The sequence below is a fragment of the Atractosteus spatula genome, chromosome 8 (genome assembly GCF_055471065.1).
Source record: "Atractosteus spatula isolate fAtrSpa1 chromosome 8, fAtrSpa1.hap1, whole genome shotgun sequence".
Lineage (NCBI taxonomy): Eukaryota > Metazoa > Chordata > Actinopteri > Semionotiformes > Lepisosteidae > Atractosteus > Atractosteus spatula.
In genome coordinates this window covers 23,835,826-24,124,183 of record NC_142713.1, presented here as the reverse complement: position 1 = coordinate 24,124,183, position 288,358 = coordinate 23,835,826, and the positions used below count along the sequence as shown (strand labels likewise).

Genomic DNA, 288,358 nt, shown 5'->3' with positions numbered 1-288,358 from the left:
GAAATGCTGCAATATACATTTCCAACACAAGATGGTAGTATCATACAATAAAGTTGAGCAGCATATCCTTAATAAGTGATATGTTACAATTTGCTTTCATAAAATTGAACTAAACTGTCATGGACAATAATATACAACAAAGTGGTTTTCTCAAGATATAGTCCTCTTATACAGTAAAAGTGCATTTCTAAATAAAAAAAAATTATATTGTGTCTTGATGGCTTAGAAAATTGTATACATAATATACAGTATGTCTCAGTTTTTATACTAGACACGGTATCTGACTCATCTGCAGTCCATTAATATAACAGCTTATCCAACAAAACTTTGTAGTCACTTGACATACACAACAAATTTTTATATTGTAGTTTTTGCACAAAATAAAACCCCCAAATAAATCCATATACCAAAATATATCTGCCATGAATTCATACAATGCTTATTAAGGCCTGTAGTGATATTTAACATTTTACCAAAAAATGCTACATCTGCTACTGAGGGTGTAGTATGTTTGAGGAATTTATCATACAAATCGCTAAAGTAAAAACAAAACAAATCACTTTGGAAGCCATCTTGGTTTCATCACTCACAATTGTATACAGTATACTGTATAGTACAAGTGCATTACACAATTGCTCTGAACTGTTAAACGTTCCAGCATTTTTTAATTACAGTATGTCTGTTGCGAGGTGGAAGCTGTTAATACAAAAAAAAATAAGTACATGTAAGTCTGTGACTGGCTTTAAAATGAGCATGGACTGTTGGTCAGAGGAACAGAATGTTCTAGGGAAGCAGTAAAAGCAACATGGGTCACTTCCAATGATTTTACTGAAGGTTGCACAATGTCACTGGCTGAGAGCAGACCAAGCTTCTAGGGACCATAATTGAGAACAGCAGGTACAGAGTACGATCAATGCATGTGAGCAGTAATGCCATCTTCAACACACTCTGAGAGAGCCATAGGGATTGGGGTCACTGTGTCTTTTTCTTCATTCAGTTCTCATCTCAGGGCTACATCTTACTGCTGTATATCCCTGAAATGTAACCTGTGTTCGTCTTTCAGGATTGGAAGTGAAGTCATGAGTCATTGCAGGTAATGGCTCATGAAATAGCAGTCAATACAGCAGATCAGTCCACCTACTACTCCATTAATTATGCTGATTTTCTGAGTCATCTGCACAGCAAATATACATATAATTTTCATAATATATTGCAGAAACAAACTCTGTCTTTCCAAGAGTGAATCTTTGCAATCAAGAATCCTTAAATTACTTCTCATTCACAGCATTTGTACTATTTTAATGACACACATAACACAAACATGACAGAATCCTTGTTTCTAAAACACACAGTTTGTATCAGCAGTAAATACATTTTTCTCACTGACTTGTATGTTAATAAATTTTTTTGTAAAAGAAATGTAGGGTCCCAAAAATCTGTTGTCTATAAAGCTCCTTTTTGGCATCTACTAACCATATGAATGGTATCTATTAATCATATAAAAATAAATTAAACAACAGAGAATGGAACAGAGAAAACAAAGTAAAGCTCCTGAATCAGATGCCATTTTTCTGTGCCAAAATATCTGTTGCACACTCATTCAGGACAATTGATTTTAACTAAAGTGAATAAATCTCTAAACTTAAGGCATTCCTTCAGCTCCAAAACAACATTATGTGCAGCGCCTTCAAAACCAGTTGTGTACTGTATGTGTTGTACAGTTATCAGAGCTAATACACTGTATACTGTACGATGTAAACCAAATGTAATGCAAACCTCCATTGACAAGTTGGGTCAAACTCATTAGCTTCTCCCCAAGATTAGGTTGAAATATCATCAGAATTTTCAGAATCGCCCTCAATGAACCACAGTGGGTGCAGTGTGTTAGGTCATGGCATTAAGTCACAGTTGTCTCTTTGACACATTGTTCGGAGCATGCTATCAGTTGAAAAGGGATCTTTCTGGATGACAGGATTAAATGAATCCATTACTTCTTAGTTCTGCTTACTCACAGTTTGATCTCAGAGACAAGTAATATTCTGTTTGGCAATGACAAATCAGACAGTTGAAATACAAAAGAAGACAAGACAATCAAAATACACTATTTTTATAGGAATGCAGAAAAGGGCATATTAACAGTTTCATCAGCAAATTGCAGTTAAAATGCCAAAAAACGTAAATGTCATAAATGACATGACAAATATCATTTTACAGTACTTATTGTATAGTTTTGTTTTTGTAAAAACTTACAAAATATAAACTATATTATTACAATCTAGTATGGCCCAGGAACTCTGATTTGTAGTCTTGTCTCTTGTTTCTTCATATTCCTCAATTCTGCCAAGTGCATTTCTCTGTTCTCCTATCCCATTAGTCTTGAGCACTGTGTTCATGGCAAAAGCATTAAATTATTGACTCAGTTCCTTTTTATCATGGCACAGGTGTCAGTTACTGTATTTACACCAATGGTGCCGTGATTGGAAATCATTGAGAAATATATGGTTATGCTACCAGGAACGACTCCAACAGCTCCCAGTGCCCTGCCTGGATATTTCCAAATGTTTCTTTTTATTTAATGTCTTTGCCATTTGAGTTCTCCTCTTGGGCCAGCTATAGGACTCTGCAGGAGTACCCTTTAGGTTTTGAATAGGCTGTAGCAGTAGCAAGTATTATTTCATTAAGATAATGCCAAATCTAACAAACCAATGAGAATGAACATGGTCCCGAGAATGTATTATTTTTCTTTGTTAAGATTTAGTCCTAGTTGATAAGTTATTAAATATTATATGACACTTAAGTAAAGGTCAATGGAAAAAAGTGACCTTTATTTGCAAGCTTGGACTGAAAGACCTGACTCCAGAATTGTATTTACATAAAGGACTAAATGAATAAAGTAATGATTTCCTATTGCTAATGGGAAGATAAGCCTGTGATGCTTGTCTGAATTATGCAGGTCAGAGGTGGTGAAGTATTTTTAATCCAAAGCCCGATTGCATATTGATCTTGATTTGTCAAGGCAGATGTTTATCAGGTACTGAGGTGTAAAGATTAAAGTAGGACTTCAGTGGTGATTTGTTACTAGGTCAAGCTCTGTTGCTCTTTCAAAGAGATCTGATAGTCAAAATGTAAGTTCAGACTGTTACAGTAATGTCACCGTCATGGAATCTCAAAAGCCATGTATTAAGAGGACATCTCTTCATGTAATGGGTTTGAAAGCTGTATGGATTAGATGCAAAGAGGTGCCTGAGATTCCTTAAAGTGGCAGTTCAGTCCTGAAATCTACGTACATGTGCATACTGATAGTTTTAATCTTGATTGGTAAATAGCAGTACACAGGGCTGGATTTTACAGAGGTGCAATGCTGGACTAGCTCCAAAGTGCCAGTCCAAAGAGGAAATTAGCCAGGACACTGGGGATAACACCCTGGCTTTTTCAAAAGGTGTGATGAGATGACTCATGACCAAGCAGACAAGACCTCAGTTTAATGTTTTATTTGAAAAAAGGAAATTCTGGTCCAGAGGGAAGAGTATCACCTACTGGTCCACCAAGACAATTTACAGCATCAAAATATTTTTTCTTAGAGGTCTTCCATCCATACAGGTGGAAGTGTGACGTATTCCCTATGAAACAGGTGTCCAGCCATCTTTCAGGATCTGCACGAAACAACGCAATAGCAAGAAGTCACACGGGTGACTCCTGAAATGGCCAAAGGGGTCATGTTTCCATGTGGTGTTGGAAATGTACTGTATCTGCAGGTGATACAGCAGCTGATGTCCATTTACAAGGAGACTCAATAAATGAAGAAATAACAGTGCGTTGGGAATAGATTAATGAACTGTTATCGGTGATCGAATTTAGTGTGAAATTCCTTGTCACAAAATTGCATAAGCTACCAAATGTATTTAAAAGGTGACTAGTGTTAAAATCAATTAATACCGTTCAGTCTTATCCAGTCCAAGTTCACATCAGCATGTTAAGTTCCCAAGCTGTAATGTTCAAAGCATGTCAATGCGCTTTCTGCCTGACAAGCCTTAAAATATTCAGGAATACCTCACTTCCTACTTAAATAATGCCAATAAATATAAAAAATGAAAATACTGTATGCCTAAAGGCCATCATACCTTCATCTTAATTGTGTAATAAACCTCTTCCTCAAAAAGAACTGTCAATGCTTAATCAGTTTCAGATACATATTTGTGCATCTAGATTAGTAAATATGCATAATATAAAAATGATTGACAGTTGCAATTCCTTGATATCATACCGTATGTCCTGAATATGGATATAAATCTGTAGTTTCTTTACTTGTAATATAAAATGAGACATTTTCATAGACAGCCACAGTTAGTCTTTTATTCTGCACAACATTCCTTGCTCTGTTCAATTGAAAGTGCAGGCTTATGAATTCAGGACAAAAAGCTGTTGCTTTACCACCATACCTTATTAATTAAAAGGAGGCCACTTTTAATTGGGATTAACAGTTTACCAAATCATTTCTGTAGGCAGAAAATAGCAGGCAGTATGTGATAAATGATTGAGCTTTAAGTCTATGAGCACATTTCCTGATCATGCATGGGTGGAGGCTAAAATGCCTATGGGATGGTTGCTCTGAAAAACCGAAAAACTGTGACAAATTCTTATATTAGCTTCAGATTTGAAGGCGTTTCTCAAAGAGTGTCAAACAGACACATTTCCATTTTTTTTCTAAGGGGAAATACAATTACAGTTCAATTAAAAGAATTAAATGCTCTAATAGTGTTTTGTATTCTTGGTTCCAGAGTTGGACAGAATTGGAACAATGAATCATGGCAGATCAGGTCTACTTTTTATGCTATAGACACTACCAAGATGGCATTTTCCTAGGCATTAGTGATGAATCCAACATACTGTATAAAACAGACTTATTACATATTAATAAGTCTATTTTATACAGTATTTTTTTGTTTTAAGCAACCACACAGGGAACATCCTACAGTATTAGCCACATGGAAAGCAACACCCTGGACAAAATTTAGACTGCAATTTTGTGCAATTTTTAAATGCTAATTAACCTGGAGAATGTCTGTGGGCTGTGGGAGGAAACCAAATGACCCTGAGAAAATCCATGTGGATACAGGAAGAACATGCAAAACTCATAATGAAAGTGCCCCATTCTAGAATCAAGCCCAGGGCACCAGTGCTGTGAGGCTGCAATGATAATTGCCAAACCACGTATGTATTAAACGTGCATGCTGCACTTGATTTTTTAAAATCAGCTCACTGAGTCACTTTCAGTAGAAGTCTGGAATTAGGTTATTAGCATTGGAGTGAATTTGGTGATTGGTGATTCCAGATTTAATAGATCTATACTGTATGTATGTCATGTTTATATTTCTGAAAAGTTAGCGGTTTGAAATATATTTTTCATCTGTTTCTTGGCAACAATCCAGGAACAAAACTGTTTTTCACATCTATAACAACCTTAACCATACCCAGTACATTAATTTAACATTGAGAAATAATATTTGTAACGTGTGTATTTGTAAATATATGTACAGTAATTACTATTACAGTAATAAACATATTCTGATGTCTAGGGACTTCCGTGTCACATTGAACAAAACTATACACGTACCTACTGAATTGTAGAATCCACTTATTCTGCCTACACAACTATAAAGACAGCATCTGTTAAAATATACTTATTTATTTAGACCCTCATTTGTGCATGATTATATCAGCTTACATAAGGGAAAATCTTTTTTCTTACCTGAATCCCCACACCAAGAAAAGAATCCCAAATGTTGCCGCACAAAGAGAAAAAGAGAAAAAATAAACTATCACAACAATGCTAATCATTTCTGTGAAAAAAAAACCATGCCAAATTCCAAAGGTCAAAACACCACAACAAGATTTTCAAATTCACATATCCAAGGATATACTGTAAAAACAAACATTAAGACATTTTTCACAGGATCAGTGGAATCTGGGTCAGTGATCCAAGATGTTGGAACCGATAACAGGCTAATTCACAAACATCGAATGAGTTCTTTAAACATGCTTTAAAATTTATAAAATAAAGGACAACAAAAAAAACTGGAACATTTCATTAAAAAAACAGCTGTAGGGAAACTGGTTAAGAGCCTGAAAACCCAACCAAGAACACTCTACTAGTCAAAGGGCAAAAGGCATTAAAACCAAATAACACTGGGGAACATCACTGGCTCAGGAACAGAAATGCAGATAAATCTGTGGGGAGAAAAAAAGAAAACCATCAAGTATTTCCAGTTTAAGAAAAAAAAAATTATGAGACTCCAATCAATAAACTACTTGAACTACCAGGACACTCTGTACTGGGACACAAGCACATAAAGAATAAGTAGCAGAGAAAGGCACTTTCACAAACTCTTAAAGATCAAAGTTGCATTCAAATTAATTACATTATAATTCGCCTTCGCAAAAGTGCCAAAGGTACTACATTTTTTGAATAGGTTTTATTAAGCAAAACAAGATAAAACAGAAGACCCAGGAGGAGTTTGAGCAAACCCAGATTAGCATAGGGCCCTAGGTTGCCTAGAGGCCCTTATAGTTATAAACCCAGAACTCATCCTGGAAGAAAACTCAGTAATAAAAATAAACATATACTGTAGGAGGAAAACAGCTAAAGGATAAACTGAAATTCCCATAAAACATTATCCCAACTATCATAATCATTATCATTTATCTGATACCTCAAGGTGACTCGCCAAGAATGAGAATTACATAGGCAAGAAAACAAATGTACTGTAGACAAATAAAAATGCAGAATGTAACATACTGCAGTACAATTTTACATAGAGCAGCATTTACATAGTGCAGGAAAACAGACATAATTGGGTGTATGTACTGTGATACAAACCTGTATATTAAATGTTAATTAAAAGAGTTAACAGCAATGTAGTCAATGCATCTGTCACGCAATGGCCTGAGCAAGGCCAAAGTAGGTCAAACAAAACCCCCCAAAAAGAAACAAAACTAATTATTCAAATAAAGGTAAATCTCTCTCTCTCTCTCTCTCTCTCTCTCTCTCTCTCTCTCTCTCTCTCTCTCTCTCTCTCTCTCTCTCTCTCTCTCTCTCTCTCTCTCTCTCTCTCTCTCTCTCTCTCTCAATATGACACTACCTAACCACCAACAACCAACAACCTCTTAGGCTGAAGAGCCAGCTTAAATAGCTTATAAGCCCCCCCACTCTGGAACAAAGCATTTCTCCAGTTCAACTTTTTCCCATTTCCTTAAACAACCCTTGAGAACTGGGGTTAGGTTTGGTCTTCTGAGGCCACCATGGCCTGACTCACCCCGGAACTACCGATACCAAACAAACAGTGAGTAACATCCATTTTGAGAGCACTCTACATTCACGCCACAGTACTCACTCATACCTGTGTTTAAGTACATAATATGAATGTTGTATTTTCCGTACTATCTGTACCTCGTGACAGGCTCCTCTGTAACAGCGTCCATCCTGTGTCGTTCAATCTCCACTACCCTTAAGTAACACCCCAGTAGCAAGGATGAAGACCTCTAAGACAGCTGGTGATTCATGAATGCTATGGTGCTCTGAAGTGTAACAATTGCAATGTATTTCTTCAAATTCATCCCTGTGGAGTATTTATTCTCTCACCTGGGAAAATTAGTGCTTCTCTAGTTTTGAGATGATCATACTTCATTAACAAAACCAAAATGAACCGTTTCATTTATTTCAAATACCAGTACATAAGTAAACCAGAATGTAAACAGTAATCAAGCTTGCTGCCATGAAAACATGATCTGGGTCTTTACACAACCTACTGTATATACCAATTAATAAGACAGTTATGACTGGAGTGGAAGGAGGGGCAGAAGATTCATGGGGACAGCTGGCCAGGAAGTTGCCATCCTCCTCAGCCAGATGGAATTTGCACGCAGATTTTATGGTGTGGTTACATATCCCACCCACCAGTCCACACACAGTCAGGAAATCTGTAGAATTCTGAAAGAAATAGCCAGCATCTTTCTTCAGTGTTTTCCTGATAGAATCAAAGGTCAGCATTTTTGTTGCCTGACAACTTTCATTATGTTGTTCAAATGCGCAGACCTCAAGAAACTGCACACAGAGGGAACTGGAGGTCATTTTACTTTATACCTGATATTGTATAAAACATAATTTTGATGAGGATGAAGATTGTCTAAAACTATATTGACAACTAAGAATTTTCTGAAACATTTTAAAACGGCAATTCATTAGAACTAAACAGAGAAACCTTTTTAAGGACAAAACCTCTGCTTGGAGCAAGTTCTGTCAACATGGGCACACACCATGCATGAACCTTTTCATTATGACATCCTCTGAAGTCATCACATGACTCTTACCAGAATCAAGCTACTGTATCTGAGTCATTCACTGCCTTAAAACAAGAAACATTTACATCTTGCAAAATGGCAGTAAGTACATGACCTTTAAATACATGATTATTCATTATAAGAAATATTTCTTTTGCACTAAAAAATGAAGTGCTTAAAAATACTCTTATCTGAAAGCGAATAATATTATATTCATTATTAACAGACCCAATGCTCATTCAGATTTAATTATAAATGTAAAAATGGTCTGGAGATTTTGAAAATTTAATTAATATAAAGGAATAAATGATAAAACAGTAAGTTGCAGAGACTGTCATAAGTTTATCAACTTCCAAATGCTCTCATATTGTCACACTCGTAAACCCCTCCTGCTAAGGACGCTCCAGCCCTTCCTTGTCTTCTACTGATCCCCTGAACCTGCCTCCGGTTCCTGCCCCCCGTCCTATAAAAGCCAGGTGTTCCTGCCAATCTGGGCTCAGCTTTGGAAGATGGACGCCCGGAAGCCCGCCTATTCGCGAGTCCAGGAGCGACTCGACGGCACAGGTTTCATCACGGCGTCCTGACCTTCTGAGTCCGGGATTAGGGAGCGTCTGGTCCCATGACTCCCCTTTTATTCCCCCGTCCCTCCGCCGGATCCAGCTCCAGCTTTTAACTTTGTTCGTCTTCGTCAGGATGGATCACCTGGTCTTGGACTTTTGCCTCTCATGGATTTGCCTCGGACACCTTTGGACTGTTTGCCTCGGCCACACCTCCCCCGAACACCAGCGCACCATGGACACACCCCCCTGGTTTCCTTCCAGCCCCTTGCATGCCTTTTCCCCCATGTTTTCCTCACTCTTCCCCGGATTGTGTTGATCGCATAGGGTCCTGAAAGAACGCTTCGTTATTCATATCAGTTCATTGGTGTGTCCTAAAATACAAACTGATTGCAACCCTCTAGCTCCAAGTTTATTTTTTTGGCTTTGTAAAAGTCATGTGTGCGGTCTTTATCATTTTTGACAGTGACTTTTATTTTCCCAGGGTCTTCTTCTTCCTATGCAAAGAAAACCTGTGAGGAGACATTGGATTTGTAATTACTTTACCGGATTAAAGACTGGACTTTGGACCTTGTTGTCTGAATCTACTACTGCAACAGCAAAATCACCCTATGTACACTGTTGAACAGGTGATTTGCCTTTTAAAAAGCATCTTTCTTCTTCTATTTTATAATAGTAATGTATTTTTATATCAGGTTGGCAGACTGTCTTGCAAGTGAAGACTTGTAAAACCAAGTATCTTCTTTCAGTAATTCTCTCTAGAAACAGATTCCTCATTCAAGCTGATGTAACTGAGGCCCAGCAACTGAAATGTCATGCTAGCAGGTCATGATTAAAAGCTAAGAGCTTAGTCCGAGGCTGATTGAACAAGCGTAGAGGAGATTGTGAATTTGTGATTTTACATCAAACTGCACCAAGCCCTTATATGGTTGACTGATCAGGAGAGCAGGCCTTCAGGAAAGAAAATAGTTTAAACTTCAATCCTAAAAACTGCCTATTACAATACACTTCCATATCACATTATTTCAAGTTCATATTTGTGTGATCCAATAGGGGTTACCCTAAATGTGATTTTATATAGTAAACATAGTGTTTTAAAAAGACCTTTAGTAAAATATAATAATGCTTTATATCATTTGGTGTTTGTGCATAATGTTTTAAACGCTAAAAATTCTTAAGTTAAATAAAATAAAACTATTTGTGTATTTCATCATTCTGGAATGAAATAATAGTATATACAAATTCTCACTGGTATAGCAAAAATATTAGATATAAAACCACTTTTACTTTATGTTTTTCCTTCAAAAACTAATTCTACATATGCTATTGTCAATAACTATAAATCGATGGGACTGCATCAGTGACTTGTAGGGCATTGTAAACATTGCTATCATAAACTGGGTTTCTGGATTTAACCCAGAATATTGAGTCATAGTGATATTTTTATTGCTGTGTGAAAGTTGAACACAAATGAAAAAAAAATGTGGAGATTTAGATTGTAGTGCTTCATAGAAAAGAATGAAGCACGGTAGAAGCATATTGTCAATAATACACACAATACTGTGACCTCAATAGATCAAGGACACTGACTCATTTTTTATAGATGCATCTACAACTCACAAAGAGTAACTGCATCCTGCCAATTACCATAAGAGTTCACCTTGAAAATGTATAGACAGTAGCAATAATAGCAAGTTCAGTAATAGAATTATCAGAAGGAATGCTGACAACAAGAGAAAAAGAATGTTTCCTTTTAACTGTGCTGTTTTGTCTTTTGTCTAAAGTTTAGGTTACCAAAAACATTCTTAACGTATCTACCAAGGGACAGAGAGCTGAAAAATAGAAGGTGTACCATGTGTAATCCTAACAAAATACTAAATACAGTAAACATATGGAAACACTGGCCTAAGTATGAAATTAGGGGCTAAGGTACTCTTTCTAGATTTAGAATTTGAAACTAAAATAAAATGGACATTCCTAGCTTCTTAATCATTCGGTTTCACAAGCTAAATTAGGTTCCTTTAAATAGCTCATAATATAGACTTAGGTTAAATATTTTAAATACTGGACATTTAGATACTGTGTTTGAGATTCCAAAACTGAATCCGAAAAGGATTTCTGTTGGGGATTACGTTAAGTCCTATAGTCCAGACATTGAGGGGGTGATCTTGGTTTATGACAAAAGAAAATGGCGACTGGAACTGCCCAGGCCATTGTGCTCAAATCAGTCCTTAAGAAAAAGGCTGAGCCATTTGAGGGTATGACGGCACTGAGCTGATATAAAATTAAATCTAAACACAGAGTCATTTCTTTTGCTCTGGTGGTGTGATCTTAAGGACTGGAAAAAAAGCAAAAAAGTCACATTAGCTGTTGAAGCATAATACTTTGAATGCTGAGCCTGCAGTCTTGATCACATATCTTTCAAAAAGAACAATTACTGTGTTCTGGGTTCTATTAAACATGTTGCTACATTCTTTGCACTCTCTTTAGATTTTAAATCAGATATTAACTGCGACAAGCAGCTCCTATTGTGATTTTGTGCAGTCAGCTGTTTGCTGAAGCTACACTTAAATTATTATACATCAGTAAGCTAACACTCAGAATTACTGGCTTCTTCTGCAAAAGGGCAAAAACAATGCACTTCACAGTCTACCAAAACAACCATCATTTACTATCTGAATTCTGTGTGGGTGCTTTAAGATAAGTAGCGTATGATTACAACCATAAAATCAAATCACAATTACTATAATTGGAATTGCCAATGATACAAAGGAATTGGATCCTAAAAGCAGTAATTCAGGCCACAGGAGTACACACGGTCAACATACAGGAGATTTTAAGTGTACTGTTATATTGAGTGCTGATTCTTTACATAGTAATTACAGCCTCAGTCACCAAGTGTCCACAGATACTACACATCTGCCCTTCAATGAGATAACCACATAGAGATAAAACAGTTATAAGTTAATTTGTCCCTATGGCGGAAGATATAGTGTTGGATCCAGCACAATACTTAATGTTTTATTTATTGGTATTATATTACAAAACATATAAAACTCACATACAGTATTTCTGTGGTGAAATGTCTGCTGCAAAACCCATACTTATTCACTCATCCATCAGCATTACTTTACTCATTACAGTGACTAGTGAGCAGTAAGAGCCACTTCACATCACAATTCTCGCACACTATTGAGAACATGGTGACTATACAGTACTTTAACAAAGTTTTTGAGTTTAATTCAGAATTTGTACAATTTTGCAATACCATAAATGAATTAATTTTGTTACAGAGATTTAATTACCAGTCTGGGAAATTGGGACTGCAGTTCACTTTTAATGAAGTATGGTAAAGGACTTGTTTGGAACATACAAAAAAAATGAACAAAAACTTAAAAGACAAATGTAAAGAAGCTAACAAATGATTTATGAATATCCTATTTTGGGGTGAGATATTACAGGTCAGGAGTGCACAATTCATTTTTCATGCAGGCCAATTCCAGATAAAATAACCAGACCAACAGTCACAAACTCCCAATGACCTCTGATCCCTCTCCAAATCCTTCTTACCCCTGCCGTCTCATTTAACATTTACAGTAGGCTTCAGCAGTAGATGCCAATACAAAAATCTGAGTGTGTCATACATTACCTTTTCCGTCCAATGCAAGTGGAGAAAATGTAAAAAAATGCTAAATTAAAAAAAATAACCTGTATAATGGAACTTGGTCAGTGGAAGACATTGCACTGATTCTTTGACACCAGCTACTTGATATTGGGCTTCAGTGAAGCAATGGGAACTCTGAGCACTGGAAGCAGGTTATCATCAATGTGTCCTGTTCTCAGGGGAGACTTGTTCAGTTTAATCAGAGAGAACACTTCCTCACATACTGTACGTAAGAGCTTTCAGCATGGACACTAATTTCAGTGCTTCTTAACAGGCTTTGAGAAACTGCTGGTGTCCAGAGACAGGTAAAGTCCCAAGAGGAACACCTGTTGTGGATCTTTGAGTACACTTGCATGACAACTGCCTCATGGCCTCCTGGCATGTTGAAGAAGTTGTCAAATAGCCTTTCTTGAGCTGACTTATGAACATACCAGCTTTATTTCAATTTCTCTGACCACGTCAAACATCATACAGATGACTTTGTTGCTCCCCTGCAACTTAAGTTTAGGTCATTCAGTGTCATTATGTCTGTCAAAAATGCCAGATCTGCAATCCAGTCACTATGTTCTATGACAAATGTGTCCCTTGCTTTCTAAAAGATTATTTCACTTCCCAGAGCAAACAATTGTCTCAACATACTTCAACTGTTCAACCACTGTATTTCTGCATGACAGACAATGTCATTGTATGCAGCACTGCTGCTCTCTGGAAAAAAACTGGAATCCTCAGAGGTTAAGATATTACATTTGAATTAAGTTATGGATACAACAAAGCCATATTTGTTCCACACATAACACCTCCAGTTGGATTATGCAGTGATTGTGCTTCAACATTGCTGTCCGATCATGCCCAAATTGTTTCTTTAAACACCAGTGAAGCTACTGACTCTCCACTCATGGCTGGTACACAGTCTGTTGTCACAGCACACAATTTGGATTATTGCAAATTTACTGTAATCACTCAATAGTTTTCTTAAAAGCCTTGAAAATACAGGACCCAGTTTTTCTGCTGCACAAAGAAAAAAGAGATACAAGTTTTTTTATTTTCAATATGTTTCAGCGAGAGCGTAGATGACTATTAAATACCACGTCATATCAATGGTATCTGTGCTCCAGAACAAAAAGACAAGCAATATTGTTCATTTTGCTTTTTAACGGACCATATGAATTACTGGACAAGATGAGACGCCTTCTGAAAGATACAAACATCTTAAAAAATTTCTGGACAAACCATGTGATCGGTGAAAGGTCGAACTGAGTTAACAAAGAGTTTAGCAACCTTGAAACCTGCAATTTTTCATGCCTCTTATTCTTGAGTTTTCTTTGCAAACACTCCAGCCTCCAGAGTTCAGGGAATCTATCTTTTGTTCTAAGAGCAACCTGCAGTTCTTTGAGATTTGAGTGCTTCCCTTGACTTCTGTTGTATTCTTTGGTACAAAGCTAGAGAATTCATTATTTCAAGAAAATACTTACAATATCTGTGGAGATTGATTTGTATGTTCTCCATGTTAATTTTCCTCTTTTTTTGCAGTGATTGTCTTTGATAGAAACAAATTTTGCGTGTTGAGTGTTGTTAATTAGCATTTTTTGCAGGGTACAACTACTGCATGGATATTTTAGAGACTTCTCTTCTATCAAAGGTTATGATGATGAAAAATGATGAAATGTAATTAATTATACTGATTAGCAAGTTGGTTAGAACTGTTTAGCTAATCTTGAGTATTGCACCTAGGTGAAACTTTTTTCAAATTTTATTATTTTGTAAGCATGGTAAAAAAAGAATGTTTTCAAAGTAAATGAGTTGAATTTTGATCATTCGTTGCAGGCCGGATAGGAATGATTGCCAGGTCAGACCAGTCACCTGGAGTTTTTAATATTTGCAGTATTTGTCAAATAAGGTATTCTGATTAGTTTTACTTTTTTGCAGCTGATCAAATTCAATAAACAGCTGATATTGTAAGCAAATTTACAAGTAAGCCAGTTATTTACTATTAGAAAATAAATTGTGACTTTGGCATTTTAGTGACTGCAAATAAAATGATAGTTTGCTTTTTCAGTTGCAAATATGTTTAAATTAATGGTTTCCTATTGTCTTTTAAAATTAGCTTGAAAATATAACTTCACATTTCAGTTTAAAAGAAAGCTTAAAGACAATAATTCCTATTTCTACAGTATATAGTGCCTTTCAATCTAAAGGATCCCTGTGCCTTACAAATAAGGAGGGGGGCACAAAAATGCAAGGATTGGGCAGTGATATCATCACCCAACGTATTAAATGAACCTCAGAAAATTTCAAATTTCATGTATAGATACAGTATATGCAAGAAACTTGTTTACTTTTGTAGAGAAATAAGTCGCTATAGTTTGAGGTTTTATGACATTTAGGGGTTCTTTTGTAGACCAAGATCAGTTATATTCCTACACTTGTTTACCTGAAATAACATTAGGATGTGAAACCAATGGCTGGTGTTCAGAACAAATACAATTTGCTACGAGAAATACAGTATATAGCATTCATTTTTATGCATACATTATTCCTTATTGATTGCTATGGAGTTAAATATTAAACTTTAGAAAGTGATAGAAATGTCTGGCTCAAACTGTCCTATGGACTGTTTCCTCCAGAGAGAAATGTTTAAAATGTCCCCAAGAGTCTCAACTACTGTACCTATTAGGTGTCGTCAGGATTCATCAGCAAAAATACCGTTCTACCAGAAACACATAGATAAAGGGTAACCAGGAACGTAGAGTATATATTTAAACCCACTTACATTTTGAGCATAAAATTCTCAATTGGAATGTGTTCTGGAAAGGTTACTGACATGAATGAAATTACCGTTGAAATGACAAAGCATTGTTTCGCGACACTTTCAATGGTTTGGACTTCACCTTGTGCTTTGGGGTACATCAAATAAGATGACAAAACACATTGAGTAAGCTTCTTAAAGCTCAGACATTTTTTTAACCCAGCCTTATCAAATGCCAAATGTTGTGTGTGTTTCAGTCTGCTTTAGCAGAAAATCTGTAAAATGTCAGAGAAGTGGTGTGCCATACAGTACTAAATAATGACCATTCAATGCTACATGAAAGCAAATGCATGTAAGGGTTTCACCTGGAAATTCTTTGAATTAAGTAGAAATAAAATATGCTTGAAGGAAAAACCTGAGCACAAACTAAACATGAATGCTCATATACTAGGTTTTCAAATGTATTGCATGCACACCATTTCTTAAATAATCCAGTGGTAAGTGAAATTCTGTGAGACATGAAGATTTCTAATGACTGGAGAAAAAACAAATATTAGAAATTACAAATCCAGACTTTTTGGAGAATGGATGCAAAACACATGAGCAGAATAATCAAAACCTTGTAGCTCTCCCTTTATTATCAGAGAGAGAATTATATGATCTTATAATTCTGGCATTTACGGTGCTTCATCCAGATGGACCAGTGGGGTCAAATACATACATTTCCCAATTTTAATTAGTGCATGTTTGCAGAAGCTTCACAGATTTTAAATGTCCCTAGTCATTTGGCAGTGGCTTTTATGGTGTGCAGGACCTGCCAAAAAGATCAAGATGGTAACATGTGGTAGTGACAGGTGCTTTCTTTGTGGAACCAACAAAGTGGTTATTTTGCTGTCATTTTTGTCCCCATGCTACTGCATTTTATCCAGCATGAATGCTACATATAGCAGTCGCCCAATATATTCAGCAAGCAAAAGCTGTTGTAAAAAAAACAGGTATACTTTAGGATGTGACTTAGATTTAAAGAGTATTGAATTTATCAATAGCATAACTCCAAATTTACCCTATAAATATGTTTAATATAAATGCTTTGCATTGGTTCGCATTGCTGTCTCAGATCACTGGGGCTCTGGGTTCAATTCCAGACATGGGCTGCTATCTGTATGGAGTTTGTATCTTCTCCCTGTGTTCCTGTGGGGTTTCTGCGGTTGCTCCGGTTTCCTCCCACAGTCCAAAGACATACTGTACTGGTAGAGTAATCGGCTTCTGGGAAAATAGGCTCTGGTTTGAGTGTGTGCATGTCTGTGTGTACTCTTCGATGGACTGGCACCTCATCCAAGCTGTATACTGCCTTATGCCAGTTTTTTTTCTATGATAGAAAGTTAGAAAATGGATGAATGGATATCTACTGTAAATTTAATCCTCTAATGTTTTTTTATGTACTTGGACGTTTCAAAAAGACCTTTACCTTCTGTAAGTCATCTTGGTTGTCACTGAGTATGAAAAAACAACACAGAAGCCAAATACTTAGTATTATTTAATCATGGGGAAAATCTGAAAATATCTGAAGATTTAAGATAAAACTAACCAACCTCAGAAACTTGATAGCTATAAAACCATAAGACATCCTAGTTTGTCTGTGGTGTCCATAATAAATGGATTTCTTATAATAAAACCATATAAAATCCAAGGATAAAGTTTCTACCCAACAAATCAGAGGACGTAAGAAAGCTTAACCCAAGTCTGTGGTCAGAGAATTGGTGTATGTAATCAACACACAACCAAGGGCAGCAATTAGGAATTTCTCAAATATTTTGACATCATTGAGATACCATGTTTCCAAGAACACCATGGTCAAGGTTGACCTCATGAACCTGGTTCAATAACAACACAAAAAAAGCATTTGTCAATTATTAGATACCCTAGTAGACATTAATGTATTTTATTCTTTTGTTCTGATTCTAAATGTAGAACAAATGGATGTATCTTGGTTTCTGCTGAAAGACTGCTAAAGGTAAAGGTTGATGTCACAGAAATGTCTTACTTTAAAGAAACTACACATAAAACAGTGCTTAGAACTCAGTAAATCAATACAGTTCACTATGTTTAAGTGCATATGGAACTGAACTAAAATTATACTGACCACTTTCCATTGTGGTATGTCTTTTAATATATGCAAAGGTATAGACCGGAATAGTAAAGCCTTGATTCCAACAACAATAAGACCAACCGTCTGCAAGAAAGTATAACACTTGGTGAAATGACTGCTTTAGAAGTACTATATAAAATAGTGTATTATTCCATTTAAAAAGTTTACATTATAAAGCCAAACATACAGTAATTTCTTTACATAATAAAATCAATATTATTAGTTCATGCTAGTTAGTTTCACCCAATCTTTTTGGAGTTACTAAAGAAACATTTGATGTCACCATGTACAGTAGGTAGGACAACAAAGATGGCAATATCCCCTGGAATAAAAATGAGGTTCTCTGGGTTTCTGACATTGAGCATGGTACAAAAATGTCCTTAAGAGGAAATTCTTTAAAACTGTCAGACATTCAAAATGTTTTAAATTAAACACAAAAATGATAGACCAAAAGCACTACCCAGATAAAACTCGTAAAGTAGTTCAGGTGGGTAGTTGCGTCAGCATGCGTAGGCTGCAAAGGAAAAAGGAACAAGTAATAGGTTTACTCCATGTTGAAAAGAGAAAAATGGAAACACAACGTTTCGGCTTTGGAGCCTTCTTCAGGTTCCCTTATACCCGAAGAAGGCTCCACAGTCGAAACGTTGTGTTTCCTTTTTTCTCTTTTCAGCATGGAATAAACCTTTTACTTGTTCCTAAAACGCATAAAGCCTTACAAGCAAAGAAAGAAAGAGACAAAAACCAACAGCTATGGAATATTATATATTTTACAGTGATCAATATAGAAGAAAAGATCATGAGAATAATTTATTTATTTATTTATTTTAATTGGGGTTGAAAGCTGTAATGGAGTTCTACTAGCTCTTTCAATAAATTACATGTTATAAGCATTAATAACCTTTTGTTGCATCGTTGGCTACAAGGCCTTTTAACTTTAAAAGAACCACATCCCTTTTCAGTAAAAGAAAGCTTATTTGCAGTAAAACCACCACCGAAAAATGTTTTACAGCTTGCCCCAAATCCAATAAGCTGATCTAAATTGTTTATTGACACTATAATTGAGGGAACACAATTTATACTTTACTTCTAGGAAGAAGCAAGTATTTAGTTACAAATGAAAAATTATTTTAAAACAACAGAGATGGAAAACGTTTGAAAAGGACAAAGTCCTTCCTCAATTTAACTACTGTATAAAACTACTGTGTTTTAACGGGAATAAGCTATTTCTGCAAAGTCTGAATCATAGCTGTCCAGGGAAACATAAATATAACAGATCTGGAATTCAGTAGAGTCCATAAATTCCCTCTCTAATGTAATCTTTTCTGGGCTTTAAGTGCATCTGCTATTTTGTATAGTACCAAAACAAAACCAGTGATGAGCACTGAGTTGTTAAAAGCTCAGTCGTTAAAAGCCTTGATGTTAGTGTTGCACCATTTTTGCCACACTATAGTTGTATCTCTCTCCATTTAGAGAATCCATATTTTGCCCCATTGAGAAAGGAATATGGTCCCTCAACGTGCAAATTAGCTTTTAATAACAAGATCTATTGAAGGATTATGCATGACATGAATAAAAACTAATCAGAGCACTCCACTACACAGACATCTTACAAAACAAGATATTGCGTTCTCGATGTATGTTCAGTAATTCAGTACCAGGTGCCTGTGCTGGACTTATTAAAGTTATACCACAGGAACATCATAATCATTTCCAAAGGACTTTAAAAAAATTCAGAAAGTATGGATTATAGTATAAACAAGAGGCAAAAATTGTGTTTGCTACCAAACCCAAATGCTGCTTGACAAGATCAACACCAGCACAGCATTACTGGCTCAGTTCCCAATGTTTTAATAAGCTTCCGTAGTTTTGTAATTGAAGATGTTTTTTTTTCATAAAAATCAGTCACCTGTACTTAATTCTTAACGTGAAACCGTTAGTTCTCTAGAATGTATTTTCATCTGATAGTTGCAGTTACTACATAAGAAGCACTACACAGTAAGAATTTGACCTTATAGCAGCATTCCAGGCTGCCACTATCCAGGCCTCAGCATGATGGGTCTAATTGGTAGAGAACGTTATGTAAATAAAATCATGTTAGGCCAGCATCCAAAGATGGTGGCAGCCCAGTGAACCAAATCCATTTCTGCTGGTGTGAGAGGCCAAGAGATTGGTTATCACTTAATGGGAGTACTTGATGACCTTGAGGGCAGCGTAGCACAGCAGGTTATAGGTCTGGGGGGGTTTAGGTTCAAGGCTCCACAGTAGACACTGTACCCAGATTTCTCCAGCCTGCTGGCATCCCATTCTTTGTGGGGGGTAGCTTGATGACTATAAAAGGATAATTGCTCAATGAAATTTCTTAATCTGTTACATTTAAATTCATATTCTAAATAGTAACAGTTACTAAAGGGTTGTATGAATCCTATAACAGAATAACATATACAGTACCTGTACAGAGGAAGCCAAAGGTACAGAGGAAGCTAAACTGCGACCTATTTAATGAAACTGGAACTGTCAGCCGTATAACCTTGTGTCTGTGTTACACCAGAAGTCCTAAAGATGTTTTTTAACAAAACGAGGCTGAAGCAATCTCCTTCTATTTGAATAACCATAGTTTTAGCCTACATTACAAACCATTATTTACCTATTAAGAGACATGAATTCCTTCTAAAAGTGTTGGAACTTTTATTACATAAAACTGCAGTATGAGCTGCATCCTCACTGCATCAAAAGATTAGGCCCTGTAAAGACTTATCCTTCACCTGTCTTCTGCCAATTGGTAAGGTCACTGAGAATGACACCTCATTGCTCTCTCCATTGCTCTCCAGGGAATGCGGTTTTGACAAGGATCTCCATCTTCCATCACCCACGCATTAACTGTTCTTAAATGACATTACATGTACAGTAGTGTTTTAACTTCCATTGAAACATCAGAAGGAGAACAGAAGCCATTACAGGTGAAATCATACTTGCTAAAGAAATGAAACTATCTTCAGTAGAAAAATATTGTGCAATATTTATTACATTTTAGGAAAAGAAAAAAAGCAAAATACAATATACAAATATGTTCTATTTTCTCCCAAGAAAGGAAAAAAAACATAAGGAAAAGGGAGCCAATTAAACATGTCTGCAAGATAAGAGTTGTGTTGGAGAGACTCCATGCTGTCACAGTACTGCACTAGCAAAATGTAAGATAGCCGTCCTTTTTCAAATAAGAAGAACTCCTACAAGAGAATACAGCCTGCTTGATCTAACATCATCACAATTTTCAACCTGCCTGGTAAAATAACTGCAATTTAGACCATGAGCAAAAGTCCTAGCGTGCTGGAGATCAACACCAGTCTGGGAATTGTTAGGAAAACTTGAAGAAGGAGCAATTGAGGGTTCAGTAGCATAGCCACAAGACCCAAAAGCACTCTTGTCACACACACAAAAGTGATCTGTCCCAGAATGCCCAAACACGAGTAGGCTGGCACAGACTACACCATGACAGAAACCTCTATCCAGTGCTGCCAACATGATGTTACATTCACTCTATGAGCAAGCTTTAAAATGGACTGTGTCAAGCTTTTAGAGGAACAGAAATTATTGTTCCCTGGCTGCATCCTAATCAAGACTGGACTATCATACTGCACATCTTGTCTAGTTCTCCACCCCACACTATGGTAACTGGAGAAGAGGACTGATTCCAGACAAGATTAGAAAGTCACGTGGAAAATGTGACCAGACACCTTGTAATTACTACCAGGACAAATAGATCACATCCTAGGTAAAAAGGTAATGCAGAGTTCCATGCCATACTAAAGGTGCTTAAAGCTGATTGAAGTCTGAGATACATGAAATACTGTTGGAAAACCTGGGAAGTGATTAGGCTGTTAAAAATTTCACCAGGGGTTTGAACATTTCTTGTGAACCATAGTGTGTAAGTAAAGTGATGTAAGCCTGCCAGTAACAAAATGTTATTCTAAATAAGCAAGAGGTTTTTAAGATTCATAAGGCTACCAATCAAGCTATTGAAATTCCTCCAAATTTCCACAGAGTTTTCAATTATTGGACATGTTAGGAGGGTGGCAGTACTGGGAAGAAAGGAATCTAATTTACTTAAACTTCCTCAATTGGGAAGTCATATTGCCATTGCCCCTGAATCCAACTCTCATATGAAAAGCCTAATAGTCATATTTTGAATTTCAAACAGCTAGGGTTTGGATCTATGAAGCACTTAGGCCATTTGACAAGCATGCCTCCATAACTGCCCTGTTTGGAGACAAATACTACACACAGCTATCCTACACACTTGAAATTTGTATTCTGTCTTACTAAAAGACATTTACATAGCAGAGAAAAAGTCACTTAAGAAAACTAGAAAATGTAGCAATCTGTGCATCCCAGCTGTATCTACTAAAAGTTATTTTCAGAGTAGTGGAATTATAGTTAACAGACTGCGGTGTAACCATTTACCCATACAGTACATGTCTAAATGCTGGTCAAATTTAAATAAAAACACACAAATAATGTGTAAATTGACAATACAAAAGTTCATGAAAATTATTTTCTTATTACATTTGTGCTCCTTTTCCTAGGATTTTCAATTGAAAACCCTTTATCTTCTGGACACAACTTCTACAGGTATCGATAACCTGACATCCATCTATTCCTAGCGTTGTCAAATAACGGTTCTCCATCTTACAGACTGACTCTTGTTATTATGGAGCAAACATTTTGTTGTGATTTGTTAAAAATAATACATGTTTACAGGAGATACCAAATAAGAAAAAAATAAGTTCCACTGTGATTCCCTGGTTTTTATTTTCATATTTAACTACTAATGTTCCTTGTGTATTGCATTCTTTAAAGGATTGGTGCAAAATCTTTGAATAGTGAAAACTTTAAAATTCAGACACCTCTATTTATTATCAAACAATTAATTTTAGGTTATCTAAAATACCTAATAATTTGAAATTCCAGCCCACTAGAAGAGACATCATCAGAGAAAGTATTCAAAAATATTGTAGACAAGGTGTACTGCATTTTGTGTTCAGATTAAAAGTGAAAGCAACACAACAGCTTACAATAAAACAAGGATTCAGTGACCTTCTTATAAAAGATTGAGGTACACATCAGGATTGTTGTTCATTTCTAAAAACTCTTCAGAGCCTCAGAAAGAGTCAGAATGATTAATTAAAGAAGGCCTCATTTAGAAGTAAAAAAAGAGTTACAGTAAAACTCAAGAGTTTAATACAAGTGCTTTCTGGAACCAGGTCAAAGGCGTAAAGAACTAGGACAGGATCAGAAAGTTATTGCTGGAAATCTTTGTCAATGTACTCCTGCAAATAAGGAATAACAAAAAAAGTCATTACAAGAGTGTCTACATGAAAAATGAATCTTTCACATCATTGTTTCTCAATTCTAAAAAACATATAAGTAAGTGTCATGTACAAAAGTTTGGAAGCAACAGAAATAAGAGTAAGGGACTGGGACATAATGAATGAAAGTGTGTCTAGACCTGGAATTAAAAATCAAATTAAAGTCTGTACCTACAATAAGGGCATAGCTGGACAATTCTTATAGACTAAGCCCTACATACTGTAGTTCAAAAAAGTGATTCAAATTTTCTGAGTACATAGAGAGATGAGAATTAATAAGTGCACTTTAAGATTGTTAGGATTAGAGTGAGAAGCTGTGACAGCATGTAAGTTCCAAAAGGAACAAGTAGTGGTAAATTTAGCAGTGAATAAGAAAAAAATAAGCCAATTTTGGCTGTGGAAAGAAAAGAAAAACTGAGAATAGCTAGAGATTAAGGTAACAGGGAATAGTGAGATGGAAATTGGAAAAACAAAGTCCATATTATGTAATTTTGTCATCGAAAAGAGACACCCTTGACACGATATTTACAGAGCCCTCCACTCTGGTAAAATCAGCCCATTCAAATCAGCTGTAGGAGTAATAACCACAGCCAGAACCACATTCTACAGTACATCCTTTCCCTCAGCATCTTATCTATTTCTAGGGCTGTCAAATAAAGGTTCTCCATCTTACAGACTGACTCATCAACCAGAAGCTTTTAGTTCCAGACCCTTACAATCATCCCACCAATTAATATATCCAAGCTTCCCATACATTGTTCCCATTATTTTCCAATGCCATTATCCAGACCACTTTTTGCTGCAATATGAGCAGATGTAACACCATACATATCCAGAAATACTCTTCCACATGGTCCCATGGGCACTGTGCTTTTTCTAGCAACCTCAATTAATGCACTTCTTGCAGAAAATATTGTGCCATTAACATCAGTGAGGATCGACAAATGCGTCTCCAGAGTGATGATCCACCATTTTACTTGTCCTTTTATGTTAAAATATTACTGAAATTATGAAAACTACTAACAGGTAATACATCTTCTTTATCTGGTAAAGATAAGAGGAAGCCAGAGCCTAACCAGGCAAGCAATGGGTGCACAAACAGATAATAATACAGTGTAAAATCATTAACCTAGAACTGTAAACACTGTTCGTTACAATCAAGATTTAATAAACATACAATTTTTGTAAACTGTATGTGCCTTACAACTATATAATCCAATTCATTAATTACCTTTGTTTCTGAAATCCATAATTTCCATTTTATGGCACATACTGTACCATCGTCAAATATAAGAATTTTTTGTAGCTTAATTTTAAGTCTAATCTCATTCTTTTTAGTCCTTACTTACCTCTCTGTGTCCTTTCACAGGGATTCAAAGACCTTCCTGCAGTATGCAAGCAAAGCATCAGAGGCCAAAATATAAATCCTTAGACTGGGTTCAAACAGTGTGCTGGACCTAACACTAGATGATCATAATAACTTCTTTAATTCATAGATCACATTTTTTCACATTTCACCTTGGAATTTGTGTCTCCTTCATCTTAACCACCTGCCATTTTTACCATTCCTTTCTTTGCTTTCACTGCCCCTCCTCTCGTCTTTTTTTTTCTGCCATCCCCTTTCTATAAACCTAAGAAAGGCTCCACATCTGAAAATAAATGTATTTTACTTTCCTAAATCTTTGTTTATTCTTTAAATACTGTTAAGTGTTGCCAATTGACCTTCAGTATCAATGATAAAACCATTGACAGTAATAATTCTCCTCCTACAGTATCAACAATTACAAGCATCACCTTTGTTTGCAAAAATAATTCATGTTTTTAATTTGATTTTATTTTACAGCAGCTGATTTGAGGTGATCTCCTGAAGTAACATTTATTTTCAATGTGTTGAGTTCAAGATGTGCACATCCAAGGATGTAACATTATAAGTTTCTATCAGGGGACATTTAAAATGAAGTGACATGGTTTTCTAGAACAATTAAAAGCCAGAACATTAAATTGCAAAAGTGCTTTTATGTCTACTAGGAATTGGACAAAACAAAAAGCAAAATTTGCACACAGATTCAAAGTATGTAATGCACCATTTAATGGAAAAAACAGCAAAACATGCATAACAAACCAAAAAGAGTTATATTATGCTGTACTGTAAATATGTGAAGCAATTTGCCTTGATAAAAAATGGTTGATCACTTACTCAGGGATTGCAAAGATACTAGTAATAGTAGGATTAAAATTCTTTAACTATTACCCTTGTTATTGTAAATTAGATACCATATCAGTGTAATAATGGTGATTTGTCAGAACCCAAGTGCAAGAGACTGGAGAATAAAAAATGAAAGATGATAATGAGAATTAACTACTGGCCAATGAGGCTTATCAGCTCAGGTCTGTCAGTAATAGGGAGAAACATAATTCCCAGGAGAAGCCAGAATAACTGCATCCCTGGAGAAAAGAAAGGCTGCTGAATACAGCCCGTTGGAAAAAGGGAGTCTTGAGTATGGAAAAGACCCGAATAGCGTGACACCTGAAAAGGGAACCGAACGGGCTTGGAAAGCTAGCCCTCAAGAGTGCCAAGGTGCAGATTGGCAAACTCAAGGGTCGACGTGATGAGCTGTGAAAATAGAAAGTGAAGAATAAAGGTGCTGGCCCAACAAAATCCGCCCGTTAGAAAACAAGAGTCTCGTGCATGGGCGGAACAGAATTGCGAGCTTCCTGGAAAAGGAACCAGACGGCTAGAAGGACAGACTGGCCACGGAGACTGCTGTGCTGAGAGAAAGCTGGTTGTGTGCACCCGGTGACTATGGTGCAGAGGCTGGTGCGCCGAGCGACGCTGGACCTGAAAACTCCTGCACAGAGCAAGGGCAGGAAAAATAAAAGGAGGCCCGAGTATGGAGAAAACCCAAATAGCAACCTTTCTGCAAAAAGAAAAAAAAACATTAAGGGAGGCTCGAGTGTGAAGAAACCAAATAACGAGCGTCCTGAAAAGATATAGAGAGGCTCTGGGATGGAGAAACCAAATAGCAGGCATCCAGAAAAAATGCAGAGAGGCTCAGGTATGGAGAAAAGTGGCATTAAGTGGTGGTTACTCCTTTACTGGAGATGTCAATATTATTATGTTGTCCTGGTTTGTGTTAAAGGTCAGGATATTAATATCAAACAGATAACATATATTCAAATGGAAAAAGACAGGAGAGAAAAATTAAATCAGCCCCACAATAATATAACAGAAGCTGCTTATTACTTAAATATAAATTACAAAATCTATCCCAAAACATCTATTTCTGAAGCAGCAGCATTATCACCACACCATCATATCACCCTCTAAGAAGCACAAACAGAAATGTTTTCCACAAAATGAACTCTTTGAAAAGGTATGTAACCTGGAAGTCCGCCAGTTTGGAGCTTCAAACAAAGATGTAAACTTACTCACAGGCCCATAATAATGCACTTCAGACAAGCAGTCCCACAGCAGCAATGTTATAGCATAAAAACAAGAAATGTTTGCAGGATAAAAACATCTCAAGAAATTGACCTGAAGAAGAAAGTAGAAGCAGAAGAGCACATAAATGTCCCCAGAACAACAATGAATTTTTATTTTTCTGAGTTAGATCATCCGCTATGCAAATACATCCAAGAATACACTCCAACATCAGGATTATAATATTAATATACTGTATGTAATAATGTAATAATTTAAAATACAATATATATACTGTATTACATACTGCATACTGTAGATACAGAACTGACAAGTTAAAAATCCATTACCTAACTTTAAAGCAATAGGTGTATCCTTGTAAAGTCCACACTACTATTCTGCACTGTGATACAGTATATCTACATATGATGCGTCCAACAGACAGGACTGGTTGCAATGGATGATCTTCATATTTGCTGGGTAAAGCATGAAACTTCAAATATTTCAAGCTAGCACTGATTTCTGCAGTGGGGGTGAAATATTTGATGTATATTAAAGTAAGAGCAGAATAATTCAGGTAGACCCAGGCTGAATTTCCATCATGTCAAGGTCCAAAGACAAGCTGATGGTCAGTACTGTATATTAAAAGAGTTTTATTGTCTCCCTTTGCACCCTCTCATAGACCAACATGACACAAGTTAGATTAGCAGCTTCTAACCTTCAATTTGGTCAGATGGAATTTAAGTAGGGAAATATATTTCTCTGCCTTTCGGCTGTTCTGGCACTACACCATTTGGAACATGTACAGTACATGTACATGTCGGCTTACATTGTCAACAGAAGACAACAGCTACAATCCTCACCTCCACCTGCTGAAGACGAGACTGGATGATTCCCTGAGTGGTACAGGCAGCTTTAAGATCAGTAAAGAGATTGGTTTTCAGAGTCCCTGAGGCAACCCACAATAAAATCCCTCGAGTTGAATAGGATTGAGTAAAGCTGTGCATGAAGTGATGGCTGAGGCTGCACTGGCAAGACAACACCACCTAGTAAAATGCATGGTCTGCAAGGGATGCCTCTGAGGCCTCTATAAATCACTTTCTTCAACAGTTTTTTTTTGGCACACCAACCAAATATACTTTAATTCCTGATAAATCCAATTTTATATTAATAATTTACATACAATCTTTGTTAAATTATTTTAGATAGATTTTATTGATATTTACAGGATTTGTCATTTTATACAATGACAAGATTCAGTTTATCTTGAGAACCAAACTACATTTTTCTAATTCTAGTTCTTGGGATTTCCAAATATGAAGTAAGGGTCACACCATTTTTGTAAAGTTAAAAGACATTTGTAACTTAATGCATTCTCTGAAATGAATACTTTTACTAATGCATTCTAAGATATTAATAGCACAGAGATAATCAGAAAGACATAACTTGATATTCGTTGTTTCAATATTAATAAGACACTGGCACAATATGTGCCAGGCCCTGTGACAAATTAAATTAAAATCAGAGCAACCAAATACATTATACAGTGACTCTCGTGATGTGAACAAAGTTACAATGAGAAGAACATGGGCTTGCTCGGTTGTCTGTAGTGTATTGATGAAATGATTTCACTTGCTGGACATTCACAGGAAATTGGTTTTGGTTAGGCAGCTTGTTCCAGGCACCCACAACCCTTTATTTATGAGAAGAGAAGTGTCTCCTGTTGCCTGACCTAAATACACTTCATCATACTGTAGCTTCGAGATTACCCTCATGTTTTTGTTTTGCTGTTGAACATAAAGTGACACACTAGTTTTGTCACTACCTCTCAAGTTTTTTAATACTTGCATCAAGTCCCTTATTTGCCTCATCTATTAAAGACTATTTTTGTATCAGTGCATGAAAGCCCCTTTAGACTTGCAATTACTGGTCTCTGGTTGCTCTTAAACTCTTTCGAGAGTAGCAATATTCTTTTCACGGTCCAACGACCCAAAACATTGGTTTCATGTTTTTATAAACCAAGTACTATGGAGGAAAACTCCCTGATTATTATACTTATTATACTTTTTGAAGTTTCTGTCATTATTATGTTTCCTCTGTATACTAAATGCATTCCAGTGACAACTGGCACTAAAATGATCAGCACTTGTATTGACAGATTCTTCACAAGTACTTGCAAAATTCAAATAATAAACTGGTACACAATATTAGGGTCATGGAAATGTTTCATTTAAACACAACAAAAATGAACTTTACCAGACAAAAAGCATTCAGTAAAGAAAAATATGTATCCCAAACTTCTGGTAAGGCAAAATACAACTTTAGAAATACTGTGATCTCTCAGAACATTCTTGAATATGTTACATAAGCATGTTAAATATACAGTACATGTACTGTATCATGTCTGCACAAGTACCTATAGATGAATCTATGAATGTGTGTGGTATGCTAATATTCTGTAATTGCTGAGTGAACTTTTAGAACTCCCACAATTCTTTTCTTATCGTTATTGACAAATAAAAAATAAAAACTTAAAGCAAGTTTATATATTCAAGATTAATGAGCAAGTTACTGTACAAGCTCACAAAACCAACATTTGCACCAACAAAAGGAAAAGGCTCTTTGACAAATGTTCTACACTGATAGCTGCCTTTCATACAATTCAGGAATAAAAGGCACAGTATTTCACAAACCTTTTGCTGGAAAAAAATCTGTCCATAATAAGCACTGTCATGGGTGCACACAGAACAGACTATTACATGAATCACATGCTTAGCTAAGAAACATGAAACACCATCACATGCTGGATGGCCACAAAGCTTGTTTTGTATAAAAAAAGATAAACACTGTGATTACTAAAGACCTGAGTTCAAAAGGCAAAAAGGCAACACAGACAGATCTACAAATATTACTGTATATAATTTTAGAAACTTACTGCTTGAATTTATCAGAGTATGCAATGCCTGTATAATCCAATTTCTGGCTACATTTTGATTAGAGATAAAAAAAATACCAATTGAAAAAAAGAAATGGAAAATGCTAAAATATCAATTTGAACTTGTTCTTACCAGTATGCCTTAGCTTTGTTTAATAAGGGTCTGTAGTAGGTTGCACTTTTGAAAGATTTATGCACACATCTGAAAATGCATCTCACTCAAGAATAAAGCATGTTGCCAAGTAATGTCATTATCATTCATCATTTCAGGTTTGGCCTCCACTCTAAGTGTCTGTGCAGAACTTCTGGAATTGTTCTTGCTGAGACAATGCGAGTTAGCTAAGAAAAGACACTGAGTGTTGCTGATGTCTCTCAGAAGTGAGTTGTTTGGGATGCAGCTATCAATATTACTTCTGATTCTATTGGACAGTCATCTGACTTTCAGTGTCTCTAATTATTTCAATTTGGAGAAGGTTTAATCAAAAATCTTTGCAGTTAGTAAGGCAGAACAATCAATAAATACCAAGAGAATGCTTTAGTGTAAATGTGGTGTTGAATCTGTATGTGGCAAGGTTTTAATGACATGTACCAATATTCTGGTGCAGTGGTTGATAATCTTGATCCTTCAAAAGCTTATTACCCTGTGTAGGAGAGTTAAATTGCTCCCAAAGAACAGCATAATGGGTACAAAGGCTATGAAAATGAGGTAACACAGGATCTTATGTCAGCAGATTGCCTGATGGACTTTCTTTATGGCTTTTCACTACTGTACATGTGAAATTCTATAATTCAGCAGACACAATGCAGGGAAACTTCAATATATCTAACACATTATAGAAAAATCTAAAATAATCTGAAAGATATTATATTTTGGCATTGTGTGAATGATGAATGAATGATTATTTTTTTCCCTTGCAATAATATAGGTTGTAACAAGATAAGAAGTGCACTTCTGTGCCAATGGTCTTGATTTGCACTAGAGTGTATAAGGAACATTACTAAGGTCAGATGAACCATAACATAGGTACATTGTCAAGTGTGCTATCCTAGTACATATAATACTATAGAAATAAAGAGTACACTCTAAATTTTGCTTAGTCTTCAGCTGTACGTTGTGAACAATAAAATAATTATCATATACAGTACATATTAATAGAAAGACTCCTTTTAAAAAAAGGTAAAATTGATGTTCTGAGTAAAGGTTAAAAGTAGAAGTTCTGATGACATGTACTCAGTTTATATCCAAAGCCTGGTTATATTATGTACAGTACTACAGTAGGTCTTTTTAGAAAGAAACTAAATTTGCTCAAATACAACTTCAAAAATTCTGAATGGGTGATGGTGCCTAGAAACGGATCAGTCTAAAGAGCTCAAGAGAAAAAATGAGCAGCTGTGAACTGTGGGTGGTTAGGCCTTGTTTTTTTCAAATAGCTGAAGCTATAATTATTGCTAAACAGAAACAGAAAGATTCAGCAGGAAATCACGCTAGTATTTGGCATAAAGTTTAACCAACTATGCTTTATTCAGTCAAGTAATACCATGCAATCTACTTTGGTCTAGACACTAAAATAATCAAATAACACAGGCAATCATTAATGGATGTCTCTAAACAAAATCAAACATATAAATGAATTAGTTGAGCTTCTTGGAAAACAATAAAAACAATCTCATTTTCTAACTTATTACGTTTCTGCCTCCATGCACACACATCAGTATTTGGAATAGGAATATACAGTATACTGTAGATATGCACCATTCAAGAAAGCACTGATTTTTTAAGAGAAGGAGTCTTAATTTACAAGGCATATGTTTGCAAATTCTCATGTCTTTTTGCAAATGTCAGTGCTCATTTGTGGTTTATTTGTGAATCTGCAAATGCATGCCTAAAGTATATTGAAAGGCTCTTTAGCCTGGTGGTTGCAAGCACTGTCTATATTGCACCACTGACTTAATCTTCTGATCCACAGCTATAGAAAGTGATTGACACATATACCTGAACCCTCAAGGTTAGAGCACCCATTGTATTGAATTATAGGATGTAGGATATATTTTTTACAGTAGATGTGGCCACATCAGACAACATAATCAGCTTTTCTCCCTCTACTGGCCAATATAAATCTATATTTGTTTTAGGATGACCTAACAATGGTATCACTTACTATAGCATCGTATTACTGGAAAACTAACTTCAACATTCAAAGACCACTGATAAAAGAATATAATATGGATCAAATATGGAAATTGTGGAATTTTGTACATTAACAAAGATATCCTATGTTTTTTTTTTTAAAAGCACACCTACAGGACAGTGCAGAGATTTGTAAATAACAAAGATTGGTCTGTTATCTTGTACAGTAACTACATCTACATTTAACTATCATCTAAAATCTTAATACTATACATAGATAACCAGATTAAACATTTAACATAAAGACAAGAAGTACCTGAATTATTTAAGAAAATAATCCAGCAGTAAGAAACTCTATATGACTGACTGGTGAGACCTCCTTGAGCAACAGTGACTGCAACTAGATATTTCCTATAACCATTTCGGCCAATTTTTTTTTCCTACAGAGCTGCTTCAATTTGGTGAGTTTCCTTTGAAGGTTTTGCCACAACATTTCAATAGACTTGTATGGACTTTAAATTTGCCTAAAATGCAAAATGTCTTCTCCTCTAGCTATTCTATTGTAGATCTGATTATACAGTATATTTAGGACAATTGCATGACCCTTTTGGCTCAGCTTCAGCTGGATGTCCTATCCTCCAAAAGAATTAGCTGATACAATACCAAAATGATGGTTCTGTCAATGATGAAATGTCAACCAGGTCCTGACCCATTGTGCTTGGTCGCCTATGGGCAAAAAGTTCAACTTCCAATGAATCTGTCTAGACCCGTGGTTCTCAAACTGTGGTACAAACTGTGGAGCACCCCCAGGTGGTACGCCATATGACCCTGGAAATTTGTTGTGTGCACTGAAAAATTCGGACGGGTTTTCAGATTGTCTATTTTAATACAATTAGTTTATGTGTCAAATATGCAACCTACGTACTTAGCTACATCGATACAGCATGCTCTAATACTTGAGTGGACACCAGGGTTACACTTTGTATATATTATTGTATAGGAATACGTGCTATGAACCCAAGCGACCAGTTGTATTAAAAGAAGTTATCTTTAGCAAATAGGGAAGCAGGATAATGTGCGTAATTTTGGAACACTGCCAATCTTGTAAGCACAGGAAAGCATTATAGATAACAGAAAAATATTTAAGGACTGTTCTAGGTTAGTTTGAGAAAAATACACCAAACATCTCTGTGTTTCACTCCCATGTGCATGAAATAAAAACTTCTTTTAACTACTGAGACGGACACCTTTTAAGGGGAAACGGGGAAAAATACAAGCTTGCGGATTGCTAAAGCAGGTAAGCCCCACACTATTGGTGAAGAACTTCGTTTACCGTTGGCAAAAGAGCTGACACGTATTATGTGTGGGGAAAAGGCTGCTAAACAGCTTGACCTGCTGCCCCTTTCGAATGACACACTCGTAGAATTATTGATATGGCAGATGATGTCAAAAATATGCTGATAGAACACGTTAAGATGAGCAGATGCTTTTCACTGCAATTAGATGAGTCTGTAGATGTCGTTGATTTGGCCAATTTGCTCGTTTACCTTAGATGGGAGTTTGAGGACTTTCTGTTCTGTAAGCTGCTACCAACAAGAACTACAGGAGAGCACATATTCAGCGTCTGAATGAATTTATCGACAAGAATGGCATTGACTGGAAAAAATGCATTGGAGTTTGTACAGACGGTACTAGAGCGTTGACAAGACAACACAGCGGTGTAGTTGCACGAATTAGAGAGGTTGCTCCAGATATAAAGTGGACACACTGCTGCTTCCACTGCGAGGCCTTGGCAGTCAAGAAAATGCCTGAGGATTTAAAATCCGTGTTAGACTCTGCTGTCAAAGTTGTGAATTGTTTCAAGGCTCGACCAATGAATGTTCAGTGTGCTTTGTAATGTGGCTGGTAAAATTAGCTTACCTGGATGATATATTCTTGAATGAGCTGAATATGGGACTGCAGGGGCTCTCTTTAACAATTTTTGACATGTCTGACAAGAGCACTGCTATGAAGAAAAAGCTGCAGCTTTTCGTTAATAAAATCAACACAAGTGTTGTCTCTGCTTTCCCAACTTTGGAGAACTATCTGCACACATTTGGTGTGGCACTTGATGCTGCTGTTTGTGATGTGATTGCAGTGCACTTCTGGTCACTGGAAGAAAAGTTCTCAGAGTATTTTCCAGTTGAGGTTACACCAGAGTGGATCAGGAAGCCCTTTACTGTTGATGTCGTAGGAATACCCAAGGATCTGACCTGTACTGAACAAGAGAAGTTGCTCGAGTTATCATCTGCTACAACTTTGATGTCAGAATTGAAACCACAGTCACTGTTGGATTTCTGGATCCAAAGACAGAGTGAATACCCAGCCTTCTCGTTAAAGGCTGTGCAGTTTTTGATGCCTTTTGCTGCTACCTACCATTGTGAGAAAGGCTTCTCTGCTCTCACTGCAATCAAGACAAAGTACTGCAACAAAATGGATGCTAAGCTAGATCTGCGTTTGAAGCTCACTGCCTCAATCCCTGACATTGCAAGGCTTTGCTCAACTAAATAGGCTCATAGGTGCTCATTTGCAAGTGGCGATCAGGGGCAATGTGTTTTATTAGAGTGCAATGGTTTCTCCCTGGCTTTACTTTCATGAAAACCATTCCCATTCAATCTTTGGCTGAAGCATAAAAACTGATATTAGCCACAGCAAGTGAGGCATTTGATGTTACTCTGGAATTCTTTGTATTTTCCTAGATGGTTTGTCCAGGTTCCTCTTTGGGAAATCCTAACAGGATCCTAAATGGTCCTGGGTAGAGTAACCACAGTTTTGAATACTTTCCTGTTGCTGGCTATTTGTGTGTCAGTGGATGGATGGAGCTATGAGTGTTTAGAAATGGTTTTGTAATACTCTCCAAAATGATGAGCATCAACTTTGTTTTGAGGTTCTCTTTGATCAGGGTATTACTATTTTTATTGATCTGTACCTTGGTAAACATCCACAAGTCAGGAACAACTTTAAATACTACTTACAATAAATATGTATAAATAAATATAAATAAAATACATATGTAGCATTTAAATAAGTAGTAAATCCAACTTAACCAGCTAACTGTGGACAATTAAAAAACATTTTTATTTACAGTAACAACCTGGAAAGTACCCATTTACATAGAAGGCATTTTAGCAAATGCCTGAATACAATTATTTTATAAAATTAATAGAATTATGTCAGTTACTGAATAAATGCCAGTGAATTAAACATCTGAGAATGTTGTTTGGTGATTTTTTTACAACTCATATATATATATGTATATGTATGTTTGTATATTTCCAGATCAACAAACATTTTTTTACAAAGCTGTTTTCAATATTGAGTACTTTTTAAAAGCTTTAGTTTAGTACACTTGCTGTGAAAGATCTGTGTTAATTTCCCTTTGAAACATTCAAATATAGCAGCAACTGGGAAATCAGGAATTTCAGAATTTGAATTACAGATTAGCCTATGAATTAATGTCTAATTCAAGCCAAACATAAGGTGGCATCACATATGGGATATTTTACGTAAACAGTTATATTTAAAATAATTAGGTATCACCAGGGACCAACTGCAAGTGGTATGTAACACTGTATTGAAATATTGTATATATATTTTTTATAGCTGTACATTAAGCAGTTCTTAACAGAGCTAACTGTTAGAGATACAGAACATACTGTATTTATAAGCAATATCATGAGGATTTTTATCAACACCAATATTTCAAAATGTGTTTACCTCACTGCCATCAGACAAGACTGGTCCTGTTTTCGAAACAATTATAACATTTTACAAGGGTTACAGTAAGGTAACCTCATTTCCAAATACAGCAATGATTTTTGATTGTACCTGGGGAACAGGGGATGGCACTGGGACGTGCTATGAACCAGTGTGCACTTAGATAAAACTCAAATGGCTTCCTTTACAGTCAAAAAGTGATACATTTTCAAAAATACAATGATGTTGTGTATTTTATCTATAGAGGTCTATAGTGCTTAGTATGTAGAAGTCACATATAATGCGGCTGCAACTCATGTACAAATTACTGTGTTCAGCTTTCTGACTTTGTGATACATTGAAGTCTGTGTTTTTTATTGCATTGTACATGTGCAGGTAGTTTTGTCAAGCTGTTCCCAAATTCACTGAATCATATGTTTAACCTGGGAGAGCAAAAACAACACACTTATCACATTCAGAGATTAAGCTTCACCACCATGTTGATAAAGGCACTATTTGTTGGCAGATGCCACTAAGACCACTACATTCCACAAAAAAAACATATATGCATATTTTGAGCTTCATGATACAGAAAAAATAAAAATAAAAATCCAAGCTGACCTTAAAAAATAATAATAATAAAAGTAATAATTTTAATGACATTTTAAATTTGATCTTGCTCTAGACATATTTTCATTTTTGAATACTAAAAAGATCATTAAGTTATGTAGACTGGAAAAAAAACATCTGTATGCTGTTTACTTTAGTGGTGCCATACAAGGAACAATAGCTGGAAAATAATCATTAGTATTTGCGTGGAAACAGTTTGTCATTACAATATCCATCTTGTAAGCAGCCTTTTTTTCAATGTTCATTTTGTTGACTTGTTTTTTCCTCTGTGCAAACCAAGATATACATCAGCAGCAACAATAGTGATTAACTCCACAGGGTGAATGAAGTAGGGCAGAAAAAAATACACTGGAAGCCTGCCTTGGCATGGATAATCATCTGACTGCATGACTAATACCATTAACAAACAGCACTTTCTAAATACCTTAAGACAGACATAGGAGTGCTTAAAGAAATGAAGTTTATGCTGAAATCTGGATCACTTACACAGCTTCTTTCCTGCATTGATGCTTCACACTTACAGTACTACAGTATATGCAACAAAGATAACAATTCACCACAGTTTAATGTACAGCTAAGAAACTCTAAAAAAATGTAAAATAAAAAAATAAAATAAACTTCTTAATAATCTATAGTCACAATATATGTCCTTTACTCACTAACAGTAGATCTACCAAACACTGAAATGAACACTCATAGTGTTATCATGCTAAAAAAAATACTCTTTTTGAGAATAACTCTTTTATGATCCCAAATCTTAACAGACTCCACAGTCTACTCATCTGTGACTCGTACAATAAACTAACAAATAAAGGTGTAGTGCATAATTCATTAGAACAACCTTGAACAATGATTAATTAGGAAGTCACCGCTATTATCAAAATCATTTATGACTATACATAAAAATACTTGGAGAAAGACATTAGCCTTTCAGGCACATTCAGATATAATTAAGATTAATTTCTTTTTATGTATTGCTTTCAGCTGCATGTGCTGAATCACATACTGTATTATAGTGATATCAGTAGCTAATTATGCAGGTCCAACATTATCCTGTATATAACTTGTCTTTCACTAAGGAATTCTAAGCTATTACCAAGATTTATAGGAACCCATATTTCTCTGGTATCCTCAAAACTATTCTTGCAATTTATTTCAAATAGGTTTTATGAGATACTGTAGGTGTAATAATGCCAAAGAAAAGCAATAGACTTGTTATGCCTGCTTGTACTTAACAGCAGGATCTGATGTGTTCTTTAACAAACTGGTGTAGGTCGTATAAAAAGACAAACTAACAAAAAAAGAAAAGGAAAGAAAAATAATTTGGCTGAAAAACATGATGAATGGCTGACACATTTTCATCATCTTACACTCTTTTAAAGGTCTCAAGTTGTAGATTCTCGGGGTAACCTACAAGCTTCTTCCATACTATAAATTTGCACAAATACAAAAACTTTTTTTGCTTTCCCTTCTGCAGAGGTCTAATTGGGTATATTTCAGGCAACACGTGTGAGTGAGGGACACTCTGAAACTCAGAATCCCATTTGAACATTTAAAAGCAAAAAGCAAATTAAAAATGCGCCCAAAAATGAAAACTGAAATCAATTAGCCTGTGATTAATAAACTGTATGGATCAAAACCCAGAAGACATTGTGGTCCCCCAGGACTAGGGGTGAAAACCGATTACAGTATATAGAGGACAGGTGCTGAACCTTTTTCACTTAATAGAAATTCTATTCAGTTTCCGCAGTCTGAATTCTGTCAAATGTAGAAGTCTAAGTGTTTTCTCTCATTCGATTAAATATTGGTTTTGACATGCAGTGAGTCAAGAAAGTCCAAATAGAAAGTCACATCTAGAAAGGCACACACTCGCACTATTCTCTTCCCTACTTTCATTTTAATGTTCCTGTAGTCTAGTGCGCATCACTTAATGACAGGTAATTGCCGACTCTGACATCTGCCGTTCCAAGTAGCAGTTTGCTCCCATTTCCAACACTAAATGGACCAAATGCACGAGAGCTGTCTGCACTGCTGTGAGCATATGCTCTGGTGCAGTGGGAGAGGAGGGGACTGCCAGTTTCTTTGTCTCCGAACGCTGGATCGAATACAGAAGATATGGGCTGAAGGCCCAATTGTCTGGAGTCTCTGCCTGCCAAAATCAATATTTTGTTTTGTCAAGAAAAACCCCCCACAAAATGCAGTGTATGATATTTTTAGAAACTGTTCAAGATACAAGGCATGTTCAAGATACTGCTCACAGAAATACGCATCTGGTAAAATGTTTAGGATCTGCTAAACAAAATAATGCAGTCACTGTCCAAGCAACCACAAACAAATGGCACTGTGCTGCTATCAATTTTCTAAATAAGAAAATATATTTTTTTAATTTGTGTTTTCTGTGAAAAACAATAAAATATCAAGAGGTATTTGGCTGTTATACATAAGTATTTATTCTAAACAGGGGCTAATTCAGTTAATAATTAATCATTCTTTCATTCATCTTCTGCTTCTTCTTTGTAGTAGTATTAGCAGTAGTATTTTATGAAAAACAGATAAAACAACCAGATGCTTATTCCAAAAGATAGAAAATAACTAAAAAGGCTTGATGGTTTTAAAGGGCAAGTAGTGGAATATATTTGTAGAGCAAGAAGTGAATATATACAATAGCTGCCCGTCACTGCTTTAGCTATTACTGTCCCTATAATAATTCTTGTTATGTTTCACAACCTGGCAAATCTTTAACATTAATGTTAGAAGGTAGTGCTCTAAATTTAAGGATTTCTGCTTTAATTTTTACATCAGAAGTGTGTTATTGAGATGACTGTCTGATAAATATCATTATTGATCAACTGGTCTGATAGAAGGGTTCCATGTACAGTATCAAGGAGCTCCATGTTCCCTAACATTTCATTTTTTCAACTGCCGTAGAGATTCTATAGAAAGAGACAATTCTATCATGTTGAAGTATAAGGCAGATTATCGCCACAATTCAATCTAACGGACCCATTCAGTAGATTATTAAAGCAATCTTTAGAAGAAAGAAAATAGTAATTAGTAAGTATGGATTCAGAAGCAAGACTGAACATGCATTGTAAAACATACCTGTCTTATTGCACCACATTCATGGAAAGGCTTAGAAAAAATTGAATAATAACTAAAACAAACTCATGCTAATAAAGATATACAGCTTGACCAGTGTCTCCTGAAATCATTATCTACCTCTTGCTCTTTTAATAATATATACTGTACATCCACTGAAATAGAGACTGAAATAGATGCTCAGGTATTAAAGAGCATGTGTGTTTTGGGACCATCATCACAGAAAATATGAGTTAACAGCTTGTGATGCCTCCTTCTGCTTATACATGTACAGTATATAACATGCCTACACAAAGTTTGGATTAAAACAAAATTCTCATGCTTGTCACTGCAACCCATTCTTGAGACATAATGTGATTCAGTAAGACCTGATTAGTGGGTTTACTGGGATTAGTCAAGGATAACCCACACGCTCTAATAGTAATTGGTCAGGCCATGAAAGATTAGTCATTCCATGATGCTCTTTCCATTATTGTTCTACACAGGTAATGTAAGATGGGGCCTGTTTTCATTAAAACTACTGCTTTTTTTGGACAGATGATCAACGGCACAGAAAGAATTTTAAGAGGTCAGACAGTGTGTGATTGAATTTTTATGAAATATTTTATTTTTTTATGGTTCCTAGATGTTTCTACAAATGTGAACAATGTGAAATTACTATTATTTTTAAATAAATCATCTTATGAGGAACATTTTTTTATCAATAATAATACCAATAATACGAAATGAAACTGAATTAAAAATAAAGGGTGTCTTTACATAGCATGCCACTATTTTCATTTTTGTAATTAAAATGCATACAGGGTGTCTCCTGACAAAAGACCAGATCTGTTAAAGAAGACACAAGACAAAACTCATTTCATTAATAATATAGGTTTTTCAGTAATCTTCTGAGTGAGCTATTCCTGATTAATTATTGATGATAGTACCAACATATGAACAATCGAGCTCCTCTGCATAACAATTAGTTTCTACAGGGAGTAACAACATACTCTATAGACAGTGATGTAGATGATGCGGGTGTAAACATAGCCAAGCTTTTTCCACTGTCATGGATGCTCAAACATACAGTATACTGTATGCAGCCAGTTATTAAAGCATTCTGTAATATTATTTGTCATTCTTTCTATTTAGTGGCAGCAATTTAGAGTTTATAGTTTGTGATTCCAACCACTGGTTTGTTCATAGCACTAATAAAACAGGAAACAGGAATAAAGATAACTAATGTTCTAGGAAACTTCCAAACTACCATTAGGTAGCTCTCGATTTAAATCTGTATGTGTGAATTTTAATCAATTGGTAGTACAGACGCTTCACTTAATGCTGGCCAACTCTCAGGTACAATGTTCATTGAGTAACCTTCCAATGGTGCCTTGACATCTTACTGTTAATAAGCAGCAGTAAGCTAAACAAAAGTTGCTGCAGATCTGAAAATAAACTAATCTGTATAGTGGAGTCAATTGATTGGATTGCATTGTATGTGATGCATTGTAGGTAATAATAAAACATTAACTCTTACCCTTTCTTACCTGAGATTTGTCTAACGCTACATTAGAGGATGAATTCTCAATGCTACGTGGTAATGCTGAAGGTAGAGATCCTATGTGAATATGATGTACCATGAGAAAAATGAAATCAAAGAGTATACTTTTTATACCCCCTGTTGGAAAAGCACACAGCACTCAGGATAAACCGCTCACAATAAAGGTGGAAAGCTCTATCAGCACTGTCAGACTAATTAATGGTATGCTTTTAAATGTGTAATGTTGCTTTAAAAACTGCTTGCACATTCAATATTTTTTATGTCATTTCACGGTAGGGGAGGGGCATATATACCTGTAATATTCCTAAACTAGATTAATGCCAGAGCTCAGGTTTAATAACATGGGTTTATAGTTTTTTAAACACCAGATAACATCAGCTTTAATGGGTTCCTGGGCAGGGACAACATTAGCATTAATTTATTGCTTAACTTGGGACTAAGTTTATTTTGTTATCTCCACAATGTGGTGTCTGCATCTGGACTCCAAAATATATACAAGAAAGGCAGGTTAAATTGTTTGCCCAGCAACCAACAGGTGCATTGCTAGATGAAAATACCAACCATGGCCAAGCTGCAAAAAGATCTGATGCTGTAGCTCTTTTTATTCCTAGGAAGCAGTAGCATGTGGCACTTTGACAACATTTTCTTGCCATTCTCAACAAAAAGTTAGAACACACCACTGACTGTAATGATTTAATACTTTTATTAATTTCTTTGACAAACCTAACTTTAGAAACCCAACAGAAATATGATGTACGTACATATCAGTTGTAGGTAAGGCCAAAATCCCTAATTTCGCATAGCTTGTGGGACACAGACATTTAATACAGAATTATCCGAGCTATTAATAGACCTTTGTGTTCTCCTAACCCAAGCTTTTGTTGCGACTTGATCCACAGTCCACAAAAGTGCATTTTGATCATAAAAACTAATCATTGCCCCTTTCTTGCACATTTTTACATTGTGGGTAAAGTACTTCTCAAGCTAGACATACAGTAAGTGGTTCACAAAAATCTAATGAAAATCAAGTAGAAGTTTTTTATTATATAAATGCATAAGGTGATCTGGATCAAAGTGACTTGTGAGAGACTGGAACAAACTATGCAGCTTTGCTGAGGCTGATAAGTCTTCTTGTTAGATACCATCCAGATGAGACCCACAGGTCAATTTGGTACTAGCATCCAATCAAAGTATAAAACCTTTAAGTTTGTTTGCAGTGTTCTTACGACTTCATTATACCACTGATATGAGGACAGTTAATCAACGCAAAAAATGTAAATTTTCAGTAGGTAATATTAAAGTAGTCAAATGAATAAGACCAGACACATCATAAACATTTACAGCTGTGCACAACTACTAAAGGGAACATTCCAATTTTGTTGCCTTGGTGCTTAGTAATTTTTGCTTACTATACTGCCAGAAAATGGCAAAAGTAAAAATATATTAACTACAGATGTATCTAGCTAAAATATGAAATTAAAATAGGGCAGAGGCAGAAAAAAATATAATTATAACCATTAAATATACAGTATACATCACTTCTATATCTCATTCCATCTCAAAAAACAATTTGTCCTTTTTGGAAATGTCAAAGTGTAGGTATAACTGTTTTCTTTTAATACTCACAGCTACTGTATTTTCATTCTTAAGGACATACTGTACACCTGTACTTGTAAAACACTACTTAAAACATATTATAATCCAGTGCTTACCATTATTCTTACTTTGTATCACTGTGGTACCCTTAGTTTGAAAAATTCTGGCAGAATGTAATATTGTTTCCAATATTCCAAGTGTTTTCTTAAGATATGTTGAATCATTCAATTTCCTGTATTTCATCTAATGCAAGTTAATGCTATATAATCTGGAGAGGTTCACAAGTGGAGAAATGACAACTGTTCAATTAGAAAGAAGAATCACACACATGCAAAAAAAATGTCCCAAGCTCTATAGTACTTTAAATGCTAGACTAAAAATGAACTAAAATGAACAGTGTATAAAGTAGGTTGTTTCAAATAAAATAAGACACCCATGACTAATTTAAAACAAAACGATAACTTACTTGCAAGGTTTGTATTGCTGCAGTAAAGGATATGAAAATGAATTTGCCTTTTTTAGGCCTTTAACATTTTTAGGGTTTTACAAAAAATGACAAAACAGAGATAACTGCAGCACATGTTACTCAGATAGTACCAGGTGGCAATATCTTTAATAAAAGTAGATGAACAGTGAATGACTGGTATTTAAAGGCAGGAGTTTAAAATCAGCTAAAACTTCACATGACAGTTATGCTGTACATTAGAATACATGCTGCAATGCCAATAAATTATCTGATACAAGCCAGTGGCTTTTTGGCAGCATTTGTGAGCTACTCAGGCCCAGAACAACTTCAGTATTAGCAGATGTTAATACCATGTCATAATGCAGTCATTGAAAATTTCAGCAATGAGTATCTTATTAAAAGATATGAAGACTTAAAAAAAGCAAAAATAGATAATCCTGCTATGTTAGATTGTAATTACAGTACATATTTTCAGCATTGCACTAGAGTAGAAACATCCGTATCCTGACCTCAATGTAGAATGTCACCATGTGAGGCTTCAGTGGGCTGTGATTGTCACTCCAATCATTGTCACAGTTTATAGAATGTACAGAAGAAGGTTAAGATGTCAGATGCCAATGACAGGCCTCACAGAGTGAGCAAAGCTCTGCTTGAAGGCTTCTAGGACTGACATTAACGAAAGACTGCTGCTCCATTGTGCCTTTGTTCAAGAGCTCCGGACTGCAAGGCTGGACTGCCGACTTGTTCGGCATTTCCAAACTGTTTCTGACACATTTCCAGTAATTTAATTTTTCATCTGTACATGTATGAGTGTATTTTATTTAGAGCCTCCTCTTTATTAGTAAGAGAACACAAAGAGTCATAAAATAGTCACAAAGAATATTGTAGTAAGCTACAAATAGGTCATTGTTGAAATAATATATTCATTGTTATGAATGAGGTATTGAATCAATGGTAACAAACTCTGCTACCTCTGCTGAAATGTGAATGCTTTATTCATATTTGATACCTTTTCACTCCTAAGGGAAAGTATCAAAAGCTTTTTTCAGTCTCTAAGTAACTAGTTACTTTATTGATCATCATACCCCTTTAAACATTTCACTGTAACTGTGATATTAGACAAGATAATTTGACAATCTGATCATAAAAAAAGCTTTGTGTATCAGAAATATCAACATAAAGGTCCAGTTTGAGACATCTCAGTTTGGCATCTCATTTTCAGTGGTGCAGAAGAATGCCTGAACAGTAAGGCAATTATATAGAAGGTCTAAGTCACGCTTACAACTATATAAGAAAATGAACAGCCACTGATGTAAATTGCATGGTTTAGCTACATAAAACCCTGGGTCTGGAGTTAGTATCATTTACTACAGTACCTTACAAAGAGATGATTCTATCACTGACATGTCTTAAATTTCTTTTTACTTGGATATCAATCAGAAGTGTTGCAACTTTTCTCTTTACATTAATCACCAGCTTAATAATTCCTGCTACTGTTCTTACATATAAATGAAAGCAAGAGAAACCTTTAAAATTAGAATTTCTTATCTTAAAAATATTAATTAGAAAGCAATTGCCAACATTCTCTGGCATAGTATTAAATATTATTTTGTTAACAGAACAAAGTAAATCAGCAGAATATGATGAGGGTGTGAAATATAAAGAGTGCAGGTTATCTGAAATTACAGGTACATTTCTTATCTGTGGCAAATAAGGGTTCATAATAAGAAGCAAAAAATATATATGATTATATTTGTAAACCTTATTACAAAAATAGGTCAATAGGTTGAGTAATTTACAGTATTTCGATATTACATGACTGGCACTTTTTGTCCATGACTGCATACTCTTCACAATATGTTTTCAGTAAAAAGCTAACCTTCTTAAGTAATCTACCTTGAAGGATAACAGATTGCCAGAATAAAGGTGGGAAATCTGTGTTATAGAAGTTCATGTACTGTATAAATTCACAATATTTAATAATAAGTTCAAGTAGGTAGCTGCATCAGCATGCACAGGCTATAAAGGAACAACTCAAGGTTTATTCCATGCAGAAAAGAAAAGAGACATTTCAGCTGTGGAACCTTCTTCAGGTGTTTATGAAGAAGGCTGAAGAAAAGTTCACAGCTGAAACGTTGTGTCTCTTTTCTTTTGAGCATGAAATAAGCCTAGATTTATTCCACATTTAATATTAAACTCACTAAAATACTGTACCTGACACAAGATTTTGGCACAAAACATACAAAATCGTGAGCATTTCTAGATCATAAACATGTCCAGATGTGGATAATGACATTGATGAAAAATGATGAGATGAAAAATGCATCTCAAACTACTGAAATCTAAAAAAAAATATTTTAACACACTATTCTGAAGTAGCCAACAAACTGCAAGTTTGACTTTAACGTAAAGAAAAAACATTGATAAAAGCAATTACTTCACATTAACTGGCACAATTTTGTATGTAACTTACAATATTCTGACAGTAGTATACAGTATGTGTTGATTTTGTAGCACCATAAAAAATAGAAAATGAAAACTGGTTGTTTCCAAGACCTTGCCTTAATAATATGAACACACCAGACGGTCAGGTTCCCTTTGTGGTAGATTTAAATGACATTGTAAAAGTACATTTTACTTGTACAGTGAAACAGTCCTAACTCAAATGAAAAAGTGCATTACCATATGTCATTTTAAAACAATATACAAGTAGTAATGAAATAAAATACAATAGTGACTAAATGTGCCGATTCACAATATTGAGAAGATCAATCTTCTAACACAAAGGCATTCTAATGTTCCCAATTGTGTCAGTTAATTGCCCTTTAGTAATTAATTATTTTACCAGGTGCAGTTTATTTAATAGAAAATGTTTTCAAGACAGCTCATGAGCCAATGCAGCTATACATTTTATTTTATCCACTTTTCAAGTGATAATTTTACAAAGCTTTGGATTTTGATGAAGCCTGCCAAGGCTGCCTTATCTCAAGTGGTATCTAAGACAAAAGATTTTAAACTGGGTTTACAATTGATTTAAAGCTGATGTTAAAAATTGATGTTAGCTGCAGGATTGTTTTAACCAAGACCTGAGTTTTGTCAGAAATTGAGGGAATGGTCATCCCAGTGTGACTTTCTAGTATTAAGTGTTCATCCTACAGATTTTTTAACATTTTTTTACAGATTTTTTATAATGCATTCTTTACCGTTCATTTAGCATCTATATTTTAGAGAGCACATTTAGTTTGTTTAAGAATGCAGGTTCCCTCTTTACCATTTAGAGTGTTCTGTGTCTTTATATCAGGGAGAATTATTTTTTCTAGTGTTGTACTGTAAAAGGCAGGACTCAGAGTACTGTAAATGTAGCAGGGCTCAGTGCACTGAGAGGGTTACAGAAGTGATGTCAACCCCCTCTGAAACCTTGATGGTGTAAAACTAATGCTGCAGAAGACATTATCTTGTGATGCTGAGGAATTCCCCACTGGCTGGAGTGGTGCTGTGTGGCTCTAGTCCTGCTATCGACTTTGATCAAATCCTGGCAGGGGCAGAGTAGGGCCAAACTAGTCAGTGCTGTCATGTAGAATTCTCACATTGTAGTGGACCTGGGCTTTTGGCGTGGCAGAGTTATCTATTGCATATGGAGTGGCGTTTATGATATGCTCAGCATTCCTTACTATAATTGTTAAAGTTTAGAACTTGTTTGCATAGCAAGCTGGTGTCTGGACCTGCATGATAATTGACATTCATTTTAGACTTCTAAGTTTGTCAATTATAACCACCTAAAACATTACACAATTGTTCCGATGCTTTTTTGTTGAATAGCAAAAGCCTGTTTTGAATCTGCTTTTTGTAATACTGTATACACTCTGATTCTGCAAAGAACTGACTTCTTTTGAAATTCTCCTAAGAGAATCTTTACCTCTGTGAAGTGAAATCATAACTATCTTACACAGTATCTACTTCATCTCCATTCTTGGGGCCATGGCACTTCCCTGCACTAACCTCTTTAAAGCTCTGTTTAAAAATAGTGAGCAATTATCTGCAGTTTTATTCCAGATTTTCACATCTCCCTTGCCCTATTATCTTATGTTATGAAAGCTGTCAGCTGAGAGGAATGTAAGCTCAGTCACAAGACATAATAGTTTTATAGGAGTAATTTAGGGAAAAACTCAAATGTAGCTAATATGGAAATGAAAGAAAAAACTGTCAACTAGTGATTTACCTTTTTTCTAATAAAATTCACTGGTGACCACATAACACTGAGCCTACGTAAAGTATATAAATTTGTGCTAGGTGTACAGTACAGAAATACTTTTATCTTCAAATAGATAAAAATTAAGGATTTAACTCTCAGATCCCTTACAATAAATGAGCAAACATAAAAGTACAAAATACAAGCATCCTCCCTGAAGAAACTATATATACAGTAAAGATAAAAAATACATTTATCATTCTATTTAGATAAATCATCATGATCAAATTCATAAGACTGACATTTTAAAGTAAATGCATAGTGGAGAAAGGAAAACTTTAAGTACGGATGTCTTTTTCCCAGTTTACTAAGTACACATCTACTGTATATTGATTTTCCTAAAAAATATTTAAAACAACCAAAGTGAACAAAAACAGACAGTGTTATGACTAGCAATTCAAGATATATTTCTGCCAAACAAATAAACTCTAATCAGAATCACAATCACAGGACATGTATTTGTCTATACAGCTCCAAAATCAATACACTATTAAGATTTCCATTTAAATAATTTTAATACATTTTATTCTAATACATTTAATTTACATTCAAGAACAAGTATCACACTCCACAGGTCTATAGTACATAGTTTCGATAAAGCTGTTCCAAGTTTGTGAACAAATACTCTGCATTATTATAGTTAGTCAAGAATTGGGGTTACAGAGTGCATGCCTTAGTCCTTAGTCCCTTTTTCTGCACTGTGAGCCTCACAGTTTAGTTGTAATTGGATAAAGGAGTGATGTGGCTCTTATAGAGAATACTGTAAGTTTCATAGGGACCTGGCAAACCCAGGATAACCTTACCACCTTAAGCTCACTCAGAACTGTCAGTGCTTGATTTGAATACAGCTACTCTTATCACGCTTAAACTGGCAAAGTCTTGAATATTGGTTTGCCGGTGTGTCAATCCCAAAACAAATTCTTAGCTTGCCATCTGTCAATGAGAATCATTAAGCTTTGAACAAACGTGCATTTAAAACACTCACTGTAACTGACACTTGCATTAAAAAGTTTTTTTATAAACCATACTGTATATATAATTTATGGAAATAATTTAGATTTATTGTGTAATCCGAGATGTGAGAGTTGCAGTTGTAAAAAAGGGCAGAGTCAAGAGGCACATTTCAACAGCGATCAATGATTTCCAGCGGGAAGCAGCCTGCACTCAAAAATTTAAGTGAACAGAAAGCAGTATTGTTTATTCTTTACTGAACCAGTGAAGAAATTTAATAGGGAAACAGAGGCATCATTTTAATTTGCTTACTTTTTAACTAAAGACAAAGCTACTCTTTACAGACAACAACATTGTGAAGGGCACAATGACATTTATGATATTTTGATATTTCAAACACCTGTTCTTCATTTCCAAGTACAGTTAGAGCTGATCAACTTGGAAGAGAATAAGCATTATCTGTTAACATGATGAAATGTTTTGTGAGGGATTTAACACAGGCAAGTGGCTTTCCGTGTGATGAATCAGCTGACTCATGTGACACAGCTCAGTTAGCTGTTTATTTAAATGGTGTTTGAAGGCTTCACCATTAAAAAGAAATTCTTGAAATTTTTTACTTGAAAGCCAAAACCAGTGGGTTTGATATACAAATATTACAGATAGCCAAGTATTATTTCATCAAAAAGAATGACAATTGGGAAGTTAGTATCAATAATAAATTATAAATGATGGTGCACCAGCACTGCTGGTTTCATTGCAAATTGCTAAGCAGACCCCAATTTACTTTGTTTCTTGAAATACCACTGTATCTTTCACCAAGAGGCAAAGTAATGGAGTTTAATCATCCTTTAATGCACTTCATTCCAGCTGTTGATTTGGCTTCTGCGAAAGTGTTACAACTATGAGTTTGAATCACTTCTCAATGTGATGTTATCCAAGTATGGTTATTTTTTGCTACACCCTGAAGTCCATTGGCTTGGCAAAGGAACTGTCCTACATCAAAGTTTCTCGTGTTTCAAAAATAAGAGGATTATTTTTTCATTGAGGATAGACACAAATGCATTACCCAAACACCAGACATCGTATGGCTGCTTGACTTTCAATAAAAAATATTAACGGCCTAAGATATGTATTGCAAGGGAAATGGCAAAGATAAGCACAGACATGAACAGAGCAACGAAGGCTTTCAAATTGGAACTTAACCTGTGAGTACAGCAAATGCAGAAGAGAAAAAAGCAAAACCTTTTCTTCTATGTCCCAAATACCACTGCTGGTCTCCTGGACATTAACAATTACAGTGACCTCCAGTTAATAAACTTTAACATGAAAAATAATATTTTATATGAAGGCAGCAAAAGTGTACATTTTGATATAAAATTGGGGTTACTGAACTAGAACAAACACTGTATGTAATTGATATACAAGCTTATTTATGTCTTTCCTCTACTAATGTAATGTGGATAAGCAAAAACAAAGATCAACAAAATGCTTGGTTAGATAATTAATCTTAAGAGGCATTCACCCAATTAGATCAGAAGTTTTTTCCAAGATTACCTACAAGTGAATACAAATATGTGCATTACATGAGTAAAATATTAAGGACAGAAAGTTAAGGATTGTTGAAGTCTGGAACAAGATCCTTATCCAAAAAGAGAAGCTTACTCAAGGTGATCATATAAAAAACACCTTGATTAATTATTACATCATTAAGGTACAGGCAATCAAATGAGCAAGATGGGCTCTCACTCACTGTACTGACTGAACTACCCTGGAATCCTGTAAAGAATTACATACCTTATGGTGCACTGTCTTTTGCATTTCCCTTTTCAGTACTTACTGTAGCTTATCTATATGACGTACACTTAAAGATTAAAACAATGAGCTAGAACAGGAATATTGCTTATCAATGTCTCGGTCAGGCAAAGCTTGCTCACTCCACTAGTACCCCGCAAAATGAAACTTGTGAATCCATACTGTATCTGGTGGACACCAGATAGTAGTAACACTCCACCAGCAGTTGGAACACACATTCTTAGGATTATTCAATTTTAAAGTATATCCCCAACATCCTGTCCTGTTCGACATCCTGTTAGGTGATATCTACAACTCTTTCCCAAGTCAAGAGAAAAGAGTGGAATAAAAAGCAAGGGAGGAATGTGAAATAATGTAAAAACATGAAACGGCAGTTTTCTCTCCTACCTGAGGCAGTGCAGAGTTGAGCTGGCGCTGGAGGGAGTCCCGGTCGTAGATGACATCCTGCAAGTGCTGCTGTGCCAATCCCAGGCTCTCCTGTGTCTCTCGGAGTGTGTCCAGCAGCCGGTCACGCTCGTCCAGCATATTCACCATCAGCTGCTCAAAATGGGAGTCCGAGTCGGAGCCGCTGCTCTGAGAGCCCCTCTGACTAATGGGGGTGTCTTCGTTAATGGTCGGCATCACTTCACACATCATTTCTCACTGTGAAAAGATCAAGTTACAAGGAAGCGGTACGCTGTTAAACAGATCATTCCATTTTCTAACTGCTTTATCTAATACAGGGTCCCGGGGGAGCTGGAGCTTGTCCTGGCAAGCAACGGGTGCAAGGCTGGAAAGGACACCTATCCATTGCAGGACAAACACATAGAAACTCACACCCAGGCCAATTTTTCTAGAAGCCAGTAAACCTACCAGTATATCTTTGGACTATGGGAGGAAACCAGAGCACCCGGAGGAAAGACTACGCAAACATGGGGCCAACTACCAACTATGCACAGTTAGCACCCCAGGTCCAGAACTGAACCCAGGGCCTCAGTGCTGCAAGGCAGCAATCCTAACCACTGTGCCACCCAGTAGTGTGTCCCAGTATGTCTTTCTACAAATATTACACCACATGTTCCTCTAGAATCACACAAGTGTAAAAGCTTTCCAGTGTCCTGTTCTGTGCACAGAGTCAATTCCGGTGATAAATCACAAATGGAGGTCTACTGATTTGCAAGTATTCAAGTGGGCATGGACTGATAGCCTGCAACAATATAAGAAAGCCCTATATACTGTAGAGTTCGTTCAGCTTACTACTCTGAACTTATAGAAAGCAATAAAAATAACCCTTGCTACCTATTTAAGACAATAGCAAATCTAACAAATAAGACCGATTCTATAGCACCATCTAACTTTAGTAGTGACGATTTGATGAACTTCTTTAATGATAAAATTAACACCATCAGACTTCAAACACAATCAAATAAGCTGCAAAAGAATCTGGTACAGAGACAATATGAACACCTCTTTAGTGTTTTTCAATTAGTTAATGAACAAGAACTCAATAAATTATTAAGACAAAGTCAACCACCTGTCCGCTAGATCCCATCCCTACTCAGCTAGTCAAAGATTGCCTTGAAGTACTGGCAGGACCTATAATTAGTATAATGAACACGTCCCTTGCATCAGGCGTTGTACCTGATCAATTTAAGGTAGCGGTTGTTAGACCGCACCTTAAGAAGGCAAATTTGGATCCAAAAGTTCTGAACAACTACAGGCCTGTCTCAAACGTCCCATTTCTATCTAAAATTCTTGAGAGAATAGTTGTGGCTCAACTTCAATCATTTCTGGATTCAAATAATATACTTTAGAAATTTCAGTCTGGTTTCCGCCCAGGCCACAGCACTGAAACTGCTGGTCGTAAATTATATTCTGTTAGCTACTGACATGGAGAATGCAACAGTGCTTGTGCTTCTACATCTTAGTGCTGCCTTTTGACACGGTTGACCACTCTGTTTTGTTACACAGGCTTGAGTCTGAGGTTGGCTTATCTGGAACCATGCTTAAGTGGCTTACATAATTTTTAAGTAATCGTTTTCATTATGTTCAAATATCTAATAATTGTACTTCATCAATGTCAACAGTTCAATTTGGGGTACCACAGGGATCAGTGCTGGGACCAATATTGTTCTCTCTCTACATGCTGCAGCTAGATAGGATAATACAGAAACATAATATTAACTTTCATTCATATGCTGATGACACTCAAATATACATTTCGTTTACACCAAACGACAACTCTTTTATTATCACTTTAGTTAATTGCATTAATGAAATAAAGACTTGGATGTGTGAAAACGTTTTGTTACTCAACTCTGATAAAACTGAGGTTCTGTTGTTTGGAGGCAACAAAACTGATAGGACTACTATAACTTCAGCACTTAACAGTACTCAATGGATTTAAAAATTTGCCTCAAAGACTCAGCATGTAACCTAGGCGTCATATTAGACACAAGGCTCTCATTTAATGCTCTCATGTTAAAAGAGTACCTAAAACATGCTTCCTACAGTTAAGAAATATTGCAAAACTAAGGCAGTTTCTCTCCATTCAAGACAAAGAGAAATTAATGCATGCTCTTGTATACAGCAGGTTAGACTACTGCAATGCCCTACTATCAGGGAGCACCCACCACTCTTTCAACACCTTACACCGAATTCAGAATGCAGCAGCTAGAATTGTTACTAGGAGCAGAAAGTATGACCATATAAGCCCCATACTTAACTCTCTTCACTGACTTCCTGTCAGGTACAGGGAGGACTTCAAAATCCTTCTACTTACTTACAAGGCTCTCAGAGGTCAGGCACCTGCCTATCTAATTGAACTGATTAATGTTCACCATCCAAGTTGCCTGCTTAGATCACAGAATGCAGGTCTTCTTCATATTCAATTAACTAATAAAATAACAGTTGGCGGTAAAGCCTTTAGTTACAGGGCCCCTAGCTTATGGAACAGTCTCCCACCCCATGTATGGGATGCCGAGTCAATCTCAGTATTCAAATCCAGAATGAAAACCTATTACTTCAGCCTAGCGTACTCACACCTTACATTATAGCCTGCTGCAACCATGGCTGCTGGTGCTGCTGTACTGTCACGATCGTGACTCCTCCTCTTAAGGGTGCTCCAGCCCTTCCTCGTTCTGTCCCATTACCCACACCTGTTCTTTATTCCAGCCCCTCTTCTGTTCCACCTTATAAGCCAGATGCAGACGTCATCCGGGGCTTCTCATTGATTTCCGCATCGTGAGAGCCCGGGTCCTGCTGCATCTGGCTCCGTTATGTTTTTAACCTTCAGTTCCTGATTCCTCTCCCTTTGCCGGTCCCGACCCGGTTCATGGTTTTAACCCCCAGATGGATTGCCTGGTTTAGGACTCTTGCTTTTGTGTTGGATTCCCCGTTTGGACTTTACATGGATTGTTTGCCTCGGCCACACCTCCCCGGATCACCAGCAATCCCCGGACACGCCCCCTGTCTCCAGACCCTTTTCCTGCATGACCATTTTTCCCCTTGTGTCTTCACAATTCTGGATCGTGTCGTCCGCATAGGGCCCGGAAAGAACCGGATCGTGACATGTACATGCCATTGTGTGTCTCTGTAGATACATCTGTTCTGAAAAAACTATCCTATTCTCCTCCCCACGTCTGGATGGTGCCCGGGCTGGGTACCATCTGAGTTGGATGCTGCATCACTGCCATGGATCCAAGAGGGACATCGTGGATATAGATATCGTTTAGGAGGAATTAACTGGTCTACAGAGATCTGCATGGAGTACTAACACACAGAAGACATGATGAATGGATGGATTAATACCGTCATTATTTCCTTTTTTATATAATGTTTTATATAATTATAAATTATATATATGGAACAAGTAATAGGTTTATTCCATGCTGGAAAAAAAGAAGAAAGAATACACAACGTTTCGGCCGTGGAGCCTTCTGTGTGTGAGATATATATATATTATATATATTTAAATCATATAGTGTTTTTTAAATTTAATTATATAGTAATTTTTAATGATAAAAAAACAATTGAATTGAATTAAATAAATCAATGAAAAAATATATTTAGAAAGATATCAAGATAATGATAAATACAAGGATTGAAAATGCTTAAAATTAGATGCAATGCCCCTTACCTTTTTACTTACGGAGATATGGAATACTAGAATATTTGTTCTCCTCAAAATCTGACACAGCTGGACAACAGTATAATTTCCATTAATTAAACTGTAACAACGGGCAATCACAGTGCGAAAGAGGCTACCTTGCTGTAATGAAAATTGTGCCTTTCCCATGTTTAGAAGTTCTTTCCTGTCCTTTTAAAACCCACAGCATTCAGATGAACAGCTCAGGGGAAGACAGTAGTTGAAGTGTAATGAAGATGTGCACAGGCTTATGTCCCTTAGATGTGTGCAAGAATAAGCTGCTTCCCTGAGGTAAGAAAGAAGAAATACATTGATTTCTTCTTACACACTCTTTCACATTGCCCTTTAATTTTTACCACAGATTTTGTTCATGCATGACAAAGAAAGATCTCCGTGTAATGCTTTTGTAACTCTGAGGGGAAGTGTGTCTTTTGTTTGGGAGGATTTTTTCCTTATATAAGAGGTCAAAATTATTATTTACGAGTAGAAATTAAGTGAATTCAGTACAGCAAATAATGCTAAGTAATATTAAGTAAATTTGATTTTAGTTTAATCATGATTATATGCATTTTCCCTCTTTACGCATTCAACAATTTAATACAAAGGAATATATTTTTAACTCTTGTTTTATTTCATTTTATGTCCACAGAAAATGGCAGGTAATGCATTCTAAAATTGGCCTTGTTGCTTTTTTTTTGTTTTTCAGTTATGGAGACCAAACTCAAAAGCACCAAATCAGAGATAAAAATCACAGTGAATCTTGGAGATAAGTGCCAAATTGATTTTTTTAATATAACAATGATAAAATCTTTTCTTCTTGTGCGAAAATATACACATTTTTTTTTACATTACCTCGGATCCAAGTTGTAGTCCAGGTTTTCTCTCCAAGACTGTACAGCCCTATGCTCTCTGTCTTGTCTCTTTCCCTTTATTCCATTCTTGACTATTTCTACTGTACATCTTTCTAACCTCTTTCTTTTATTACTAACCCAATAAAACTGGACTATTGCCATGTACTAGGAAATGAACTGAAACTCACTTTCAGTACATCCTTGTTGATCCACAAAATTTTCCTTGTGAATCTAGTTGTTTTGCTCTCATTTTCTATTCCACATCATTTGAACAATGATGAAATTCAAGTTACCTTCTCAGAAGAAAGAAAACAAATATACTGTACTTTTCAAACGCTTGGAAAGACGTTGTACTATATAATCAAAATAGGAACAATGCTGTTCATTCGTCTCTTTGAACAGATAACTGTTTTTCTTTTTTCCAAGATACTACAGATAGTGATGTCAAATGTGTCCTTTCATAGAAAATCTGTACAAGCGGGAAGAGCAACATACAGTAAATAGCACTAAAACACCTTGGGGTTCCAGTGAATAAAAATTATTTATATTTGTATATATTGTTTTTAATCCTTCACCTTAAATCTGCTAATAAATAATCTTAGTCGTCACTCAATTTTAGCTGTTTTTAAACTGCTTTGGTACAGTTTCGGACTGTGAAAACTATGGGGTCTAGTTGAGTTCCTACTTGAAAATCACACCTGCCAGTTTGTAAACACTGTTCTGCATTCCAGTACTTAATTCTAGCTATGGATCACACGCTCCCCGTATGTATGGTTGACTACCAACATTTTATTGACCCTCTTCATTCAGTAATTCCCATTCATTTCAAATATGATATTTGCATTCTACACCTATAGCACCACAAAAATGATTCATTAAGCCATCAGAAAAAAAAAGGTTTAATCATGGATGTTTAACTCGGATTGATGTGGCAATACACTGGTAAGATACACTTGTTAGATAAAAACACTTTACCTAAAAATGAGAACTACTTTATCCACCACTGACATGCTGTACTCACCTACAGTATGTGACACGCAGCAGCCACCCGACCCCTGTCCCATCTCAGCACCACAGCACAGCAGGACAGGTGAAATAACCATTTGAATTAAGGGTGAAATTTAGGTACACCAGGTTGTTGAAGCCCAGAGTGGAATTAGATATGATACCATGTATTATTGGTATTAACCCTCAGTCTAATGAACAGCACCATGGGATTGTTTTCAACAATGTGGTTCATTCCTCAGATTAATGACTCATCTGAAGTACAGATCCTACAGCACAGTATCCTTGGTCACTGTACGAGGGAGTTTTTGCAAAAATTTGGTCCACAGGGAAAAATGCCATCTACAGTTTCCCCAACACAACGTTTTGCAGTAAACTGGCTGTCCTTGGAGATCCTAGTAAACACTAGCCCTAGTTTTGCTTATCCTCTGAGACTGAAGAAATCAAGCTCCGAGGTGGTAATACTGTTATCGCACATTTATTTTTTTTCTGAACAAATTCTATGTTTCACTGATTGTTGTGTACATTTATCATTAGAACTTCTTAGAGTTTTCCATACAGAATCAAAATTATTGACATTCTTCCTTTTTAAGAGCAAAAAAATGCAAAATGCTCCAGCTCTCTCACATCAAAATGAGACCTCCACATATACTGGAATTGTCCCGTTTTCCAACCAAATTTCCATGCTCGTTTTATAAATATCAGCCTTCTGCATGAGCACATGAATGACATCAGCATAGGAACAAGAAAACATTTTCACCTTGTTTCTTGCTGCAGGTACATTATCTCTGAGTTAATTCCCTAATTTATTAAACTTCTTAGTAAGTGAGAATTTCAAATTCATCATCATTCTTGAATGCTAAGTTCCTCATTATGACAAAACATTTATCACAATCAAGACAGTCATACATTTGACTTATGCATTGTTCTGACAGCAAATTTGCCAAGTCTTTCCTAAATCATATCTTAAAAAGTGCCACTAAATATCTTTCCTCTTAGATAGGTCAATTATACAACCATAAATTCAAATTAGAGATGAATAATATTGTGTATTGAGAATTAACTGATATGTAGGAAGATTCTTAAAGCCCTGCAAACAAATGGAATTTCACACATAAGGTAGTAGTGAATTTACAGTAAGCAAAATGTATCTATATTAATCACATGAATACTACAATACAAATGGGTGATAATTTTAAACAGTAGACATCCTTATGAGCATGTAACACACATTTAATGAGAATGGGAGATTTAGGATGAAGACAGTAACTAATTTGATATTATGATGTTATCTTCAGATGTTCAAATGCAAAAGTGTTTTGGTGTGGAATGTAGCCTATTAAAGATCAAGTACCTCTTGCATTTTTAAAACAATTTTCTTAGTCATTTAGGCTTGCAAGACACTTCATAAAATATGCTGCCAAGTTCTTAATAGCATGAGACTAATGGGCACAAAACGCTTGATAATGATGCCACTAAAAGCAGTGACCATTAGCACTTCAATACAGTGAAACTGTAAAAAGAGCTGTACATTCAGGATCATCTTAATTACATGTACGGCACCTTGTGTTGACAGTACATGTTCTAAGATTTGAACTGGAATTCTAGCAAATTACATATGTTTATACAGTGCCTTGCGAACAATTCTAATCCTCTCTATGCTGTCTGAATATGTGAAATTACAAAATGATACCTACACATTTTTTAAACATAACATTTCACTCAAAACCTAGATACTCAAACTGAAGCCTTTGAGTTTCAGTTTAAGGGTAAGTAAAAGTAAAATTTGAAATATGTTGATTGCGTACGTATTCAGACCCATTAACTCGGTATTTGGTGGAAGCACACTCGGCAGCAATTAAAGTTAAATTCATAAAATTAAAGTATTTTTGTGTAGGTCCCTACCAACTTTACTCACTGATGTGATGCATTGTTTTTGTCCATTCTTTATGGCACATTTGCTCAATTTCCCTCAGGATGCTTGGGGATTGCTTATGCACAGCAGTTTTCAGGTCCTTCCACAGATTCTCAAAAAGATTAGCTTGCTGATACTGTAGGTTGGTCTTTGGCAGACTGAAGCACGTTTTCCTCTACAAATTGCCTGTACTTTGCTCCATCCATTTTCACCTTTGTCTTGACACAGCAATGAAAAGCAGTCACATACTGTAGCATGGTGCCTCCACCATGCTTAACAATAGGTTTGAGGCTGAATGAGTGATGTGCTGTGTTCTTTGCACTAAATGTAGCATTTTGAATTTAGACCACAATTGTGTCTTTTTTCTACCATACAGGCCTTTGAACTCCAGCTTTTGTGGAACTCCAGCTTTTCACTGTTGGTCTCACAATGCCATCTCTAACTGTTTTCCTCCTTGCCCAGTGTGGAGACACAACCTGGTCTAGGCAGTGCCTAGTATACTCTAAACCTTCCACTTCTTAATGACTGACATCTCTGTGTTCAAAGGGATAGTACGCGTCTTTTAATTTTTTTATAACTTTCTCTTAATTTGTGCCTTTCAACTTTAGTCCTGGGTTGTACTGAAGGCTCCTTAGTCTTCAAGATTGAATTTTTGCTTGAAATTCACTATCTGACTGACCAATCTTACAAAGGTCGATGTATTTATTCTGCAATCATGTGAACCACTATCACTGCTCACAGAGGCCACTCAGTTGTATGGGTCACTATGGTAATCTTATGTACCTAAATTAAATTTGCCACAGCAAAGGGCTTGAATACTTATGAAATGATGACTTTTCCAGTTTTGTTCATATTACCTATTGACTTCTTTCTTTTTATTTCTTGTTATGAAGGGGTAGAGTAGGTTGAATATATAACATAATTAAAAAAAAATAAAGTCATGACTGCAATTTAAAGGCATGTAAAGAAAGGGTCTGAGTACTTTCGCATGGAACTGTATATAAGTGGATTGTTGGTCTGTATAAAGATTTAAACTGTAGCCTTAATCATTTCACATTAAAATATTTGAGATTTTCATGGGTGTCAGTGCACTTTTAAAAACAGTATCTGGCAATTAGGAGATGCAAAATCCATTCATTTAACACTAGAGCAGCATTGACTTCAACTGACATCGACACTCTTAAATGTTTTTACTAATGTGAGTGTTATGTATGAGTAAAGCACAACTGTGTTTTCAAAGTGTCAGGTGGTCAAGCAAAATCATATCTTCCTACGTCAAACAGAATTCACTGATGTGCTAAAAACACATAAAGGGTGATGACTAGTTGTATGTCAATAAAAGCTAAGTGAAGTGTGATATAAAACATGCCACAGTTACAGCAATACATTTTTAAGACTATTTTTAAACTTAAAAATGTAAGTTTTAGATACAGTCTAATTAAAATATAATACTTTGTTACCCACTTGGGTTGGCTATTGAAATAGCTGTTTAACAGTCTCTTGTTTTAATCTGGCAAAACACTACATATGCAGACTAGTTATTTTGCCCACCAAAGATCATCATTTTCTTAAACAATTTGTGATACTATCATAGTAATGTAGGAATGTCAGATCCCAGCATCTCCAGTTGTGCAATATATCTTGGTAACCTACTGCATGATACAGTATAGCAACTCCCTGTTTTAAAAAATATACTGTAGTATTCATATAGCATTTCAATAGAAATTGAAAGTGGGGCATTAGTATTACTATTATCTTCATAAGGATATATATATTTTTTTGTGAAGAGCAGAAATGTATACAGCATTCCAGATATGATACATCTATGGCATTTTTTGTCTTGTATTCTATGCTTTTGGATATGTATCCGAGACCCTATTTACCTCTTTGATTACTTCTGTACTATGCCTAGATGCTGATAGTGAAGAACATAGCACAGCTTCTAAATCTTTCTCCCACCGTGCACTTTCTCATTATTTTTTTACCAATGGCATATTTATGCCTTACATTCTTCGTACAAATATCCAGAACTTACTACATTATATTTGACAGGTACATTGCCCACCAAATGTATTAGGACAGCAAAGTCAAAACTGTAATTTTTGCTTTACACTCAAGCAATTTATATTTGTGATTATGAAATCAATATGATTGACAAGTACAATATATGTTTTATTTGGGGGTAATTCCCTGTACACATTTGATCAAATCAGAACAAAAATACTCTGTGTTCAGGTTTTAAATAACCCTACGTTTTGGGATATGAATTGAATTTCAGAGACTAAAAATCAGTATTTTGTTGCATATTCTTTTGTGGCCATGATAAATGTTTGTGGTCTTCAAACCTCTAAGCTGAAGAAAATGTTTTGCTTTAACATGCTTTGCCAAGCCTTTGCTACAGCCCCTTTGACATCCTGCCTATTACTGGAGTATATAGTCTTATTTTTTTTTATTTCAGCAAACTTAATGTAAAATGCATACTCAAATGGTTTTAAATCTTGGAAATTCTTGGTTGCACTGGCCATACAGTATGTTGTGGATCATTGTCATGCTTAAAGGTGAAGCACTTCTCAATAACTATGGAGGCATTTTACATAAGTAGGTAAAATAAATCTGTTAACTTCATTAAGAGGTGGCCATGCATGCCAGGACCTGACATTAACTTCACCATGTTTCATGAATGAGGTGATGTTCTTTGGAGCAACTTTCTTTCCACACTGCAACCTTTACCAAAGTGATAGAAACATTAATCTTGATATCATCCATCTATAAAGCATTATTCCCAAACTTCTGAGCAAAGTACAATCTGGTTTTTTTTTCTGTTCTTGGTGCTGATGAGTGGTTGATATGTTGTGGATTTTGCTATTTTGTAATTTTGCGATCTTAATCTTCAGTGAATTGTGAGTTTGATATCTTCACCCTTATACACAGGAGTATGTTCATGATTTCGCTTACAATTGTTTTAAGATTTTCCTTAACAACCCTGAGAATTTGTTGACTCAACTTCTGTCGATGGTTTCTTTAGTACATTCCAAACTGTTGATTTAGCTATATACCCATTTTTTGTGATAGTTTTTATTATCTTCTAAAGTGTAGTTTTCATCCATACTACTGAGTACATGCTCCAAACACTTAGATCAAAAAAGAGCTTAGTAGTATGTTCACAGCTCTTTTATGATTGCCTGCTTACCCAACTAGAGACATCTGTCAGCCAATTGCACCTATCCTTTTGCTTCTTCAAAATAAAGAGGTTCAACACTATCATTTTTTATTGAGCCAAGGTTAACTAAACTGACATTATTAAAAATAGTTATTGTGAGTTATAGTTTATTTGGGGGAAATCATTAGAATTTATAGTGTTATAGTGTCACAGTTTAAACCCACACTGTAGCAATACTTTTGGAGGGCAATGTACAGTATCTTATCTTTTCTGAATTGACCATGCTTTGTGATCTTTATTGTATTAAAGATGTTAATTGCTCCCCCAGCATCCCCCATATCATCTACAAATCATATGTGAGTGTGTATCAGTTTCTCAAAATGATCCAGGTACTGAAAGCAAATAAATTTAGGTTGTATATACAAGTTCCAAAATCAAATTATGTGGTGTTCTAATTCTTATGTTATCAGAAGCTGTCCATCTTATTATTACCCTCATAGTCAGTTTTGAATTTACATGCAGCATCAGTAATTCCCTAGGAATTCCCTAGGCTGAGAAGTGTGATCCCTCTGTAGTTGTAACACACCCTCTGGTCGCCCTTTGGACCACCACCGCAGGTACAAATAGCAAAAATTAGATTTTTGAGACTGTTGCTGGGGAAAGGGAAGTCTGGTCTGCTCGCTCAACCTGTTATTATTGTGTTTCTCAGCAGGAATAAGCGGTAAGAAAATGAGATGTACTGAGATGAGATTGGTTGGGGAAAGTTTTATAATGCTGCTGATCGGGTCTTTGTTAGATTATTTTAGTAGTTTATTTCAGGGGGTACACTGTGTAGAGACAAAGTGTATTACTTCACTTAGAATTAAGAGTTATTGAAGATTTCTAATAATCTTTGTGTGCCTGAACCAAACAGCTTGTTTCCCGTCTCCTACCTGCTGACTTCTTTACCAATCACTAACCGTATTTTCCCCACGTAAAAAGTGGTTCCTCACCTCTAACTTTGTGCCTCCTATCTCCGCTGAACCAACTTGGCTGACTGACTGACAACAGAACCACATACCTGCCACACCTGTCTGAACTTTGGGACTTAAACTTTTTACCCAAGGGCCAAGTTAGGCAATGAACCCGTATGTAAAGACAGAATTTTGCCCGAGGTCTAGCCTGTAGCAGGACCTTGAGACCAGCTACAGTAGTTACCACCATGTGTCCGGTTGATCAACGGAGAAATACAGTTGGACATTTCATTGACATGCCTGAATATGGCATTATTCAGCATTAGCCGCTACACCAGGAGCAAACCGAGTTTGTTCCCATTTTGTCTTACTTGCCCCAACTGAGCAGTCACCACCCTGTGCACAGACCTTGTCCCAGTTCAGCTCAACATTAACCCAGACAATCCATTTGAGGGAACCGACTGTCAGCACAAGGCTACAGCAGCATCTCTCTCTCCCCGATACCTCGAGCTACTTAAGGACTGGAGTGGCACCAAGCCAGAAGAGCATAGATTGGACAGTACTGCAACTGACCCAATAAGGTATTCCCCATCTTTCTTTACGAATCCACAGTTGTGGATGAATATAATTCAATGTTCACCTTCTCAAGAATGAAATTGTTATATTAATACGTTACGATGAATATAAATTAATTGAAGTAGCAGTAATTACTTAGGAGTGCCTGAATATTGATTATGTAAATGAGGCTGATTAGGAAGTTAGTGTAATTAACGGTATTCTAACAGTAGTATCCTTGTTTTTATGTATCTTTCCTGTATCTGCTTTATATTTTGAATTTTTTTATGTACATATTCTTTTTTATGTATCAATTAATGTATCCTATGTGTTTTAAATCCTTGTGAAGACTCCTAATATGCCGATTGATTCCTAAAAACCAAAGTAAACTCAGGCAATTTACTGATATAACTAAACATTGTGCCACTAAAGTCATTCAAACTACAACTGTGTATTAGTGTAAACATTGTGTTTTTTTGTTGTGTCATAATGTTATAATTTCTTTAAACAATAAAAAATATATCCACAAAAATGTTTCTGGAATACCTTCAAAGTAGGAGATATTTCTCAAATAACTTCTGTAACCAAGGAAGCTATTGTTGAACTCATAGTTACATTCACAGTTCTTAAACTAATACCGTTAACATACAGTATGCTATGTTGATGTTATGAATAAGTACTAACATAAAGTATGTTAATACCGAAATTTACTTTCCATTAAGAGGTTACATTTAAACAGAGCAACCTTCTTGATAAAAGTAAAACAGGAAATGGAAAAGTGTAATTTTAAAAGTCATTACAAAAACTGTGTGCACTGTATGAAGTCATTACAAAAACTGAATAAAGCTTCAACACCTACTAAAGTTACTAAAGGGACGATTTATTATATCAAAACTTAGTAGGTGTAATTCTATTGACAATACAGTTAATATACAGAGAAATGGGATTCCTGCATAAATCACAATGACAACTTGACTGCCACAGTATTCACAAAATTCAGATCACTTCTGTCTCTGGTAATGGCTATCTTGTAACTTTTAATGCCTATAATGTTTCATCCCCTGCTTAGTGAAATGCACCACATAACACCATAACTTATCTACAAAATTGTTTTGCCAATTGACTCCAAAGTTTGTGGTTAAGATCCTAGTTTCTTTGTAGTTCACCTGCAGTTTAGTGACACTGTTTACAGTAAGTGTGCAGGGATTTGCTTGGAAACTTTCAAAACTACTTCCAATGTTCTACTTTTTATTAAGTTTTATTATTTCTGGAAAAAATGGTCCTGGTATGAGTGTGTGTGTTTGTGTCTGGCATCCCATCCAGGGCGTATCCTGCCTTGTGCCCGTTGCTTTTTTTTTTGTTTAAGTCTTAAAATCAAATTTATTTTGAACTCTGTTTCTTATTCACTTTTTTACAGGTCAAATTGAAATTCTGCATACACATTTGAAAGGGCCATTTTTGTTATGCTTTTTACTTTAATCATTTAAAGGTGAAATTCAGAAACTAAACAACTGGAAAAAAGGGACATTTTTTTCAATGTAGTCTATGTGATTAGCTTTTTACAGTCACATTGCCCCTATTAAGGAATACAAATGACAAGATTTAATCTCCTAAAAATAAGTCAGACTGATCTTCTTATTCCTTTACTCGAAGAAGTTAGTTTTCTTTTAGGTGCTGTGAAGATCAAGCTTCTTTCCACCAAAAACAACTTGCAAGTATTATTCTAATTGTTAAAAGGAGAAACTCAAAGATATTCAAACTTAATCCATAACAACATAATAATATAGATTTCATTTACCCAATTATTAAACCAGTTATGATCAGACATGTCTACAGGCAAACATGGTTTTGGCAGTATTATGTTACAGGGTAACTTCTCTTCATCAGGTTCAAGTTTGTCAAGACTGAAGGGAGAATGGATGAAGCAGACACATTTTAGAGGAAAACCTGATTCAATCTGCTAAAGACCTAATACTTGGATGCAAATTCATCTTTCAGCAGAAAAATGACAGAAGGCATATGGTCAAAACTACAATGGAATGGCTTAACATGCACAAAATAAGAAAGCAGTCAAAAATCTGTGTCATGATTTGAAAATTGCTCTCCATCAAATACACCTAACCAACTTGACAGAGCATGAGCAAGTCTGCAGAAAGAAAGGGGAAAAACTGCAGCATGCAGAAACACTTATCTGAAAAGACTTGCAGCTGTAATTGTTGCCAAAGGAACTTTTGGAAAGTATTGCCTCAGGGGTTGAATACTTATGCAATCAACACACTTTAGTTTTTAATATTTTCTTTGCAGTTTTGCTGACATTTCAGTGATGAAACTGTTCAGTTTGAGCAATGCATTTTTAATAAAAAAGTTTCACTTTACAAATTTGTAATTCAACAAAATGGGACAACATTGAAAGGGGATGGATATTTTTACAAAGCCCTGTAATTTATCTTTTTCTGTGTTGTTATAGGTGCTTTAGAACCTCTAATATGCAACATTTTTCATCCAAATTGTCTATTGAAGGGAAACAGTCTGCTCTATGCTATCAGGATTATTAATTTATTTAATTGACACATTTATCCAAAGTAATTTATATCTGCACCCATTTATACAGTTGAGTACTTTGCTGGAACAATCTGAGTGAAGTACTGCAGTCAAAGGTACAACAGCAGAATCTCACCCACAATTTTCCAGTTACAAGTCCAGAAACCTAAAAACTGTTCCATATGACAGCCTGTAATGTTACATGTATATTATGGGAACTTTGCTCACAATAAAATTAATCCTGTTGACTTTTGGTTTTGGGATATTTGGACTATAAACACAGTGTGCGCTGAGGAGCAAGTGAGTCCATGATAATAGCTATAATGTAAGAAAATGATTACAGTCGCCAGAGAATGGAGTTGTTTATTGAAGGATGGTGAACTGACAAATAAATTGGTCTGTTGTAGAACATTATCAGAGCTATCAAATTTAAATTCAACAATTAGCCCCTGAAATAATCATTTTCCTTGAAGCCATTCCAGAGGTACCCTGCAGAGTGGTATACTCCTGCAATCTACTTACCTATTTTAGAACATGATTTTGCTAAATGCCTATAAAATATTTAGGGCAGCACAGGGGCACAGTTGTTAGCTCTGCTGAAGCACAGCATTGGGGCCCTGGGTTCAATACCAGACCTGGGGTGCTATCTGCATGGAGTTTTTATGTTTTCCCTGTGTGCTGGGTGCTCTGGTTTCCTCCCACAGTTCACCGTCATACTGGAAGGTTAATTGTCTTCTGAGAAAATTAGCCCTGGTATGAGTTTATGCACGTTTGTGACTGTGATGGACTGTTATACCATCCAGGGTGTATCCTGCCTTCCCTATAACCCTAAATTGTATCTAGCGGTTAGAAAATGGATGGATGGACCTATGCAATACTGTTGTGGAAAGTGGCCTTCAGCTGATTGCCTTATTCTGAAGTTTCGCAACAATGGATATTTTTTAATTACAGTATCTACATAGCCGTCCTTGAGCCATGAGGCAAGAAGATACAGAAGATCAAATTAACAGTACTAATACTGTAGTTAAATCAGGCTATATTACCTCAACCTTAAGTCACTAAATTGTCCATATTAGAACATCAATATTTAACAATGAGCACACCATTACAAGACCTTCATGGGATTAGTCAGGGGACAAAATAAGTTTCAGTACAAGAAAAATAAAGGAACAGACAGAGTGGAAAGGAACAACAGGCATTATCATCACAAGACTGTACTGTGATTTTACCTCTACGCTGTCCGGGTAGCCTAAACCATAAAAAAGCTCAAGATTTAAATAGAAAATGTGTAGCTTTATTATTAAAATGGGTTGCTGTTTTGTTTATTTTTGAAAATGCTCATTTCTTTCACCGTGGAATAAGCATGCTAACAACATCTCTCCTACTTTAGTGATGCCTTGTGTAGAATGCGGAAATTATTTCCCATTAATTTGCAAGCAGCTTTTTTTAGAGAGAGAGTTTTAAAACTCTGCAATTCATGCTACCCCATGAATGCTCTTTGGTGTAGAAAAAATATTCACATGGTTTATTTACTGCATTATTTTTAATGGGGCTAGCCTATTGTATTCATAGGAAAGCAGGGAATCTGTGTCAGTGATAATATTTTTCACATTTAAGTGTAAAGTCAAACATTTTGGACAAAATGACAGTTTCTAAGAAAGCAAAGTTAGATGTTTGCTTATTTCAGCCCTTTTGGAGAGATGAATATGGATAAGTATTCATCCATATAGGCCGTGCTGTTTCTGCTCTGATTGTGAGGATTTAAACAACGTACTGTACAGCGATTAGCAATTCTTGCAAGATACTGTGCCTAATAGATGTTTATTAATCGTTTTGAGGAATAAGGAACCGACATCAAAAACATATTTTCTGTACTGACTGTCGGTACTCCTGCTATGGTCAGAAACCAGAAATGCTTCATAAAAAGATCACTGCAGCTCGCAATGGCCACCTCATGGTATATTTACATTGTATTTCTCATAAGGAAAATCTCTGTGCCAAGATTCTGAATTATGACCTTAATAATGTGATGACTACAGTGGTGAAAATAGTACATTTTATTGTTGCCCAGTGTGCCTTGACTCACAAGGCAGTTCAAACTCTGCTACTAGCCTAAGATTGGAGAACTCAGCAAGGGGAAGCAGGGGGAAGGATCACAATAAATGGTAAGAGGTGCATATTAATATAATAATATCTAAAATTAACACATTTTAAAATTTATTTTTTATTAATCACAATGTATGTATTGACACTAACACAAATTTGTAAAAATAAATGCAATGAGCTAACTCTTGGCATGCCCCTTCTGAAAGGCTGTCGACCCTACGGTCCAGATTACAAGGGTAGAATGCAGATCTTTCTATGCCTGTAGAAGTCAGAACTTTGGTTATTCACTGCCCTATAAATACTGTACGTGTTCACAGTGTAATTGTAGTATGTTATGTAATGTTTTGTGTTGTATAGTTGCATTAATACGTTAATAATTATTTGTGCAGTCTTGGTTTTGACCTAGTCCTTGCATGTCAAGTAATATTTGGTATTCACTAGATTAAGGGGGGAACATTCTTCATCTTTTATAGCAAACAGAGCAAGCCAATATCAGGACCTAGATTTTGTACATGATTGGATAATTTATTTAATAATTTTAACAACCCCTGTAATGCACCAATTTGTGGCAGCAGTTTTTTACTGCCCTTAATTTAGACTACAATACAGTACTTTAGAAATGTCATCCATTTCATGTGATCGCACATCCAAACGTGATGGGTAGAAAAGGCAAATGTTGAGTTTGTGCATGTGAAACATGTGACCATGTAAAACATGTAAAACATGTGACCATGTGAGTTGCATTATTCAATACAGCTTCTGAATTCATAATCTAGCAAGACCCTTTAGCCTCCATGGTCACTGAATTTTGTTTGTTTGTAAGCTTAGTCACAAGAATGAACTTGGAAACAACCCACTGCTATGCCATGATTCGCCATGAAAACCATTCAGTGTGCCACTTTACTGACAAAATCAATACGGATCCAAGATAAATAAAATGTACTACACTGTATATAAAATAAATATAATGACAGAAATCTTGTGTTTAGCACCTGGAAAAGATCCTTTGGAAAAGTACAAGTATTGAAGAATCCAATATGGGAATCTAATTCTCTTAACACCCTTGACTATAAAATTCCTATAGCACAAAATCCACAGTTACATCACTGATTAATAAATGAATTAAGGAATCAAAACAGGTTACTTAAGCTTTCTGTTTTGCATACGTAGAATGTGCACTAACTGGCAGATGTGCGTCTTTTACTCTTTATCCAAAGCTCATTCTCCTGTGTTTTTCAGAAAGAATAATCTGTCACAAAAATTGTTTTGAACAGTTGCAATGTTTGAGGAAAATGAACAGAGTGCACTTTTTTCCACAATATTTCATCATTTTGTATTTGTAAGGGAATTCTCTTTATAATTTATAATAATTTCTCTTTGTTAGTGTTCCCAGTATTTGAAGTGCAAAGTCAAATTTGGAGTGCATATTACACAGAAATAAGGAAGTGGAAAAATAAGATTTGACAAAAATCTTTCAACTTGAAATGGAAAAAAACGAAAGCAAGTGTGTATAAATCATATTGTGATCCCAAGCCAAACAACTGATATTTTTGCGTTCTCAAAAATTTCATTAGTTTTTAATTATTTGTACGTCTCTACCAAATACATGTGAAAACTGCATTTTTAAAAATGCTAACAGACTGAAAAACAAGCCAGGCTCTCATACATTAGTTGCTAATTTGCAAGGCAATCAAAGACATAAAAAATACTGTAGCTGCATTAAATACATTCACTTGTACATTTATAAAAAATATATTTGCAGTTTAGTGACTGAGAGGGTCTTGTGGAAGGAGAAATTTAAGTTTCACCATAATAAGCACATAATTGATATTGGGTGAATGGAAAGTCTAAACAATAGTAATAGTAAACCACCCTTATTTTTGGAGTGCCTTAACTACCTTTATCGCAAGGCAGCACAGCCGTGTAATCCATCAATCGATGAAGATTTAATAAAACACACATAAACAGATTGCATTAAACCAAGCTCAGATCTCATTTGCACTGACCCAGAAGGGTCAGTGAGATATTATTCAAAAAGGCACACCTGCATATATTCTCTTTTGCTTTCACCAAAAACAGACATACATACTACAGCCAATAAAAACACATACTCACATAACACAAACATGTACAGAGAGACATATAGAGCCCTACCATAAAAAAGCACTCTTGACAATTAAGTACTGGAACTGTGCAACAGTATCATGTATTGCACCAATGTAGATGTTGAGAGGGTTTCATAAAATGCTAAAATACGTCAACACATTATAGTCTAAATGGGCGTGAAGAGACTGGAAACCATTGCTGAAAAAAAGGAAAAAGGAAGAAGCAAAGATTTTTGAGTAGACATGGGTCTGAGACTGCTTTTTGTGGTCATGTGTATCATAATGCTCTTGAACAAAATGTAACCCCAATCAAATCATCATTGAGTCCGGAGTTTTATCCTCTAATTCTTCTATTGTCATCAGTATAATAAACCATAACAAAATCAAACATACAGCACCGGGCAAAACATTAAATTGAACAACAATCTATGAATAGGACCACCTTTCATAATAGAACTTTGATTCCTATGCTCTTGTCATGTGAAAATTCCTTCCCAGGAGCAATAGTGTTCAACACACATTTAATACTCTACAATGGTATCATTGCCTACAATTATACTGTATAGGCCCTGAGGCAGTATGGCTTTTCTGATGCGTTGCCTGACAACCACTGACATTGCAGCATATCAATATAATACTATTGTAATTAATATTTTATTTTTACAGAAAAAAGCAATTAATCGATAATGCAGAATTTGTATTGTATATCCACTTTTTTCCAGATTAAATATCAAGTGTACATGAATGAAGCCATGAATAAATCAAATATTTTATATTTTAATACTATATTATGGCATTTTTCCCTGTTATTAGACTTTACCTAATATTTTTGTATGCATTATATTTTCACAGAATTCTAAACCACAAAGTCTATGCTAATTTAATATTTTAGGAAAGTGTAATTACACCAACAGGAATTGTGCTATTTATCTACTTGCAGTAATAATAAAATTGACAAATTTACAAAAATCACTTTACTGTGCCTTAATTTGCTGAAAGATCTATTTGTTTTCTGCTATTGTCAATTCTGATTCTGAGCGCTGTATAGGTACATCAAAGCCAACACCTGTTACAACTCAAACAGCTTTCACCTAAAACATAAAGTACTGTATTTGAAAACTGTTCTGTTTTTTATTATTATTCAGGGCAAGTGTTGGTAAACTACAATTATTTTGTATCTTTCTGCCTGATTAAAAAAAAATGCTTTCAGGGTTCCTTCTCTGTCAATGTGCATTCCTGGCATACCTGTTAAGTTACAAAAATCCTTTTAAAACTGCGAAACATTTGTAATGTATTTTTTTTCTTGGAAGTCATTTTGGACAGAATTTAATGTTAATGCTCTAATTATTCAGCTTCACACAGGCACGCGCACACGTGTGTACTACAGTACGTATGCTTGTGCATATATAGCTTGAACATTCATTTCACACAAGCGCGATTAATCATCAGCTACGAATAACGAAAAACAGGAGTGGTAAAAGGTTGACATGCATGCTAATTTATTGCTTGTTTTCTAATGTACACACATCACATTCATGCCTCCTATATCAGTTATTGAAGTAGTAACATCTCTCAAGCTGCCATGCTAATGAAAGGAAAATCCTTGGCCATTGTCTCAGTTGCATTACATCATTATTCCCACCCTTCCCTTTAACTCTTCATCTCTTTCATTTTAACGGTATCACCATTTAATGTTTTCTTTTCAAATGAATACATATCGACACACATCACAGAGAAAAAAATGTTTATCCGTCAAATGTGCATTCTCGTAAGCATCGCCCATTCATTCACTACCTTGCACATCTGTAAGAAGTTTCCTTACCACTGTGCAAGCGGTCTTACTGATCACCTTGGAGATACCTTGCATGGGAAGGGTTTCAGAAATAAAGACTGGGTTGTGTGGAAGAAAATCAAAAGAAATATTTTCACTGTTTTGGAAATACTATTCACTCATACTTACAATATATTCTTCAACGTCCGCTCCCTCAATAGATCAATGACAACCGCAGTCTCCGTGAGCTAATGGAATCACACAGTTGCCCACTCCAGGATCATTTGTACCCAATCCAGCAAGAAACCTTCACTAGAAATTCGCAACGATGTAAAAGACAATAATCTGGGGATACGCAAACTCGAAATCCACAGCTGGCATTTTTAAAAACTTAATATTGACCAGCTTATCGATGCCATTTTATCAAAAAATGTCCATTGCTAAAAAAATGGCATGTTACAATTTCTGCTTTAGGAAGCAGAGCTGGGTATAGACCATTGTTTGTGCCGAAGGAGGGGAGATGGATCTTAAAGTTGCAGCCGTGAATTTTGTGAAGCATCGGGAAAACGTATTGCATTTTATCAAATAAAATCTTGCACATCATAAAATTAGCTTTTATTATTTGCCATTAAGGTTTTGTATGCCTCACTCGCAGTTATTTTTCACATGTGCAGTTGATTATGAGATGTACAAATATTAGACAGCATGTACACCAGATGTGGTATTTCTGACTGGCAGGATTCGGATAGTATGTCTGGTGACTGATTTTTTTTTATTTATACTTTCTATATAGTGATTTAGTCAATGCAATGTTATAGCAGAAATGAAACGTGGATTTTCCAGTATTATATTGCTATCTTATCAATGATAGAAGGGCGTAATGTCAGTACACAGTTTTATAGTATTTCATACTTCATCATCTGAACACCGGCATTCATAAAAATTCCGATTAAAATACCTGCCCACCTATCTTTCCTGTCCTCCCCCGTTGAAACAATGGTTTCCACCAGTCTCTAAATAAATTCTGAAGTAATCACGTCTGCTCTCCCAATTAGGTTTAGATTTCCTTTGATATGTGGTTTACTATACAGCGCTTTTGATTCCGCATTGGTGAAATGTTTGTACTACAAAAAAAAAGCCAAAGAGTATGAACTAAGCATCATTTGGGAACTTTAACTGTACCTCATCTCATACGGTTACTCCCTATGAACACTTGGCTGCGACCAGGTGTTGAATAATTGGGTTAATGGTGATGCAGAGAGCTCTGAGTAGAGCATCAGGATGCTAGGGACGGACGTCACACCTTGAGACCAAGCTGATTTCGTATAGGGCGTCACCACGGCTGTGCTTTCAGTACTCAATAGACAGGGTTGTGGATCGAGTACAATAAATTGCAAATCTTTGTGATTAAGAAACAATAGTTTCTAAAGAATTATTATTAAAACACAGTATTCTACATACTGTAATAAAGGTATGTATGGATTAAATTGAATTTTTTCTGATCGTTTTAAATCCTAATTTAACGCACACTGAAGTGTTTCCGTTTTCCCTTTTAAAGTGAATGATAAAAAAAGATCAGAGATATACTGTATTATGAGTTTATGGTTGCGTTATTTCTAATGTATTGTATATACGTCTAACGTTGTCTCCTCTAAGTCTCCTTTTTATGTAATTTTCATTGCCGGTAATTAATATTTTACTTACGATTTTCTTCCAGACTAAACAAAAAATCCAAAAAACTACATCATGTAACGTTCACATTGAAAATAATATAGTATATAAAATCGAACAAATTATATATTAAATATATCTACTGTAAATATGATATATTAATTAAATAATATTAAACTATTGTATAATCATATTAACGCATCAATGTTCCCCAGTAATGCACATGGCAAAATCAGCAAAGAGTACACCATATTAGAGCCCACTGTATTTAGAGTTGGAAATGAAAGTTGAAGAAGCTTGAATGGTATCCTGTAACTTGATTTTATTCTTCAACAAAAGCATGCACATCTTCCAAGAAAGCATTTCACATATACAGTATTTTAACCAGCCCTATCACATATACAGTAGGTATACTTCTTTTCATTTTGAATTTTACTAATGTGTGGCTAAATGCACAATTTCTAACAAAAAGTATTATAGCAATCATAAATTGTGGTGCACATACTCAGGCTCTACTTTTTTCTTAGAAAAGTTTATATCCCCACTACCTAATCCTTTAGAGGTTCCTGGCATGCGTATCTCCCCAATGCAGGATTCTGTCTCCAAATGTCTATAATACGCATCTTTACTATGCAAATACACATATCTTAAATGTATGACATACCAAAGGACCAGAATAACCATCACCGTGCTGTGTTTCCATTTACAGCCTTTCCAATTGATCAAAGTTCTGTCAGCTTTATTTTACTTCTTGGCAGTTTAGGAGGTTATTTAATTTGTTTTTTTCCTCATTACACCAGTACAGTGTATGTCAAGTGTAAATGAAATCCTTACTCTCTAATTCAGATTTACTGCATGATTTTAAATCATAAAAATAAAGGGCTATGAATTGCCTCAAATAACATTTTTATAATACAACAACGAAGCAGATTATCTAGTCAGAGGTTAACAGAATGAATTTATACAGTAGGCATAGCAGGTGCACATTCTTCTGAATCTGTATCTGACATACATGTAGTTTATTTTCTTTTCTTTAGAAAATAGGGTAATTCAATTAAAATTCAGTTAACAGTTCAGCTGCAGTTGTTAGACTACATCAAAATGTCATAAAGATTAAAATGAAAACAACCATTTTATAGGGCATATCTCCATTATGTGCAAAACAAGAAAAAGCCTTATTGCAGGATTGTAAAAGCTGAAGCACTGCTTTTAGCACACCCTAGAGAAAAATGAAGGACTGAGACTTCTCAATTACCTCTCTTAACTTATCAACAATGCAGGTCTGAAAAACTTCTTGAAGTAACCTCTGAGGTTACGTCCTTCAGAAAAGAATGACTTGATTGGCTCGTTTGAGTAATTTAAAAAAGTATGATAATGATTAATTCACATGTGCCTTAATATAAGTGATACAATGCAATTCTGTCAGATACTGTATTTCCAACTCTTAAGGTTCCCAGTTAAATCAAAATGTGAGATACCTGTTCAGAAACCAGTCTCTTTTTTTAAAATTGTGAGAGAGAGGCCACAAGTTACTTGAGGAAGGCCTAAAAACAATAGTAAGACATTAAATAGAAGAAATCGAAGGAATCAAAGCTGTTGGATGCAATTTATTTGCTGTTATCTCTAAATGACATTTTTGCTCAGTAAAACAGGGACTAGTTCTTTAAAGGTGTAAAGTGCACTACTTCATCCTGCTGGCAATTTTTGCATTCACATTGGTAAGTGAAATTCACCCACGATTTCAGTTTGCATCACTATTTCTCTTATTATTACAAATATTTCAAGACTAGCTTAAAGCATTTATTTCACAGTGGCTTAACTCTTAACACAGACAGAAATCTGCTACAAGACACATCAGAAACTTACACTTATGCATTAACAATTTGGCCGGTCAAAGGTAACAATACCTTTCAATTCTTTCAATACAAATCAATTCTGGACCTAGAGTGCTGTCCGTGTGGAGTTTATATATTCTCCCCTTGTTCATGTGGGTTTTTTGCCGGGTGCTCCAGTTTACTCCCACAGTCCAAAAACATACTGGTGGGTTAACTGGATTCTGGGAAAATAGGCCCGAGTATGTGCATGTTTGTGTCTGTGTGTGCCCTGTGATGTACTGAATTCCCGTCTAGGGTATATCTTACTTGCTGGGATAGGCCCCAGCTCCCCGTAGCCCTGTGTTGCATAAAGCTGTTAAAACATGGATGGATAAAAATAACAATAAAGGGAAATAAGAAATCTAGTGGCAACCATAATTTCCTTGGGATGCTCTCTGGCTCTTTTTTCTGCTGAAAGCACTATTATTTTTCGTTTTAATAGATTACATTGATTAAGGCATCCCCAATAGGTTACAATACCTGGAGAGAAAACACATTACTATGATGGTTTATATAGCGTGGAGTTTTGTTTCTAATCATTATTTTTATACTGGTCCTGATGTGTTTGTTTGCATATACAGTAGCTCCAAATATATTTTCAGGGATTTTTCAGCATGATATTTCCCCAGTGATATTCTCACAAGAAATACTGCATTACAAAACAAGCAACAAAAAAGATTTTGAGAATATCATCAATTAAACTCTTTCCATATCTAATCTAGTCTATTATTTTGTTAGTGCATTTGTGCCCAAAGGAACAGTGTCAAGTATAATGTCAATAAGAACATTAATGTCTACTGTTAGATATCGACAGTACTGAAATACTGTACTTTATATCAATTGATTATAGACAAGAAAATAATGGTGCAATATAATGTAATAATACCTACCTACAGACAATTAGAAGAATGTATTTACACTGCCTTGCAAATATATCCACCCCCTTGTAATGGTGTCCTATTTTGTAGAAGAGCAAATGATGTCCACACATTTTTAAATTAATGTTTTTTTTCATCAAAACATGATTGCTTAAATTCAACAATTTTATTGGTGAAAAAGAAAAATGCAAAAATAAACAAAAGCTTAAATGTGTTAATGGAAAAATTTGGTCAATTTTGAGTCAATATTTGGTGGAAGCACCTTTGGCAGCAATTCGAGTTGTGAGTCTTTTTTAATACGTTTCTTTCCGCTTTCTACATCATGCAATTTTAATCCATTCTTCTTTGCAAAACCCATTGCTCTTTGCACAACTTTGGTTATGTAGAATTGATGGAACGCAAGTTTTAAATTCTGAAATTTGTCTTTTCTTTTGGATTTAATCCTTGACTAGGCCATTCAAGGACATTCACTTTCTACTTGTTAAGTCATTTGTCCTTGTGCTTTGAGTCATTTTCATGCTGAAAGATGAAATGTTCCAAGTTTTAGGTCTTCAGCAAACTGAAGCAGGTTTGCCTCCTGTATGTTGCTCCAAATCTCCCCCCCTGCTGTGATGTCAGGTCTCCCAATCTCTGCTGATAAATTCCAGCCCCATAACATAATGCTGCCATCACCATGCTTGACAGTAGGGATGGTGCTGACTGAGTGATGCCCTGTGCTGAGTTACCATCAGATGTAAATCTTTTCATTTACATTAGAAAGTTCCAATTTTGTCTCATCAGACAACAAAACCTTTTTGCCACATGTTTACAGTATCACTTACTGGAAGTGTTCTGCAAACACCATGTGGTTTTTGAAATACAACTACCACTCTACTGAACAGCACAGCTTTATGAAGTGACCAGGATAATCTACTGTATAAGTGGAATTTTATAAATGTATTATTTGTATTACAGATACGATTTCTTTTTTTTTCCGATTTTGCTGCCTAAAGTGCTTAGCATTACTTTGAGTGTCCACACTCAGACCAGACGGGATGATACTGTACATCTGAATGCAGTAACAGAAACCATTTACACAGTATATTTAAAAGGAAACATACAGTATTTCTACATTCAGCAACAAATTGATATTATTTTCAAATAGACAACAATGATCATTTCCTTCAGTTTACTCCATATAATTAATTATTTTTTACTTTTACATGTCAATTTTAAATAATAAAAAATATATGTATTTTTGAGTACAATGTAATTATGTCTTGATGATTAACCAGTTTTATATTTCTTTTTTAGGTACTGAAGCATTGAAATCTTTTAGACGCTTTCTGGATAAGGAACTGGTAAAATGATTAGCTTAAATATTTTGTTTCATGACCACAGAGAATCTTAAAAAGCTGCTTGACTGAAATCTGTTACAGTCTGATTGCTCTGATCTCTTGTCCATCTTCTGGTGTAACAGAATCAGCTGTTAGACAAAGGAGCTGGGGCTGTGATTTGACCCAGCAGGTAGGCACCTGGGAGGCCTTTTAATTGATCCAGAAACTGCGTGGCTTTGAGTCCTCCAGGTGTAACTTTCTGCTGATGCCTCTTACAAGTGAGCGGGTCCGCTTAAGGTCATATGCTGCAAAAATCAATGAATTATTTATTATTCAAAAAATATATCTAAAGCAAAATATTGAAAAATTTGCCCAAACTACAAGTATCCATTATGAGGGATAGTAGATTTATTTGATTATGAGACTACATTTAACACTATTAATGGTAACTGATTTGCATCTCAATACAAATAACAATTTTGCAATACATTTGTCTACTGAAATGCTACTATTGAAACTGAAACATTGCCATAAAAAATGTTAATGCAGTGAATTAACCTGAATACTGAAGGTTTCACTTATTATAGCCCCTTTACAGCATATCCCAGTGCTCAAGGTAGACCTCCAACTGTTTTCAACATAAAAGCTTCGACCCATACAGTATGTGCTGTGAAAATGTTTCTATTTCAGGGAACTTAGGTTATGGACATAACTCCATGTTCTCTTTAAATGGCAAGATATTACCAACAAGAAGGAATATGTGTTCTAAAGCTGTCATTGAAGAAACTACCAAGTAGTTCAGAAATTCCCTATTTCTATTCAGAAACTCTGCTCTGGAACCTGGTGGACTGGCACTGAACTCCTCAAGGTTTAGACGGGGTACAGGTCTTAAAATGCTGGATGGTCAGAGAGACAATATTTCCAAGATCTTTGAGCTGAAGACCATAGTCAGGCTACAAAACATCATGGGAGACTGGCACTGTACTAGTTGTGTCTGCACAGCCTGTTACTATACCATAGCTTCAAAGAGCTGTCAGATGGCCTCAGAAACATTGTTACAGGGCATCAGAGCCTGAGTACCACCCTTAGTAAAATACAGTCACTATGGAGAACAGAAGCAGCAGCAGTACTTCCCTCTTCTTCTAGGGATGGAGAACTGCGCTGACCATGAGGAGAACCTGAACTTGGCAAATAAGCTAAACCTACTGCCAGGTGAATTTTGTGGGGGAAACACTGTGCTCAGGGGACACAGAGAAGATCAGGTGGAATGCTGGTGTGTCCCAGGGTGTCACAGAGTGGGGAGACATCAAAACACTGAATTCTAGCCTCATATGTACATTCTTACATTGTAGTGTTGTTTTTATAGTTAACCTGCTGAGCCTAGGTGGCAACAGTATGTTAATGTCCAAAAGTACTGTATCTGTCCTGACAGTGGTAAGCAAAACACAGTGTTTGATTACAGGCCTCACACTAATACAGCACTACAGGAAAGCTATACAGTACATATATATTTGATATATATAAACATACAAACATTCGTTTAAAAGTTTAAAAGTAAATACATAAAACAGTGAAGGACCTAAAGGAGAAATTGGCAGCCACACATTTCATATTCCGAGTGCCACACCTGTTTAATAAAAGAAGGAAGATTTGCTAACAAGGAGACAAAACAGAATTCTTTAAAGAACAAAAGTAAAACTATTTTTTGTTTATTGTCTGATGGTTCTCAGATTTTTTTGATCATTTTCAAGATGATCAGTTTGATCCAGAATTTCAAAGCTTCGGTGCACTTACTGTATTCTAAAACAGAACAAGGTTCTTGTATACAACATACTTGTATAAATGTATATAATAATGTATAAATTTCTCAATCAGTATTTTTTGTGTCTGTATTATACAAAACGCATTTCATAGTGAGCTCTAATAAAGAATATACTGTAAATTGTACAAAATGGCAAATTTCTAACATTGAATAAAAACTGTCTTAATGTCTGTCTTTTAAAGCAGAAAACTGGTATTCAATAGTAGGTCATTAGTTACATTGTATAGCTACAGGATGTTGTAAATTAATTTCACAGAAAATATATTAATATTATCCTAACGTTTTATTCTACATAATAAAGATAAAAACAGTACAGTATCTGTCTTTTTTCTCCAGATGATGCATAATTCATTTGAAGACATAAACGACTTATGTTATTAAGATAAGAGTTAATGTTTTGTTCTAAAATGTCATGTAATGTCTGAATCAGAACTGTGAACATATGGAAATATCATCCATCAGTGAATTGTATGCACCAGTTGCTTACAGTACATCATAGTTATGCTTTTATCTTACTTCTTCTCTTTTTTCTCCCTTTTTATGCTATACAGTAAGATGCTTTTTTCTTGAACCATCCTATAATACTGCAGTTTCTTCTACTGTATATTACTGTATTGGTACCTTTTAATAGTGCTTTTATTTCTTCCGTGAACAATCCACTCGTGATCCATTCATCATAATTATGAATGTAGTCGAATGCAGTAAGTCCTTGATTATTTCTGTGCAACACATCTGATCCTGTGGAAAAAATACAGTCGTTTTTATGAGGAGTATTAAACCCAAAGCAATCCTGAGTGCTGGTGAAGTTAGTTTTCTTAAAGACACATGGAGAACAGGCTCACTTATGTTATAATGAGGGAAAATGTTACAGTTTGTACAGTACTTCTGGTAACATTCTTTGAAAAGGAAATTTTATAAACTCAGACTCCAAAACAGAAAATAACTCTGTAAACATCCTATTAAATGAAAATGGATTGTATTTGATTATTCAGTGGCCATTGGTTAAGACTTATGAAAGAGCATTCTAGGAATTTAAAAGCATGACACCTCATTTCCATCTTGTAGGTGAATTTGAATTATTTTTTACAGTTATCAAATTCTTGCATTCTGCAAAAGTTTTCACAGTTATAAGGACATGATGACAATCATTATTCAGCTAGTGTAATAGTAGTGTAGTGCATTTGGCACTGATCTTGTTCTGAATGGTAACATCACCCTAGTGGAACCTGGATGGTGTTGAATTCACCCATGGCAGGAGGCCTGGCCTTTGGTATAGGGAATTCCCCACTGTCTCGGGAGTAGTGCTGTGTGGCTTTGAAGCCATGGATGCCTGCTGGCTTTCATGATCAAATTCCAAATAGAAACAGAACTACAATCATAACACTAGGTGTAAAAAAAAGTTTGAAATTTGAATACAAAAAATGTCTCATACAAAGGTGAGGTTTAAAAATCCCATATAAAATACATAGCAAGTAATAAGAGAATCAAACTTACTGAAATTTCAGAACAGACTCATAAAGTTTTGATTTATATCAAATAGGTAAACAATTCATTTTAACTATGTCAGAAAGGTCAATGTGTTAAAAAATTGCATATAGTCATTATCTATTCTTTCCTCCCTTAGGGTATGCAAATGATCAGATTCTAATTTCACTCCCATGAATGCTAATCACATATGAACATTTTGAGAATTTCAGAAAGGAATTAAAGTTAGGGTCTTCAAAAGCAGTAACCAATGTACTGCACATTACTGTTTGAGAATTTTTACAAAGAGCTCTAAAACCCAGTTCTTAATCACCACAAGGTTTTCTATATCTAATTCTAACTGAAGTTACTTAATTAAATTAATTAATCAAAAAATCATAAGTAAACATTTATGTTTGTATATTAGGTGTATTATGCATTCTATATCGGCATAGGTGTCTGGCTACAACTTTAAATACATGATGCAGCTAAATGGTGACATCAGTTCTTTTTGGATAACTACTGTAGGTATTCTGCTCTGCCTAAATACACTGCCATTGATCAAATCGAATTGATCAAAATAAGTTTGCACAGTCTTTTTTAATGTTTCATTATATATTAACACATGTACTGTAGTAGTAGCTCTGATTCTGGAAAAGCTAAAAAGCTATTAAAATAACAATATTTAAGATTCACCCTGACCAAAAAGAGCTTATTATGAAATCGCATTATTAATGAGAAATGTCCAAACTCCAAACCAGAAACAGTGAAACATCATCATAAAAATTGACACCATTTTGCCAAATCAGGTTCCTCCTCTTGCAACCTTTGTTTAGAGAAATACTGTACATGTGGTAGAGGGCATGGGCTGATAGGTGTACATTGATTTAACTGTGAGAACACTGTCCATACCTGCTGTATTGTTTTAGTATTTTGTTAATTAAAGTTTTTAATTTTGTGGAAGAACACTAAAAATGCAACACTGTAACACCAACACAACCCCACTCTATCCCATGTGTCCTCATGTCCTATCACGCAAAATTAATTTCCTCCTCCCTTCCCCTCCTGTGGGTGGCAAAATCATCCCCTCAGCACAACCCAACCTACAGCAAAGTAGGTAAGAGTCCAAAGAATCTGAATGAACTAAAAGAAGAAGCTGATGGTAAATTGAATGGTGCATTGAAGTTCCAGACTCTATCTCTTAAGACTGCACAGTCCCTTTCTCTGACCCCATGGAAACACCTACTTTTTTTCTCTCTGCACAAAATATCAAGTCCAATTACATGCTAATTAGGGCAATTCAGACAACAAACACTCCAGGACACTAAATTAAGATTTGACTTAAGATTCAAATATTAATACTCAAAGGTCAGAACAAAAAATGCAATACAGTCGTGGAAGAATCAAAGCAGAACAAGAAATGCAGTAAATAAAACCAGAGTTGGATTTCTGTATACAACCAGAGTTGGATTTCTGTATACAACTATATTGTCGTATACATTTTCTATATTATTTTTATATTACATTTTCTGTACACAATTTTCTGTATTGTAGTTCTGTCACTCAGGCCACCACACAAGAATAAAAACTGTTCCCATTCAAAGAATTCTAACTGACAGAAGACAGGGCAGGACAACTCCCTCCTGTAACACTGTGGAGAACAAAAAGAGATACTAAAACCTCCGAAAACTCCCACGACACAGAAACAAAGACACTAATCACCATCTGTAGCTCCAACAAAAAGCTAGACAGTGATCAACATATCACAAACTGGGCCCTTATCTATCACAGACAAGTAGGATCTCCCTAAATGTCCAGAGTAGGAATGGATTCCATGTGGGACAGATCAGAGAAAAGGGCCTTGCTTGATAATCGTCTGGGTCCCACACTTGTCAAACATGACAGAAACGACTCTGATGGAGACTCATACAAGAATTTATCTCCTCCATGTGAGACCCCTGTGCACTACAGGATATACAGTACAAAAAATCCTCTCCCTATGCAGTCTGTTGGACATTCCAGATCCAAACGCTCCTGTGGAGCCTCCATGCAGTTACACTCTTTTCTTTTTAACATAGGCATGCCTTAACTGCATGAAACACAGACATTTTTCCATAGTTCTGGTGTGAGAACTGAAAAACCTGTTGTAGTTCTCACATCACTTTGTTGAACTGATTCAGAGCCTTATACAAACAACATTGTTAAAATCATGCTGTTTTTGGCTGATTCAGAGCCTTATACAAACAACATTGTTAAAATCATGCTGTGTTGGGTTGATTGAGAGCTTTATACAAACAACATTGTTAAAATCATGTTGCAGATAGTATTGCTACCAAAGACCACTCCATGACTGGTGCCAACTTCTATTGTGTTGTTAATTATTCAAAACACCTTTCATGAGATATAGTGCAAAAAGATCAAGCCACTTTCTTTTTCAGGGCCAACAGGTTTAAGCAAGGCAGTAAAAGATTTATGAATGCAGGATGGAAAGTAATTCTGGTTCGGCAGCCAGATTCCTGACTAGGTCTAGTGCATGTAATCACATTACTCCTATCCTGGAGTCCTTGCACTGGCTCCCTGTCAAGTTAAATGTCGACTTCATGCTCACCTATAAGGCTCTTCATGGCTTGGCAGCACAGTACTTGTCTGAGCTACAATCGTCCTACTCTCCACCTTGCAACCTTTGCTCTTCTAATTCTGATCTCCTATATTTCCCCCAAGCCCGTCTACACTCTATGAGTGTTATGCCCCAAAAGTCTAGAACTCTATCCTAAAATCTAGACTCAAAACCTTCTTTAGAACAGCCTTTAATTAACTGGTTCTGTTCTTTAGCCCTTTGCTCCTACTGTATTCAGTATCCCCATCTACTGTCTCCTCTCATTGTGTATTCTTATTTTGCAGATCTTCTGTGTTTTGTTATCATTGTTGTCGTTCTGTAGAGCACTTTGAGAAGCCACCTTTAAATACGCTATATAGTTAATTATTGTGGGGAAGGAGCTTCATGAATTGTAGCCATCTCACTGTCTGAATCACATAATTTTCTTCTCTATATCAGTTTTTAGATCACTCCAATGTTTAGTTTGTTTCTAAATTGCCTCTAGCAACAGTGCATATACTGTATAAATTCCTTCTGAAAAAAATGCAACTTATTTATCATTCAGGTGCTTAATTTTACATAGAGTTAAATTTTAAATTTTGTAATGCATAGCTACTCTCAGTATTGTTCTTTTTTGGAAGAATATTGAAATGTAACAAATTGTTTTGGCTTTACTCAGCACAGGAATATTCCAGATTATTAGACAAAGGACAGATAGTTATCATCTGTGGCATTGTGGGCCATGGATCCATTTGTTTTGACCTTGTTATTTACTTACACACTATTAAACACTATTTTTACTTCTCCTGTTAGAGTCATTCTTCTGTCATTCCCCTCAGCCAACAAGTCTTGATGACTCCATTAAACTTCATATTTACACACCTGGTGGCATTTTAGATTTAATTCTTCATTTTTACACATCATTTATGTTATTACAATAACCCACTTTGCTCCATGGAATTTCAGATGTGTAAACTTGAACACAGATAGACAGACACCGATCTATCTCTTAGTTTGCCTTAAGTATCACACATTTCTGTACAGTGATTGGAACAAAGTTTGAGATTTTTAAAATGGTAATTGAAGTAGTGAAAAGTAATCCAGTGCAACTGATTACCTTAGCTTTTTCAATCTAAAATTGATGACATGAGAAGTCAAAGTTATCTTTAATTTCCACTTTCAAGAAATACAGTATCCAACACTTTTATAGTGCATCTCATTTAGCAGTTTCATGCAATCTTTCCTCAGTACACCATGATGACAATACATCATACCATAAAATAGATTAGAGAGTGTTATCACAGCGCTGTAAAAGACTCATTGCCAGTTATCACAAACGCTTGATTGCAGTTGTTGCTGCTAAGGGTGGCCCAACCAGTTATTAGGTTTAGGGGGCAATCACTTTTTCACACAGGGCCATGTAGGTTTGGATTTTTTTTCCCCCTTAATAATAAAAACCTTCATTTAAAAACTGCATTTTGTGTTTACTTATGTTATCAATTCAATTCAATTCAATTCAAGGTGCTTTATTAGCATGACCGATGGGTACAATCAGTGTTGCCAAAGCAAATGAAAGTAATGATATTTACATGAAACAAAACAAAAATAGAAGTAAAATAAAATCTACAGACATATTACAGACATTTACAACAAAGACATATTATACAATATTGACATATTCTGTAGGCGGCTGGAGCATTATTGGGAGACAGACTCACTGTTCCTCAGGCTGTGACAGGAGATCACATACTGGGCTGCCAGTTCAACTGAGTTCCCTCCTCCCTCTCCCAGTAGGATTGGGACCCGTTGTGATTCTGGCAGGTGTGGGAACTCTGGGATTAGATTTCTGAATTTCGGGAAGAATGTTTCTCTAATCCCAGAGTATCTGTCACAGTGCAGTAGGAAGTGCACCTCTGTCTCTATTTCTCCCCGCTGGCAGTGGGAGCACAGCCTGTCCTCTCTGGACAGCCAGGTCTGCCTGTGTCGCCCAGTTTCTATGGCCAGGTTGTGGTCACTGAGCCTGTACTTCGTCAGGGTCTGTTTCTGTTTGTTATTTTTTATTTTGGTCAAATATTCAGCTAGTGTGTATTGTCTGTTTAAGGTTCTGTAACATTCCAGTTTATGTTGTGTCTGTGTGTGTGTGTCCCAGTGTGTGAGATATTGCTGTTTGATCTGTGCTGTGATGTGGTTGAGTCTGGGTTGTGGTGCTCTAGCAGTGCTGTCCTGAGGCTGGTTAGTGTCGGTGTGGCTCAGGTCGGTGAGCCTCAGGACCAGCTGGCTCAGGGGGCTCTGTTTTGGGCTCAGCTCTTGGCTCAGCAGGGCTTTGTGGTGGTAGGAATTTTGGTCACTGTTTTTTAGGTGTAGCCAATACTTGAATATTCTTTTCTGTATGTTTATCAATAGTGGGTACTGGCCTAATTCGGCCCTGCACCCGTTGTTAGGAGTTCTTCTCTGCACACGGAGGATGTTTCTACAGATCTCCATGTGCAGAGTTTCTGTGGGGTGTTTGTCCCATTGGGTGTAATCCTGGTCTGTGAGGGGACCCCACACTTCACTGCCGTATAGGGCAATGGGTTGGATTACACTTTCAAGTATTTGGAGCCAGATTCTTGTTGGTGGGTTGATGTTGAAGAGCCTCCTTCTTATTGTGTAGAAAGCCCTGAGTGCCTTCTCCCTCAGTGCCTTCACTGCCAGGTCAAAACTCCCGGAAGAGCTGATGGTGAGACCGAGATATGTGTAGCTGGATGTGTGCTCCAATGTGTTGTTGTTCAGTGTGAATTTGTACCTGTTTCCCTGAGGTCTGGCTTTCTTCTGGAAAACCATAACTCTGGTCTTGTCCAGATTGACTGTCAGTGCCCAGGTCTGACAGTACTGCTCCAGCAGTGCCAGGTTCTGCTGCAGCCCCTGTTCTGTGGGCGACAGCAGGACCAGGTCATCTGCGTAGAGCAGGAACTTGATTTCTGTGTCGTGTAGTGTGAGACCAGGAGCTGCAGACTGCTCCAACATTCCTGCTAATTCGTTGATATAGATATTGAACAGTGTTGGGCTCAGGCTGCAGCCCTGTCTCACCCCGCGGCCTTGGGTGAAGAATTTAGTCCTTTTGTTTCCAATTTTCACTGCACATTTGCTCTCTGAATACATTGATTTAATTATGTCGTACACTTTGCCCCCTATGCCGCTTTGGAGTAGTTTATAAAACAATCTCTCATGCCAAATCGAGTCAAATGCTTTTTTGAAATCGACAAAGCAGGCAAAAATTTTTCCTTTGTGTTTTTGGTGGACGTGTTTGTCTATCAGTGTGTGTAGGGTGTAAATGTGATCAGATGTGCGGTGATCTGGCAAGAAGCCAATCTGACTTTTACTCAGGACATTGTGTTCGGTAAGGAAGGCCAGTATTCGTGTATTCAGGATACTGCAGAATACCTTCCCCAGGTTACTGTTCACACAGATGCCCCGGTAGTTGCTGGGATCGAGTTTATTTCCACTCTTATAGATGGGCGTGATCAGTCCTTGGTTCCAGGCCTCGGGGAAACATCCAGCTGTCATGATGAGATTGAGGAGTTTGAGCTGGGCTTGTTGCAACTTTGGGCTGCTGTGTCTCAGCATCTCATTTATGACTCCATCATGGCCACAGGCTTTGCGTGGTCTGAGGGCCTGGAGTTTGTCCAGTAGCTCCTGCTCAGTGATTGGGGAGTCTAAGGGGTTTTGGTTGTCTTTGATAGCCAATTCCAAAATTTTGAGTTTTTCATAAATGGTGTTTTGGTCTGATTGATTTGTATTTGGGAGCTTTTCATACAGACTTTCAAAGTATGTTTGCCAGATTGTTCCATTTTGGATGGCCAATTCTTCTGGTTTTGATTTGTTTAAGTTGTTCCACTTCTCCCAGAAACAGTTCTGATTTAGTGACTCCTCAATTTCTGCAAGTTGTTTGTCTATGTATGTGTTTCTTTTCTTTTTCAGCGTGTGTTTGTAAAGTTTTACCATGTCACAGTACCTGAGTCGCAGATCTGTGTTGTGTGGTTGTCTGTGTTTTTCATTTGAGACTTTTCGTAGTGCATTTCTGATGTTTTTGCACTCCGTATCAAACCACTTTTCTTTTGCTTTTGTTTTTTGGTAGTTTTTTGATTTAGTTGTTTTTAGCTTAGATTTTGATGCTAGTTTGTGGAATAGGTGATTTAGTTTTTGTGTGGCCAAGTTGATGCCTAATTTGTTGGTTTGATACGGAGTGTTTAGGAATGTGTCCATCAGTGTCTGAATTTCGTCATCGCCCAGTGCAGTTTGGTATCTGTCCAGGCTGTCTGTGTCCCATCTGTACGCCTGGTTGAGGTCATACAGCTGGCTGGGCTGTGTCCGTGTGTCTCTGTACTGGTGTGCTCTCTTCATGTAGAGTGTGATCTGGCTGTGGTCGGAGAGGGGAGTTTGTGGCCTGACAGTGAAGGCACTGATACAGGAGGGGTCCAGGTCGGTGATGGCGTAGTCCACCACACTGCTACCCAGAGCTGAGCTGTAGGTGAACCTGCCTAGAGAGTCCCCTCTAGTCCTGCCGTTGACGATGTACAGGCCCAGCCCTTGACAGAGCTGCAGCAGCTCGCGCCCGGTGCTGTTGACCGTAGTGTCATGGCTGCACCTGTGTGAGGTGACCGGTGTGTGGTACAGAGGGGATTGTCCGAATATGTGAGTGTTTCCCTGTGTGCTGGTGAAGTCTGCCAGTGTGCCTGTTCGTGCGTTGAGGTCACCATAGAGCAGCACGTTTCCCTGGCCCTGGAAGTGACCGATCTCCGTGTGGAGACTGGGGAGAATTCCCTCACTGTAGTAGGGGGATTCTGAGGGCGGGATGTAGACAGCACACAGGAAAACCTCGTTTTCTGTACAGATGGTATTTCTTTTGATTTTAAGCCAAACTCGTGACTCTTCTTTCTTTACTAATTGTATGGAGTGACTGAGCTCCGCTCTGTACCACACAATGATCCCCCCAGAGTCTCTGCCCCGGGTGATTTGGGGTTTTTTGACAGAGGGCACCATGATCTCCTTGTAGCCTGGGGGACAGTCGGTAGCCAAGTCTCCCCGACACCATGTCTCCTGTAGGATCATGATGTCTGTCTCCTATTGATGTCTGTTATCTTTGTCTAATATTTCAATTTGTTTGATGATTTGTTTGATGATCTGAAACATTTCAGTGTGACAAACATGCAAAAAAATAAGAAATCAGGAAGGGGGCAAACACTTTTTCACACCACTGTATATACTTGTTTTCATTTGCATGATTTCTGAAAAAAACTTTAAAATTAATTTAGCCATATTCAAAAGTCTCTCAACGGTATTATTGTTGCCTGACAAAAGGTTTGAAACCTAGTCTTCATTAATAACTTGAATAAATAAAAAGAATTACAGTACTATAATAGATTTCTGAACAAACATGTAGAAGCTGTACTACATTAGTTATATCTCATGAGCAGTCTTCATCTTTTTTAACTGAGTCTTTCTTTTTTGGATACATCACAGTACTGTAAATTGGCTCATTTGATCATGAGATAAGATTTACTTAGCTAAAGCCAGGGGTATTCCAATGTGCTGCAGGGTGAAAAGAGTGCCGGAACCCAGATAAATCTTTTTTATCTCATCTTTTTATCATCATACATAAGGAGGTAAAATTCTTTTTTATGGTCTCTAATGCTAATCTAGTTCCTTTCCAATTGCAGTGGTACTTGGGTCGTAAACAAAGACCATAAACAATGAATACAGAGTGTTTTTGCAAAACTGTAGTGAAACATACTGACAAACAATGTACTAAAAGAATACAGCAAAAAAAGGTAAAAATTGATTGCTGAATTTAATGAATCATGAGTATTCTAAAGGTTGCAACATTTCAATTAAATTACATCTCTTTTGACAGTAACTTTTATACTGTAAATGACTGGTTATGAGAGGAATCTTAATCTCTATAGTAATTAATATTCTCTTCATTCATAATATGGTGTTTATGCCAAGAATTGTATACTACTATGCATTGAAGATGTACTGTAATACCGACCTGGTGTTGTTGATCATCTAGAATAGGAACATTAAACTACTTTCCTGGTGGTCTGAACAGTCATTTACATGTTGACCCACCCAACCCCAATTTAATTCATTAGTGTTGTAATCTAATTGTAATGAAAACGTAAAACTTCTTTCTGTAACTGAGAAGGTTTTGTAACTAGTGGACCATGAATGAAAGGTCTTTAAAACCATCAGTTTTTAAGAACCTTGAAAACATGTTTCATGTGTTCAAGTGACCCAATCATTTCATTTATTTTAGGACTAAATTTGAAAAAAAAAGTAAAAGAAAAATGAACCATTAATTTATCCTTAATTAATTTCAAATTTAGGACAATTTTCTGGATACATTTCAATAACTGAATCAGACATTTTTACATTTTGTGACTTAAAAGAGTTATTATTTGGTGCCTGTCTTCTCTTGTTTGTCATCCGTGGTCTAAAACATGCATTTATAAAACATGCATTTTCTAAGTTTAGAATTGGTTAAATTGATTAGACTAATTTATCATGTGTGTTTTCTTTCTGTCTCTAGTTTAATTTCCTAGAACCCTAAAGGCTGGAATGAGCCAACAAGCACAAGGGATGCCATTAAATTATATTCTTAGTCCAACAACAAAACCACACATTATTTTTTCCCAGTATTCAAAACTAACACACACACTAACAACTAACAAATTCAGTCTATATTTAGACAGCTAAAAACATAATTTTGATTGATATGTATTTTTTGTAGAGTAATTCCAGGGAGAAAAAAAAGTAGACCTGTAATTAGGGGGATTTCTCTACTGATTGATTTTTTGTCTTACTTTTTCATCACTTGTGATTTAACTATCAAACCTTAATTTCATTAATTTTCTGTTGATTATGGCACATTCCTGAACAAATTATGCAACTTGTCATACAGCATGATGTAAGGATGTCCTACCCCCTTATTTAACTTCTGTAAAACAAACTATGCAAACTAATACAAACCACAAGTTATTTAGAATTGATTTATTGACTGCGGAGCAAAATCTTTAATGTACTCATTGCTCATTTCACCAATAACCATTCCTTGTTTAGTATTATGTACAGTTCTGTTAAAATGGACGGTTGTACTATACACAACTATGTACAGTTGTACTATGTACAACTTTGCCTTAATGCTGAAAGACCATACAAACAGCATTTAAAATGATCAATTGATGACTAAACTAAACTAACAAACCAAATTGCAGTTTTTGGATTATCAAGTAAGTTTTGTAATTGTAATTTATATCGACATATTAATAAACTTTGTATAAAACATAATATATCAGAATACACAGTTATAAAACAAAACAAGATCAATCTTTATCAATGGATTCTTGTTTTTTTTATTTCAGCTGAGTTTTGAGTAACTTGTTTGGATTAATTCCTTTCTTAATTAGTATGATTTAACATGCTTTCCAGATTTGCTCATTGACCTTTTAAGACTATTTTTTAAAACCGGTGGGAGTGTGGTTCTCTAGGACTACAGCTACTGAACTCTGACACAGATAACAAGAGGCCATTTATAAAAGATATATTTTCACGGTAGAGGAACCATACCTATAGTATAATCTGACCTTCGCATATCCTTAGAAGCATCTGTCCTTCACTGTTTTATCACTAAATAGAAATGCAGTACTCTACCATTCTTCAAGAGGAAATTGGCTCCATGAAGATTGGCCACACACACTGCGCAGAACAGAGGAGTGCAGTGCTCATCATTGAGTTTGTTAACCTCAGCTCCATGGTCCAGTAGTGATGCTAACAGCTCATTCAAAACAGGCCGGAGTGCACAGAGATGTAATGCACTGTGAGGAACAACAGACACATGATTAATCACTGTTTTACATTCAAACTTTGATTCCAGCACTTGGCATTATTCTGTCACTAGTGTACCTTGTCTCTTCCACGTAGCGTTGTTTTCTATGCAGTCAGCCATGAAGGAGGCAGTGCTGTGTGCATGCAGACACTCACTGGGCTCAACAAAACAACCTTGTGAAACTTTATTGTGTGATTTATTACTTGCAAAGAGGCCAATTAATATCTTCTTTAAGCCTCTTTATGTTCTTCCAAGGCCACATTCATGTTTTTTGCATTATTTCATCATTTTCAAATTTCCTAGTTTTTCACAAAAAAATCCTTGCTCTCCATTTGTACTTTATAATTCAGCAAATTGCTGACTGTTTCTCGCATATACTCCAGTAATTACTTCTCCTTATAACTGTTGTTCATTACATGACTTTATCATCAAAAATTCAGTTTTAAGGGAAGTAAAGCATGTAATACTCACACAACATTCTTATATTTACAAACAGTCTGTTTTAAAATACAATTTCCTTGAGCTTGTCAGCTTCAGATTGTTATTTTTTTTGTCATTGTTATTCAGTGGTAAACACAGAGTACATTAAGAAAGAAAAGGAGTTAAAGGAGGTAAAAAACTCATTTTGAAAAATCAACCTTGTTGCACAAACTACTGTATATGGGAATTTGGAACCAACTAAATAACAGCTAAGATGTTGGAGAGTTTATTTTAATAGGGTAAACATCTTAGGTTTATGTAGGTGTGTCATTTTGGAGAGCTACCTTTAGCTGTAGTCTGTTTGAGCTGACATTCAGTGAGAACTGAATTTCAGGACAAAAATGTTTCTTTACCACAGTCTCCCAGATCTCTGAATTATTTAATTAGGGTGAGAGGCCTTTGAAGTTTCTTGACTGAAATTCTCCCTTTATTATCTAATTGAACATATCCACACTGTCATCAGGTGCCAATCTACTTGAAGAGTTGACGCATTCCTTTTACATTGAACAGTAGATAAAGAGAGAAAAATGTAATAATTGCATTCATGAAAAGATGTTGCCTTCAGTAATATACTAAATGTAGACTGACATTGTTTTTGTAATGTTTGCTCAACATACTGTAACAGGAGCTGCTATTCCACTCTAAAAATTGTCTGTCCATTTTAAAGGTTATTATATATACAGTATATAAAAACGTTTTATTTAGTATAAATGACATAAATTAAATGTTAGGTTGAATAAGCTTAATTAAATAAAAGGTAAAACTGTCATGCCCCACACTCTCCCTCGCAAACGACGTTACATTCCCGGAACCTCTGCTTCCCAATCTCATCCCTAATTGAACCCAGCACATTCTCACATGCATCAGATTCCTCAAATTCTCACTCCCTAACCAATCATCCAGTCACACCCCTTTCCTTTCAGTATTTAAACCCCTTTCGCACACCTTCCCACGCTCACTATTGAGAAGCCTTTCTTAGTATTCTCCAGTGTGCGTTTCCAAACCTTTCAACTGATCCCCGTTACGAATCTTCTGCTTCCGCCTCTTGACCTCACCTTCTGGATTTTGTCTTTTGAATTGTTTTTGAATATCTCTCGTTACCGGACCCTCTGCCTCCCTTATCGACCCAGCCTTTGGATTTTGTCTTTTGGATTGTCCCTTTGCTACTCTGCGTCCTGTGGGATTCCGGTCACGCATAAGGATCCTCCTATTCCACGTATAGGTTCCCTGACAGAATAGTGAGCCATATTAAAATGGATCCAGCAGACCAGAGTCAACTTTCTATTCTCCTCGAACACTCCCTGGACCTGCTTACTACGGCAGTCCAGCAACTAGCTGACTACTTTGCACTTCCACCGTCTCCCCCACCTGCAGCTCCTGCTCCTGCACCCCCGCTTCAAACACAAATTAATCTTCTACCCCCTCCCCTCCCGGAAAAACTTGATGGCGACTCCTCCAGTTGTCGGGGCTTTCTGACTCAATGTCAGATGGCTTTCCACATCCGCCCAGACTGCTTCCCCACCGATGAAGAAAGAATTGCTTTTATGGTATCTTGCCTCTGGACAAGCTCTTGAATGGGCTGGACATCTCTCTCGAAACGCTCCTGAGACTACCAACTTCCACCTTTTTCAGACAGCTCTACAATCTGCCTTTGGGCAGTTGCACTCTCACCACCGCATTGTTGCACGCCTCACTTCCCTTACTCAAGGATCTCGCTCTTTTCAGGACTACTCTTCCGAATTCCGTTTTCTGGCTGCTCAACTCGCTTGGGATCACAATGCCCTGATTCACTACTTCCGCCTCGGATTATCTGATGAACTCAAGGATCACGTTGTGCACCTGCCCCTGGACTTCCCATCACTTGACTCCTTCATTTCTCGAGTTTTTGAACTAGAGCTCAGGCTTCAACAGCGAAGGTCGGACAATCGAACCCCTCCCACACCCTCCCAACTGCCTTCCTTCCATAGACTGACCTCTGAGGAGAGAGATTGCCGACTTCGTGAGGGGCGATGCCTTTACTGCGCTTCCCCTGATCACCTCCGAGCCGCCTGCCCCGGTCGCCCTCCTCGCTCCTATCCACCCGCTGTTATGGCCAGTGTCACTTCTTCCTCTCCCAGATCCGGACTCTTTCTCCCAGCCACCCTGTCATGGACTACTGGACAGACCTCTCTCTCTGCTTTTGTTGACTCGGGCTCCGAAGAGAACTTCCTAGACTCTGGACTCGCTTCGTCCTGGAATATTCCCCGGTTGCCAGTCACCCAGCCCATTCGGCTCCTCACTCTTGATGGCTCCCCCATCTCCCCTGGTCTGGTGAAGTGGCAGACCCCTCCCCTCACTCTTCGCATCGGCGCCACCCACCAGGAAGTAATTTGGTTCTTTCTCATTCAATCCCCTTCTCACCCATTGGTTCTTGGTTTCCCTTGGTTACAGATTCACAACCCACACATCTCCTGGTCACAAAGGGAACTCACAGCCTGGGGTTCCCATTGCCTTTCGCATTGTCAGCTTCCGCAGAAAGTTTCCGTCTCCTGCATATCTCAAGATAACCTCCCCAATATCCCTTCCCAGTACTCAGATCTACACCTAGCCTTCAGTAAACAGAAGGCCCTATCCCTCCCGCCTCATCGCCCATCTGACTGTCCTATAGACCTAATTCCAGGGGTTCTACCCCCTAAGGGCCATGTCTATTCACTCTCCAACAAGGAGACTCAGGGTATGGAAGATTATATCCAGGAGTCCTTGGAATCTGGTTTCATCCGCCCCTCTTCCTCACCTGCCTGCGCCAATTTTTTTTTTGTTAAAAAAGAAAGACGGCTCTCTCAGACCCTGCATTGATTATCGCGGTCTGAATAACATAACTATCAAGAACAGTTATCCCCTTCCTCTGATTTCATCAGCTTTGGAATCACTCCGGGGCGCCACTATTTTTTCTAAATTGGATCTCCGCGGTGCTTATAATTTGATCCGCATTCGGGAGGGTGACGAATGCAAGACGGCATTCATTACTACCCACGGTCATTATGAATACCAAGTAATGCCGTTTGGACTGGTTAATGCTCCTGCTGTCTTTCAGGGGTTCATGAATGACATCTTTAGGGATATCTTGCACAAATATGCCCTGGTATACCTGGATGATATTCTAATCTTTTCCCGAAGTCCCCAGGAGCATGTCTCTCATGTGCACGAGGTTCTTCATCGTTTGATTCAGAACAAACTCTACGCCAAATTGGAAAAGTGTACTTTCCATGTTACCAGAATCCACTTCCTTGGCTACATCCTCTCCTCCCCTGGGCTGAGTATGCCCATAACTCTCTCTTCCTCCACCACTGGGATGTCTCCCTTCTATTGCTCTCTAGGATACCAACCCTCTCTTCTCCCGGACTCTATCCCCGATTCGGATATTCCCTGCCTCCAGACACGCCTCACTTTCCTCAAGAGGATTTGGAGACAAGCCAGATCCACCCTCCTGAAGACCTCCTTGCGGCAGAAGACCACCGCTGACCGTCATCGACGACCTGTGCCCAGACTACGACGAGGACAGTTTGTCTGGCTGTCTAAGAGAAACTTACCCCTTAGACAGCCTTCACATAAGTTGGGACCCCGTTATATTGGACCTTTTCGCATCCTCTCCCAGCTCACCCCTGTAACCTATCGTCTTGCTCTTCCTCCAACTCTCAGGGTGCACCCCTCTTTCCATGTCTCTCTCCTGAAACCCTACCACAGATCCCCCCTCTCCCGGCCTCGGCCACCCCCACCCCCACCACGACTCATTGACGGTCTACCTTCCTACACGGTCAATAAGATCTTGGATGCCCGCTGGCTCCGAGGTCGCCGACAATTTCTAGTCGACTGGGAGGGCTATGGTCCTGAGGAACGTTCCTGGGTCTGTGAGAAAGATATTTTGGATCGCAGCCTCATCGATGACTTCGTTCGTACTCGCTCTCTGGGGTCGTCAGGAGCCGACTCTAAAGTGGGGGGGTACTGTCACGCCCCACACTCTCCCTCGCAAACGACGTTACATTCCCAGAACCTCTGCTTCCCAATCTCATCCCTGATTGAACCCAGCACATTCTCACATGCATCAGATTCCTCAAATTCTCACTCCCTAACCAATCATCCAATCACACCCCTTTCCTTTCAGTATTTAAACCCCCTTCGCACACCTTCCCACGCTCACTATTGAGAAGCCTTTCTTAGTATTCTCAAGTGCGCGTTTCCAAACCTTTCGACTGATCCCCCGTTACGAATCTTCTGCTTCCGCCTCTTGACCTCGCCTTCTGGATTTTGTCTTTTGAATTGTTTTTGAATATCTCTCGTTACCGGACCCTCTGCCTCCCTTATCAACCCAGCCTTTGGATTTTGTCTTTTGGATTGTCCCTTTGCTACTCTGCGTCCTGTGGGATTCCGGTCACGCATAAGGATCCTCCTATTCCACGTATAGGTTCCCTGACAAAAACTCTGTAGCCTACAAGCATATTTCCAAGAAATCTAATTGGTACCTTCAAAATACCAAAGTAAGTTGAAAATGGTGATCTCAGCTTAGCTTTGACAGAATAAGGGGAAGGCAATTCTAGTCTTTGAGTGCCGAGCTTGTTTCTGCTTTTCATTCTGCTTGCACTTCAATGACATAATTGACAGAAATAAGTGGATAAGAAGCCAAATCATTTGTGTTAATCAGGTGTTAATTTAAAGGGTACTTATCCAACCTGCAGGAGCCTGGCACTGAAGGACCAGGATTGACTATCTCTGAACTAATTATCTTAATCACTGACTCCAGGAAGTCACTTGGATAGCTTGTTTTCATGCAAATACTTAATCAGAATAAGAAATTCCTGAATTAACCATTTTTTTCAGACTGTGAATAATTTGGATTCTGAGGAACATGGTGAAACTTAGGATAAACAGGTCAGTAGTTACTGTACAATTAATGTGCATGAGTTTTTAGTCATTCCTGTGTTACATTTTCACATTAAACAATATATACACCCATCTTTTTTCTACCTGCTTTATTCAGTACAGGGCCAAATGGGAGCCAGACTTTATCCAGCGAGCAACAGGTGGAAGGGGAGATACACCCCTCGGATGGGATGCTAAACCATCACAGGGCACACACAGACACAGAAACGCACACACTCACACTAAAGCCAGTGTCTTCCAGAATGTCCTATAGTGTGGTGACCAAAATGGTACACAATATTCTAAATCTGACTTTACTAGTGCACTAGTGTATGCAGTTTCAACATATCATCTCTTGTTTATCACCAGTTGACTTGGCACAGGAATCCGAGAATTCAGAAACATTTAAACTGGAATGAGGATTATAGGAGAAAAATGGAAGAGGGGAAACACCAAAGCTAATTGAAAAGGAAATTATATGGCAAATAAAGACCAAGGGGGAACTAAAGAGAAAAAAATAATTACAGTAAGTGCTAGGAGTATTAGACACAATTTACATGAGATAGTAGATAGTAACTATGACATAACCAGGGACTTATGATGTTACTGGAATCACAGAAATCTGGCTAACCAATATTGACGTAGAAGAGTGTAACATTAGTGAATACACTCTGTTGCCACAATAAATGTATTAAAAAGATCCCTCAGGTTCAGGAACCTATGCTACCGTACAAGAATCAAGAATCCCTGAATCTTTGTGGGTCAGACTAATAAAAAATTATAAATTTCAAATGTATAGTGTTAGAAGTATGCTTTAAGCCACCAAATGCAGATGTTGAAGCAGTAGACATAGATAATGACAGCTTTCTTACCCAATTTGCCAGATAGCTTACTAGAGAAAATGCTTGTATAGATCTTTTCTTTCAAAACAATCAGGACAGAGTAAAGTGAACGGCGAACCATTAGGAGAAATTGCATGCCTTGAGTATATTTTGAAACTGCACAGGCTGAATCAAAAGCAGAAGTTTCCAGTTTCCAGGAAGCAGACTTTTAAAGACTGAGTGACAGTTTAAGAAAAGCAAAATAGGATAGGACAGATATGAAATCAGTGAAAAACAGATGGCAGCTTTCTAGATTCTATTTAAAGCACAGAACAAATTTGTTCCAAAAGTGAATGAAAAGCTGAAAACCTGTATCCAACAAATCAATCAGAAAGATATAAGGGAAAAAAGGTACTAGTTAAAGAAAGATAGTATAATGTAATGAAAACACAGGTAAAAAAAAGGATATCAGGAAGGCCAAGCAATAGAATTAAAGTGAATATTGTAATGGGGACTAAAATAAATAACAAGTTATTTCAGTAATACAACAGCAAAAGTGCCATCAAGGATGAAGTAAAATATATCCAGAATAAAAATGGTATCCTTCCAGACAATGAAAGAGAAATGGCTCATGTACTAAACAAGTAGTTCACTCAAGTATTCACTAAGGAAGATGTCAATGACATGCCTCAATAAATCCCCAGGGTTTAATAGTATCTTATCTAATATACTCAAAAGAAATGTGAGATCTTATTCAGAAGCCATTGAGTCAGCTTTAAGAACAATAACTTAAGACAGGGATAAGACACAGAGACTGGAGAATTACTAATATAAAACCCATCCATAAAAAGAGTAAGAAAATTGAACCAAATAATTACAAACTGTTAAGTCTGACTTCTATTACATATACTGCACTCTACGGTAATGAAAATTATTATAATAAATAAACTAGAGGATCACCTATGAAAGTAATATTCATTGAAAAAGTCGGCATGGATTTAGAAATCGTAAATCTTGCCTGTCCAACCTGTTACGAGTTCTTTGAACAAAAGTAATGGATACACATAGGGCATATGATAAAATTTCCCATAAGTGACTAATTCTCAATTTGCAGGTGGTAATTTAGATTTAGAAATTATTACATAGTAATAGTAACATAGTAATGTAATGAAATTAAAACAGGAAAATAACTTACATTACATTGCAGTTTCAGATTACCTGACCTGTTGTCAGGAAAGGAATTAAAGCTCAGACTTAAAATCACAGACAGGATGGTAACAATATGATGTTCAACTTGCGGGACTCCAATCAGAAGTTAATTAAAAAGACAGACTGCTGTGGTGTAGTTGTGGCCTCTCACACTCTGCAGATCACCACATGAAGCTAATGGTTTACAAACAGGATAAACCCTGGAGAGTCTACTTTATTACATCGCCGTCTTTCAAAACTTGACCTTCACACAGTTTGAGTTCTAGGCACATTTAAGAGCCCTAGTTTAAAAATGCCACTTCTATTCAGGGATAAATGTGTCTATGCCAAATATAATAAAGAAGCTGGAAAATTAACAGATGGGCATATGTAAAGAGAATTTAGCTTCGATATTTTGTTCTGTTTTAGAAGATAAAGAATCATACAATTCATCCTGTGAAAGACATGCTTTTGTCTGAATATTTGTGTTCCATGGAGCCATGAGAATGAATATACAGTACTTGCAAGTGTATACAGTATAATGTTTTTGCTGGTCTTTACAAAAAGGATATGAATAGTGACTATACAGATGCTTTTTGCACCAATTTCCTAAAACAGCCATTAACACTTTTAGATTTTTTCAACAACAGTACAGTATAATACAGTGATAAAGCATGCACGTACTGTACCTGTCTCCTCCTGTATACACAGCATTGACATCAACTCCAGTTTTAATGAGGAACTCCAGACATTTGACTTTCTCATTACTAAAATACAAAAATAAATACTTTTATTAAAAGAAAAGACAACAATCTTAACCATGTTTTTCCTACATCAAAAAAAGATGTTGCTTAAAACATAAAAATACAACATGGTATAAAATGAATCTAAAAAAAATCTGAAAGTTAGTCTGCTGTTGGTCATACTGAATGTTTTCTTTTTATTGGTGAGCAAGTAAGTGTGTGACAAAATGACCACCTGCCTAGCATGATTTCTTATGCTTATTGATCACAGTTTTGTTAAGATCAGTATTGCCCTCAATGGAGACCAATACTCTCCTTTAGAATTCAGTTTTGGCCCAAAAACATAGATACAGGACAAAGTTTCAAGCAAACTATTGTGACACTCCAATATGAACCAATAGCTCCCAGGAATACAGTAAAATATTTTAGGAGACATATAGTACAGTAATAGCCTCATGAAAGTTTTTGCAATAGCTTTCAGCTTTCAGCGAAAGGCTGTAAACCAACTAATCAAAATAAAATTCTAATAGTCATATAAAATTGCTATACATATAATTACAGCATAAACCTTATTATTAAAGTTTAGACAGAGTATACTGTACAGCTACTTTAAAGAAGCACATGGTTTCTGTCAGAAGCCACGTATCAATATTAATAAAGAAAGATGCAGAAGGTGACATTGTGTCACTTTCAAGCACTTCTGATAACAGTATATTTTTACAAAACATAAAATGATACTATTTTCTGGGTAAAGAAACCTAAACAGGTTGTGTTGTTAATTTCCATTCATTAATTTCCCATATATTCCCTCCAGCATATCATGGGTCTGCCCCGGGCTCTCTTCCAACTCGGCTGTGCCCAGTACACCCCAACCAGGAGCCACCAGGTGGGAATTCTCACCAGATGCCCAAACCACTTCAACTGGCTCCTCTCCATCCAGAGGAGCAGTGACTCTATTCCAGAATCCTCTTGGATTGCTGATCTCCACACTGTCATGGAGAGTAAGCCCAGCAGCCCAATGGTGAAACCTTTCTTACCTTGTACCCACAATCTCTTTCTTCTGGTCACTATCCATAGCTTGTGACTGTCACGGATGTCTGAAGGGACGAACCGTGGAATGGCAGAAGAGCAAAAAAGACCCTATGCGTAGCGACGAGACAGGGGTTAGCCCAGGCTCAGCTGTTCAGGAAATGCCGTATAGAAACCTATGCCCTCAGGTAGCGGATGTGGGGCGACCTGATGCTAGGCAGGTTTCAGGACATCCAAACCTCAATGCTGAGCGAGGAGCAGAGCAGAAGCAGGAAGTAAATAGGCTACACAACAAGACACACCAGAAAGACATAAATAATCACAGGGAACTAGGAACAGGAGAGAAGTAGAGCGCCCTCTAGGTGTACTGGGCGTGACAGTACCCCCCCCCCCCCCCCCTTTAAGGGCGGCTCCTAACACCCAAAAAAAGAGTTGCACAGCACAGCGGGGGAGGAAAAACCTCATTTAACTGAAAGGAAACCTCCGGGAGTCCACGGCTGAGAGCTACCCCCTCCTCCGGGGTAAAAAACCTTTATTGAGTAGAGGAACAGAGGGTCGGACTGGGCTCCGGAGGAACAAGACAAAAAAAAAACAGATTGAACAAGCAAAAAGTCACGAACAACGAAAATAAACTCGGACGGAACAGGGGAACAAATAACACATAAGGGCATGGAAGCCAGACCAGGAGGCATGGGAGCCCGGAACATGGAAGCAGCAGGGGGCGTGGAAGCCTGGAACACAGAAGCAGCAGGGGGTGTGGAAGCCCAGAACACGGAAGCAGCAGGGGACGTGGTAGCCCAGGACAGAGACAGCAGCAGGAAAACTACATTGGAAGTTTATAAAAAAAACCTCCTCCTCACAATTCCCAACCCAATTACTGATGCATACATGGCAATCTCCTCCTGAAGCAATCCGTGCAGCAATTCTTCTTGCTCTGCAGGTTTGAAAGTAAAGCTCCTTGCAGCAAGCCTGAAATAGCAGAGAGGGTAGAGAGAGATAACAATGATATATTAGCTTAACTCTCCAGCTCCTGCAGCATTATTCAGTTGAGATTTTAATGGGCTGCAGCCATGTTTTCAAATGATTTACAGAACTTCTAACAATGCATGTGCTTACCTACCTTCTTTGTTTTATTTTGATTAGCATAATCATTCATGAAAGGCTCCTAGCCTTCAACAATCTTATCTGTCACTTGACAAAACTGAAAAAGAATAAGCAACATCCAAAGGCAACTCACCCTCCTTCCATCAAACAAACACGAAAATTATAGGATTGTATAGGGTGTTTGAATCTAAATCTTTATGAACACCTGCAAAATGAACTCCAGGGAAGAGTTTTCAGGTAAAACAAAGGATCCCTGACACATGAAGAATAGTAGCTTCTTAGCACTGAAAGGAATTTGCTCTTGGTGTCAACGTCAAACTAAATAAAAACAAAATAAACAGAAAAAAAATGTAACAGACAATGTCCAGTATTAAACTAATAAGCTAAGTGCCGAAAATGAAAGATAAAAGAGACAATTCTATAAAATGTCATCATTTTTTCCCTGCAGCAAGTTAACCTTTAAAAAATCATTAAGCCATAAGCATTTTCTTTTAATATGATAACCATTTTGCTTTTCCGATTATGTTTGACGCAAATACATACAAGCTATCTATTTTAGCAAGTTTTGATAAACCAGTGCATTTTTCATAGTTTTACCAAGCAGTATTTCCAAGGTTGGTCCTGAAAGGTTTTTGTTGCTATGCAACCACCAAGTTGTGCTATTTTTTAATAGTCAGTTTTTAATGAAGCACAAGAAAAACATTTAGAAACACTGGACAATAGTCTTATCACTTCTCATGCTTCACACGTAGAGTGCATGCACTATGAACTTGCCAGTCAATAAAAAGTCATCTCAGATGACCTGACAACAGCTGAATAAATGCAATTATATTTTAAGGGATAGCATATACATATATTTATTTACAAACTGCTTGCTGTACTTGTTATTTTAAAGTCCACCTACAACATTGATTCACACTTTTCAATTGAAAGTAACTGGTTCCAGGACAAATAACTACTCATCCTGCAGAAGTTTGAAATGTTACTCATGTATTAAACAATTAAAGATAAGATAAGATCACTTGATTGGCCATATACAATTTCTTGTATTAGAAATTTGTCTTTTCGCATACCCCAACTTGCTCTCCATGAGACACACAGACAAGGAGAGAAGCTTGGGATCAGAGCACAGGGTCAGTCATTTAAATTAAAGTGTTACATCAAATATCATTATGAATGTATATAATGTTATTTACATTTTAAATAGTGATTACACAGGTTTACTGATTTTTTAGTAATATTATTACTTAGAATAATAAAATACACAACTCAAATTAATTCATGTAATTATCTGAGTTGAGAAGAAAATGCCAAAATGCAATGAATAAGAATCTCTCTATATATACTGTATATACACTACATATATTCAAAAGATATAATTTAATTCATTCTGGAACAGTGAAAGATATGACCATACTCATTTAAGTAATTAAGATTGCCTCGATACTATCAACATTGTTGATGGTGGTCTGTCTTTGAGAGAAATAGCCTGGGGAATTAAATTTTCTGCTTCAACAATCATCCAACTAGTTAAAATTGGGAAATTAGCTCAATGAGAGACAGGCAACATCCTGGAAAAAAAGGTCACCACACCAGTCCAAGACCAGTACAGTACATCTGTCTGATCCATTTAGCAAATTTTCAAGCTACACAAGACGTTTTAGGAAATTCTAGGAATAAATAACCAACACACCATCAGAATGAGTGCAGCACACAGTCTGCTTGACAATAGTCTGCATATTTAGAGACCACTCAGTTGTAACATGTTGACAGCTAAGAGAGAAAATCAGCATCTTCTATTGTCCAGAGAACATTGCGGTGGTGGCAGAGAGAATACTAGAGTATTTTATGCACTGAAGAATTCAATTTTTTTCTCTTGACAGATCTGTAGAATATGGTGTGAGCAGACATGTTTAGCATTATGCTTAGGAAGTGGTACAGTAGCTGTTGGGTGGGGGTGGTGTTGAAATTTTATTGATGAATGGAGAACTATCCTTTAATACAAGAATGTCTTTGCTGCAGTTCGAAGATGACTTTAGTGCTGAGCAATTCATTGATAAACACATTTCCCATTTTTACAAGCAAAAAATCTGGAATTCTAGAATTATTAAGGCCAATACAGCACCACACAGTGCTAGGACTACAATGGCATGACTTCAAGAGAACAATGCTGAGCTCTCACTGTGACTAGCTTTTAACCATGACTTCAGTCCAACAGAATATCTGTGATACCGACTTGTTAATTACATAAAAAAATGAGCACTGCAAGTCTTTGGCAGCTGCTGCTGTAAAGGAAGGCTAACATCCTACTACAGTATATCCAGAGATTGATCAGGTCAGTGCTTTAAAATTGTCAAGATGTGTTAATGCTCAGAGAGGTTAAAAATGATCCTTTGATTTATACTTTATTTTTTTTTATTTCTGCTTATAACATTTGATTAAATCAGACTTGAATGTTGCCTTAATTTTGCGCATCAGTATATATATAGAATGGAAAAAAGAAACGCAACACCTCCTCCTCCATATTCTAGCCCTCCCATCTGCAACAAACAGGGTGAAGAGTGACTCATCTGTGGAGAGGACCAGAAGAGGACCAGATGCCACAGCTGTCAAATCTATCGTAGCCTCGGTCTGGCCCAAGTCAGTCGGGTGTGACGTATAGGAGGTGTGAGCAGAGGACCTCTGACAGGTCACCTTGCTCTAAGACCAGCAGCATGGATCCTCACTGTCCTGTCACTGATGCGGGCATTGCGTCTGCTGGCAGTTTCAGCAGCGGTACGGGTGGCAGATCTGAAACAATCTCTCAGATGGACCAGTCTGATGTGTCGGTCCTGCTCTGGTGTGCTCATTCGAGGGCGACCGAATCTTGGACTGTCATCTGTCCTGCCGGTCTGCTGAAACCTTCTCTGCAGTCGGGACACAGTGGAGCGGTTTACATGCCTGCAGCATGCCAATGGCTCTCTCCCTTGCATCTGGTGACATTAGAGGCATTATGGAATGCACAGAAAACTGACTGAGTGTGGCCTTTTTCTTGCAGTGACCTAAGCCTTGAATTAAGGCATTTTTAAAGGTGATCTAATCAGGCATTGTTTCACCTGGACCTCGTTGGGTAAAATTGCACCTAACAAACTTTCGTATGATTGGCAAGTTGCAGTGCCTCACTGCACAAGCTGTGCATAACTATAACTATAGTATTCTCATTCCAGAAAATGTTGCGTTTCTTTTTTCCATCAGTATATACAGTATACAGTGCTGTTAGTAAACAAAGATGTGCTACATAAAAGTGATCCAAAGTAGTCAGTATAGCACAGCAGATACAGTGGTATATCCCATAATTCCCAGATACTGCAAAAAAACAATGAGCATATTGCTGTTCTTCAATATGCAGTGTAGAAGTTTGGCAAAAGTGGCATTAAAAGAGGCATGGCCCTTGTCATTGTTATATACCTCTGACATGTCAGACAAACTCAAGGGTTTATCATCAGTGGTTGAAGAATGGAAAAAAAACAGGAAGTACAACTCAGTAGGATATGAGAAGCATCTGAACAGCTGCCCTAATCTCATGCAGAATTACATTAACTGCTGATGATTATGTGGTCTCATCCCCACCTTTCTGGAACAATCCACACAAACGTGGCTCTGGTTAGTGGAAGAAGGTCAAGAAAAACCAGGTCTCCACTGCAAGTGGTGCTAATCAACCAGTACGTGTCCTACCCTCTGGACCAGAAATGAAAAAAAAAGCCAAAACTAGACTAGGCAAAATATGCTGTAGTAGGTACCATTCTTCAGATTAAATGATGACAAGATTCCGACTACTTGTTCACTAAAGATCCCTTTTCAAAAGAATAGGGGTATTAATCTTAATATAACCGCAAAATCCTACACTGGGCTTATACTGTATAAGCTGGGCTTTCTGATGCTCTGCCTTTGGTTACTCACTTCTCTAAGTGATCTGCTGTTGGCACATCATACAGTATAGTATAATGGTAAATAATATCTGCTGTGCATCAGGGGGGTGTTGCACTTGGTGAGTGATATGGGGCCCCTACCATATGTAACACACAATGTGAACTGTTGGGACAAAAAGCACTACATAAAAGTAATATATAGCCTAGTTGAATGTTATTTATAAATTAATGAAATGCTATTGGATTAAATCATCATTATTGTAATCTAGTGCAATTGTTCCTGCAATTTGATGTAGCTGTAATTTTGCTGTAAGTTAGCTGAGCCACAAGATTCTTTAATATGTTGTTAAGGCAGCATGTAATAGCTCTGAAAAGATCAAAATATTTTAACATTAGAGAATGGCTTTTGTAGTCAGCCCTAGCATCTTTGTATTTCACTATTATTTTTTAAAAATATTTAGATTTCATAATGAATTCCACTGTATTTGTCAATAGAGTTTTTTTTTAAATGATACCTCTTTATATTTTGAAGCAAAGCAATTTCCTTGCAGTTATCTGCAGACATACACCTACGCAGCAATGAGAGGTGAGTGTCACCCTTATTAAGGATTAAAAAAGTACCTTACCATTCCGCACATTGTAAATGGCCATTTGCAACTGACAGGTACAGAAGGCTTGGGGAGTTCCTTGTCTTGGTATGCACGATATTCCTTTGGAATTGTCCATCACTATCATACTGCATTAAGAGATTAATCACATCCATTCTGCCTTGGATTGCAGCACAGTGGATAGGAAGCAAACCTTTCTTGTTTGGCTTTGCTGGTTTAGTTGTGTGAGAAAGCTAAACAAAAAGTAAATCACAATCAGAAGTAGTTTGATGAGAATTTCTCTTTACCATAGCCATCAGATAAGGTCATAACTGCTCAGTGGGTTCAGTCAAACATACTAATTATGGTTTTGACCAATTGGTCACTAAAGATCCCAGGACACTTTTTTTAAAGAATAGAGGTGTTGACCTCTTTGTCCTGGCTAAGTCCCCCTTTGGTTTTGAACACTCTGGCCTTCCTAAATTTCACCCTTAATTCAAATGGTGAAGCCTATACACCACATAGCTTAAAATACCAGCAGTTTAGAATTAGATTTTTGTTTAGGTAGCCTGAAAGTCAAGTCATTTCTATGGATGAATATCACCATTTCCACTTTTTACTGAGCAGAAATATAATTTGGTTTCCCTTTCATGTACTCCCTACTTTCTTTTTAAAACTGAGAAGCATTCTACATTTTACCACAAACTTTAACATTTATACTCTTCAACAATGGAAATGTACTGTAGGCATTATGGAAAATCTTTCTGTAGCTCTTCATGTAAAATGTCTACAGTGTATTATATTTGAAGTTACGCCTTTTCATTTCAGTTTCATGTTTTTATGTATCTTGAGACATGAAGAGAAGTTGTAAAATGGAAGGAACATAACATAACAGAAAACTGTTTAAGTTTAGTTTAAAAAACACAGAACAGCCGAGGCCTAAACGTGTCTTTATATTTTGCAAGTAATGTACATAAATCCATTGTGCATAAAAAAACATGTAAAAAGTGAGCATAGTTGTACAAGAAAAGATCCTTATTAGATCACACACTAAACATGTGAGAGATACCTGAACCAAACAAGTAAACTAAAACCAGGATTGAATTAGGATAGTTTTAAGGGACATTATTATTTTTATTAACAGAAAAAAATATTGTGATCATGAATACAGTATTGACAGATATTTCTGAAAATGTATAGAAATCTAAAGTGAGATGTAAGGTGACTTAAACTAGATTGAATGCAGTTTTCAGTTGAACTGCATGCATTGAAATAAAGAATAAAATTAATTTATCTCTGAATAGTACATATTCTGGATTTGTATATTACAGTTGCAAGATATTGCAGGAAAGATTTCTACTGTTCGACGACTACAACTGAATTCTTAATCAATCCATCACATGATTCGGGTCTGTTTTGTGACAAAATTTCTACCGGAAAGCAGTTTCAGTGAACATACAGTACACGTGAGAGCATAGCTCTGTAAATACAGTGGAACCACTCAATGAGCCGTTTGTTTGACTTTATTGTTTGACCCTGTCATTGAGAAATGGTATTCTGGGAAAATTGTATACAATGTGGAATGGTTATAATCCACATTGGTACAGTATGAAGTCCAACATACAATACAATATGAACAACTTATCGTTTTTTGTTGTTGTTGACTAGTTGTTATCTGAAGTATGGGTGGGTGACCTTTTTGAAATTTGGAAAAATGAAATACCTCTAGATGTCTGGCTGTATTATAAAATGGACTCTTGAAAATTGATTTCACTTATGCACGACATTATTCTGAACTTAGACAGAAGGACAGATTGATCAAGTCAATTTCTTATCACACTGACTAAAATAAAGTTGAGTTTCCTCAGAATTACTTGTAATAGCTTACCAGAAGTCTTACACAATCCAACTTAGTGTCCTTGCCTGGTTCCCCATAGCATACAACATGTGTTGGAGTATTACCATCATCATCTTTTCTGTTTATGTCAGCTCCCCGATCTATCAGAAACTGAAAGAAAGTCAGATTGTCTTTATTTTCAGAGTTATAGTAACATAAAATGTATATATAACCTACAGTATATAACATACAGTATTTATATGTGTAGGAACATAAATATAGAATTCCAAAACAGCATTGATGTTCCAAACATCTTCTTTCTTTCTCAGACCTTCTTGATTTAAGGCACACTCAATTGGTCTAGAAAATGAAGAGTTGAAGAACAGTAAAGGCCTTTCTATTTGAATTTAAGTTCTACATTAGAAGAACATCTGCCCAGAAATGGATAACATTTTTCTTGTTATTAGTTTGCAATTAAAAAAAAACAAGCTAAACAAAAGCTTGCTCAGGATTTTGGCTTTTGGTCTATTAGAAGAACAAATGGGCTTTGCAGGTACAGTAGAGTTTGGTAAATGTGTGAATTGAAACACTAATCCATCACAACCTCTTTAGAAATCTAACATAACTTTAGTTTGATACCATTTTGCAAACAACTTACAATACCCTTTACTAAACCCAACAGAATTAAATGCAACTTAGCTGCTCCTAACAATCAGTGCCTGCTGATTTTAGCTGTTCAAAAAAAACTAGGATTTTAGATTTCAGTTTCACCCATATGGTGAAGTAATAACATCAGTGATTTGTGATCTCACTAGGTGAGCAGATTTTGTGTGTTTCTTAGGAATCTAATAAACAGAGTCTTCTGTTTGTGTACCTAGGAAGGTCAAGTTCAGTCTTTGGTGCAATCAATCGACACTTCCAGGGTGCTTGAACACAGTAGAAGTAAAGGCAAGTTTGTAAATCCAAACTACATCTGACTGAGCTTTGGAAGTCTTCAATGGCTGCTTTCTAATTGCTTCTTGTGAGGATAATGTGAGAGAAAATTCCATGTTTAACATTTACTGTATATCCCTGGGTACAAGACTTTTGGTAAGCAGTCCCATCATCAGCAACTTATGCAATGTGGCTGTCATAGTATGCACAACAATGGCTGAGCATCTGTAATTTGAAAGGTGAGTGCAAATATCACCATCCCTCACTGTTTGAGATAAATGATTTTAGCAAATTAACTTGCAATATCTCAGATATTTTATTTTGTGTGTGCTGTTGCTTTTTTCCCTATTTTTCTCTTGAATTACTTAAGTCAAATTGAAAACAAAATGCAGAAGCTTCTTATAGCACTTAATAATGGAGAGTAGCAGGCAAATAAACTGTACAAGTAGAGCCAGGCATCAGAATCAGAGCATAAAATAGTGCTCACCATAAGCGAATTGCACAGTATATGACCATTTATCTCCTGAGACAACAGTTGCTCACCCTGTAGATAGTATGTTTATCCTGCATTGGCCGTATCAGTTACCTTCAGCTTCATGTAAGACAATCATTCTCAACCACAAGGGATAGCAAATGAATGACTGAGTGGAAAGCACTGCTAGCAATTATTGCTAGCAAATGCCAAATGTAACATCCTGAGATGTCCAGTTATCAAAAGGCTCCTAACACACCTTCTGCTGGGTAACAATCTCAATATGTGCAAGCTAAACATGCTTTATTAGTAAATTATGCTTATTGCTGCATTAGTAAAAATGATTTCAAGTTCAGGTTAGAATAATTTAAAGTTTAAAGTTGCATAATATGCTCTCTGGTTGCAAAAATATTCCATTTTTTCTAAACTAAACCTGTTGGTTACTGAATCTCATATTTTACATCTCTACTCATGTGTGATCCTTTTATTGCTATTTAAGTTTGTTCTTTTTCCTGCTGAATTCTGTCATGAGTTTCTGATGTTGAAAAAATGCATAATCTGGGAGTAATGTTTTTTAAATAGATCCATCATATCTGTCAGAAGAAATGTTACTAAGTAGCAGATGTAGTTTCTAAAGACAATTAAATGAGTAATGTTTTATCAGGATATTACAGCCTAAGGAAAAATGCTGACATATTCCAAAGTGGGAAGAGGTTTTATAGCAAAGAGAGATGAAACATTGATTAAGTACAACAGATGGAGGTTGTCTGTTAACACTGCTGTTTCACAGCTCTTGGCTCATTTCAGTTACAGGCCAAGGCAGCTTCTATGTTCTAGTTGCATGTTCTTGCTGTGCTTGCATGGATTTTCTCTGGGTGCTGTTTCCTCCCAACTGGCAAGGTTAATGTCTGCCTCTAAATTGTGACAGCATGCATATTTGTGTTTATACTCTGCAATGGATTGACATCCTTCCTAGGGTGAAGTCTCGGCCTGTGTTTGCCGGGTTAAGCTCTGTCTCACTCCCTCCATAAAATAAAACAGGTACCGAAATAGACCTAAATACTGTACCTAATTGCACATCTTACAAGTGGGCAGTAATGTGGCTGTGGAAATTTCATTTATAATATATAAGGATACATTAAATTATGCTGACAAGATTAATTGGTGTCTCTAAATTAGCCCTGTTTGCATGTGTATGCCCTATGCCTGTGTCTGTCTGGTTAGACACCACTTTTTTTTTGCAACACTCTATAGAATGAAACAGCTTTGGACAATGGATGAAAGGATACTGGAAGATTTAAATCAGTGCTTTATAGTCTGTATCTAGTGATGTACAGTATGTGGTCAAAAGAAGATGAGCAGTTAATGTTTTGTTAGTTTTATAGTAAAGAATGAAGACTGTTTTCAGGACTGTTCCAGAAAAATGTGACACTAATGGAATCAGTATTCACTGATGTTTTAGTTTGAACATTTTCACGTGCTCCATTTTTCTAAGTAAAAACAATTAGTTGTGATCACTTTTTTCATTCTAGATCTATATTTATATTCCCAAAGTAATATTTGATAAGCTCATCTTGGCAAAATAATTAAAAAATAAGAAATCACTTCCATAGTATGGTGTATTAGACAGAAAAGATAACTTATAGTTACCTATTGTTAGGTTGTCCAAACAATAGTAACTTTTATCTGCAACATATGAATGCTGGAAATGTTTTATAAACTGTTATAAACACGGCAATTGGAATGTATCAATATAGTTTCTTTCAAGTATCCAGTAATGCAGTTTTGGAAATCATTTATAATATATGAGGATTAAGACATTGACTAGCTTAACTTATGTTTCTAAATTGTCAGTATAAATACTGTACATGTACAATATAAATATGGATTGTATAAATATTCAGAACACAAGTGACTAAACACAGGTTTAGTCAATAAAATCATGAACAAATATGTGCATAACTTTTGTTTTCTATGAAAATAAAAAGTTCAAAACATTAGCTATTACAAAATCATGCATATTATACAATTCAACAAGGTCACATTGAACAATACAATATTCTGAGCATAACTAAAATACAAAGAGACTGAAATTATTTGTGACTGTGTACTTAAAGTTGAATATATCTCACATGACACAATATACTTTATCTCATCATTCGGATAATAAGAGTACAGAATTAATCTAATCTTTTGTTTAAATGATATAGAGTTGGATAAGTTAGGCCTTAGCCTGCTGTGAATCCAGAAAAGAAAAATGATAAATAATTGAAGAAAAGCCATAGCAGGGTACACAATGTCCTTTGAGGCTGGATAGGATTGTGAACAGGCCGACCACACTGATACCAGAAAACATGAGTATCAGCAGATTTGCACCAGTTTGTATTGTGCACATGTAAGGCTACAAGAGTGTAATTTGACTGTGGTTTGTGTTTTAAAATTATCTCTTAAGAGATCCAGTCACTTAACAACAAAATAGAAGAGCAGTTATATACTGTACTTAAAACTGTGTAAAGGGAGGGGGTCTTTGTCTCTGTTCAAGCATTAAGAGACTGTTTGCAAGACTTTACATGGAGAACTCTGTTACCTCCAACTTACTAAACTTACTAAGCTAATTTGTGTCTCTAAATTTGTCAAAATGCAAAATACTTATGGTCAGCAATGAACTAACATGCTGTCCAGGGTGAAGTTTCAGTTCTTTTTCTCAAAGCGACCAAGCATCTAGAGATAGACAAGTTATTTACAGCATATGAGGTAAAATACACTCTTTGAAATTATATAGTTTTGACAGAAATAACATCTTTTATCCTCTCTTTTCAAGAAAATCTTCTCATTAAAATATTTAATAATCTGAAACTAACCTTGAAACGGTGAAATCTTGGAGATTATGACTTTACTTGTAAGTGTTGAAGAAATCGGGTACAACACATTTTTATTGTTCATTTTCCTCTCTGTAAGCTGAATACAAAATACTGTATAGTGCATCATTGAGAAGGTGTTATCCAATTTATTCCAGCAACCACATCACCCTGCAGCTCACAACTGGCAGCGCACTGAAGCTCAGCAGGTGTGAGCTTGGCCAATACCTGGATGGGAGACCTCTTGGGAAAAACTAAGGTTGCTGCTGGAAGAGGTGTTAGTGGGGCCAGCAGGGGGTGCTCACCCTGCAGTCTGTGTGGGTCCTAATACCCCAGTATAGTGCCGGGGACACTAAAATAGCTGCTGTCGTTCAGATGAGACTTAAAACCGAGGTCCTAACTGTTACGGTTGCCAGGAAAGTAAAAGGAAATCCTGTACAGAATATAATGCCGAGTCCAAAACAAAATCCTAATTCGTAAACCAGAAATTCATAAATCCAAGTATCTGAAAACCAGTAGACAAGGGATCCGAGACAACAAGCCAAACATGCAATCCAGAAAACTTAGGTCACAAGGAGAAAGACTAGTCAAAACCAGGAAAACAACAGACAAATAACTTACACCAAGTATATGGAATAACAGCTTCCAAAATACTGAGCAGGGATTGAAGAAACCGGACTTCCTGAAACAGTGAAGTGCAGGGTTGTGTGGTGATGATACTGGACAGGTGAGTGGCTAGGTGCTAAGGGGAGATCTACGCTTTCTTAAGGGGATAGTGCGTGATGTAACATTAACTCTCTTAAAAAATCCCATGGCCTTGACTAATCATGACCTCCCAGTAATCCTCATCTATGAACTGGCTTCATCAGTTTGTTCTCCTCCCCACTGATAGCTGGTGTGTGGTGAGCGTACTGGCGCATTATGGCTGCCGGAGCATCATCCAGGTGGGGGCTGCACATTGGTGGTGGAGGGGAGTCCCCATTACCTGTAAAGCACTTTGAGTGGAGTGTACCAATTCTAAGTACACTGCCTTAAGATGTGTACTTAGAATTGGTTAAATATGGCCCATTTGAATTAAATCAAAGACAACTAATAATGATGACACACAAACTTTTCTACCTATACATTCATTCAGAATTTAAAAAAAAATCCTCTTTATACTGTCACATTAGGACAAGGACATCACTATCTTTCATATTGTAAAGATAATTATTCTGTCTAGAGATGAATTTGCTGGGATATATTTTTTTTTATCAAAAGAGATGATTAAGGATAATTTTTTGGATGTGTAATAGTTCAGAAAAGACAGCAGTTCCACACTGGGGAATGACCTGTCATCCTCAGTCACCTGATTAATTAGTCGAAGACAATTGGTCGTATAACATTAAAAAGCCAGGAAGCAGAAACTTTCACTGGGTTATTTATCTCTGCTGGTTAGAAACAGGAGAAGGGAGCAAGATGTTGATTGACCAATGAGCTGATGAATATTGTTCTTGGTGAGACTTCCAAAAAGAATTTGGAAGAGTTTCTTTTTGAAAAGACACTTTTATTTTGTGAAGCCGGTATACACCTTAGCTCTCTGGCTGTGCTTTAGAAAAGAAAATCTAAAGCTCAGACAGATATAGATGTTTTTATCTTTTTTTTTTTCCTGAAAGTGCGAGGAGAGCTTGAATCTTCTTAATCTGTGCTGAAGTGGAACGTTTTTATGCACAAAGGTCCCTGAGCATCTCTGCCCGAGGCAGGGATTTTTCACAGATGGAATAAGGAACAGAATCTAGAAACTCATAAAACGACAGGAGGTTGACTTTTTCTTTTTAGGCATGGATAAAACATGGGGATTGTGCCCTCCCTGAGCTCTTTTTTGTGGACAATAACTAGATGGATTTACAAATTAGTTTCATTTTTTAAGTATTGGATTGAAAACCATTTAAAAATGCCATCTAGCTCTGACTATAAAGTATGTTGGGGACAGCCTGAAGCAGGGCAACAGATCCTGACCTAAACAGGAGGTAACACATATACTATCTGGATTATGGTCAGTTTATCAGTGTAAAACTGCTCAGAAAATATACAAAAGAAAACTAAGGGGATTATTGCATTGTCAGGACACCTATTATTACCTCACAAACAGAAAAGCATTACACTACAGCAAGTGTAATGCAAGAAGCAAGGTAATGTTTAAGATCCTGCAAGCTAGACAATATACTGTATGGACTCAAAACTGCCAGATGTACAAGCAGGTTTTAGGAGAGACAGAGGCACCAGAGATCAAATTGTTAACATCTGCTGGATAATGGAGAAAGCGAGGGAGTTCTGCTTTATCAGTTACTCCAAAGCGTTTGACTGTGTGGACCATAATAAACTGTGGCAAGTTCTTAAAGAAATGGGGATACCGGCGCACCTTCTTTGCCTATTGAGGAATATGCATGTAGACCAAGAAGCAACAGTGAGAACCGAATATGGAGAAACAGACTGGTTTAAGATTGCTAAAGCAGTGTGACAAGGCTGTATATTGTCACCCTATTTGTTCAACTTACTGTATACGCTGAATACATTCTGTAAATTGCCGGTTTAGATGAATCAGATGCTGGAAGCAAACTTGTTGGGAGAAAAATTAACAACCTGAGATATGGGGATGATGCCACTCTGATAGCCAAAAGTGAGGAGGAGTTGAAGAGTCTGTTGATGAAGGTAAAAGAAAAAAGGGCAAAAGCAGGCCTGCTGCTTAACATAAATAAAACGAAGACTATATCAATGGGCCATATTAATCCTTTGCAAAAAGATGGAGAAGAAGTGGAGATAGTGACAGATTTTATTTTCTTGGGCTCAAGGATCTCAGCTGATGGTGATTGTAATCATGAAATCAAAAGAAGCTTGCTTCTTGGGAGGAAAGCTATGGCAAATCTGGATAAGATATTAAAGTGCAAAGATATTACTGTACATTGACAACAAAGATCTGTGTAGTGAAAGCTACGGTCTTCCCTGTAGTAACATATGGATGTGAGAGTTGGACTGTAAGTAAGGCTGTGCGTCAGAAAATCAATGCTTTTGAACTGTGGAGTTGGAGAAAATTAATGAGAGTTCCTTGGAATGCACGAAGATCAAATCAGTCAGTACTCAAGGGAATAAATAGATTGTTCATTGGAAGGATTGATAGTAAAACTAAAACTCAAATACTTTGGCCATATAATGTGAAGACAGGATTCACTGGAGAAGACTCCGACGTTGGGAAAGATTGAAGGGAAAAGAAGAAGGGGATGGCAGAGGTTAAGATGGATAGATAGTATTACTGAAGCAATGAATATGAATTTGCAAGAGCTCAGAGAAACAGTTGTTGACAGACAGGTCTGGTTTGCTAAAGTCCATGAGGTCATGAACAGTTGGACTCGACTAAACGACTAAACTAAACACACAGCATTACACTGTCAGGTTATATGAACATCCAAGAAGAAAGCGTTTTGCAAAGGATGCAAAGGATAAATTTAATGGTAGAAGTTAAAGTGAGTGTTTTAGCGGCAAAGAAACAAATAGAAGTAAATTCCATAAAGAAAAGCAAATGGAATTAAGAAAAAACCTGTTTTTATAGTAGAGCGTTCTTAAGCTTATGGGTGGAAGTCAAGAAAAGAGCAGGGATATGAAGCAAGGGAGTGGGTAAGGAGAACAAAGAAAAGAATTTGAGGCTATGTAAGCAAATATTTAAATGGTACTACAGAGATGCAAATCTAGGTGCGGAAAACAGAACGCTGTAAATGATGGAAGAAATTTAGAGAAATGTGATCAAGGTGAATGATAAGATGATCATGGCTGGGAGAAGTACATAAAATGGGGAGCTATCAACTTCATTGCTCTTATGTTCCCTGAAATTGACATTTTTCAAGTTTTCTTTCTGTGTCTCCACTGTAAATGTCATTGTGCATTTTGCAACAGATGCAATAATAGGCAACTTAAACAGTATACAAGTAACTCAAAGACAATGAACCTGGATAGGAATACCAGATTCCAAGGTAAAATAGATAATGCTGCTCCTAATCATATTTTTTTGTCTCAATCAATGTTAATAAAAATGTATATTAATATAGCAATTTAAGCCTTTTTATCTAAGGTTTAAGTAATAGTGTATGCAAATCATTTATTGTGTTTTGAAATGTTCAAATTATATTATATGTTAAACTTTAGAAGTTTAGGAAAATATGTTTAAGAAGTTCATATGAAAGGCACTGTACCAGTGTCATACATTACATTATAAGGGCATATTTAGATAAACTGGTCTTGGAACAAATCACTGTGAAGAGATGGAATGCTGGCTTAGTAAGAGAGGGGGGCAAGTAGCCCATGGAGGAAGAGAAGGAAATCTAGAAAAAGATTTAAAGGAAGGCACAGTGAGTCGCAGTAGAAGTAGGCTGAAGTAGTTCAGGTGGGTAGCTGCGTCAGCATGCGTAGGCTGCAAAGGATAGTAGGCTGCAAAGTAATAGGTTTATTCCATGCTGAAAAGAGAAGAAAGGAAACACAGTGTTTCGGCATTACATTATAATTGTCACAGGAGCAGGGTCAGACTCCCGTGAAATGCGTTGTTAAAGACCCTATGCATGACGGTATAATCCGGAAGTGTCTGGAGAATGACATCAGGGAAGACACAGCGAAGTAAGGTCGGGATGACAGACAAGGGGCAGTGACTGAGGTGATCCGGTGCATGGGGGGTGTGCTGGCTAACGAGTCCTAAGGAAGTCAAAAGGGGTAGTTAGGGCACAGTCCAATATCCAGATACCCGGAGATCCATCCGAGAAGCAAGCGGTTAAAAACAGGAACAGGGAAGTGGGACCAGGGACACGAAAAGTTAAAAGCATAACGGGGCAAGGTGCTCTGAGCCCTGGAGTCAGAGGTCAGGACGCCACGATGAAGCCTGTGCCCGGTGGTAGGTGGGCTTCCACGTGTCTGTCGTCCAAAGCTAAGCCCAGAACTACAGAGACAACGGACTTACATAATGAAAAGGGGATAAGACACAGCTGAGACTAATGAAACTATGAATAATACGAAAAGGTAGGAGCAGGGCACCTAGAGGAGGGATGACAACCTTAACAATAATGGCATATTTAGATACATATAAATATAATATCAAAAAGGCATTACCTGTATTGTTTCTGCATCTCTAGATCTGTGTAAAGGGGTTGCTCCCTTATAGTCCAGTAAATTCACATCTACTTGCAATGCCAGAAGAACCTGAAATGTACATTGATATATTTATATAACTCTTATGTTATTGTCATCATAATTTGTGTACAAGCAGACTACTTATACTGTAAGTATAGAAATGTTTACAGCCACCATGTGAATTGAACGTCAGAAATCCAACATGTACTGTACATCATCCCACCTGCCTTGGAACTAAGATTTTAGGTAAAACTTGCAATTTAATCTAAAAGTAATGTATTGTATTGTAAACCAACATTTCTTTGATTTATAGTTTAAATATAAACACATTGTAAGAAAGAACTTTGCTTTGTGTATGATGTTAATTATATTTAATAGATTTAGTCTCTCAAACAACTTTGCAATAGGGAGTTCAATCTAAAGCACAGAGTACGGGCAGAAATGGTTTACAAAAAAAAAGAGACAACTTTTTTTATACTGTGTATGTTCCAGAAAAACATGTTCCATATTTGCATTGGAAAATGGGCCACAGTTTGTGTCTGGAGTGTTTGAGTCTTTCTTGGCTGACCGAGGCATTCGACATATTCGCACTGTTTCTACAATCCAAAGGCGAATGGGGGTGTGGAACGCCTGAACCAGACTCTAAAAAATGGCATCAGAGCCCACCTGTCCGAGGGCTGTTCCTTCTCAGCAGCGCCCCTCTGCACTCTCCTTCACTACAGGGACACACAATATGCCACGACTGGCAGCTCACCAGCCTTCCTCATGCTCGGCCGTGAGCTACAAATGCCCCTGGACAGGTTCCGTGCGCACCCAGCTCCAACCCCGCCGGCGTGAACCCACAGCAGGGTGGCTGAACGCCAGCGTCACATGAAATGGCGATACGGGTGTCAGGGTGAAGGCCTGGGATCGTTATCAATGATTGTGTCTTTTTGGTCTTTTCCTTTACAGGTCACAGAGCAGATGGGTCCCTCCACCTGCCGCCTCTCTGATGGGTCACGATGGCACGCCAGCCACCTGTACAGAGTGACAGCGCCCACACACCCTGACATGGAAGCCGAGGCTGCCCCTGCTGGACTCTCAGGCGAGGTCGACATCCTGGTGGAGCCGTCCGTTCCTGTGGCGGAGCAACCCATAGCTCATTCTCCATGGCCAGCCAGGGTCCGGTCCAGACCATTCTGCCTTAATGACTTTATTACTGACTTTTGATTGCTTTTATGGTGCTTGCCGGCCCTACTTCCAGCAGTGCTTTTCACTGTCTGGGAGAACTGTGTTTGTTTCATTTTCTGAAGGGGGGGAGGGAAATGTTGTGTCGCGCACAGCGTCCAGTTGGGGTTTACGACGCTGCTGCGTTTTGGGTTTGGGGGTTACTGCTTTACGATACTTACATGCCTTGGCGGGTTTTTGCCATTCTGTGTCAGTTATGAGTTATGCACAATAAAGAGCAGACGTCTCTGAAATCTGTCTACTTCAGTCCCTGGTCTTCTGCAGTGTAACATACATTATGTATCCTTATCATTTTAGAGAAAATGCTTTTATTTACCCTATTAAAACGTCTACTGCCTGTGATGTGACAGCACACATCTTCCTATATTAATAATGAATAATCCATTAGACAGGAGCAGAAATTTCTGTTCCATAACATTTTTGCTCATTTAAAATGTAACGTTTTAGAAAAAGGATTACTGAACATGAAGCTTTTGATCATGCAAAAACTACAACTTGAATAATGTCTTTCAACTCTCTGGCAGCATTTAATAAATGCTCTTCATATTCTAGGCATAAGTAGTTCAAATAAGTAGCTGCGTCAACATGCGTAGGCTGCAAAGGAACAAGTGATAAGTTTATTCCATGCTGAAAAGAGAAGAAAGGAAACAATGTTTCAGCTGTGGTGCCTTTGACACCCGAAGAAGGCTCCACAGTTGAAACGTTGTGTTTCCTTTCTTCTGTTTTCAGCATGGAATAAATCTTTACTTCTTCCGATATTATATTGCATATTGCACTTCACAATATGTACAAAATAAGGAATACGGGGTAATAACCATTAGTTTTACATTATTACTCCATTCAATTTGGAAAAAATACTGCAAGAGTATAACAAAATAACACAATACATATATTTGTATTGTAACTCTTCGAACTCTGGAATTAATACCATACCTAGAAAACTTTTTCACATGACCAAAGTTAATATTGTGTATTCTAGTTTTATTTGCAATCTAGATTGCACTAGAATGCCCCTTGGCTGGGCTGTCAGTATTTGAATTGTGATTTGTCTCACAAACTTTATGCCTGTATATACTGATACATAAAAATAACACTTATTTCCTAAAGGGACTAATGGATTTAATCAAATTCAAAACATTATCATGAAAAATGTGAACTAAAACATAAAACAGTAATGGCACTTTTTCCAGAATTAAATCTGACACGATGTCAAAAAGGAAAACATTGCAAAGTTAGTATTAGGAGTCACCACCCTACATTAATACAGTCCAAGTTTGCTGAGACCTAATTAGCTTCTGGAATGTTGTGCCACATATTCTGTGTAACTGGCTCAATGGTCTCCTGTGTTAGTATAGATGAGGTGATCCCAAATATGATCTATTAGATTTTACAGAAATAGCTGGCTTCAGCAGGAATTCTGCATTGTTTTTTTTTCCTTTTAAGTAGGGACATTGCATTATTGATAGGAATGGAAAAAAAGATTGCCTCAAGGACTTGTAAATAACAATAATATATCCAAGAACTATAAGGTTGTCTTTAATTGGTACAAAAGGGTCAGACAGATTTCTCCCTTCATCATAACACTTCAACCCCTCCCCCTACATGATGTCTCCACATGTCTCCCATCAAGTCTGTCAAGGGCAAAACAGCATCCAATCAAAAAATAACTCTCCACCACTTTTTCTGCCACCACTGCAGAAATTACCGCAGAAGTTCTCTGGTTAACTAAGGATGGTATTTTGATCTCTGGGTTGTCAATGTGTTACCTTTGCTAGTAATCTTGTGGGTTTTCTCTGGGTGCTCTAGTTTTCTCCCCCTGTAAAAAGACATGCTGGGCATGTCTTTAAATCTGAACGTTCTTATCTCAAATTGGATTACACTACAGTAATTGTACTCTAATTAGATCTTACGATAGTAATGTTGTCATATCTTAACTGTGCTTTTCTTGCTGTTATGTCCTTCACGGTGTTACCACAATGCAAATACAGTATATGCATAATAACTACACACCATCGTGTTTTTCAGATTTGTATTAATTATTGCAAATATGACTTTGCTCTGTGCAATGCTATATTACTGTACAATATATATATATATTAAAGAAAGAAACATTATCCAATCTGTAATTCTTGATTGTTGTTTATTGGTCCTATATTATGAGATATGAATGAGGAGGACACTCTCTGCAGTATACAGTCTATATATATATTTAATTGGAATCTGAATACTTACATCAATGAGATTCCTGTCGCCAAAATAAGCTGCTGTGTGTAACACAGTACTTCCATTTATACACCTGTCAGAAAAAAGAAACACTATCTTCATCTATACAAGAAATTCTGACTCTTATTTCTTGTTGTACTGTAGTTTACATTTTTACTCCAGAACAATATCTTGTTGGTACACATTTGTTCATGATAAGCACATACAATATTTACTTTTTTCTTTAGCCTTTCTCTTATGTTCAGAAAGCTGTAGTACCACATGACACTTGAAATAGTATGTGTACCAAACACTTACAATGAACAATCTAAATAAGAAAGGAATTGTGTAATTTTCTGACAGTACTTCCACTGTTCTTTAGACTTATACTTTCAATATATTCTGCATGAGGATATGTATTTGTTCTGTTGATGTACAAGGCTGTAACCCTAGAAGTACAGGCATCTACTATATAATGGATCTCATTTGTGATTGGTGTTGTTTTGCAGTTCTACTATTTATACAGTACTGAGGTTACTCATTTTAATATGAGTGGTTCTCAACCCAAGGTATCTAATATTTCTTCTGTTTTTTTTCTTAAAGTTCTTAATTACAGGATAAGTGATTTCCACATTTTATCTGGGACATATTTTTGAATTTATTTTCAGTTTTTAGAAGGTCAAATGGGATTCTGAGTTTCAGAACTTTCTTCAGTCAGGTGTGTTGCGGGACCTCTGAGAATGTCTAAATGAGCAAGCTGATCAATTACAGTAATCAGTCTACCAACAAAATCACTACAAACACAGTGGTCCCCCAGGACTGCATTAGGAACCATTGATATACAGTATATATATAATCCTTATATTATATTAACATTAATATCACAGCTACAACTAAATTGTAAGTATCTATCATGATAAATAATGATACTGTCAACATGAAACAGTATGTTCTTAGTTCTATGGTTGACTGAAATTGTTGAAAAGAACAGAACATAGTAAACATGAACATAGAAACAAAAACTCAGTGTTTGAAAGCAGCACTTAGGAAGCAATTTTGGCTTCAATAAAACCAGTCTGCAACATTTCTTCTTTCAAGGTCAGGTTGTCATAAAAAAATAAAAAGACAGAATAGTAAGGAGCAGCTGAATATATCTGGCATGTTGCTACATCACTTCTGCCCTACTTTTGGCAAGGTTGCTTTCAATCCATTGAATATATAGATATCAGAATTACCACACTCCTGTACTTTGCTTCATGATTCAAAGCCCATAGACCCCCATTAACAACACGGTAATGGGAGTACTTGCTACAGATCACTTACATCAATTTAACTGTTAAGGTTTTTTTAATTTTGATGCCTAATGTAAGACTTGGCAATGCTAATTGTAACAGTATTAAATTGTAAGTACAAGTACAGTATGCAGGTACATGTTGCCTAGAAGATTTATCAAAAAAGAAATACACTGGAAAATATATAAAAGAGACCAAGTACAACAATTCTTATAATACAGTGAGATCAGAAATTACTCAATCAATAATACAGCATCTCTATAGTGAGGCAATATACATTTCTAGGTTTTCTTCCCATTTCTACTATATTTGGTATCATGAAGAAAATGATTATTCACAAGATATATATTTTAAAAATCTATTTAGTCTCCTACTAATCTATTAACTCCCATTAGTGACATCAATTTTAAGCAAATGGTTTCCTACAACAATCTTAGGTTACAAAGCACACTGTGTAAAGGCTATTTACAATTACTTTTAAAAATGTCTAGTAAATTGAATTTGTCAGTTAATCTCAGAAGAAATATAATGCAACATTATGTCTTTTACAGATACCACTTTCTAAGAGAAGCAGGTTCTTTAAACTGAGATTTGCTTTGCTCTTTCTTTTCATTTCATAGACAAATGGTGAGTGGGTGTTGAGGGAAATGAGGTTGCCTGCTGAGCATCGTCAAACAGCTCTGGAAAATAATCGGTGCTTCTCCCCTGGGTGTTTTATTTCTCTTTGCCTTCACAGAATTCATCACAGAAACTAGAAGCTGTGTATCTGAGCTTCATTCAGAAAAGAAGCCAAGCTTTTTTTTTTAATATCTGTAAACATCAAAAAAATATACATCTGTGAGAACTTGTCTTTCTTCCATAATATCTTTATCCACCATAATAAATACAGAAAAAATTATATTCATGCTGAATAATGTCATAAATGTACTCGATATATAAGCACATTCTGTATCTGATACTACATTGCATGTCTTTGATGAAAAAATCAAACAAACCATGACTCAACATTGAACCCTTTTATAAAATATTAAAACAATGCTCACAATGTTCAACATATTTACTAGTTACACAGAAGTGTAAACATGGATGTTTACACTTTATTTCTTCTTAATTTATTTCTTCAGGTCTTCAGTCACTCTCAGCAGGCCTACAGTATGGCCATATTTTCAGTAACCTCTGGCCATGTTAAACTTTTAACACTTAGGAAAATACATTCATGAGAGATTTTCATTCAAAAAATGGGCTGAGAGCTGGTGAGCAAGTATTCACGGGTATTCCTCTCATGGCTAAAACATCCAAAGGTCAACAAGCCACGCAACAGACAGTCCAGTACGTTGCACAGCTGACTGGCAGTTAACTAATAATCAAAAATACAATAATGTTGTTCAATTATTCTGAGACAATAAAGAGTAAGTAAAGTTGAAGCACGCTACTAAAATACTGTAAGCAAGCAGGTAAAAGACCAGCTTTCACAATACAATTATTTGAAGAATGATATTCATATTGTAGCCAAGTCCCGATCTTAACAAAGGAATCTGATTTTAGAGGGGTAAAGTAAAAAATAACATGAATGTGTTGCCTCGAGTCCTAGACTCAGCAGGTAGGTGACAGTTCCCCAGGTTTGGCACAAGTAACAAAAAATACTCTTGGAAGAATATAACTTCTGGCAGGTCCTCACCTCTGTTATGTTAGCTTCCCTAAGGTGAAGGGAAACCAAGTACCCACTTCCAGAATTTGCATACTCTGTACTAGGGGTCCTAGACCTTGGGATATTTTAATGAATTGTCCAGCACAAAAACAACCCAGTATGAATTCTCAATGTCTTCTTTTATTAAAAATGAGTGAAATGGAAAAGTATAATATTGTCCTATATCAGCCATTTTTTGTCAATTACCTGATAATTTCACTGAACCTCACAAATGTCCTTATTGTGTGATAAATAACAACTGTAATTTTTTATGCCTGTGGAAAATGTTTAGAACACGCACCCTCTTTTATTCTTACTGTATGTCACTTCTTGAGCAAGCTTTACAAAAGTTGGACAGTTCCCTAATCAAGGATCACTTACAGTGCATTCCAAATATTTACATTGAGAAGCATAGCAGGATGCTTTTACTATCATCCCTGAACAGCATGGCTACTTACTGACAGCAAGCACACAATAGATCCAGACCCGCCCAAATATGAGGTGTCATTTGTTCATAGCTGCAGATATGTAAGACACCTCTAAGATGGTCACAGAATAAATTAATGTTACCAATGTAATTTGCACTTCAATACTGCTTATGCCCCTGGATTGTAGAACGGGGCGGGGGGGTGTTTTCCCTTTTCTGTATCTCATTTGATGATAGTAGAGCATGTATACTGTACATACTGTAGCAGAAATCACAAAAAGGTTTGCTTCTCATCCACATTGTTTTGATGGTGGGATGGTAATGGAGTGGGGAGCCAATCATGGCAACATTAAGAGCCAGAATGTTGCTGTTAGTAGTAATCTCACTGCAATACATCCTTCAGATGAGACGTAAAACCCAGGTCCTGACTCTCTGTGGTCATTAAAAATCCCAGGGCGTTTCTTGAAAAGAGTAGGCGTGTAACCCCGGCATCCTGGCCAAATTTCCAATTGGCCCTTATCAATCACAGCATCCTAATAATCCCCATCTATACATTGGCTACACCACTCTGTTCTCCTCCCCCACTGATAGCTGATGTGTGGTGAGTGTACTGGTGCACTATGGCTGCTGTCGCATCATCCAGGCGGGGCTGCACATTGGTGGTGGTGGAGGGGAGTCCCCATTACCTGTAAAGTGCTTTGAGTGGAGTGTCCAGAAAAGCTCTATATAAGTGTTAAGCAATTATTATTACTGATGACCATAGTTTGAGACCACTGCTCAATCCATTGTTACAGCAATACTGCTATTATCATTCATTACCCATTAATCTCATGACATAAGAATGCTCATCTACACATAGAGTCATTCAAGACCTCTCTTTTCAAACCTGGATCAAAGTCATGCAGTTTTATTTAAATAGGGAGGAGCTCAGCTGTCATCTGTTATGATCTTAAAGACTGACAGCTGGGTCCTCTCAGTAAGTGATTAGGCTGACTGTCAAAAATGTGTAGGTATCACTTTATAATTTCATTAAACGGGACTGGGATATGTGAATATTTTTGCAAGGCACTATATGTAGGTGTACCAGACCTGGATGCATCAAGTGGCTTTAACTATTCTTATTAGAAATGATTAAAACTGACACAAAAATTTGTGGTGTAATATCACTTCTACTAATGTTTATACAGATAAAACCAGATTTGGACACCTTATATTAATCTCTATCTAAATATGTGAAAACATCCCCTATCTATTCTCTTGTATTTCTAAAGTCATTTAGATTAAAGCTATAAATACAGTATACTAGTACTCCATAGAAATGGAAGATAAAAAATGAAATTTATTGGAATATAACTATGAAAAATGATTGCTGATGTACCTATTAATGCAAATCGTCTTTTGAATACAATTTCTGCCGAGGAAATAAAACTAAACAAAGACTAAAAGAAAAATGTAGCTTTGAAAGAAATGTTAGAAATTTCGAATAATAAAACGTTATTGATGTATAATCTACGGTCTGATACACATTAAATAATGTAGTATAGTTCTGGTGAATCACAAAAGTCAAACTCTTTGAAATATATCTAACAGATGAAGATTTCGGTCATTTCTGGGGACATATCAATGGCTGGTCATTGTTACATACTAAAGAAAATACATTATCATTAGGAAAGAACTGTTGAACTTTAATATTAATGAACGTGTGTTATGCAAAAGAGGAAATAAATAGAAATAAAATACTAACATGCCACCATTGTGGGCTATACATACAGTATATACAGTATTATGAACAAAAGGGAAACTATTTAAAATAAAGCAAAATTAAAATTAACTAAATTAGTTTCAGCATTTGAAGTGTCAGCTGACACAGAATATATATTGACACAATAATATTTTACGTGACATTGAAAAATCACAACATGAACACAGTTTAAATGAAAAAATACAATAAACATATTTTAGCAGAATTTCAGCTAATACATATACAGAACATAGACTGGCCTCTGAATCACAAAACTAAAAATGAATTCACAAAGAACTCTCCTTAACAATGAGTGACTTGCTTTTCCTGGCCTGTTGTCACAGCTAATCCACGCAATTCAGAAACCGTTGTTTTGCATGTCCTGTGACCACATTCTGGTTTCTTATTTCCTTTCTAATTAAAAGATTTGTGCACTGAGATACTGTAAGCCTGTGAATTAACATACTTTTACAGAACTAACAAAAATAACTGTTTAAGCAATCATTGTTCAGATTTTGAAACAATCTATGACACATTACTAAAGACATTAATTGCACCTATGGAAATGCAATGTTCCAACAGATATGCAAAATGTTATCTGACTGTATCTGGATCTGACTGTATCTTTTATATGCTGACAATTCTATGATATGTTCAATACAGTTGAAACACAATTAGACATTCCTGGTGAAACTGGTGAAAATAAAGTGCATACCAATGATCAGAACCGCATTATTTTTTGTATTTCACCATGCTATAACATACAATAGGAGTGTAATCCCAGCATCCTGGCTAAATTTCCCCTGGTCTTTACCAATCATGGCCCCCTAATAATGCCCGTCTATCAATTAACTTCATTACTCTGTTCACCTTCCGACTGATAGCTAATGTGTGGTGAGCATATTGTGCACACTTTGGCTGCTGTCACATTCAGGTTGGTGCTACACATTGGTGGTGATGAAGGAAAATCCCCTATACATTTAGAGCGCTTCTTTAAAGTTCTGAAAAGCAGTTTTAGTGGTGTTTTATTCTTACCAGTATAAGGAAACTGCCTGGAACATGCATCTTATCTTATATCAAACTCCTGTTAGCTAAAAAAAAATCAAAACAAAGGATCAATCCATATGGCTTTGGAAACACATTCAATATGTGAATGTTAGAAAGTCATGTTAATTAACTGTAAGTAACTACAGTATACGGAAGCTGACCTTAAACTACTTTTTAAACAAAGTTGTTCACTTTATAAGCAGCTTTCAAAGAAAAACATTCCCCTCAACCTGATATGCTCAGTTATCAAAGTTCAGTTTCCAATTATTATGAACTAATTCTTAAAAAGTAACTCAATGTTCTAGGGTATGAAACATGCTTGAATGACATTTGATCTTGGATGTAAAGGGATAATAGCCACACCCACACAAAATGCCCAAAATCTACAGTATTTGTTGAGATCTAACTATATTAGGTTAGATGTAATATTTGGGAGTGAACTATTTCCTTTTAAAACATAATTCTATAGTGTTTTGCCAGTGTATCCTCTGAAAATTATTATTCTTATGAGGACAAAATATTTTTTTTTTGCTTAAAATGTACTTTTCGTTTCTCTTGCATATGAAACAAAAATGTACTTTTTACCCAGTTACATTATGGGAATGCATGTTAGAAACATCACAAGGACATCTTCCTCTCACCTCTGTAATGCATTAGATGTAACACTGTAATACTAATACTAATAGAGTACATGCCTTTATTTTATCAAGGCTATAACTAAAGACTAACTGAAGTTTTTTCAAAAGGTGCTAAATAAGTAAACTTCAGTATGCTCAGAATATAGTAGCCTGTGTACTAATTGCCATTACTCTGTAGTAACTCCTATTCCAGCTTCCTGTGACATATGGAGTATGTGACATACATCAAAGTTCCTCTTCTGATAAATAAAGACTGAATAATTTAGTTTAGCTCCATATTATCCTTTGGACTAACTGCATTAGTACTGTATAGCCCAGTTCTTAACCTTAGATCTGCTCATTCTGGATTCTTTCTCAGTCAAGACCAGGATCCCCAAAATGGATGACAAAGCCTTTTTATGTGTAGCACCATGCCTGGGGAAATCCTGTGGAATTATTATTACTGGAATATTTGCTTTCATTTTGATGATAAATGTTAACAGAAAGACAGCAGAATTTGATGCAAGTGGTTTCTGACACCACAGGCAGAATAGCCTTTCAACACTGTCTAGTGCTGAAATTTTGATTTCAGCTCTTGGAGTTTCAGTGGCAATCATTTTTGTTTCTCATAAGCTGTTTGGCAATGTAGCAGTAGTCAATGTTTTTACAAGTCTACACATATAGCTGTGAGCCATTTCATTAGTTACAGCTTATTCATGCTATCAAGAATAGCACAGAATAAGCATTCTAATCACATCCCATTATACTCAAATTCAGTGTGGCACATCCAAGTCATGTAAAACAGTATTAAAAGTATTCCTATACTGTACATGTTGCCAGCATAATCCATAATGGATTAAAGCCTACTAATCTTGAATTCCTTCTACTGTTAAACCACATCTTCTTCAAAAATCTAATATAAAATATTAGTATTACAATTAACATTACAATTGCAAGTTTTGAAATAAGCAAAAAACACTCCCATTGATAATGTCTGTTATATTCTTTTTTTACTCCTATGTGAAGAATTCAAAGGAGAATTGTCTGAAAATTCTGTCGTTTCTGATTAAAGAAAATAGAATGTACATGTCTTCATGCCAAATATAACTTAACTGCAAAATTACAGGTCAAAATGGAATATACAGTAGAATATGAGTTATTCCAGCATAAATCACATTTTAAAGGCTATTGTATATAGCAAGAGCAGCTTCTTCAAGTGGATGCCAAGATACTGGAGTGTCAGAATTAATGTAATCATGAAATCAGGCAAATGCTTATGTTATACAAAGGCCTAGTAATGAAATTGAAAGATAGCATAGCAAGAAGGGAGAGAGGAAGGAATCAATTCTCCAAATTGACTATTTTGCATTGCAATATCTCTACAGTAGATCTAATGCATGAATGTTCAGTGTTTTTTGCATCTGTTTTTCAGCTGCAACAACATCTATTTTAGTTTTTTAGTCAAGTGATTCATTTACAGATATCTAGTGATTGAGTTATCATCTGTTCTTTCATGTTGTCAGCCATTGCAGCACTCCAAGTGAGCACTACTGCTATTTCAGTTTTAACAGATGTGCTTCCTTATCCAGTGGCTACTGTAGCAAATCAGACAAATTTAGCCAGTTCGAGAAAATAAATTCAGTTCAGAAGATTAAATGGACTTTCCAGTTGCACAAGCATGCTGGCACTTTAACCAGTATACAGGATTTTTTATACATATGATGTTGTGCTGACCAATACAAGTTACATTTCAGAGAATAGCTGTGGTTTCATTGGAAAAAAAATTGTTGAGAACTGTGCCAAAGATTTCTGTTGCTGTGCTAAGTTAATCATCACACTGAGGCATTGATGCCTGATTATCAAAACAATAAACTAAAATGAAGTGAATGACAGAGAAACATTTAATAACTTTATTAAAAATATTCGTAAAGTTAGTAATACATGGCTTAATACATAACTCAAAATGTTGATTCTCGAGAAGGCAACCTCCAATTTGTTGGTGTTGTGAAATGCATGATACTGTACATTAAAACAGACTGTAAGGATTAGTCTGATATCTTACCACAGGGGTTCTGTAGTTTTTTTTTTCTTCAATTAGACAGATTTACAATTATTATAAATTACAGTATGTAACTAAAAAATTACCAGGTGAATTTGTTGTGTCAGTTGTATCACAATAACCGAACATGAACAAAACAGCAAATAAAAACAAGATGTTTGTCTCCATTAAAAGAGCTTTAAAGAATAGAATATCACCCCTGTCTGGGTTCTGATGCTTTCTCAGCGGCTATTTTTTCACATTTATTTAAGCCAGTAAATGGAGAACTTTAAACACTTCAGGAAAATTCTGTAGTGAGCAATTACGATAATAAGAAAATCAAACATTTAAAATGCATTCATATTATTTTTTTCTTTTTGGTACATAGAGGCATTTGAAGCTTTGATCAGCAACAGTACAGCTGTGTGTGTCTTGAAAGACCTGATTTCAGGCTTAGTGGTAATCTTGTCTGTCAAGAAACCTGGAAGAATGCCAGTACTAAACAACTGCTTAAATTTTTAAACGGATGGAAAATCACTGCCAGTTTTAAAAGCATAAGAATTATCCAGTCCTCCAACAGTATGGTAATTGTATGTAAATTAATTTTAAAAAAGCTTATTAATGCCTGCCTCTTTGTTGAAGCTTAAAACAAAAACTTTGTCAAGCACAATGTTAACAGGTTTCTGGGTTAGGGGATTCATATAATGTGATTTTGTGTGTGTTTAATGAAATGGCATTTTTTAACTCGAGACAATGTTTACGTACGCTTGTTAGGTCACCTTTTTTATACATTATTCTGTTTAGTTTTAAAATAGAATGCTATACATAATTTTAGATTATTTAGAATGTCAGAAACAGTAATTTCCTTTATCTTGTGGTTATGGGTATTGTAACATTTTAAGAAAGCAGAAAAAAAACTGCCAACTTCAAAAATGTTTCCGTAAAGCCTTGATATTGTATTTTAATAGTGTGTTTTTTAGAGCAATTTCTTGTATGATATGAAGTTGCATCAGGAGAATTTCAAAATATCAACAAAATATGAAAATAGCAAGCTTCACGTTTATAGCCTCCAACATTGTTACTTGCAAATCATTGTGGTTGCCTGGAAATCTCCCATTAAAAACTACAGATGTTATTGTAAATTCACCATTACCCAAAGAAAAATAAAATGAGATATCGTCTATAAAGAAGAAGACATCAAGTATTAAATAACACAAACTGTGCAGCACCAATGGATATTTGCATTGATGCCCCCGAGAAACAACTGTACACAGTGCTTTTTAGAAATCTTGATAATTCTGAACACCCATATACAGTACCGCACATCTTAGAAAATAATTTCTAATCTGACAGAGAGAGAGCTAACATTTCCAATCTGTATTGCCACTATATAGACATAGTGCATGTTAATACAGTATATATACCGCAAATAAAACTAGTAGCCAGCAGCCATATCACCCTGCAACTCACAACTGGCAACCCACTGAAGCTAAGCAGGTGTGAGCCTGGTCAGTACCTGGATGGGAGACCTCCTGGGAAAAACTAAGGTTGCTGCTGGAAGAGGTGTTAGGGGGGCCATCAGGGAGCTCTCACCCTGCGGTCCATGTGGGTCCTAATGCCCCAGTATAGTGACAGGGACACTATACAATACCACGCATCTTAGAAAATAATTTCTAATCTGACAGAGAGAGAGCTAACGTTTCCAATCTGTATTGCCACTATATAGACATATAATACATAAACAGGTGACATCCTTTGGATGAGATGTAAAACGGAGGTCCTGACTCTCTGTGGTCATTAAAAATCCCAGGGCATTTCTTGAAAAGAGTAAGGGTGTAACCCCTGTGCCCATTGGCCCTTACCAATCATGGCCTTCTAATAATCCCCCTCTATGAATTGGCTTCATCACTCTGCTCTCCTCCCCACTGGTAGCTGATGTGTGGTGAGTGTTCTGGCGCACTATGGCTGCCGTCGCATCATCCAGGTGGATGCTGCACATTGGTGGTGGTGGAGGGGAGTCCCCATTACCTGTAAAGTGCTTTAATTTGAGTGTGCAGAAAAACACTATATAGGTGTAAGCAATTATTATTATTACTATAGTGTATTTTTTCTATTTATTTTAAAGGATTAATGTACTCAGAAAATACTTTTATACATTTTTTGATAATCTGTTATCAAAAACTTACTGTTCTGTTTGTTGTGAATGCATGTATGGGTGTACTGTATATTCACAGCATAGCAAGATGACTACAGGTTCTGCCTTGATTTCTGCTGTTTTATAAGAAATCAGCTAAAAATGTACTTTTTGCAAAGCAAAAATCCACATTAAAATTAATATGGATTGATTTTTCATATTAATTCATTAATATTAAAATAAATGTATATCTTTACTGTTTGTGTTACTTTGCAATATATAATTGTAATTTGTTTCTCAGAGAGTACTAAACCAAAGGTTTGGGTTATATCTCCTAATCAAGTGCTGTGGACAAATACAAGTGTGAGTCAGTGTGTTTTGAATTCCACAATCCTGTGTTAATATGAAATACTCCTTTATCTTGTTCCCATTCTGTAGACCAATTGATATCTATTCCTTTTGATTCCGATACTACACCCCCTTTTTTCTCTGCCAAGGACTTCAGCCTTATTCTTGACCCTTCTCTCTCCTTTTCTTATCACATTTCCACCCTGGCCCTCTCCTGCTGTTTCTTCCTGAGAAGTGGCTTCGATATTCACCCCTTCATCACTAACTTGTCTATACAACTTCTAGTTCACTCCCCGGTGCTCTCCAGCCTGGAGTACTGCAACTACTGTATCTTGTGGCAGACGTTAGTAAGTACTATTCACACTCTCCAACTCATTCAGAATTCTGCTGCTCACCTGGTCTCATTGCTCTTATGCCTGGCTTTTACCGCAGTCCATCTATTGGATCTCTACAGCTGCGTGTATCATTACCACTCTAACCTAGGCTTATCCTGCCATGACAGGCATATCCGACTCAACAAGTGAATTAGCAGTTAACATTTTGCTTTTCATTGCCATAAATAATGCATTTTTTAATTGTTCTAAAGTTCCTGAGTGTTTTCCATGATGTTTTTTGCTCTTTTGGTTTGTGCCCATCAATCAAGCAAAGATCATAATGATTCTTATCAGTTTGTCAGTATACAACAGAAGTGTTCAAAAAGTGCAAAAACACTTTTTCTGTTGCCTAACACCATAAATAGCCTGTCTAGCACTGCCTATAGTCAATGCAAGAGTAATAATAGTGTATATGTTATTCTTTTCCTTATTTTTTAAATTTATTTTACATTTTTGGAAGGTGCAGAAAACAATTCCATTCCTCACAAAAATGAATGCAGATTTTTTTATATTTGTTCAGTCACCCTCAAATTCTATCTAAGGTAGTAGACCTTTTTTAACTGCTCGATTGACATTATCTTAATTTTGTTCTGTGCTGCACAGGCATTGTGCTTCTGTCTGACTTACTGTTCTGTTTGTTTTTGGCATTTATTTACTTTTGACTGCTGAATATGAAAGATTTTTTTGTATTTTGTTCATGCATTTATGGATATTTTGTTAGCTATACTGGATAAGAGTGCCTGCTAAATTAATAATAAACAAGATACAGATTGCATAAACCCAGACATCATTTCTCTGCATTGAAGGAGTTGTACTTAGATTGAAGATAGTTTATTGAGTCAATATGTTTTTGTGAAGGACTATCTGTGTCAATCCAAGCATGTACAAAATGAAACTGGAGCATTTCCTGTTTTTTTTTTCCCCAAGTACTTTTCACTTTACTACATTTAATTTTGACATCTTAAAAAGGTACTGTGTGATTAACAGCCTTCCATTAAAAACCTCTTTTTGTAAATGACAGATAGGCTTTTAGAAGATAAAAGCACTGAACTGCTGAATAATAAGTAGGTGTCAGTAATAGTCTCACCTATAGGCTGCTATAGTGGCATAGTGCCAATAGATTATCAGGAAGCAATCAAAACCTTTTATCCAGAGGAGTTAACAACAATGAAAGACTACACAACTTGTTTTTTTATTTTCTGTCCTTTTTACTTCATAAAACCTAACTACAATAAATATGAACAGGAAAATAAGAAACATTTATTCATTGGGGATCTAAAACTTAATATTCTTATGACTACCTTGTTTAATCATTCAGTGTTCAATGGCTTGTCTCTATGGAGGTGCTTCATATTCATGAAGTATAAGCCTAGATATTACTGCCATAAATTCCTTGTTCAATTTTCTCATACACTGAAGACAACTTCTAATAGCTTTAATCTGTTGTCAATGAGTTAGAAAGACTTGTAACTACTAGGCAAATATCAGCCATCTCTACATATTGTTAATCAAATTTCTAGTTATTTTATATGTAACATCATTTGGATTAATATTAATAGATTTTTTTGCAAAAAGATATGGTTAAATAGTTTGTATTATTGCAGCATATGAAAAATGCTGCAATATTTTTCAAGATGGTTAAGATGGTGTCATCTTAACCATCTCCAGCTTAACACCAGCAAGATGTTTCCATCCAGGGTGAGGACATAGAGGGTGTACATTCCTACAAGTACTTAGGGGTACACCTGGATGATAAGCTGGAGTGGTCTGGTAACACTGATGCCCTGTACAAGAAAGGTCAGAGCCAACTCTATTTTCTTAGGAGACTCAGGTCCTTTGGTGTGTGTGGAACACTGCTACACATTTTTTATGAATCAGTGGTGGCGGCGGCCATCTTCTACGCTGTGGTGTGCTGGGGCAGCAGCATCATGACAAAAGATGCGAATAGGCTCAATAAACTCATCAAGAAGGCTGGCACTGTGCTGGGGATGAGCCTTGACCCCATGGAGGTGGTGGTTGAGAGGAGAATGCTGAACAAGCTCACAGCCATCATGAACAACACCTCTCATCCGCTTCATGGGACTGTTACTGGGCAGCGGAGCACATTTAGCAATAGACTGCTCCAGCTACGGTGTTCAAGGGAACGTTTCCGCAGGTCTTTCCTCCCGGCGGCTGTCAGGGTGTATAACGCTGCCCTAGGCTAGGACTGTTAGCCCTTCATTTGCTCCTCTATGGACAGCATGTTTCCTCCATTGTACTTTTTGGACAATCAGTCTGTATAAACCTATGCACATTTTGCACATATTTTATTGTTTTTACAGCGACTATGATCAGCACATTTTGCACACACCTATGAATTTATTTATTTTTATTTATTTTGTTTGTCTTTTGTTTTATAACTATTCTGATGTCTGTTTTGCTTGTCTTGGGCTGGACTGCTGTAACACATCAATTTCCCTATGGGATTAATAAAGTATTATCTATCTATCTAAATAATGTTTTCATTATTTCATTTAAATGCAAAAAAAATTACAAATTACTAAACTAAATTAAACTGCTGTAACAGTTTCTCATCTAACCCTGCACTCTGGTTTTTGTAAAACATCTCCCTTTTAATTACTGATTAGCTTTCTAAGTTCAAACATTTCGTGCCTGCCAAAATCTTTTAAACTGGTTTTTAAAATCTTAAGAACAGTTATGAATTTATTTTTTATGGGGACAATGTTTATACTTACCTTACATCATATACTTTGAAATTAATATCAACAAAAAATAAGCCTATATTATTTATAAGTTTACCAGTCTGTGGTTAAATCGGAATCAATAAAAAATATTCTGATGTTGCATTTGTGGATGCATATCCAGAAAATAACTAATTTGATTATATTTTTCAATCACTCTGCAATATCCTTTCTCATTCCTTAATGATGGGTTAGCTAAATTGTATCATTTGTAATATAACCACATATCTTTTCAAAATTGCACACAAACAGGAAAGATGAATGAGGCCTTAGATTATCTTTAAAAAAAACAAAGTATAAGACAATTTACAAAGAAACGAATAAGTCTGTTATATATAAAAATTCTATTCAATCACTAATGCTCCGAATGAGCTCTCAGCAGGGATCTAGATGAATCATTTCTTGGGAATAATGAGGGGCTTGAAGGGAAGGGTTCCTACTGAGGAGATGAGAAATGAAAGCTGAACTGTCCCATGACAGCACATGGATCTGACCTCAGCACCCCCCTGCTCTCTATTGCCCTTCTTTCTACCAGCAGGTATCACTGATAAGCAGTAATGTTCTGATGGGAAGATGGGGGTCATGAAAAGGATAATACAAAATTGGAGTCTGGTGTATTTCCCTCTCTTTACTATGGTTATTCTGCTGACAAATTATTTGACTTCACTCCAGTTTGTTTATTTTTCATGCCATCAATAATCTATTATGTACTGAAGGTTAGCTTCAACCACCACCATATATACTGTACTTATATGACATTTGTCTGGATTTCACCATTGTATTGTATAGATTACAAAAAAGAAGTGGTTTTGCCCATCTCTAGTTGTTGTTAATGTACTTCAAATGTACTCATTTTGGGCTTAAATAACCCTGGAATTTTCTGTTCTTACAGCGCTTTGTGAACTGAAGGCTAATGTGAACTGAATAAGATCATTGTTCTACAAATAATTAACAGAAAATGATAGGGAGTGAGATATTTCAATTATTTTTGCCTGCAGGAAGACTGTCTAATGCAGAATATTTAAATGTACTTAAAAGAAGCATTAACAGAGAGATACCTAATCAATATTCTAAGAGATTTGCAGTTGTGTAGAAAAGCTAATGCATTAATTGAAGACCAGAGTAAAAATATAAAGCTGAAAAGAGTAACCTGAAGAGAATATGAAAGAAAATAAGAATAAACTAAATTTCTAGTGAATCTAAAAAAAACATTGTGAAGAAACTGCTGTGTATATGATCAGTGTTTTCCATTGCAAGTCTGTACATGTCAATGAATTATGTGAAATAAAATAGTATATATATAGTATTTATTTTCTCATCCATTATCGAACATAAGCAGCTTTCTGATTACAGGTGGCTGGATTAAGCATTTACAGCATACAGTACTTTACCTGCTTCTTAAACTGGCCATAACCGAATTCCCTTCCATGGTCTTCTGGGCAATATTATATAGAATACTTGTGATGCCTTTCATAATAGCTGGAATGGCAGAAGACCAAAATTTTGCATAACCTAGAATACAGGAAAAAGAGTTTGTTTTTAATTGGCTTTATCTCATTACAGAAGGGTATACAGAAGTATAAGTGCTGCACTGCTGCTTCTTAAAGAAAATCTAGCTGCACCAATCTGTACAGTAACAGTTACTGCTACTGTACGTAAATGTCTTGTCTGTTTGTGCTTACTGAAGTCTTAGTGAAGAGGGACCTGAACTTGAATCTCCTACAGCTAGGCCTCAGCTAAACAGTGTTTTGTGGTCATCTTTCCTCTCGAAAAATTAATATAATGTAAAGAGTTTTGTCATTTTACTTTTGTAATTGAGGGTTCCGTAATTTTGCTTTCTCTGGAGCATCATAATAAAACAGACAGCACAGTGGTGCAATGGTTAGCATTGCTGTCTCCCAGTGCTGAAATCCTGGAATCAATTCTGGATCTGGGAAGTGCTATCTGCATGAAGTTTGTATGTTATCCCAGTATTCACATGGGTTTCCACCAGATGTTCTGTTATCCTTCCACAGTCCAAAAACAAACAGGTAGGTTAATTGGCCTCTGGGAAAATTAAACCTAGGTGTTAGTTTGTGCTTTGTTTGAGTGTCTACACTGCAACAGACCGGCAAACATCCAGGGTGTACCCTGGGTTGTGGCCATTACTTGCTGGGATAGGTTCCAGCTCCACACCACAACCCATGACATTGGAAAACAGTTAGAAAACTGATGGATGGACCATGATACAACAGAACTGTATACACTATGTCACAATGTCTATATAAATATATAAGTGCTAAGACACAGACGCAAACAAAATGTTGGCTGTGAGAAATATGTGCTACAGTCACATTGCTAGAACATCTCTGTAAAAGTTAGTACAAAGCACTACAGATCAAAGAATTCTTCAGACTGCTCTCTGTTGTAGGTTCTCATCAGAATGAAAAAAAAGGAGCAGCTATAATCAGTACTATGGGATGCATCCACTTCTAATATAACAATGGTCTCAGGACCACCATAGCAGTCTCTGATCATTCATTTGTGATCATAAGCTTGTGGGCAGTTGGTCTACAATAAATTCCATCTTCAAGGAATTGACCACATACAGTGTACTTGTGTGTATGGTTGTTGATGTCCTGTATATTCAGTTTTGGTAAATACAGTACATGTATTAATAACAACCATTGTAATATTGTCAGTTCTGATTCATTTTCTAAAACAGAATTGACTGGAAAAGGCTGCACATTGTGTTCATTTAACCTTGAATTGCCAAGCACACACTCTGCATAGCATCTGACCTTCTATACATTCCATTACCAGGATGCATACTGTATATGAATACTGTATACCCTTTCTTTGTGCTTTTACAAATGCTCTGCATAGTAACTAAACTATTAGCTAGTTACTAGCTATAGGAATCTAAACGCTGCACTCATTGTAGGGTTAAGGTTGGACATCACATTCCAAATGTTTTTCTACATTACTGCTTCGTATCCATCCATTCATTCATTTCTAACCATTTTATCAATACAGAGTCACAGGGAAGTCGGAGCCTGTCCCGGCAAGCAAACAGGAGTAAGGCGGGATACACCCTGGATGAGACACCAGTCTGTGACAAGGAACACATAGTACTAGCATGTATCTGGATAGTGGCCATTTCGTTCTCATCAATACTCTGGTTTCTTTGAAGAAGAAAAGTCAAACATTCTAGATAGGTCAAATGGACTCGCTTTGTAGTCTTTTATATGTTCTTATGTTTTATTACAACTACATATTTTATTTGTTTCAGTTCTACTTACATTTAATTGGGAATTACATCTTTGCATACATGGTAACTCACTTTGGATAAGGATTTTACCAAGCTAATAAGTAAATAAATAATAACAGCAACAAGAATAAGACAAAATTATTGTATCTTTATGGGTTTATGTCTACTTTTGACACAAGTCATGTTGTAACATAAGTAATAAAATAAAGATCATCTGCATTTCAGTTCAGTTTAAAGATGTAAATTGAGATTTTAAGATCAATCTAGTTACTAAATTAACTTCCAATTGGGTGTAATCCACTACCAAATTAAAAATGGATTACTCATCGGCTCACTTAAGAGGTACTGTGAATATTTGCTTGAAGACCAATAAATCAATCTTCAAAAATATTTATTGACTCTCACACATTATTATAATAAATGAGAAATATATTTACCTAATAAGTCCTCTTTGAGCTGTTTACTGTAAAATCCTTCAGAAATCCCTTGACTTTGGAAGACATCTATATGTATTTCACATCCCCATTCAATTAGAAGCTGGTAAGTAGGGAAGAAGATATATCAGCTAAGAAAACACGGAAAAAGAAAAGTACTTTGGATTTGCACAGTTAGAGTCACAGAACTATAAGCTTTACTGTATTAATCAATGGCACAGACCAAGTCTTTAAGAAGACCTGTAGCCCGTTACATGATCAGAAGTGTGAAATGAATATAGAGACATGTTTAGGGATGAAAATAGGTTATGAACAAAAAATAAATTCTTGAGATTGATATAATACCACTCTAAAATCTTTAACAAGTGACTTCATATAAGTTTTGATTACTAGTCATGAACTATTAGCAAAGGTCCAAGGTGGAAATAATAATAATAATAATAATAATAATAATTAATAATTAATAATTGCTTACACTTATATAGCGCTTTTCTGGACACTCCACTCAAAGCGCTTTACAGGTAATGGGGACTCCCCTCCACCACCACCAATGTGCAGCATCCACCTGGATGATGCGACGGCAGCCATAGTGCACCAGTACACTCACCACACATCAGCTATCAGTGGGGAGGAGAGCAGAGTAATGAAGCCAATGCATAGATGGGGATTATCAGGAGGCCATGATTGGTAAGGGCCAATGGGAAATTTGGCCAGGATGCCGGGGTTACACCCCTACTCTTTTTGAGAAACGCCCTGGGATTTTGAATGACCACAGGGAGTCAGGACCTCGGTGTTACGTCTCATCCGAAGGACGGCTCCTGTTTTATGGTATAGTGTCCCCATCACTATAATGGGGCATTAGGACCCACATGGACCGCAGGGTGAGCACCCCCTGATGGCCCCACTAACACCTCTTCCAGCAGCAACCTTAGTTTTTCCCAGGAGGTCTCCCATCCAGGTACATACCAGGCTCACACCTGCTTAGCTTCAGTGGGCTGCCAGTTGTGAGTTGCAGGGTGATATGGCTGGAATGAAGTTAATTTACACCAGGGCAGGTGTTTGCCAGCTTCCTGCTCACGTGAGTTATTCTTAAAACCTACGGTAGGTGAGCCTAGCAAATGTCCTGCGTAAAAGAACGTGCTGAGTAGGAGGTCGATGACATAATGGAAGACCACTTTAGACATGGAGAATCATAATGTTGTGGTATTGTTTCTTGTTTCGTTGGGACTGCATTTCTGAATATATCTTTTTTAATTAACACTTAGGTCTGCCTAGACATTTTTGATTACAACAGAGATTGTCCCAGGGGTAAATTCTGTCTTCATCAACATTGCTGAATTCCATCTTCTATCTCTAAATCTTGCTGGAATTTTGTTTTACCAATTTGATGGAAACATGCTTAATAAAATAAGCTGGGACATCCAAGCACAGCTTTGCTATGTCTCCAAACACGATTCAGTTATGTTGTATGTTGTATGTTCCAACGTGGCCTGGTTATTTCCAAATTGTGAAACCCTGATAAAGAGGTGTCTGATTTCATGACAGTACTTTGTGGAAGGGATCAACTTGGTGAATGCCTATCGGCTTTACTGCCATTACTTAGGAATTCACTGACCTATTTGCTTTCATCCTCCGTCCCTGGTTTTTTTACAAAAACAAAGTTTGTTTGTTTTGGACAACAGCAAAGATTAGTGCGGATTTTCATTTGTTAAACATAGCTTATTGCTTGTTGATAAAATTCAAAATTAACAAATAATTGACAAAAATCTTACCACTTTACGAACCTCAGATGTATATATTCTTTATACCGTACCTAAAAAAGCAAGTAGTGACAACCATCTAAAGCAGAAAGCCACCAAGTGTAAGGGGTGGTCAGAGAAACATGGAGCTTGCTGCTCCTATTCATTTATATATTCGTATTGTATATAATACTGTACATACACAATCCAAAGCAGTAGGCCTCTTAGTACAACTGTAAGCTTTAAGTGTTATGCTGCAGCCATGGTAAAACTGAGCTGAAGAGTGATAACTGGCCGAAGTCCAAGGACAGGACTAGGGTAGGCTCTTGAGGTTTACTGGAGTAGCTATGTAAGAGAATGGCTGTGTGTAGTGATGGGAGAGAAATGAAGGTGAGTGTCTGAAGGAACAGTGTCTGAAGATATTGAGAAGAAAACAGGCTTCTATGTCTTGGCTAGAGAAAGCGAATAATCGGTAGCTGTGGGAGCACTGATCAGAGGAGAAAGCTCTTAAATAGGCAGCCTAATGAGCTGATTGAGAACTTGATTCATTGCCTGACTGAAATATTGTCAGACGAATTCAGAGGTGTCCCAATCTCATGTGCACAGTGTTTGAAGAAGGTTGTGAACTTGTGAGAATGTTTGTGCTACCCCTGGCAACTGCAGAACACAACTCTGTCCCAGCCTGGGCATGACATATAATGATAATAATGATGGTGATAATTCCTTACACTTATATAGTGCTTTTCTGGAAACTCCACTCAAAGTGATTTACAGGTAATGGGGACTCCCCTCTATCACCACCAATGTGGAGCATCTGCCTGGATGATGTGACGGCAGCCATAGTGCGCCAGAATGCTCACCACACATCAGCTATCAGTTGAAAGGAGAACAGAGTGATGAAGCGAGTTTGTAGATGGGGATTATTAGGAGGCCGTGATTGGTAAAGGCCAATGAGAAATTTGGCCAGTATGCTGGGTTAACACTCCTAATTTTCTCGAGAAGCACCCTGGGAATTTTAATGACTACAAAGAGTCAGGACCTCAGCTTTAAGTCTCATCTGGAGGACGCCTTTATTACATTATAGTGTCTCTGTGGGTGTAGGACTCCCACACTCCCAGTGAGTGTCCTCTACTGGCCCCAATAACACCACTTCCAGTAGCAACCTTAGTTTTTCCGAGGAGGTACTGGCCAGGCTCACACCTGCTGAGCTTCAGTGGGTTATCAGTTGTGAGTTGCGGAGTGATATGGCTGCTGGCTCAAATATAGTAAGTAGTATTGTGAAAGTTTCCATATATAAGGCTAATGGATTTTGTTTTACTGAAGATATGTTTAAAAAGTATAACCTCCTGAAATTCAAACATTCAGCTTTAATCTGAAGGTTAGAAATATTTGATAAAGTTTCCTTCATCAACGCAAGGCCATGGAAAGAAAGAAACTGGATAATCACAGTAGCATGCGTGATGTTTTTAACTTGATTGCTTTGTTCAGGTTACTCAGGAACACAGTAACACAAAAGACAGAGGCCAATGAATGGTTTCATAAAAATGAAAAGTGGAAAGAAATACACTTAACAGAATTACTTTAGGAATTCTAAGTAAAACAAAAATGCATTCTGCAGTTACAGTTTTGTGTATGTTACCTTACTGTTCCAACTTTCACAACATGCAGATAGACTGTTTGGGGATTTCTTAATGAAGACATTAATACTTTAAAATATAAGCAAACAGTAGCCAAGACATGAATAATGTCAAGAGAAAAAGAAAATGAGGAAGTGATCCTCATGTGTTTAGTTACTATGCATTTCCTTGCATCTTTTTCACTACAGGCTTACTGATATGCAAATATAAACTTGGTACTCATATCTGAACAAGACAAATATAACAGTTTTTTTTCCATTTTTGTCTTTGCTTAAAATTATTATATTTATTTTTTACATATTGTATGTCTTAAACAACAGCAGATTATTTTTAAAATGCAATTATAAAGTTACTTTTACTTCCCTGAACTATTGCACAGTATTCCATTTGCATCATCTATTTATTGGGGAAAAACAGTGAAACATTAAATCTGTAGTACATAAAATGTAAATTCCTACTGCCTATATTTATTTCTTGAACACCTACTTTTATCATGAATAATACCTAATACTAATAGTGCTCCAATTCTTGCTATACTATACATACTGTATCCAAAAACTTGGATGTAAGCTTTGTAAGAAAAAATAACATCTCATTATAACATTTCTATAGAGAAGCAATGACACTTCTAGAATTGGAAATAAAAAATAAGTATCTGAAGAAATAAAAACTTTCAGATAGACAATTGACAGCACTTCATGTATTATATTTGCTTGTTATTCTACCACATTATTAATGCTAAGGATGCTAAAAAGCTTAGTAGCACTTTTACTCTTGCACCAATATTAAATTTCAGATTACAAGAACTGTAGAAGAGATCAAACTTATTTTCCATTGCATTTAAAAGGAAACATATCAAGACCTTCAAAGTCCTTTTTTAATTAAATGATATTTGTGCATCTTATCATTTTATTGAAGTGGCTATATTTTAGTTTCATTTAGAAGCATTACATAAAAGTTGTGTTCTGTATTTTTAAAATTAAGGATTTATCTTTTAAGACAGATATGGTGTACATCAGCTTTGAGTGAACAAGATTTATTGTATTGTACAACATTATTCTTCATAAACATGTTAATCCACATGCCTCAAAACTTTTCTTGTTTTCTGAAACTTTCTGTTGCCATTAACAATAGTATGGATTTAGATGTTGGTACCTCATTCACTAAAGGGTGGCAATATGCTCTGCACATGGTCAGTTCTTTTACTGCTTCTTGAGTACACCTCCATTATTCACTAACTACAGCACTACTAGCCTAACAAGTGGACCAATTCCTTTTTCCTTATTCAAGTCTCGTACATGTAAGAAAAAAGATCAGTTAATAGGCACTAATAGTCAATAGTCACTATATTACTGTATATTACTATTTACAGGAGCGGCATGGTTATCATTCATAGGTACACTGACATCTGAGTGGCGTTTGTCTGTTCTTCCTGTGTTTGCGTGGTTTTCCTTTGGGTGCTCCAGATTTCTCCCACAGTCCAAAGTCATACTAGTAGATTAACTGGCTTCTGGGAACATTGACCTTAATGTGAGTGTGTTAATGCGTGTGTGCCCTGTGTTGGACAGTGTCTCATCCAGGATGCATCCTGTCTTCTACCCCTTGCTTGCCGGGATAGGCTCCGGCTCCCCCGTGACCCTGTATTGAATAAAGCGGTAGGAAAATGGATAGATCCTATTTACTGCCCAATTCCCAATTCTCTAGTGTACTTTTGTCTGCAAACCCTGTGCTGCTGCCTGTACAGCAACAATATATAAATCATACATTTAAATGCTTAATGTGCATATCCCTAGCTCAGTGAATACTGGAGGAGATGCTTCATTTTTGCACAGACTGTGGCTTAACCATTCAGTGCAGTCATGATGGCAATTACTGTCAACAGCAGATCTGTTCTTTTTAGAATCTTACACCGCAAGAACAATGAACATGAACATAAAGTAATGTGGGCCAATATCTCACCATGCACACAGAGCGGTGATGGCCAGCAGCAGCAAGGAGGAATGGTGTACATCCACTTATATTCTTCAGATCTGCAGAGGCACCACTCTCCAACAGAAGAAGAACGGTTTCCTTTTCAATATGAAGAAGGGACATAAAAACAGAAGAAAGGTTACAAACAAAAGTAAGCCAAATCTTTCCATCTAGCCTGGTAGGGTCTAGCAGCTACTTTTTAAAAGATTGTCAATGGAGGACATGCCTTTAAGCCCCGAAATAGATCTGATTACTCTGATTACTTTTCAAGTTGTCATAATCTGCTTTCTTGAAATTATAATCCTATGAATTGGACTCTACCTCTACAATGTTTATGGAAAGTGGATGGTTGAGTAGCAAATCTGCCCAAGACCATGACATCAGAAAAAAATAACTCAACAATCAATCCGTAAGAAAAAACTCCTTTTAAAACATTAATGAATGATAAATCAATGTTCATATATAACGTCACACATTTGGATGTGATGAGCTACAGCAGATATGATGGTATCAAATTCAATAGGCTATACACTTTTCATAGAATGATCAAACTTTAATATCAAACATCTCTGTGATCTTATTGATCACAGACCCCAAATTCTAGGAAAGTTTAAATAGCCTTTGAAAACATGAAAAGCCTTTCCCCAAGGTTATATATGAGCTTTTACTGTAAGTCATGTAGGAGCTGCCTATTTGTGTCTTGCACAAAGGCCTTCTAATAGCTTTTCTGAAACGTGGTGAAGTGGTAATTGTTTTAACCATATAGTTCTGAAAAATATGGTGTAAAACGTTCCTTATGAAATGAGAGATGGTTATCACTAGCACCAATCTGGTAAGTGGGTGATTAGACCCTAACTGGTCATAGTTTAACCTTTGCAGTCACACCAGGTATTAATTCCAGTTTTGTTTTTTTCGAGTCTGGGTTGGAAATACAAAATATAATTGAATACAAATCACTGTTTATAGTATACACCTCTTTCACACTCAGTTTTCTCCCACAGTCCAAAGACATACAGGTTAACTGGTGTCAGTGATCCCCCAGATGAGCATGTAAATACATGCATGTGTTGCCCTCTGTGATTGGAGTTTTGTTCACTATATACTACCATTTTGTGCCCTGTACATGCTGTGTTAGGCTAAAGAAAAAGTGGTTAAAGAAGATAGATGGATGGGTGAATGATATTGATTAAATTTACATACTGCATGTCAAAGTTATTTCATCATGTTATTTACATCAAAGTGTGATATACAGTAAAAACATTCCTCCTTTTAGAGGTTTAAGGAAATTCTATTGTGTGCTTAACATTTGTTCTCATTTGTCCTTGATTTAACAGAGGTGAGCAATTAGTACTTATATGCTACTTTTTCATCTCAAGCTTCCTACTGCAACATCTCTTTATTTTGCAAATCTTTAGGTAAATCCTGCTAAGCCAGAATGATTGCAATTGAAGTTTAGTTTGTAAAGTGGGAGTATGGTTCATTCTCAATCATAAAGTGGCAGAACTGTCAGAATCTGAACTAACTAGGAAAAACAAGACGTAAAAATCTGAGAATTGGCATAAAGCTGATGGTTGTTTTAAATGCAATGCTGTCAAGTCAGGGGAGAGAGGCAACCCAGAGTAAAGGGTGGACTACCATACAGCCTTAAAATACAGTGTACACCTAAAATATTGAGGCAGAAAAAAATGATTTTTTAGTATGGACTAAAAACAATAATAATCCATCCATTTTTATCTAATTTAGGGTTGCTGGGGAGCAAGAACCTATTCCAGCAAACTACAGGAGCAAGTATACACCCTGAACATGGTGCCAGTACATTGTAGGACACACATAGACACTAACATGCACACACTCCCACAAGTACTAAATTTTCCTGAAGTCAATTAACCTACCAGTATGAACTTGGACAATGGGAGGAAACCAGAGCACCAGGAGCAAACCCACATGAACACCAGGAGAACCTACTGTACAACCTCTATGCAAATAGTATCCCATGAATTGATCCCAAAGTCCTAGTGCTGTGCAATGCTAATAATAATTATTATTATTAGTAGTAGCAGTATTATTGTACTAGTAGCAGTAGCATCAGTATTGTTGTAGTAGTAGCAGTAGCAGTAGCATATACCAGTAATTATTAATTCACCAAACATTTTATTTTAAATAAAGTAAATTCTAATAATCTTTATTCTGAAGCCGAAAAAGTATTGAGTCAACTGACACGTGTCATGTATTTACTACTGGATTGTTAGGAACAAATAAAATATGTGTGAACATTTTATCAGTCTGTCTTGCTTTACTGTAGCTTCAAAGTGTTTGTTATCTGTAGTTGAAAGTCAAAATGATACCCCAAAAATTTTCTGTTAGATAATTTTGAAGAAGAAACCTTGAAGCTCAGTCTCAGACAAAACCAAAATACAAAAATTGAGCATACTAAAACTAATGTTTTAACTGAAAAAGACAAAAACTGCAAGTACAATTGTTAATCTGCCAGGACTGGGTCAAGAAAATACATCTGATTTAATGACATCAAACCTTAAAAATACTTAGTAGTCAGTAGAACCAGCAACAGCTTTCAGGGTATAGTGCATAACAACATGTCATAGAAGCAACTTAAAAAGTCAAAGGTCATTATTCATCATCTTGCGATCCACCAACTGGGGATCTCGTGAGTGGGTACGACGGATCAACGTCCATTGAGTATGAACTTTATTATTATTCACATCATAGTTTTTGAGTCTTGATTCTCAATTTACTGTTACAATTCCTGGTTGTTACAGCAAATTAAAACACCCATCTCCTACACTTAACAGACTCTGTTAAGTTACAGTCAGGGTCAAACTGAAGACAAGAGCAATCCATAGAGGCTATCTAGCTTTTTACAAGGAACTGAGATAACCTGAAGGAAAGGAAGGATCTGAGAAGCCAGTAAATGGAGAGGTGGCTGAAGGGAACAACCTTTCAGAACTCAAACAATACCAGCATCCAAATAAAGGCTGGCAGCTAAGAACTTGAATTTCATTAGCATTAAGACAGGAAAGGTTCAGTGAACAAGGGACCTTATTTTGTATTAGCACATCTGCTCAATATACAGTATAAGATGACAAGTTAGCAAACCACATGGAAAACTGACATTTTCTCCATAAAGGCAAAACAAATTCAGAATGTCCCGATTTAAGCAGTAAAGAATGTTATACTGAATGTCATTATTTAATGTAATCAATAATTTAATTAACGAAAGAAATTAGTGAAGCAAATTTCTTTGCTTCCTGGAACAATTCTGATGTATCAAATGCTTCCCAGTCATATACAGTATACTGTAGAAGTACTGTACATGACAAGGTGAATGAGGTGTAAGTATATGCCATTAACCTCCCCAAAATTGAGACATTAACTGTTAACATGTCACAGGGAAGACAACCACATACAGTACCAGAGATTCAACAATGATTTGGAGGAGAGGCACATTCCTCACCAAGAAGGAGGTACCATATCTGCAAGTGCACAGGAGGTAATAGGGATCATTATGTTTGCACAGAGCCCTGGCCAACTATTCCCACCCTACCATCAATAAGGGCTCAGCCTGTTGTGTGTTACCATGTTGGGAATCCTGGTTACAGCTGGCTAGAGATGTGACCTAGGCTTGAGACTGAGATCATGGGGCTCAACTTGTTTTGGGGCAAGTGCCTTTTCCAGTTGAGCCCCTTGGGAGGCCCCAACTGGGAGGCCCATACAAAAAAACTGTCGGAGGGGGCGGTGCTGATAAGATGGAGCTACGTGATGCATCTGGTACACAATACAAAACTGAATCATCAAGCACTTGTTGAGCTGTTTTGAGATACTGTTGAAAATCCATTAGCCTGGGATCGGAATTCCTTTAAAACACACCTTTGAGGACCCCAGACGCCATATTTGTGTGAAATATTTGTGCACACCTATGTGATTCTGAATATTCTGCAATTCAAAACCTGGAACATTGGATTTTGCATGAATGAAATGAAGAAGACTGTTAATAACACTATATTGTCAAATAAGAAGTTCTGTGAGTTGAGGATGCCACTGTGTAACGGGGCAGCTGTTTCTTTTTGCACAGCAGGTGTGCAGCTTAGAGACCAGTCAGAGAGAGAAAAAAATGCAGGCATTCACACAAGGCAGAAAGAGAGTTAGATCTGCTGCGGCTGTGTTCTCTCATTTTCTCCAAAAATACGAAACAAACATAGGTCCAATCATCTAATTGTCTAGTTGTGGAAGACTAGTTTTAGGGTTACTGTTAGAGTAGGGGAAAAAATATATTTCCCATAGGTCCTAAGTGTGATCCAGGTAGCTCTCCCTTTGGTTAAACAGTAAAGCACCTTCCTCTTTCCTGTATGGGCTAGGTTATGCTAGTACCTATGCTGATGAACTTCTACCGCTGCACCACCGAGAGCGTCCTTACCAACGGGATCACCGAGTGGTACGGCAAAACACCTCTTCTCGAGAGAGAGAAAGGCACTGCAGAGAATGGTGAATGTGGCCCAGAAGATCATCGGCTGTAGTCTCACGGAGATTGAACAGCTCTTAAACATGAGGACCGCTGCGGTGGTAGATTTCTGGCTATCACAGAGGACAGTCACCACCCCGGGCATGAGCTCTTCACCCCACTGCCCTCAGGTAAGAGATACAAGAGCGTATGGACACTTACCACCAGATTCTTCAATAGCTTCTACCCACAAGCAGTGCGATTGGCGAACACATTTGGCCATGCCCCTTGGACACACCAACACCTTCTACCTCATTGTAATTGTATTTATTGCAGTCGTTGTTTACATGCCTACATTGTTTACATTCAAACTGTTTACTTATTTACTTGTACACTGTCTACTGTTTGTTTGTATATTGTCTTGGTGCACTGTCTGCACTTTGTGTTTTACACTTTTTTTTAACAATCGAGAGACTTCGTGTAAGTAAGAATACCATTGTATCAGTACATGTACTGTACCGGTTTCATATGGCAATAAAGTTCGAGTTCAAGGTTAAAAGGAGGAAGCATAGCACTGCTCTCCTCTCATTTCAGTTTAGGTTTACAAGGGATTCCAGTGAGGCACAAACAGGTATGGACCAGGTTAGGATAGGAAGATTTACATCAGGATTGATTCAGCCTCAGGTCCGGTTTCAAAACTCCTCGCTGTTTATAGTAGCATGTTTGGTTAGCTTATAGTGAGCAAGGACAATATAACAGGCAGTTTAAATGTACTGGTCCTCCAAGGTTACACTACCAGTTTAGTGTACACCCTGGCACACACTGCCATTCTAAAAAATAAAATCAAACAAAACTGCATTGTCAATCCAAAAAATGAAGATATATATAATATATATAATAACATCTATTTTAAATTGTGAGACACAATAATACAAACAAAATGTTAACTGCAGTGTACAATTCTGTAACATATGCCTTATTGTTACAACTATCAATGTACTGTATATGTTTAAAGACCATTTTCAGCTTTAAAAAGAATAATGACCTACCCAAAGAACCTATCTCTAATAGCATTTATGTCAGTTACTTCACAAACTGAACATCCAAGGCAAGTTTTATGACAGTTATAGAATAATATGTACAGAAGGATTGAAGAATAGATCTAGTTTACATACTGTGTGATGTAATGTTATTTTTCTTTTTATTTTGCTTGCTTTTAGCTTGTGTGAGTTATTTTAATACTTTAGGTTTTCCAGCATAAAATAATCACCACACACCACAGCCCTCACAGCCCTCGGTCTCCTTGGAAACCAGGTGCATGTGCATGAGGAGTCACCTCCTGGGGCTGTTCAGATCTGCTGGGGCCAATTGTCCCAACCACCTGATGGGTGCTAATCCCATCAAGCTGAAGGATATATAAAGCCAAACTGCCACTGAACTGGTGCTGTGTCATTGAGGTACCTCCCGACCCGGATAATACTCTGAGCATTACTAAACAAAGTCTCAAAAGGACTGTCAGCTTGAATCCTTCCCGAGAATTTGTCTGTCTGTCTTGAACTCACTCTGCCTGCCAAGCACAAGACCAGTGGCCAGGATCCAAAGCCATCCTTCCTGGATGAGCCTTGAGACAGTAACTACTATCATGGATCAATCCCAAATGCTACTGCTTTCTGTCCTGCCTCAGCAATCTCCATCAGTCTCAGCTCTCCATCCTGCTTCAGCCATGTCTGTCAGCTCTCGTCTGTCGCCAGGCCTTCACTGGGTGCTGGCTAATGGCTTCTTTAGCCAGTCAGCAAGACACAGTTTTCTTCATTGTTGCCTTCAGTGTTTCAAACATTTTTTTCCCATTTAAAAATAAGAGACATCCCCATAGAAACATTCCATCTGCCACACTGAAGCAGGAATTAGGTCGTCCTTGCCTAAAAAATTCATTTCTCTCTGCAAAGATTATTAGAGCCCTTTCTATAAAATACACAATGTGAGATACGTATATTAGCAGTATAATCAGATGATTAGCAAATAGGCAGAATTTCAATTTGTAGAATGCTGTTCTCTGCATGCAATAACTGTTAGGCTGCTCTAATTCCATCTTAACGATGTTTTACTGAAGAGTCGCTGATGCTACAGAATGCTAACAGCACAGTGTTAGAAGTGCTGAATTGACTAATTCATAGTATTTGTGTACTACAATAATAACATACAAATTCAACACATTAGTGCCATGATGTATCAATACAACTAAATAGCTAAGGGTGTAGGTATTTTGCTACATGTTAATATCACATTTACATCTAGCATGTCATGCTCTTGATAACTTGCGTGTTCGGACTGTACTTCCTTGAGCTTATATCTATCCCCTACTTAAAGAGAACTATTCACTATTAAGTGAGTAGCATTTTCCAGTTCTACAGTTCATGGACAATTTTGTATGACTACGGATTCTGCAATGGGCATGATGCATTAGAATGTCTGTCTGCATTGAAAGGTGTATATTTTACAATGACAGTATGACACTATGGAAATAGCTTGGAGCATAAAATTCTCATACATATTACAATACAATATTTTCTGTGCATCGTAGACTGGTATTTGTAGATCTATATTTTTGGAACTTTTTTTGTAGTTTCCATCATTAACACAGTATATATACTACAGTTCTAGTTATAAACTCTACTGAATTTTGTTAAATATATAAATAGCTGAAAACGTATCAAATATGATTGTTCATTATTGTTCGGCAGCTAGTGATTGTTTTTAGCTTTATCCCACAAGCAAACCCCAATAAAGAAGGAATCACAAAGTTGGGAAAATTTTGTGCAACTCACAAAATGCCCGTTCTTGCTTGCCAAATGAAGAGCTGCATTTCCATTGGAAGGGTCTTGGGAGTTAATGACTTCAGGATAAGTTTTCCTAAGGAACAGGATCACATTTCTCACTGCATCGTAGTCTTTGGATTTCAGAAATTTGAACAGGACCAGTCGCCAATGGTTTACACCTCTTGGAAACACTTGGTAGAGAAGGCTGCAATCAAAAATGTCTTATTACTCAACCTGATTAGGGGTGGTCGTCTCACTAAAATAAGTAACATAACAATAAACTGTAGGAGAGGAGAAAATATAACAAAGATGAAAAAAATATTTAAAGCACAATACAAAGTAAATCTTATTTGAAAATCTATAAAGTGGGAAAAGTGCACAAATATGAACAGCAATGGGTGCATTTCTGTACTACTGAGACACTTGGTGTAACACAGACAGCATTTTTTACAAATGTATAAAATAACAGGTCCAATCTGATATTCCTGGATTACAGTAGCTTTTCATTAAAGCCATTTTAGCATTATAACTTTTCTCAGGGATCAAGTTTGACAAGTTTGACAGTATTTTAATAGAGGAAGTCAAATAATTATTCTACATTACAAAACCTTCATTTATGATATAATATGTAGGTAATTTTTAAGCACACATTAAGCTTTTTTATGTCACGTTGCGCCGTGATTAAAGGTGACATAAAACGGCATTCTGTATCTTTACAAACACCAAAAATGAAGAATTGTAAAAGTAAACGGTTGGAATTTGTGCATATTATTCTGAACACACTGCCACAGACATGTACACTCCCACACTCAGACACCCACTCTCCAGCACCCACACAATTGCAAACACTGCCAGCTTGTTACCAGGGAAATTTTTTTTTTTAAATAACGGAATTTGACTGACATGCTAAATACTTACACTGTGTTTCTTTTCAAGATTTTGTTCTTGGAATGTATTTCAAGAAACATCTGGTGAAACATGAAATACAGAATTCAGACTTGAAATGTTAAATATCATATACTAATAAATATTTATTCAATATTTATTTAATGGTACATACCTTATAGAGGTGACTGGGCTTGGACCTGGTATAAATTCCATTACTTTGACAAAGATTTATCTCCTTTCCTTGAAAAAATAATGATGGATTTTTAAAAATTATATCTATAAATGAACTAATCCATTTTCTTCTGGAAATGTAACATTTCAGTCATTACAATTATACTGCTATAAACTGTGACTGAAACAAAGAATGACAAAATAAATAAAAGAATGACAAAACATTAAATCTCCTTGTTATAACACAAATGCTTAAAAATGAATAGGAATTTATCTTCCTGTTCTAAAACTGCATCACTAAACTAGTAGAGAACGTTTCTGTTTTCTACTATATTGTGGAATTTTATTGTGAGAACTCCACAATAAAGGAAATGAGATTTTTCCTAAAACAAATAAGACGGGAGCTCATTTTATTACAAAGGTTCAAATGACGTTATCAGAAGTTATCTCCAAAAACAATAAGAACAAGGTCCTCTCCCACAACATGCGGAAGATGAGGGGGGTGATGCTGTCCCTTCTGTCTGTCTCTCTTTGGTTTCCCTGTCTTCCTTTTCTTTTTCCTCACTGTCACTCTTCGGTTTCTCTCTCTTCATTCTATTCCTCCCTCTCTTCCTGTCCTCTGTGTTTTTATGAGTTTTTTGTCTGTGCTGAAATTTCTAATGATATATATAAATGAAACCAATTGTCTGAATAAGGCCTTGAGTACTGCAATAATATGAGATTGGCAAACATAAATTTTATTTTCTCCTCATGCCCTGACAATACTCTCCAAATGATGATATTGATGGTAAAGTGTAATAAAACAATTGTGTATCCTGTTTTTAACGTTTCCTCGTGAAATGGAACATATGGAATTATAATTCCGGTTTTCAGCAGCTATAGAAATTCTGATCCTTGAATGGGATGGTCAGTTAATTTATAGTCAATTGCTCATCAAACCCATTGTGAATCCTCTAAAATAACTTGGTATTTCACAATACCAGCAGACAGCCATATGTCTTATGAATCAACGCTACAAGAAATAAATATTGGATTCTGGATTCTGACATTTTGGTTTTCTGGGTAATATATTCAATAGTAAACGTACTTAATATGAGTTTATTGAGTAATAAAAACACACACAAAAAGTTCCCTATCATTTTATCCAATAAAAGCATGCATCAAATCAAGATCATACATTTTAGTTTTTTGTGCTGTTATTGATCATAGCATAACTCAGATTTGTTAACAAACCGAAATGCCTGAGACTGCAAAAATGGCATTTACAAAAACTTCAGAGATACTGTTAAACAAATGATTTTCCCCTTATAAGAGGACTTGTGCTTTTCACAAGCCTAGAAGATAATTAGCTTTATTCCGCAGGCCTTGTAAACGATAGTGAGATTAATTTATGTCCAGTTTTACCATACACGCCTGGCTTCAGAATCTATGCTTCAAACAATCAAAAGTCAAAAATGAAAAGGTTACCATGTCGTTGGGATCTTGAGGTATCGACAATGAATTCCCCTGTCTCTTTATTCTGAAGTATGGCTCTCCGATTCCTGGGAACAGTATCATTTTCTTGTGCCAGATTAAAGGCAGTCCCTGCAGTTAGACTCAGACTAATTCCAAGAGTCTGGCAAACATTGGCAAGAGTTGCATTCCTAGAGTGGTGTGGAAAAAAAACAATCACTATTTTAAACAATTACAGGTTTAATGGGAAATTAATAATTTAAATTATTGTTCTCTTAGGAAGAGATCCTGAATGCAACCTTACAAAACAGCAGTGAATGCTTAAACATAATTTTTCTGCTGCATGATCACATTCTATTGAATTGTTATCACATTCTATTTGCAGAACAACCTCTTTACATATACTATAACGTTATCAAACATATGTCTCAAATTTGAGACTTTAATAAGGACACACCTTCAGAAACAAAAAGAAAACAAAGGCCAAGTGATATATTCTATAGAATAAAATCCCAGAGGAAGCATAGAAATAAGTAGAGGAGAGCAGGCTGCAGAGTCCAAAAGAGACATGTGACTCACCTTATCCAAATGTTTCATGAAACTCAAATATAAATTCTGAAATTTTATGAGGGAACTTGAGAGAGACCAACATCTTAAAACACCTCTGAAACTAGCTGTTTTGTCACAATATAATTAGGATAGGGGATTTCAGCAACGAAGGGAGTAGAGATGTGAACAATAGACTCCCCCTTATAATGCATACTGGCAGAGTACACATTATAGAGTAAACAATATAACAAAAATTAAACTCCTTGGGACTAGCAATACTGTTACTGTATGTTATTAAATCAACTGAAACAAAATTACTTATTTGTCGTTTTGCTGTTTATGCGGATCATTTGCATAAATATCTGCAGAATGTACACTTCATTAAAATATTTTGCATATTCTATTTTTTGTTGCATAATTCTGCATTTTCTCTGCTTAAATTGTTTGTCTGACTAATAAATTTTGATATATCTCAAAGCTGATTGCGTGGAAATTTAAACTGAACTAAATGAGATCTGAGACCCACTGGTGAAAGATGATGTAATAAAGCCTACAACTGTTTCTACTCTGTTCCTACAACTCTGTTCATCACTTCATATTTTCAGAAGAAAAACAATGCGATGGCCAAAAAACAAACAAACAAAGGAGTAACAGTTTGAGATGTATAAAAAAAAGACACAGAAAAGGAAACAGTACAAAAGAAAATAAGTAAACCTGAAAAATATAAAAAGAAATCTTCATTTCTGGAAACTATATAACATAGAGATAAAGAGTAGAAACTTTTTTACATGGAGATGGAGATCAGCTCAAGAGAGGCAGACAAAGCCAAAGTTTTATTTTGTATAGAACTGGGAAATGTGGGGAACAGTGCATGAGTGTAGAATTATGTCCACAGAATTCCACTTGCTTAAATACAGTACAGTGTTGTGGGCATGTGAAATGAGCTGCCAGGTCTCAGTGTGAATATTAGTCACTGGGGCACACAGGAATAGCATTCATGAGTTTCTTGGATTATAAAGTGTTCTTATAGTTAAAACAATGATTTATAGTACTGTATAAACAGGCTCGAGGCACATCGAGACTTAAAGTATCATGATGTTATTTTTTTAAGAGATATAAATGTACCTGTGTTAAATTACCAGTCATTAATGGAACCTTGACTAATGTTTCTAGATTGTAATTAAATTCCATAAATTGATGCCATTTGCTACTCACTACAAAACATTATTTCAAAAATTTTAATTTTAATTCTGATTTAATGTGACAAACAATGTTCTTGGAGCTTTCTTCCTTACAGACAAACCGGACCCAGATATTAAAGTGACCTGATATTGCCAACCCAGATTCTAAATTACAGTAATTAGAGTTCAGAAGATTAGATTAATTAGTAGGTAAACATACTTTGCATCACAGGAGAGAAATGCCAGCTACATCATAGACCTGAGGTTATTTATAGGGGAAAGATTGCACTTGTACGATGTGCAAAGATCGTAGAATAAAACAATAAAACTGTCAGTGTCTTTAGAAATAATGGTTTGACCACCTTCATTTCACATTATAAAATTGTCAACCATAAAACCATAATTCACATTTTCATGAAAGAATGGTAAGGAAGGCTCTGTCCAAGATGAATGATGGCATACATTGAGGAATGTGAGATACAAATCCAGTTCTTTGCTAAATTATGAGGACTGTGTCACAATCCTACTGCAGATTAATCTAACTAGGAAAAAATTCCTTATATCACATAAGATATTTCATTAAAAATGGAAAAAAACACCTTATTTAATTTATATCTTATATACTTTTATGCTGTAAGCATTAATGTTTTCAAGATGTACAAAATGAGCGATGTAATAAAATATTGCTTCCTTTCTTGCTTGAAAGTAAATGCCATAAATTCACCAGGTAGCTCCCATTATATACTAGTATTTATTGTTTCCAAGGGACCTATGTACAGTAATACAATGAAGCATTTCAAGACATCCAACCATGATATGCAATCTGCACTTGTTTTTGCCAATAGCTAATTTCCGTATAGCATTTCTTGTCGGCAGCCAAGAAACTACAAAAATATGAAGCAAGAAACTACAAAAATATGAAGAGAATATATTATTTTGGCATCTTGTTTTTGTGGTAATAATCAAATACATTCCCTGTAAAAAAAACTCCAAGTAATTATGCATAATGCACTTCTCTTCTCTTCTGGCAGCAGACACACAACATTTTTATTAGGAACTGATCATTTATTATGTATAAAAGTACATGGTGCATACACTTCAAAACTCTGTTCAAATGCATTTGTGATTTGTCCTCATCATCTAGTTGAAATCTGATATACACCTTTAACAACTACCATTAGCACAGGGAATCAAATTCACCTCTTTTCTTATGCACACAAAAAATGCTATCTTCAAAGTTGAGGACTTTATGAACAAATGAGTTTGAAAGTGTTTTGAATGGCTGAATACAATTTAAAATCATTCTAACAGCATGTTTAACTGTATTTGAACCACAGTTTCATACAGGGCATGATTTAATGATGGTTTACATAGTCAGATAAACATATCCAGGGAAGAGTTAAAAGTTAAAAGATTAATTAAAAGTTCAATGCAAAGAGCAAAAGCACCAAAAATGTTTACATCTTACCTTGGGACTGTCACAGTTTCAAAATGTGTTCTCATATTGTTTCGGATGCACTTCCACATCTTTTTCTGAACCTTTTCAGCATGCGCTGCCCACATCTGACATTCTTCCACATCATAAGAGTTATGGAGTCTCTCACTTTCTAATAACAATGATGCACGTATCAAGAAATAACAATTCCCATATTGAGAGCTGCTTTTTAGTACACTCTGGACATTCTGAAATTCTGGATAAGTACTCACATTTGACCTCCAATATATTTTGGAAAAATGTTATTAATTTAGTAACATTTTTAGAGTATGCTTCACCAACCCAGTTTGTTTTGTCTTTTAAACTATATATTTACAGAAGAATTTTACAACTATAGGTCATACTGATGATTTTCAGATAGTGATCCCAATCAGTTTTAGCTTTCACTGTTTGATCTTTAATCTGTGCTCATATCCATCCATTTTCTAAAAGCTTAGTCTAATTCCGGGTGGTGCAAAGCAGTACATCCTGGTCCTGCTTTTTGCACCCGTACATCCTGGAGGGGTCGACACTTTTAAGTCCCTTTCAATACCTTTCAATGTACGCTGCCTCCATCTAAATTGTGGGAAAGGAGTGTTGCATTGCTTCTTTTAAATCTGTCTTTTGAAAAAAAAATATTTAAAAGATGTATTTCATAGCAAGATTTTAGTCTTAATGGAATGTGATGAAATATCCTGGGTTTGTCATTTTCATCAGCTAAAATATGGCTTAAATGGCTCTTTATTTCACCTGTGATAATACAATGCCTGCCAAAAGTGCTGTGAAGTTTAAACAGATTTTCACAATTTAATATTTCTGAATATTAAAATTTCTCATGAATGAAATGACTTGTAAATTGAATTCCTTAGTGTTTCACTTTTAATAAAGTCAATTAACTTATATAGGTGTCTCTTGTTGGTGACATTTTTGTTGATGTTAGATCATAAAATTAGATCATAAAATTACTGTGAACATTTTACCCAATTTTACCTCAGTATCTGGGGTCTGTAAATGAAAGTCAAATGTTCAACGAAAAACGAAAAGCAATTTCAAATTCAAAAGATAATAAAAACTTAATCAGAATCATAGAAATTGTGAAATATGGAAAATATGGGAGATAAACTAGATAGGTTTAATTGTCAGCCAGCTGAGTTTGGATCTGCCATGAAAACTTCTGCATTAGATAATACAGTAGTTGTTTTAATATTTTCCTTTACGGCTGTCATATTTTTTTCTGTCACCTACAACTTCCAGAATGTTGGGGTGAAGACATCAAAATTCACAGTTCACACTGATGATTGAGACTGTGAAATTATAAAATCTACAACAAAAGAAATTAATCCTTTAACTGCACCATGAACAGAAATGCCAGATCAGAATTCGATTGGAAGTACAAAGATGAGCCAGAAGAACTTTGGAGCAAGAGTTTATGGACAGCTGATCCCATAATAAACCTTTACTGGTGAAGGAAAGGTTAAACTGTGGAGAAAGAAAGGGATCCAACATGTTGCAAGGAACACCACTTCATGGTGGAGGTAATTTTATGGACTGGGAATGCATGGCTACCGCAGGAACTGGTTCCTAATTTATTATTGAAAATGTAACTAAGAATGCCATTTATAGAGGTTTACAGAAACATTTTGTTTGCTTAAGTACTGTATATATACTGTACCATATATTTACAGTATAATTTACATGGGTATCAAATACACAAACTGTACCCAAACCATAAGTAAAATATAGACAGGAAAAAAGTTCAGTCCCTAAAATGTTATTTTAGTCACAAGCTGACTAAACAAGTTAAACACTATAAGGTATAATGAAAGAGTTCATAACTCAAGTTGTACATCAACTGAATTAATTCTGTGTCCTTCAAACCTATGGAGAGGCTAGCTTGTCATCCCTTCCAAGGCACTAAACACTAACTTTAATTAGAATATATGGAATACTGTGTCACAGATAAATAATGACACGTGGCATGAGTATGAAATACCTCACAGGCAAAGCACTGACCACAGAGATGCATCAGAAAAACAATAAAATAGGTCAGGACTGTCAAGCAAAATCTGTCGCACTCCAGTGCATCAAGTGCAACGCTGCAGTTTTTCATTTCAGCATCTCAAGGCTTATTTTCTGTACTTAGCCAACATGGTGATACACAACTTGTAAAGCAATGTAAATGTAGAAATGTAGAAATTATCAGCTTTGGGTAATGATAGAAAAGCTAATAAGATGTTATTAATTTGTTCATTTGGGAAGTACATTCTCTTTTAGTGCTTTGGGGTTTAGTCTGGTGCTTAAAAGAAAAGATGTTGTATAGTGTATTCTGTATGTATAATACATCAATGCATTCAAGATAATGGAATCTGTAGTTTTTTGGAGCAACCAGGAAAAATAATTCACATTGAATTTAATTTAAATGTGATTGGTCTTTTAATGTCAAAAAACATATAAAGAAGACAATAAACCTACCTTTTTGCAATTCTAATAGCTTCAGCTGTAATTCACTTTTCTGCTGAAATTGGCCCAGCTCCAATATCTCTGGTGGAAAAGTTTGCAAATTGGAATTTATCACAGCTATCTGGGACTTTAGGTTTTTCTACAAAGAAAAAAACAAACAAACTGGATGTTTTCTCCTGCTACACAACCAGAAGACACAAGCTGCAGCTATGGAGAAGTGTGTTTAAAATGGGGAACGCGATGCACTTTTTTACACACAGGATCGTTTCAGCCTATAATGTTGTTGACGTAAATGCAGCAATATTGGGCTATTTCTAGGTTTAACCAGTGGAGTTCTTCTGAATAAATAGTTATACGTGTAACTGAGAAGTGGGGGTACTTCATTATGAATTAGGCTTGTGAGAGTTTGGAACAAGCTTCCCAGCCAAGTTTCTGAAGCTTATATCCAGGTTTATTTCAAGAAACAGCTTCATGTCATCCTTGAATCAATTAGTTACTCCTAACTGCCAAAAGGGTTTGATGGGCCAAATGGCATCCCTCTGACCGCAGTATTTCATGTTTTCATATTCAGAGTGTTGGTGTTGGGTTTCCAGCTTATAAACAAATGTCTAAAAATCCAAGCCTATTGTAGTTAACTTTTGTGAAAGCTAACCAATTTAAGCTGTGATCCTGAACTGTTGATTGATGCTTAGTAGAACTTAGTAAACGAAACTATTCCTTTCTTATTCCTTGATCAATGTGTCTCACACCCAGCACAACTAAGTAAACACCATACAGTAGTACGATTCTTGTTCTGAAGCTCAGTGAACTTCATATGTTTGCCCTAACCAGGTGTTAACTATTGTATTTAGATTCTTAAAGACACTTCAATAGGCACTTCCAAAGCACCATAACATTATATAAGGAGTGTAGCTGTGTTCTTCCCCTATTGGCATTAGATTGTGAAGAGCACAGTGCTACACCCTAGACAGCACCTAACTCCTGCTGAGCCATAAAAGTGGTTCTTTTGCCACAGCAGAATTCTACACTGTCTGGGTATCAAGAGGCCGATGTCATTTCTATAAAATGCTCATTTGTATAAACCCCTGTTACATATTGTCACACAAACACCTCTTGTGTGGGGAGCGTTGGCTGTAGGACGTGTTGTTCACAGAGAGAAAAAAAAACACGATGGCAAGTCAGCCGTGAAACAAACCAAAAGGCCAGTTTTATTGAAGTTTATGCAGCTGGCCATACAAACAAAATCTTTTTAATAATTTTCACTCACACCTTGCTCTTATTTCTATACTCCTAACTCACTACAACCAACTCTTGACTCCCAACAAACCCTAGTGCTCACAACACCCTTTAAATAGGATTTGGGTTGTACCGTCAAGGATACAATAGGTGTAAAACATAAAATTCACAAGACTAACAATACATAGCACAGTAGTCCGGAGTACTTGGACACACAAATACATGAAACCCTTAACAATACATAGGACAGACATTCATTAGATCTTCTATACCTGGTTGCCATTTTTAGCAATAACATTAGGCTCTGATAACCTCCCCTCTCAGCATTCCAGCAATTGTATGTTCTGCTAGCTAAGTTTCAGGTATATTACCAGTCTCCTATCTGTTTGCAACCTTTTGACCTTTCTGAGGATCCCTTAAAACAAATAGGCACTGGCTTCTACGCAGGCTGAGAAACAAACAGGGTAAATTGGTGAGAACTGATGCACTCTAGTGTTTTAGAAAAAAAATAAGCTCTGTTAACTGCTGCCATCCCTGTCCTTGCATGTTCTATTTGTCAGTGACTGACTGTTCTGTCACACATATACAGATGCAGCCATCTAGAATGTGTGAGGTGTCAATAGGCTTGCTATAGTAGGCATCACAGTATACAGAGGATCCTTGTCCTTTCCCCAGGGGTCAAAAGCAGGACTGCACTATTCTGTAACACTGCCAGGTGGCAGAGTGAGGACTTAAATTTCCCAACCACCGTGCCACTGCAAATGGTGTGCTTTTAGTTAGGTTTAAGTACTGTATTTATGCAAAAAAAAATTAAAACTAATTATTTAAGAAATGTAAAACTAATCAATACTTCTCAAAGAAGCTTAATGAATTTAATGGTTTTCAGTGTTTATATACACAATAGGGGAATGCTAAAACATACACTGACATATATAAGGGAATGCTTTTATGTACAGTGCTTGTGTATGTATATAGCATTTACAAGACAATATGTGATCTATTACAATGACTTGCTTTTCAGAGACATTTGGCAATGCAGAATCCAACAGAATAGGATGTAGCCTTCATAGGAAGAATTGTTTCTGTTTTGTGGATTATTTGCTTTGTGTCAAGGTTTCTCCAGCTTTTACCAAAACCTTTGCTGTCTTAACTGGTATTGAGAGAAAAGTGATTGAAAGAAAGTCATACAGTGTATGTGAATACTTACAACAGCCTGTTGTACTGCTTGGTACTGTTTATATTTGTATCCAGCCATGAAAATGCAGCACATATAGGCACAGACAGCAGCAGAATCAGCCTTAAAAAGATGGACAAAAATTAAAACCTTCAAAGCTATAATAAGTCTTTCACTTAGATGCACTTTTACTAAAGCTTACAAGTAATGCGATGTGAAACAGATACTTTAGTTGGTTTAAAAAAATCTGAAAGGTCTCAATAGGAAAAGTTTTGACCTGTGTCCAGCATTTTCTCCCTATGCTCATACACCAGCATAAAAACCTCGACTCTAAATGCAAGAAACGTAAAGAAGCTTGGAAAGGTGAATGCAGGAAATAAGATGGGACAGAGAAAAATCAATGTATAAGAGAGTGAACAAGACTAATGACTTGGTATAAGCATACAGTATATGCTGCCTGCAAATTTGAGTGACTTATAATGTTTTCCATACTTTTCCTTATTTAAGAAAAAACTCAACTGAGAAAGAATTAGAAACAAAATATACATTACTTGGGAATATTCAATATTCTGTATAGCATCATTGTGTAAAACACTTTTTTTCTCTGAACAGCAAAATACAGTATTCAAGTACTGTATAACTGAGGATTGTAGCTAAAAATGCTGCATTACCTGTGACAGCCCCTCTGATGTGAATGAAGCAGAAACCTTCAAGAGATCCTCCATAGTTTTTAGTGCCAGGTTAACTGTCCACCTTTAAATGCAGAATTTGTTCCAAAAATACTGATAGTATAAAAAATAAATAATAAATTGATGAAAAGAGCTTTCACAGAAGAGATTCCAGTCTCGTTTTCCTTACCTGTCATTCAGAAGAACTTCAGTCGTGAATGTGCCAGGTAGAAAAGAGTTCACTAGGGAACACATTATGTGGCCATCCATCAGATCCTTCAAACTATTTACTTTTAGTTTTTTTCCAGATGCAGCCATCTATAACAAAAGAAAATAAAGAAAAATGCCATGTGAGAAACCAACAGTCAACCACAAGTGAACATACTCAATTCATTATTATAATGTGACAGTCACATGGGAACTGTCCTGGTTCACTGAAGTAAGCATGAGCCAGAGCCCACAGTTTTAGCTTTTTTACTGTCCAATATTACAGCCTTTATTAGCTTCCAAACCAAAATAACCTTTTGTATTTCCTTTTCTTTTCTCCTTTCTTGTGTCACACTTTTTATACCATAAACCAATGTGAGAATTATCATATTCCAAAACTATCCAACACAACCAGGAGAACGATTTACTGTACATGCAGGAACTTTAAACAAAGTCCAATTAAGTCTCAAAGGCTGCCTTCCAGGTGTAATTACAAGTTGCAAAGGCCACCTGCCACAAATAATGAAATTTAATGCACTGTAAAGCATTGTGGCATCCAAAAAATTATAAGACACAATACAAGAAAAATGCTACAGGTACTTGTGTTAATGAAAACTCAACTATACTGTAAGTCTTAACTTACAATAGCTAATTGGCTACAAACAGAATGTTATTTGCAGTTTAAAATAGTAAGCACATGAGTTTGTTGGTTGAATATTCATAGTCTTTGAGATAATGAAATGCTCAAGTAATGTTATTTTATCAACATTATATGCTCAGTGTTTTTTATTTGCTTTTAGTTTAACTGTCAAAATGAGCTGATTAAGATTTTGTACAGTTATTCAAAACATAATTTAAGTAATGGAAAAACTGTAAAAAATATAATCAACAGACGCACAAAATCAGCAAGGGAATTTAAGTGGAGAGCAGATTATTTACATCCAATAAGAGAATTTTGAAATCATACCAAAGGTATGATGCCAAGAGTTAGACTACCTACTCACGGGAGTTTTTATCCAACTGCATTTTACTTTGAGCCAGGACTGAACTACCATGTTTCAATCTTTCGTTTGCTGCTTGTACGTAGGCAGATAATTATCAGAATATCGATCAAGGAGACTTCATCCACAGCTCTATTAATGTTTTATTTAATTTTATGTTAGTTTGCTGCTTGTATCATGTTAGTAATTAAAAGTTCTAATTTCCAACAGTTCTAAAACACGATTTAACAAAGGTATAAATAAAGAAACAGAATTTAAGATATCTTTTTTTTTGCATTTTTTTTCTGTCTCAATGAAACAGACAGGCTTTATGTGACTTAAGAAGGAAGAGTCAATGATAGCTAATTGCATTTTAAGCAGAGGTATTGTAAAATGAACATTAAAAACATAAATCATTAAAAATAGTATTATCTAAGTGTTTGGCCTGTTGTGATAATTTATGGTAAGTATGGACCACTTGAAGTATATTTAAATCCAATCTGGCCAGCAAGAGCAAATTGCTTTGTCCCACATGATTTGTACTAATTGTGGGTGGACTGGTCCCTATATTGGTCCCTTCTGGCTTCTCTTGGTCACTGTTCACATCACATTCTGAGGTTTTACATCTAAAACCTTTGCCTTTCTTTCCCCACAGCCCTAACACATTCCTTTTTGATTCTTGTGATACTTATTTTTGGAAATCCTGTAAAATATTTGGGTGTTAAAGCATTTCTTAGTACCAAATTTTCCAGAAGCACAAAATCTAATCATTTCTATACCACTTCTGTAATGCTGCTTAGCATCCACATTGTATATGAAGTTTTAATACTCAGCAGATCTGACTTGTAGACACTGTGCAAGGCTATACTTTTCACATTTTGAAAGTATATTACAGTAATATAAAGATACTGTATTACCCATTTAGCAATGCATTTAAATACGTGGCTAAATAATAGTTCTGAAATGTTCGTGCTTGAAATTTAAATATTTTCCCTGCAAAAAACCAACATTTTTCTCCCCTTACACTAACTGTTATAGTCTGCTTTTCATTCATCTATCACTAAGATTGTGTGCAGGTTAAGGCCAAGATCTCCTATTGCAAATGCTTCACTATAGAGAACGCCTGATTTATACAGTACAAAACATAAATTTACCCAGGCAGACTGTGCAAATGTAAATATCACAGAGCCAATCTGTGAAACCCTTTAGCTCTAAAATCTCAAATTTATTCTCCAAATTAATCAGCAGACAATGTATGCAGTAAAGTACAAGCTGCTACTAAAATCCAGTAAAAACTGTAGTAATGTTCTGCAACACATGCTTGAAAAAGGATACTGAGGTTTCAAAACTGCTAATTTGTAAGAGCAGATTGTGCTCCAGACTTTTGTGTCAATTTTGTGGTCAGGATGTTAGAATATTTACATATCCATTCTCATGCATGTAATGTGATGCTTAAAAAAAGCAATCCATTGTAATCCTTTTGCAACATTTTGCAACCATAAAAACAAAATAAATGGCTACAAAAATGATTAAAGATGACAAAATAAAAATTCCACTGTAGAAACAGTTAAAAATATCCCCGACTTGGCTGCCAGTGACCCCAGCTGCAAGATACTAGGCTTGATACTAGGCAAGATACTTAGCTACAGTAGCCCCAGGCTTCCCCAAATTAACAGCTATGCAAAGACCTGCTCTTGATTAGTTGCCAGCTGTTGGCTTGGCAGCTGCATGCAATTGTCTTTTACCAATCTATGCTCAGAGCACTTGGGTCCCTGATCAGCAAAGCAGACATTCAAACTCATGAATTGCTCTGAGTGACAACTTATCTAGTCAAGCATCTAGCTAACATGTCATTTTGTAACCTTTTATATTTTACTAGAACAGCACAATTCTGAAAACCTATTCAGTAGATTGGAAGTGAAAACGTTTTATAAGTTACAGTACATGACTGTCTTACCAACTAATCTACAATTCAACAATCTACTGTGTGGAGTTAGTGTTACATAAATTCTAAATTGGTATTCTAGTTTAATAACCTTGCATACATACGTAAGTGTATTAGCATGTGTATGTACTGTATGTATTTTAACAGTACTGTAGTATTATGAAAACAATAATACAGCCTATACACTACTGTACAGTATACAAAATAGATTAAATTTAATAATAAAACACAGGGAACACAGCAGATGCATAGCTCTCATGTATAGCCTTCTCTCTGCCTCTGAATGCATAATTCAAAGATTCATTCTTGCCATACATATGTGCCAAACTGGTCACCGTCATCCTACCCCTTAACTTATTTAAAATCCCAGTTGTTAAATCCACATCAAGTAGGTAGCTGTGTCAGCATGTCTAGGCTGCAAAGGAACAAGTAAAGGTTTGTTCCATGCTGAAAAGAAAAGAGACACAATGTTTCGGCTGTGGAGCCTTCTTCAGGTGTGAAGAAAAAGGCTATAGAAAGCTCCACAGCTGAAAGGTTCTGTCTCTTTTCTTTTCAGCTCCAAATCAAGCACTTTTCTTTCTACTACTTGTTTCTTTCCCCTTCATACTTGTTTTCAGTTTACGAGCAATATTGAGGGCAAGACCGTACAATAAGAAAACACCAGCATGCAATGGGATCGGTAAGCATAGCTCAGGTGTGTTGCATGCCAGATTTGAATTTGTGAAATTTCCCAAATTTGATTTTTAATTTATTTTTTTGTCGCTAACCACATGTACACAAATTTGCATAAAAATATTTCATGTACTGTATATCATTGATAAGCTCTTTATGAATCACTTGGTCAGACCAAGTGAAGAGCTGATCAGTTCATTTTAAATTTGGAGTGTCCCTGTCAATTAGCCTCTGTATCAGTGCAAAAATAATATAATCTTAAGCATCATTAACCTATTAAAGAGAACTGCCTGTATCACAGGGAAATGTAACACTTCATACAGGAAGAAACAAAAATCCTAATGATGAAAACAAGAAAAACTAAGATCTGAATTCACAAATTTTTCAGTCCACAGCCGAAACGTTGTGTTCTCTTTCTTCTTTTTTTCAGCATGGAATAAACCTATTACTTGTTCCTTTGCAGCCTACGCATGCTGACGCAGCTACCCACCTGAACTATGCAGTCAAATGTTTTCTTGAATTTTGAGTCCTCAACATAACGGTGTTTTAAAACTGCTGCACATTTTCAAAAACAGATCCAAATATTTGGTGTTTCATGGTGGATCAGTTACAAAATCTCACTGTGATATACCCAGGGTAATCAAAGTAATCCAAACCACATACTGTACACATAAACAAAAAGGCTACACTCTTCCTTGAGTTACTAACTTGACTTCTGAAGTGTCCCTTGCTGTATTTGAAATAAGGCTACTCAGTGGCAGAGAGAACACAGAATTGAGAGAGGTGTTTTCCTTACGGGAAATCCAGTAGTGTTTAAGCATCTATCTGCTGGTGACCAGTGCCTTCCATTTCAAAAAGTCATTTTGAAGTTAACCAGTGAGCAGTTTAGACCGGTTTCTATTAATAAATAGATATCCAGAACACTAGAAACAATTTGCCATTTTCTACTGGAACCAGCTGCAATTTCCACTGGAGTTGCCAAGGAGGTTTTCCGACAAACTGTTTAAAGTGACATTGGAAGAACTTTTCAAAACACCTGGTTTGGAACATACTGGGCTATAGATTAATGGAAATTATTTAAAAGATTTATGATTTTCTGAGCACATCAAAGGATTTTCACCAGAAGAATTAGAACTACAAGTAGAAGGATATAATGAAATCAACAGCAATGCAGGAGTTAAATGAATGAAAAAGACCAAAGTAATGTCTCATGAGTACACACAATCAATGGAGATTGAAGTTCATAGAACTAAGGTTAAGGTTTATGTATATTTGGAAGAAGTAAAGTCACCAAATGGGGCATGAAATCAAATAGCATAGAGCACTTCTGGATGATTCAGTGCATTCCGGAAAAGAAAAGTACTTTTGTACCTCAAAAGGAAAGCCCTCAGTCGATATGCAATCATATGTATGCACCAACAATTCTCAAAATTCTGAAGTAGGTGAAGATGCTTACAGTATTTACACCTTTCTTTCATCACAAAAGCTATTCATTTTGCAACAGACTATTCATTCTAACAGCTGTTTTCCATTGACTTTTATCATGTCTCAAGAACCCAGTCAAGCACATCCTGTTCTCTAGCCCTCTGTTTCATTCCCTCTTTTGTTCCTTCCTACTGTATCTTCTGTTTACCTCATTCACCCAATTAGTAACGGAACTTTTCAATCATTGTCAGTGCACTTAACTTTTGTGAGTTAAGGCCAAGCGTTCAGACTGCTTGGTCCACTGTTTTCAAAACAAAGTAATAATAAAATAGGTGGCATAGTGGCCACTGCAGAGCTGGATCCCTGGAAATTGAACCATCCTGTTAGATGCATGAAGGTTACAGTATATGTTCTTCCCATGTTCAGTTTTTGGCAGGAGCTCATGTTTCCTCTCACATGGCAAAATACACATTTTAGGTTAATTGGCTTCTGGGAAATGTAGTCCTTGCGTGAGTGTGCAAGTTTGTGTCTTTATGTGGCCTGCAATGGATGCACATCCTATAAAGGGAGTATCCTGACTTGCACCTGTTGCTTGCCAGGACAGACTCTAGCTGCCTCGCAACCCAGTATTGGATAAAACTGGTTATGGCAAAATGTGATGTATTCAGTATTGTATTTTTTGTAAACGTTTGGTAGTTTCACTGAGTGGTATCACATGTAACTGAAGTGATGTGGAAAACAAAATAGACACCCCTTTGTCACATCACTGTAAGCAGCATATGTTCATTTATCCTACTGTTAATCACGACAACTACATAGGATTAATGGCCCTATGAAAACTCAAGAAATTAGAAGGTTATGATATCAGATTTGAACTATGAAATAATTACAACACATTGTATTATATATTATATTTAGCAAGGTAATATGCTAACAAATGTTAATACGACTAATTAGGCAAATATTATAAAACTCATGGAAATATCCTAAAATAAATCTGGGTCACGTACAGTGAACTGACATTATTCATATTTATTATTAGATAATTTGAGCAACTAAGCTCTGAACAGTGGCCAGCGATGTTTTTCAATATGCTTCTATGGGGGTGGGGGAGAGGGGAACTCTGCAAAAGAGGTACAGTAACTACAAGTATAGCAGTTCAGATTTTTGGTGCACAGGACAGGCATGTCAATTAAAGTTTATATTTTATAATATGCATAGTTAGCTAACAGCATAACTTGTACCTTGATCTCATCAGATCTCACAGGCTAGTCAAGCCCCAGCCTATACTGGGATGGGAGACATACAGTAAAAGGAAATTCAAGTAGCTGCTGTGGTAGACAACTGTTACATTACTATTGCAGATAAGCAGGTAGCAAAAGTCTAAACCAATGCCCTAATATGATCACTGTGCTATAGCATGTACCGTCTTTCAGATGAGATGAAAAAAGACCCTGACTTCTTGGTTATTAAAGATCTGATAACACTGGTATGAGTATTAACTCCCATGTTCTGCCTTGGCCTTCAACTACCTGGCCTACCTACGTTTCCTCTCCATTCAGTGAATTCATTTCTTACTTCTCCACATGAGGTACTCTGTAGTGTAGCTGCTGGTACGGTATATTATGGATTTTATCCAGGTTGATGCTGCACTTCAGTGGTAGATTACGTAGATTCCCAATATGTGAAGCATATTTGGATCCTTTGACATGAAAAAAACATACACATTCAAGATTATCTAAATTAAAACAATCACATAATTTCAACAACTGATTAATTTTGTTTTGCTCAGATCTGAATATGCTGGTTCATATTTTATATTGAAGACAATATTTTACAGCTCTACTGTAAGTAATATTAAATGAGAATTTTACAACTAGGTTATTTATAGATTCCCAGCATTCAAGGGTAGACAAACCATATTTATCTATGTCCAAAACCTCCTTCTATATAACCCATTCATCACCACCACTATGTCGGGTTCGGCCATAGTTTGCATGATCTTTAAGGAGTACCTTACTTTCTGTGGCATATTATATTTCTAAATATCTAGGAGGTTTAAACACCCTTTGTTCCTATCCAATGGTGACTTCACCTTTTTAATTTTATGAGATTTCCTCAATTCTCTGAGACCTTCTTTCAAAAATGTACTGAATAACAAACTTTCCCAAATAAAAAGTAGTGGAATGGCTCCCATAAGTAAAATCCTCCGATCTTTTCTTTTCTGAAATTTACTGGACAAGTTTGTCAGAAGAAATTCCCTCTATCTGTGGTCTAAATAGGCTCATTTTAATAACCAGTTAGGATGCCATATCCGTATATGGTTTCAGTTGGATCTTATTAAGAATACTAATGCTGCTTGGAAAAATGCTAAGACTAGCTGGGATAGTAAGTTTCCCTACAAAGTTCCCTCCTGCAATCAGGAGTTCAACACTAGACTAGTTGAGCAAATCCTGACTTTTGCTGTTTATAAAATAATGCTATAATATATCCTTTGAGCCTAATCAATACTTCTCTAATGCTCTAAAAGTCATATGCAGATTCAATTTGGTTAATTGATTTTTATGTAGAGAAACTGCAGGCATGGGAAACAGGAACCCCTGAGAATTACCTATGATTTGCATTAATTTTCTCGTATTACGTGCTTTTTGCCCATGTCTTGGTAAATCTAGTTTAATCTCTGCATATTAAATTTAATAGCAATGAGTCCAACCTTTTCATTAATATCTTACTACTATATATATATAAATAAACGTAATAATGGAATAGACTTTTAAGTTTCATCCAAAGAGCTTTTATTTAGTATTAATAAAATAATTATTGAAGAATGCATTCCCCTTTCTTTCGTGCCTATATATATTTTATATACCAATAATTTGTGAAACACTTTATGATCCATCTTCTTCAGGTGTCTTGGCAATGTATGGATTGCCTTGACCACCTCTATATAAAATATTTTATATTCAAGTGTTTGTCATTTTCTCATAATTTAGAAAGGTTTCTTTCTAAATTATGAATAAAATAAATAATCCACATCAGTCATAGAGAGTAATTTCACAATTATAAACAGCACCCCAAACTCACAATTTGAAATAAAATTATTTAGATGTTTCATTAATATTGTAGGAATTCTTTAAGCCTTTTGTCATTGGATAATACATCTGGGTATTAGTAAGCGTGTGTATTTTTACTTTCTTTGAGCAATTTCAACAGGATACAAACCACAATTTACATATGACTTTATATGCATCCCATATCACTAAATAAGCAAACCAACACCATATCTACTCTCTATATAATTTTGTTTCTGTTGCAGCATGTTCTGCAAACACTAGATTTAATTACATTTTTTATTATAGTTATTTACTTCCTAGCTGGAATGTTTAATGTTACAGATGCAGTGAGATGAGAGAAGTAAACAGCAACTGGAGAGTGATATGAATAAATGAGATTCTCATCTTTTCCTCTATAGAACATTATGTGTAACCAAGAGTTACCAATAAAATTTAAAATCATGTTATTTATAATTGATCTTCAAACATCATATATTTTAGGTTCTTACATAAAATACCTGTTAGATCCTTTGAAAGTTTTATATTTGAGGGACAAGCCCTATTTGAGCAAAGACTGAACAGCATCACAATCTCTTAAAAGCTCTTAGTGGCATTTCCAGAGTAGCTTGGAAAGAGATTGGCTGTGTATAGTGAAGGGAGAGAAATGATACAGGCAGAAGGGAAAAAGACAGTGATTTGAGAACTGAGAAAGCTGTGCGAAGGCCATCTGAAAAAGAGCTCAAGTCCAGCGGAGAAAAAGGCTGCCTGGTTAGCAACAGCGGAAAAAAACTGGAACAGAAGCACTTCAGGAAAACAAATAGGAAAAACCAGCTAGAGAAAAATAAAGGAGGCACTGAACAGATTGAGTCTTCAGAAAGCTAGTGTTAGTAGCAGGGATGAAGGCAAGTGTCAGTACTCTAAGACAGGAGAAGAAACAGGCTTCTAGATATCAGCTAGAGAAAGTGGATTAGTCGCTTCAGTATCTCAATGTCAGAGCACTGATCAGTGCAGAAAGGTGTCTTAATAGCCATGCTAATGAGCTGATTAAGAACTTATTTGACTGCCTGATTGAAAGGTTGTTGGTCGTATTGACAGGCATCCCAATTTTGTGCACATGGATTCGAAGGAAGGCTGTGAGCTAGTGTGAAGTATCAGCCATATGATACAACATTCATGTTCATTTTACAGGTCAGGTAAATTCCAGGATGTAACAGCTGTATTTTAAACTACTAATGGCAGATATAAGCAGTTGTACAATTAAAAAAACTTGAACAACAGCAACAGAAAAAAAAACTAGACACAATGTGTTTGTAATTCACAAGATTGCTATATAGAAGCTCCTTATCATAGTGTTTTTATTTTTATATTAATAGATATTAAAATAAATGGAGAGTTCATTGTTTCAGGTCCTGTGCAATCTGCATCAAAGAGGAAAAAAACAATTCTAAAGACATTAAAAACTGAAGAAGTAAAAGGGGAACATACCTAATGGGGCATATTAAATCAAAAGTGGAAACTGAAAAGTGAGTTTATACTAATGCATTTCCATTAGTGGAATATCTTTTATGACCCCATTCACACATACAATTACAGTATTATTAATGCCATAAACCATTTCTAGTTTAATAATGAACTTCTCTCTCAATCATATGACAGAGAAAAACACCAAAAAGTGCAACAAAAATATGTATATTTATATTCAGTAACATAAATGATTATCAATGAGCAGGGATTTTCACCTAAAAGTAGGGAGTGCAGATTGCAAAAAAGTAGCAGGATACAGTAATATGGCTCTTTAAACAAAAGTCAAAAACTGTACCATCCTGTGACAGACCATATTCATCTTCAGTGCAGGAGCATGTAACAACAAACCATACATTTCCAACAGCTTCTCTAGACTGCAAGCCAAATGCATTAACCACCAAACACTGTGGGTCCTTTCTATATCAAGCATTACAATAATTACACCCCTATGAGAATGTGATTCTAACCCCCTTACCAATCATCTAATTAATAACCTAGGGAATCTATAAATAACCGCCTTTTAACAGCCTCTAGGGGCTGGACAATTGTTAGATAGTCCCCTCAAAGACTGGACTGCCACATATTTTTTCACTTTTTATTTCTTCACTTGTCATATGTAGATCAATCTGTAGGTTTCATAGTGGCTGACCCAGCTCACATAAAGGAGGTAAAATAAAGGTAATTACACTGGCTCAATATGCCTTATTTTTTCACAATTTGTCTCCATATCTGAGTAATTTCAAGATTATTAGGTGACTTGGTGGATTTCCATTGGAAGTTTTCGGACTCTGAGCCCTTTCAGACCTCAGGTTTCAAGGTATTCTTTCAAATTCTTAGTTTAATCTCTTGGTATGTTTAAAAAATTCTTAGAACTTCAATAGTGAATGTCATACTACTGCATGTCTCCTTTCCATGCCTTTAATTAAGCAAATCACACATTAATTCGCCCTTATTCACTGACTGTCCAAGTCATGTATTTTCCTCTATTCAGACAAGTTATTCCTTACTTTGCTTTGGATAACTAACAAACGACAGCAGTCTGTCTTCTAAATCCAACCTACTGTATATCTGTATTCAGCTTCTGTACCAGCTGTATTAATGTTGTTCTGGATCTGTGCCATTGTTTCTTGTAGAGAATGTGGACTTTGGTCCAGGACATTTTGTTTCTGAAAGAGATTGCTCATGTTTTTGTCACCACCTCGTAATGGGCTAGGTGGTGACAACTATGGACACAGTACAGCAGAAACCATAACTGATATTTTATTGTAATGCAAACTATACTTGAATGCCATCAAAGATTCACATTTTTCCTTATATCACCATTAATATAATGGGTATATATCCAGATTTGTCCAAATGTATGACAGAATTAGCAATCCTTTTTCTGATATATTAAATAAATCCAAACATTTTGACAGTGAATGTAATTTACTTGTGATTCTTCTAGATTTTTAATATAATGCACCCTTATATGGTTTAAAAACAAGTATAAAATAATAAGTGAATGCCATAGACTTGAATTCAAATTCAAAATGCTTTTTTACACATCAGGATGTAGTCTAATATGGTCTATCATGAAAAAGAAAATGTAACCAACAGAGGAAGGGACATATCCACTCAGGGATTGCTGGCAGAGTTCATCCACATAACCCTGACTTTGTCACTCCCCAAGTTTAAGGTACACACACTACAATAGTATTTTTATATATTTCTAAAATGAAAATAAAGTCTTGGTCAGCATGATGTAACAGGCCTTAGTGCTGCTTTACAGCTCATGTTTTGTGGGTATAATGTGTTTCATAGAACATGAAATTCACCAGTTAAATGAAACTATAGGCATAATGGTTCATGGCTACATAAAGACCTTATAAGGCATTCATTAGTTTTACTCATGCTCTGAAAGATGGCATTTGCTATCAGACAATACAATATACTTATGTTCTGACATTGGTTGTTGATTTGCAGGGTGAAAGAATTGTGTTGCCTAGTACTGTATATGTTTTTTCTGAGACATGATTGCATATGACCTTTTTGTTTTTAACGTTTTATTACTTCATATCAATAAATACTGAATTTTATTCTAAAAAATATCACATGACTACATCTTTATGGGCAATCATGTTAACAATTAGTTAAAATAGGATGTAGGCCAGAATGGCTCTCTGTATTGTGCATTAACTGTACACAGACTGATGTTTAGAAAGCCAAAACACACTATGTAATCTAATAGCACCGAAAAGAGTATTTTGAAAGCCTCTGAGATCCTTATAATAAAATACAACATGAATCTTATGTGAAAGTTTAATTGTAAAAATCACATACAGAAAATAAAATCTACACCCCTTTGAGGTTTTGTTGCAAGATTAGATTATAGATCTATCTTATGAATTCTATTTTATTGAATTCATAGTAGCGTAGTGAAAGAAATTGTAGATGCCACGCTGTCCTGTAAAAATATTCAGACTATTGCACATTTTTCATGTTTTATTGATATAAGGCTTGCAGTCATGTCACCTTGAAGTACAAATTAATGTGTTATATACACAAGCTGCTTCAAACATTCAAACATACTATTATAAAATATTAATATAAATAATATAAAAAACATAAATAGATCATTAATATGTAAAAAATTGGAAAAGACGTGATTGCATATATATTCAAACCCTTTAATGTGCAAATCTAAATTAACGTAGGTGCAAAAAATCTCCTTCTTGACCCAAACAATTAGTTTAGTGGCCTTTATTTACTGCATGTACAATAATAGCAATTCACCTGATTTGACAATAAATACACCCATCTCCATAAGGTTCCTTAATCAGATAGTGAATGCAACCAAGATTCTGAGCTTTTTAAACAACTACAGTATATAAAGGCACAGATCAGCAGAAGGATATAAAAACCTTTCAACATAAAAACCTTAATATTTTATCTGATGAAACATAACATTAAGAAGTGGAAGGCACCAGACACTGCCTGGGTTGGGCTGTCCCTCCAACTACCTACAATACATACTATGATCTATGTGTATATTAGTCCTGATGTAATTAACATCTTTTTAATTCCTGAGTGAACTATCAGCTTGCTATTATTGGCTTGCTATTCATGATTTGGTATTATATTAATAAATTGTATACTGTATTTGCACATCCAAGTGGAGTTAGCTACTGCTTGTTATTCTGTCCAGTTGAATCCTTCTCATTCTAATTGGTAAGTAATTCAAAACCCTGATATCACAATACTAAATTGTAAAATTGTGCCATTCATCAGCAAGAAGGTTTTGGTAACCATTCACTTGTAATAAAAAGAAATAAATTAAATAATTTGAAGAAGCAAATGAATAAAAATGAAAAACCTATAACATAAAATATAACCTGTAACAATACTTTTACCGTACTTTGTTAGTGTAACAAAGTAACAGTGTAGTAAAACCTACATTATTTGTGGTGATTATACATGACTGTTATCCTAGACTGAGCATAAAAGTCTCATACTGTATTTCTCAATTAGGTTTTATTAGAGTATATGCATCTAAACAGCCACACCAGTCAGTATGTCAGCCATAGAACTAAGTCCATTGAAACACGCATGACTATGGGAAGAAGAAGAGAACAGCCATTTGGTCATCATGTATCATATGAGAGAAAGTTCTTCAGTATTAGGTCTGTAGAAAACAGATTGTGCCTGTTTTGCTTCCATATTATGGAGCCTTTCACTTTACATATGCCCTCAATCATTCCTTCTCTATGTACAGTACAGGCCCTCTATGTGCATAGTTCTCAGATAGTACAAAGGAACATGTTCACAATATCATCTGTCCGTCAGATGAGACGGAGCTTTGTTTAATTAGTGTTCCACTAAGTCCTGAACTTGCTGCTGAATTACCCTGCCATCTTGATCCAATCTTTACTCACTATCTAGTGGATTGTCTCCCGTTCGTTTTTTCTGCTGGTTTATTCAATGTCCCTACCTTTCCAGTCATCTGTAAAATTCTTCATTCAGATACTTCCAATCCCAGCTTCTTACTCATGGCTGATACCTCTCAGAACGTTCCTCAACAAGCATTAACTGCCTGATTCCCAGCTTGTATTTTGCTACCTTTGCTAACATTGATCACAACATTTCCCTCATTACGACAGCAGGATCAGGTGCCTGGCTTTCCAAAGCCAATCTTCAAAACTATGTGCCTTTAATCAAATCTTTAGCATATCTTTGGTATATAGTGGCAGGGTAAATTTTACTTTTCAGTTCACTTAACCAGCAGCCCAAAAATTTTCAACATCTCATCTGAGCCCTTTGCTGGATTCTGCCAAATAATTAGAAGCTTTCCTTTCTTCTTCATCTCCTTGATGATTTCCCTACAATAGATTTTCCTAAATCACCCCCTGCCAGTGCCTTGTCCACCCTGATCTCTGTTTTTCCAAATCTTGATCTTGCTAAGGAAAAGACTGCTGGTGCCTCTACAAGCTTAGATTCCTCCTGGGAATCCTTCTCAGCTTTGAAGAGTTTCCTGCCTCCTTGTCCTGCAACGAGCTTCATTTGTATCTCTCCACCTACTTGTCAGCTGTTGTACTAAAATAGGTCTATTGTCCTTTCTGGGACACCTCAACTATGCCAACTATTTTTAATATTTGTTACATACAACTTTTACTCCCTACATCAGTCCTTGTGAACCTCCTTATGAATTACCTCCAGATCATAACTGATTTCACTTTCAATTCCAGGACATTATAACACCATCTGGATTTTTCTCTGAACACTTTTGTGGCTATTCATTGCAAATAGGTGCAGTCACAATACATTCCTAATTATATCATCAATTTACACAATGGTATTTACCCAATACTGATATCCTCAAAAGTATTTTTTAAGTACCTAACAGCCTAGCAAAAGCCTTAGGCTAGGTCCTGGTGTTTTATTTTCTAAATTCTGCATTGGTGTTTGGGGTCCTGCTTGTCTGAGGCTAACCAAAACTGACGTTATGCCAAAACTCTTTATTCCTACAATAAACTTTTGAATAAATATAAAACATTTCTGATTGGTTGTTATTTCTTGTGAAGATGAGTTTGTAAAGCTTTTCACAAGAGAAAGTGATTTGCACCTCATTGTAGAGGTACACATTTGCACACGTCCTAAAGCTTTGGTAAATATGCATGACTTGAGTATCAAAATATCTTGCTCTCTACATCACTTTTGTGATGTACTATTATAGAAAATTGGCCTTGTATATATAAAGTATACCATATATCAGTATTTACTAAACTTAACGAAAGATCTTAAGCTCCTCCCTTTCCTTTGGACAGTATTGCTTCAAATGTTTTTGATGTACTGAGTATTCCATTTTAGAGATTTTAATGGCAATTAGCAGCAAGATTATACAAGATGATTTCTGAGGCCAAAATCTCTGCCAACTATACTTAAATTTACAGTACTGTATATTGCTGGGGTAAGGAATGTAAAGGATATTTTCTGATTTAAATGATTGCATACAAAGGTGTTTAATATAGTGCATATGCAGCATGTTTTGTGGTCAACCCCTTTTCATGTTCATACAGCTTATAAAGGGAATGTAATTGTATTTCATTATCTTTGTTTGGATAGATGAGTCGCAGGGTTAGATCCACATGATCCAGACTTGGCCTGGAATCAAGCCTGCAGCACACACTGAAGGATTTTATGTCCTGCCAACTTACTGAGTCTTCCAGCATCCTGCTATTTTTACACCTGCCTCCAGCAGTTGAAAGCAGCAGAACAGAAGGTATATTCCTTCGTTCCTTAATTTGTTTTCATCACAGACATTACGGTGCTAGATATTACATCTCATTACACAACAAAACATCTAAAAAAAAAGGTTGGTGATTAATTCTATTGGGACACTGTAGATGGCTTATGAGAGTGATATAGATGTGGTTATTGTGCATAAAGCAATTTGTCACACAAATAACAGAGGGAATCAAGGAATTACATAAGATCTAAAAAAGAGACAATAGCAATGTATTGACTATTTTGGACTCTTTATCACTAATTTACAAATCCATGTATGTCTTTGTCTGTTTTTAAAATGATGTTTTTCTATCTTTTTTATAGGGATGAATTAATTTTGAAAGTTGATGTAATGCTACTTTTTAAAAAACAAAAATGGGGCATATTGTTTGAAGCATTTCTATGACAAATGCATGGGAAGTATTACAATATATTCTACAAAATAGTAGAATAATAAGTTAAAAAAGTAATTAAAAGAAAATATTCTTTTGCATATGATTAGATGAAAACAGGTTATGCACTATTATTATTGAAGTAATACATTACAGGTATAATGTGGCATAAGACTAGTATTAATATTAATCCTTTAAAATCCCCCCCCCAAAAAAAAAATTAAACGCATAGAAACAATCTTCATAACATCCAGCATGTTCTTAGAGAAAGAACGATTAGAATATATAAAAATGTTTCACGAACAACAGACTCTGGATTACCTGCAAATGTGTGTTTACCATATCCAGAATACACCGATCTGGTGAGGGATAGGATTTCCAGCTTCGTAAAAGTAATTTGCTGCTGTACGTTTCTGGTAGATCTTGGCCTAGAAGAGACAAAGTTTTAATTAAAATGTTTTTCTCAGCTCTACATAAAGGTGTTTTGTTCTGCATAACATAATAAATATTATAAATGAGATGAAGGAATTCAGCTAATTTAGCATTGTTTTATAACTTGTCACATGAAAATAAGTGTAGAATATATATATTTTTAAAAATGCTGATGTCTGATATAATTGTAAGCAGGGTACAACTGCTTCATTATGCAAACTTTAAAAGACATATGCAACTGTTACTGAGCCACTACACTACATACACTTCATTACATACATCAGAGAATCCACTCTTGGAGTCTAAAATGTTATCATGAGTTAGATTGAAAGAGGTAGGTTCAAAGCTGCCGTATAATTACCTGGAGAAGGTTCTATTTCCACCTGCTGAGCTGGATCATAACGGTGCAACAAGCCAGACTCTTCAAGGGACTTAGAAATGTCTGGATCTCCATGGATTAGCTGTGCCACACCAAGTGAAGAATCTGGCTTTATTCCAGTAGCTGGTGCCTCTGGAGTCCACTGTTAGGAAGTTAGAATTCAAAATGTACAGTGGTGTGAAAAAGTGTTTGCCCCCTTCCTGATTTCTTATTTTTTTGCATGTTTCTCACACTGAAATGTTTCAGATCATCAAACAAATTGAAATATTAGACAAAGATAACACAAGTAAACACAAAATGCAGTTTTTAAATGAAGGTTTTTATTATGAAGGGAAAAAAAATCCAAACCTACATGGCCCTGTGTGAAAAAGTGATTGCCCCCCCGTTAAAACATAAATCAACTGTGGTTTATCACATCTTTGGAAAGCTGAGTTCAATTTCTCTAGCCACACCCAGGCCTGATTACTGCCACACCTGTTCTCAATCAAGAAATCACTTAAATAGGACCTGCCTGACAAAGTGAAGTAGACCAAAAGATCCTCAAAAGCTAGACATCATGCTGCGATCCAAAGAAATTCAGGAACAAATGAGAAACAGAGTAATTGAGATTTATCAGTCTGGAAAAGGTTATAAAGCCATTTCTAAAGCTTTAGGACTCCAGCGAACCACAGTGAGAGCCATTATCCACAAATGGCGAAAACATGGAACAGTGGTGAACCTTCCCAGGAGTGGCCGGCCAACCAAAATTACCCCAAGAGCACAGCGACGACTCATCCAGGAGGTCACAAAAAACCCCACAACAACATCCAAAGAACTGCAGGCTTCACTTGCCTCAGTTAAGGTCAGTGTTCATGACTCCACCATAAGAAAGAGACTGGGCAAAAATGGCCTGCATGGCAGAATTCCAAGACGAAAACCACTGCTGAGCAAAAAGAACATAAAGGCTCGTCTCAGTTTTGCCAGAAAACATCTTGATGATCCCCAAGACTTTTGGGAAAATACTCTGTGGACTGACGAGACAAAAGTTGAACTTTTTGGAAGGTGTGTGTCCCATTACATCTGGCGTAAAAGTAACACAGCATTTCAGAAAAGGAACATCATACCAACAGTAAAATATGGTGGTGGTAGTGTGATGGTCTGGGGCTGTTTTGCTGCTTCAGGACCTGGAAGACTTGCTGTGGTAAATGGAACCATGAATTCTGCTGTCTACCAAAAAATCCTGAAGGAGAATGTCCGGCCATCTGTTCGTGGCCTCAAGCTGAAGCGCACTTGGGTTCTGCAGCAGGACAATGATCCAAAACACACCATCAAGTCCACCTCTGAATGGCTTAAGAAAAACAAAATGAAGACTTTGGAGTGGCCTAGTCAAAGTCCTGACCTGAATCCAATTGAGATGTTGTGGCATGACCTTAAAAAAGCGGTTAAGGCTCGAAAACCCTCCAATGTGGCTGAATTACAACACTTCTGCAAAGATGAGTGGGCCAAAATTCCTCCACAGCGCTGTAAAAGACTCATTGCCAGTTATCGCAAACGCTTGATTGCAGTTGTTGCTGCTAAGGGTGGCCCAACCAGTTATTAGGTTTAGGGAGCAATCACTTTTTCACACAGGGCCATGTAGATTTGGATTTTTTGTTCCCTTAATAATAAAAACCTTCATTTAAAAACTGCATTTTGTGTTTACTTGTGTTATCTTTGTCTAATATTTCAATTTGTTTGATGACCTGAAACATTTCAGTGTGACAAACATGCAAAAAAATAAGAAATCAGGAAGGGGGCAAACACTTTTTCACACCACTGTAGATAACAAGATAAAATACACATATAAAAACATAAGGAAACAAATATGGAACTTGAAACATGTACAAATATTTACTCAGGGTGTTAAAAAATTATAGTACTGTTTTTATTTTAAACACTGATCATTTATTCATGAAGACAAATTTTCAGGAATTGGTCAATAAGTCCTGTCAGGATGGGGAGTTTCTCTTTGTCCTTCCAAGGTCTCTAGCAAACTAACATCCGCATGAATACATTACTGCAATGAAAAATGTTTTGAGTGGTATAAAAAGAATAAAAAACCAATTGTTAAAAACTTCATATTTTCAATTCCCGTTCCCCTTCTCCAAAAAGTAAATGAAAAGTTCATTATTCAGTGACACTTTCTAAATACTGTACTTTATGTACACCCCATCTTTCTTTCTAAATATAGAGAAATCCTTTAATATTCAGATAGACATTGTAGCCTCCCCCACACCATGCACAAGCTTAGACCTGCACAAAAGGAAAGAGGAAATCTTATTCTTAAAAATGTTAAACTAAAAACCAAAATTCAGTTATCCTGATGTCTGAGACATACTTTATCAATGACAGCATAAGCGTCAGAGGAACAAAAATAACAGTCACACTTAATCAATATAATATGCTTTGTGGATGAGCATCTTCCGACATGCTCAATAGTGCCTATGAAAGCAAATAATCACACAAGTTTAAAGTAAAGAGCAGTTAAACATTTACACAAGGGTAACAAAAAGTAGAAAAATCATGTATAAAAAAGCAGTAGAAAAAACAGAACTAAATACAGGTTTGTAGTAAATAATGCTTGTATACTTCCTGTGCTTTAAAAACAATTACTATAGTATAAACCAACCTCAGGCGCTACGTGGAGGTGAGTGAAGGCAGGGAATTCTCTGGTAGAACTAACTTTATCACAGCACACTAGACATTGAAATGTTGTTTCCTTAGACATACACCTATAACCTTAACCTTGTAGTGGGTTTTAAGCCTGGAGGCCTCTGAGTTGAAAACTTCAGTTTAATTTCAAAACCTCTGCATGTGGTCTGGATGTCTGTAGAGGCAAGTATTTATTATATAAAAAATGTTATTGTGCCTGATGGTGGACTGTTGTATTTAATGAAAGGTGATTGTGATTATTAAATTACATTCCAGTTCAAGGTCTGCCTAGTCATGGAGAACTATGGTATTAATGATAACTATGCATGGAGCTTTCACTTTAATCAGAAAACATAAAACAAATTAACAAACATATTTTTAATATACAGGTACCATACATAAATATTTTCAAGAGGGCTTATCATGTGTTCTTATTTAAATATTTAACACTTGAAGGACTGAAAAAACTAATTACATTTTTACATTACATATGAATAAGAAATATTCATATTCATACATATGAATAAGAAATATTGGAATACTGAATGCAGTATTAATTATTAAACATTTCAACGGCAAGTATGAAGACAAATCAAAAAAGGCTTATCAAAGTACAATGATGCATATGCTTAAGCCAGACCCAATTTTTAAAAAATATTTTTTAATGTAATTATCTTGTTTTCATTTATTAATTCACAAATTGCACCTACATATACATGTCTGGCAAACCTACAGTATACTACGACTTTAGAATATACAGTATCTTTTTGTTGTGAAAAAATACAACTACTGTATACCAAAACTCTAGTTATATCAATCACTTCTAGTCAACTGCTAAACCAGCAATAAGTCACTGAAGAAGCAACTGATATACTGAATTGAGCAAACTGATAAACACAGGATGTACTATAAAAATTCTATCTGTTTATTAAATGACTCACACCTATCCACCCCTCTCATCAGCCGAGGGGTTGGCTCATAGTCTCCCTAAAGATAGCTCAGTGCTTGTAGTAGTGGCTTCTATTGCCTTGTGTTCAACTGTATTCAAATCACAATTTGTAAACCAAAATGTTTGAATGTAATCCCTAACAGGGTCATACTAAGTAAAGTGTATCTTAACCTTTATAGTTTTTGGATGCGTACTCAGTCCACATGTTCTGTGTTCAATATACAGTACTCTATATGCACCTTTGAATTGTTTGCTGCAGAACATGGTTTTGGGATTAAGGGTCACGTTCCTCATCCTGTCATAAATGTTATCTATAAAAAGTATTTTTGAAAAAGACAAAAAAATGTAAGTTTTAGGCATTCATATACCGTTAATACATCATTAAAATTTGTAGAAACAATGTGACAGAACTTAACTGCACTTTTTAATTTCATGAATTTGGTCTGAAAATACAACAAGGCCTTTTTCACAGACATAGATAATGGGAATTATTTGATTTTTGAATCCTACATTGTTTAGGCAGACTGACCTAAAATATTTCTTGCCATTTAAGGTCATCTCACTTTCCATTTGAATATAAATCTGGGAAGGGCAGAGATTGATCTGAAATTTACATTTATAATGTGCAAATATTTAAGCTTATTCAAGTTAATATGAAAAAAGGGAATTTAATATTGTGTCTGTAGATTTACATTTTACCTTGAAGGGAACAGCACACAGCAGTTTGTCATCAGCAAGCAGTAGCTGGCGAGAATACTCCCAGGTGAACCAGATATCATGTGTGATCAACTTCCACAGTAAGTCAAACACCTAGGAAACAAATCAAGAACACCCTCAAAGCATAGACTACAGTGTAATTTCCAATGAAACAAGACCATTCTAGCTTTTCATTTAAACATTTTTATAGTTTCAGACACCACTTTAGCACTTGCACAGAATAATAATAATTAATAATAATTCCTTACACTTTTATACTGTAGCGCTTTACTGAATGCTCCACAGGTAATGGGGATCCCCTCCACCACCACCAATGTGCAGCATCCACCTGGATGATGCGATGGCAGTCATAGTGCGCCAAAACGCTCATCACACACCAGCTATCAGTGGGGAGGAGAACAGAGTGATGAAGGCAATTCATAGATGGGGATTCTTAGGAGGCCATAATTGGTAAAGGCCGCTGGGAAATTTGGCCAGGACGCTGGGGTTACACCCCTACTGTTTTCGAGAAGCACCCTGGGATTTTTAATGTCCACAGAGAGTCAGGACCTTGGTTTTACGTCTCAAGGATGGCGCCTTTTTACAGTATGGTGTCCCATCACTATACTGGGGCATTAAGACCCACACAGACCACAGGGTGAGCGACACCTGCTGGACCCACTAATACCTCTTCCACCAGCAACCTTAATTCTTAATTTTTCCCAATAGTACTGACCAGGCTCACACCTGCTTAGCTGGTTTACTGCCAGTTGCCAGAGTAATATGGCTGCTGGCAACATAATCCAGCAGTTTACTTTAATTCATACACAGAAGCAAAAAAAAACTTATTCAAATTGGAAGCTCACAAACTTTTTATATGGACTGTTTTCTCAGTACTTAAGCAACGTAAATATGTGAATTTGTGCTGTATAGTTAAGTCCACTACACACATGCTATACAGTAGTTGTACTGTACTTTCATTAGTTAAGCAAGAACTACACTTTATTAATCAATGCTGACTAGAATTTACTTCTAAATATTGTTTCTACTGCATAAATACAATAAAAGCATATAATAAAATTAAGATTTATTGGCCTATAATCAAGGGACCCTTTGGCACAGTGCTTAGCATTGTTGCCTTGCAGTGCTGGGGACCTTGATTTAGTTCCTAGCATGGTATCTGTATGGAGTTTTCATTTGTATGTTTTCGCCATGTTTCTGTGGGTTTCTTCTGGGTTCTCCAGTTTCCACCCACAGTCCAAAGACATACTGGTAGGTTAATTGATTCCTGGGAAAACTGGTCCCTGTGTGAGTGTGTGCATGTTTGCATCTGTGCATGCCCTGTGATGGACTGGCTTTTCTCATCCATGGTATCCTGCCCTGTGCCCATTGCTTGCTGGGATAGGCTCCAGCTCCCCCACAATCCTGTATTGAATAAAGTGGTCAGAAAATGGATGAATGGATGGAGTGGTACTGTACTAGTACCAAAATACTTCTGCCTCTTCCAAAATACTTCTGTACTAATAAAAACTTGTACAAACACTGCCTAAGACTAGATGTTAATTTCTTCCCCACTTAGTCTCATTTAGCACATTAGCCATTTCCTTTTCATTGTCTAGAAGTTCCCCCTGATTTTTTAGGATATGGTACATATTTCTTCATCCTTTACTGTTAATATAATCTGGACCTTTCTAATAAGTCTTACCAATGCAATTCACTGTACTCTCTTTTTCTTTAACTGGACCCTGTTGCTGTTTAATAATTTTATTAAGCATTTTCTTTTATATTTTTCCTAATCAATTTGTTAAACCATTAAGGATATTATTTTTAAAGTTTTAGCTCTACTCACTCTTGTGATAAGTCTTTTTTCTGTACTTCAAACACAGTCGTTTTAAACTGTTTCCGTCCTTTCTCCGCCAAATTCATTTGACTTTTCCTTTGTCTCATTCCTCTTCAAAATTTGCTTTCTTGAAATTTCAAAGTTTCTAACCGTACCGGAACTTTATACTACTTCGTCTTGATTGGAATTTAACTGTATATACGGTGCAGTACATTGAGACATAACTTCAAAGATTTGTGAAAGCATGAGACTTGCTTCCCAGCCACGTTATCAAAGTTAATACCCTGTCTTCTGCATGAGTTCACATGAGATTTTCAGATCAATTAGTTATTAGACACCAAATGTGCTAGATAGACCAACTGGCCTGTCCTAATTTCCATTGTTTCTTAAGCTCTTATGTAAATGGTTACTTTCTCAGCAGTAGTTCCTAAACAGAGCTACATTTTAGGGGAAGTAGTTTATAGCTTTAACCACAGTAGCTACTGTACCTCAAAGCTGATTCTCCAACAAGTAATTATTTTTCTGTTTTTCAAGAATTTTATAGTTTTTGGTTTGAGTGATTTAATGAACTTTCTCATTTCTGTTACATTGGCAGCAGCACATAAAGAGGATATCATACATAACGAAATAGAATTCAATTTATCAAAAAATTAATCAGATGTGACCACATGACAACATTTATTAATCTTCTCTGTTTAGATTTTATAAAGTTATTTTTGGAGTAATCCATTTCTCCAATCTCCTTTATACAGTATATCATTGCCTAAACTTTTGTCATATGTAATCAGATACAAACTTACAAATACAGTACTTCATTGAACAAATGAAATGCTCTTCATCCTACAGTACAAAAATAAATTAAGGAAAGAATTACCTGTAAATTGTAGCCTTAATGTTCAGCTTTGTAAATAAAATAGCTTCATTTATTTTTGGCATGTTATGACTTAACATCAAAAGTCTCAACCAGAATTATAATAATAATTATAATAATATTATATAATATAATTTTTAAATGTCACATACAAATATTCTCAAACATTTTCAAGATTAGAAAAACACTGATTTTTAGGGGGAAGCTAGTAAAATTTAAACAAATGTTTTCTTTTTAATTTCAGTTTTTTTAATCTAGTACAAAAGTCCCTCTGTATGTTTTGCAATATGATGTAATTCCTCAGCTAAACAGATTTATGAACAATATTGCATGTGTTTATTTTTGATGCCTTTGAAGAGTTTTGGATCATCTTGTTTTTGAGCAAGATGTCCCTGGGATTTAACTACAGCACCCAGGGATATTTTATCTACAGAAATCTATGCTTAATTGGATAGATAAAAAACACTAAATTCCTGCAACAGACACTCACCATCATTTTCTTTCCAATGGTGATGATAAAGATTAGAAGGATTAATATTGGAATTAATAGTGATATTCTAAAACAGTTAAAATCCTAGCATAATTTATATGCCAATATCTGTTTTGGTGCTGTTAGTTTTGCTTTTTCTATGAATGAATCTGTACTGGTGTGTAATGCAGCATTTGTTGAGAGCAACCAGGAGTCCCAGCATCCGATTGAACTAAAACAGAATATACTGCGCAGTCACTTGCCACAAGCTCCAGTCTCAGCTGCATTGAATAGCTATTTTTAACTGAGTAACCATAGAGAGCACAAATTTGTTTTTTTACAATCTGTGGGTATAGAAGGGCAGATCACTTGGGATTGATCTTCTCGACACAACAACCTTGACTGAAAACTCAGGCTGGGCTCAGCCAAGCAAGTCTCATTGCCACTATTCTCTGATCAAGCTAAGGATAAAAAAACTCTTTATACAGCAGGACTGGAGAAACTTTGTTCTGTTTCATCACCTTCACTAGCAAGTAATTTGTGCTTGTGTTGTGGAGCGCACACATACCCCTAAGGTCATGGAAAAAGAAAAATATGCATTTTTTTCCACTTGGGTGTAAATATGCATAATAGGGGTGGGAACTTTGTTTTGTTGCTGTGGGTGGCCAACATTTCTTTTGTGGATGAGAAGAACACTTCAAGAGGGGAGAGTTACCAAACTTCTTTGTTCAGTAGAGCAATGTTTTTCATTACCTAGAGAGATGGAGCGTAGCATATGGGAGAAAATATTTTAGAGGTTCTGGATGTGTCCTAGAGATCAACATCTTAAAGGAACAGGTAAAGGAAAGAGATGCAATGTGTAGGCTGTGGAGCCTTCGACACCTGAAGAAGACTCCACAGCTGAAACATTGTCTCTTTTCTTTTCAGCAAGAAATAAACCTCTACCTGTTCATTTGCAGCCAACACATGCTGAAGCAGCTCCCTACTTGAACTTCAACAACGATTTAAGCTGTGCCTCAGTCCCACTGGTTTCCCACTGGCACCAGGTATAAGACATAAGAAGTCACTACATGCCCTTCTCTCTAGAATGTCATGAATTTTAAAATTACCTAAATATTTTTAAAATGTTTATTATTGTCATTAAAGTTGATTCCTGTTAATTCCCTAGTGAAATTTAATTATAATAATAATTAGACTAAAAATCATTAGTAAAATCAGTTATTCATATCGAACAGTTTCTCATGCAAACTGAGGCTGAACAATAGTGCTACACTAAGGCCCCAGATCCCAGGTATAGTGGAGACTACCTCTGGTTTACTTTCTGTACATACATGTTTGGGTTTTTTTGTGGTAGCTATTGCATAGCAGTTGATGATGTCATGTTCAGGGATGACTCCTGCCTTCTTGAGCTCATCCACAAACCACTCCACTCTGGTAATGACCTGCTGTTGGGTGAGTCCATCCATGCTTTGCATCCTTCTTACTGTTTTCCCAGTATAACCTATAGAACATAGGCAGTTAGTTCTATCTCGTGACACAATACTCTTTTAATCATTTCTTTATAAATATGTAAAGTGGATTTCCTTTTATTTTCTTTTTAATGTTATCCTGTAAGTTTGGTTTTACGTTATACAACAGAACAAGCTTGATTATACTATAAACCTTAGAAATACAAAAAAATAAAAATAAAAAAGCCATCTGTGGTAATAAAATATTGAACACAGAATCAGTGAATTATGTAAGTTTTATATACTGTATATTTCCTTTATATATAAATCACATATGTACACCATTAATGATACTATAAGACTAAAGCAAATGTTAAAAATTACAGATAAAGTGAGAATGTGACAAACTACTGACAAATGTTACATGACCATAGATTACTGTGCACTGCCACCTAGCCACAGTGCAATGCATTCTCTTTTCAGTGACCATGAACTGAAAATGAATCAATTGAAGATAATTTTATTCGTGATCGATTGTTTCCCTGTGCATGCATTTTGATATTATCAATTATCCTGCCAAGAATAGTCATGTGAGAAATACCTGATCATGACCACGTAGATCACGTTTTCATTGAGCATTTAACTTTCTTAGGTTATGAAATAAAGTGTTAAAATTACAAAAACCTAAAAATGTATATTACAAATTCAGTGCTATATTTAATAGTACTTGCACGATGTAGTACAATATATCCATACCATATATACTATGCAGTATAGTAGTTTGAACATTATACATTAGTGAGATACCACATTTTACCTTTGACTTCAATCACTTATTGTTAATGAAAAAGTTACAATAGTATTTACTCTTAAATAGATGACTAATCATATACGAAGGAAACAAGCACACAAACTGCAGTACAACCCTGTTAATCTAAAATATTTCAAATAAAGCAATAAAAAAGTTGTTTTTAATGCTTTTATAAAGAATATAAGAACTTACTTTCCAAAAGATCTTTCAAATTTGTGTCAGTGAAGAGATCTTTAACCACATTGTTGACATGGTGGCCAGATTCCAACAGACGTATATTAGCCCATGAAGTAAATCCATTTATTTTAGATAGGAAAGCCATCTGAGCGTTTTTTTTTTATGCTAACAGAATTATCTGGAAAAACACAAATTCAGTTTTATGGGTAATTTATTTTAAGGTACATTTATTACAAGGGTGCAAGAGCTTGAAAAAGTGGAAAAAAAAAACAGAAAAGGCATAGCTTAACATCATTATATGCCCTTAAAGATCTCCAGATAGGTAAAGGTGTAATATTAATAATTACATAACAGTTTTCCTGGATGTTTATATCCTGTTTTATTTGTGCAAAATCCTGCATTCCAGGTTGTAACTTTGAAGGATTTACAAATATGCAGATGCATTAATCTAGAGAACCAGCATAAAGTATGAAACTTGAAAGATTCATGACAGGCATTTTGAAGATATTTTGACATTTATTTTGACCTGAAAATTTACACCAAAAGCAACAGATGGATGTCATACTCATTTATTCATATTTTCAGAAAAAAACAGGGTATATATTCTAATAAAATAAATAAATGAAAGACCTCAAGCTCAGTACAACATATCCTATAATTTATTCTAACAGGATTTTCAAGTTACGTCAGTACAGATGTAAGCTTTTTAACAGTAGGTTAACTATCTTCCACCTTCAGAAGGTGCTTGTCTGTACCTTACATTTATTACATTTACTTACATTCAACTTATAAAAGTCTCAAGCTGTGTAGCTGAATATCTCCATGCCTTGGGGATTTACCATCTGTAGCAAAAGTCATAAGTTGTTACCTAGTTACACTGTTGTAAATATCAAAGGTTCTTTTATATGTAACGATACTTCCTTTCAAACGTACTGTATCACATTGCATACTTACCAATGTCCCTCCCATTAAAGAACTGATATCATCTCAACTTTTGTTTCCCTCCTAATGCAAGATTCCTGTGTTTTCCTAAGCACAGCACCATTTTGTTTGTTGTCTCCATAGCAACTTCTTTTCTGCAGACTGCTTGGTGCAAAACAGCTTACAACATTTTTCATGCACTGTCCAGAAACATTATGTTTTTGTTCTCCAGAAAGGCAGAACTATTCTAATAAACACATCGATCATTTCCTTTTTCTTACTTTTAAATTATTATTCATGCACCTATAGTCATACTTTCTGTGTCCTTATCCGAGGCTGGAAAGTACATTTGTAGAGTCTTGTTTCACAAGCTATTTTGCTTGGAAATAGCATGGACAGGTGTTAGAAGTTTAAAATATTTAAATTGTAAATAATTTTCAATTTCATTAATGCAGCATTGACAATAGGGAAAAAAACCTGCCAAACCTAAAATGACTTACAATGCTATACAATACTGATTTTTTGTCCAAAAATAAATAAGTCAACTTAGACATTGTTATGCATCACAGTAGCAGTAAAGATATTATTTAGAAATATTGTGCAGTCACTGAGCATTCGAATCACCCTCAATTCAATGCAGGCAAAGGAGAGCCATGAAGTGGGCAGACAGTAGACACTGATACTAAACTCAAGTCTTTCTTTGTAACGACTTGAGGTAAAGACACCCAAATATAATATCATAAGCTCAGAAGTGAATGGTCAAGCTAGACTAGCTCAGTATTTTAGAGGCTTGGCCATCATAAGGCTACTTAACTCTAACAATGATGATCTTGCTATGTTAGAGGCTGCCATTTTTTACAGACTAGATTGCAGTTGTTTTGGCATTCTCCTTGAAATACAGTAACATATCAGCCAATTTAAATCTGAAGAGACCTTCAGAAAAGGGGTCTATTTTATTTTAAGAAATATTAGTTTCCTTCTCAAGACATACATCAGACAAAGTACTTTTTGTTTTGTTTTCATGTACTACTTGTTATAGGAATAAACATTCCCTTCAGTTTAGTAGTAAAACTTTTTTTTCCAGGATTGGGCATTTTAGAAGAATGCCTTTCCTTTTAAATTCAATCTTGGTTTTGTAAATCTTTTAGTATGACTGACCTGCGATGCAGAGCAGCAGAGTCGGTGTTGATCTACTGTGGTTGGATTCCCTCTACTGCACAACAATATACAGTTACAGAAACAAGCACTCTCAGTTCTAGCATTGTTATTTTTCTATAGTATAATAAGTAGTTTGGCAAGCTTATTAAACTTAATCATCCGAGCAAGCATTGTTTAGTTTAATTCTTTAAATAAAGGGGGTTGGAGTTCTAATTTCTACACCTCTACAGATATCTGCAGAACTAAACATTTACTCTTAATCTTAGTCTTAAAAAGTTAATTCCCTAGAAAGTGTCTAGGAGCTGGGCTCTGTTCAATACCTATAAAAGATTGACAGATGGGTACATATATAAAATGTGGTGCACAATATATTTCAAAATTATATTTTTGGAATACAGAGAGAAGAAATTCTTCTGCAAGTGTACTTACATTTATACTTCTATGCCATTCTACTTAGAGTCTGAGGCTTATAGAGCATGTGACTGTATAGCACTTCCTTTCATTTGGCTGTTGTCAGCTATCAGCCCAGTTCTTTTCATTTTCAACTTTTGATAAAAAAAAACAGAGAGACCTAATGAAAAAGTCATGTTGTAATAGTTTTGTTTTTAGTTAAATGTGCTCATATAGCAGATGAAAATCGTATTTGTACAGTCAGGTACTGATAACAGTGTGCCTAAATTTCAAGGTTTCCTTTATAAAAGCCACTTCCTGTAGCCAAGGAAACATGCTGACTCAAGAACACTATTGATCCATAACCCTGCTCATATGGAATATTCTCATCGCATCATGAGCACAGACAGCACGGGAAGATGACAATTAATACAAAGGTCATAAGCCACAGTATATGAGAGTTCTTCCACTTCAAGCACCAGAAATACCAGAAATATAATGTTACAAAAAACATTTGTACAGTATATGTTCTGAAAGCCAAAATTTGTTTCTATAAAAACAAGACTGAGGGATTTGCAGAAGAATTGAAAAATTTAAAAAATAAATCATTATTTGCTAACACAATGTCGAAACCTAAATTGCCTATATTGTGACTAGTTTAATCTCAGTTGCCAAAGAACAGAAAAACAAAAAACGATTTTTGCACAAACGTTGAATTTAAAACCAGCTGCATTGTACTCTTACCAGAATAGAAAATATAAGGATGACTTGTTTTCTCTTCACAAAAAAAGGAAAAACACACGTCAGTCTATAATTCAGTACTTGATCACAAATATGTTCATTTCCCAACTTTTTTAGCAAATCTGTAGACTAAGATTTTGTTTCTGTTGTTTCACAGATTGAAAATATACACAGTTGTAAAACATACAACTTGGGACCCAAGTGTACAGAAACAAAGGTAATTTCTTAACTATTTCTAAGTGTAATTGATCTCTGCCCCAATACTCTCATTTATTTTTACCCTGAACAGAAGGGTGGATTATTCAAATGTTTAAAGTGACAGCAGCAAATGGTCTTCTGACCTGGTGCATCACCATTCAACAAAACACAATGTCTTCATGGCCCAGGATATTTTTAGGGTGGCTTACAATCATGAATCAGCATTTCATCGGCTATTGATCACAGTTTTGTAGAGCATATACAGAATAGCCACAATAGTCAGCTGAAACTGACTATTGAAACTTTGTGGTTCTGCCATTGCATTGATACAATCTTGTTCTCAACATTCACGTTAACCTACAGTGCTGCCTTCAGAAGGTATCCATTCCCTTTAGATTTTTTAATCTAATATAATAATTTGTTATGTAGCAAACTGAAATAGACACTTTAAGAGATTTCTTTTGGTTACAGATCTATAACAGTAAGGCATTATTATGCTTTCCATAGCGACATGTTTTGGATTGGTTGTGTATGAAGGCTGTTCAGATCTGGTCACTTTTAATTGATTACCTACCTCATTTCAACTCTTTTGCCCTTCGCTGTAATTGAGAACAATGAGGGACAGCTTTCCCAAACACAACAACGATTTCTTGGAATGCATTTACTCTTCCCTGCACACAAATTGCACATAAAATGTGTTGGCCACATTCTGCTTAAACATTGAAAAGTCCTTCATTCAAAGATATCAGAAAGAATAGAAATGCATTCATTATACATGGTCGAGAACGCATATTATAAGGAGGACTGATTTTGGCACAGCTATATTTAGGAAGGCACAGACAGGTTACAGGAAAATAATATTATGATCATGGAAACATGCATGTAATGTAGTTTTAGCTACCTCAATACAGAAGCTTATAAATGCCATATTAATCAGCAGACTATAAATTTGACTTTTTAGTAAAATAATCATTTACTTACTGTAGAATTAGAGCTTTTCAGGGGTAATCTGTTGTAGCTAGTTTTTAACTGAACTTTCTAGCTAGTTTTTCAGAGTATATAGTTATTTTCATAGTATAGAATACTTACTGTAGGTAAACTTTCTGTAGTGTGATACATCTGTTCTTTGGTACTGACAGTAAACAGCTTCGTGGCAGTTTTTCATACTTTGTCCTTCTGATCCACAACCAGCGTAAGGCCTTGTACCTTACGTTCATGCAAAACGCTCTCTGTCACGGCTTGTTTTACTCTGGTGATCTGTAGGAACAATACACCCTGTACAAAACATCAACCTGCCAATTTAATGATATGTTCCTTTTGAGTATTTCTAACATCTTTCCTTCACAGTTTTCTCCTCAATGTAAATGGTAGCACCATCATTTCCTTTATGCAATGATGTATGCATCTTACAATTATCTGCTTAGTTACAACAAATCCTATTGGCCAAGTGAAAAAATTGATGCAGAAAATGTTTTTCAGAAGGAAAGAGAATTCATTTTGCTCACATCTTATACATATATTGGATTTTTCAGGAATTCCCTTAAAATCAGGTAATTTGTGAGCTCTGAGCCAAAACTGTAGTCCTAATTATTAGTGTATATGCAAGTGATAAAAATCAATATAATCTTTTAAACAGTCACAGTCTTAGGATGTGAAATGACCCATTTTTAAATGAATTTAGAGAAGAAGAGAAGGAAGGCACTGATCTTTGTGATTATTGTGACCTGGGTTATTTCTGATACCCAACTTAACACAATTGGGTTTACTCATTTCCTGAACATGTTTACAATAATTTTGTATGAATTATTGCAATTATTGTAAATGGTGATCTTGAAAAAAAACTTGCAAAACTTATATACTGTAGCTTTAAATATTATTTAATAAATGCTAAAATATTGCTAGAATATAATATACAGAGTTACAACAATAGTTAATTTTAATTCAGGACTTGTTGTAGTGTATGTAAAGATAATCATTTTTAGGTAGGTTTTTATAGACAAGCACTTAAGCTGTAAGCCTTATTACTTTTGCTCCACTGTGAATGAGAATCACATACTAAACATCAAATGCAACACAATATACCTTATACATTAACATCTACTGCTCCACTTCACTTTGCTATTCTGTCTTCTGCCAAGTAAAAAGCTCAGACATTACTTTCATACCATTAAAAGCCAAAATAGCTGAAAGAAAAAAATTCTCAGTTCTTCAAAGTAGATCAAGATCATGGCAAATATGAGGCCAACCAGTGTACAATACATAGGTTTTCTTTTTAATTCTGCATTTTTAGTTATGAAGATATTATATACAAAAGAATATAATATGGTACAAATTTCACTGACGATATTTCCTTCAAGTGTTATGTTATATTTTTGCAAAAGGAATTAAACCAAGAAAAAGTTAAATGACAGGCTCATATTTATCCCATTTTCCCTAAAAGTTCACAAAGCACACTGCATCAATTTAGTTTGTCCACATTTTAATCCCAAATTATTTGCTGTCCTTGACATTGTCCTGAATTTTCTGAAGCAAGTAATCCATCTGTAAATTTAAGTTTGGCTGGCCTTTTTTAGTCTTTTTTCTTAATATCTGGTAAGTCTGAATTTTCTTTTGTCGGTAAATCCTTAGAGCTTCTTCTCTTTGTTGTTTGTTCTTCTCTGCTTCCTGTAAGGCCAAAAAGAGCGAGAAAACCAATACAGATTATACACCTTCATCAGATACAATTATATCACTTCCGGCCTCTGTAATTAGTATTTTTCCCATAGTCTTTATCATATCTCCCAGTGTTATAGAATTGGTGAGGCAACATCAACCTTGAGAATTTAAATTACGACATCCATAAGCAACAACAAATGATTAGGCAACTAGGTAAAACTACAGGTGGCACAGCTGGTAGATTCTGAAGACATGTAATGTCCAGCCGACACCTTATAGTTCCTTGGAACTTCAGGAGGAACTTTAGTCCCTAAGCCATTTTTACAGATATCAGCACTGAGTTCAATATGCCCAAGCCATGAGAAAATGAAAATAGAGGTCTCTCACAATCCTTTCATTATCCCCACGAAACATGCTCAAGTTATGGGTGATGAGTATCATATTTAGGAATTCCTTGCAGAATGCAAACTGGACCATTTTAAAACAGGTTCCCCCTTTTAAAAGATACAAAATGATCATGAGTATAAGAAAGCAGGCAATGATGTAGAAAATTCCAGACATATGTCAGAAAGTGAGACAACTATTCGTTACAGAAATGCTCTTAAATTCAGATGTTTTTTTTCTGCATGGTAAGATTAAGCTAATCTCATTTTTCATTAAATTCATCCATCCAACCATTTTCTAATCACTTTATCCAATTCAGATTTGGGGGGCAGCTGGAGCCTATCCCGAAAAGAAATGGGCACAAGGCAGGATCGTCCCTGAAAGGGATGCCAGCCCATTGCAGGGCACACACAGAAATAAACACAAACTCACAACAGGGCCAAGTTTTCCAGAAGCCAATTAACCTGTCAGCATGTCTTTGGACTATGGGTGGAAACCGGAGCACCCAGGGGAAACCCACATGAGTAAGGGGAGAACATATAAACTCATAGCAGGGAGTACACTCTGAATAGAACCCAGGCCTCTAACAAAATAACCAAAATGATACAGTGGCTTCTAGAAATATTTAGACCCTTGCAGTTTAAATATTTTGTTGCTTTAAAGCTTGCAGTCCTGACAATTAAATAATTATGTTTTACATTTCACTGCTACTTTGCATTTGGCATGACTTTTGTCTTAACTGAATTTTAAAATATTTTCACCTAGAACTAAAGAACATAACAGAAAACTCGTCTATTGAAAAGTGTAACACAACACAGTTTACCTTAATGCAAATTAAATGATAAATAGTGGTGTATTATAAAAGATACATAAAATAACAATCTGCTGTTTGTAGGAGCTAAAAACTGTCTTGTCTTCTAAATGACACATATAATATGATGTCAGCTATCCACTATAATTTCGGTTCTGACTGAAATCTCTCACAAGAGCCACAAGACACCTCTCCAGATTCACTAGTTATCATCTGTACTAAGACGAACAGTATAGATGCATTGATGGTATGATGAACAAGAGCATCATGCCGCACCACAGAACAGTGTAAAATTAGCTGCAATTCAGCCCCCAAATTATTAAACAAATATTCTCACATTAGTGTGTTCTTATTTGTGCTTCTCTTTGTATGTCAGATAACAATGAATTATGGGAAAACACTAGTGTGGTGACAGTGCTTGTTGATATGAGGGCTAACTGGGAAATGTTTGTACAGGAGTATGATGACACTAGCAAACAAATATTCTGTCTGTACAGAAATGCATTCTCAACACTTAGAAGGATAAAATGACAACATCCAACATGTAAACTACAAACCGAATACACTACAAAAATATACCAGAATAGATCCCCTTAGTCCATTTGTTCCAGAATATCTGTACTAGTATCAGTACATGTAATGATCACTGACATCATGGACAAATCATCACTCCACCCCCAAGAAGTCCTTACCGCTCTCTTTTTAGCACGTTTAGCCTGGATCATTTCATACTCTTCTTTTGTTTTTTGATAGGAGGTCTTCTTTTTGAATTTCTTTGGATTCAAACTATTTCTAAAAGTAGAAAAGAAGGAAATGAAAACACATACTGAGCGACACAATTAATTATTCTTAGAAGACCTAGGTAAATACAACACCTGGAAAAGAGTGACTGAATGTGAAAGCAAAAACATTGATATACATAACAATAGTATAAAGACAATAGTATATTTTTTTCCAGCTCACAGAAAATACTGGAAATCTATTGATCGGTCACTGTCATTTGGACAAATGCATCCAGTGTAACCATGAAGTCAACATGTAACTTAAAACCATCTTTGAATGCAGCTCAAAACAACATTTTATGAGAACTCAAACTTTCAGGCTGCTAGAGGAACAGGACATAGTTAAAAAAATGTACCTTTTTGACTCTTCGGGTGGAGTTCGGTCAGAAAAAGAATCCGAAGCACTAATATTAACGGTGCTTGGGTCAACTACAGACCCCTCATCCTCCGGCAACGTCTGTTCGGGAATTAATTTCTTTTTCCTTTCCTTCGCTTCCTTTTGAAGAGCCTCTTCCTCCGCCAAGTACAAGTGTTTCAGGTGGTCCGGGTAGCTCTCTGAATACTGCACTTCGCGCTGCGACTCAAGTTTTCTTTCCTTACGGAGTAGTTTTTTATATTCATATTGGACTTTCTGTTTTCTTCTGAAAGCAAAACCTTGTCCTGAGAAGAGGGGGAACCAAGACAAACTGACATCTCTTTTTGACTACATCTAGTACTTGTACACTACTTTATCATTTTCGTACACCCGTGATATATAAAATCTGAAACAAAAACCTGTATATTTCTGTATAGAAATAGTATGCAACACGACAGAAGCGCGAATGGCTATACATCACTCAACTATTAAAAAGAAACAAGAGACTTTATTATAAATTGGTTAATACCCATAAAAACTTTCACTTTGTCACGCAAATTATGTTTAAATATACAATGAAAAGCTGTCGGTAAACCACAGAATGATAAATGGTAAGATATCTTGCATATTTTTACTTACCTTCTCTCACGCTGCCTTCAAAAACCTTTGATTTGTCTGCGACCCATTTTCGTTTTTTTATAAAACCAGGGGAATGCCCATGTGATTTGACTGGATGGGTTTTCTGGAAATGGGCTTTTCTTTTTTCATTCTTTACATCAATCACAGATGCCATCATTCAGTTTACTGCTTTATAAATCTACTGTACTTTAGTAACCCACGTTTATTCACAGACAACGCGACTTCCTGTCGCATATTAAATACGTCACAAGAAGTGTTTAGACATTAATCAGCAAGTTAGAGCAATCGTACAATGACCGTATCCATGCTTGTTGTGGCAATACAAAATGTCTCCGAAGATCAGACGTGATGTGAACAACCAGCATGTCTTTCTAGTAGGGTCGTTTGAATCGATTCATTTGCATCGATTTTTCATGCCTGGTAAGCAGAGGATTGGTAATACACGGAGTATTTTTACGTTGAAGGTGCATTTATAATGTCTTCGTTTTTAGTAGATGATATACCTCTTGAAGCAATATGGAGTAAATTAGACGCAGTTAAAGAATTCCTCTCCATCTCGCTTAAAATAGCAAATGCCCACACTGTAGACTTTTACACTCGAGGTGTTTGGACTGAATTCATAGCTGTTCCTCCTGAGAGGGTGCTTTCTGTGATAAGCAACAGCCATGAGAGGGCGCCACTGGATGAGCGATTCCGAGGTAGGATGGGTAAATACTGTATAATCAGTACAACTGTGCAACTATCACTTGGGGTTTTTATAATACCAAGTGCAAATCCTAGTTAAACGAAACAACAGTTAAGTAATGTGTTTTTTTTAACGTATAGCTATATAGAGCAAGAATGCTGTTCTCTAGTAGCGTTTACAAAATATTTATTTCTAAAATCAAAAGTGACAATTGGACACGTAGAGGTTAAATCCACACGGAAGAAATGTGCTCCTTCTTTATACTTTTAAGAGGGATTAATTTCCACTTGTTCCTTTGTAGCCCACTGGGTCAGTTTCCCACTCGAATTAATTTTTCAACAACTTTTGCTGTACTGGAAAGAATTATTGGAAAATGATACAAATTGCAGTGAAGAGGATTTATGTATTGAGACTGCAGGTTAATGAACAGGGATTTTTATAGTCTCCACTGCAAGTCCCTAAAGTTATCAGTGTTAGTTAATCAGTTTTTAGCACAATACCATTTATAATAAGTCTGAATCAGTTTTAATTTTAGCTTGTTTTAAATTCTGAATAATCTCCGAATTGTGTAGTGGTCTCATAACTTTTTTCTTAGTTATGTTCGCAGTGTTTCTGCAATATATCAAACAGGAATTCTGTGTAAAGTTGCATTACTGCCTACACAATCTTCTATGCAACATTTAACAGTGCACATTGACTGCCTTATATAAAGGTTTGCTCATCACTGGAACCATGTAACAGTCAGCTTTTAGCCTTTAATTGTCATCCATGATTTGAGATTTCATTTTTGGAAAATACATCTTTAAAATTAAATTGATTTAAATTCTTTCTGTCATTAGGGCAGTTTGTGAAGCTGTTTTCTTTTACAAGGTCGGTGGTCCTTTAAAAGGTTTCTGAAAATATTTGGCATCTGGAAATAAAATTTCAGATTTTTCTAATCTACGAATGATTTGAGTTGGAAGCTGCGAGAGAACAGATTTTGTGTCTGGATTATGCTAAGTACAAAGGCTTGTGAAAAAGTAAATGCTCTTTACCTATGAAACTTTTGACGTAAAGTCTTTTAACTCCTGATGCGGTTTTATCAGGAAAAGCAGTATACAGTATAATGGAATTTTGGATTTTGTGTGAGTCAACGATTGGGAACGTGGAGGGATCCACTTTCTAACCACTTCGTCCAATTCAGATTCTTGGGGGAGCTGGAGCCTATCGCAGCAAGCAATGGGCACAATACAGGATACACGCTGGTCTTGATGCCATTCCTTTGCAGGGCACACAGATACAGGCACAGGCATGCACATACTCACACCAGGGCCAATTTTCTTGGAAGCCACTTAAGCAACAAGTGTAATTTTGGACTGTGGGAGGAAACTGGAGAACCCGGAGGAAACCCACACAAACAGATAGCAGATAGCACCCTAGATCCAGAACTGAACCCAGGGCCCCAGCGCCTGGTTTAGGCAGCAGCACTAACCACTGCACCACTGTTCTTTATTTTCATTCTGATTTTTTGTTTTATTTTAAGCAAGCAGCACATTGTATAAGAGATTATTTTGCAGATCCATTTTTATAGGTCTTAGCCTAACATTGTGCTATTGAATGTAGCTTATTCACATTTCCGCAGGTCTTTCCTCCCGGCGGCTGTCAGGGTGTATAACGCTGCCCTGGGCTAGGACTGTTAGCCCTTCATTTGCTCGTCTATGGACAGCATGTTGCTCCATTTACTTTTTTTGGACACTCAATCTGTATATACCTATGCACATTTTGCACATATTTTATTGTTTTTACAGTGACTATGATCGTATTTTGCCCACACCTACAGTATGTATTTATTTTATTTTATATTTATTTTGTATAACTGTACGTATTCTAATTTTTCATCTATTCTGATGTCTGTTTTTTTGCTTGTCTTGGGCTGGACTGCTGTAACACATCAATTTCCCTTCGGGATCAATAAAGTCTTATCTATCTATCAATCAAAAATGTTTTTCTGTTGCTTCAAACAGGAAGGGGCCAGCCAGATTTTGGTTTCAGCGAGGACAGAAAGCATTTGGTGGATGTAGCAAGATTTCTTCATGCCGCAAAAGCTCATTCCCTACCAAAACTACTAGTGTGCACATCGCTGAATGATCTGATGCAGATGCTGAACGAAGAGGATGTCATGAGCAAAGGTAGACAAGGAAGAAAACTGGAATGTTCACATATCTTTCATTTTTTACAGGCTTGCTGTTCTTGACAAAGCACCATAATAGCCTTGATTAATCTGTTCAGGATGAAATAGTTAATTTGATCTAGATTTGGCAGACGTATTATTTGCTTTATAATTAAGGTTCTGTTCCTGGCCAGTTACTACCCTCACGATCAAGAGTTTGATACTATAAAATCCTGGAAGTTTTTAAGGTTTTATTGCAACCAAACCACTAACAAAAAATCAGCATCATCACCTGTTTCCTTGTTTGATTTTTCTTTTTTGCACCACTTCACATTTTGGAGTTGTGGAATATTTTAGAAATATATAAACGTTTCACACTGCAGTACTGAGTTCTCATGATGTCAGGCTTCTCAAGCTTGTCCCTCATAATACACAGTCCTAAAGAAAACACTGGTCTCCTGGCTGAAGCAAAATGAGCTGCTAATGAAAATATAAGAAAATTATCGAAGGATGAAGTGATCGTTTTTATTTTGTAGTTTGTAAGCAAAAAGAAATGTAACTTTATGTACCAGGCATAAGAACAATTCTTATTGTACACGCTACCTTTCATCTTTATTTTATTTGGCCACCATCGAAATAATTACATTCCAGAATAGTTTTAAAATTCTTGCAGTTTAAATATTTTGAGCTTTTAACTTCACTTTATGCCAGCTGTATTTCACAAAAATGTTGAACTTTATTTTTAGACGAGATCCTGAACACAGATGAGTTTATGAATTTGAAGAAATCGCATGAAGTTCAGGTCATGTCAGAGGTGATTGCGGGATTAGCCAAGTATTGTCATGTTTGTCAGGTAAGTAATTCCAATATTTTGTCATTGTGGAATAACAGTATTCATACTAGAACATAAATATTATTCAATACATATCATGCAGCATTAAAAGTACTTTTGGTGAAGTCAGAGTGTGGTTTTCAATAGATACATTTTCTTAGTTATAACCCTTTGTTGGTTCCTGTATGTCTTCAGCTAAGTAAGTGGTACCCTGGATAAACGAATAATTACATAAGGGTACATTGTTTGTATTAGTACTGAAACACTCCTATTGCTACAAGTTAAAATACATTTAGGATGCATGGTTTTCAAATCAGAGTCTTTTGAAAACCTAACAATTCACTGTTTCCTTGTAAATAGTTTGAAATGCGAAACATTTAATGTCTTTTAGACTTTCTGCGTGTGTTGAAAAATGTCGTCAACAGCCTCTTATTAATTCTCAGCACAGCAATGTTTAATTTTTCTTGCTCTCTTTTCTCTTGTATTAGGTGATAGATATTGGATCTGGCAAAGGCTACTTGTGCTCTTTTCTGTCTATGCAGTATGGCCTTAAGGTTTATGGGATAGACTCATCAAATACCAACACCCATGGAGCAAAGGAGAGGAACAGGAAACTGAAAAAGTATTCCAAAACCTACCAAAGGCACAGCAGAACAAGTCCCCAGAGACAAATATCAAAGACAGAAGAGAAAAAACAGACACAGGAAGAGAATGACAGTACCAGTAACCCCAGATTGAAAAACAACAAAGAAATGGAAGAACTGACATCACTCTTGGAAATGGCTACTTTGGACAAGCCTGCTACCTCATTCAAGCCCTCTGAGGGAGTTTTGAAGGATGAAACTGAGACGAATGCAGACACGCTATTCGATACAATAAATCCTGAATATCTAGAATCTGCCAATTCATTTCTTAGTGTCCTTTCACCCGAAATAGTGGAGTTGCCTTCTCCAAGGATACCTCCCAGTGAATTGAGCAACGATGAGAAAGAGAGGAGAAAACATGAAAATTTAAAAAAGAAGGCCAAGAGTAGGAGTGACTACAGCCTTTACTCACCACTGACTTCCTTCGTTACTGCGGAAACAGAACTGCGGGACATTATAGAAGACATGGAGGTTGTTTATGTGCATTTATTATATTTTTTGAATTACTTGATGTTGTTTTGTAGTCATAAATCATTTTTTATGCTACTTCAGTCTTAACTCAGAGCTAATTCTGTTCACTTTTCCATGGATGACACACACACAGCAGCAGGTCTGTCTTTTTTTCTTCTGTTCTGTGGTTTCAGTTATTATAAAAGTAAGACAGTAGTATTATCTACTTAATTGCTGGCTGTCCATCCATCTATTTTTTTAAATGCTCTATGCAGTACGGATTGTTGAGGGAGAGTTAGAGCCTATCCCAACAAGCAACAGACGCAATGCGGGATACACCCCTGACAGGACACAAGTTTATCGCAAGACACATACATAGACACAAACATGCACACGATCACACCAGGGTCAATTTTTCCAGAAACCACTTAACCTACCTGTATGTCTTTGAGCTCTGGGAGAAACCAGAGCACACATGAACATGGGGAGAACATACAAACTCCACACCACAGTAGCACCCCAGGAATGAAACCCAGAGCTTGGAGGCAGCAGTGCTAACCATCATTTGCTGATAATTTATTATGCAAATGTTTAACTGAGTGAAATACGGTACTTAACATACTCATGGAAACAGTAGAAAGGATGTAAAATGCATAAAAAAGTGAATTCAGTCACGTGTATAAATAACATAGACTATAGCACAGTCATGTGCTCCTGTAGTACATTGTTACAGTACATTACAGTCTGTCATTCAAGAAATCAGAAAGTGCCACATTAGCTAAATGGCTGTAGAAATATTGATAGTGATAACTTATATGGCTGTATAACAATTGAACAAGTAAAAGTTTATTCCATGCTGAAAAGAGAAGAAAAGAAACACAACATTTCGGCTGTGGAGCCTTCTTCTTCTACTATTTATCATCTGTCCAGTTACTGAATATTAAATTAACTTGAAGTTTTGTACTCCTTTTGGATACTGACACAGTTAAACCACTGTGTTTTTGCAGTGGTGTTCTGTAGGTAAAAAATGACATGAGCTATTTCTGTCTTATCTTTGCTCCAGTTTACAGTAAATCAGCACATATCTTTGGATTGTGTTCCCTTTGTTGCTAGGTTATCAAAGGTGCATGCGTGTTTTATAAACTCTCTTACAATCCTCTAAACTATATAATCTAATGTATCACGCTGGGGTTCTTTTAGCCTGAATTAATGCCTCTTAATGCCTTTTATGCAGTACCGCTCATTAAATACAGATATAGTTTCTGGAATTGGAGATTTGCAATGGTATATAATAATTTTGTTTATATTTTTAATAGTATAATCTCATTTTTATGTGGAGAACTAGGACTACATGTAGGTTGTTAAATGAAAAGTAGAATGGTGCACAATTGAGGGGTGCACCCCTCATTTCACATAGATTATTCTGTTATGCAGATCAACCAAGACAGGATCTTTTAATTTATTTTACCTTTCTTAAACCTGTCTTTGGAGTATAATTAAAATAACTCAACATGATTACTAAGCTTATCTTTTTGAATTACTACATATTAAGGTCAAATCAGTATGAAAAATAAAATACTATTCTAAGTTCTGTTTTCCTCCTAAAACATCTTTTAGTGTCACAACATGTAGTAACTTACAAGAAACTGAAGGTGGCAGGCTTTACCATTGAAAGTGATCATGAGCACTGTGAATTCTGTTCAGGCATTTTAACCTAATCCTCACAAAAAGCAGTGCAAACCAATTTGTGTGTGTGGAGTGGAGCAGATTCTTTTCAGACTAATGCTTTTAACACATTATTAATTGAACAGTAATTGAATAATTAATAGAATCTTAATATGAATCTAATAAACCTTTTCATAGCCATATAATTACAAGACAAAATAAAGTTACTTCTGGATTGTTCTGTAGTAGCCTAATATCTCTGTGCACAGATGTTACATCTAACAACTTTCTTAATTCAAATAGAATTCTATTAGAATATTCACTACAAAAGACATGTAGGTTAGAACCCACTTCATTCAGCATTGAAGTAAAGTATATGGCTGATGTGTGGCAGCAATTATGCACCAGAAGCCTAACTACACAGCATGCAAGTCATGAGTGGATGATATGTTCTTTCTTAAAATAAGAGACTGAATGTGAATTTAGACAATTATAAAATGTTGCAAGTTTCATTTCAAAGACAATTCTGAAAGTTGGTTATTCCATATGATGAACCCTTCCTTGTACGTATGTCTGATTATAAACCAATATGATCACACTTCTTTTCACTTTTTTTCCTTATGACAGTATGCCACACATGTGATTAATCATGAAACAGCAAGTTTGCATTAATATCTGTTGTAATGATTTTGCTTTTCTAGGTTTCTATGCCTCTGTTATTTTAGTTTATATTCTTTTCACTATATAAACACCAGATTTTGGCATGATATTCCACGTTAACATTTGGGCAACTACCAATCTCCCTTCCAGCCACATATTTCATTTGTCCTTTGTATTACATGCAGTATGTTAGTCTTCTGCGCAAGATGGCAAGAGAAAGCACTCACTAATCACCTTAGTAGTAGGTGATCGTATTTCACCACAATGGCACAGAGCCTAAGATTAACCACAAAGCTACAGGATCTGTGGTACTGTATTAGAGTATTGTTTCTAGTTGGAAATATGTAGTTTTGTGGCTTTCCCACTTTATTTTCTGTTCTGGCTGGTCTGATCTGATTTGAAAAAAAAGATCCTGATTTTTCACTGCCTGTGCTACCATTAATCTGTAAAACTAACAATAAAAACAACATCAGTTCCTAATGAAAAATTCCATCAGCCTAGCTGAGTTATACTCTGTTATATAGTTTAAAGTTTTAGCCTGTCACAAAGGCAAGCATATCAGTTGTTCACTGTATAGTAAATACAAATGTATATAACTAGCACTTATTTCTCATAAGGATACTGATATCAAAGTTAATATTCTAATACTTTTTTTTTCTTATAGGATTCTGTAATGGTCGGTCTACATACATGTGGTGATCTTGCTCCAAGCATGCTGAGAATGTTTGTGTCCAAGTCTGAGCTGAAGGCTGTGTGTAGTGTGGGGTGCTGCTATCACCTCTTATCTGAAGAGTTTGATTGTGCAAGACAAGGTAATTACATGCTCTTTTTTTTTTGTTCAAGACTTGAATGTAACCAAATGCTGGATTCTCTGGTGCTGTGCATACCACATTGCTATTTCTGGAAGCACAGTTAGGGGTTAAGTAAGATTAAATATTTGAATTTTAGGTTAATTCATTGGACAGAGTAATTAAGTAGAACTCTGAGTTTTTTGCTTATTGTAGTATTTTTGTTAGATGTTAGTGCAGAACAGATCCCTTTTACTTCTTTGAGGGGAAAATGTACATAATTACATTTCAGCAATGAATATTCCCACAAGACCTAACCTTTTCATACATATGGTTTGCATTGCACAGCGCATTGCAGCTGTAGTCAGTCTTTAACTTAAGTTTCAGAAATCACAAAATAGTCCTTTTTTTATTTTCCCAGAACCCTTCAGCAGTTGTTTTTATTGTTATTGCAGTATTAAACATAATTCTCATCTTCTGAAGTGCACCAATTTGTCACTGTTTTGAAATGTGTTGTAGAGTCAACTGCAATTTCCAGTTTAAAAGCTAAACACTGTCTCTGTATAAAGTACTGTGCTTTTCTATTTATTAATCATGTGCTGAAAGAGAAAATCAGTGGACAAACAAAAGAAGAACACAATCTCTTATTTCACTTAATATTTTTTAACACATTTAAAGTTTTAGGGAATGCTTCATAGGAAAAAGGGACAGATTAACATCTGTATATGATAAACAAGTACAGTTCAATTTTGTCAGGTGCTAAGGCAAACCAACTGCAAAGTTCGAACATTTCTAATTATCGTTTATCTTGAAAAATACATCAAGTGAACATGACATTGAAAATGTTATCGCTGACTCACGCATGGTTTATTTCAGGTCCTCTTTGTTAGCCTTCCTCCCACTCTAGGTTATCACTGAATTGCACACGTTGAGTTGTCCTCACAGATAGTACAACATGAGGGGTCTAGGGGAGAGATTGTGTCCATGTTTGGAAACAGAATTATTGTGGATATGTGAAGTATTGTGCATGGTTTGTGACAGGATTTGGCCCAGTGTCTCTCTCCAGATAGAAAGTAGGAAGATAATAGAAAGTCTGTTTAACACATATAGATTCATACAATGTATATTATATATACAGTTTACTGATAATACTTTGGCTACATCAACATTTCATCATTTATTTGCATGTTTCTGACAAGAACATTTTAATCTCACATTTAGTATTTGTCATTCCAGTTGATAATCACCTATATTAGAAGTCAGTACATGGAGTGGCTAAGCAGGCATACAAATGGCACTGCATACAATGGATCCGATGAATATATTGCATACTGCTTAATGATGATGTCTCTTCATATTTGTTTTACTTATGAATGTCAAGATTCTGAGGTTCTGACAGTCCTACTGATGACATCTCTTATGGAATAGTCCAAACAACATTCACACATGAACATTGCTTCATGGGACAACATTATGTGTATGAAACGTTCTGTTGAATTCATGAACACCAGTATCGTTTTGTTGGTGTTATGTATGATAGTCATGGATACTGTATTCACGCTGAGAGCATGTCATTCATAACCTGTCAGACAATTCGCACAGGCATTGTGTCATTGATTGAGAAGTTAACATCTTTATTCTGTTGCAGTTGTTATCACAATTGTTAATTTTGCAATGTCTCATACAATGCCTTGTGAACCATCAGTCCTCACATTTAGGTGTAGACCTCAGATATCTGCTATGAGTAAATCAGTGCATTTCCAGTTCAACATGACTGAGCCTATTGTGAAATTTTCAGTTCTACAGCTGTATGCCCCTGGGTTCTTCCATTCTGGAACATTCCTCACACATTATCAAATCAAAGGAAATGTTCTTCAGATTCACTCTTAAGATATACAGTACACATGTTTGTGTGTGCATTGAATATACCAAGATTTTTTGACGACTTTGTGTTATTATCACCCTCCTAAAATATATTGACAAAGATGGAAAACTAAATTGCAACTATTTAACATCCTTGGGAAACTTTGGGAGGTCTCTTCTGACTTAAACAGTCAAACAATATTAAAGAAAAAAGAAGTCTTGTGCAGTTTGACAGTTCTACTAATGACACCCTTGGCAAATCGAGCACTGTTTTTTATCCTTTGACTCATTTACTCTCAAGTTCTCTTTACAAATATCAAAAGAAAGTGAAAACCTAAAACAATATGTTTAGAGTTGATTTTAAAGACTTGCAGTTTTGATATTGACGTTGCTTATTGAAGTTCAAAAGACATTTGAAAACCCATTATGATCAAATTTGAGATTGTTTCAATTTAAGATTTCCATTTTCACATTCTAATTTATTTTTGCCTCTCTAGCTAAAATGTAACAAAGCTGAAACTGAACACTTCTTATTCCATAGACTGGTCTTTGTAGTTCTTCCTTAAGTACAACACATGCGTGGTGTGCCTGGCTCTGTCTTCATTGTTCCAGTCTCACACTGAACATATCACCATAAACATTAAACTAAAGCTGGACATTTTAAAAAGGGGCCTAAAGTATTTCATGTTCAATGCCAGGCAAATTCTTGTTAGCTCGGCATTTCTTTCCTATTTTGGATTGAAGCAACTCTACATTATCACAACGTGTGCCAACTATTTGCTGGCCAGACTTGATGCACAGTAATATAATGATATAACTGTGTGCTAAATTGTGATCCAAGAAGAAAAATCAAAGTGGGAAGTGCATCATACAGTATGGCCTAAAACAGAAGGGAAAACCATTAGTATATATTTTAATACGGGGGGGGGGGGATGTTAGTGCAGCCAATGACTGTTAGCTTTTTGCTAAAGCTGGGATACACTGGCATGTCATATACAGCCAGTTCTGCCCTTGATTCCTTATGTTAAAACAAGCCTGTGACACCAAAAGGTGATCAAGCTGGAAAATACAGAATGGGTGAGATCAGAGTTTTTCCACTCCTGGAAAAATATAATCAATCATTGTCCACTTCTTTTTTTTAATGTACTCATATTTTGTTCAAGCTACCTAATATGAAACAAGAAAGTGTTCAGTTTCTGCCGTACTATTTTTTATAGTTGTATCTTATTAATGCAGTACACTTTTTTGACTCATGACTGGTACATTGAAAATAATTATCAGGCTCTCTGTTTGTCAAAACAGAAAAAAATGTGGAATTGTAATTGCAACTGATTAAAAGATCCATCACTGCAAAATAAGTTTATTTAGTCAAAGCTATTGGATTCCATCAAATATTCCACTCTGCTAAATAGTCCACTCCAACTTAATTTTGTACAATTTCAGTTTATATAGCCAATGTAAAATGTTGTAATAACAGCAAATTTATTCAGTTTAGGTGTGCTTACAGTTTGTTTCCAATCTGGCCTGTTTAAAGCCCCTATTTATTTAATTGGTGAAACAGTTTCTCATCTCTCAACCTTCAGTGGTAGATGTGGTGTTGCAATATACAGTATGTACGGTTTTACTGAAAATATCTATATAAAAGATACTGTTTGTAAAAGATATTTTATTATTTATTACCAACTGAATTGGTAATGGCAATGAAATTAGGAATGATGAAACGGGGACTGTAATATTGAGTACCTCTGTAACAGTGCCATTACATATGCCAATGGATGTTCTTGAGAGAGCAAAAATATTTCAAATACAAGCACTGTTAGTGAAATGTGTTATTGCAAGTTAGATGCCTTTATTTAATTTTTATTTGACCTCTACAAGAGGTATATCATATTCTCATGCTGGATTATCCCACTGACACTGGCTATTGCAGATTTCTGTTTGCAAGTCTCACTGTTCCTCTTTTCTTGTTCATCATGGACAGGAGTCTGAATATCTTGATAGACTGTAAAAATGAAATCCCAATCTCAATATAATCTTTAGTGGAAAAGCAATAAATAGTTGATTGATTTATTGAATTGATCATGTGCCAGTTCAAATATTCCGTTTCATGTCACCATTTCACAGAGTCTATATATGTTATTATAATTGTTTTTTTTCTTTTACTTCTTACCCATAGCAAGTGAGCTATGTTTCACGGTTGACATAGAAGCAAAAATACGTGGACCACAGTAGTTGGTATGTCTGGAATATTTGTTAGGGCTGTTTCTCACAAAAAGCAGAAAGAATACCAGAAATAAGCATCTCTGTATATCTAGTATCACTTAATTTTAATTGATATTTAAGATCAAACCTCAGGCCAGTGAGGTTTTTAGTAATGCAATTGTCCAAGGGTAACTGTCCAGTGTGCTTAAAATTTGAAAATATTAATATTAAATCTAAACAGATTTTAGAAGAGCAATTATTTTATCCTCCTGACACTAGAGTCATGCCCGTATAGCAATATCTTTATCTTCACCTTTTCTAATGGTGAAATCCAGAACGTAGGCTTTTAACGAAAGTTGTAGAACTGCAGTTTTTTTATTGCATTGCTGTAGCTTGTACATGCAAACAACAAAAAATGGCATATCTGCATAATACATATTATAGACTATGAGCAGCATTATCTCTGGTAAAGTACATTTTTTTAAATGCCTGTTGAGTAAAATGTTAAACATGGTACCAGCTGATTTGAACTGGCTGTTCTCTTGTTTTGTTCAGAAAAAGTTCCTGTTCCTAAAGGTATTGTTGTCTACCACAGCAGGTGTTACACATAAGTTAATTTGAGTGCCCTCCTCTTTGGCCTGGAGCGTGTAATTATCACTGTGCTCAATAACCATCTTAATATCCCATACAACAGCTGTAGTAATTATTCTGTTCCCATTTTGTGTTGTGTATACCCATTCTTTTTTCAACAGTATTTTTCAATTTTAAAGTTATTTTGTACTGACAAGCCACTTCAAAATGAATAATTCTGCCCTCATTTCTTCTCCCCTCTATCAACCTGTGGAGAAGATCAGCTCTGTTCACAAGTGTGTAGGGTTTTGCCTCAACGTTTGCTATTTTTCTACATGCTTACCTTTTAACCTTTGCAATTTACTGCTCGGAAGACACAGCTCTTCTCATGGTATTTTTGTAAAAAAAATGAAAAGTTTACAGAAATATCTGATCTTGGTCATTTGCAGTGTTTTGAAATCATTCAAATACAAAAATAATATATTTTAGAAATGTGGTTAAACAATTAAAACAAATTCTAAAAACTGAAAATTCAGATATAAAAAACAATATTTTACATTAGTACAGTATACAGTACGCACCTACTACAGGGGAATAAAGACATTAAAGACTGATTTCTTTTAAAATGCTTTTTACATCCAAACGAAGTGTTTTAAATTACACAGTAAATGCTTGCAAATATAGATTATTTTTTTAAATGCATTCTTTTGGATTTTGCTTATCAATGTCACTGTCTTTATAATAAAAACAATTGCGTCATCTAGTACAGTTCCATCAAAGATACTGCAACCTATCGTACATTGTGCTGTACTTTACTGAGTGTGGTAACATGCATTGTTCTCAGAACTTTTATTTACACTGTACACTTACATTCTATATGTTATAAAATTACATTACATTAATATGTATTTACAGATTCTGCAATTAACTTCTTTTACAATGCTTGCAATACTTGAAAACTTATCATCACAGTTTCATTTTTATACAATAAGATTTGCTTGATAGATTTTCAAACCTAAAAATGGTGAGGCAGAAAACTGCAGAACTTCTTGATGCCTAAATGGCTTCATAATGCACTACTAGTACATACATAGGTCATATACATTGCATAGTTTTCTACTTGACTGCTCTTGTCTGCAAACAAAAGCAGTTAAATGGAATTGATATGACATTTTACCTTTCATGAAGCCTTCATATTACAAAATGTTTTATTTTCTAACTCTTTGTATACGAATGACAGCTAGGGGCAAAGTTCAGGATACCATACATATATTATTGTGATGGGAAAGAAACGGTTTGTGATTTAACTCACCATTAAATCTAAAAACCTTAAATATTTACAAATGTGGTTTATAATTTTTCCCCTTTTCATTATCTCGCACTCACAGCACAGTAATATCTATGGTGAGCTGAAACGCTTTGAATGTGGCATGCACTCTGTTAGGAGTATCAAATAAAATCCATTATGTAAAGCAAAAACAAAAATAATGTAAAATAAAAGATTTACATAGGACGAGTATTCTGATCTATTAATACAGTTTGACTTCAGCCATAGGATGTGTTAAAATTGCACCACCAGAGTTCTCTGTTATACTGTCAGTGTTAAAGTGAATGTGAGGGAGTGCCAGATAGTTTAGCTGCAGGTTTTCAGGCTGCATTACCAAGATGGAATAAATCAATGAGATCTGTTGATAGTCTTGACAGTGGAAAACCTCAGTCCAGATTCGTGCTGTAGGAGCTACTTAAATTGCACCACTGCAAACAGAATCAGCCTACTGTACTGCAGGCTCCTGATCTGGAATCAATTCAGTTCAAGCCTAGTTTATTAGATTCTCTTCCTCTCAGCTGCTTGTAACCAAACGAGCAAGACGGGACAAATAGTTCCCCTCAATTGTAACCCATATTACATTTCTTTATTAGAAGTAAGCAAGTTTGAAAGATAAGCAGTTCTATAAATCAGAAAACACTAGTCCAAATGAAAGGTGGAAGGTGGTGGTGTTATGTAATATAGATTAAGACTGACTGGCCCGAATTCTACCGAAGCACTGGAGATATACAATTTTGTAGCTATTACTGGCTTAACAGTATTTTTCTTTGCATTCGGGTGAATTTCACAAATACTGATGTTTGAGATTATTGAGTTATGTGGAGTTATCTAGGAAAAATAAATGCATCATGAGCACTCACTGAGATTACCCCCTGACCCTTAATTTCGGGTTTGTACTATCATAAATAGAGTTTATGATTAATATTTTTGTGAAACTTCAATTCAAACACCAACAAAGAAGTCAAATGTTATGAAGAACATATATCTATGACCCGACAAAAACTGAATAATGAATAAGTTGACTGCATTGACTTCTTGCCATTTTCCCAGCATGAAGCAAGTGCACAGTTGACCCTAACTGAAGCAATTTTAATATATACAATAATCTTAAAATGGAATAAGGGAATATCTTTCTTAAAAAACATAAATATAAACGTATATCTGCAATCTGTTTCTACCTTTTTGTATTGACATAAAACAATAAACGTTGTTCCTTCAGGTTGAGTAGCAAGTGATCTGAATTTTATTCTTTGTTATCCTTAAATATGTTTCCGATAGGTCAGTATAGTTTCTCAACTTTGTTAAAGTCGCTAATGAAGTGATTCATCTTCAGTCTTTAATAAACAACGCGCAATCACAGCCATAGATTTATGCAGGATTTTTAACTGGAAACACTTAAAGTGAAAAGCTAGGCTGACATTCTGCCTATGTATAGGAGTAGCTCAATGACTATTCCAAGATGTTAAGCCAATATAAATAGTTTATTGAGTCTCTTGGATCATCGCATAATATACCCTGTGGACTCATGCAATAACCAGGAAAGGTTTCATTTCTCCATTCTAAATTAATTGAAATACACATACTAAGTAAGAATTCCTGGAGTCCAAAGTTCATTCAGTATGTGACATTTTAAATGAAGCATGTGTCTGCAGTCATTCTAATCATTTTTTTAAAAGGACTTTCCGTTGTTCTAAATGGATGATTGTGACATCACAAGATATGTATTAAAATATGTATTTTCCGGATGTATATCTACAGTATATCCTAGTTTTACTAACTTTTTTGTTTCTTAAAAAAAGAGAATCAGAGTGCACAGCTTTACTTATGGATATTTTGCCATATCATGCGCTGCATGACTGCTTTCCTGGGCTGAAAACAGATTTCTTTTGATTAAGTCATTAATCATATGATTTAAAAAAGAATACTCTACAAGGAGTAACATTTTTTTTTATTTACCAAGCCTGGACTGCCCCATGAGGAGTTTCACATTTATTCAGACACTGTAGTTTGTTACAAGCACAGGCTCCAGCCACAGCTTTCATTCTGTGTTAACAAATACCAAGGCACAAATCCCTATCGGGACTTAAATATCAAAACACTACAGGCCAAGTTCATTAAAAGGCTTTCCTCATATCCTTTTTAGTATTATAGTATCCTTTCTGTTTGGTTAAAAACATATTCATGAAATGTAAAGGATAATTGGGCTACTGTACTTGCTGCCAGTAGGCACAGTTACTGCTTCCTCTAGTAGCTTTTGTAGGCCACCGCAGGCCTGATTTGAAAATACTCTAAATCCTGAGCTTTTGTCAAGATGAAATGGAGAATTAAGAAATTGTTTCAAAATCCAAGGCCCTTTTTTGTTGATAAGCCTGTGTGTGGTTTTTTTTACGGGTGGAAACATTTATTATTATAATAAAAGTAACTGCCGTTGACAAAATAAGTAAAACTACAAAAAAGTCTACTAATTATAAACTTAACAGAAGAAAAATATCTAATTAATAATGTATACGTACAATTACATGACAGGCATCTTATGATTAATTTATAGACTGTTACTTTGCTTTGCTTTATTTTGGGCCATGCTGAATTATATGTCTTATTAAACAATGAGGGGATGAGCAAAACCCCTTAAGGGAAGCATTGAGAAAAAAGAAAAGCTTCCTGAAATGCTTTCATGTACATGAAAGATATTCCTATTCTGTCATAAAAGGGTCAAGTTAATGCACATTCTACTACGACTGCTTTGATTCATTCTTTCTGGTTGATTTCAATTAGAGGCATTGTTCACCTGTACATATTATGTTCATTTTATCCATACTAATGTTTTTAAAACCAATCTGAAAGTGTCTTCCCACACAAATGAGCCTTCCCTGTTTCTGCTGTCATTTGTATTACATGCTGTGGCATAGAGAGCATCTATGCAACTGCCTGGTCTATTGTACTTCACTTCTCAGTTATGAAATCATCAATTCTGACTCTCAGGAATGCAGGATCTACTGTCCTGGAACAGACAGATACAGTGTTGGTTTTTCATTTTTATTTCACACTTCATTACATTAACATGCATGCCAGGTATTTTCTAGGCATAGCCTAAACACAAGAAATCATGAGGAGTTATCAGACAGACAAATCTAACATGGTTTATTTAAAAGTTAAGGTCCAGCAGCAGACATTTTTTTTTCAGGGATCTTGAGATTTTGGCAATTAAAAATCAGGTAAAGTAGATAAAAAAGAAGAACTGAGTGCTTTTCTTTAATGAAATCAGACAAGCCGTGTAGTGCACTTTATAGTATGATCCTGCTTTCTGATCCATTCCTTCAACCACAGAATGTATTTATAGCATCTCATAAAGTGCTCATATAATCCACCTTGGAAAGTGCTGACACTGATGAGCTGTGTTTAGGCCAGGGCACCAGGCTTATTTCATCTGGGTGGCTTACCCACTGACCACTAATAAAAGTGTGCCCCTCTGGAAAAGCTCCCTTTTCCCTCTCTCCCACTAAGCTGCTTTACTATTGTCAACCAACAGTCCTAGCCAGAGTTTTTGAATCAGGTTGAAGGTTCACAATATCACATTACTTTGCCTCCTCATTCAACTTTTGGCTGCTTTCCCAAACCCAGTCTTGGCCAGATGATTAAGTCTGTTTGTAGATGCACATCTTGGCCTGTGCTTCAACAATTACCTCACTCAAGACAGCTGGAGCTGATCTCCTTTCCAGTCATGGAGTGTCGCAGTTTTCGGCAAACAGCAGGTTGCCACAGTCTCGCATCTGCTTCTTGATTTCTGCTTTCTAGTGGGCACACTGGAAGTCTACCACAAGCCTAATATTTTGTGCACAAATCAATCAATTATTTTGCCATATAGCACCTCCACAAAAAATGTTTTTCTTTCGATGTATGTAAAATCATCTGCAGTCAAGTAGAGTTAATGAATATTACATTTATCAATATGGTTTTGAAAGCATTCAACATTTCTTTATTGTGTAGTGTGATGGAATACAGTTTTAATGCAGAATGTTTTATAAAGGTCCGTGGTCAGTATATTAAATATATGTTAAATTAGAAGGAGAAAAGTGCGGTCTCATCCTGCAAGATTGTGGTTGAAGGTTTTGCATTTCCATGTAATGACCCTAGATACAAAACGTGAAAGAACAACACCTTAGAAGTCCTTCAGATATTTTCTCTGTATTCTGTGCTGGGTAAGAAGAGGAATCTTTATTGACAGAAAAATTGCAGAGGAACACAGGTTTGTTTAGTCAGTTTGAATCTCCTGGACAGTTTTGGCATGGGTTGGATTTGTGCCTGTGAGAGGTCAGTAGATTATACCTCAGGGAATCAGACACTGATTAAAGGGCCTTTGGAGGCTCAGAATGTAATTGCTTTTTTCTGCTTCTCTGACTTGGTACCTAAAAATGTCTACCACGTCTTTCCTTGATCATCACTTGTACATCTACAGTACTTAAGATGTTTGTTGGTCCTCTTTTGTTTCTGTTCAAAAAGTTGTGTTTCCATTTACAATTCAGAATTACCAAATCCATTGCATGCCATTATAGATAGAGAAGACTGATTGCAAAAGACATTTTTAGTGAAAAAATTACAGTCTTCTGGCTGAATATTATTTCAAGGTGGTTATTATGGCAGTAAGTTTGAAATAAGCATAATTTACAATGATCTAATAAAGGTGTGGCTAAAACCTAATGAGTAGCCATTCATTGTTAATTATCAAGATAGAAAACATATTCAACAACATATTGTTAACCAATAAACGTATGTAATTCCTTATATAAGTTATTAGTGTGTATGATCTTATTCACATTTATGACTTTCTTTGTTCTCACATGATAAACAGACATTTTACTGATGTGCAGAACAGCTTTCCCATTTTGTAATATTTCTCAGATGTCTGTTGATACTTTGGTCTTTCCATTGTATTGATCTTGATACATAGCGTGATGTATTTGTTCTGTCAGACAAGTTACATGGACCTTTGAAATGGAGAGTCCCTCCCTGCACTCTGATGAGTTAAAGCATGTAACCATTGGTTTTGTTCACACTGTAAAGTGCTCCTGCATTGCAGTAGCAGTGTTTACTACTTACCAGACCACTTTCACAAGAGCCGTAAATTCACATTTTTTTCCAGAAGGGGATATTACATTTTGTTGAATTGTTTTTAGTCACTTAGACTATCTGCGAGCATCTAAACTAAATTGAGATGAGAATGTGATGAGAACCATATCCCTAGTCTGGTTTGAGAAACATGTTTTTTATCAGCTAGCTAGCATTGGTTTTACAGACCTCAATGTTGTATTCAAAATATGGATTATGTAGAATAAACTTACCATTAGAAAAATCACAGGGAAAAATCAAATTATTTTTTGTGGAAGTTGTCTGGCCCCAAAGGCTGATTTAGTGCCAGACATGCAACCATTGTTTTGGATTAAAAACTAACAATTGGTTTAGCTGCAGAACAGGTGTAGATTGGGGAATGTCAGTGTGAACTTTCCTCCAGTGCACTTTCACCATGCTTCACACAGTGAGTGGGAGCTTCTGTTTTGACCAGGACTGTACAGAAACATCTTAGAGATCAAATTGGTGGAAGAATTACTGTATGTTATACAATGGATCATTCAGTGTAGTATGCATATTAAATCAAACTTTAATTTATTTTGGCGTTTGTAAAATTTAGAGAAGAAAGAAATCAGATTCGGGACTTTTAAGGGATCCCAGATTGAAGCTTTTATTGAATCTGGGCCTCAGCTAACAGCAGAATAGTGGCTAGGACTGTGATAAGCCCATCAAAGGTTTAAAACATAGGTCAAAAGATACTATGTTATTATCTTGTAGCTCTGTAAAACATTTAGCTGACAATGTAACGTTGTTTTTGGATAATTGTTCTCCTTTATGTGTTATTATTTATATTTATTATTCATATTGCCTTATATTGAAACCCTCCATAGATAAGGATTTTTTAAATGTTAAGTATATTTTTTTTCATAACTCTCTACTATAACTCCAATATTTTCTTGTGGAAAATATAAACTACATACATGTACTGTGTTGTAGTATGAAGTAGCCTTAGACTGAAATCAATCGTGGGTCTGCTTTCTTACCAATTCTTTGTGATTTGCTTCCTTCTTGTCCTGTTATAAAATAAATATATGTACTGTAACTTTTGAAACAATAATGAAGTACAAGCCATAAGTGATAAATTATCCATGCAATATTTAGTTTCATGTCCTGGATTTGTCATTCTTAGTTTTTCAGATGATTTGAAATTATTATGTTTGAAATTATTATGATGTTCTGTTACTTAAGTGTCTTTTGGAAATGAAGATGAATAGATATTTCTGAATGGTTTCTTTTCACCAAAACATTTTACATCCAAATGTGTTACACATTTTAATAACATAACTATATGCTAGTGTGTCTATTTTCACCTGACATTTTTTTCAATTTAAACCTCGTTATATGAATTTATAACTAGATAACTAGAGACATTTTAACTATTTGCAGTAGTTTTAAGTATTTGAGCTGTCCTTTACATATGCTGAAACATTTAAAAATATTTCAGATTATGAGACCAAAGCACTTTCAAAGTCTGTTCTACAATAGCCATAATGTTATTAAATGATAGTGTTTTTACAAAAACATGTGCATCACTTTGCTGTTCAAAATTGAATTTGTATGGCTAGTTTGCTTTTTATCTGACCTTGTTCCAGTTACATTTCTAATGCATAAAACAATTGGTCTCTTGGAACTGTTTATTAATTTTGATCAATTTTGTAGAAATCTGTGATGCTTTTATTAGTTTTGAAATGATTAACAGAAAAGCTTTCAAAGGGCATTGAGTGGAAAACACACATTATACTGCACCTATCTGTTCTAATTTGAACGATTACGTTTAAATATCTGTCAAAACTTTTCAACCTCATTTTAAGTGGTAATATAAACTGATGACTGCAGTTTCTTTATTTCATTTGAACAGACTACTTTTTTGCTGATACTTAGCTGAAGTATTTTGGCTCTTTCTATTATTACAAATGGCCATACTGATGGCCATTTGACACCTGACACCTAATCAGATTCACGGACTTCCAATGGCCATACTTCATGGTACCTAATCAAATTCGGGACCTTTAAGGGATCCCAGATTGAAGCTTTTATTGAATCGGGGCCTCAGCTGACAGCAAAATAGTGGCAACAACTGTGATAAGCCCATCGAAGGTTTAAAACATAGGTCAAAAGACACTATGTTATTAAATTGTAGCTCTGTTATTATCTTGTTATTATCATATTACACTATATTATTATCTTGAATTTAATAATGAGGTAAAAATTCCTTCACTATAATGGCTTGGTATGCTCATTTCATAGTTTATTAGAAATGTTGCTGCCTATCTGAATCAATATTTAACTGCAGGTACTTTCTCTTAAAATCTAAAATATTTATGTGAATTGACTTAATTGTACATGTATGTAATATATTGATATTTCAATGCTGCACATTATGAAAAAAATGTTTTATAATAAAATAAAACACATTTTATATATGTGTTCGTCTGGCCTTTACATACACTGAAATATTTTAAAAATGCAAATTATATTTTCAACCATAATGATAAATTATGTCACAATAAACAAGCTAATGAAACTATTTGAGTGTGATGAGAGGCTGCGATAGGCCTGTTGAAAATGTTAGCTCACTTCCCCTTCTTGCATCTTCATTACTCCTGAACTCCAGAGTATGAAATAGCAGAAAGTGAGACAGCTCACAGGTGTAAGAAATTGTGCTTGGTACCCAAGATGGCAAGCTTCTAGTATCCAGTGTCACTGATCTTGGTAACAGTATGACTTAGTGTAATCAAGCTACGTGACTACAGCTTCTACAACAACCTCCTGGATATTGGTCAGATATGGAGTTTTAATGATGAATACCTGATTTCCCCCATGTGGATGCGAGAAGATTCATGAAGGTGTTTGAAAGGGACCTACTATACATAATTTCAGCGCATGGGACAGTTAATTAATGATAATTTCAAGTGTCAAGATATCATTGTTGATAATCTCACAGGAGAGTGTTATGCTGACTTCACTGTCAACTGTGCCCCATCTGTTGTTACATCAAAAGCTAATGTCAATGTACAGAGGTTTTTGGCAGATATATACATAACTATTGGTGTTTAATGCTGTTGATCTGTTGCTTTACAAAATGGAAGATCCACATGGAGTGAAATCCCTGTGTAAGTTAATGCTGTGAATATTTGCTTGTTCGTGATTGGTTTAATGGGGGACACACTAGGTGTCACTTATTTACCTGAAGGCATCATTGTGGGCCCATACCACACATGAGTACTGCACTTTATTGTAAGAAACATGGTTTCAAAATATGAAATTGTGTCAGAACCAAAACTGAATTATCTTGATTTTATCTTCAATTCGAAGATGTTAGATGTTTCTAAAGCATTTCTATAAGCTCTTTTTTTAGATGAATTTTGAGTTTTTCTTTAAAATTGACCAATCCCAGAATGCAATCACTTATTATTTGAATGCCTCTTTTTACAAAAACATAAATTGTTTTTTAAACAAAATTCTTAAACATATTTGACACTAATTCAGGCTTTGGAAACATTTTCAGGATATTATAGGAAACCTAGCTGCTATTGCAGCATATAGTGATGACAGTTATATTTGTGCATTGTCGTCCTTCAACTAAATTTGTTCCTCATTTGAAATTCATTAATGTTTTACTTTCATATTAATGTTCTTGCCAGTCTTTGATTTGAATTCATGTTTTTGTATCCAACTGAGCACTTTTAAGATAATTAAAAACAAGTGGAATTTATTATGATACTGGATCAAAGTAATTGTAATGTAAAAGCCTGCCAATAAACTCTAATTTATTGGAACTTTGGATTTAAATTACAAATTAATGTGTAATTTTTTCAAAAAATGGTTATGCATCTGTAGTGACAGCTCTATTAAGATTAAATGATTTTACCCAGTATCTAGCAATATATCATCAGATCTATGCATTTCTGCAAATAGGGGTTTTGTCTTGACTGAAAAAGAAACCACAAAGGAAAATCAGGTGCTACTGTGAATCATGATGTTATTAGAAAACCCAAGGCAGCCTGATTAAATGTCCTTTGATGTTTTATTCAACATGTAACTCAATTTTCTTGTGAATATTCATTATCTTGGAAGTTCAGCGAATTAGCCTTCCTGGGCTAAACTGTTTTAAGACAATTTGATAAATATTAGGATCACCACATAAAATTCACAAAGATGTGACTGTCTGGAAACATAGAACTGTACTGTAATGTGTTCTGATTATTTCAGTTGTTGAAACATTTGATCATCTGTACTGTTATGCTTTCTGAGATCTGTGATGCAGTACACATTTGTCATGGAAAGTCAATATTATAAATCTCACCTAGGCTGGACAGTCTGGACGAGTAAAATTGTCTTCTGCTTGAACTTTTTTCTTATATCGCCAGAAAATCCAGACACTGTGTGGGGATTCCCTTTGAGCCAGTACATGAGACAGCAAGGCTGGTACTGCGGCAGGAACGCAAGAATGTCTGCATGTCTAGTAAGCTTGGTTCAATATATTTTCTAATACAGTAGTTGTAAAGACTGAAATTTAGAACTTTAAACCTATCGATGTCTGTTTCTGAAGATTTGTGAAGATTTTAAACATAACTTTTTATAGTTTTAGATCCTTTGTCTCTACTTTGAAGTATTTTGTCTCCTTGAATATCTGAGAAATATTAACGTCATTTACAGTCATTTACATTCTTTATAGTCAGAAAAAAGAACTGCTTCAAGCCAGGCACAACATTTGAGTATGGAACAAAAAGGCATAAGAATTTGGAGATATAAAATATGTGTATTTATATTCCTGCTATCTTCCTGTTTTTTTTAATGGAAGACAATTGGTCAGGTAAAAGAGGGCAACAGGGTGTCTGTCTGACCTACCATTCTCTTACACATTTACATATTTTACTTGTTTTTTTAGTTAGATCTTTAACATAGTTATTTATGCCTAACTGCATTTAACTGCAGTGTGTATATCTATCAACAATCAAATGCTGAACTTGCCATTTCATTCTCTTTTAAGGCACTAGAAAGAGTTGCTGTTGGCCAAGGGGTAAGTCTCAATGCTTACTGTTAAACATTTTATTTAAATAAAGGATTTGTCTGCCTTTACACAATAAAAAGAAGAACTTTCAATGAACCTGTACAGAAATTATTTGAAATTGTTGCCTTGTCTTTGTGGCTTCCACTGGTTCACATTGCTGATAATGTGGTATACAACAGGCCACAGTGAAAGCACTGTTATTAGAGAAAACAACCGCCAGGCATTCAAAAACAAGACACAGTAGGGTAGATGTTTAAGCTTAAAATTGAATAAGTTTGGTTATTTGCTTTTCTGAGGAACATCCATAGTTCATTCCTGAATTTCAATATAAATAAAAGGCTATTGTGAGAAGGATTTGAAAATATGTGTGGTTATTCAAAAATAGTTTTTGAAAGTTAATCAAAAATACTGTTTACTACTTATCATGTTCCTTTTGAATTTAACAACAGAGAAAGTTTTATCAGAGCATAGGAATCATTTAATGAGTTCAAAGTTATTGGAAATGGTAAGAAATCCTGTTCCCTTACAATTTAAAATTTTGGAACACAGCAAGCTGAAACCCAGCAGAGACATGAACAGTTGTCTGTCTGACACTTTAATAACTCTTATCACTGTTGAAGTGAAGGCTGCAGCATACAGTCCAGTTTGCATCTGTTTGATCTCACCTGATGCAGAGCTTCAACTAAAACATTCCAGATATCTCTTTGATTACTTTCCTCTGTAAGAAGGTTGGTATTCTAGATGCAATACATCCACAGAGGTCAGTATAATGAGCTAAAAACAAATCAGTTTCAACACATTACTTTATTACAATTATCTTTATTATTTTACGTTTGATGCTTTTTTATAAATAAGAGTGTCTTGCTCTTGGTTTCAGTAAAGCTCAGTCATTATACAGTATCTGTGAATTATTCAAATAAACTGTAAGAAAATGAATTGAAATGTGTATTACATTTTTATATTTATTTATAAAAGGAGTAAGAATTTCAGTGATTTATAAGAAAGAATGAGAAAAGACGTAAAAGCAAGATTACTTAATTGTAATGTAGTTATCTCTACATAGAACTGGTGTTACATCAAGAAATGAAAAATGTAATCGGTAAGCTTGAACCAATATTAAAAAAAACGTTTGAAATGAGAGATGGGTCTGCTGGAAGAGTAGATTCTGACAGTGGAGTAGATACTGAACTTTGGACAAACCGTCCACTCACTATTAATTAAATGGCCAGTTTGCTTACAGTGGAAAATTGGGCTTATTGTGTACCTTTCCTGAATATTGAAATATTTAAATGATCTACTGTAGAAACCATGAATATTTTGAAAAAAAATACAAAATCTATATATTGCCATGATCATATGCTCAAGTGAAACCATACAGAAATGTAAAAGAAAATTGTTTGCTTTTCTGCAGAAAAACTAATAAAAAATATTATGGTTTCCAGATTAGTCAGGGTCTGGTCTGGGCAGGCCTTTGTTTTGTTGACTTTCAATTGGGATGGGTAGGGTCTGGAATAAATATAAGATATTGACAAGATTCCAATTTTATTATACTGTTTTTGGCAGTTTACACTACAGCATACAAAAAGTACTTAAAACAGCTCTCGTAAAATAAATGGCCGCATAATAAAATGTATAAGAATATAGTAAGGGCAGCATTGTGGTACAGAAGTTAGCATTGCTGCCTTGCAGCACAGGGGCCCAGGTTTCAATTCTGGACCTGGGGTGATATCTGTATGGAGTTTGTGTGATCTCCCCATGTTCGCATGGGTTTCCTCTGGGTGATCTGGTTTAATTCCACAGTTCAAAGACATTCTGTTAGGTTATTTGGCTTCTGCAGAAAATTGGCCCTGGTGTGAGTGTTTGTGTACCCTGCTATAGATTTGCATCCTGTCCAGAGTGTACACTCCTTTGCACCCATTGCTTGCAGGGCTAGGCTACGGCTTCCCCACAACTCTGTAATGATGAGTACAGTTCACAATTACAACAGTAATATGTTTACCTTATACGACCCTCAGTCATTGATTGTAGAGCTCACTTACTGTACAATCTTAGTGACATTTTTAATTACGGACCACAATGATACATGCTAGCCTCAAATTAAATACCTACTTCTATGTCTTTAAAGCTGCCTATTACAGTTTGTTTTTTCTTCAAATTTTCTGTGTTTTCCATAAACATTTTAGCCTTAGTAAACCATTTAAATGATCATTTGAGATAAAATGTAGTTGTTTCCATTGGGAACCAGGTCCTTACTTGCTTTCTTCTAATATTCCAAAACATATTTCTTGCCACTTTTGCAGTTTTTGTCAGCATGTAATACAATTTGTATCTCTGTCTAAACTAATTTTAAAAAGTTTAGACTGAAGAATTCACAAAGTAGAATCCAACAAACAGTCCCACGGAATTATTGTCACATATATTTTACAAAGGAGAGGTGTTGTTTTAGGTACTTGACCTTCTGACAAAAACGTGCCACATTATAGTAAGGTACCAAAAATTATTATTTACTACCTATATTACAGTATGTCTAGTTATGAATCTATCCATTGTGAAACAAAATGATGAATTAAGTTTTGCTCTGCTTCCATCAATGTCATTGAAGATTGGAGAGAAACATTCAGAATGTGTTCTTCTCAATCTTTTAATTTATTGGGGGTGTTTTAGTATAGTGACCATAATGCAATGATACTTACAAATGTTTAAAACATGAAATTCTCATTGGCTGATGGAACATAACATTTCCTTTGACTTAACAAAAATATTTAGTAACTACAGGTATTGAAACCATTCTGATATTATCTGTGCTTTTTTTGTTGTCATCTATACTGGTGCACTTTTAAAAGCTGTAGGGGACATCCTATGCATAATTTGTTAAGTGAATTTTAGAATTAGGAGTTAGGAAGTGGGTCGTTGGTAACAGACATACATAAAGATGTATAACTTGGGTACTTATATTCCCTGGACATTTGTCATAGTCAGAACAACCTGTCAATGTTGAGATTATCCTCACAGTAGTATAAGCTCCCTTGCTAAACTTATCACGGAGAGGCAGAGAAGCGTTTTGTGCGATTTAGTTTCTTATACCTCATCTGTATTTTCTTTTTCAGCTTTCCATTGAATCTCTGTTCTATAGAGCGGTCCTTCATGTCATTTTGCGGGACCATTATGGTGCAATAAAAAGGTAAGGCAGGCTTACATAATACTTTAAGGGCAATGAACAGGCAGAAATCAGAAACAGAACCTATATATGGTGCATGGGCTCAAACCTAATTATGTCAGAAGTGCTGGGTTTTTCAGTCTGTGTAGACGTAAGCTGTCCTTCATTGAGTTGCTTAATTTAAATTTCCATCTAATTTCACAGAAACATAAAATACATTCTAGTATGATAAATGTCATAGTATTTTAGCTGAAAAGCAACAAGTAAAGGTTTTTTCAATGGTGAGAAGAAAAGAGACACAATGTTCCAGCTATGGTGCCTTCTTCAGGTGTCTGCTTGAAGTTACTACTTGAACTTCATAATATTTTAGCTATGTGAATGTAAGCTCTCCTGGTTTATTAAATTCTACATATAAATGCTACACTTATTTGTTTCTATCCATGTCTCTTTTTGAAATCAGTATTAAGTGGTAAACAGCGCTTTGGATAGGAAGTGACCAGTTTTTGAGACCAAACACTTTTGTTGACCATTCCAATATTTCATTAAGTAAACCTTGCGCAATAAGAGATTCAAATGTACATTGTTATTTTAAATCCAAAAATGCTTTAAAAATGCTTTAAGCTTTCAAAATAATAGTCCCAAGTGATATGTTCTTACAAATGAGTTTGATTTGTTTCCAACAGCCCATGATGAATGCTGTCAAAAGAGATAATACAAATCATGTTGACTGAAAAATATGAATCAGTTGTCCTTCTGCTTGAGTAAAGAATCTGCTGACCACATGTGGCATGAAATACGTTGGTCTTTACCTGTCTTTGAAAACCTGTTTTGCATTTTATTTTGCTTCTCAATAGCACTTTCAGGTTTCTTAGTTGCGTCCTTCATGCCAAATCCTGCGCTACTATTACCTGTAAATATCTTCCTGGATAAAGTGAAATATTGAATTGTGAAATTGCTGAACCACATTTATTAAAAGCTTGGGAACAGGAGATATTGTGGTTAAGCTTTCGTCAGCACTTTTTTCTTTGGTTTTCTTTTGTTTAAAGTTTAGTCTTTTTAACATATCACTTTCAGGCAGCAAATTAAAAGCCTGCAAAGATTACTTTGTATGGGTAAGCACACATGGAAAGAATAATTGTGAATTAAACCCTAAAACTGTCCATGGTTCTGACATTTTGATAGCCATAACTCTTGAGCTTTTGCAGACTTGCAATCAATTTTGAATAACTCTCTGTACGCTATTAATTTATTGTGCACATACACATTAGTGCTTTAAAGCTCATATATATTCTATTTGTAGAGAAGTAAAAGAAGACTATGATCAACATAGTACTGTATCAGTTTAAATATATCCATTTGTAATTCACAAGGATTAGAACTTAAATAGTTCCCCATGTGTCTATTGCAAAAAATGTCAGAAATGCATATATTTCTAAAATAATGGTAAAAGGATGTCATGGAAGATTGCAAAGATTTATAGGGAGTGTTGCTTTTTTAAAGCTTTGGCAGTTTCTTGGCCAGGGCTCAGCAGTGTTTGGTATAAATCTTGACTAGCACAAAAGCTATACTTGAAAAGCAGATTGTGCATGAAATGCTGCACACATTTAGAAAAAAAGATTAAAAAGAGGGGTCTGATAAAACTATCACCACATCATGAGGATACAGATGTTCTTCTGGAATTTAATTAGATAGCACCTGTATGGCACCACACAAGGATTGCTATATATTGGATTTAGCAAATAATTTTGATTAACACATAATTCATAAATTATGTAGATAAAAATTCAGTTTTATTTTATGTATATTTTGAAGCAAAGACAATGACAATTAATTCTGACATTGTCAAGACATCAAATGCGGCACTAAAACAATGATCCAAGTAGTGTATTTGACATGAGGAAACACACACGGTTAAAAAGATGCCAAGGTATTTAGTAAGCGAGGGAAGAAAAATAAGTTATAAATTCCCCTTCCCCAGTTCTGCTCTCTTCCAAACATTTGACTGTAGGTAAGATTCTTGACCATTAGTTATGACTCAGTGCAAGTTAAGATGATTTTAGCATATAATATTTTATCTTTAGGTTTTTAAGGTAATGGACCAACTAAAATGAGGTGTATTTGTATTGGCAGTGAAAAACGTGTTGGGAATGTGTACTCTAAAGCCACCTCTTTTGTGGATTATATCAAGAAAGCCCTGAAGAAGCTTGATCTTGATGAGTCAAAGGTCAGTATTTAAAGTAGTTTTCAGTATGCAAAGGTTTAAGTGAATATGAATACTGTATTTTGCTTTATCGAGTAATTTGAAGGAAGCGCCCCTAAGATCCAGTGACTGAGCTAAGGCATCGTGTAAAGTAGGTTCATTCTAGTTACGCATGTTCAGACCATGTACTGTTTATCTCACACAGTAACTGAAGTCTTGAGATACTGTATTAGCTGTTTATTTCAATTAACAAAAGGCTCTTTCTAGAAAAGAAAGATTGAAAAAATGTTACCTTTACACAGAATAGTAGAAATCATTCCAGGCTTTACACTGAATATACACAACAGAATTGAATAGTAAACTTTGTGTTAAGCCACTGTACATCAAAGTATATTCTTCTATAGGTTACTGTATTTGCCAAACAGAAACTTTATTTATAAATCTATCATACAGGTCATTTCTGAGATTCACCCAACATATGTACTGTAATCGTCATTTTCAAATGAAAACTGTTGAGAAAGAAAAGTGGTGAAGCGTGAAGTGTCACAAACTCCTTGACTTGCATGCACAAAGTGTAGCACAAAACCAGTGGATCAGGGCCAAATACCTCCATAATTGCCTTCAGACAGTAGCCACAGTAAAGCCGTCATCACCAGGTTACGTGAACATGGCATTCCTGGTTGACTGACTGTGTGACTTGCATTTATATCTGCTGTGTGATGTGGGGACTTGAATATTTGAGGTTTACACACTGTTTTTGGAATAGTTGTTTTATTGTAGATTTAGTTAGTTGGTTGTACCTTAGTATCTGAACAATATTACACAAAGTTACATGCCTTTGGTTGTCCTGTACATGTAAGGAAAGTTATTTTGATTTTTCATCAATTAACTAAGTACGACAGCATGTTTATCAATATTACCTAAGACTTGTTTTAATTATTTAATCACTTGAATCAATAAGTTAAATTACCTTTGACCTCAAAACAATAATCCCTAAAACTCTGAAGTCTGAATTCATTCTAGATAAATCTGTGAGTTTTCATAAACCTACTGTATAATTAGCTTTGGTTGAAGCACTGCCAGTTTTAACACATCTGTCAACAACAAAATTAACATAGAAGGGGAAAGAATGTATTTATATAACATCAAATGACCTATAATTTCTTTCCACCTACTTTAATAGAAAGTCAGTCTTCAACAGATTTTCTTTACATATAAATTTAATCAGGAAAGAAGGCCTGTGATATACAGAAACATTAATCAAATTTTATCTAAAAATTTGTAAGAAAATTATTTTATGCTGAAGAGAATTTTAATTTAAAAGGACATTTTAATAAAATCTTAACAGTATCGGGTGACCAGGAAAATCTATAGATAAAAAATCAGAATAATTTTTATATAAAAAGTATATTACATATTACAGTAGTGTATAGTGTTATATTAGTATATTATATATAGTATATTATAGTATATATATATAGTATATTATTATGTACTTTTTATATAATGAAAGAATGTGTACTGTAGTAGATGGGAGATTCTAAAAAATATAGGCTGATCTTGGAGTATCTACAACCTAGTTTTCAGATGCTGGATAATATAAATTAACAGATTTGTAAAATATCATTCTGCAGTTTGTACTGTAGATTGTTTTTTTTTTCTTACCCTAACCTGTCAGACATAGGCTGCAAGGCAGTTGACTGCCTGGATGGGATGCCAGTCCATTGTAAGACACACAAACATTGTAACACACACTTGCACACCGTGTCTATGAGAAGAACCAGAGCACCTGGAGAAACTAACAGCCACAGCAAACTCCACACAGAAGGTGCCCCAGGCCAGAATCATACCCTTAACCCAAGAGATGTGTGGCAACAACTTGTCTGTTTTGTTTTATTAAATGGTTATTTAAAGAACCTAAAATACAAACTGTATTTATAAAAAAGGACCCACAGAATGTATCCACAAATTTTTAAAAAATCACATTCAAATTTTGGAGAGCTTCCAGATAAAGTGATAGCCAGTTACCCTACTTGATTGTAAATTGAATATGCTTTATCTTAAATGTTTTTAGTATCAAACATGTTTCTTTTGGCCTGTCACATTTCCATACACAAAATAAGCCTACAATTTGATGTGTCACAATACTTCATTGTAGACCTGTATGAATGAACATCCCAATAACAGTTTTAAACAAAACCTTTTTACTTATTGTACACCTGTCAGTTTTGACTGATACAGTATGTTGATTTATTTTAACACTTAGAAATCAATCTCAGTTCCTACACAAAATACAATTAAAAGGCAGCTGCGGTGTGTCTTGGAACTCAACAGAATAGCGTTGTGTGGGCACTGCTATTTCACTTCAGTATTATCAAGCAAATGAGCAATGCTTTTTCATGGCTGGTACTAATCCATTGGAATTAAGAGCAAGGGTTAGCAGGTGTGGGTTAATACATTTATGTTTTTTTGTAAATGGGCAGATTTTCAACTTTGTTTTTTGAAAAGGTTATTAGAGGTTAATCTCTTGTGATTTTCAGGACAACATTGTTTTTATTATTTTGAATCTTACAGCTGTCAGATAGCCTTATTCAGGATTATTATGAGACCTTTAAACCAAGAATGAAAGAGATGGAGGCATTCAACATGGTAAGTTCTTATTGCTCTTCTATGCATTATCAGTTTTATTATCTTATAACATTGACCCTTAAACAGTGATGTAAATTATTGGGGTTTTCAAGAATGTTCCTGAGAATGAAAAATGAAAATGTATCAGTGGTGACCGATACCAAACATCTGTGGCACAGGGAACAGCATTATCTCTGTAAACTACAGAACTAAAGCTATTCTGTTCTTAAAGCTATCTGTGTAAAACAACATGTAAGATGTGGTGAGGCCACCTGCATGGCTCAAACAGTAAAAGTAAAAGTGCAATTTTACCTCTGTAATTGCATACTGGGTTTGACCCTGGGTCATGTCAGGGATTTCCCAAGAAGCACTATACAATTAAGGGTGGGAATAGATGGCCAGCGCTGTCAGCTCACACTGCAACACCTGTGGCCTCCTGAGCAGTGCCAACAGTGTGGGATATGCCTCTCCTCCAAGCAGCACTGGAACTCTGGTATGGAGTTGTGTTGCCTGACATTTAAAAAAAAAACATGTGGTCACAGATGAGTCTTCCTACTCTTCCTCTTTCTCTACTATGTGAGGTTGAGGAGTTCATAGATGTGAGATGTGAAAAACACACAATTAATCCCAAAACGAGGGTAGTTATATCATTAAAAAACTGTCTGTTCTATTAATAGTTTCATGTGGTTTAAAAATGACTTCCAAGCATTTTATGCATGGGTTAGGTGTATAATCATTTGAACCATGAAATATTTGCTTCATATAAGCTGATTTTGCCTTCAGTTCTTTATACCCATATTTCACCTTCAGCTGTGTAAACTGAAAAGGCATGCCATACTATTTTCAGGAACAAGTGATTGGTTTCTCTCTCCTTCAGTACCAAAGCCTCTGCTGGTTTGTGTTATTGTAAGTGTAAAGCCTAGAGATTAATGGTGAAGAGCAATAGGTGCTCCTTTAGTCAGTCAAGTTGGAGGCATGGGAAGCCAAAATTAGATCCTGTGTGTGAGAGTTCCCTGCTGTTCTTTTAGACAATCTAGCACGAAAGACCTTAAAATAAAAAAAGTACATTAAGCATGTGTTGGCAAAGCCTTTCTTAAGTCCCAGGCATTAGTGGAAATATCTTTTTGGTACCTAAATTCAAATTTTAATAGAAAATTATGAAACATTACTTCTCAGAGGATTTTATTATTCTAAGTTTAATTAGCCCGTTCTTAAATTATCATACTGTATTGCAAAGATGACATAGTGCAGCCATGACTAAAATCTTCATTATTTTTACAAAAAACAGCAAAAAAACTAAATTGGAAGTCTTTTCACCAGAAGAGTGTCTGTGTAAATAAGTGCTTCAAAATAAATTTCTTTAAACAATTAAGTAATAGGGACCTTTTTTACAATGATCTATGGTATAATAAAGCTCAGTTTTTGTTTGTATTGGTTGGTTTGTTTTAACACTGTAATGGAAATTAATTGGATTAATAATGTTTTCAAGAAGACATTTCTTTGCAAGTTAGAATTAATGCAGAAAACCCCATATTCATATTTCTAATACTTCATGATAAATTAATTCTAAATAAGGCAAAACAAATAGGAATTAATGTGGGTGGGATAGGCAATGAATACATGCTCTACTTCATGTGTATTGAACGTACAGAGAGAATGTGATAGGAAATCATGTATTACTTCATGTATAATTACACTGGCATTCCACTTCTATTGGCAAAGAAATGGAGCGCAACATGGCATACCTCACTAACAGATCGATTTTCCCTCTTAAGTTACTCTGCCTTCTTGTGTTTTGTAGTTAAAGGTGGCCTTGGCTCCCTGCATTGAAGGACTGATTCTTCTGGATCGTCTGTGCTATCTGAAAGAGCAGGTAAATCACCAACTGTTTGTATTACAGTATAATGGCTGCGTGTATTACATTGAACTGTAGAAAGTAAGAACTGTCGCCAGTTTTCTAAATGATTAGGAATTTAATCATCCTCCACTAGCATAGATCATATTTTTTCTCCAGTCATGTACTGATTTCAGCTCAGTGTTACAACATATGTGCTGCAGATGTTGGATTCCAATTAGCCAAACCACAGCACAAAACTTCTTGTTTCTCTAATTCTTTCATAATTACAAGTGTCTGTAATTTTAAAGCTGGTTCATAATCCATGCACACATATTACCTTTTCTACAGTTTTCACAGACATATTGAGAATCACTTTGTTTCAGAAATAATTGTATGCTCAATAACACTGTTCAACAGACTATCAGACAGTCTAATTGCAAATGTATGTTCTAGATAATTAGACAGAAATTAGGATTGTGTCCCCTACTGTACAACACTTAATAACAGTTTCCTCTGTATGTACAATGACCTCAATGAGAATTTACGCTATTTTAATTTGTCCATTTTTATGGAATATTTGCAACAGTTTTTTTTTTTTCATTTTTAGGACACTCTAATGTTTTAGAAGCTGGTAAACCGCCTTAAGTTTTAGTGTCTTATATGATTCAATATTGGCTGTATTTGGCCCTATATCTGTACAAACGTAAGAAACCAGAACTCTACATTTAAAGCACCCTTTACTTACTATTTATAATTGAAACAAAAAGACTTGGACTTAATGTTTGAAAATCATTGTGTCCATGAGCACTTAGGAGTTTTATCAGTCATTCTGATCTGGTCTTTAAGAGCCACAATTCAACAAGCTTCTTTTTAAATGTACCCTCTGCAGAATGGGGATGAAAAAAGAGAACTTCACACAGTAACAAAAGAAAGTAAACTAAGAAAAATACATTGTGTTTCTTTTCTTTTGGATCTGACCACTCTGGGCAGTGGCTGCAAAGTCTTTTGAATAAATACACCCATTTAAGTGACACATCATCAATCTGTTTTTGTGATGCGTAGTAATTCCAACTTCTATCTGAGCTGGATAGTGAGGTCCTAACTTTTTTTAAATAAAAAGCAGTCCATCATAAAAAACGGTCAGTGCTGTTAATACAGATAAAGCTTGGCAGAGTTATGATTTTTAAAGCTGACACATATCAGCTATGGTTTGCTTATCAAACTTTTATTTTTAAAAGGTGTTCATTCAAAGCCCTGGTTTCTATATACTCATCTTTCTGGACAAAGTGTATTGTCATGGTCTAAGAGATAAAATCAGTTTGTGTCACAGGAATTACATATCAGTTTTCAACATTGTGTACAGTAAATCAACACTGATAACACTTTGAATCTGTGTAATCTGATTGTGTAAACAAAAAAAGTGTAATGTATATTGAGATAAAGCATATAAAAAGTCATAAAATAGAAGGTTTTGAAAACTGAGTTATTACATAATCCTGCGGTGAACTGAGATTTTGTTTAATGTAAACCCATCCACCAGCTTTGGGATATATGTCCCATTGTATATTTTCAATCAGTTATTGTATTCCACATATTGTGCTAATGTGAAAAAAAAATTGTAAACCAAATCAAAAATAGTGAGTTAACCCAGATCATAGAAGATCTCCTAACTATTATGAATTTTAGGTCAACAGTGGTAAGCAGGGGAAATTTATTTTTCATGGAAAGCAAAACTTGTAAGCTCAATCCATTGATTTCATTGTTGCTGTTTTTTTAATTAACAGTTTAATTAAAAGCATAGGTTAAAATAATAATTTTCTATTAGTTCCAAATTTGTTTACAGTTTTTGACTAGCCATTCTGAGGTATACAGTATATTGTCCCCCAAATCAGCAGTAAACATGTAGTGAATTCTAAGATATGTGTACAAATAACTGTATTAAGCAACAGTTTTTGACTTGTTGACAACCATTTCTTGTTCTGAAAATTTTAATTATGAAGCATGTAGCCAACTGTGAGGCCATTAGATTTGAAAAGAAGACATTTGATGACAGTTTGAAATACTTGAAAACAAAAAACTTATAAATCAAATGCTTTTTTCTCCAAATCATTTCCAGTAAAATACAATGTTGTTAGAATTATGGTTCCATAGAATAAGACAACACAACATTGCTAGATTTGTCATGCTTTTTTCCACTGACTTTTTTCATGTTCATCATGTTGAAAGATTGTTAAATGTTAAACAGGCTTGATGAAAGATACGCAAGTTGAATTTGTTCATTGAAATAGGAGCAGGCTCTTTGAGAGTTTGAAGTTACCATTTACGCAGTAGAGGTTTTGTGGGTACTTGGGGTTTTGCCATTTTGTAAAATGAGACTTGGGCTGTATCCAGCTAAATTCTGTTTTGGGTGGTACATTGAATGAACATCTGTGGTCTAAGAGAAGCCGTGAGTCTTCCTGAATACTGTACTTACATGAAATCAAGTTTAGACATGGTATTAGAAATGTAAATTCTATCAGAATCTCCCTAACATACTAGATAACACTCATGAGTGTGGACACAACAGTTATTGTAAAAGCAGCGTCGAATAAAAATGAAAATCTTTGAACTATGGGTCCGGTCATCACCATCTCGTGTTTTTTTTTTCAACAGTACCTTTGTATGCATGTGAATAAAAAATGTTTTGTTTATGAAGAAACCTTCCTGATCTGTCACTTTGTTTCACCACACAAATGGAAACATCTTGAGTTAGTTAAGAAGAGATTGTTTAACAAGCAGGGTGAATGTATTTCAGTTTCCTTTTCTATGAAGTAGTTGGGACAATAAAGGAAAGAAATTATCAAAGGAAAGAAAAGACAATTACTGCCTTGTCTTTCTCACACCTGAAGAAGGCTCCACGGCCGAAACGATGTGTTTTCTTTCTTCTTTTTTTCAGCATGGAATAAACCTATTGTTCCTTTGCAGCCTACGCATGCTGATACAGCTACCCACCTGAAGAAATGATCATGTTGGATATTTACTAAGAAAATCTTAAATTCTTAGGCTTTTGCACTGGAAGTTTATTGAAACATTTGGTTAAAGTACAGATCTAAGAAAATTCAAAATCCTAGTTTTTAATCTTTTAAACACCAAATGGCAGTCTGTTGGGAAAAAAAAAACTTAGCAGTGCCGAGAAATTTTGTGAACCCCTTAGGATTTTCAGATTTCACATATTTAAAACTTAAAATGTTGTTAGATCTTTGTAATAGATAATACTATCTATTAATATATAAAGATATTTTACCAGGTGAAACAAATGATACAAAACATAACATTCTTTCAACATTTATTGTATCATTCGATATATTTGTATGACAAAGTATGTGAACCTTTAGGTTCAGTAACTGGTGGCACACCCTTGAGCAGCAGTGACTGCAAATAAACATTTCTTGTGCCTGTTGATCAGACTTTTACATCAATTTTGAGGAATTTTGGCCCCTTTCACTTCAAAGAATGCCTTTAACTCGGTGACATTTGAAAGCTATGTTGATTTCACAGCTCACATCAAGTCCTGCCACAACATTTCAATGAGGTTTAGGTCCAGACTTTGACTAGGCCATTGCAAAACATCACATTTTTTTCTCCTGTAGCCATTCTTTTGTAAGTCTGCTTGTATGTTTGGATTCATTGTTTTGCTTTAGGTTTTAGTTTAGGTTTACGTTTAGGTTTGGTTTTTGGAAAATATCTTTTCTCATCAAGGGAAGGAGTTCTACCTTTTACTTGTCCATCCAGAGAACATTGTTCTAGAAGCCCTGAAGATCATCAGTGTGCTCTGTGGCAATCTTCAGACGAGCAGCAATGTTCTTTTTGGAGAGCAGTGGGCAGTGGTGTTCCCCTTACTCTCCTTTCTTGACCACCATTCTTGTTCAGTCATTTTCTGATAGTTGAGTCATGAACAGTCACATTAGCCAAGGCCACATTAAAGTGGCAGCCGGTTCCGTGGATGCTGCTCTTGGGTTCTTTGTAATTTTCTCGCTGATTTCCCTTTTAGTCTTGGAGAGATTTTGATAGGACACAAAGCTCCTGGGTAGAGATACTGTGATCTTGAACTTTCTCCATTTGTGGGCTGTCTGACAGTGGAATGATGTACAGTAGCCCCAAAGTCTTAGAAACCCTTTTCAGATTGATGTGCATCAATAACTCTTTCTCAGGTAGTCCAATATTTCCTTATATCCTAGGATAACTTGTTTCCGCACAGCTGTGTGGTGAAGACCACACTTACATTTTTTTATCTTTATATAGGGTAGGGATCAGCCACCCAAAATCAAACTAATTATTTAAACACCAATCATTCCCTTAATTGAGTTAATGAAATTATGGGTTCACTTACTTTTCACATTCTCTGTATCTCAATTATTCATTGTTTTTTAACACAGTATATATGAATTCTTGTTTGAGCACGTGTTGACAGGAGTATTATCACTTTGTCCACTGGTCTCAGCAGAACTTAATAGCTAAACAAGACTGGGCTTAGTCAGCACTGGGTTGTCAGCCCTTTAAAGAAAACTGGGTTGCTCCTGTAAGTGGTTTTGGTGGATGAGTTGGTGGAACTCTAGGCCATACTAATAGCATCCTACTCTAGGTTACTCTAGGTTTGAACAATCTGTCCTATCTATATCTGACCCATGTATTACAAGAACATCACTTAGGATACTTTTTAGTATCTATGAAACTAAGTTTCTTTTAGGTCAGAAGGGAAATATGAAATATTACAGAGAAATTCTGACATTACAGGTTGAAATGTATTTTGTTTTGTTTTTTTCATGAGGAAAATATTCAAATGGAATTGTGTACCTAACCTTTTATTACTTCCTTGCTTACTATTTGTGTGTTGTGTTCAATATGTTTTAAATAAAGGAACAAATAAAGGTTTATTCCATGCTGAAAAGAGAAGAAAAGAAACATTTTGGCTGTGGAGCCTTCCTTAGGTGTCGGAATGTTTTTAAGTAGTCTACTTACAAAACAAAAACAAAAGTGCAGCAGTATAACATGAACACAATGTGATTTTTATGGTTATTTCTGATTTGATACTGATGAAACGAAGGAAGGGTGTATTGTATAGCATTTTGCAAAAACCTAGTAGCATTATGACTTCTGCCCTCTTCATAGAAAAAAAAAATGCCAGGATTAGAAACAGAATGAATTGTTTCACTATGTTTAAGGAATTTCAATCATTCACATTATGGCATTTACATTAGCCAGTATTTTCAAATGTAGCTCATGTTTCTTCCTAATCAAGGTATTTTTAAAGTACTTTGTAGTCAAAGGTCAAACACTTATATTCCTATTGAGAAGTACAACATGGATATTTACCATCACTTAAAGTATTCCAAAGTAATTTACATTTTCATTTTTAGTGATTTTAGTATATAACTACTTCCACATGTTTTATCTCAATGTAATATATTCTACCAAAGCACCCTGAAAAGTGAGAAAGGGGGCTAAATTGACTAATGTCATGTATTCAAACATTATAGCTGTAACTCAAACCTAAAACATTAATGTGTCTTTTAAAGGACCTAAAGTTCAGTTATAAGTTAGACAAAATCAAAAAAAAATCTTAAAAGGCCACCAATGTGCTTGAGAAAACATTTGGATTCAATTTTACAAAATAAAATATAAATAGCTGATATTTTACTAAGAGCTTATGAAGTACATTATGGAATTTTTTGTGAATATCTGAGTAAACTACATTTCCTCAAGTACTTTTTGTCTTCGTCATTGTTGCCATTGAGAGGTCAATTGTATTAAACCCACTGTCACAACTGGTACTTACTGTCACCGCATAGCATGTTTGTGGCCAGAACTGAACAGACAGAGAGGCAACGTTGCTATCTTTTATCCCTGGGTGGTGGGCTTGTGTAGGAGGAAAGCTAAAGTAATGTATGTTATTATGAAATCTGTGTATAAAGAGTGTCCTAAGCTCCCCATCATGAACAGATTTTAGAGATATGCTCATATAAATAGTTTATAGACATTGGTATAATATTCCCACGCCAGAGCTCATGATAACAGAAGCAAAAAGCTTGTCACCTCAGGTTGGGATGCACATTCCAATTGATGGGTGTACTTTTAAAGGTCAGTAAAGGTTAACGGGGAAATATTTATTTTTCTAGGCAAACGTTTGCCTCAGGACTTAATCTGTGGCAAGAGCAACACTGGCAGGACAATAAAAGAAGTCAAATGAACTCTTAAATATCTGCTTTCATTTTGATGTATGTGGCACACTTTGTGGTTGATTACAATATACCTGATTTATGTGCTGTATTTTCTTTCCCACTTATTGGACATGAAATTGCTTTGAACTTGAAGGGGAAAAAATAATTTGTTTTTTCCCTTGAGAAATCGGCTTACTTCTCATTGCCTGTGAACAGCAGTTGATACTTGTGTTTCTCCATTCACATACAAAGGTCGGTACATACGAGCAAATCTTCTTCACTAATCTTAAATATGTCTTGCTCTATAATGTAAATGATCCCCATCTTACTCAACACAAAATATGTAATATTAGAAAACAAAATCAAAATCTTAAGGTTCATATTTATGAGGGGTTTAGCAGATTAAACACAGAATGAGATCTCTTCATTTTAGGGAAAAAAACATTTCCTGAAAGAAATGTCCTGATTTCCTTCATATTGATGTTCTATATTTCTTCTAAACTCACGTAAATATGTAGCCAAAGTAGTGGTGAAGTATACTAATTAAACTAGATTGTTTGAATAGATTGAATAATTCCACAGATACTGTAACTGACTGATTTCTGGCAATAATGAACCCATGCTGAAGAATGAAAACAATCTCGATTAAAAAGCACTGAAGGATTGTTAAACATAGGTAACTACATACATTAGATTCTGTATAATTATTTTAAACCACAAAAAAATGAAAAAGCTCAATGTTTTTCTAATTGAAAGGAATACTGGAGACATAAGAGAAACATAGCTTCTTAGTTTTGCCTGCTGATGAACAAGATTACCAGTCTTCATAAACATGGATGGGAACCAATATCATCCAAACATCTGAGTTTAGGTTTAGTTAGGGGAAGATGGCGCAACACTAAGCCACGTAATCAAAAAACACAACTAAAAATGTATGTTTCTTGTAATGTAACCTTAAGTGCCTCTTGATTTTTGAGCTTATGTTTGTTTACTGATCTGCAAACAAACAGATACAGTATGTCTGAGGTCTTACAACATTCAAAGATTTTTTAATTAGAAACCTTAACTGAATTCCACAGAAAACTGGAAAAATAAATCTTCCTGTTTGTGTCGCACTTTAAATGAAGCACCCTAAACCAAAATTGTTATTCCTTTAATCTTAACGGGAAAAATAGAGTTGCAGAAATACAAATGTGATATGTGAAATTTTATTTGAAACACACTAAAGCAAATATTTTTTAGGATTTAACCATTTTAAAATGTCTTTTAAAATAGGTTTGCATTTAACTTATATAATTAAATAATGAAAATGTTCTTCATTGTGCACATTATTTATGCTTTCTACTTCCTGATCTTTGAACCAGTTGATATAACTAAATCACGCACTATTGCAGTTGTATTCTAGTTATCTAGTTTTAACTGCAATTGAAATACATTTTAAAAAAATGGAGGAGGAAAGCACGTCTTGCTCAGGAACTGGAGAGAAACAATATTTGTTTTCTTTCTTTCAGGATAACGTGTCATTTTCTGCATTGGTGCAGCTGTTTGACCCACTGATGTCACCAAGATGCTTTGGAGTCATAGGTATCAAAAGACGTTAGTCAAAAGGATTTTTTTTATTTTTATGTTTTTGAGGTGAATCAAAAATATGGTATTGTGATATTTCTGTTCCTTTCCTGCTATGAAAAAAAAACATTAAAATGTATTTCAAGACATTTGAATTCAGTATAATTTTCACGGTGATATATTGTATTCTCTGGAGCTCTTTTTAGGGTTTAAGATGCAAATGACATTCCAAAGAATACCCAACCCAATAATATAACATAAATCTTTCATCTCTTAAAAGTGTGATTTATTACTGAAATCCTCATGTGTACACTACCCTTTTTTTCAGTTGAGAATTTTGAAAGACAAGGTAAAAGAAAACAGAAAATAGTTTTCATGCAGAAGAGAAAACATTCTAGTCAGTTCATTATGTGATTTGAAAAGAAATACGGATGAGTGAATTCTGAAGGTTTATTGATCAGTTTTTTTCTCTAATTCTTTAGTCGGTTCCAGGACAGCATCTGCTTTTGCCTTTGTAGGATCTTGACAGATGTTTGCTCCTGTGCTATAGAAAAAGAAAATTTGCTTTTGTTATCTTTTCAAGTAAAACCAGTTTTGTTGTACGTCTTGTAATGGAATGCATTTTTGTAATAGCCAGGAAGTCAGAAAACTAAATCTAAAGTTCAAAATTATATCTATTATATCTAAATCTAAAGTACAATTCTAAGAGTACAATTTGCAGTATGGTATGCAGTTTTTCGCTTCTTTTCATTTTTAAAATTAGTCTGGTTTGTATGTAAATATTTGGTGAATAAACAGTAACAGTATCTCTTAGTCTTCACTGGCTGTTAAGTCTTAACTAGTAATTTTAATTGCTAACAATCTAATAATCTTACATTGCCTTGTTGAGATCTTGAACTAAAGGTGATTCACTTTTGCTTGGTCTGTTTTCATTATTCTATGTTGCTACTCGTAGTGTGAAACTTTTAAAGCTTTTTGTTTCAACAGAAAAAAAAACTTCCCTCCCATTTTCTACTTGTAAACTTGTAAATGTAAAGGTACAAATCTTATTCCATACAACACAGCTATCGGGAACAGTAATAAAATTACTTATGTTAATAAACAACTAGTAGTTAGTAGCTAGAAAATGTAAATTAAAACCAGCATAAAATAGCTTTAGTGTTTGCTATGTTATACCTTAGAAATGTGGGAAAAGTGTAATTGTTGTCAACATTGTATGTTACAATAAGGGAAGAAAAACATTTATCACAGTCTGATATTTTTTTTTTGTTAAAGTACATCAAAACTGTATGCCATATAATAAAATGTTGTTATTATTTTTGTGTAATATATAGAATGTTGACACTTTTTATATATAGCTTTCTACAAAATAAATGTGAGGTCTGTGAAATAATGGATGAATGCATATGTCAAAACATGTACAGTATGTGTTAAGGATGCACTAATACCAGATAGTTTTTGGTCCTAGACACTGCAGTGCATTTTAATTACTGAAATGTATGAGTGCAATAAATTAGTTTTCATTCTTAAAAAAATTAAGTGCACGATTTGCATTCTTCTGGAAGAATTACTATACAGTAAATTGAATATCTGTAAGAAAAATGGTGTACAGCAGGTGTAGAGTGTAGAGATCTACAAATCCCAAACAGAAGAGCTTTGAAGAGGTGCTTAAAAGTGTTGAAATAATGTGCGCTGCTGCTGTTCTCTAGCACCTGGTAACACTATGAAGTCATAAGTGTTCTTATAGGAGCAAGAAAAAACATAGGGAGAGAATGGAGAATGAACAGGAGATGGGCATGGAAAAATGCAAAACTGTGCCAATGATTATGATATAAACGGCACATTTGAAAAACATTTATTGGCACTGTCTTGGCTGCAAAAACATCGCTGAAAGTACATATTTATTTAACCTACATACAAATGTAAGCTATCATTTACTTTAAAATGCTATGCTTTTAAAATAAACATTGCCGAGTCTTTCCCAAACATGGATTATCATTTAAGTCACGTTTGGAGCGTGCATTGTGCCCTGAAGTCATGACAGCAGCAGTTGGAATCTGGAGTATGTCACTAGCCAACTGTACCTAGAAGTTTCCAAGCATCGAATGGAGGAATGCCACTAGACTTCAGTAGGCTTGAGTCATCCAGTGTTAACTTGGCTTCCTGTGCCAGAGCAGCCTCTCCTGTGATGTGCCAGGAGCCTGTGAATCTGCAAGTCTGTTCTCCAAACAATGCACTCTGCAATGGCCTATGTGAGGCTTCTAGTCTAAATAAGAAGAATATGACTCTCACAGCCCATGTTTGAATGACCTAAATAGATAGATACTTTATTGTCCATTACTATGGAAATGTGTCTTTCGCTTCTCCCATAGAAGTACAAAACACACAAGCAAAACACAAAGAGTCACATAAAATCACATGAAATTACAACTACAGTATGTAGTACATAAATAAATGGATAAATAAATGGGTAGTAGGGGGGACTACATTTACATACATTCATTGAGCAGTTTTATTGCAGAGGAGACAAACTACAAACTACTTCTTAAAAATCCCCTTGCAGTGAGGTATATTCATAAACAATTGTATTTTCCAATTAGGGTGGGTATCAAAAGAAAAGCAAACGGATTAAATAAAAATCAAAGTCTACATATGAATTTTTTTTATGTTTAAGAAAATATTCATTAGAAAAAATAAGCTATTTTATTTTCATAATCCAATGGTTCTCCACTCTGGACCTGGAGGACCCTTGGGAGTTCTGTCCCAAATGAGCTTTTAATTACTGAGGCTAACTGATGCCTTTAATTCAACATCTTGTTTTATTTGACCTTTTTAATTAATTTCTGCAATTATTCATTAGTGTTGTACATGATGTGGTATAATGGTCTCCATCCATTCTCTCCTCTTGCCTATTAAGTGGTTGCAGCCTTAGTTCTGTCCAAACAGCTCATAGTTGGTGACCAACTGTGATGTCTAGACTCAGGGGGAAATGACACTATCAATAATATTGTACTTTTTGTGTTTATTTTACAACATTATCTCCCTTTAAAAAGCAATTAGCAGTCTTTGTGTCCTCACTAAATCCAGGATATTTTTATCATTATTAACCACAATTATTTAAAAACTGTAGTTATGAAAAGAATATTGGTGGGATGTCTTTATTAACAGATGATAAAAATACCATATACATACTGTATATTGGTAAAGTCAACATAAAATGCAAGTTAAAAGGACTCTGATTAGTTATCCACATCACTGGTAAGCCGTGCTCAAGGGAATAATGAGGCTTACTTTATTTTTAATTAGGAGATTTTTATTATTTAGTGAAACAGATTCAGCAAACCGTAAGTTTAAAAGTACAGTATGTGACAACAAACACAAAAACTCAACACAACTAAGCATTCCCAAAGAATAGTGACTGTGAATGTGTTCTGTAGATTTCCAATTATTTGCATTCCACACATCTGACTGAGGTGATAGAACCCAGAAATGTGTTCAGAGTTCAAAGTGTTTTAAAAGCTAGAAAAGTCAGTGACAGATCAATTTGTATGTGATTAAATGTGAGATGTTTGAAAAAATAGATGATACAGATATCCTAGAGAAGTAGTACTAATTATCAAAAATCTTGAATATTATATTGTAACGCAACGGGGTTCAGGTGGGCGCCCTTGCCTTCTGCCTACACAGGTCAGCCCCGCACCGTGGGGGACGCGAACCTGGGCCTTCGGCATCACTCAACAGTGACCCAGCTTGTTGAGCTAAAGAGATCTCTCTACAGCCCAGTGGCTGTAGTCCTGCTATTACAGGGAAGGGCGGTGACGTCACCGCTCTGGTAAGCCGGCTCTTACACACCTCTGACGGCCGTAAGTGTTACAATATAAATTTTCAATTTTTTGTCTTAGTATATACTGTATTGAGGTCCTGTTTTTTCATGTTGTTTTCAATACAATTGGGCAAAATATCTCCACAAATCTTTAAACAAACAGTGTGTACTTTTACTTAATACCGCTGTCTGTCCTTTTTGGAATGGTGTGGTTTGTGCATGACTAATTAAAATATATTTTTTAAATAATATATATATTTAACCAGTGTGACAAACCTAACCTCCTTACATAACTGTAGCAGGCTGCACTTGGATGTTTTCATTTAGTGTTTCAGTGTTTTCCTGAAGTTTGTCTTCCTTTTCTGTCTCCTAATTACAGTATGTCCTTTATTCATAAGTCCCTGCATTTTTCTCAGACTGTGTCTAAAAGGTAAGTTGCATCAGTACACTGTCTCTTTACATACGATTCTCATTAACTGGCTTTCCTATGCCCTGTGCCCTGGGTGTGGGACATACTGTCTCTCTGACACTTCCTTCTAGTCCTGAGTTAATCCAGGAATCATAATGTAGGACAGGTGAGTGTTATCAGGGGGTGTTTACAATGTTAAGAGCTACTGCAAATACAACAGCTTAAAAAGGAGTGTGCAATGTATATCTTATAAATCTACATTAAAGGTGGTAATAGTTAATAACCTGATTGTAATTCACTTCATCCATTTTCAATAATCACCTAGTCAAATAAATGTTCAGGTGGGTAGCTGCGTCAGCATGCGTAGGCTGCAAAGGAACAAGTAATAGGTTTATTCTATGCTGAAAAAAAGAAGAAAGAGAACACAACGTTTCGGCCGTGGAGCCTTCTTCAGGTGTGAGAGAGACAGGGCAGTAGGCAAAGGTAAAGTAGCGGGAGAACAAAGGTTGGGAGGGAGGAGGAGTGAGAGGCGGGAGCAGGGGACAGAAAGAGAGGCCAATCAAGAGGTGTGAAGTCAGAATGGGTGCAAAGAGGTATGAAATGAAACTTCCAATGAATGGAGAAAATTTAAAAGAACAGTAGTCTGTCGTTAAGGGAAGGGAGAATGTGTGATCCTAGCTGCAGAATAATTTTAGTTTCGGTGGTCTTTCTGATGTTGGAACCAGATACCGAATGCTACATTTTTACCATGGACATCACATCTCTGTACACCGTCATTCCCCATAATGACGGCCTTACAGCCCTCAAGCGCACGCTGGACAAATGCACAGTGCTTGATCCACCCACCCACACCCTGGTACGCCTTGCAGAATTGGTCCTCACACTGAACGCATTCTCTTTCAATAATCTTTTTTACCAACAGGTCAGTGGAGTTGCCATGGGCACCAGAATGGGACCCAGCTATGCCAATATTTTTGTCGGCTGGGTAGAAGAATGCTTCTTCGCTTCCTACACTGGCTATGTCCCTGACCTCTACAAACGATATATTGATGACTGCGTCGGTGCCGCCACATGCTCCAACGATCAGCTTGAGTTCTTCCTGCACCATTTCACCAACTTCCACCCGTCCCTCAAATATACGGTTAACATATCTTCCACTACTCTTCTGTTTCTAGACATCAACTTCTCCATCAACTACCCCCGACTGTCCACTTCAGTTTATTACAAACCCACGGATTCACACAGCTACCTCCTGTACAGCTCATTTCACCCCAACCACACTAAAAACTCTCTTCCTTTTTCACAGTTCCTTAGGTTACGACGATTATGCAGCGACGACATCGACTTCGAGAACCAAGCCCTCGAAATGTACTCATTTTTCATCAACAGAGGATACCCCAGCAGTGTGATTGACAGAGCCCTTGCCCGAGCCAAAAACACCCCCCGGACCATCAACCCGATCAGGAACTCCTGCCGTAACAACCGCATTCCTTTGGTGCTTCCTTACCACCCTAACACACTTCCTATCCCCAGGACCATTAACCACAACTTTTCCATCCTACAGGATGATCCCTCCATTGGGGCCCTCTTTTCTGATCGCCCTATCATCTCATATCGCCGACCACCTAATCTGCGTAACCTCCTTGTTCATAGCTCCCTTGACCGCCCTCAACAACCATCCACACCTGGCACTTTCCCTTGCAACAGAACTCGCTGTATCACCTGCAAGTACACAGCCACCACCACACTCATTCAAGGCCCCTCAGGACAATTCCGGATCACCCAGACAGCATCTTGTACCTCCAGCAACCTTGTTTACTGTATCTCTTGCAGTAAATGCCCAGCCATCTACATTGGAGAAACAGGAAGGAGACTCGGAGACCGCTTCAGAGAACACGTCAGGGCTGTGAAGATTAAAGATCTCTCCAAGCCCATTGTTTCTCATTTCACCTCTGACGGCCACGACCACTCTAATCTCTCCGTCTGTGTTCTCAAAGACGGTTTTCTGAACTCATACATCAGAAAGACCACCGAAACTAAAAATTATTCTGCAGCTAGGATCACAAATTCTCCCTTCCCTTAACGACAGACTACTGTTCTTTTAAATTTTCTCCATTCATTGGAAGTTTCATTTCACACCTCTTTGCACCCATTCTGACTTCACACCTCTTGATTGGCCTCTTTTTCTGTCCCCTGCTCCCGCCTCTCACTCCTCCTCCCTCCCAACCTTTGTTCTCCCGCTACTTTACCTTTGCCTACTGCCCTGTCTCTCTCACACCTGAAGAAGGCTCCACGGCCGAAATGTTGTGTTCTCTTTCTTCTTTTTTTCAGCATGGAATAAACCTATTACTTGTTCCTAGTCAAATAAATGGTCATGGTAAACCGGAGCCTTACCTGCCAAACAATGAGCAAGACAAGACACATCCTGGATAGGATGCCAGTCGAGAGTAGTTAATTTTATTTTTCTTAACTTTATTGAAAATGTACCTTATAAAAAATTGTGTTTCACTGTTTAGCATAGAGAATTCCGATGGGTTAACTTTGTCAATGCCTTTGAGGATTTGATGAAAGTGACAAGTTAAATTTCTTTGATATCCCATCAAAACTATTTTAGATAAACTGTTGTTTATAACATAAACAAGTATGACAAGAAAATTTAAGTGCCTGAATGGTTTAATCGTGGCTCTTGGTAAACATTTTTTTTCAAATTTAGTTTTTCAACAAATTAGGAAACCAGTCTTATCGACTACACTTGATTTGACCTAGTAGCAGAAATCATACTGTGCTACTGTAAGTGTTATTTAGTAGTGTACTTTGCAGTATTTTAAAATTACAGTTTTTATCTTTATCTTTCATTTATAAATCACTTATTTAAATATTAAGGTGAATTTTGTTAGCTTCTTTGAAAACATAAAAGTTTATATTTAACATGATTAAGTTGTATAACTATATTTTACCTATTCTAATGGTTTTGGTCTTTACATAAAATTGCATATTATAAAAATCTCAAAAATCAGATCATACTGTACATTTCAAATCCTCTTCACGTGGGCAGGAAGAATATCCCAAAGGGTCTCATTGCCTGAGCTCCTGCTTTCATTCAATGGCATGTTCAAAACAATGACTGAATTGTCTGCCATTGAAAGGATTTAACTGGCATATAAATTACAGTCTTTAAAAGCTACTGTTTTCATAAATAGAAGCCTTTATTGGATTGAGGGATAAATTCCCATTCAACCACCCATAAATAAAACACACTGTAGACCTCTGTATACATTTAGGAGACCACGTCTGTCTTTACAACAGATTTATGAGAGATTTGTTTTAGGATTTTTTTATATTTTTACATGGAAATGAAATACTTGGGTACAGTGTTGAGAAAAGTTTGTGATGCCGCAATACAATCATGGAAATCACAGTTTCACAGTTTTTTTCTTGTGTAACCAAAAGAGTTTAAATTCAATGTTGTTTGAGATGCATTGTTGTTAGAAGGGAAAAAAAAAGAATCATTAAAAAGCAGTGTATGTGAAATAAGAGAGCCGTTTGGTTACTTTGCACAATTATGGGGATAATTAAAATCGTGGTTAAATAATTGGGTAACAAGTTAACAAGGAAAGAATTTGGGCAGCTCTGTCCTCTATTAGGGCAAGCAACTTTGTCAGTTTGGTATTCATCATACAACTTAGTGGAAGCATGCCATGTCATTATTAAAAGAGATTTCAGAGGACCTCAGAAAAAGAGCAGTTAATGCTCATCAGACTGGAGGGGGTTATGAAACCATTCCTAATACAAATGGGGCTCCATCCTTCCACTGTCAGACAGTGTACGAATGGAAAATATTCAAGACCATGATGACGCTATCTATGTGTGTTCATCCTGCCAAGATCTCCCCAAGAGCAACCCAAAAAATAATCCATGAAGTCACAAAGAACCCTAGAGTAACCTCTAAGCATCTGCAGACCTCACTAATTGCAGCTAATGTCAGTGTTCATTCCTCAGCCATCAGGAAAAGACTAAATTGGGATGGTTTTCATGGGAGGATAGCCAGGAAAACAAAAAGCATTGCTTTCTTAAAAAAACATTGCCACCCATCTCAAGTTCACCAAAAGGCACCTGAATAATTCACAAGACTACTTAAAGAATGTTCTCAGCAGAAACAAGTCATAAGTTGAACGTTTCGGCCACAATGAGAAATGTTTTGTGTGGTAAAATTAAACACAGCATACCAGCAAATAAAGATCTTCCCAACCTTCAATGGTACATGGTACAACCTGATGGCTTGCCATCATTGGCTCAGAGCCACGAAGACAAATTCTTGAGGAGAGTGTCAGGCCATCCATTCATCAGCTGAATCTGAACAGAAAATGAGTCAGACAGCAAGACAAAAATCCTTAACATACAAGCAGATAATGCAACATAATGGCTAAAGAAGAAGTTTTGCATTTTGGACTGGCCAAGTCAAAGTCTCGACCTAAACCTCATAGAAATGTGTAACACTGCGGGTGTCAATGCCCCTAACTGAGGGTGTAAGGTTAGCAGGAACCAAAAATAACACAAAAAAGGGTGAAAAATTAACCAAAAAAGAAGGTGTGCCGCTGCATGCCACGATATCCAGGCTGGGCCTACCTTATTCAACAGGGTCCAGCCTGGGAAAAAGAAGAACTGCTAGCACAGCGGTGACCAGACTGGACATTAACAGGGTCCAGTCTGGAAGAGCAAGGTGCGCAAGGCCAAAAACAAAATAAAAACTCAGTGTGTGAAAAAGGTCTGCCTGCCCCGGTGAAGATACGTGACAGGCCAGGCAAAAAGAAAAAATCTTGACGGCCTTATGGGGGTACAATCCCCTCCGGGACTGCCGGTGAAAATAATCCTCCCCTTCCGGGGGTTGCCCTGCTCATCCCTTTGGGGCATGTCCAGTGTGCCTTTATAGAGCCCTCACAGCTGTGGCTCATCCTCTAAAAGCCTGAACAGCTGTGACTACAAAGCCAAGGGATAGCCCTTCATTCAGAGCTCCGACTCCACACTGGACATGCCCCAACGTAATGCTGCAAATGTTATTGCAGGTCCTTGACCAAACTGTTCATGCAAGATAACCCCCTAGATTATTTAACACCCAGAATTTGGCAGTACTGTAGAGAAATGTCTCACAGGATTACCTTTTATTGTCTGAGCATGTCAGCGTGTGTATTGTGCTTAAATAAAACTTTCTGTTGATCATGTGGGACCCACTATAAAGAATATTTCTTGTGGAGATAAATGGCTTTGTACTTTAAACATTTTGATTGCTGCAGTAGCATTGAACCTCTGTCCATCTTCCTCTTTTGTGTCTACCACAACTCTCTTTGTTTACCATTCTTCAATGGGTTTGATATGTCTGTTGTTTTATATTGTTAATACTTCAGATTCAAAGTGTGGTTATTTGTTGTCATGTTATTTATTTTAAAATCCTTCTATTTAAAAACAATTTCCCAAGATTAGCAGTTTTTGTTATCTTTGTAACTACACCCTTTCATCATGTTTTGAAACAGTACTCCTTATTAATCTTATACTATTCATTTTTTTCAAGCACAATAAGACAATTCATACCTTTCCATGTCTGATCTTAAATATTAATCCGATTTTTGAAAATTTGTCAAAGTTCATTTTTCCCAAAAGCCAATCTTTACACTGTTTCTCTATTAACATAATTGTCCTTTTTTTTAAACAGGGATAATGATTTATTCTGTTTGCTTGCCTGCCAATATGAATACTTTAAGAATTGACATCTACTATATTTATTTTGTCCCAACTGAGAAAGGTCTCCCACTATAAAATCTTACTCATTTTGGGAGGGGGGGTATTTTTCCTGTCACTCTGTTCAGCTCGTAAATGGTTATGACCAATGTCTTTCATTTTCTCAGTCATGCTGGGAAAAAATACAGCCCCTCAGCTATAGATTTGGATCATATATTTTAAGTTCACTCAACAAAAAGAAAGCTCACTTGGGTGTCTTTCAGAAGCTTAATGGCTGGGGAAAGTGTTTCATGATAAAGTATTAATGTTAATAAAAGGCTGAGGGGAGTCTCAGGGCCCTTACAAAACCATACTGTGTTTTATATAAAATAAAAGTGGACAAAAAAATAGAAAAATCAAATGTTATGAAAGAAGGTTCTGTTGGTTATTTTTTATTAAATCACAGCAGTGAAGTTAATGCGACATAACAGCAGGCAAGTCAACATCTTCAGAAATCTAAGCTGTTTGAATACACGTAGGAATTAGCTTTCTGTTCAAAATAATAAGAATTCTTTAGGCTCATCGCAACAGGGCCCTGAAGATTCAAAAGTTTACCACAGCTGGTTTTGCATTTACTGTTGGTGATGTTCAATCCCACATCACCTTGCCTCTCTTCATACAGTGCACACATCATTCTGGACTGAAAATCCAAAGTGTTCAATCATACAATTGAAGAAAAAGTCAATTCCAGAACAGCATTTTAACAGGCCACCTTTATAATGGCTCTGGAATACCTGGTAAACTGATTTTAAGGTGATTTCTTTCTTTTCCACTTATGTTTGAATTTAATGTTCCATGAACACAACAGCTGCAACATTTTATTCAGTAAACTTTAAAAGCAAAGTTGTAAATCTTGCATTGCATTCATAAGCTGGACTGGAGATGCAATCACCTCTGCCATATGGTCAAGTGAAAAAAAAAAACTGGACACATTTTAAAATACCTAAATTATTCTCCTTCCTTTCCTAATAGCAGACGTCATGGAATAGTATGCTTTGAAGACTGTCAGGACACTTGATCACGGCTGTCTCCTGGGGCACGTGGACCATCCTAAAATTCTTGGCAGAGATACAACAGAAATTAGAGATGGCTTTGTTTTAATTCCTTACTTTTATCAAAACAAACCAGTGAGGCTTTTCCTGTCATTTTCACTGTTCAACAAGATGATGTACATCTTCCAGAAGGTCTGCACATGTATGTTTTCCTAGCAGATCCCATAAACACTTTACCAGCCATTGTCCTGATTTGCATGTGTGGTTACATAATTTTCCGGCTTCCAAGATGAAAAGATTGTTATTAAATTTGACACACACTGCTTATTTTTGTCAATTCATAACATTATCTTCTCCTTCCACATGCAGTACCATTGATTTTCTATATTCTATATAAGGAAAGTAAATTACTGTTTGAGGACTAAGAGATGTATCTTTACAGTGGGAGTTGTAAAAAAATATAAAAACTCAAAAGTACTGCTATGTAAAATGCATCAACATGACGTGACACTTCATTATATGAAGGACTGAATGGTCTGGGTGAAGGACTTCATTAAATCAGAATAACATTCTTATGTTGTTTAGAAATAAAGCTATAAATACAAAAATATTTTAACAGTATGAATGATTAATTAAGTAAATTTATATAAGCAGAACATGAGATAACTTTCATAGAAAACTCAGAGCTTTAAAAGATAAATGGCACATATATAATATATACTGTACAGTGCATATATAACACTACTATATTGTATTAAATACTACTAATTTAATGATGCTAAAACAGTTCCAATTCTTAATGAGAATTAACTAGTCTCACATGCTACACATGTATCTGTCCAACAAGTAAGCCTAGCATTGTTTTATCATCATTCCTGCCACATACTGTACCCACTCTCACACTTATTTAGCACTGCCTACCCTGGAACCTGCAAATCATTATAAATAATACACTGCCTGATATCTGCAACAGAAGCATCTATTGTTAATGTATGTTTTTATTCAAAATTTTAAAGCCATGTTCATGATTATTTTCTTTTTTTATTAGTCACACCAACATAGTAATAATAAAATTTATTTCACATAGCACCTCTGAAAGAATCTTCTCAAAACACTTTACAGGAAAAGTTAAAAAAGTAACAAAGATAGGAGATAACACAATTAGCACAAAGAAACACAAGGAATTATAATTGCATTGGAAGATGCAAGGAGCAGAGATACCAATTGCATAAAAGCCTTTCTGAAGAAGAAGGTTTTGAGTCTGGATTTGAATGCACTCAGGGAAGGTGACTCTCTGATATCCTGAGAGGTAGAATTCCAGAGATTTATTGTATAATGATAGAAGACCCTGTCACCCATGGAGTGTAAGCAAGCTTGGGGGACAACAGAAGACCGGAATCAACTGTACAAAGATTGCGAGGTGGAGAGTAGGAAGATAATATGTCAGTAGGAAGATACTATGAATACTAAGCCAGCCATGTATAGCCTTAAAGGTGAGCATGAGGATTTTGAAGGAGACATGAAACCTGATAAGAAGCCAGTGCAAGGACTCCATGACAGGAGTAATGTAATCACATGCACACAACCTGGTCAGGATTCTGGCTGGTGAATTCTGGACATACTGAAGTTTGTTTAGTCTGGATTTAGATACCCAGTGAGTAGGGCATTACAGTAATCAATTCCGGAAAAGACAAATGTATTGACTAGCTTTTCAGCTATTATACAATATTTCTGAGACGAAAGACAGGTAGTTTTTGCACTGCCTTTAAATAGTTGATAGGAGGTACAGAGAAGCCTGACTTCAGTCTTGTTGCAGTTTAAATGAAGGAAATTTTGAGTCATTCGGGATTTTATGTCACAGAAGTAAATGCAATTAGAGAACAGAGAGCAGAAACATTCTGTATTCGATATTGCACTGCAGATCTTATTGCAATAGCTTAAGATAGTTTGTTATTTTGTTTTATTACACTATGGTTCTCAGTCACCTAATGAAGCTCTCATTCAACAGACTGCAATTATTTTATGTACGTTTCCATTGTTGACAACATACATCATACAGGTATACTTAAAAATCATGTTGAAAAAGTATGTCAAATCTTGAAAGAAGTATGAGACAGTAAACATTTGTGGAAGATATTCACTATGCCACTCTTTGTACTACATAATACTGTATGCCCATATGTTTAAATGAACCTTTTCTCTAAATGATTCAACTCCTGTGGGGAAATAATGAAAGAGGTAAAAAGAACAAAGTCTAGTTGATGCTGAGACCTTTTATTTAAGTCAATTAGGTAATGAAAATTACTGCCTTGGAATACATTGTACATTAAAATGCATTAAGAAATGCCAAGTCCCAGATCGCTACATTCTTTGCACTTTATTTCAACACATTTATTCATCCCCACAGCATTAGATATGTATTCTGTAATCATAACTCTGTTTTCATTAGACTGCGATATTTTCCATCCATCCATTTTCGGAATGCTGCTTTTCCTGTTAAAGAGTGCAATCATTTGAAATGGGGAACATTTTGATTTCATGTCAATGCCAGCAGATGTTCTGAAGGAATAGGGGCATGATCCCAGTGTCTGTAACCTGCAGAAAACCTGTGAATAGTATGTTTTGACTTGCAGCCAGAACCTGCACCTGTGTTTTCCTTTACAAGATGTAAAGATAAATGAACTTCTGGATTAAATAAATGGTTTGAAATGTATAATAAAGTGGATACTTTTAATTTAGTTTTCCTGTCACATGGAATCCTGCAGAATTTCATAGATGATTATTTGAAAGCTACAACTGATTTTCAGTATACTGTATATAAATTATATTATCCATAATAATTACTGTAAATGTTTTGCACTTTGTACACTTTTTATTGTACTTTTATGAAGTGAATGGAATGAATAAGTTGGGTAACATCATTCAAGACACTTTTTGATCAGTCTTTGTTAGTTAATAATCAGACTGAAGATTGTCACCTGGAGATTATGCATCAATACACAAGAAGAACTCTTTACAGAATTGAAAAATTGACATAAAGGGGCCACATTCACTATTCTTTATTTTCAGTTAAATTTCAGTTTTTTGTTAATTTGGCAATTGTTATTCATGGCTACTGACAGTTACTGTGGGTTATTTAATGACATAAGTTAAATTTCATGTGTCTGCATGGATGGAAGAGGTCTGAATTAAACATATGGCTTTTATTTGAATGAGTGAGATAAGATAAATTTGTGTTTAGTATTTGAATCAGGCTTGGCCCCCACGGACAATCAGTACATGAGTCTAGATGCATAGAGATATGTTTGGCAATGATTATTCCAACAATAAAAAGACGCAAACTAAAGTTTTTTTTGCATCTCCTTATATTACAGTATTTCGCCATTGTAATGTCCATTGGTATTATACATACTGTAGATACCGACCACTTTTTAGGATGTAATATAAGTGTATATTCCCAAAGATAGTCAAGTATATATATTTTTTTAAATAAAGCAATTTAATATTTACTTCTAAATGGGCTGGATCTGTCCTACAACATCAGTAAGGAGTTAATGAAATCCCACTTCCTTTAATAGAATCCTCTCAGTAGTTGCTCTGCTGTCTTTTCCCAAATCTACTTTACATACAGTACATTTTGCAACAGAGTATTCTGTTGCTAAGTTCTAAGACTATGGAATGTGCTGTCTAGGTCAATAAGAGACTCTGGGTCCGTGGGTGTGCTTAAAATAAGACTCAAAGCACCAGTGCTGTACTGTGACAGTTTTGAAAGCAATTATTGGACTCCTGCTGCAATTTTACTGTAATGTATTTTTTCTATCTCCGTGACTCTTGAAGTAACAGAGCCTCATGAAAGCCACTATGTAAAATGGCTAAACTAGGAAATGTATAGTAGAGCAACATGTCATGTCTCCTCACCTGGGTTCTGTGTTGTCTTTTATCTCTCATTGGATGAAAAGTTTAGACTGGTATTTATCTTTGTAACTTATCGGTAAGGTAGTTCACATTTTTTGTAAATTCTTTCAACAGCAGCTTAACTTAAAAGTCAACTTAGAGAAATCCTTATTTCCCAGACATTTCAAAAGAAGCCATATATACTGTACAGCAGTGCACATTGTCAAATCCTGTGGAATCATGGATGCATTCTGAAAAAAAAAAATTTCTAAATGAAAATGTATTTAAGAACATAGAAACGTTTGCAAACAAGGAGACCATTCACCCTTTTTTACTCATTTGGTAGTCTAATAGCTAATATATTTTTATCCAGCCATTTCTTAAGTGAAAAGTGTTGGTCTCAACCATCTGCATGGGAAGCCTGCCCCAGATACCAATAATGCTTTGTGTAAAAAAAATATTTCCTATTCTCCACCCTATAATAATTGATTTTTAGTTTCCAACTATGTCCCATTTACAGTATGTAATTAAATACTGTATCTCAACATTGGTTGCTCAAGACTTAAGATACTTAGATCTGTTAAACTGTTTGTATATGACGATGCCCTGAGATCAATAATCATTCTTGTTGTTCTTCTTTGAACACTTTCTAAGTCTGTAAGAATGTTACATGGTATAGTGACCACAATGTGTTAAAAAATGAACACAATGTTCTAAGCGAAGTCCTAGTAATTAATTCAGTGTATTAAGCACAAATTCCCTGAATTTAAATTCTGCACTTTGTGCTTCTGAAATGACAATTGATCTACATATTTTTTTCTAATTCACCTTGCAACTTTCTTTAATTCACCTTGCAGCTATAATTTGCAAACCTTTCCGTACGTAAGACTTGTCTACATCTTTCTACAAAGCCCCCCATTTTATAAATTGGTGTTACATCAGAAATTTTCCAGATTGTTATTCTGAGCCAAACCTCTGCTGTAAAAATGTACATTTAAATCTGTTTCACAATGCTATTTGAACATACAGTACATCTACAGTAAATAACAAAAGCAACAGTTTGAAGTTATTTTTAAGTTGTACTTGCATCTTGTTTATTTTATCTTGTCAATCATAATGATTTATGAAGGAAACGAAAAAAAAAATCTAGACTTCCTGGAAATATACTATAGTTACTTTCCTGAAAGAAAAGCTTGAAAGTGTTTTAATTCAGTAAAAAAAGACCTTTGATGAAGTCTACTGTATGACTTTAAAAACGTATATCATGTTTCATACTGTATGTGTTGGGCTAATATGAATCAATATTGAATATTCTTTAATGCCAATATATAGTAAATACTTCCTGTACCATCACTTTTGTTTTCAGAGCAATGAGTCAGCAGAGGGCGACATTTAACTGGGACTGGGAAGCTTCCTACCATGCAATTAACAAGAAAAAAAAAGATAATTAATTTGACTACAACATCTTGGGGTTTTAGCCTTCGACATACTGGGGCTATGATGTATGGGTGGAGTATTAACAACTGAGCCAAGATGCCACTTCTAAGAGCAGAAGCAACACAAATAAATCAGGCTTGATGAAATTAAGCACTTCAAGATGTTTTGAAATTCGTGTAAAACAAACACATCTAAGAAAATAGCCAAAGCGCTCCTTCCTTTGTCATTTCCTGTTGTTTTGTCCCAGCGGTTTTTACACACACAATTGCAATGTGTCCTCGTGGGTACTCAAGGCAATAAACAAACACTACAGTTTCCTGACTTTGCATCTCATCGGAAAAGAACACAGTAAAAGGATGGTCTTGAATATATTCATGGGACTAAAATAGATTGCTTTGATGGGAAACATGATATTGTCCTAAATCCTCATTTGAAACATGCAACTGGCAAGCAGAAGTGAATGGAAAAACTGTAGAGGGAAACAAGGGAAAATTAAGCCTTCACAGCCTTAAAAATTTTAACTTTTCACACACTTTGTTACCTTGTAAAAAGTTTCCATTTTAGAAGCCAAATAATGACAGCATTTTGGCCTTCTATCTACATGCAACTGCTGAGTTATGACCCAAAAAACAAATTTCATTTGAATAGTTATTTTTATTTACACACTCTCGCTGTTAGTCTGGATTTCAGCCTAGCAACCCATTATTAAAGCCGTTCATCTTTATAATTTGGCTTCTCCAGCACACGCATAGTTTGTTGGGTAATAGACATATTAGAAACAGCTTTAAAAATGACATTCTTAGATTTATGTTTCACACAGGGTTATCACAAAACAGGAAAAAAAGATAAGATTTTTGGAATCACGTGACTACTTTTAACTAATGCTTGGAGCCAGAAGCAGCTGCATTTTATATACTGTATGTTTAAATAAGTGATAGAACAGGATTAGTAGAGAGGGAGATACAGTTTGGGGACAGAAGCAGTTGTGTCCGCTTAGCCAGGCTCCATTTTAGCCTCCCTACCCCTGAGGATTGAAGGTAAAATCCCTAGTTAGTCACATCTGTTTATTATAATGGTTGGCTGCACTTCAGTACTGCAAGCTGCACCCATGGTATGTAACCAATCAGGGTAACCCCCCTGAGAGACTGAAAGGGTGTCAGATACATTAAAAAACACATATGCATGAACACTACTGACATACACACACACACCTTAATTCTAATAATGCCAGTGTGTCATCTTGGTTTTCCACATTTTAAAAGGTCTGCCTTGGTCCTTTGGATGCCCACCAGGATCTTAGCTCCCTTTCACATTGCTCCCCACTCAGGGGCTCCTTTTCAGTTGATTCTACTCAAGAGTTTCTACATCTTTTCTCTTCATTCTGTCTAATTACCAGGCAATTCTTGCTCTTCACTGCTCAATAGTTTTTAGAATCATAAGTGTACTGTTTTACTGTATATCACTCTGCTCTAACAATATTAGAAACATACCATTATTTTTGTGCACTCTACCATTTGTAGTACCTATTTTTGAATATTATACCATATGTTTTATCTTGTTGCTTGTGTCCTGCCCAGGGACTACAGATGTAAGTTAACTTGTTAGCTAACTCTGGTGCACCTTAAGAGCTACTGTATGCACTGTCCCTATTCAATAAACTAAACACTATTCACTAACACAACCAGCTACTGTAATGTTCCATTAGACTAATTACACATCACCCAAAAGCAGTCTTCACTAAAATTAATCACTTAAGCACCAGAGACTTCATTAATACTCTCCCCAACTAATTAATACTAACTCCCCAACTGGTTTAAGAGAAGGGTCTCTGACCAAACATAGGCTGCAGCCAGTCTGTCTTCTCAATCATATCACACTATCACAGGTGAAGGCACACTGCTACCTGGCCAAGCCCCACACCTCCAGGTGTGAACACTTCCACTCAGGCCTAGTTTAGCTGGTGATTCCCATTACTCAACAGTACACTTCAGCCCTACTGAACCTGCCAAAGTTACTCACCCCCCCTTTCTAGCACTTGTGACACCTTTATGTACAGCCAAAGCTATGTCTCAAGCTTCTGTAGCATGCAGAGTCTCAGAGGCCTGTTAACCAGCCTGATTCATTGCCATTAAGAACTCCCATTCACACTCCTTTCTTCCAGATTGGAGCCTTGACAAAAACAAAAATGCCTTTCTTCCTAACTTCTCTTATAAGCTTCTTAATGAGACCAGAGGCGTGGTTAATTCCACACAGAGCCTATCATGACAGCCACTTGCCTTCACAAGGAATTTCACTTCCCTCTGAGTACTAATTACTCATTCAGACCAGCTGTGCCTCAGAATTCAAGTTTTCACACTACTTGACCTGAGATTGGAATCAAGATGTTGGCCTTTTCACAAGACCACCTCTCACTACCTCACATTCTGTTACAGATTCTTCTTTAATGAATCCTATATTATTTCAAGTATTTTGGAGAGATTTCTAGATTAATGTTACAGTAACATTAATATTCTGCAAGGGGAATGAATGTTAATGACACTAATAAACAGAAAACAAAACTTCAACTGTTACCAACAAAAAATATTAATAAGGCATATGTTGCTTTAAAATTAAGTAGACAGGCATGGAAAAAATGTCATGGACTACAATCATTTTTGAATGTAACTCTTGAATGGTTAATAAAATCAATTGATATGAAGACTGTATTTCTGTAATATTTTCACATTTGATTGGCGGACAGAATCAAGTGGCCTTTTAGCATTAAAATATTGTAAAGTAAATTCAGTTTTTAGTAGGTACTGTAGCTTTGGAGAGTGTAGGATATTATCTTTAAATCTAGGAAATCCAGAAATCTCTCCAAAATACTTGAAATAATATAGGATTCATTAAAGAAGAATCTGTTGAAAACCAAGTCTAAAATGTAAAAAAAATAGCTAAATACAATTATGGATCTCACTATGACTATTCAAATCAAATACATTATGAGATATAAAACTAATTTAAATGTAGGATGTGTTGTGTTGTGTCTCATCTGTCAACACTCTTGGGTTTTGTGGTAAAGTCAACTGTTATTGCATGTCTTGTTTGACTCATTAATACCATTACATGGTAGTTTGTGTAAAATGTTACTGGCACGTACAGTAGGAGCTTTCACGCATTAAACATATTCTCAGTTCCCAGCACGGCCGCGTCTCACAAAACTTCCTTACCCAGACACTACAGGTATAGCTAGTTGAAAAGGTCACTGCATATCAAAGAGCTCCTCTAACCCCATTAAGCACTAAACTAAACCAACAGAGAATAGGAATTAGGCTTTGAAAATATATTTTTAATAACTGGCTAGAGCGCTTTACTGAGAAAAACTGAAAAATGTGATGGAACTGAAAAATAACTTTCAGTTGTAATCTGTTTATAATAAAGTTTAATTCTTTAAACACACACTTTTTAAAAATCACAAGCCACATAAATGTGATTACTTTATAGAAAATATTAAGTATTCTTAGATACTTAATTGAGGATTTAGCTGAAACTGGCTACTCTTACTAAGTTTTCAAAAAATAACTTTTAACCCATTTAGTTTTACAGATTTCCTATGGATTTTTTTTATGTTTAATTTGATGTTTCACATTATAATGGAGGATTTGGATTTGCAATTTTGAGGTTTTAAGTCAATGGCCTTAAAAACCTGATTGTAAACATACAGTATATCGGTAAATGTGAAAATAGAGCTTTAAACGCAACATTTTTTGCCTTGTACATGTGTTTTAGAAACAAAGAACTGGGTTTAAAATACAGAGGGACACATTATCTTCATTATGTACTGCCAAATCCCAGAAAACAGGATGCTATATCTTGGAAAAGCTATTAAGAAAGTCATGGTTTCTGGCATCAGCTTTTCACAAAAACTCTTGAATACTATTTGATGTCTTCCATCTGAAAATAATCACTGGGCATCATGTATTCATTGTCAGTATTCAAACATGATAAAAAAGTGCTTTGAGTTACATAGAAAGATGAATGAAGCATTTCTTACATGTGAATGCCGTTGAAGATTACATCAATCAGTCAAATGAACTCAATGATCAATTTATTGTCATATAAACAAATCATTTTTGATTAACTCTATAAACAATTATGTGTGAATAATGCTCTAACTGCAAATATTTCTGTACATGTGTACTGTATGTCCCCACAGTGACCATCTTGCACTTCTAACTGCCCATCCCCACCTGTCATCCCTCCTCTAGAGGGCGCTCCGACCCTTTGGTGTTTTAGTTTCATTAAATGGTACACATGTCCCTGGATTCACCGTTATTTAAACCTGTTGCTCTGGAAGCTAGGGGCTCTGCATTGGAAGACGGACACCCGGAGGCCCACCTAGCGTCAAGCCACCCTACAGCTTGAATGCATAGGCTTCCAATCGGCGTCCTGACCAAGCTGAGTCCTGTGCTCGGAGTTTAATTTCCTTGTTCCATGTCCCTGTTCCTGTTTTTAATTGTTCTATCTTGGATGTATTCCCTGGTTTGAGATTTTGGACTGCACCCCGGATTTCCTATATTGGACTGTTCCCTGGACTTCTTTTCCTGCGCTCCCCTCTTGCACCTGATCACTGTTGGCACCGCCCCCTGTTCGCCATCCTTTCCTAACTGTGTTTTCCCCACATCCCTTTTCCAGTCACTTCCGGATCATACCGTCTGCACAGGGTCCTAAACTACGCACTACACGTGAGTCAGGACCTGCTTCCGTGACACCACAAAAATGACTACTACATTTCCTTTCCACACCCATAAATATTCCTACCCTGGAATCTGACCAATCCTTGCACCCCAACCCCTTTTGCGTTTGTTTTCTTTTAGATGGTCTTTCTCATTTTTTCCTGGGACTCATCATCCTCCTATCCTCTTCAACTACAGTACATGTAGCAACCTGCAATCAGCATTATCCAACCCCATCCCTTTGGACTCTCTTCTACTCAAAGACGTTAAGCAATTATTCATGATTGGTTTAATCTCTGACACCCCATTGTAATAACACTGTAATAACTGATTCAGCATTGTCATATGAAGCTTTTTTTGGAAAAAGCATCTTATCATCAACTTCACAGCTCTGCATAATTCCTCACTGCCAACATTAATAGTTTAATCCCTAGTTCAGATGCACTACTCAACTGTCTAACATACTATTCATCAGATCTGCTTTACATTTAAGGTAATACTTTATTATAGCAAAATAACAATTTCAATGTACTGCAGGTACTATAGTTGAGATCTTCACTATTACATACCCAGAGTTTCTTTAAGGGCTTTCTAATTTCTAATTTTCTAAAGTAGTTATTTAAATTTATTTTTTACACATTCAAATATTAATTTAACATTCTATACATATCAAAGAAACTATCCTTAAAAGTGAAATCCAAGAAAACATTTTAAGAAAATTAGGATAAATTAATTCATTCGTGTCTACTTATTTACTGAATAATATAATCTACCCATTATAGTATTACAAGAAATGCATAACTCTAACCTGTACTATTAAGACAACCAAAGAAAAAAATACAAAATGAGTAACAACTTCTTTTTTAAAAGACTTTGAATAATTAAAAAAAACAGGATCAAGTAAATGAAAATGAATATAACAGATTGCTAACAGATTGCTAACAAAGGGGATATTTGAAAGGCCAAGAGAGGAATAGAAATTAATTCTGTAATGGAAGCAAAAATATATAATAAAACCAATCTGTATTACAAAAGCACTGTAAAGTAAGAAAATGTCTCTAGCATAATAATGAAAAATATCTAAGCACTCAAATGGAAATGAATGATGCATTAAATGAATATTTCACTCAGGTGTTTAGCAGAGAAAAAAGTCAATAATGTGCCTTAAGCGAGGAAAGATGTAACTCATAAGAATATAAGAAAGGATACAAATGAGATCCAAGTATCTCTTTCAGCTGTTTCTTGAATGAAGCCAAAGTATCAGTTTGAGCCTCATGGTGTGGTAGCTTGTAATATACTCCCACATCATTTTGGGTAGAAAAGTGCCTCCTATCTCCTTTTTTAAATGCACTTCTCTGTAGGTTCCACTTGTGTTCTCTGGTCCATGTTTCACTATTCATTTTGAAGAAGTACTCTGGATTTGACTTTTTAATGCTTTTGAGAATTTTAAATACTTGTATTATGTATCCTTGTAGTCTTCTTTTTTCAAGACTAATACGGTTCAGTTCTTTCAGCCTGTCAGTGGATATTCTTTGAAGTCCTGGTATGCATCTGGTTGTTCTTCTATGGAATGATTCCATAACAACAATATAATTTTTTGTAACATGTTGACCAAACTTCTCATTCTTTTCACTATGTTGCCTAACGTTTTGTTTGCCTTTTGTACTGCTTCCACACATTGTCTGGAAGATGTAAGCAATATGTAAACAGGATCATAGACATCCAAGTGTTTTTAATAAGTAGTTTCCTCTACCTCAGGTACCAAAAACAAACTATTGACATAAAACAGGAAATGCTGAGGAAATCACCTATGAAAATATTCTGGTGATTTAGTCATATTTTGCATGACTAAAAGGATATGACAAATTGGAGACTGGAAGCACAACAATTTAAATTCCTGTGTTGTGAGAATGAGAGTCTCTTAAATGTGCTAAAATGTCTCTCCATTTCTTTATTGTTTAACCTTATCTATCAGCTAATAGAACCAAAATAGTCTACATCTGGATTCTTCAATATAAGAAAATGTAGTACTTCTATTAATGGCCTGAACTCAAACTATTCTTATTAACATGGGTCATCCTGGAGTTGTGATCAGGCTTTTATTTTCTTTCAGTATCAGAGAAAGCCCTGTCAAGGTCCCCTTTATCTGTTTAAAAGTATCTTCTAATTGATTTGGTTCAAACTAAGACTAAAGAGACAAACTGGTTTAGTGTTCATCCTCCATATGTTCTGTTTACATTCAGGTTAACAAATGTCCTTAGGGTGCAAGGCACTTTCCAGCAGGTGTATTCTCTTCATTTTTTTCAAGTGGTAATTCTATTTTTCACAGTTCATCACAGTTACACAAAAAATAAGAGTCTAATAATAGTCATCACTGAAACATGAATTCAAATCTCAATATGTATTGAAATTTAAGAGTAGAAAATCAGATTTGTTTTTCTTATATGTTATGAATATTATGAAATACAAGGCATAGATTTAATTTAGTCTGATGTCAGTTGGACCTTTTAAATACAGTCTCAGTCTATTAGAGGACAAATTAATATCTGGTATTTCCAACCTCAAAAAAAGCCTCATACATTCATATAGATCTATTCATTGGATGAGTCCAATGCATTCTGTGTGCATTTAAAATAAGATTAATTTCTTTATCGGTCCTTTGTCAAAAGCAGTAAAATAGACATATGGGGTTCATATAAAAAAATGTCAGGTTTTACATTTCGTTGTACATTCTGCATAGTGTTTTCATTAAACAATTTTGCAACTGAGTAACCTTATGTTTCATCTTATCATTTCATTCATTAGTGTTTGGTATCTTTACCTGATTGGAATATGAACATTTTCCATCTGCTTTCCAGATAGATCGAATTATTATACTTATGCTTACAAATAAGCTAAATTTATGTTTTGAAGGTGACACCAAGCTTCTAAAAAACATTGATACATTTTACCATTTGTATGTATCTGTTCTTTTTCTCTCACTAATTTGAAACAATATCACGTGTAGCAAATGAAAACTATCCATACAGGTAAGAAAAAAACATTCAGTAATTTGAGTGTTTTGCAAATTTCCTAGAATTTCAATGACAGTTTTTTGATTTCACATAATTGCTGAATTACAAGAAGCATCAGGGTCTTTCACATCCGTAATTATAATTGCACTCACAATATATATTTTTGTAAACTAAAAAAGTACAGCCTGTGATTGCTTTATGGTTGGTCAAGTAATATCACTATTTAATCTTTAGGATGGTTCCCAAGTGGTTGACTGACTCCTAATGTTTATATACTCGGTAAATACAGTATATGTTAAGGTTACTAATATACTGTACGTTTTTACACGTTTTGTTTTCTGGTGGAGATTGTGTCTTTTTAATGTGTGGATTTTAAGTTTCATAAGGTTTTTATAGCTGTTGTAACATTCACAAACAAATATTCCAAGTTAAAAATCACCAAATACCTAGAACACTGTAAGATGGCAAAGGGAGTAGACTCAAAGAATAATGTTTGTTACTACTACTAATAGTGCTTATCATACAATTTCCTAATAAAGCTTTATTTTCAAAGTGTCTTATGGGAACAGCTTTGCATTGAGATGTCTTCTTTTTAGTCTTAGCCATATAAGATGAAGTGAGAGCAGCACAGGAGGTGAATATCACTAACAAAGCTATGTCTGTTGTTTGCAATCTTAATGCCAGGCAGTCTGTTGACCCATTTTTGAGGACAAGCCAGTAGAAATTGGAATATCAAAGCCATTTGCTTTCAGGCACTTTTGAGTGTAAACAATGCCAATTGGGCCAGATGGCTTTAAGTTTAGCTGAGGATATGTGCCACAGAAAGGAGAGCTTAGCTGCAACAAAGCAATATTTCCACAAGAGAACATAACAAAGGTGGTGAATGAACTTTCAAAGAAAATTCTGAAAGGAAACAGTCAAAAACCACAGAGTCTGGGGCATGCTCTTGACTCCAACAGTTGATGAGGGATGTGGATACAGACATTCCAAATGTTTGACAGCCTTTTAGTGATCACAGAGGAAGGATACTGATTCAACCACACAAAAAAACGCTGTTACAGTATATAGCTTGATTATGTAAATGATTTTGAGTGGGCTTATGACTTAGTTCAAAAGGACAGAACATGGACTATAATAACTGATTTTGTCATTCGTGGGAGGTGTGCTTCTACTCCAGCAATATTAAATTCTACTAACTCTTCTTTTCTGGTTTCAGAGATAAAAGTAAATCAGAAATTTACGTAAACCACAAATTTCCTGCAAGATGTCTGAGTTCAAAAAAGAAAGGAAAATAAACAGGTATTTTTTTCAAGCAGTGCTCAAAGAATCCCCAGATTTTAACGATCTGTCAAATAAAAGGTTCACTTTGTATATTAAATCAGCATACACATTGTGACTTCAACATTGTTTACACAGGCCATAATCCTCATAGACTAAAAGGATATACTAAAATCCAATGTGTACACTAGTTTTCTTTTTGCAGGCATTTAAAGTAATATTGTTCAAAAATAAACATAAAATCCAGAGTGAGACAAAAATATGTGACTATTAACCGATAAAAAAGAAAAATCTTTACTTAATCAACAAGGCATGCATTCCAGATGAACAGGAAATCGAGGTGGCACACACTACCAATAAGAAACGTAATTATGCAAAATTGAAGGCTGATTTTACAGAATAAAAATAATTTTATCTGATTATTTTATTAAGTTAAAATGTAATTATGGTTTTGTGTATTTCAACCATATCTGAGATCTCCTTAGCTACAGTAGTTAGCGAATAAAGGTGTTTTTCTTGTTGTTTTTACCTTTTAGCTAGACAATTCTGATCTCACTGCCTTGTTTGGAGTTAACCTTGACCTCGTTTTTGAATGTTGGGTAATTGTGCAGGTGTTAGCACTGAGGCAGGAAATGCAAATTTTTTGCACTTTATGGATGACAAAATACTTACCTCTTGGCCTGATTTAGTTAAATGAAATACTGTGGTGTTATCAGAGTGTCACATGCTGAGAGTCTGTTTATTTTACATAAAATAACATATTAAGCAAAAAGAAAGCCTTAGGATTCCACTGAAATTGACAACCTATGTTTTTCCTTGTTGCACTTCGTAATAAACGTTCTTGAAGTATATATTCAATGGAACAAGTAAAGGTTTATTCCATGCTGAAACAGGAAGAAAAGAAACACGATGTTTTCAGCTGTGGAGCCTTCTTTGGGTGTGAAAGCTTAATTTCTCATACATTTAAGAATGATGTTTTGTGCCCCTATTCCATCAATCCATTTTCTAACTCCATGTTGCAATACAGGCTTGTGGGGGAGCCGGTGCCTGTCCTGGTAAGCAACTGGTGCAAGGTTTTGTAAACTCTGGATGGGATGCCAGCCCGTTGCAGGGCACATACAAACACTCAAACTGGGGCCAATTTTCCCAGAAGCCAGTTACCCTATCTGTATGTCTTTGGACAGGGGGAGGAAAGTGGAGCACCCAGAGAAAATCATTGCGAACACGGGGAAGAACATAAAAACTCTAGACAGGCAGCATCGCAAATAAATGTAAAAAAAAGATAAATGTAATGTAAAACATCAGAAAAGAATATAAAATGATTGAAATCATGTAAGCCACATATAATGGGTGTACATAATGAAACACACTATGAGGGTGTTGACAAGTACGTGGTATTCAGAGAACTTTTCTTAAATTTAGAGTGCACCTACAGTAACTTTTGTGGAGATTTTTCATCCATGTGACGATGGAGGATCTCCTTTCACACAGGAAAAGGAGTACTATCAAAGACACAATAGAGAGGAATTGTCTCTAGGACAGGGATAATTGTTGAGAGAGAATAAAGACAATTCTCAATCTATGCTACAGTATGTGTTTTCTGGTCAGTGGTGTCTATGTCTGAAGTCATGACTCCAGATGTCCATCAATGCCGTTCAATTTAAATTTAACCTGTATTATCCCCTAGGGGAAATTTGTTGTGGGCCAACAAATCAATAAAATAAAAATAGACAAGTATCACCTCCAAAGAATACAGTACAACTGTGTTAGGGGGAGATAAGAGAGTTTTAATGACCACAGAGAGTCATGGCCTCAGTTTTACGTCTCATCCAAAGGATGGCACCTTTTTACAGTGTAGTGTCCCCATCAGTATCCTGGGGCATTAGGACCCACATAAACCACAGGTTGAACGCCCCCTACTGCCCCCTCTAATACCTCTTTCAGCAGAAACCTTAGTTTATCCCAGAAGGTCTCCCGTCCAGGTACTGACCAGGCTCTCACATCTGCTTAGGTTCAATGGGTTGTCAGTTGTGAATTGCAGGTTGATATGGTTGCTGGCTAATTGTGCAGATAATTGTGCAGATAAGGATAAAAAAAACTCAATAATCTTTTACAGAAAAAAACATCAACACACCCACTACCTCCACTAATCTCCATCTTGTTGGTACTATACCCTTGTTACTCTACCCTCAGACCTTTCCTTTTCACATGGGGATGAGCGATCTCTTTTCAGCAAAAGCCTCAGTTTTATACCAGTGTCCAAGATGCTGGACATCCTCCAAACCCATGTTGACTTTAACGGCTTTTACCACAGGATCCGGCTCCGAGCACATTTTGCTGATGACACCTCTTCACCGGCAGCTGATACCAACCTGGTTATCGATGACATTAACAAATTTAATCATAAACAGAGCTGTTGGAATCCCCCCTCTGTCCGTTTTCCATCAGTATATTATTTCAACAGCTCCCAAGACCCTTTCCATATCCAGGAAACACAGGTCTAATCTCACCCAAAGAGAAATTCAATTGCTCTAATCTCTCCGCAATAACGACAATATTGTCATCAAACCAGTGGACAAAGGCAGCTGTTGTGGTCTGGCAAAAAGACCTATATATCAATGAAGCCTACAGACAATTTACCATCACCTCCACCTATTGCCTACTTCCATGGGATCCTCTCACTAACTACCAAAAGGGGGTGGTATTCACCATTTCTCTTCTCATCAGCAATAAGGAACTCCCATAGGAGGCAAAGTGTCTCATCGTTGAACATCGTCAGATATCTCAATTTTATTTCTTTTCAAAAATCCACAAACCTGACACCCCGGGGCACCCCGTTGTCTCAGTATGCGACAGGCTTGTTTCCTTCTTATCCTCTCTATTCATTTGCAGGCTTTGATTTCACACCTCTCTTCACCTCTGTTGACTTTAGACCACTGGATGTTGATACAGCTTCACTGCTCCTCCTGTCTCGTCTCAACATCCGTCTTTTGTTCTCCTATGCTTTATCAACTGCTGGTTTTCCTCACTCCCTCACAACTAAAAAAGGCTCCACAGCCAAAATGTTGTGTCTCTTTTTTTTCAGCATGGAATAAACCTTTATTTGTTCCTTTGCAGTCTACTGTACACATACTGATGCCTACTTGAACTTATTGTGCCACTACCTAAGAAGACCAAGGTAACTTGTTTGAACAATTACCGCCTAGTGGCACTCACTTTGCTGTTCATGAATGTCCGGAAAGCCAAGTATTTTTCATACATTTTTCATTACCATAAACAACACAGTTTTTAATAATTTGTCAAAGTACTGTATCTCAAACGCAAGTTATGTCCAATATCCTCTAAATACAAAAAATTAAGTTTGTTTTCAAAACAGTAAAAATATTTGATATGTAGAGATAATCGCATAATGCTGACCAAAATACTTCAGCATATTTCACAATAGGGCAATAAAGGACTTATTATTTCTTCTTTTTTTCATTTTTTGGAAGGCAAAGAAAACCATTCCAGGTCCTGGCTTTATAAAATTCAGTGCAGAATTCTTTATATTTGTTCAATCACTTTCAAATTATTATCCAAAGTAGAAGACATACTTATTAGAAAAGACCTGAAATATGAAATGTATATCCTAGGTGTGCTACAACTTATTTTTTTCTAATATGTGTACTGTACATATAAAAATCAAGTTTCAGACTTGATATCCAAGGGGTCCCCTTGAGTTCAACACCCAATCTAGGCCTGTACTGTATATAGCTTCCAAGATAATTCAAGATATTAAAGGATACATCAATTCCAGGAGGATAATGACCTTGGGGTCCATTTGAGGAAACAACAATAACAGTAACAGTAAGCCAACAGTAGGTACTGTATAAGTCTTACTTTCAAGTCATCGTAAATGTATTCTGTTCAATGCTTAAAGAGTAGACAAAAAACCATGTACAGTACATGTTTCTGCAGTTTTACATGAAGAATAACATACTTCTGGAAAGCCATGTCATTTCTACTTGTCACAGAAATGGCGAAAACTACACACGTGTAACCCAGGAATGCTCACTGACACAGTGTTCTACTTTATGAATGCAGAAGACAGTACATGTGCTCCTTTTGAGATTTTACTGTTGTTGTCAATGTTATTTTGCATGGGACAATGTTATTGCATATGTAAGAAAAATACATAACACAAATAAAATATCAGAATTGAAAGAAAGAAAAAATCAAAGCGCAGCACTATTTGTGAAATGATTATTCACATTTCAGTAGTTTGGTTAGATACTAATTACGACGAGATATGTAGAGTACTGTACATCTGGCATAGCTCGCCCTGGCTGAGGGAATTTTGGCAGCTTCGAAGAGCGATGAGGCTGCCCAGATATCTAAACGCAAGCAAGTGGAAGTGCTAGATTAGGATCCAACCTTCTTCCTGAATTATTATTATAACTTTGTCATAATTCCATTTCAGTAGTCCAGTTAGATCATAATAAAGACGAGAGTGACTAGATATGCAAAGTATATTTGGCATAGCTCACCTGGCTGAGGGAATTTTGGCAGCCTCAGCAAAGAATCCGCAATAAACATAGATGCAGAATTCCAAATGCTGAACTAAGAGCCAGTCAGTTCAGTTGCTGAATCACTGGACTTAACCTGATTTTTTAGCTGAAATATAATTTTATAATAATAATTTTAGCATATAAGAAATGACAGAATGAGTAAGAACTTGGTTTGCACTTGTATTGGCAAGCAAGTTTGGATGCGTGATGCATGCATGAGAAGGCACTATGCTGTGGGTGCCAGAACATGTGTTGGCGAACAGGTGGAATAGGAACCACTTGCTGATGTGTGCAGGTGAGCAGAATGTTATTTTCTTGGATTTTCAATTTCATCGGAGAAGATTAATGTGGAATGCAGAAGAGCACTGACGCTTGCAGAATTTAACTAGATAGGAACAATTCTTTTAACTGAAATCCCCAAAGGGTAGAATTTTTAGCAACAAATTTGGTTAAAGATATGGGAAGGGAAGGAGGCCAGTACTGATTAACAGTTGGACCTCAGCAAAGGCAGGGTGAAAGGTACAGTATAGGGAACTCATTGCTGTAGCTGTATAGGCCCATGTGCTAGGGACAGAGTGTAAGTGAAAGAGGTCACACTCAGGGGGTGAAGTGGGAGTCAGCGAACAGGGTGGTGCACAGAGAAATGATGATGGGGTAGGCAAAGAGACAAAACAACATTTATAGACTGGGGCTGTAAAGGTGGAAGGTTGGACATTTGACCACAAATGGAGACAGCATCAGGAGAGTGCAACAGAGAGCATGTGTTTGACAGAAAAACATGGATGGAATGGAGCAAGACAAAGTAGGAAGAGAGTGAGGGGAGGAAAAATTGCCACAGGCTGGGAGATTTTGCAGGCTTGATGACATCAGGAGACCTGAAAGAAAAAGACAGAAGGTATGTGGGGACCAGAGCTCCTGTCTTTGAGTGAAGAATTGAGGCTGAAGAAGTGAGAAGGATATCAGTCCTGGATGAGTGCAGTGAAGGTAAGGTCTTGGGAATGGTGAATGCAGGACACACCTGCTTGAGACAGGGTGAGATCCAGAATGTTCATACGAAAGAAACAAGCTACGGGAAGTCCAGTAAGACTTCACTGCAAGTGACCTGAAGTATGAGATTAGGATCTAAACTTCCTTTATTCTTTATTATAAATTAGTTTTTATAATGAATTTGATAATTCCATTAATTATCCCTAGCATTCCTTCAGTTCGCCAGCAGCCATATCACCCTGCAGCTCCCAACTGGCAGCCCACTGAAGCTAAACAGGGTCTGGTCAGTACCTGGATGGGAGACCTCCTGGGAAGCTATGGTTGCTGCTGAAAGTGATGTTAGTGGGACCAGCGAGGTGCACCTACCCTATGGTCTGTGTAGGTCACTATACCGTAGTGGGCACCATCTTTCAGATGAGATGTTAAACTGAGGTCCTGACTCTCAGTGGTCATTAAAGATCCCCGGGCATTTCTCAATAAGAGTAGGGAGTTATCCCGGTGTCTGGGCCAAATTTCTCCCCTTAGCCTTTACCATGGCCTCCAAATTGTATGATTGGCTTGCACTTGCCCTGGAATGGACTGGCACCCTGCCCGGGGTGTACCCTGCCTTGTGCTCGTTGCTTGCCGGGTAGGCTCCGGCTTCTCACGACACCGTATGGCATAAAGTGGTTTGGCAAATGACATGACATTACTTCAGTTCCCCACAGAATGAAGATTGGTCAAATGTAGTTGTTTGTGTCGGGAAGAAGGAACAACAGGGTCTTGCAGTATAAATGTGACATGCACGTGCAAACTAACGATACCAACTACAGCTGTTCAAAGGCAGAATCTTGTGCTCTACCTTGCAACTTCTGATTGTGGTCTTGGCAAACACCTCTGGGAGACCACAATCCAATGCTGAAAATTGAAGTTATGCTGACAATCTGCCACATTGTTTCTCTCATACAGTACGTGTCTAATTGACACATACTAACCTCAACCGCTTTTACCGCAGCATCCATCTCAGAGTACATTTTGCTGATGATTCCACTTCACAGGCAGCAACAACAACAATCCGATTATTGATGTCATTAACAATATTAATCCAGAGCTGTTGGACTCCCCCCTCTGGCTATTTTCCATCAGTCGATTATTTCATTAACTAATGCACCAATCAAGCTCCCAAGACACTCTCTATACCCAGTAAACACAGGTCCAACCTCACCCTAGGAGAAATTCAGGTGCTCCAGTCTCTCCGTAACAGAGATGATATTGTCATCAAACCAGCAGACAAAGGAGGTGTTGTTGTGGTGTGGCGTCAGGACCTATATATCTTTGAAGCCTCTAGACAACTAACCGACACTTCTGCCTAACTCCCTCTCTAACAGGACCCTACCACTGACTACCAAAAGGAAGCCTCTCTAACAGGACCCTACCACTGACTACCAAAAGGAAGTGGTATCCACCATCTCCCTTCTTAACAGCAGTAACAAGCTCCCCCAGGAGGCGAACCGGCTCATCATTGAACATCCACAGGTATCTCAATATTACCTCTTCCCAAAAATCCACAAACCGGACACCCCTGGACGCCCCATCGTATTAGCATGCAACTGTCTGGCTACTTACATCTCGGCCTTTCTTGACAGCCTCATGAGACCGCTCATTGAAGGTCTTCCCTCATATATCAAGAACACCAACCACACACTCCAATTTTTAAATGATTTCCAATTTCAGGGCAGCGAATGCTACATTCTTACCATGGACATCACATCTCTTTACACCGTTATTCCCCATAATTACGGCCTTACAGCCCTCAAGCACACGCTGGACAAATACACAGTGCTTGATCCACCCACCCACACCCTGGTACGCCTTGCAGAATTTGTTCTCACACTGAATGCATTTTCATTCAATAACCTTTTTTACCAACAGGTTAGTGGAGTTGCCATGGGCACCAGAATGGGACCCAGCTATGCCAATATTTTTGTCGGCTGGGTAGAAGAACGCTTCTTCACTTCCTACACTTGCTATGTCCCTGACCTCTACAAGCGATACATCGATGACTGCATCGATGCCGCCACATTAAGGTCGTGCCTTTGTTTAGGGTTCATCTCGCCTTCAGCCAAGAATCCGTCTCGTTTAAGATCTAACGACCAGCTTGAGCACTTTCTGCATCATTTCACAAACTTCCACCTGTCCCTCAAATATACAGTTAACATATCTTCCACTACTCTTCCATTTCTAGACATCAACCTCTCTATTAACTACCCCCTACTCTCTACTTCGGTCTATTACAAACCCACGGATTCACACAGCTATCTCCTGTATAGCTCATTTCACCCCAAACACACTAAAAACTCTCTCCCTTTTTCACAGTTCCTTCAGCTACGACGATTATGCAGCGATGACATCAATTTCCAGAACCAAGCCCTCAAAATGTACTCCTTTTTCATCAAAGAGGATACCCCAGCAGTTATTGACAGGTCCCTTGCCCGAGCCAAAAACACCCCTCGGTGTGTTGATCAACTCAATCAGGAACTCCCGCCGTAACAACCGCATTCCTTTGGTGCTTCCCTGCCACCCAAACACACTTCCTATCCCCAGGACTGCTATTAACGACAACTTTTCCATCCTACAATGATGATCCCTCCATTGGGGCCCTCTTTTCTGACCGCCCCATCATCTCATATCGCTCACCATATAATATGTGTAACCTTCTTTTTCATAGCTCCCTTGACCGCCCTTAGCAACCATCCACACCAGGCACTTTCCCTTGCAACAGTGCTCGCTGTATCACCTGCAAGTACATATCTAACACCACACTCATTCAAGGCCCCTCAGGACAATTCTGGATCACCCAGATGGCATCTTGTGCCTCCAGCAACCTTATTTACTGTATCTCTTGCAGTAAATGCCCAGCCATCTACATTGGAGAAACAGGAAGGAGACTCGAAGACTGCTTCAGAGAACATGTTAGGGCTGCGAAGATTCAAGATCTCTCCAAGCCCATTGTTTCTCATTTCACCTCTGATGGCCATGATAACACTAATCTCTCCGTCTGTGTTCTCAAAGAAGGTTTTCCGAACTCATACATCAGAAAGACCACAGAAACCAAAATTATCCTGCAGCTAGGATCACACCTTCCCCCTTCTCTTAACGACAGACTACTTTTCTTCTAAATTCTCTCTAGTCATTGTAGGTTTCATTTCACACCTCTCTTCGCCTATCCTGATTTCACACCTCCTGATTGGCATCTCTTTCTGTCCCCTGCTCCCGCCTCTTGCTCCTCCTCTCTCCCAGCTTTTGTTCTCCCGCTACTTTACCTTTGCTTACTGCCCTGTCTTTCTCACACCTGAAGAAGGCTCCACGGCCAAATGTTGTGTTTTCTTTCTTCTCTTTTCAACATGGAATAAACCTATTACTTGTTCCTTTGCAGCTTACGCATGCTGACGCAGCTACCTACCTGAACTACATGTATCTAATTGTACTCATTACATGTTGAGCAATTTCTAAGTCCTTGACCTCTGGCTGCATATTGGACAGGATAGTGTGTCCCATCACTGTTGTTAGCAAGCATCTCCCCCAGTGTGACTGAAGTGTATACTGTATGTGCAAGTATCTCAGGCTACAGTGATCTGGTTACGATGATCCTGGCCCTTTATACAATATTCCATTTTGCACACTTATTTTGTCCCTGAAGAACCAGTATTCTTGCACTCCTTGGAGTTAGACCATCCTTAAGTCTTCAAGGTTTCATCTAGCACTGTGTGCTGCACTGTCTGAAGCAGACGTTGATCTATGATGTTCAGATAATCTTTTTGGTTGACTTCCTATGTGTCGAGCATGTCTTAATGAATGTCACAGACTGATTGCTGAGTGTGTTCCCACAATTTGCAAAGTTATCTGAACCTTCTCTGTTTAGTGTATCACTGACATACAGTACATTTTGGGATCAGGCTTGTAAGATGAAGTCCAAGTTGTAATTTTGCAGAATCATTAGCATGCTTTGTAGTTGAATGCACACAGGAGGAGCTTCTTAAGAATTATCTTTCAAACACAACTAACCTTCTTGCATAACGCAAAACTTAAGCCAAGTTTTACTGGGAATCTTAACAGTGACTGGTTTTGTAATGCCATAGTATTTTAGCATGGTTTTTTTCTGGGTAAGACATCTAATTTCTAACATGACAGCATTGTTCTTAGGAAGACAGGGAGGGTCATAGTCTAGTAGTCTCGGCTCACAAATGTCAGATAGGTGGAGCAGGAACTTGGCCATGTAAATGACAAACTGATGAATCACTACACAGATTTCATATACTTTGGGTGTGGCATTTCCTGTATGGCCCTGACCTTATCTTGCAGGTGTCAATCTCCATGGCAACCAGCCATATTTGTACATGCAGTCAGACACCTCCTGGTGCCGTGGGAACTTGATAGAGAAGGCTTTCTTAAGATAATTTCTTAACAGATAATTATCTCACCAGCTCCAGGTTGCTTAAATTGTACCTTGTCCATGGTTAGATGCATTGTCATTGAGCTTCCTACTGACTTAGAGAAGTGCTCCTTGCACTAACCAGCCCATCAGAATGATAAGGAATCTGTCCAACTGCCCAAGCTCCATTTCAAATATACAGCCAGCTGGATCTCCATCTGCCCCCAAATGCCTGACAACAACCAGCCAGACCTGTGAGACTACAGTATGCAGTTCCTGTTCTCCAGACATGCTTGGACGTGCAGCTTCCCTGTTCTTCTCTGCTTCCCCTGTCCTGTTCAGCCCAGCGACACAGTGCATGCCCTTTATCGTCTTCTGTCTGCCAGAACAGAACACATCCTTAACTCTCGCCTCTCTGCTTGCCTTCACCAGGACCAAGCAAGTGGCCTCCTCAGCTTGTCATACAGATGTAGCACTTTCTAGCTCAGTGCCGCCTCATTAACTTTCTTATTATTAAATACTGTAGCTTTACTGTCCCTAACGGTAGACATGCAGGAAATGTTAAGCTCTGAAAAGTTGTTTTTTTATGTTTCAGTTGGGAAGAATGAACAACACTTAGACCCACTGCATATAACAAACCATGTACGTGCAAGCAAAAATAATAAAAATGAACAATAAACCACCATGAAGTATACTGAGTTTGCAATAACAGAATTTGTCAGTAGATGGAGTAACTGCAACACCTGTAATAGAAGTCTTACACAGGTACAGCACTACCATTCCCTTTCTTTGCATTAATCTTTTTCAGAATTTATTACATTAAACTAAATTTAAAAGGAACCTGAATTCCATGTTAACTACATTTTAACCTATGGTGTAGTGTTTACTAGTATATGATTGTGTTCTTTTTAGGTAAGTTTGTGGCTCAAATTAAGCCTTATTTTCATTTGTAGTTATGTCTAAAGCTGAGATATGGTTTGATTAACCATTAATTTGGCTTAATTTAGTAAGTTTGAAATTTAATTGGCTTTATTAAAAGAATTTAGGTTAAATACAGGGTTAGGGAAACTCTGGTTTAGCACACAGTATGAAGAATACCTTTGAATAGGGTCATAAATTATAATAATTTGAAAGATTTGACAAAAATAACTTGAACTCCATCTTAATTGTATTTTAACTTGTGATGTGAGTTTTGTGACAGTTTGACAGAGTACGACTCAAAACAAATCTTCATTTGTAGTTACAAAACAAAGGATTAGAACAGAATAAAGTCATTTCTTGTTACGGTTGCACTTTTACAAATCTAAATTAAGAATGTTGGACTAATTGATTAAGTTTTTCCTCAAACTATTGCAATGTCGTCCAAGGTGTGAGATCACTGAGGGGCAGAGTTTCTAAATAGAGATGCTGTGTTGTTATGCAACCATAGATGAAGGCAATCTGCAGTCTGATATGAACGCTGTGGGAGGTCCTATAAGGACAGTTTGGATATTTCCCTGCTAGAAGAACATACCAGGCTGTCAGTCCTAAAGTAGCCTTAGTTGAGAGAGGTAGTGTAGGCCTGAGTAATTGGCCTGGTACAGCGGGGCAAGGTAGAAGAGCTAGTCAAGTGGGTGTGATCAGAGTGTACAGTATATATGCAGCTGTCTGGCTACTCATGCTGAGGGATGGGACTGAGAATGACCTACCGAAGCAGAAAAAGAAAGAAGTTATTGTTGTATATGGCTAGAGAGCATGCTCTAGGCTGTGAACAAGCTGAGAGAGCCAGGGTATAAGACACTCTTGATTTATACACCCAAGTTGAAAACTATGTGCTGTGAGCAAGCATTTAAGTAACAACCGCTTTAGTTAAAACACAACACAGCAAATGACTAAGGCTGCAGTTCTAACCTCGTGTGGTGATGGAGGAGAGCAACAGTTCCAGGTGGGAATTGGAAGTGTAATGAGAATAATGTGCTATTGTGTGAATAAGGGACTGGTGAAAACAGATTTCTCAGAGCAGATTGTGGATTTAGAGAAATTCACAGTATTTAAAGAGACATGTTCTGAAGGTGGAGAGGGAACAGGGCTGTTGGTGTGTGTGGGTGAAAGATCTTACCCCCTGAAAGGGCAGTGAGAACAACAAAAGTGCCAGAGGGGACTTTGAGAAGTAAAGTTGATAGTCTGTTCCAAAAGGAGAAAGAACTGGGTTGTCTGTGTGAATTAATGTCTGCTAAGACAGTGGGTTCTTAAGTACAGTGTGTGAAAGTTGATTAACTGTTGATTAACTGAAAGTTGAGTTGATTTGAAGTGAATAAGTGTGTGAAGAATAGAGTAGGGTGTAGTAAAGGAGTAAAGGATTGAAAGTAAAGGATTGAATCTGGGAATGTGGGAAGTATTGAGTGAAGGAAAGGGCTTGTCAAGTTACTGAGTTCTGGTGGTAAGCATCCAGTGGCGAAAGAGGTGTAGAGTGCCCCTGAGAAATTATGTGAGAAATTATGAGTAAAGGAGGTGATTTTACCCACTGTACCCCTACTTCCCATCACAATAAATGACATAGAGCAAACAGACTCAAGTGACACCCAGATGTGACTGTGCACGACTGTGAGTCATATACTGTAGTGTTTACTAATAAGAATTTTCTTTAATTTTACTTTGCTTCCTTCCACTTATTTATCTCATTATATATCACAAAACTCACTATTAAATGCTACAGGCTCAGCATGCATTTGCAGATCTAATAGTGACACATGATGACACCTTCCTCCCTGATAAGTACATGAGATACAGGCCTATAGTATTGTAATGCAATTTTAGTTGAATATTACCATACATTTCACCATGACTGATGCTTAAAATTATTTCGTGGTGACAATGTTTTCTTAGTAATACGTTGCCACTGCATTCTGGAACCTGGAACTTCCCTGGTAATCTTGTGTTCCACTTAGTAAGGTATTGAATTGCTTAGTCTCAGAGGTATAAAGTAAATACTAGTAGAAATACTTTGTTACACTATTCAAGTCACAAGTCATTAATTCTTACTTCACTGTATTGGCCAGAAGCTTCTCCTTTGCTCATTCCTTCATTATAATGACATTTGCATGAGTCAGGATTCTGATGAGGTAAAGCAGAGCCACATGCATTAAGTATCTGCTTGTTACAGTGACATTCTATTCTGTTTCCCAACCAGTTTTCATTTTTAAAATTGCTCTTCAACAAACACAACAACGTACCCAAAAATAAGACGACAATACAATATAGTGTGTGTGTCACATCAAAAATGGCAAAGCACAAAGCAGATCATCCATGACCTTATTTCAAATATCTATTTGAATTGAAATAAGCTCAAGGAGTCTCTGAGCACCTTACATGCTTTATTTTGCTTACCGATGTCAGTGGAAGTGCAAGTGTGCATTTGTTTTCTATAGCTGTTTTATTTACTTTCAGTAGCTAACAATATTTTGAAAAAAATCCAAACTGTGGGGGAACAGACTTAGAGTACATATACTGTATTAGACCTACATGTACATGGTTAAATTATCCTTTTTATGTTGAATTGTTCTCAAACCTACTCACAAGATAATAGCTATTACTTTGATATTAATATATATTCAATACTATTTTAATAACTTCATAATATATAAACATATCAATAAGAAGGAGTTAAGATTATGCTATAATACCAATGTGTCCATGAGCTTTTTACACCATAAACAGAACAATGCATTAAAATGCATTGTACCCATAAGATAACAATACAGCAACAGTTAAAAAATGTGATTGTTCCAGGACTGTTGCAAACTGTGTTAAACCTTTCCTAAAATGGTGTTGCTACTTAATTACCACTTGTGGGATCATAATACACAGAACTCTATGAATATTAAAACTACAAATGCTGTATCTGCATTGGAAAGTCTTTATTGCCTTATGTTTCCCTTATGCCAATGCTACTTGCAAGAAAACACAATGCCAGTTACTGTATGTCCATATATTGGAGAAAATGGTAAAGCAATGATAGATTTATTTCTAAACCCACATTCTAAGAAATAACTATTCTAAAATTACTGGAAGCCAGGAGGCAAAAATGAAGATCAACTTTTAACTAGTGGCAATTGTGTCAATGGCATCTGAATAATATGTCATTATGTAATATACTGAATAATATGTCAAGACACAATCAGGTATGTTTTTTTCATCTAGCTTTTGACTCTTGGGACAAATTTGTTGTTTGCTTTAGGCAGAATATCTGTAAACTGTTGCTATCCAATTTTCCTCTGATCCCATCTATGCCCTCCCATTCTACTTATGTCTATGCTATGTCTCATGCCTATAAAGTCAGCTTTCATGAAATTGTAAACTTTAATATGGACTCGGCCTTATAACATGATCATGCATTACGTTAAAATACTGCACTAACCTGTGGAGTGCAGCAGCTGAAGGATGAGAGAGTGAAACCAATAGCTGGGCTCAGAGTAAGCAAGCAGTAGGCAAAAGAGATACTGAAAGCACTGCGCTGACAGCTGGATGAAGTAGCACAGTTCACAGTTTGTGGTCAAGGGGAAGATCCAGAAATCGTGGTCAATGAAGAAGCAATGGTCTTAGCCAGAAATATAAGATATTTATACAAGCTGTATAAATATACAAGTATAAAAGCTGAAGGGAAATCCAAGAACATGGTTAAGGTACATGTACAAGCGAAGGCTGAAACACATGTTCTTGAAGCAGGCAAATAAACTAGGGTTGCAAGCAAAGCTTGGGAGTGCTCAAGAGAAAGGAAGGCAGTGTTAGGGAACTCAGGGCAATAAACTGGATGACTGACCACTGAGCAGAGAATGAGGCAAGGCTTAAATACTTGATGGTTGTAAGTACGTATTAATTAATTAGAAGCATGGGGCACTGACAATTGCCCATACCTCGTACGGATACATTTGATAGCCGTTTCAGCCAACATGGTGATGTGGATAGGTACTGTAGTGGCATGAGGGTGCAAGCTAAAATTTGCATCAATATCACAGTAACCCCTTCAGTCGGTGACCTCCAAGTGCCATATGCAATTTCCTCTGGTACCTGATATAAAACAGTGAACCAAAAACGGGGCGTATAGCTCTCTAGCTGAAACCCAGGACCACTCTTCAGCCCCACACCCTCTCCAGTCTTCCAGGTACTGCAGGCTGTGCAGATGTGCTGGCAGTCTTTTTAAAATGAGATTCTGCAATCACAGGGGACGAGGATTGAATTGGCTCCTGTACAAGTGTGCATTAGCAATGAGACATGGAAGGCTGAGGAGATGTGCCTTCTGAGCTAGTTGGGAAGAGCAAAACAGTAGGTGAAAGTGTTTATTCATTCTGTGATGCGGTAGGCTGTGATAAATTGTGGAGCAAGATTCAGGGAAGGGAGTTTAAGGGGAAGGTGTTTGGTCGACAACCAAACAAGTGTTGCCCAGGCCTCAGGCCTCAGAATTGGAGTGGCTCGTCAGTGGCAATTTGCAGAGTGTTGTTGTATCTGGGTGGCATTTAGGGGATTCTCTTGAACCTTATGCCAGGTCCTGCAGAATCCTGTCAGCAGCAGGAGCATCTGTGGTTTCCTTGGACAGCTAGAGGAGTGGAGGTTGGAACCCATAACGGCACTGGGAGGGTGACATACCTGTGAAGATATTAAGGAATATGTTCCTAGACAATTCGGCTCTGGGCAATACACATTCCTGATCGTCCTGAAACTCTGACACTTGGCACCTCAAGCAGGTTTCCAGGTCCCGGTTCACACATTGTCTGTCCATTGGTTTTTCAGGTGATATCCTGAGGACATAATAACTTGGATTCCTAGGGGTTTAAAGAAGGCGTACCAGAACCTGGAGATAAATTGAGAACCATGGTCTGGGGTGATCTATACGGAGCCAAAAAATTTCTTTTGTCAAAGATATCTGCCATTTGAAGTTCTCACAGCAGCCTTAGTCGCAGGATAAAGTGGTTGGCCTTGAAAAACTTGTCAGTGTAACGATTCTTGGGGTTTCCACCCTTGCCACTCCTGTCCTGACAGTTCGTCTCTCACTGCCTGGGCATGAACCCGGATCTCTGGCATCACGCAACAGGGAACATGCCAGCTGAGCTATTGGAGAACTCCCTCACCCTGGGTGGCTGAGATCCCTGTTATACGCAGGGGCATATTCATTACATCAGTCATGATGAGAATCACAGAACAGCCATTGGAGTGGGGACCAGTGATAAAGTCTGCTGACATGGAGGCCCATGGATGCCTTGGAATGGGAAGAACCTGAAGGAGGCCTACCAGAGGTGTTCTTGGGTCCTTAGTCTTATTACAGGTGGAACAGGATGCCATGAAATCCTAATGACCAGATATGATTTCAAACCAACCGAGCTGACCCGCTAGCCTGGAACTGACCCGTTAGCAGAATTTCTTGGGAACTGACAATGGGATGAATTGTTTGTCCTGGGGAGTGTCAACAGGAGCAGCTTCAGAGGCCAGTACTGCTGAAATCTTGGATGAAGCAAGTGTAGTAATTGGTCAATCCCATGAAGCAACGTCCCTGCTTCTGCATGGTGATAGCAGCCAGTCCTTAACCCCCACTACATTGCAAGGGTCCATCTGGAGGCCAGCAGAGGAGTTGACACTAGTTCTTAATGACCTTATTGAGCCTCTGAGCAAAGGCACAAAGAGCTGACTTTTTTTGCACAAAGAAAAAACAGGCACTAACAGGTGAGGCAGACGGTCGGATGATTTTCTGTGATATTGTCTTTCATTGCTTTGGACACAGGGGGTGACAGGAGTACAGGCAACCTCTTGAGAGAAAAGTGTCCCTCCCTGGAAGGAGGTCTACCGGAGAAATGTAAGTGTGGAGGCAACGTCTGAGCATTGACCTTCAGTGAAGTCCTAATACTCCACTGGTAGGTGAGAGGTGTCAACATCAGAGTCAGAAAGCAAGCAAGGAGCGGTGAGATCCTGACATCTGGGTCTCCAGATGATGAGTTCTTGGCTGGACCAGTCAAAATGGTACAGGCATTGACTTTGAGCGTCAGAGGGCATGTCTACCTGAAGTGGACTATTGAAAAAGTTTAAAGTACAATAATGTACCTGTCCGACTCTTAATTTAGACATTTCCCTAAATGTGCCAAACAATTCCTTGTATGTCAATGTTTTAGGTAGGAATACAAACACAGGTGCAGCAAAATTGAAATTTGCTCTCAATGTTAATAATGAAATACACTAAAATTACAGTACATTATCTTGGCCTTGCACTAGGTACAATCTGAAACTGTTAACTGTTAAACATCAAAATTTTCTGGATGTTTATTTGCGGATGTCCTTTGGCAGATAGTGGTGCGAAGGACAGCCGATTTTGCCGTTTTCCAAATTTTCTAGAGGTTGCAGATAAAATCTTGTACAGATGGCACCTGGATCTCTGGAAGGGTATCTGGGAAGAGAGAGAGTTGGTAGCAAAGAGATCAGTGAAATGGAGACATATCAGTAGCAGAGGTGGAGAGGGAATTGTGGACAATTTCAGCCCAGGGGAGTAGGGAAACCCAGTTGTCCTGCATGGTAGAGATGTAAGCTCTGGGAAAAGTCTGAAGTTCTTGATTAGTACATTCAGTTTGCCCATTAGCTTGAGGGTGGCATGCGGAGGTCAAGGAAACGGATGCTCCAAGAGCTCTGCAGAAGGCATACCAGAACTTGGAAATGATTTAACTGCCGATGAACATAAGCATAACATAGAGTATGATATTATTAAAATAAAAGAATAGTCATATAGTTCCTTACACCTCAATCCTAATATTAGAAAACAATATAAATATGACATGCAGTCAATGTAATGATGATGGCAATAAATGGCTTTTTTTATTTAGATCTTAGATTTAATTATTGTTAGCTGTTATGGTGAACTGCAAGCATTTTAGTTTGGATTTCATACTGCATCTCATATGTTGATCAGATCTCACTTACAGATACAGACATGTTAATTATACAGTAATCTGTAATCATTACAAGTAATCTTGTAATCTTCTAGGCATTATAACTACACACTAAATTTTTGTACACTCAGAAAGCAAGAAAGGTTATCTTCCTTTATGTTTTGTAAATGTGAAAGATAACTGCACATTATTTGTGCTTGTCTTGTGCTACTTTATGAATTGAAAATCCATACTGTATATACAGTATATAATACAGTAAATAGCTTACAGATTGTAGATTGGAGGTTTAATGAAAGACAGGGAATATCTAGGAATTAACAAGTTATTTTATATGTGATGTTGACATATTTATATTGTAGAAAAATCACATGTGCCACCATTATACTCAAGTTATTGACTTAAGAAGGAATTAAAGTAATATTTTTTTTAGAAAATTGTAAGTAAAAACAAGGCATTTCATGCACAATGTAACTTAACTGAAAACACATTTGTCATGTTCCACATATGAAAATATTGTCAAATATGCTACAATTCCTAATGTAAGCATTATTGTAGATTTAGTCTCAGAACGATAATCTAGGCTAAATTGTGAACTTTACATACAGTATGTAATGCTTATGTCCGCATTTGGTTTTGAATTTACATATGTAACATTATTGTATCCAAAGCTTTACTTTCTTGATGTAACAGGCAGCTTAACCGCTAACCCAGAAATGGAATTAGAGCAAAAGTAAATTTGTAGGAAAGCAGAAACCTGTACTATATTGCAGAATAGCTTGACCCAAGGGTAACATGTAAATACTAAATAGTAAATGACCCAGAACGGAACCCTACGGGACATGACTCAAAACATTCTCAGTCGCTGATAAAAAATCACCAACTGTCACAAACAATCATACTGTAAAAGTGTCAAGAAAGTTCCTGTTTCAAATCTAGTTAAACAAGTATAATAACTTACTGTACTGTGAACAGCTATAGGTATATCCAATAGATGTCAATACATGTCAGTAGCTCATGGGCTCTGCAAGGGAATGCAAGGGAATAAAAAAACAGACTGAAATGAATTGTACGAATCCTTTTACGCTTAATGTTGCTGCAACTGAAAAATCTGCTTGTATTCTGAGTTATTAGAAAAGGCAGATTGGAGCTCAAACTGTAGTTACTCAAAATACCAGGATCCAATTCACTATATTTCTTTAAAATGTGAATAATTGGAAATCCTAAGGCTCTACCAGTGAAGACACTCGGTATGTGTGCAGGTCTATGGATCAGATATTGTGAGCTTGACCTGAGCCATGGGATTGTGACTGGGATTCTGCAAACAGCAGCAACACACAATTACTGTAGCACAATAGTGTTAAGGCAGGGTTGCTCCATTGGTTCTTGTGCGTAACAGCAACTTCTGTGACTTCCAAGAGACTCAGGGGCTTTCCATTATGTCAGAGAGACACAACACTCCTCTGGCTCTCCCTTTAGTGCAGTGCCCTGTAGCACTGGAGATCTCAGCACGTAAAAAAAGATGAATGACTCTGAAACGTGGGCAGCTTGGAGGGATTTGTATATCCAAGTGATATCAATTCTCATTCCCCTGTTGTAGGTATAGAAGTTGTTCAAGTTGACTAGGGGTATAATAAAAAAATAAAAAAAACATAAAAATATTTGTGTAACTATAGCATGTTCAAAAGCAGAAAGTGCTTCTCCATTCAGGAGGTTATTTGTAAGAATAATAAAAAAGGGGGTAATAGGAAAGAACATGAATGTAGAATTGGCACAAGGGCTTAGTTTCTAAAAACTTGATTTAAAGCCAAAAGAGGAGGGATTTTAATGTAATCACATCTGGTAAGACAAAAAAAGTCCCTTTTCTCATAGCTAACATTGCTTAGCTTAACAGCTTAACATCAATATAGAGTTTCTACACAATCAGAGCTAATAATAATCTTAAATGCACTTTTCTTATCTTAAAAGATTATTTAAATTTTTCCTCTTTATATTAACTCTTAGGAAAAATAAAATATGCCTCTCTGTAACATGATACATACAGTATTCAGTCTTTGGATAGAAAAATGCAGATGTTCCATTATGCTTTAACTGAAGATATCATATTTCACAGAACACAGTTTTTCACAGTAAGATCTGCAATAAAGGTACTGTACAGTACATGCAATATAATATCTTTATGATAACTGTGTTTCTTTGGTTTAAATAGTGGTGATGCTAAAATAGCTTCAGAGAACCCTTCTAACTAATCTAAATTCGGGTTCCTGAATTTGATTTAATAACTGGGCTTATACACGGATAGAGTCAGATAGACAGTTACTTTATATTAAGTACCCTTAGGCCAATTAAATGGACAGGACACAGGCCTACTATATGCCCTTGACTGTGTTTAGTCAGACAGACAAAACATTATTTTTAGAATAAAATCTTAAACAGTTAAGAAACTAAATGGTTAATTGATAGATTTTCATGATTGATAAGTAAAAGCTACCTAAACCAAGACTGTAAAAGATAAACCACAGTAGAAAGAGGAACTCAGGGTTTGAAGGGTTTCTAACTTGCCAGCAAGACATCCAGAATCCAGTCTTCATATCCTGCCTTGTCATATTTGGTTTTACCATATAGCTGTAAATTTTATATTTCAGAAAACATACATAAATTAAGCACACAAGCAAAAAACATTGCATGTATGTATACCATATAATTTCACATTATATCTGTTTATTTTTAATCCACACTGTATACCTTTATATTACTGTATATATAATATATATTTTATATATTTGTAAATATACCTGTTATTAAGGATTTGACTGTGTAGTAAATTTTTAATTTATAAACAAAGTTACTGTTATGCAGTCTATTCTGTAAACTAGCTTTTGTAGGATTTTATAATATTATTATAAGTACATGGATATTGTTTGGACATACCTTTTTCTATTTTTGAAGCATACTTCCAGAAAATAATACATGCCTTCCTAAATAGCTTTATTTCAGAGATACACTTAATATCAATTAGATATTAATATTAAACCATTTAATACATATAGAAATTAATATCTAAATGTAAATAAATCTTAGTATTAATCCATTTTGTAAACTTTTGTGTTTTCAGATTTACATTGCACTGGGTCAGCCCTTTTGATATATTTAATTAATTCCTGATAGGGATTACATCATAGTGTCCTGCTGTTCTCTGAATGAACACATTGACATGCTTTTGGGTTGAAGAGGGCCTTGCGATAGAAATAAATTTGCATCAGATATGTGTGGGGCTACTGTATACTGGTCTCTTTATTTGGGCAAAGTAAGAGATCACACTTACACTTTTTCTTTCCTCAATAACCATATTTCTAAAAACAATCAATCCACAGTTTAACAAAAGTCTCAAAGGGATTTTTTTTTGTTCTATGCATTTAAAAGCCAGAGGTTTAAGTGACATAAATGCACATACTGTGCATTTCCACTGAGAAAAAAAAAACTTTTTTCACTTGTTGTAGACTGTGAAGTTTTACTACAAAGTCCCCAAGCCTGTAGCATATAGTAGATAAAGAACAAGAAAAAGTTTGTTCACATTAGCTAGTTAACTCTTTTCTTATGTATAAGACTCTTGCAGTTGCTTATGATATATGCCCTCTGGTGGACTAATTGAATGTTATTCTCAAAGTTTTCATGTCAAATGAAACATCATATATTTAAATTTAGCTGTATAAAATTAGTTTGCACGGGCAAACACATTACAGTACAAAAATGACTAATTTCCTTTATTTCTACCAAACGTCAAACATGAGGGATAGTTACTTTCCGCAAATTTATTCACAAGCAATACCTAAATACCTACTGTCAGATTTCACTTTCTCATGATTTAGGTCTCCCACAATGAGCTACCTAGAAAGAAGTATTCATAGAGTAAAAGAAATCCTAAGTATTTTAAACATCCTTTCTTTCCTGTGGTTAGTGCACATTATTAAAAAGTAACTAAACAGCTCTTTATAAACAGACGATGCAAGTTATTGTCCAGACACAAAATATTTTGATATATTGTAATTGATATTATTGTTGTTTCGATTATTTTTGCATACTGTACTTTACATAATCCAGTGAAAGATGTTAAAGGAAATTAACATGAGAACAGGTACAACAAAATATGTCCATCTTGGTTTTGCTAAAATATGTTGGCAAACCTGCTAGGTGCTAGGTAGCTAATTTCCATATTAGAGTAACAATGGCTCACAACGGCCAGATCATTTTTGGTTTCCATGGTGTGAAGCAAACAGAGAGCATGTGACTCCCCTACTAGTTGGGATGCCAGGCCACCATGGAATACAGGTTCCTTTTCAAGCAGCTGGATAGCCTGGAGCAATTGGGGAAAAGTTCTATGTTCGAGGTATAACAGCAGAGTCTGCAGCAGGGGCTTGAACCCACCATATCCCAGTTCTGAGTCAAGAGACTTATCCACAATGCTCTGCTGCCCTCCAGCCTTGATAGAAAAAATAAAATCATGCTTTCTTCTCAATTGTACATTAATTCTTTCATTTCACCTTAGGCTGTTTGGGTTTTCTAATACACATCGAATAAAATAATTAGACCTTTCAATAATTCTATCCTGTTATTACATTTGCTTGTCAAACTACTGCTGGGAGCAAATTACAGGTCTCTATAGCATTCTGTTTATAGTGTATTGTCATTCTCTTCAAGATGTTTTCTATACGTTAATTTAACTGCTTATTCTCTCAAGGTCATCCCTAATGCAACATGTTATACTCAGTTCATAATGTTTGAAAGCGGTTGTTCAGAGGTCAATTATATCACTTTGTAATTCCTTATGTATATTTCCCATGGTTTCAATGAAGAAAATTTTAAATTTAGTTAAATGTATATTTTTAAAGTACACAACTCTTTTTTTAAAAAACAACAACTTTAAAGTTAAGATTTTGGCACTAGACATAAATGAGAGCTGGTGTCAAAACCTAAACATACTGTAAGTGTTATGGTTTCTCCAAATCTCCCAGCACATTAAACACTTTGTGTCTCTAAAAACTATCCACTAGATATTCTCTAACTAGATTGACCATTTCATAAAACATACAATTACATTTTCTTGCATTAAATGTTTTTGATCATAATCATAATTGTAAAACTTCATGAAGACTATTTCAAAATATTTTTTTTTCTTTTCTATTTTTTATACATACCAATTTGGTATATTCATTTTTTATTCACTGTAACCCATGGGTAAAAGACAATTATATATACTGTAGATACAGGATATATACAGCTTTAGGCTAACTCCTTTTTCACACTTTGAAAAACACGAACAACAAAGGCTTAAATATGAGGTAGCAGGTGCACAGCAAGTAAAAGATATTGCCAGAGAATTCCCTGTATTTCTTCATTCCCAACCTCCAAGGCTACCAGTACACAGTTTTGTGCAGTCTGCCAGCTGTACAGTCAAGCTTTACTCCAGGGTTTTCGATCTGAAGGCACTTCTAGGCATACTGTATCTAGAAGGCTAACTCACAATTGTAAATTAATTCAAAGAGGTCATTAATGTCCTATGTTTCTCTTCAGACCAGGTTTTATTTTAATTTCAATTCAGATTGTAATAGTTGAGGTTCTTTTATCCAAAGCAGCTTACAATTGTTTCTTTTCATACAGCTGACCAATTTACTGAAGCAATCTGACATAAGTACCTTCCTCAAGGAAGTAGCAGTACAGTAGTGCCCCACCTGGGATTTGAATTCACAGCTTTCCAGTTATGAGTCAAAAAGCCTCATCTCTCCTTTTCACTGTTGCACATTGAATACTGCATGCTGGCACGCTATGCCACTTTATCCTGTTACTCTTAGTTTCATTGTGTTTTGCACGTCCTGCCTTGGTGAAGGTGTGAAAGTACAGTATGTTTTCCTCAGAAACAGAAAAAGAAATGAAATCCAGTTCAGAGATGTATTTTTTTTCTTATATTAATATAGTACTATTTTCATGTACATTAGTGTTTTTAATCAAGAAGGTCCAGTCAAGAAAATTAATATATATATATTATTTAGGATTTATAAAACTGCATGGCACATGTGTGCCTCTTTAAATAACTTCAATTAAATTTGTTTATAAAGTATAATTTACTATACACTATTTAGTACATTGCAGCCTTTTATTTGAAATAGTTGCAAATTTGTACTTATTGGGTTAGGGTTTAAATGATCTTTGGATCAAAAAGCTGCTACTATACAGGATGGATGGACCAAATGGCCTTCTCCCGTTTTTAACAGTTCTGTTTTTCTTCAGTCTTTTTGGAGAGTATTGCAATATTTGGAGACTTCTTTGAAATAATTTGAATATAAATTAAATCACAGGGAAATTGAAATTGAATCGTTTACAGTATTGATAACACTGTCAGCAGCAGATTAAGTCACTCATACTTTTAATATTTTAATCCTGTTTTTCAGTCACATACTGAAAACAGGCGGTGCTCCTTTTCTTTCTGCAGA

At 36.1% G+C, this 288,358-nt stretch overlaps 4 protein-coding genes across 5 annotated transcripts; 2 read left to right on the top strand and 2 right to left on the bottom strand.

Annotated features, from left to right (window-relative positions):
- The first annotated feature begins 33,196 nt into the window (after positions 1 to 33,196).
- On the top strand, positions 33,197 to 33,850 carry LOC148829308 (zinc finger BED domain-containing protein 5-like). The gene has a single exon (XM_088922590.1). It carries the CDS (start codon positions 33,197 to 33,199, stop codon positions 33,848 to 33,850), a length of 654 nt encoding a protein of 217 aa, XP_088778716.1.
- A 42,568-nt stretch (positions 33,851 to 76,418) lies between these two features.
- Positions 76,419 to 188,249, bottom strand: LOC148829307 (uncharacterized; the record flags this gene model as incomplete). The annotated part of the gene is made up of 26 exons (XM_088922641.1): positions 76,419 to 76,513; positions 78,652 to 78,768; positions 89,783 to 89,946; positions 98,032 to 98,109; positions 100,003 to 100,083; positions 104,753 to 104,967; positions 106,602 to 106,721; positions 115,941 to 116,030; positions 119,421 to 119,484; positions 135,228 to 135,348; positions 137,524 to 137,623; positions 142,856 to 142,966; positions 150,149 to 150,344; positions 151,058 to 151,107; positions 151,200 to 151,267; positions 152,666 to 152,841; positions 155,849 to 155,987; positions 158,327 to 158,453; positions 160,758 to 160,847; positions 161,396 to 161,477; positions 161,583 to 161,710; positions 177,675 to 177,781; positions 178,147 to 178,306; positions 182,483 to 182,593; positions 186,991 to 187,160; positions 188,111 to 188,249. Coding segments are annotated over 26 exons (3,099 nt in total), but the record flags the coding sequence as incomplete, so codon positions are not given.
- A 5,716-nt stretch (positions 188,250 to 193,965) lies between these two features.
- On the bottom strand, positions 193,966 to 197,350 carry ccdc59 (coiled-coil domain containing 59). The gene is made up of 4 exons (XM_088923595.1): positions 197,130 to 197,350; positions 196,492 to 196,795; positions 196,046 to 196,145; positions 193,966 to 194,167 (listed from the first exon to the last, which is right to left on the bottom strand). Exons 1-4 carry the CDS (start codon positions 197,284 to 197,286, stop codon positions 193,994 to 193,996), a joined length of 735 nt encoding a protein of 244 aa, XP_088779721.1. The 5' UTR covers positions 197,287 to 197,350; the 3' UTR covers positions 193,966 to 193,993.
- Positions 197,351 to 197,542: 192 nt separating this feature from the next.
- mettl25 (methyltransferase like 25) lies at positions 197,543 to 240,225 on the top strand. 2 transcript variants are annotated; one of them, XM_088923356.1, is made up of 12 exons: positions 197,543 to 197,827; positions 199,818 to 199,982; positions 200,710 to 200,816; positions 201,284 to 201,910; positions 204,879 to 205,026; positions 220,462 to 220,556; positions 221,085 to 221,114; positions 224,213 to 224,286; positions 226,393 to 226,486; positions 229,037 to 229,111; positions 230,892 to 230,963; positions 238,636 to 240,225. In XM_088923356.1, the coding sequence occupies exons 1-12, from the start codon at positions 197,605 to 197,607 to the stop codon at positions 238,723 to 238,725; spliced, it is 1,800 nt and encodes a 599-aa protein (XP_088779482.1). In that variant the 5' UTR covers positions 197,543 to 197,604; the 3' UTR covers positions 238,726 to 240,225. The 2 variants fall into 2 exon arrangements, with proteins under 2 accessions (XP_088779482.1, XP_088779483.1); XM_088923357.1 differs by lacking the exon at positions 229,037 to 229,111 and having other exon boundaries at positions 238,636 to 240,080.
- The last annotated feature ends 48,133 nt before the right edge of the window (positions 240,226 to 288,358 follow it).

Bases quoted from the DNA above. Each gene is read 5' to 3' on its own strand.
- LOC148829308 (XM_088922590.1), top strand. From the start codon at position 33,197: ATGTGGCTGGTAAAATTAGCTTACCTGGATGATATATTCTTGAATGAG.
- ccdc59 (XM_088923595.1), bottom strand. From the start codon at position 197,286: ATGATGGCATCTGTGATTGATGTAAAGAATGAAAAAAGAAAAGCCCAT. The intron at 196,796-197,129 runs GTAAGTAAAAAT...CCCTCTTCTCAG, and splicing joins TGAAGGCAGCGTGAGAGAAG to GACAAGGTTTTGCTTTCAGA. The intron at 196,146-196,491 runs GTACATTTTTTT...TTCTACTTTTAG, and splicing joins CCACCCGAAGAGTCAAAAAG to AAATAGTTTGAATCCAAAGA.
- mettl25 (XM_088923356.1), top strand. From the start codon at position 197,605: ATGTCTTCGTTTTTAGTAGATGATATACCTCTTGAAGCAATATGGAGT. The intron at 221,115-224,212 runs GTAAGTCTCAAT...TTTCTTTTTCAG, and splicing joins GAGTTGCTGTTGGCCAAGGG to CTTTCCATTGAATCTCTGTT. The intron at 226,487-229,036 runs GTCAGTATTTAA...TGAATCTTACAG, and splicing joins TTGATCTTGATGAGTCAAAG to CTGTCAGATAGCCTTATTCA.